The sequence below is a fragment of the Lissotriton helveticus genome, chromosome 12, assembly GCF_964261635.1.
Source record: "Lissotriton helveticus chromosome 12, aLisHel1.1, whole genome shotgun sequence".
Taxonomy (NCBI): Eukaryota; Metazoa; Chordata; class Amphibia; order Caudata; family Salamandridae; genus Lissotriton; species Lissotriton helveticus.
In genome coordinates this window covers 103,873,263-104,151,266 of record NC_136073.1, presented here as the reverse complement: position 1 = coordinate 104,151,266, position 278,004 = coordinate 103,873,263, and the positions used below count along the sequence as shown (strand labels likewise).

The 278,004-nt window shown below is 43.4% G+C and overlaps 1 protein-coding gene across 1 annotated transcript; it reads left to right on the top strand.

The window, feature by feature from the left end:
• The first annotated feature begins 47,334 nt into the window (after nucleotides 1–47,334).
• On the top strand, nucleotides 47,335–239,398 carry LOC144797964 (extracellular calcium-sensing receptor-like). The gene is made up of 6 exons (XM_078668770.1): nucleotides 47,335–47,543; nucleotides 73,629–73,920; nucleotides 160,952–161,044; nucleotides 226,066–226,293; nucleotides 229,848–229,971; nucleotides 238,467–239,398. The coding sequence occupies exons 1-6, from the start codon at nucleotides 47,335–47,337 to the stop codon at nucleotides 239,396–239,398; spliced, it is 1,878 nt and encodes a 625-aa protein (XP_078524896.1).
• The last annotated feature ends 38,606 nt before the right edge of the window (nucleotides 239,399–278,004 follow it).

The following is a 278,004-nucleotide window of genomic DNA, read 5'->3' as shown; positions in this document are numbered from 1 at the left end:
TCCACGCTCTACCCCAAACGACGCAGATAGTTCGCCCTTTACCCCAAATCGCACTCTCGCCGAGCCTCTCGAGTATAACTCCCTTAGAAAGTCTACAAGAGGAGCACCGACTCCCATTTGTGACAGAACAGACCAGAGCTTTACATGACAGACACAATCGAAAGCAGCGGACAAGTCAACATAAACCATGCATAACTTGCCCCGCTTTGCGTGAACGTATTTGCCCAGTAACATTGATAGGTTCAGGGCCTGTTCAGTAGTACCAAAGCCCTCCCGAAACCCGTATTGGAGGTCGGAGAGTACCCCACCATCGCCAGCCTACCGCTGGAGATGCTCAAGCACAACTCTACCCACTACCTTGCCCACCAAATCCAGCAATGAGATCGGGCGGTAGCAGGATACCTCCTGCCGGTTTCCTTTTTTAAATATAGGAACCATGATGGATTTGGTCCAAGAATCCAACAGGCCCTTTACCATTACTGCTTTAAACACCCTAGTTAGTATTGGGGCCCACAGTTCCGTGTTATATTTGAATAGGTCCACGGGGGCCCTGTCAGGTCCTGGGGCTTTCCCATTTTTACTAGCATTTAATGCCTGAAGCACCTCAGACATTTCGAATTCTAGCGGGATAGGGTAAAAAACCTCAGGGTGGCTAGCAATGGGAGATACATCAGTCCCTGTTGATGTAGAGTCTTTCAGAAATATTGCGGAGAAATGAGCCACCCAGACCTATTCCTCTATGGCTGCTTCTATTTTTGGGAGATTTTTATCATCTGCTAGGAAGGGGGATTTTACCACTCTCCAAAAGGCCTCACTATTTTTCTCTATATAGCTTTTATGGAGTTGGTCCCACAGGGCCTGTTTTAATTTGCCCTTCCTCTTCTTTCGCAACATGTTATACTCTATTCTGAGCTTACTAATTTCCTGTCGATCTCTCTTAGATTTTTTTTATGCTGTTTCTAATTTTGTGTGGGCTACAGTACAGCTATGATTGAACCACACTACTTTCCTGGGTCGATCTTTATGTTTTGTTTTTTTACTGTCAGTTGTTCATTAATTTTTGCTAAAATTACAGCAAAATTGCTTAGAACTTCCTCCTCAGAGACTGCTAAGTCTAGGCATTTGAGGAATGATGGGAAGGCTTCTTTTATCACCTTTTCGGTGGTTTCCCCAGGGTCTACCTTCTCCCATCTAAGAGAATATCCGTTCATCCTATCTAAATGCAGATTGTTCTGACTTAGCGCTCTTAATATAGTCAATGAGGGGGATAGAGTGTATGTTAAATGTAGTTCAAAGCTGAGGGCAGAATGGTCGCTTAAAGTATTGACTAAGAGTTCAAAATTCTCGACTATGTTGGTCAAAATGTTCGAAGTTAGAACTTAGTCAACTGTTGTTTCGTGGCCCCTCCCCAGGAATGTAGGTTCAAACCGATGTGAAATCGGATCTACTTTGTTAGCTATAATGAGCCCCATTGCTGAGAGGATTTCATTCAGGTACAGCCCTATGTTATGGTGATTAAAATGGACTATGGGGCAATCATGTTCATCTGCCAACCCGCAGAGATTACTACTACTTCGTGTGTAGGGATGCAGGTTAAAATCCCCCCCGCCCCCAAATAATGCTTACTGTTACTCTATCTCCATGATCCTGCATCAACTGGGAGAGCTTCTCTTGCAGATTGAGCAAGACCTTCCAAACCTGTCCTTCCATAAGATTATTATAAAAGTTAAGAAGAAGGATATTCTCTTTATTACCAAAGGAAAGGGATAGAAGTTGGTAGTTTACATCCAACTTTACCACGGTTGTTTTAAGTCCTTGTATAGTGTTGGCTATAAAAATAGTCAATCCTCCTTTCAGTCTGCCCATAGTTCCCGCTATTGCTGAAGAGAAGTAAGTTTTATAACCTATCAGATGTAATTCTGTTGTGGACCATGTCTCTTGGAGGCAGATTACATCATGGTTCCCCAAAAATTTCAGGGCGCTACCATCTTCAATCTTAGGTTGAAGACCCCCAACGTTCCAAAAAATGACTTTTAGGGATTTCGATTCGTTGGGCAGGGGAATGGTCGCTGGTGGAGTACGGTCGACTTGCACCAGACTGCCAATCAAGGGCCCCTTTGACAGTGGTGGTCAATCAACCATCTCGAGGCAGCTATACCTGTTTGTAGTAGGAATTCCTCTCTAGCTGTCCCTATAAACTGCCTCCCTGGTAGGGTATCTGATGGGATTGCCTCCCCACTCCTCCCACTCTCCTCCCAAGTCTCGGTGGCCCGCTCTATGCCAGTTCCCTTCATATACTGAGCCATTACGAATCCTGGGGGGATAGAAAAAAGAGAGTTGTTTAGTATCTATGCTATCGTTGTTACCTGGAGTTCCCCATGAGCAAATGTGATTCACCGTACGTGGGTCCTCAAAGTTGACCAAGACGCAGTCACCCTGGATTGTTTTCCTTCCATGCCCCACCCAGGGAGCCCTGCGAACCATTAAGATCTTACTCGACCAGTAAAGTGGTAGTGGTCGGTTCTTATTAAGCCAATGTTGGACCTTGTTCTTTAATGACCAGCTAGATTCCTCTGTGGTATTTACAAACTCCGGGACGCCGTTCATTATCACCACAAAGGCGCTAGCCTCGGGGGGAAGGTTGACAGCAGGTCTACTATCGAAGGCTCCCCTATTACAGTCCCTATTAGCATTTAAAGAGGGGGCTTTGGGGGTATTATTGTCCATCCTGACCTACACAGTCGATACTTTGGGGTTATCTGCAGTTTTCTTCTCTGCTACTGCAGGGGTTATCGATGTTACATTTGCCCCTGCAGCCGCAGTTTTTGTTTTTTGTGGTCCCACTAATTTATCAGTATTCAGTTTACTTCCCCCTATCTTTGATGCCCCATGAATTAGCGGTGTTTTTGAGAGGGTAATCAGTTCAGCTAACTGTTTTTCAACGTGCTGTAATCTGGTTTCTATCGGGGAAAGATAAGATTTAAGTAACTCTCCCATTTTTATTAGGAGTTGGTTAACAATCTCTTTATCGTTGCCTCCCCCTGCCGTGTTAATCAATGCCTCAGTGCTTTCGTGTCCCAAAATCTCATTTGTTACAAGATTAGGTGGTTCAATGTGCCTATTTATTTCCCCTCTCTGTGTAGTTTGGTTTGAGTTCTCCCCCTGGTTTTTGGGTAACTCACGTGTCTTCTTGACCCTTGTAATTTTTTGTATATCCCTTTTTTTTCGTACAGCGCCCTCCCTCCTTCCCCTCAACTGTCTCGTTACCTCTGGTGTGGTGAGTATAGATAAATCTGGGGTCCTTTCCAGTTCCAGACTTATTTGGGAGTCGGACAGAGGTTGTGATGCTGATAAGTCCACCACATTTGGTAGGCTATGCAAATCAGCACAAACTTCTATCGGGGGGGGCTTCCTGACTAACTCAGGGGTTCTAGCGGTCGCAAAGTGGCCCAAGGAAGATCTTTTTGCCAAAGCTAAAGCTAGGTCTTGGGACACTCTGCGTTCCAGGTCGGAGATACCTTGGTCTATGAAGGAATTCGCCCTTATAATGAAATTATCTAAGGGGCCTACTACCTGAACCCCTTCTGCAGCTGTTTTGCTCCTACTTCCTCGTGTAGTCATGGTGCTGGAAAAACACAATATACAGTCCCAAATTTACACTTATTATCATGAAATAGTTTAAGAACTGTTAAAAGAGGAGTAGAGCATACATACAGTTCGTGAATAGTTCATACAGTAGGAAGACTTAGAGAGGGGGCCCGGTCTGGTCTAACACGGTCTTTAACGGGCTAGAACGGGCCCGCCCTAGGCCCAGGCTTCGCCCGGCGCTTGTCCCGCGCGCGTCCCGTGTTACGCGGGTGCAGCCTGTTGATGTAGAGCAGGTGGGCGTGGTGATCCCGGGAAGAGGCACCAGCTGTGAGCCAGCAGGGAATGCTGGTCCTCGCAGTCCCGGTGTCCCGCTAGACAGGTGACTCTCCTCTCCCGTGCGCCTCAATTCAAAGAGCTCTGCTCTGCCCCTCCAATTACCAAGAACGCCGAGTTCTCACTTCTCCTCTGCAGCGAGCGGCTCCCGCGGAGCGGGGGCTGCGAGGAGTTTTCAAGCTGCAGGCAGGCGGGCGTGGTGATCCCGGGAAGAGGCACCAGCTGTGAGCCAGCAGGGAATGCTGGTCCTCGCAGTCCTGGTGTCCCGCTAGACAAGTGACTCTCCTCTCCCGTGTGCCTCAATTCAAAGGGCTCTGCTCTGCCCCTCCAATTACCAAGAACGCCGAGTTCTCACTTCTTCTCTGCATCGATATATATTCCACCTGTAATCAGTTTAAGGATTCTAAGCGTGTCTTATACAGCAGCATGTCTTCAAGTGCTCGCACATTCTGTGAGGTAGGTTAACGCTCTAGCTTTTTTATAAGAACTGTTTTATGTTTACAGACAGCTGATGTGGGAACAAGGTGCAGTGATATGTATATTGAGATTGTAATGAGGCTTAGCTCATCATTTGACATTTTTTAATTCCCTTGGTGTCTATTGAACTACTAAGAGTTAATCAAAATGTATTATTTTTAAGGTTGCAATATGATTTATTTTTCACTTTCCATATGATATTTCTATAATTACCTTACTAGAATAATACAGTGAACAATAAATAAATAGAAAATGCCCTGAGGCAGAAGAAATTGAAGAGGAATCCTCTATAGAATAAGCTTCTTCTTGCTCATTGTCTCCAAATTAGGTTCTGCGTTTGTGTGTATGACTTACGGGAAACATCCTTTACAACGAAACTTTTACAACGCAGTGCTTTTACAACGCAGGTTTTACAACGAAAACCATTACAACGCATTGCGCTGGGGGGCGCTCTAGGATAGGGAATAGATTTAATTTACTATCCAACACCTTCCCTAGTGTCCACGGGGACTGGAGTTGGAATAGTAAATTAAACTATTCACTATCCAGCACCCCAAAGCGCTATGCGTTGTAAAGGTTTGCGTTGTAATACTTGCGTTGTAACAGCAAGCGTGGTAAAAGCATGCGTTGTAACGTCATACATCCATGACTTACAGGTGCGAGCTTCACTCCTGAGTTAGGGTATTCTGTGATAAGGCTATACATTCCCATAGGAGAACAGGAGTTGCATCTGTTAAGGTTAGCATTAGTAGGGGATCTCCTTTAAAAAAAAAGAAAGCTTGGAGACAGATGATGGCATCAAAAGTCATAGAAAAGATACAACCAAGCTCGAAGGAAGCTTGTGTTTACGTGCTTTCAAGGAGATTTTGTTCTTCTTTCTTTTATCATTGGCGATATCTCCTTCAGGGCATGGGATAGCCTCAAAGCAACAGGCAGGGGGTCCTTCAGTTAATAACCTTGCTGCACAGAGCGGGTACCTAGGGGAAGATGGAAAAGAGACATTTGCTGTGTGGAGCTGATTATGAACATGCTCAAAGGGTTTTCTCTCTAGAAGGCCTTCATGCCAAAGGGTCAATGCTTTTTATGAAGTCCATCTTTTTCCACCATAGCAATCCCATTCAGAAACGAACATGGGAGACATTAAAACAGCGAAAGGCTTTATTTACAAAGTAACATGCAAAAGAGAAAAATGTACTGGCTCATCGGGGGTGTAAACTTACTTTTTCCTCTTTGGAATTGGAATGACTATGGTTTGCACAGTCATCTTCTGAACAGCGCCAAAGTGGGAGATCAGACTCCCATTTAGTTCTTTGGCAAGGGCTTTGCCATAGAGATCACATTTGAAGTGCTTTGTAGGTTTGTGGAAGGTTTCAAGTCCCCTAGTACTCATGGGAGAGACTGAAGGGTTGACTTCTGCTATATTAGTTTCTGGTAATCACACCTTCCACTAAAACATCTGTGCAACTAAGCTACATTTCATTAAAACACTCTTAATATTGTGAAGGAATGGGGCACCCTCACCAATCTTCCATTTTAAGTGTGGTAACTGAAAAGCTCCCAATGCTCTGCTCTAGAGAACAAAGCTAAACTAAATAGGAAATCGACCATTTCTGCCTCAGGTGTCTGGGGAATGTTCAATGTTGGAAGACCCTCCTTGAAGTCAGAGTTAACAAAGACGTTGACACACATCTTAATTTACTTACTTTGCAAACAATTTTATTGCTTAATGAAATTACAGCAATCAATGAAAATAGCTATTTAATTGTCAGTCCTTTCTGTCAGGTGAGGCCTTTTTAGCACTGGAATAGGTTGTCGTTGGAATGGAGATGAGGACTTTGTCCGACATACATCCAGTGGATTGAACTATAGTACTTATATCATGAGCACTAGCAATTGAGGGAATATTGTATTGGGGTATCCGCACTGCCCAAAGATACGTTTTAAGAAATCCAATATTAGTGAATAGTCACTTATGGAAAAATAAGCATTGAGCTAGCCTGATTTCTATACATGTGTTTTCTTTGTTATAAGTGTATGTTGCACAAACAGAAAACTCACACAACTATATGGTGTAGACAATACCCAGCTAAACATGTAGCATAAACATACACTCTCATACGCACACATACACTGTCACTATGGATCCATACAACTTGCACAATAGCTCATGGAATAGAGGTGGATGTTGAATGGATGGATTGATTGTATATGGCTACTTGTATGAACAAATAGATGGCTGGATGGATCTGGGTGCAATCTATTTTAATGTATTTATGTTTGTGGTTGCATATCTAGATGGATGCAAGTGGGGGTAGAGGGATGAAGGCTTGAATGTGCGTTGGTGGATAAATAATTTGGTGTGGGTGGTTAAATAACCCTGCGTGATGGTGGATGATGAGTGTATGAGGATTGGTAAATAGATGTACTTGATGCCAGAGGCCAGACCCGCTAGCAAAACTCAAGTTTTTTCTGTGTGTGGCAGGGGGTTTGGCACGTTGAGGGCTGGGATGCAGGGCATGTCTGCAGGTCAGACCCTGCGGACAATCTTCTGCCATGCACTGGGAGGCATGCATTGGAGGTTGGGTGCTGGGCTTGGTCACAGGCCTAACCCAGCAGCCCTTCTCCTGCTATGTAGACCCAAGGTTGTGTGTGGTGGGGGTTAGACTTGTCAGACATAGGGTGGTCTTCCCCCAAACATTTTGCCTGGTTACCTCCTCTTTGTACTGATTCTATTTGTTGGCCTTAGGACTCTGAGCACTTTACTACTGCTGACCTGTGCTAAAGTGCATGTGCTTCTCCCCTAAAAATATTTACATTTGGTATATCCACAATTGGAATATTTAATTTATCTATAAGTCTATCTATAAATAAAAAAAACTAGTAGAGTGCACTGCCTGACCCCGAGGCCTGTTACATAAATGCTACTATTGGGCCTGCAGCACTAATTGTGCCACCCATACAATTAGCCCTTTAACATGTCTCAGGCCTGACCCTGCAGAGCTGTGTGTGTAGTTTTACTGCCATTTCGATTTGGCATTTAACACCCTTTGCCAAGCCTTAAACTCCCCTTTATTGCACATATCTCACTCCTAAGGTAGCCCTTGGGCAGGGAGCTATGTAAGTAGAGCTATGTAAGTAAAAGGTAGGAATTTTTGCATTTTCTGGTAGTGAAAAACACCTACATTTGTTTTTCACTACTGTGAGACATGCTCCCCTCATTGTTAAACATTGGGAATTCCTTATTATTCTTTTAAGCTGCAATTCCTGATAATAAAAAAGTAACTGTGTCATGTTTTATATCTTTGGAATCATAATGACAACTCCTCTTTACTGATAAAGTTGGATTTGACATTAGTATTTTAGAAATTCAACTTTTATAAAGTGGCCATTTCTCTGCCTTTTAAGCTCTGTTTGCTTGCAACCTGTCTTCAAAGCACATCTGGAGTGGGTCAGAGCTTGTCTTTGTGCACTCCCCCAAAGACATCCGCACACAAAGGAAGGTTAGATGTGTCTGAGTGCCTATCTGCATCCTGATGGCTAATCCTAGTCAGGATGGGAGGGAGGAACTCACTCTTATACCTAAAAAGGCAGTATCATGTCCCCACACAAAGGGTTGATTAACCTCCTGTAGTGAGTCTGGAGCCAGGGCTGGAAGAGAAAGACCTCTGTGCACTTCACAGACATTTTTTGAAATCACCCCCACCTCAAAGGCCCAACTCGGTAAAAGCCCTGGGTCTCTGACCCCACCAAATCAGACACTTCTGTACCTGTAACAAATCTTTGTCAGTAGAACTGCTGTGCTGTTACAAGGATTGTCCCTCTGCTGGACTGCTGCTCCAGATGGACTGTGTTTCTGCTGTGATGCTGTGCTGCTTGCTGCACTCTGACCCTGCTGAGGAAATGTTGGACTCTGCCTTGAACCCAGAGTGATCTCCAAGGGCTTGTTGGCTTGGCTCCTGTTTTCTGATACTCAGGGACATCAAAGTCTCACCACCTAGTCCTGTGCCTGGTCCATTGACAGAGGACCTAGCTGCTTGCTCTAGCTGACCCGACGCATCTCCAGTCTGTGTGTAGCAGAACCTATGCATCACCGCTGTTGAGGGAGCGGAATTGGCCCACCACACTCAGAATCAGCCCCGAGCCTTAAAGACCTGACACATCAGAACCAACGCATGGCTGCGGCTGCAGCTTTGGAAGATCAACTTATCCCCTGGACTGCATGAAGAAACCTCTCGCATCATCTACGGAACCAATGGCTCTCAGCTTGGCGCATCGTCTTTCAAATCGACCTCTGCGTGAAGAAAACTGATGCGTCACGTCGACTGCGGTATCAGCACCCACAATTGCTCGGCTGCACCCTGCATCCCGCTGTTGCGGCCAGGATCAAGGTACCGTGTCAGTGGGCCTGCATGGCTCCTGCATCTAGCCTGAACTCTTGACTTTGCCCCAGTTCAGCATGACTAGATAACCCCGATTGACACTTATTGCTGCTAAGCCCTACAGACATTTTTATTTATTCATATCTCAACTTCTTCTCCTTGGATTTTTGTTGTTTTGGTTTTATTTTATATATAAAAATGATCTCTATTTTCTAACCTGTTGTGGAGTCTTTTTGTGTGGTTTGTGTTACTGTGTGCTGTGTTACACAAACACTTTACTCATTTCCTCCCAAGTTAGGCCTGTTGGCTCAATGACAAGTTGTCAGAGGGTGAGTACAGGATACTCTATGGTGTCTGAATTATTTTATCTGACTTGGATTGTTGTCCCTCCTTGGACAGGGTGCATACCGTTTCCAACTAGAGGCCCAATTTTTAACAGACACCAACATAGGTTGGCCGCATGCCTGGCTGGAGGTCAATTCCTGCGGCTAACCGAATGGAGGGTGTGGTTTGAGTGTCTCTTGGGTTCCGCTGGTGGGCCCGATCACAGGCTAAACCTTGTGGCAAATCTCTTGCTGTGCATGATGAGAGGTTTGGCCACCCACAGAGGCCTGCACATAGCCAGAAACTGCTCAACAGGGGAGTTTAGTGAATACGATAAGAAAACTTCAGAATTCCAAGACAAAAACAAAGGTTAAACTGGCATTATATTTACATATTGTTATAAAATATTACCTTGCATAAAGATTACATCTCAGAAATGCACTGAAGAAAACAAAGGTTAAAGTGACATTATAGTTAGGTGTTGAAATAACACAAAAATTATTGTTTAAAAAAACGAAAAAAACACTGGAATTTACCAATTATAGTTCACTAAGCTAACTATAAATTTCACCCGACTATGCACTGCTCATGACCTCACATATTATATCTCTCATGACATGGTAAATGACATCCTTGCTTGATGAAATCAATGACATCTCAAATGACATTATTGATGACATATATGTATATACTTGTGTGTTAGTTTCTCTTCCATTATTTTCTATATTTCTATTGAGGTGGTTTGCCATATGTAATGCTTGGCTTATTCCAAGGCTGTGTCGGAGTACATTTAAACCTATTTTAAGACTAATAGATTGTAGAAAAGCAGGGGCAGATTTACAAGGTCTGGCACATTTCTGCAAATCAGCAGGGATGCGCCAGAACACTTGCGACCCGCAAAATCACCCGTGTGCCACCACTTATGTGCCACATTTACAATGCGGCGCGCCATGGTGCACGGATGGTCAGATGTGTGTTGCATCCCCCCGCGCCAATGCGGCGCATTCCTGGAGCGCGACGTGGCTCCAGCAAGGCTCGGGGTGCCCTATGCCTAACATGCTGTGTCAATCCTTATGCCTGCTTCAAGCAGGCTCAGGGTTTTGACGCAGTATGGCCATAATAGTGACTCAGTGAAATCTTGTAGATTTCACTGCGTCACTTTTACGAGACGTACCTGCGAGGTAACACCCACCCTGCGCCGGAACGCCCTCACGAAACCTGACGCAGGTTTAATGTGGCGCAGGGCTTTACAACGTGACGCATCTCCCTAGATGCGTCACATTGTAAATACGGTGCAACACGGCGTGTGGATTACACCGCTGCTGCGTCACAGAAGTGACGCAATGGCGGCGTAAATGTGTCGCAAGGGGCTTGTAAATCTGCCCCTCATTTTGTAGATCGGAATTGCCTTACTCTTTAAGGGTTGTGTTTTGTATTAGCAGATCCCTCTCTAATCCCTCCATTTCCCTTAGCCATATCCATGTTGTCATAATTATCTTTTATTTTGCCACTTTTCCCGAATCCTTCCAACATTTAATATACAAATGTATAACTATGTTCACAGATATGACCCCCACTGTGGCAGAGTTCATTAAACAGAAAGGACTGAAGAGGTTGTCGAGGAGATCTACATCTGTAGGTTTGTGAATTACATTGTGTAGTAGTACTACTTCAGCACTATTTGAAGTACTTCAAAATGCAGTTGGTTAATTGGGCCATAACGTTTTAGCACAGAAAGACTGGACTAGTTTTAGGTACCTTTTTCATGATATCACATTTTTGCAACATTACGATTCCTTAATTCGTAGCCATGATTGACCTGAACATAGCATTTGATAATGTTCAAAGGCCAGCTCTTTGGGAAATACTGTTGCGAACTACTAGCTATCTTCATGCGGTTAAATCAAGGCAACTTAGTTAAGGTTAGAAGGGGCTGAGAAGGGATGCATTCAGTCAGATCACTGACTGAATGTCGGAAACAAAAATATTGTGTGGACAGAATGTCATGTCAAAAATATTGAGAACCAAAATATCAAAAAGGTAAGTGCAAATAGGTAAGTATAGATGTTCTATTCGTAACTCCACAACGTAAATTTAGAGTGATATATAGTACAACTTTGCTTACCTATAGAAACTGCCTTTCACAATATTTTTATCCTCGGTATTCTTGACACGATATTTTGTTCCACGATATTTCTAAACAGGGGCCAGTCCATTCCCTGTCACTATTGGCTCGCTTTACTTTACTCCTCATCTATGCACCCTGAAAATAAATGCATCTATATGTATTTCCCATCATGATATTGCTGCACTTGGTATTCTGTTCACTATATTATGACTGGGTGATATTGTGTTGGAATACTTTCTTTGGATTGTGCCTGCTTTAAGACCGAGCAATGCTTACATTTCTCTGATCCTGTTCTGTGAATAAGGGATACTTGCATGTGCTGCAACCATCTTATAATTTGCAGAAGTTTACTTTGTTGCTGCTGTTCTTGTCCTGTCTCTGCTACTGTTTGAGCTGTGCCTGTTTCGAATCCAGAAAAGTTTGCTTTGCTGTTATAACTGCATGCAAGCAAAGTTGCCTTTTTGATGCCAGTGTTGCATTGTTTCTGGGTCTGTCAGATACTTTCACAGCTGCTGTGTGTATTTAAGGCAGGTTTACACTGCAGATGTCAGTGCTATACCTGCTATGGGTATCAATTCATGTTGCACATAGTGTTCCCTGAGCTATGTCTGTTCAGTGCAGAGAGAAGTTTGCAATATTGGTGTGCCAATGTTTTGTGTGACAGAAGCTTGCACTTAGCTGCCCATTATGTACCATTACTTGGTCTATTAGAAGCAGGAGCAAATATATTAATAGTATAAACATACTCTGAATCAAGCTTACGCTGCTGCTGTATTGGCTTTGACAGTTAAGTTTGCGAATAAAGGGGCATATTATCAACAAGTAGCGATATTTATTGCTAACTAAGCTTAGCGGCATATTTCCTATCGCCGTGCTTCGCCTGATTTTATCGCAGAGATAACTTGCTATTAGCAATGTTTATCTCAAATGCGATAAAATTTCAGGCGTTAGCGGCGAAATGCGAGAATATCGCTGGTAATCTAGCGATATTCACGCATTATCGCCAATGGGGACTTAGCCAGAATATCCACCTCCCATTGGATATAATGGCTAAGAACTGGTCTGAGCAGGCGTTCGTTTTCAGCGATATTCGCGCTTAGCGCGAATTTTTTTATCGCTACGCCTGGCCTGCTAATAGGCGATAGCGATGTTAGCGCTGATTTCAGTCGCTAACCGGTTGGGTATGCCCACTTTGCATGTCATTAGCGATAAATATCGCTGACATGCAAAACGGGCCCCAAACCACTCGCTATCGCCTACAAACTGTCGCTAACTGCTGTTAGCGACAGCTTGCTAATAGGGCGATAAAAATATCACCGCTTTAGCGGGAAAAATTCCTGCTAAAGCGGCGATATAAACCTTGATAATATGCCCCAAAGTTTGTTCTGCCTCGTCCTTTTCTAAACCCTGTGTACTTGATGGAAGCTCATCTCATTGTACATATTCTGAGAGGAAAGTGTTGTGGAAAAATCTATCACACCTTTTTGGTTGATTCTGAAAGGGTGTATTTCAAAAATTAGATTTGCAGATATTTCAGAAGGGGACATACCCTGGTGCACTCTATGTGCTGGTGTCGGGACCCTTGCATGAAAGATAGGGTTGCTGAACTTCTTTGTTTTAATTCCCTTGCATTTCAGAGTTGCCTGACTCCATAGTGCATTAGCGGTGCCATATTGAAAGGGCTAATGCCCTCTGCTTTTAATGATTTTATGTTGCCAATTAGTGGCTACCTCTGTTCATTTTTTAAGTTTACCCTCACTGTTTTAGCCTTGCGGTTTCAGGGCAGTGTCAACACACCCCCAGACATGACTCTCTTCAATGCCGGACTACAATTTTAAGGTCTCAGCACATCTATACAGCGGACTCACCACTGGTGTACCAAGGTCCGCGACTGGAGTATGGTCAGCGCCAGCCCCCTTTATTTGTAGCCCAACATCCGGCAACAAACATCAATACTCTAAAGACAAACTTCACTCACTTCAGCTTTTTAGTAAGAAACCCTCTTGTTTCACCCTCCACCCACAGTTGGACTCAAACAGTTCTTTCTGTCCCTCGGTAACATCATGCTTAGCAACTTAAAAGCCAAGGACTATGTCAACAAAGACAGCACAAACTAATTCTATAGCTTGGACACTAATAAACACAAGTTCATTGATAAAAAATAAAATAGAATTTATTGAACTCATGGATCTTGATAAAATCGATATAAACTTCGTAACTGAAACATGGGTCAATCCATCCACAGGCCCTGATCTTGTTGTCGCCCTACCCATTTGAGACTTCATTCACAGACGTGACCATCTTAATCGTAAAGGTGGAGGTATCACAATTATCTATAGAAGTATTTTCAATGCTACTTTATCACCTTTTCCCCAAAATGCTGACTTTGAAGCCCTAGCTTTTAAAATTAAATTAGCTGCAAATATCACCTTCAATGGGCTTGTAATTTACTAACCACCAAGTTCCAGGTACACAGTTATCCAACTTCTTGGATCTAGTCTCAAGTCTAGATTTGACATTACCTATTACACGGTACTCCGTGATTTTAATTTTCACCTGGAAAACTCGCTAGACAAAGTTTCTAACGCTCAAATCGAAACTATGGCGAACCTAGACTTAAAGCAGATAATAAATATTCCAACTCATATAACTGGGCATATTATAGATGAGATTTTGTACACATAATCCCGCCATACAGTTTCAAAAAGCCCTCCCACTTCTATGGTGAGATCATTCAGGTCTGATATTTGCTAAACTGAACACTGAAAAAGTGCCCCCCTCTGCATCTCTGCCACCTGCAAAAACAACTTGCCCATGGCACTAAATAGACTCTGCAAGACTAGGATCCATCTTAAATTAAACCTTACCTACTCTGTCTGATACCCTAGACCAAAGCACAGCAAATTACTACATCTGGCGAGAAAATGCAGCCAATAAACTGGCCCAAAAACAAAATCAACTAAACATAGACAAACTCCTTCAGAACCTTGGTAATCTGACAGGCTCACGGCACACAAAAATATTTACAGCAAATTAGAAAGACTATGGAGACAACAATACTACGCTGCTGCTAAAGACCTATACAAAAAATCTCTAAATGATTATGACTATGATTTTTTTTAAAACATCAGATTTCTTCACATATAAAATAGGATCTGCAAAGACTCTGTTAAGGAACTTTTCAAAACAGTAAAATCTGCATCCAATATTTAAAAAAATAAAAATATCAACTCTAGTCAGATGTTTTATAATACACTTGCCCTCACCATCCAAACTAAGGTAAAGGACAATTTCTTGGCTTTTACCTCCAATTCTAAAACGTTGACAATTGATTCTGACTCTACAACCTCTATGAAAAACCTAGAATGCTTAATTTCCTTTTCCCCACTCAACAGAACAGGTCTCTAAATTAATAAAATCAGTGAAAGCTGGCTCTCCCGATGACCCATGTCCACCTAAGATTCTTCCTCAAATCCCTGAAGTAATCTCCAATCAACTAAGAATCATTTTTAACAAAATGATTTGCACCGGGATTTTTCCTAAAGCTTGGAAGAGAGCTTCCATCTTTCCATTAATCAAAAAAAAATCTTCCTTTCTCTGACCTGAGCAACTATCAACCAATATCTCAGCTGCCTTTCCTGACAAAAATGATAGATAAAGTTATAAATGAGCAACTGACAGCTTTTAATAATGCAAATGGTCTTCTGGATGCCACCCAATTTGGGTTTAGAGGTCAACATAGTAAAGAAACTGCATTAATTGCTGCTTCAGAGAGCATAGGAGCCCATGTTGACAGAGGTGAAAGTGCTTCCCTGGTTCTATTAGATATCTCAGCAGCATATGACATAGTCAACCATATCATCTTAATTGACAGTCTACACTGTCTAGGTAGTAAAGATACTGGCCTTTCCCTTCCATCATCCTTTCTATCTGAAAGAGAACAATACATGGCATTAGAAGATCACATATCTCAAACTTTCATCATTCCTTGCGGGGTTACACAGAGGGATTCATTAAACCCTACCTTTTTTTAATCTCTATATCAAGCCACTGATCAAACATATAAAAGTCTTTGGGTTCTGTGTAATACCATATGTAGATGACACCCAAATCATGGTCTCAGTCTCAGGAAAACCAGACCATGCAGCTACTAAATTCCATAACTGCATGGTAAGTATGGGTGAGAGGATGAATAAAAACTGTTTTAAGACTCAATTCAGGGAAAACCAAGATTTTCCATTTTGGGAATAGGTACTTTACCTACTTCAGTAGAAAAAGCCAGAAACATGGGTATCATTTTTGATAAATGTCTTACGTTTGATAGATTGATCAAATAGCCTCTTCCATTTTCTCCTTGCTAGAAATGCTCCAAAAAAATCTTACCCTACATTCCCCAAAAACTACACAAAACAGTTGTCACAGCTCTAATACTATCTAAACTGGATTATTGCAATTAATTATATAATATTATGAAACAAAAGTTACTGTCTGGACTCCAAACACTGCAAAATACAGCAGCATGTCTGATAATTGGATTAGCCAAATATTACTCAGCCACCAATGTACTGTAAAATCTACATAGGCTGCCCATAAATAAAAGATTAGCATTCAAAGCTTTGTGCATCGCATTCAAAGCTTTGCACAACTTTGGACTGGAATAACTAATTCAGAAATTCTCATGGTACACTCCCACCAGATCTTTATGATCTACGACCGGAAAATGTGGTAGTACCTATATTCAGAAAGTCTGATGGGGGAGGCAGAAGCTTAGTGGTCTGCACAGCAAAATTGTGCAACTCCCCCTCAACCTGAAAAAATCAACCAACCTGTTACAATTTACCCAATAAAAGGCCTTATTTCAATCTATCAGCTCATATCTTCTTCAACACAGCCCTCAGGTATTTAAGCAACTTTTTCTCTTTCACCCCTCCTTCCTTGTTCCACATGCCATTTTTTTGTTTTAATACTTGTAAGGAATTGGGCTACTGGTTGAGGGGGTTGAAACCTTACTCCAGCAGCAACCACAAGTCAGGGTGAGAAACAAGAAAAATCCCCAAATTTACCTGTGCTCAACCTTATGGTAACTTGGCACAGAGCAGTCAGGCTAAAATTAGAGGTAATGTGTTATGTTATGTTATGTTATAACCCATTTGTAAAGCGCACGTAGACCAAGGTTTCATGGCGCTGTTCAGAGTAGGATGCGGGCAGGACTAATTTACTCATATGCCTGTGTGAACAGCCAGGTCTTAAGCTGCTTTCTGAATCGGAGTAACTTAGAGCAGGAGCGGATCTCTAATGGAAGTGTGTTCCAGAGTTGTGGTGCCAGGAACCCGAAGCGACGGCCGCCATGTCGCTTCCGTTTGAACCTGGCACTCACTAACAGATTTTGATATTTGGAACGGAGATCGCGAGTGGGAGTGTGCCTTAATATCAGGTTATTAATAAAGATGGGGCTATAGCAATTTAAGGACTTGAATGTTAGGCAAGCTGTTTTAAAAATGGACCGTTGGAGCAGTGGAAGCCAATGTAGCTTCTTTATTAGGGGTCTTACCGATTGCCATTTAGGCTGCTGATAGATCAATCTCGCAGCCTGGTTCTGTACCAGCTGGAGCCTCTTGATCTGATACAAAGGGAGTCCTAGATAGATTGAATTTGCATAGTCTAGGTGAGACAGGACCAATCCTATCACAACTTGTATCAGTGCTGCCTGGGTGAGCAGGTGGTGTATCTTCTGGATCTTTCGCAATTGAAAGAAGCATTTAGATATTACTGTACCCACCTGAGTATTCAGAGAGAGATCTCTATCAAGAGTTACCCCTAGACTTTTTACAGAGGAGGAGGGTTTGGGAAAAGGCCCTAATTCTGTAGGCCAATAGTGGGGGCCCCAGGAGATGCAACTGTCTCCTATCAATAGCACCTCCGTCTTCCCGGGGTTGAGCTTCAATTGATTATGATCCATCCAATGACGGATAAACACCATAGTTTCCTGAAAATTAGTGATAGACTCAGTTGAATTATCTATGGTGAAAGAGAGCTGCAAGTCGTCCGCATAATTAAATGTGGATACTTTCCTCTGTTTTAAAGCTTTAATCAGGGGGAGAAGGTAGAGATTGAACAAATGTGGGGACAAAGAAGATCCCTGTGGGACCCCACATGTGGTGTTCGACCTAGAAGCAATGAAATTTGCTAAGCGAACTGCCTGCGTACGATCTTCCAAAAAGGAGGCGATCCATTTCAAGGCCTTGCCCAGAAAGCCTGCCCGTCCGACACGGTCCACCAAGATCTTGTGGTCCACCGTGTCGAACGCGGCAGACAGATCTAAAAGGACCAGTACTTGGGGGATTCCAGCATCAGCCTTCCTTCGGAGCTCGTCCAGGACTGCCAAGATAACCACCTCCGTGAAGTGACCTGGCCGGAAGCCGTCTTGGTGGGAGTCCAGATATCCAGTGTGTTCCATAAAGTCGGACATACATTTTGCCACGTGTGCCTCCAGCACCTTAGCCAGGTAAGGGAGCAAGGAGATGGCGCGATAATTGGAAGGTTCCGAAGGATCGGCACCGACCTTTTTTAACAGAGGAACCACTATGGTATCTTTAAACGATTTAGGGACACAGCCTTGAGTTAATGAGGAGTTGAGCAAGGACAAATGTGGAAAAGTAAATTTTGCCATGTTCTGTGTCCCTACGCCTCATCCATCATATGTTATGTGTGCATGACCAATATGCATATGTTATTCCCCATGTCCGATTAATGACGCAATTCCAGTTGTGTCCACCTCAGTATGTTAGTTTCCAGTCCTCGTGAATACTACGAATATCAGGCCTATGTAAAGTTATGTTGCCACGTTTCCCAGTGTGCACGATATTCCATTATAAAGTCCCCGTTTCCAGGCCTCAACAGGGCCCGGACCACAGATTCAGCTCCTGTCTCCTGAAAGCCTCGCTGAGGAGCGATACAGCCCCCACCTGTATCCTCGACCCTTCACTTACTTCCTGTCTCGCAGTGCCCGGTGCCGCTTGGCTCTGCCTCTGAGTCTGCCAAGAGTATGTTATAGTTCCAGCTATCAGTTCAGTCCTCCTCTTCTGCATTCCTAAGCTACTGAACTGCATCAATAGTTTCCGTCATTGTCTAGCCTTCTCGTCTCCACGTTAGAGAAATACTGTATTAATGGTCATTTAATATTCTTCATCACGCACTACATGTAGAATAATGCATGGTCCAGTCTTAGAGTCAAGTTAGCTCTCCCCTCATGACTTCTAGTTTATATCAACATGTTCCCTAAACATCAGATACCAGATAGGGTTTAGGTACATGTCGCTCCGACCCTCCAGACTTTAGTCTCTGCTCCTAGCACAGAGTTCGTAGCCCCCAGCTTCTCCTAGTAATACGTCATTGCCAGTTTTCGCGCACCATTAGATTAGAGGTCCCGGCTCCTTAGGTAGCCCCCTCCAATGTTTCCGCCCCATTCATGACATATTCTGTTACGTTTGCATCACATGTCTAAGTATACTCCCAATTACACCTCTTTTTACTGTTATCTTTCGCGACTGCTACGCGTCACGCCTTCTGCTCCACCCACTGCTACGCCTACTGCAATGTAATGCTATGTGTTTGCGCTATGTATATAAGTCAATGCATTGTTATTAAAAGTTGGCGCGCTCATCCCAGACCAAGCCCCAGCAGCTGCTGGGTCATCCTATGCAGGTTGTCCTGATCCTGTCCTTATGCTGTAATAAACCTGCAGAAACTCCTACTACCTCGAATCTTGACTCTTATTTTATTGAGCTATCTGTTATTCATTCATTCATCCAAAAATAGATCCGGTATTATTTATTTATATACCACATAATGGCGCCCGAACAGGGACTTGCCCTTTCCCCACGCGTCGGTGAAGCCACGCCGACCCCCTGACCCTCTGCAGCCGTGACGGAACCATACCGGCCACGTGCAGATATTTCTGCTTCAAGTATCCCTCAGGCCCACGGAGGAGACGGAGGAGGCGGTCCAGCATCCGAACGAGACGGTGGAGGAACGCGGCGAGTCCCGACCAGAGCCCAAGCCGAGAGTCCAAGGTCCGAGGTATCCGGAGGCCCACCCATAACTGAAGTCCGAAGTCCGAAGTTCGTCGTCGTAGCAGTCTAGTCCCGTTCGAGGCTTTCCGTTCCGTGCTGCCCGGTGAGTACCATTGCTGGGGTAGTATCTAGACAGGACCAATCTAAATTGACTCCTGGTCCGTGGGTTGGTGGTGCCCAGACTCACAAACGAAGTGTTCACCTAGGTGGATACGGGTCTTGATGCGTCCCTTTATGGGACCGGTATGTTCCGTACTGTTACAGCAGTGCATCCAGTATCTCTAGTCTGTTCCGTTCTCGAGAAAGTCTGTTCTGTTTCTGTTCTCAGTATTCCAGGTAATATTCTGTTCAAACTGTTTATTTTATAATGTTCTTTATGTATTTTAATGTTGTGGTATGAGTGTGATGTGATTTCGTGTTCCATTGTGTATTGTATTGTGTCCAGATTACAGTCCAGCCATGCCGCTCTTTTCAAGATTACGTCAGTTAAAAACTAGAAAGGGTCTGTTAGAGGAAGCAGTTCCTGTCCCGCCTAGGGACAGTCCAGGTCATTTTATGTATCAGAAACATGGCATAAGCGCCATAATGTATCTAGATTTATGGGTAGAGTATACCAAACAGTTAGAAGAAAAGTATAGATGGCCCGTATCGGGTACATGGGATGCCGAATGTATCATGCGAGTAGAAGAAGCATTATGGAAAAAGAAAGCCAGACAGTCACAGAAAGATGCCATCGAGTTATGGCGTAAGGAAGCTCATAGAAGAACGGAAAAAGAAGTCAGAAAGTCAGAGTTAAGTAGAGAATCCCAGGAACGAGCCCAAGAAAGAGAATTAATCGAGATAGGTGAACAAGTCAAAGCCGAACAGTCAGACAGACAGAGGCATGCCCTAATTAAGGGTATGTATCCTCTCCTTGCCGAAGGTTTGCCAAAAGCGACCCCAGAGGCATCCAGTAATTTCCCGCCGCCATTAGTTCCGACCAAGCTACGTCACAAACAGACCGCAGCTGATATTTTTATTTCGTCCTATTTGGACGACACAGTCCCCGAATATGCAAATCCTGTTCGCGCTCCGCCAGTCCCTGTAAACCAGGTACTTCCTGCTCCTCCAGACACCGGGGTGCCCTTAACAGCTCCCCCGGTCCAGTCCGCCATACAAGTCCAGCCCACGTTCCAGTTTAGGGGCCGCGGGAGGAGGTCTTCCTCAAACCCCGCCGCCACACAAGCGTTTATCAGCACTCGAATTACATGCTCAAGCATCACAGCGTACTCCTAAAAGTAATAAGTCTGTCACAGAAATCAGACAAGCCCTTAACGAATGTGTCTATGATCCAGTTCCAGGCGAATATAATATGGTTTTATATTCCGTACGTGTAAGGAGAGTGACCGAGTATCTAGTCACCTTACCGAATATGAAAGAAGATCTAGACAGAATATATCGTTTCATCCGTACAGGGGATGATCCAGAAAGTATTGGCGAGATTATGTCTCAAAGGAAAGCCGAGATCCAGCTCATGATATTAAAGTTCCTGATCAATTGTCTAATAAGAGAACAAGATTATCCGTCTAAAGATCCCGCCGAAATGAGAATCCTGACAAGGTGGAGTGATAATATAGCCGAGGGTAAGCACAAGACCGTCGGTGCCATGGAGAGTATGTACAAGAAAATTCGTAAAGAAATAATAAGGTTACACGAACAGCGTAAAGCAGCACAAGTAAGCGAGAAAGAAAGCATCTCTGATCCTGAAGAGGAGGACGAGAATCCCGCCAGAATAGCGTATGTAGGAAAATCTAGATTTCCAGATCGCCATTTACGTCTAGAACACAAGTCTATTTTTCATCATCCAGCACCAGAACAAGGTTCCCTAGAACAAGTATTTCAAGTTACCGATCACGTTCTGAAATCACGAGTCGGTTACAGTGAATTAAGTACTATGCATGAACAAGAACTAGCCCGATCAGCAGTCCGATGGATTACTGATTCTACCACTTTTCCAGACGAAATAGTGGCACAAATGTTTCTGAAACTGCCCCCAGCCGAGCAACGACTGGTGGGTATGTATATGATCCAGCACCTCATTACTCTGTATGAGGGTCAACATTCTGACCCGGGTCCGTTGCATGACATCCTGAACGAGTTACTCCAGTATAGATGGAGAGGTCTAGGTACCGATTTAATTAGTGTCATTCTAGAACAGCGTCACAAATATAGAACGTTCCTGAACCCGCATTTTGTTCATGTCTCACCCCCAGAAAGTAAATCATTCTACATAGACAGACAGAATCCGTTACGAGAAGTCCACCCAGTCCAAGGGGCGGGTGGCGTAATGCAACGAGTGTTTGTATACACTCCGATATCAAAGATGGAACTTCTTGAAATGAAGAAATTAATTCCCTGTCATGACAAAGATCCAGCAGGGTTCCATAGAGAATTAAAAGACATGCTCCGTATGGGAGAATACACTTACCCAGATATCATTAAAATGTTAAAGGTCCTGTTACCCGCAGGGGTGTATGAAAAGTTAAAAGAAAAAGAATGGGAGGTGGGAGAGAAAAAGATCGATTGGACAGCTCTAGAAGCTGAAGACAAGGCACGAGTACCAGGTACCGGTCTTGGAGATAAATGTAAAGAATTACCAGAATTATTGATTCAAGTTTTACCCAGATTATTGACAACGAGGAAGGAAGACTGGGATGCAATCTCAGCCTGTAAACAGAAACAAGATGAAGATATTAGTGATTTTTATTCTAGATTTGAGAAATGTTTCAGTATTAATAGTGGTCTCAAGACAAGTAGTGAGTCATACCCTCACCTTTTTGTTACCAAATTAGTCGAGAATTCAAGTCCACAAATTAAAAATCGAGTTTTGAAAGTCGAAAGCACCTGGCAAGCAAATACCCCGTCCCAGATGCTCCAGATGCTCCAGTATCACCAGAATAGAATCAGGGAAGAGCAAGAACATGAGAGAAAACGTATGAAAGACACGAAAATGAAAGTGCTAGTTGCACAATCTGTTCCTCAAGACAGTCAGAAGAGGGGTCCGAATCAAGCCAGTCATCCTGCAGCTCCCGTTAAAGGGAACTGCAATTATTGTAAACAGCCAGGTCATTTTATAAACGAGTGTGCAGTTCTGAAACATAACATAGCTACTGGTAAGACTAAAGAAAGCTTACAAGGGTTGGTTGGCACGGCGCACTGCTTCGTGGTAGGAATTGAAGGTATTTGAGGTTTGTAGGATTTTTAGGAAATGTCTAGGTGCACCAGCAGGTAGCGTTACTGTCCTGGAACGCTGGCAATAGAATCTGGGGTCATGTGCATTACCTCACGTGTAAATGCATCCCTGCTATTCGGGCACACTAATGGTGGTTCAAGGTTGAAGAAACAACCGACTCCAAATGTTGTTGTATAACAATTAATTCATTGTTTTAATAAACATAAAGTTTCATGTTTGATGATATCTCAAAGTTTTTGAAGTTTCCAAAGGCGTACATTCAATCAAAATAAAGTTTCAATAGATCACTAAGGGCTCCGATGCATTTCGGGCTGGGGTCGCCCTTTCTCAAGGAGCACTGTGAAAAGAATACAAAATACGGGCACATCAATGTATTAAAGCGGTAAACGTATGTATAAGTTGAACTACGAAGTGCTAGACGAGTGTGGGTTGGTTGGCATACTTGGTGAAGGTGTCTGATGCGCAAGCATGCATACCGGTTTATGAATTTCAAGCAGGGGTTGTGAGGGGTCGAACTACGGGAAGTGAAGGATTAACATGTATCATGCTGTGGGTTCCCTTACAGGAATGCGGAATGACCCATTAGTGTGACTAAAGTGCTTTTAGTGAGCTTGGTTAAGTAGGTCTTGCGTGATTTAATGAGAGGTAACGGTGAAGTGAGGATCGAAAAAAGATTGAACCCCGTATGGAACCGGGACTTACGCGTAGCGTTGAAGTCCCGATGTGCAGTGACCTGAAGATAGAATGGCGACCGTTAGCGGTGTGGCCTTACGGATGTGATAGTAATACGTGAAGAGATGGTGGCGGACTTACGTTTGTGAAAATTAGTCTCTCTTGAACGCGGGCTCATTCATGGTCGGGCTGTAGAAGCACCGGGGTGTGCGACTCTCGTTCAGGATCAGTCAGAGTGCTGCAGTGAAGCTGACTTGCGTAAACCAAGAGTGATAAAAAGAAGGACTATGGGGTCATGCATTAGCGTGGCGGCCATATTGGAATGGTGTGTGGTGAATGTTAAAACGTGGGGTTGTGGTGTTAATAAAGAATAATGCTGTGGAGGAACATACTTTGGTCCGAACTACTTATTCACAATGCGTGTAATAAGTACCACACAGGGTACTATAAATAACAATTAAACTCAAGGCGGTCGTTAAGACCGTGCGGCTTCATGGCCTGGAGTCTGTAAATCCATGATGTTTCTTTTTGCAGGAGTGTCTTATTCGGGTCTTTACCTTCCAGTTTAGGTACCATCTCTAAGACTAAAAACTTCAGTTGCGCAATGTTATGGGCCGCTTCGTTGAAGTGATTAGCAATGTTCGATTTGATGTTTTTGGTTCTGATATTGGACTTATGTTCCGTGATGCGGGTTTTAATCTTCCTGGATGTTTTGCCTACGTAGATCATGCCGCAAGGGCATTTCAACAGATAGATTAGGTTGCACGAATCGCATGTGGCGTTCACTTTTAGTTTTATGTCGAAGCCCTTCATGGGGTGATTGATGGTGTTCCCTTTTATAATGTTATTGCAGTTGCTGCAATGATGACAAGGGCGGGTGCCAGTGTATGTCACATCTTCCAGGATTTTTTTAGATAGAGTTTCTTTGATGTTTTGTGCTCTGGTGTAAGCAAAAATCGGGGTTTCTTTGAATAAATCTCCAAAGTCGGGTTCTGAAGCTAAGATGCGCCAGTGCTTCCTGATGATTTTTTTGTATGAAACTTTATGTTTATTAAAACAATGAATTAATTGTTATACAACAACATTTGGAGTCGGTTGTTTCTTCAACCTTGAACCACCATTAGTGTGCCCGAATAGCAGGGATGCATTTACACGTGAGGTAATGCACATGACCCCAGATTCTATTGCCAGCGTTCCAGGACAGTAACGCTACCTGCTGGTGCACCTAGACATTTCCTAAAAATCCTACAAACCTCAAATACCTTCAATTCCTACCACGAAGCAGTGCGCCGTGCCAACCAACCCTTGTAAGCCTACTTTTACTGCCCAATTGGCAGGCAGCACGCACCTCGAACATGCAATACGAGGAAATATCCAAGTCGACTGAAGCACACGCCAACGTACTAGCATTCGATAAAGATGAGACAGAACGCATCTACGCGCTCATCAATGAAGACCTAACCCAAGCCACGTCAAGCCGAACGAAAGAACAATGCGTCAAGCAGCTACTTTACCTCTCTAAAAGACGTATAAATCAAAAACTTCACGCCAATACACTCATCAAGTATCATAAGGTCCTGCGCATTCCCAGAGGACTAAGGATTGCACTAAAACCGTCTTTATGTAAGAATTCTGCAGCTTTTCAAGAACGATGGAATGCCATCTTAAACAAGTGCAGCTTGGACCTCATTCTTCTCATAGTGGAAGAACTGTCTGGAATTCTCTCGGAACTGTCCAAAGAAATTACAGATATTGAACAAGAAATGGAAGAAGCAATTGATCCTGAAGAATTGAAACAAATTCTTGCGGATGTTAACAAGCAATTAGACAAACACGCGAAAGACATCAATGACCGGAAGATCCGCAAGTTTCGCCGGGACACCCTGGATTATAAGTTGGGAGAAGTCTACACCTGGGCGGACATCTACGCCCAACGCAGACGTAATAGACCTTTCAACCAGAACACCGACACCTTATCTTCAGGGAGTGACACCACCAACCGTCCACCAAGACGCACCACAGCGGAGAAACCAACGTCTTCTGATTCACATGACCAACCATCTAATTGCTCTACAAGCGACCCTTCCACCTCGGTGCCTTTTTTAGGATCAGGCCAAAATACAACAAACGACCCAGGCGGGGTAAGAGAGCAGGCAAAAGATACAGAAGAGGCCCAATCATCCACAAAGACGAGACAAAAGACGAAGAAACATCGTTAGTCATTAACATCTCAGACACCCAACTAAACGATCAAGAGACAAAGGTACTTCAAAGAGGGATGTCATTCGTTCCTACAAACCACACCAATCTTCTTGAGTTGGAAGTCAGTACATTTAAGTTGACACGCAAATTGCGTTTGAGACATTTTTTTGAAAAGGTCGTGGAACCATCCACTGAAGTCAAACCAGATTTACTAATGGGCTTACGACCATCTAGCACCTACATGCCCCCATGCAGCCACAAAAGTATCGACACGTTCGAAACACTGGTGAAACAAGACATCTCCAAAATAAATTTCCGCAAAAGAAGTCATCAAAATCTAAGCACCAAGGACAAAGCAACCTTGATAAGAATAGCTAACAACAACTCCATCAAATGCTTGAAAGCAGATAAAGGCGGGGCCCTTGTGATTCTAAACACGGACCTATACAACCAAAGAGTTATGGAACATATAAATGACCAGGACACCTACATGTCGTTAAGTGGGAACCCCACTAACCAATTCAAGACAGACCTTATGACTATTATCAACAAGGCTTTCAACGAAGAAACCATTGATGAAAGAACCAGAAGATTTCTGACAGTGGAATATCCCAAATGTCCCACTATAACAATGTTACCAAAGATACATAAGGATCTCACAAACCCACCATTTCGCCCGATCATCTCCACCAGAGGTTCAATTCACGAACCGATTGGTAAATTTATTGACCGGTACCTTCAACCTAGCGTCACCAGTTTGAAAAGCTACATCAAGGACACGACCGACTTCCTTATCAAATTGTCTCAAATACCCATAGATCAAGATGAACACATCATTATGTGTACAGCCGATGTCAAAAGCCTCTACACCTCCATCCCCCATGGAGGCGGGATTGAAGCCATTGAGAAAGCTTTACTCAACAGCGACATCGCTGCACCACTTCAAACTCTTCTCATGGAACTTATGGTTTTTACCCTTTACCATAGCTACTTCTCACACGAACAAAGCTGGTACCTACAATTGTCAGGGATGGCTATGGGAAATTGCGCGGCACCCACTTATGCGAACATCTATATGGGTGAATTCGAAACCAACTACATCTATTCTGACAACAATTGGACGAACAACCTCAAATTCTATGCCCGATACATAGATGACCTTTTCTTTGTATGGAAGGACACACAAGAAAACCTAGAAACATCACTAAAGTCATTGAATTCCAAAGACAATCGTATCGAACTCACATGGAACATCAGCAGTGATGAAATTACTTTCCTGGACGTACTCATCAAATCCACCAACCAAGGCCTGCAAACAGACTTGTATCGGAAAAATACCGACCGGAACAACACTTTGCACTTCACAAGTTTCCATCAAAATTCCCTGAAAAAACATTTGCCCTATAGCCAAATGCTGAGAATAAAACGCATAGTGTCAGACCCAGTGAAAAGCAAAACACAAATGGAAATTTTGTCCACCAGATTCTCTGAAAGAGGCTACCCCAAAGAAGTTATTGATGAGGCACTCACAAAGGCATCTGCAATTTCACGCTCTCAAGCTCTTCAAAGCATCCCAAAGACTACACACGCTAGAACGGTAATTGTAAGTAAATACTCTACTTCAAGCCAAGCATACAAAAAAATCATCAGGAAGCACTGGCGCATCTTAGCTTCAGAACCCGACTTTGGAGATTTATTCAAAGAAACCCCGATTTTTGCTTACACCAGAGCACAAAACATCAAAGAAACTCTATCTAAAAAAATCCTGGAAGATGTGACATACACTGGCACCCGCCCTTGTCATCATTGCAGCAACTGCAATAACATTATAAAAGGGAACACCATCAATCACCCCATGAAGGGCTTCGACATAAAACTAAAAGTGAACGCCACATGCGATTCGTGCAACCTAATCTATCTGTTGAAATGCCCTTGCGGCATGATCTACGTAGGCAAAACATCCAGGAAGATTAAAACCCGCATCACGGAACATAAGTCCAATATCAGAACCAAAAACATCAAATCGAACATTGCTAATCACTTCAACGAAGCGGCCCATAACATTGCGCAACTGAAGTTTTTAGTCTTAGAGATGGTACCTAAACTGGAAGGTAAAGACCCGAATAAGACACTCCTGCAAAAAGAAACATCATGGATTTACAGACTCCAGGCCATGAAGCCGCACGGTCTTAACGACCGCCTTGAGTTTAATTGTTATTTATAGTACCCTGTGTGGTACTTATTACACGCATTGTGAATAAGTAGTTCGGACCAAAGTATGTTCCTCCACAGCATTATTCTTTATTAACACCACAACCCCACGTTTTAACATTCACCACACACCATTCCAATATGGCCGCCACGCTAATGCATGACCCCATAGTCCTTCTTTTTATCACTCTTGGTTTACGCAAGTCAGCTTCACTGCAGCACTCTGACTGATCCTGAACGAGAGTCGCACACCCCGGTGCTTCTACAGCCCGACCATGAATGAGCCCGCGTTCAAGAGAGACTAATTTTCACAAACGTAAGTCCGCCACCATCTCTTCACGTATTACTATCACATCCGTAAGGCCACACCGCTAACGGTCGCCATTCTATCTTCAGGTCACTGCACATCGGGACTTCAACGCTACGCGTAAGTCCCGGTTCCATACGGGGTTCAATCTTTTTTCGATCCTCACTTCACCGTTACCTCTCATTAAATCACGCAAGACCTACTTAACCAAGCTCACTAAAAGCACTTTAGTCACACTAATGGGTCATTCCGCATTCCTGTAAGGGAACCCACAGCATGATACATGTTAATCCTTCACTTCCCGTAGTTCGACCCCTCACAACCCCTGCTTGAAATTCATAAACCGGTATGCATGCTTGCGCATCAGACACCTTCACCAAGTATGCCAACCAACCCACACTCGTCTAGCACTTCGTAGTTCAACTTATACATACGTTTACCGCTTTAATACATTGATGTGCCCGTATTTTGTATTCTTTTCACAGTGCTCCTTGAGAAAGGGCGACCCCAGCCCGAAATGCATCGGAGCCCTTAGTGATCTATTGAAACTTTATTTTGATTGAATGTACGCCTTTGGAAACTTCAAAAACTTTGAGATATCATCAAACATGAAACTTTATGTTTATTAAAACAATGAATTAATTGTTATGCAACAACATTTGGAGTCGGTTGTTTCTTCAACCTTGAACCACCATTAGTGTGCCCGAATAGCAGGGATGCATTTACACGTGAGGTAATGCACATGACCCCAAAGACTAAAGAAAGACCACGTCCGCCTAGACAAGAACAAGTTTCACAGACTCCTCAGTCACAGAATGCACAGCAGATAGTTTCCGCACCGCAGCCTATTGCTGCAACACAGCACGTTACATCGCAGATGTACCAGTATGCACAGTCCGAGTATCCAGAGTACCAGCCATATTCATGAAACAGCCTAGAGAGGGAGGTAGGCTTGCCTCTCATCGAGATACCTGTAGATCAAGAAGGTCCCTATGTTCACAGTCAAGTATTAGGGAAAGATAGAAAGTTTTTGATCGATACAGGGGCAAGTAGGACCACAATTAGTCACGCCGAAGTTCCAGGGGCTCCGCTCTCAGGCTCAAGAAATGTTTCCCTTGGATTTTCAGGAAAGCCAATAGTTAATGAGATATCCAAGCCAGTTAATCTAGAAGTAGGTCCATTGTCCCGTACTACTGATCTGTTACTTACTAAGTCATGTCCAGAAAACCTATTAGGCATTAAGACACTGAAAGAATTAGGTGCAGTTATTTGCTGTTCCCCAGAGGGAATACGTCTGTTCCTACGTGACTTTAAGGGTCACTATGTATTACGAGATTTTGATTCAAGATTGTCTAATGTTCCGCAGCATCTATGGGCGCAAGGTCCAACTGATGTAGGTTACATGCAAATCACACCCCATCGTGTGACTCTCAAACCAGGTGTAGTGTTACCCCGAATCAGACAGTACAGATTGCCACCCGAGGCTGTAGCAGCCTTATCCAAAATTATTGACGAGCTCATGGCTCAAGGAGTAGTTGTAGAAACTGACTCCAATGTATGTAATTCTCCGATCATTCCAGTCATGAAACGTACTGATCCAAATGCACCCCCAGTATATCGATTAGTGATTGATTTACGAGAGCTTAATAAATGTATTATTCCTCAGTACCCAGTTGTCCCAGACATTTCTTCCCTGTTAACAGCCATTGATTCCGAAGCCATGTTTTTCACTGTCATTGACCTCAAGAATGCATTTTTTAGTGTTCCAATTCATCCAGACAGCCAGTTTCTTTTCGGATTTTGTTTAAATGGAAGGAGCTATATGTTTACACGCGCTCCTCAAGGTTTCACAGAAAGCCCTAGTATTTACAGTCAGGCACTCAAGAGACAACTAGACAACATTCACATGCCAACTGACACTGCCCTGCTCCAGTATGTCGATGATCTACTGATCACAGCCCGTTCTGAACGTGCTTGCGAGCGAGCATCGCTTACAGTTCTGTATTTCCTAGCCGAGATGGGGCACAAGGTGTCACCTTCGAAGCTTCAATTCTGTGTCCAGCAAGTGGTATACTTAGGACACTTGCTGTCCAAGAGGGGTAGGCAGTTGACACCAGACCGTATCCAGTTAATAGCGAGTCTTCCCCAGCCCAGAACCCAGAAGGAGGTACGTGCCTTTATCGGCCTTACTTCTTATTGTAGACAATGGATTCCCCAGTATGCATTTCTAGCCAAGCCACTGATACAGTTAACGACACAGGAGGCAGCCGTATCGACTGTCCTCCATTGGACATCTGACCATACACTTAGTTTCAACGAGTTAAAGAAAGCCTTATGTCAAGCTCCAGTTCTAGCTACACCGAACTACAGTAAGCCTTTTACACTTTTTGTTACTGAACGCGAAGGTACAGCATTGTCTGTTCTCACACAAGATCAAGCAGGACAATACAAGCCCTGTGCTTATTTTTCGAGCACATTAGATCCAGTCGCCCAGGCGTTACCTGCGTGCCTCAAGTCAGTTGCAGCCACAGCACTAGCTATCAGACAAAGTGATTCCATAGTTTTAGGACACTCCCTGACAGTACAAGTCCCACATTCAGTAGAAGTTCTTTTAAATCGAACACAAACACAGCACTTGACAATTGCACGTTTAACAGGTTATGAATTGACACTGTTCCAGCCACACATAGAAATTAGACGCTGCAACGTCCTGAATCCTGCTACACTGTTACCATCAGTTAGTTCAAACCCAGACCCACATGATTGTGTGGAAGTAGTTAACATTACGACAAAGCCAAGACAAGACCTGACAGACATTCCGTTACCAGATTCCGACTTGACACTTTATGTGGATGGTTCATGTATGAGAACTAGTACAGGAGAACTAGTCGCCGCGTATGCAGTGACTACTGACACTGAAGTTATTGAAACACACCGTATTGATACCCTGTCCGCTCAAGCAGCAGAGCTAGTCGCTCTGACACAAGCCTGTATACATGCCAAGAACCTGAAAGTTAATGTTTACACAGATTCACGTTACGCATTCGGAGTTGTACACGACTTCGGAGTGCTCTGGCAGGAGAGAGGTTTCATGACTTCTCATGGAACCAAGATTCAGCATGGTCTCCTTATTCAAGCCCTGTTAGATGCCATACATTTACCGACATCTATTGCTATTATGAAATGCAAAGCACATACGAAAGTCACTGACATTATTTCCCAAGGTAACGATCTAGCAGACCGCACAGCCAAGCTTACAGCACAGACTCCAGACATTCCAGTTAATCAGACACATACTCCAGATCTGACTACCTGCATGACAGTTAAGGACCCTACACAAGATGTCATAGATATCCAGTTACATGCTACTCCCTCTGAAATCAAGAAATGGTCTGAACAAGGAGGGGTCCAGACAGATCAAGGATGGTTAACGAAGGGTAGAGCCACATGGTTTCTCCCCGACTCTATGGTTCAAGTCATTATCAATACCGCACATAGTCCAGCCCATTTAGGAGAAAAAGCTATGTTAGACAGTATCCAGAACATTTGGTTCAACAAGCATTTACGAGCTGCAGCCAAGCAGAAAGTCCGCACCTGTATGATATGTTGTCAGTTTAATCCAGGTAAAAGTGTCCCGGTGGAACAAGGTGGTTTCCAGCCTCCTGACCACCCTTTTGAGGTCCTCCAGATGGATTATATTCAGATGGAGCGATGTCGAGGTTTCAAGTATGTCCTTGTAGTTGTATGCGCTTTGTCCAGGTGGACAGAAGCATATCCAGTCCCAGATTACACAGCCGCGACCACTGCCAAGCAGTTGGTTCGTGAATTCTTCCCTAGATATGGACTCCCTAGAGTCGTATATTCTGATAACGGTCAGCCATTCTCCTCAGAGTTAATGAAGCACGTTTCCCTTTTGTTAGGGTACCAGTGGAAGTTCCATTGTGTACGCCATCCTGAAGCAGCCGGTCTCGTAGAGAGACATAATCAGACCCTGAAAATCCGCATTGCTAAAGTCTGTAAAGAAAAAGGTGTGGACTGGCTAGTAGCTCTGCCAGTCGCTCTGTTTTATATGCGCATGGTCGCACATTCCAGATCAGGTCTGTCCCCGTATGAGGTCGTATTCGGCCGCCCCCCTAACATGTGGGGTACTCCTAGACCCCGAAGTATTACCGATGTTTCATGTAATATGCTGACAGATTACCTAGCTTCCTTGATGTCTGCCCTCAACTCATGTCGTTCACAGGTTGCTGCCGCATTTCCAGACAATACCGAGGTGGCACCGCACGAGATCGTTCCAGGCTCCCTTGTGATGGTCCGGAATTTCGACAGATCAAGTCCGCTGGAACCACGTTGGAAGGAGCCACGTCAGGTCCTCTTGACCACCCGTACTGCCGTCAAATTGGAAGGCAGGAAGGGGTGGGTCCATCTTTCTCATGTAAAACTTTTCAATGGATTGAAACCAGTCTCCAAGAACATTTCCAAGGATTCCCAAGATTCGAAAGACTGTCAAAACATTGCTCTTAAGGACTGTCCCGCACAAGACATTATTACAACCCCTCCCTTGGTAGAGAAAACTCCGCAGCAGGAGTATAAGTTAAAGCTCAGGTCTAGTAAAATAAGTCAGTCAGTTTGATTGTATAAGTCCTCCCCTAGGTGAAACGGTTAGACTGTTTCTGACATGTATAAAATAGACCCCCATAGTGAGAGAGTCAGTCAAAGTTCAATCAGATGTATCGTTTTTCTGAGTTTTGTATTATTCATCAGCATTATGATTTCCTGCACCAGCTATGCGTTCTATCTGTATTGTCCAGTTCCTCATGTAAATATGTCTGCTAATACTACAGTAGAGCACACGTTTAGTGATCTGCCTCCTCACGAATATTCTTACCGCCTCGCTATGCGTAACAACTCATTTATCCGTATGTTACATTACTCACACCAGACCAGCAATGCCACTAATTGTTGGGTGTGTGGTCGACTCCCCCCTTTCCAGACACCGAAGGGAGTTCTGCCACTGTTTCCTTATCCATTCTCACACAATGGTTCGTGTGGAGCATGGTCCACGTTAACGTCATCCTCAACAGATATGTCTTTTCTTAACAGTACATGTTTTCCAGACAAGCAAGGTTTCCCCCACAGAACAGGTTTAGATCTAGAAAATGAAGTATATAATTTAGGTAATTATTCGTCGAATTTCATGGTCCTGAATGTTCAGTCTGATACTACTCCAGACTTACCTGCTATTTCAGTACTACCTGTCAAAGGCGAATTATGTGTCCGTAGTTATGGTTCCATACATGTAGGTCATAGTGAATGTACTACTGTTATCCAGTATAGTGACAGTGGGAAATCTGTTTTCAAAGCTTCACGTCACTCTTATTTTATTTGTGGTCAGACCGCATATGTCCGTCTGCCCCTCGATTGGGAGGGAACCTGTTACATTGCTTTCCTACTGCCACCTGTTTTCCTAGCCCCATCTGATTATCACAGAAACACACATCTAGTACACATTAGACATAGAAGGGAGTCCCCAATTGTCGATTATACTGAAACTACTCTAGAACAGTATACAGATTTCAATAAAGGTTTCTTCTTCTTTGTAGGACCTGTCCAGAATAGTAAACTGATCCGTAGGTTAACAAGAACCCTTGAAGCTGTAGTAAATGAGACTGCCTCTGCTCTAGGTAACTTAACCGAAGAACAATCTGCTATGAGATTTGTCGTTTTGCAAAATCGTCTCGTCCTTGACGTCATACTGGCCGATAGGGGCGGGGCCTGTAGAGTCATCGGATCTAGTTGCTGCATTTTCATTCCAAATAACGCGCCGTCTGTTTATTCAGCTATAACCAGACTCCATAAAATTGCCCATCTGTTACACCAAGATCCAGGCACCTGGACATGGTCAGGTTGGTTCTGGAATATAATTTCCGCATGGGGATGGAAAGTCCTGTCCTTTCTAGGTATTGCAGTAGCAATCATATTTAGCTGCTGCCTCTGTATACAATGTGGCCCTGCGATTTGCAGCATGTGTGCTACCTCTTGTATTCCTAGTCCCAAGCCCCGTTCTAAATCCCGTTCCAGGATAATTCGAGACGAGCAAATGGTACTGTATGAAATGATAGATGGTATCATGAAAATTGATGTTTCCTGATGGAAACGTAGTGACAAGGAGGGAATGTGGAAAAGTAAATTTTGCCATGTTCTGTGTCCCTACGCCTCATCCATCATATGTTATGTGTGCATGACCAATATGCATATGTTATTCCCCATGTCCGATTAATGACGCAATTCCAGTTGTGTCCACCTCAGTATGTTAGTTTCCAGTCCTCGTGAATACTACGAATATCAGGCCTATGTAAAGTTATGTTGCCACGTTTCCCAGTGTGCACGATATTCCATTATAAAGTCCCCGTTTCCAGGCCTCAACAGGGCCCGGACCACAGATTCAGCTCCTGTCTCCTGAAAGCCTCGCTGAGGAGCGATACAGCCCCCACCTGTATCCTCGACCCTTCACTTACTTCCTGTCTCGCAGTGCCCGGTGCCGCTTGGCTCTGCCTCTGAGTCTGCCAAGAGTATGTTATAGTTCCAGCTATCAGTTCAGTCCTCCTCTTCTGCATTCCTAAGCTACTGAACTGCATCAATAGTTTCCGTCATTGTCTAGCCTTCTCGTCTCCACGTTAGAGAAATACTGTATTAATGGTCATTTAATATTCTTCATCACGCACTACATGTAGAATAATGCATGGTCCAGTCTTAGAGTCAAGTTAGCTCTCCCCTCATGACTTCTAGTTTATATCAACATGTTCCCTAAACATCAGATACCAGATAGGGTTTAGGTACATGTCGCTCCGACCCTCCAGACTTTAGTCTCTGCTCCTAGCACAGAGTTCGTAGCCCCCAGCTTCTCCTAGTAATACGTCATTGCCAGTTTTCGCGCACCATTAGATTAGAGGTCCCGGCTCCTTAGGTAGCCCCCTCCAATGTTTCCGCCCCATTCATGACATATTCTGTTACGTTTGCATCACATGTCTAAGTATACTCCCAATTACACCTCTTTTTACTGTTATCTTTCGCGACTGCTACGCGTCACGCCTTCTGCTCCACCCACTGCTACGCCTACTGCAATGTAATGCTATGTGTTTGCGCTATGTATATAAGTCAATGCATTGTTATTAAAAGTTGGCGCGCTCATCCCAGACCAAGCCCCAGCAGCTGCTGGGTCATCCTATGCAGGTTGTCCTGATCCTGTCCTTATGCTGTAATAAACCTGCAGAAACTCCTACTACCTCGAATCTTGACTCTTATTTTATTGAGCTATCTGTTATTCATTCATTCATCCAAAAATAGATCCGGTATTATTTATTTATATACCACACAAGGCAGGCTGAGGAGTGATGGAAAAAACCTCCCTCAGTATGTGCGGTGGACAACAATCCCGGGGGGAACCTGATTTTACTTTAGACAGTAGAGGAGAGAGTGATTCAGCATTAATTATAGGGAAGATGTCCATTGTAGAAGTATTCATGATAGTATCAGTCGGAGGCTCAGTTAATGGAGAGCATACAATGCTAGCTTTAATAGCTACAATCTTTTCCAGAAAGAAAGTGTTCAGCTTGTCGCATAGCTCCAATGAAGGATTTGGTTTAAGTGACAGTCTATCCGGGTTGGATAGCTCATCCACAATCGAGAAGATCTCTCTCGACTTGTTGGAAGAGGTAAGGATCCTCGAGGAAAAGTGTTTCTAATGTGTAGACTATGTGTGCAACACTTCAAACAGTAATACAGTGAAACACACCAAAATAGAACCCCACACCAGGTTTAGACAATAGAATCATTTCTAACAAATAATACAAGACCAAAATGGCAAACATCCAATCAGTGGAACAAGATACATGCAAGTTTGACGATTTTAGTTAAAATAGTGATAAAAAGCATGAAGCGCTAAATATGGATACCTGGTTGCACTGGACTGGGGCAAAGTCACAAGTTCAGGTTGTCTGTGATGGGGAGTGGGCCAGCCACAGGGATCTAGTTAGGCCCACTGAACAAAAGTACCTTAAGTCCTGGTTGCGTTGCATTGCGAAGGTCCCACGCTGAGGGTTCATCGCGCAGCCAAGATGCTGCATTGATTCCAAGAGGCTGTAGAGCTGTAGACGAAGTCCTGTGTTGTTGTCGAGTATCCCTTCGTCCGTTGGGAGCTAGCAATGCAAAGAAAGACATTAATGATGCATCACGTAGTCAGCTGATGCGTCAATTCCAAAAAGCTGTGAAACTGGGATACGAGAACTTGCATCATCATTGATGAGGGATGTGTGATGCAAGGGACTTTATCGGTGAAACTTTTGCCTATCGGCCGATCCGATACAGAGTCTTTGCACTGGGAGAACCCTCCCAACAGAGGTGAGGCGTCGGTTCTGCTTGCGGTTACACTGCACAGCAGAAGAGATGCACCGGTTTAGCTCAGGATTGTGCAGCACAGCAGAGGAGATACATTGGTTCTGCTGGATCCAGAGATGAGATGGTAGAGCACCTTCAGGCCCACTTCAAGGGTCCAGGACTAGAGTGGCACCACTTTGCAGGGTAGGAGTCACAGATGACAGGGTCCAGGTGCTGGTTCAAGGTTGATGGAGCCTTCAGTCCCTGATGCTCTAATCAGGAGGCTAGCCAACTAGCCCTTGGAGTCACTTTGGGGTCCTGGATGGTCCAATCATTCCCACCCAGGCACGAGGGCAGCAAGTGGCAGGTCATCACAGCAAGGCAGCAGTCCTTCAGAGCAGCAGTTCAGGAAAGTTGAAATCTTTTTAGCAACAAAGTGGTCCTTCCTGGGAGAGTATCCAGAGGTGCATAAGTGTACTAAAGAGTTGGGGGCAGATTTACAAGCCCCCTACGCCACTTTTGCGTCATTTTTAACATGGGAAATATTACGCAAAAGTGGCCCATGGGTCTTGTAAATCTGCCCCTTGGTGTCTGAGGTTCAATATTTATACCTGGGCTTTTCTTTGAAGTCAGGAGAAGCTTTCTGAGGTTTCCATTTGAAGATCACAGATATTCTGCCTCCCGTCCTTGCTCAAGACTAAATACAGGGGGTAAGCAGCCCTTTTTGTGGAGGCAGTACCCAGCCTGTTCAAGTGTAAGTAGTCCTGTGTCCAGCTCCAACCTCCCATTCTGCCAGTGATGGCCCATCCAGGCACGCCTAAGCTCCTTATTGTGGGTTGTTGTCTAGAAGGAATACAGCAAAGCCCAACTGCTATCTACACCCAGTTATGTGACCCAGAGACAGGTTGCATGCACTAAATGGATAAGGCAGGAAAATGCCAAACCTTTTAAAAGTAGTTAATGGAGGTGAGATGCACACCTTATTACATCTGTGGTTTATCCTGTTTAATCTGATTCCACTTTGTAAGTGTGCCTTGGATTTTGTTTGAATATTCCTGTAACAGCAAAAGCATGGATAAAATGAATTAATTTAATGGCTAAAAGGGATTACGAATTAAATGGATAAAAAGTAAAATGGTTAAGAAGAAGATGAAAGTGGTTGAATTTAATTAATTGGATTTATGCCGAGGTTATGGCTGTGCAACTTGGTGGAACCTGTAAAAAAGTTCCCCCCTATTTTTGTTTTGATTGCAGTGCAGGAGGCGAAGCGCAACACAAGTTTGCATGCTTACAAAGTGGAATCAGATTAAACAGGATAACTCATGGATGTAACAAGGTGCGCATCTCACCACCATGAACTTCTTTAAGAATTTTTTCGGCTCGATTTTGGTTGAGATTGCATCCAGATGACAAATGAAGTAGCAAAAAGTGACAAGCTTGGTTTAATATCAAATCAAATATGTATGAAAAGAAATGGAGATACAAGCAAGCACAAGAATGACAAAGGCACAGGAATTGTGTTCCTGATTTTGAAAAAAACACGTTCATAAGGAGTCCACAGTCAGCTAAAAGAAAAACAAGTGAAAGAGAAATAAAGGAATACTCATGAAAACGGTTATGAAAATATACTGCCTGTATTCACCAAGACTCACATTGTACTTATTAATGGGAGGTTTTGAAGGTTGAGTGATTTTGCCATTGGGTGTTGCGGTTTTGTTAAAACATTTTGGAGTGGGTATGCAGAATTCTGGTAATCCATCTTTCAGCCAAGCATGGCAAGATGCATGCTGGGAAGAGCAGTTGTTTAAGTAATAGGAATAAGACTACGGTGGTAACGTACTCAGCAGAGTGAGGTTTGGCTTGAGGTAAATGTGAACTTAACACCTGAGGTCAATTAGACAGGGTGGAGAGTTGGTAACACAGGGTTTCACCGGCAGTTGAAACGCTCAATTGAACACAAAGTTCGTGGTGTAGCACGTTCGAAAAAGTAACATGCTGGAACTGGCGAATGTGCATGATTATGGAATTTGTACGGAGTCTGATTTTTGAAGGAAAGTGCATGTCATGGTAAGTGCAAACGTCATTTAAGCTGCTGGGTGGTACATAAGAGAACATAGGTAAAGTAAAATAGGATGGATTACATCATATATTCTTGTATATTAACATTGCAGCAAACATGGGCGCTCAATTGGTGATTTTTCAGTGGATTGTTTGGTAACATTAGAACTAAGTTTATATAAAATCCGATGTACATGGTTTATTCCTTTGAACATGACTGAGAAACATGAGATGTATGTTGATAATTGTATTGTATATTATGGATGATGTTGATTTAAATAATAATATAATATTAATATAATTACTTTGTATCATTTTCTAGATGCCCCTGATGAAGGGATTTTAAAATCCCGAAATGCAATCGGTTTTAAAAAAAATTAACATCATGATATCTGGAATCAACCTGTGCCTTGGAGTTTGTTTGAAAATTCCTGTAACAGCAAGTGCATGGATACAATGAATTGATTCAATGGCTAAAAAGTATTAAGACTTAAACGGATAAAAAGTAAAATGGTTAAGAAGAAGATGAACGTGGTTGAATTTAATTCATTGGATTCATGCCAAGGTTATGGCTGTGCAACTTGGTGGAACTTGTAAAAAAGTTACCCTCTGTTTTTGTTTTTAACTTTTTCAAAGTGGCATTTCAAAATTGTAATTTAAAATCCGACAGCACCACGAGAGAGGATTTTTCATTACAATTCCAAAGACACCAGGCAGGAACACTTTGGAAATTATCACTGATGAAATGTAGTAGGTATGTCCTGTGTTGGGAGGGGTAGGCCCAGGGGAGAAGTGAAAAATGCATTTAGGAGGTTTTCACTATCAGAACATGTGAAACTAGAAAGTACATGCCCTCTGGGCTGTCCAGGGTTTACATGCATAAAAAGAAAAGTTTGGGCCTGGCAAAACTGGCTAACTAGTAGCTTTTAATTTAAGTAAATGAAAGTCTAAGCATGAAATAAGGGTGTCTTTAAATTTTGTATTTATCATGTCACATTTGCTGAGCTTCAAAGAGAGAGGTCAATTGCCATGCTATGTCTTTTGTCAAATTGCTGCTTATATTTTTAACAGGGGCTTGGTGTTTACAAACTCCTCTCACTTTACAGTCAGAGAAAGAAAAGTAAAAACAATAATATAATAATCTTGCTTGGGTATATGGAAAGGTTGGAGAATGTCAATGTTGTAACATACAACAAAATGTAAATACCTGTAAATCTACCGTACACATGCAGCATTTAGGAAAGTAAAAACAAAGACAATTTTATTTTGCAATTATGAAGAGTAATGGAAACACAGTTTTAGCAGGATCAAAAAAATCAACATGCTTCACTTGGTGATGTACAAACGATAGTTTTGTGTGCAATATAGTGTTATCAGTAAAATTGCATCACTGTACAGAAGTATTGGCCATTTCGAAGGAAAATGTGTTGTCTGGAAATGGCAGTGCGCTACCACACGATGCTTTCTTTGCACTTAGGACATTTTTTTTATGCTTATATGGTGCATTGGAGGCAGTGAAATGTCCTTGGCCCCGAAGAATATAACACAAAGGCTAAAGTCGCAAAAATGAATAGTCAGTGAACAACAAAAATACCAAACATGGCAATCCCCCATGCACCAGCTTTGGAGCCAGGCCCTTCGACACAATGCTGAGCTCAAATATACGCCCAGGTACACACTTGATTTTAGTTTTGATCACTTGGCACTATTCCAACCATGAAAATATTCAGGTGCCTTTCTGAGCTCATACGAATTAGTAGAACGTTTTCAGGAATAGCAACACTGGAGAGGGCCTTGGCTGCTGGAATACAGCTTGTTTGTGGTTAAGTTAAGATAGGCTAGTTTAGAATGAGTAATAAAACATGGCAGCTAAAGAGTGCCAATAAGCAAACAGACCTGGGCAATTTTATTTTATTTTTCAGAAGCTAGTTCTGGTACTCCCTGGGTCGAATGTTTAAGGATGCTTATAATATATGACCATTGTTTGTGAGGGAAGCTTGCACTGCTGCTCTCATGCTGTGCCTTCTCCTTGTGTATGAAAGAGGCTTGCAGGAGTTTTTTTTGTTTTCCTGTTGTGTGAGGGAAGCTTGGGCAGAACCTATTTGTGTGAGATAAGCTTGATCTATGGCTTCTTCACTAAAATCTCAAAGTAGCAATAATTTAGGGCAAGTCTACAGTGATGCCATCAAGACCTCGTTATGTTGTTCAACTTGAAGTGACATTGCCATCATCTCGTACAATGTCCTAAAGGTCTATGTGATGTTATTGAGGTCTTATAAGATGCCCATTAAGGTATTTTGCCCATACAACTGACTGTGATTTTAATAGGATTGACTTTGATGTGCTTCTGTCCTGCAAGTACTATTGTATAGGCTGCAATAGTTTATCTGAGATGGTGTACACTCTCAGCTCCATAGAGAAATATCTCACAAGGATTACAAACAAGCTCACAAGTGCATTGCTGATGTCATACAACACTGGTGAACACATTCAACGCAGGGAACTGAAATGGAAACTGAAATGGAGCCTTGGGAGGTGGTGAAAGCCCTTGTTAGTTTCTGTTCTTCAAGTAGATTTGATTAAGGCATTTACTGCAATTATGCCATAATTGGCGTGATTGGTCCAGGAGGAGACTGAAATATCACTCAGATGTGTATAAAATGCTGCTGGCTGATGAGCGAGAGATGCCACTGTGGCACAGTCTGTGGTGCTTCAGCTGCCATGAAGACATATTTGATGGAGAGCATTCCAATACAAGGAGGGCACCTGTAACACACTGGCACATCTCTCAAAGGGACACCGCATACAGATAGCACAAGTCTCAGGGTCAGGCCTGGATACTGACCCATCATTTAGAGAGACCACACCTGGATGTCTCAATGAAGAATCCTGGCCACTATGACTGAGTGAGACCTTGCCAACACATTGACGTCTCAAAAAGAGACCCCAGCAGTCAATACATCTCCAAGAGACACCACCTCTCCACTAAAGACATCTCAAAGAGAGAGTAAAACACTGAAGGCATCTATGTGAGAGACCCCCTTCCACACACGGGTGTTCTCAGAACATCTCTGCAGGAACCACAACAGTAACATATCAGTGACTAAAGGTGAGAGGTCAAACTTACCTGTGTCCTTGTGTCCTGAAAGGCGCACACGGATATGCGTTGATGTTGGGGTCTGTGCATTCCTGGGTATCCACTATGTTCTATAGTCTGCCTCTGTTGTTCCATTCTTCATTCTCATGAAACACGGTCCATGAGTTGCATCCAGCAAGGGAGAAGGTCACCGCCTGTTCCAGCCACTGAGATCAAAACGTAACCTGTAGGTTCTGTACACGTCCAGAAGAAATGTGGTCTGCTTTTTCCTGTGTGGTACCTGTGTGTGATTGGATCACAGCCTGCTGCTTCTTGAGATGTGTGTGAGACGTGCATGAGAAAAGCTTGCTTTGCTGCTGTTCATGTTTTACATTGACAGAACCCCACTGCTAGAAGATTGCATGTTCTGTATGTGTTAATGAAGCTTTTAGTGGTGTTTCATTTGCTGCACCAGTTCTCTGTGAAGTAAACTAACTCTGTTGTGTGTCTGCTGTGACCATTTTGTCACTATGAGAGAACCATACACCTGTTCTGCATGAGAGGGAAGTTTGATGCTCTGCTGCTGTGTTGTACCTTGTCTGTAATTGTGAAGATGTGTGCACTGCTGCTGCCCACACTGCATCAGCTTTGTATGGGAGGGACAGTGTCACTGCTGCTACCAGTGTTGTAAACTCTGGGGTATATTTACAAGGGCATAGCGCCACCAGAAAATCACTTTTAGCGACATCCTGGTGGCGCTATGTCCTACATATCAAGGAAGCAGTGTTAAGCCACTTTGAATGTGTTAACGCTGACCTTGTAAATAAAGCCCCATCATATGCATCACTTTGCATGAAAGGGGCGTTCAAGGATTGTCCAATGCTTTTTGATGCTACCCCAGATTTACAAGGATCTGTAAACCTGAGACAGCGTCACAAACTAACGCCATGGAATAGCAGGGGTTAGAATAGCGCAACGAGGAGAAATGCTTTTTTTTCTCTTCCTCTTTTGTGCTTTGTCGGTGTGTGCTGCATGCAGCACACAGAAAAAGAGCAGAACACTATTAACGATTGTTTATGTGCAGGAAGGTGTCCTTTTCCACACATAAACGATAATTAAATAATGGAAATTCACTACTTCCATATGTGCTGCAGAAAGCGGCACACATAGAAGCAACATATCACTATCAGTGATTGTTTCTCTGCAGGTAGGGACACCTTCTTGCACATGAACAATTATTCCTTGCAGCGCAGGCATAGTGTGAGGGTGCGTGCATTGACACTAGGCAGCTGCTTTTAGCGCCAGCGCTAGGGAAGTCACAGGGGTGTGCCATATTCTTGTAAATGTGGCAAATTTCTGCATTTTGGGAATGTCAGCACAAGGTGCTGCCACATTTGGCTCCAAGCTCTGGCATTTCTTTGTAAATATGCTCCTCTGTGCATGCATTTGGGAAGCTTGCACTTTGAGGGTCAAGTTATGCTCAATCCATGAGTGAATGAAACCCCCACTGCTTCTGCTTTGTGCTGGGGCCTGCATTGGGTACTTTGGCCTTTGCTGACCTCAACTGTGTGCTTGAGCAAAATTAGAAGAGTAGCTGCCTGTAGTGTGCCTGTTCTGTGTCTTTGAGGGATGCTCTAATAAACAGAACAATATACATCAGTTCGATTTAGAGCAAGAGTATATCCAGGCCCTGATGACTTTAGAGGAATTACTGACTAGTATGTTTGCCCCTAGATAAAACTGGTAATGCCCCTTACAGCAAAATTGTTCGCCAGTTTCCGAGTTAGTTTCACAGGTGGAAATGTGAGGTAGCCGGCATCGTCAGTTTCAGCACCTGAATAAAGCATGTGTTCCTTACTTTCGGTTCTTTTTTTACACATGCAAATTGTGTTTTGCATTTGGTGGTGAGATGTGGACCGGGAAACTACTTGAATGTGCAGTAATTTTACACCGATAGGAAAATTGGATGGACGTCTTTCTCTGAAACTTTGTAATGAGAGTCCTAGAATGTGAGATCAAGGTATAATTCATGCAACGCAACACAGCAACACAACTTGCTGCGCTGCACTGCTTGAAAGGTAGAGGGATGGGCTATAATTAGCAATATATGGCACATTCCTGATCTCTGCCTGCGCTGGCTCACAATCTGCTGCCTAGTGCCAATGCAGTAACCCTTGCGCCCTGGTGCAAGGATGTCTGTGCTACAGGCAGGATTGTGTTTGTGCAGGAAAGGGCTCCTTCTCGCACAAAAACAATCAATAGAGGCTGTGTCCTCTTTCAACATGTGCTGCACAATGCAGCACACTTACAGGAAACAACAAGGTGTATTTAGATGTTTATCCTTGCTGCACCTCCCCTGGAAAGGCGTAGCATTTTGACAAATTCCCAGGTTTACCTGTCTTGGTAAATCTGGAAATGCCCCAAACTCCATGGGCAAAGACCTTGATTGGCTTGCTAAATCTGACTTACGGATTGTTCTGCCCTTGGTTCACCTTGCATGACACAAGGGCAATGCAAGCCCTTGATAAACCGGGCCCCTAGTGTGAATAAAGACAGGCTCCAAGTAAATAGATACACTGGATCTCATTGGATATGATGATTGAAGGGTAACTAGGAGCACAAAATAATTTTCACTTCAAAATTCAAATTACTCAGGTAAAAAAACTCAGCCTTGTGGGCTGACATGTCTGTTTAAGTAAGTGTGGGTGAGGGAAAGAAAGATGAAGTAAAATAGGTGCAAATTGGTGGCATTGGGTGGCCATGGAAATGTTTTGGGTACAATGAATTTGTTTTACTTCACAAAACTCTTTTTTACACAAAATGCACACGGCCAATGGCGGATGGGCTACTTGGTCACAGATATCCCGCCCACCATATTTCAAGTGTATCATATCCTCCGGCACTTGTAATAAGAGCATCATATCCTCCGGCACTTGTAATAAGAGCGTCAAATCTTCAAGCACTTGTAATAAGACACACAGGATATCCAGAACAGTGGCGACAGATTAACTAAAAGCCTGCCAAACTCTAAACTAGGCCCTTAGTCCTGCTTATTTCATGTGAGGAGGAGCCGCAATTACAGCACACATAATTGATTTGCTTGATAATAAAGTAAGTTTCCCTGTGGAGATAAAAACAGTAAAACAATAAAGTGCAAAATATACTTTTACACTAAAATAAACATGAAATTTTCCATGGTGAAAAATCCACCTGGTGAAGGGTTATTTTATAAGGGTACAAAGAAAGATCTCCAGCTATTCAGTATTCCCATGAAATGTGCAGTGAAAAAGAGATTTCTGAACAGGAAAATAGTTGTGAATTTAAGGAGAAGTGATAAATGTGCAATTACCATTTTTCACTATTATTTGTGCACGTGTCTCCCCGCTGAAGTGTGCAAACATTTGAATCACAAGTTTACAAGTAGTTTTGCACCCTGGAAGCTGACAGATTTACTCCTGTTAAAAGCCTGACCACATATGTTCTCAGTGAGAGAAAGAAGAGGGGCTAAGGGATGCCACCAGAATAGCATTGCCTTAATATGGTCTGCCAAAAATGTACTGTCCTAATTTGCAAAAATATCGCCCATTGGAGTTCATATTGAAACATCTACAACCAATGGGCAATATTTATAGAAACAACATTTATGTCAAACAACATAAGTGATTACCATATTTTCACAAACTATCCCTCCTCAAAATTGATAGGGTTGCAAGTAAGGGAATCTAGTATTCCCGCGTCAAAACATGTTTTTTTTCCTGTGGAGAAAATGAAGTTATTAATTGGAAATGCAAATATGTCTTACATCTGTTATGTACACTTAAAAATGTTAATTTGCAACATGCACAACTATGTATGTTTGAATCACGTGATTACCACAGTCACAGATTTCAAAGATGATTCTTGGAATTCTTTCAAAACCCAAGGAAGTTGGAAATTCCCCTGAAATCTAGGTTAGCGCCCTAGTAAATAAATTCATTTCCAATGTTTTTCTGATTTCGGACCAAATCCTTTGTCATGAGTAAGCGCTGACGTCGGTCTAGAAGTCTTCATCTGCTCTGTGTTTTGAGGTGACATTTCAGCAAGTTTCCAGGTGTTATTCTGGCGTCAGTTTACAGAGGTTCAAAACGTGTGCATGTGAAACAGATGTCACTACATGTGAGTTACAGGTGAGAAGTGCCCTGCTGACGACCACTCACCAAATGTAGGGATGCACTTAATTTACCCAGAGGGCGAGTCCACAGGAGTGTCAGAGCAAGGGAATCCTTTGCAAATGTGGTCAACAACCAAAGACATGTAACTTCCTGAGTAGTCACAGATACTTTCCAATGCATTTCTCACACTTATGTTCAAATCTCATTTTATGCCTGGAAGGTTCCGACGAGCGTGCAGCAGTAAGTCCTCATTTGTGTGTTTTTGCCGTAGGGCAGCGCAGCAGGCCTTCCGGCGCAGCCTGCTGCGATGCCCTACGGCAACAGAAAAGGGCATGAATGCGCCATATCTATATTATACCGAACATTCCTGTCCTTTTTCCCTGCGCCGGCACACAATAGGCTACTGTACGCCAACGCAGGCACCTTTGTCCCATGGTGCAAGGTTGCCTGCGTTGAGAGGATGATTGATTTTGTGCGGGAAGGGAAACCTTCCTGCACAAAAACAATCACAAGAGGCTTTTTCCTATGTGTGCTGCAGAATACAGCACACATTGTGCCTCCCTTACCCCTCCCCTGGGGAGGCGTACGTTTTTGGCGCTGCCCCAGACTTACGATTTTTCGTAAATCTGGGGCAGTGATAATAATGCCATGGATGATGCATGGGACAATACCAGCAACACTTATTGCACGTCTCTTTAACGCAGAAAGGTGCGTTAAAGGGGACAATTTTTACGAGGCAGCATTCAGCCAAAAAAAGTGGCTTAGTGCTGTCTTGTAAATATGGAGCAGGCTCCTGCGCCACAGTACGTCAAAAAAATAACATTGATGAAACTGGTGGGGTCAAAAACTGAGGAGAAGGGCCATTATCAGGCCTGTCTTCAGTTTACTGGGTACTCCAACAAGCTGATGTTTTAAGACTGCAATGTAACTCGCCCTATACACGCCCATGACCTGCATAACTACTACCTCTGTTATCACAGATATTATTATTATTATTGTCATCATTATTTATCTCCATCATTAATGGTAATAATCATAAGTGTTTTTCGCAGCATTTCATTATGCGCTTGTTATCTCTACAAGCGCTACAATTAACAGGTTTTACTAGTGCTCGATTTAATTTAGGTAAATCCAGCCTATTAATGCAATTTCCATTGAAATGAATGGGGACATCATGACGAGTTGACCTTGTGATCAGCATGGAAGTGGTAAACCACTTCCATGCTAATGACAAGGTCAACTCGTCATGATGTCCCCATTCATTTCAATGGAAATTGCATTAATAGGCTGGATTTACCTTAGCACCAAAGGGGCTACTAAAGTTTCAAGCAAAGCATAATGTGGGTTCAAACAGTGTAGACATTTAAAGGAGATATATTGAAAGAAATTCCACACATCTTCTAGCACTAGGAACACATACTGACTGCCATGGTATTTGGGTTAGGAACAAGAATAAATCCGCATTTTCCTAGAAAGTTCAATGTGGGATTGTTTGTGGAGCTCCTGCCATTTGTACCTAAGCTCGTTGATAGAAATAAACAACACCAATGGTAATTTGGAAGTGTTTTAGCAAATCAGGACTAGCTAACTAAGATTCTATGCTTCAGTGTCCATCTTTCCCCTACAGGTACATCTGGCAGCATGGATTCCAGAGCTGGTCCTGAGGCAGGTAGAGAGCCAACCAGCAGAGACTGACAAGCCACTCTTCCTGGAGACAAGGCCTCCTCCTCCACAGATATTTCCCAGCCATGAAGTTCTCATCTCTGCTGCTGCTTCTGTTCATACCTGCGGCTGGACACTTTGCTGAAGCCACTGGATGCACCCTGAGGAGCCATCAGCTGACAGGCTACAGGCTGGATGGGGATGTTATGATTGGTGGCATCTTCCCAGCGTCCTACACTCTGATCAATGAAATACCTTCATTCACCGAATCACCAGCCTTCACAATATGCAACCAGTAAGATCAACTGCGCGTCTTAAACAGATGCATTATTGCCTAAAGGAGAGTAGAAAGAGCTACTAATAGCAAAGTGATAGACCATTAGCGAGGAGTCATGCTTCAGGCACATATCACAAGCATATGCTACTGTGTTTGAGGGAACCTGCAGTGATACCACCTTTGCAGCACTTGTTTTGTATGTAAGGGAAGCTTGCAATACTGTTGTTCAGGATCTGCCTGTAGAGCATGTGCAGCTTGCTCTGCTGCTGACTATGCTCATCCTGTATTGTATGTGTGTACAGTTGTGTAGGTGTGCATGTGTGGGTGTGTGGGTGTGTGGTGCTGGCCCTTCTTGTGCCTGTATTGTACCAGCTCCTTGTGTGAGAGAGGCTGTTGCATGTGCTCTACCTGTTTTGTCCATGACTTAACCATCCACTGCTGTTGTCTTTTGTGCGCCGGTTTTGCAGTGACGGCTGGTGACATTTGAAAGTGGTGAGGCATAAAATTATAGTTGTACCGCACTGTAGCGATCGAGCGTACCGAGCGAGCCCGAACAATCTACAGAGGGTTCGGGTGGTTTCTGCCCCCAAAAATGTTTTGACAAAAGAGTGGACAAATGGTGCATTTTCAAGCAAATTTGAGGAAGCAGGAAGGTTAATAAAGCAATACGATTGAATTATTTATCATTTAAGAAATTGCCAATTTATAAGAGCCATAGAGGACAATCCTTGCGTATACTGATGCTATCATTTCATTTGCCCATATTAACTTTTCAACACACTGATACACTTGTAATGGTTTTAACTATAAAATAAATGCATTCATTGACTGTGCAGTGCTGAACATTAATGGATGAAACCATTTCCTTAAAATGTATTTTCCATGCAAGAATCACCATTTAAAAAAAAGTCCAGAAAATATTAATGCATTTCAAGTAGTACTCTGTGTAAAAAAGGCCTGCATGTAACAACTAAGGCTTCCCATGTTATCGTTTCCCAAAATTCTCAGGAGAAAAGCCATCCGAAGGTCCGAGGTAGGGGTGGGTGGCAGTCCTGCCCCCTCTGGCTCATGCAAATGCAGGGAAGCTGGCCGCACCCAGAGATCAAACGGGCCAGAGGTTGTAAAGCAGAGAGTCTGGACCCATGAGGAATCAGGGCCCGATCTGTGCTCCGAAGAGATACCAGGAGAGAAGTGGCATTAGTTCTTGCTATATCATCCCGCGTTCTGATAGTTCAGTGGGTTGTGTTTCAGTTGCAGAAATCTATGTGTCACCTTTAGGGCACAGGCTTGACATTGAACTACCCAGTCCCGCCTTCTGTGTACCCATGGCAAGATCGTTTTAAGCTTCTTTTTGCCGGTTCTTCCTTGAAGCATCCTTAGCTTTGGAGAAGGGCTGTAAGGTTGTAGACTGAGGTCCTGAGCCTGTCCTTAAGTTTACACCCGGGGTATCCGTAAACGTAGTGTCAGTCATTGAAGTGCCGACAAGGTGCCGAACCAAGCCCCCTTTACTGTTTGTTAAATCAAGGGTCAGCAGTTATATTAACATTAATATAGTCTCCAGCCTTTGATTATTGTAATTATAAGCAAAACCTATACAGCGCACTGTAACCCGATAGGCATCCTGGCGCTTAAAGAGGGAGGTAGTGAAAAGGCCACTGGGAACTGAGCGGTAGAAGCATTAGCTTATGGGAAAGAGCCAAGTTTTTATTTGTTTACGGAATGGCAAAAGTTCATTCAGCTGTCGCAGCTCTAGGGGCAGCTTATTCCAAAGTCTGGCAGCGGCAACACTGAAGGCCTGACCCCCCCAGCTTGACTCTTCTGGTCATGGGAATTTTCACCAAGAAAGCTGAAGATGATCGAAGACAGCGGGGAGGAGCATTCCAACTGAATTTTCTCTGTAATAGTGTAGGGCCCAATCCATGAAGCGCTTTGAACATAACACAGAGTGATTTGAAATAAATTCTCTGCACTATAGGGAGCCAATGCAGCTCCACAAGGGCCTGAGAAGAAGAAGAATGCCGAGGACGTGACAAGGCCAACTTAGCTGCCATATTCTGGATTCTCTTAAGTCTGCCAGTCAAGAACTTAGGGGATTCCAACAAAAGGGAGTTACAATAGTCTAGTCTACTCAAGATCACGCTCCTGACTATCAGTGGGCGTGTCTGAGCAGGAAGCAAAGGAAGAATCTTCCTCATAGCCCTAATGAAGGAAAAGCAGGTCCCCACGGTCTTATTGACATGTGTCTCCATAGTCAACTTTTCGTTAAATAGGACCCCCAAGTTACGGACAGACTTGGAGGGTAACAGCAGGGGGTCCCCATGGATAGGTCAGAAATCAGCAGGAAGATGCAGTGGCACTCTCCCATTCTGGATGCAGAGAATTTATCTCTTAGCCACTGAGCCACGTTCCGTATGCAGTTGTGAAAGTTCTCCAGTGAGGATGACTGATCACTGTCCAATGAAAGAATCAGCTGGGTACCATCTGCATAGTTGACTACACCTAAGCCAAAAGATCTAATAACGTCCATCAAAGGACGCATATAAACATTAAAAAGAATGGGGCTAATCGCAGATCCCTGCGGCACACCATGATGGACTTTGGTAAACTCAGCCTGAAAAGGGTAGAGGGCCACCGCCTGACGTCTGTCAGATAAATAGGCATGGAACCATTTTAGTACCTGACCAGCTACCCCAATGTCTTCCAACCATTTCAGGAGGACCGAGTGGTTGACCGTGTCGAACGCGGCAGACAGGTCTAATAGGATCAAGATGGCATGTTGACCCTTGTCTGCATGCAAACGAAGATCGTCCAGCACGGTCAGCAAAGCAGTCTCCGTGCAATGCCCTGGCCGAAAACCATACTGGACCTCATCCAGTAGATCATTGCCCTCAAGAAACTGGGAGAGTGCTCTACTCACAAGACGTTCTACAATCTTAACTGGGTAAGGAAGGAGTGAGATTGTCCTGTAGTTTTTAAGACAGGCTGGGTCTAATGAGGGCTTTTTCAATAAAGGAGAGACGATTGCTTGCTTCCAGGAGGAAGGAACTATCCCACTGTTCAAGGATTGATTACACAGCTTAAGCTGATTAAGCTTAACTTTGCACTATTTTTAGGAAAGACGTTTTGACATTTTATACACGTGCGATTGAATTAAAGTGCATTGCTTTTATTTATTAAACATAGTATGAAATAAAGACACACAGAACATTGTCCTTTGGTGGTAAGCGCGACAGGGAAGATAGTCATCCAGATACTAAAATAATGGTGCTGCACCTAGAATGTATACTCATATTCATAAGGAATGAAGCATTGTACAATCTGTACGCATAATTGGGAAATAAATAACAGCAGGCTTAGAGAGTGGATGTTCTGCGACAAATTGGCAATATAAAATGAATACCGTAAATTGAACGCCAAGCATTCCTTCTCTGTGCATTGACCTCATACATTGTATTGTAACTATTACATGGATTCCTATCTTTTCAAAAGTATTAATGTGTGCCTTACTGACAGTGCTGATGCATACATATTATTATCTATACTCTATAGCAGTTGATATATTGATTTCTAATAGTGTATGTGTGGCCACGGCGTGTACAGAGTGACAAATTGTGTGTGCAAAGGACACTGTTTAAATGTATGGGGATGGCAGGGGGCGTTGCTTTCTTGCATGGAAAACAGAAACTTTGCAATCCAGGTACGAGATTGAATTGTTCCATATTCATCAAGAACCCTACGAAGCCAAGTAAAAAGGAAACATTTGAGGGTGCCTGCATCTTTCTACAGAGTTGAGTCAAGGTGCTAAGTTCCACCACGGGTGCCAGCATGCACCTACTGTTAGATGCAGCACTGAACTGCTGCACTGCCACCACGACCCTTCACACACTGGCTCCTTATGAAATCCCGAAGAGAACGGGGTGACTTGGTGCTTCTCTTAATGGGATGACCCTGGGCCCTCCCTCCCTGGGATGACATTGGGCCCTCCCTCGCCTCAGACTGCTGCTGTGCACAGATACGCCTGAGGATAACATCAGACTAAAGCTGGTGTGAGTGAGTTCCAGGCATATACACACTGATAACTAGCGATGCTAACACACCACTAAACCACTAGAGGTGGCTTTAACTGGAAACAAGGACCAAAACTTCTCTTGGTTTCACAAAGGAGAGACACGACCGAATGACAAAAAAGGGTTCTAATTGTCATGTTTCCAAACCAATACTTCTGCAAGAGTCATAAAGCACACAAGAGAATACAGAAATATTTGCCTGTGCAGGACAAAAGTGATTGTGTAGAGGTTTCGCACTGTCAATATTCTTATAAATGACACATTTGAGCGGGGAAAGCGATCCGCACACCTCCAAAATCAACCTCCACAAGGGAATGAAGGCCGTCGCCGACTGGATGAGGAACAGCCTTCTGAAGCTGAACTCGGACAAGACAGGGGTACTCATCCTCCTACCTTCCCTACTCAGCCTACAATGACTCCTGATGGCCGACCACACTGGGAACAGCACCGATACCCACTGACCATGCACGCAACCTAGGATTCATCCTTGACTCCTCACTCTCCATGTCTAAACAGGTCAACGCGGTCTCCTCCTCCTGCTACAACACCCTCCGTATGCTCCGCAGGATCTACAAGTGGATCCTGACCGAAATAAGAATAACGGTGACACAGGCCCTCGTCAGCAGCAGACTGGACTACGGCAACGCACTCTACGCAGGAATCCCAGCCAAACACCTACGACGACTACAACGCATCCAAAACACCTCCGCTCGACTGTTCGTCAACGTCACCCGCCACTTCACCCCCCACCTGAGCAACCTACACAGGCTCCCTGTCGACAAGAGGATCACCTTCAAGCTCCTCACCCACGCACACAAAGCACTCCACAACGCCGAACCAGCTACCTGAACAGCAGACTCAGCTTCTACACCCCCATCCGCCAGCTCCGCTCTGCCAGCTTCGCCCTCGCCGCTGTCCCCTGCATCCAACGAACAACCTCCGGCGGCAAATCCTTCTCCTACCTCGCCGCCAAGACCTGGAACACCCTCCCTACCCACCTACGACAGACCCAAGACCTACTCGCCTTCAGAAGACTCCTCAAGACCTGGATCTTCGAGCAGTAGCGGCACCCCCTCCCCTCAGCGCCTTGAGACCCTCACAGGTAAGTAGCATGCTTTATAGCGCCAAGACGCCTCGGCATAAGTGCGCTCAATAAATAATTCAGTCAGTCAGACAAGTGGTCTGATTGAGTGATTGATTTACCAGTCAAGGCTGGCATGATGGGCGGGTGGGGGGAACATGCGAGGGGGGGGTAGGACGGTAATTACAATTAAAAAAAGTACCTTCCCCAGGTCACGCCACCTCAGCTCCTGCCGCTCCTGACCGGGTCTGCGTTTTCCACAGGCAGCCTTCCTCCCCTACCCTATGCCAATCACAACACTGCAATGGCAGCTTTGTGATTGGTGCGGACAGGGCCCAGCCCGGCGCCTATAGGGCGGACACTTTCTCTATATAGGTTACATGCAACCTACTTAGAGAGTGCAAAAAGAACAATTGATGGACAGAATGCAAAACAATGTCACACATTATCCCCAGTACAGACATCTGGGCCTAAATCCATCGTTTTTTTTGCTCACCAGGCCATTCCAGTTTGGACCCAGCCATATGCAAATCAGTGTTGACCCTGCACCCAATGGGAACAGTCCAGCCCAAACTGCCAGGCCAGGTCCTCCCTGGACTCGAAACAAGCATCCTAGGACCGGTTGCAGGAGTTCACCCCTCATCAGCCAGGATAGCTTAACTCCAGTGGCATGGAGATCACGAGGCTCATGTCTGGGCATACTCGTCCCACTCAGGGTGACAAATGCAAAAAGAACAAGTGATTGACAGAATGCAGAACGACTAAAACAATCTTGTTGCTATCTTGTGCCAGACACAGGGAAATACTTTAGGTATACACAAGTAGAGTTGTAGCACAGTTTGGACATCAGGTAGATAATGACTGTAAGCGTATAATGTGGTTGGAGTATGATAGAGGCTACATCTTGTTGATGCATTGTTTGTATCATTTATTTATTTATTTTTTAGAAAAAGCTGACATCCATTGACATGAAGCCCTTAAGAGATTCCCGGTACCAGGGGCCTGGTTCTTGAAGTGCGCTGGCACTTTGTGACACGGAGGAATCAGAATAATTATATTGTATTATGTGAGGGATTTGTTATGAATCTTATTCTCCACATATATACCTAAAGTATTTTCCTGTGTCAGGCACATGCTTGGTCTAAAAAACAAGGTAGTGATAAGATTGTTTTAGTCGTTTTTGCATTATGATGCAAATGTTGAATGTTGTTTTGTGTATAATCATTGTACATAGTAATTTTGTGCATTTATGAACATTTTCCATTGTGAATTCTTAAAAGTATTGTCAGTCAGTCAAAAATTAACTTTATTTGGTTTGTCACAACTATAAAGTATACATATACAAATTTCAATTTAGTAGAAAAAGGATAAAATTCATTTTCTTAAAATATCATTTTTTCGGTTCTTTAAAAAGTAAAACATTCTTTTTCAGTCCCCACTTTTAAGTTGATTCGGCTTTTAAAAGCAAAGTCTCTCCTTTCTTCATAAATTTCACCCCACGGCATATTAAAATGTTCGAACCCGCTCCCATCCAGCTGGTGACAGCCTGCCTGCAGGTGCGGATCTGAAGGGCATTTAGGACTGGTTTCAACAAAGTTTTTCTCTCATCTTTTATTGACACGCACGTACACAGTAGATGGCATAGGGTTTCCGTATGGTACCCGCATAGTCTACATCTTGACTTTTGGTGTGTATTTTTCCATGATGGAATCAAATCTTTAGAAGAATGGTCGCCCAGTCTCAAAGCCATGAATTTCAATTTTAAAGATAGCCGAAAGTGTGCCATGAGGTAAGGTTGCGGTTTTAATCGTTTATATGAATTTAATACAGTCCATGCGTGTCGACGTTTGGCCAAAGTCTTTTTGTCTTCTAACAGAGATAAAGCTTTTGCGTTTAGTTTGCAAATCTTTTTAAAGGATGCTTCTTCCAGTTGGCTATTCCAGATCTCCTCTATTTTGAGGGTTTCTAAGGTTATGCGCAGATCGTCACCCCAAGAGCTGGGTTCTTGTTGATCATATTGTTTTTTAATTTCCAGCCAACATAGGTTATTTAGTGATCCTAATTCTGCTGATCTAAGCTTCCAGCACCATTTCGCTAAGACCGCTTTCCTTTGATATGTTTGATTTTGCAGGCCAAATTCCAATCTTATTTGTGCTGGAGCTGATCCTTTATAAAGATTGAACACTGATTTATATATTTTTGTCTGGAGTGTGTTTAAAATGTCAATTTCTTTCCTGTGCCATATTTCTAGCCCATAGGAGAGAGATGGTAGTACTTGGGCTGCCATTACTTTTAGGAGATGGTCATATGACGGGCATTGAAGTTTCCTTTGTAGTGTTCTGTAGGCGAAGCTCAGTGATTGTGCTTTAGCAATGATGTTTCTTTTTTGATGTAATATGGACATGTTTTTGCTTAGTGTGACCCCTAAGTATTTATATGTTGCTGTTTCCTCAATATGTTTGTCCTTTGTGTACCATTTAAATGATCGTCTGCTTGAGCCCGCCAATCTCACCACTTTCGTTTTTTTGATGTTTAATTCCAGACCTTCACAGTCAAAGTACTCTGTTAATTTGGATATTATTCTTTGGAGACCTATCGGTGTTTAACTTAAAACCACAATATCGTCTGCATATTGTAAGAACTGGATGCATTCGTTAGCCAATTTTGGTGGGTGTCCATTCACATTCTGCAGATGCATTTCTAAATCTGCCAAATATATGTTAAAAAGGCTTGGAGAGAGCACGCAGCCCTGTTTGAGGCCGTTTCTTATTTTTAATTCTGCGGATGTTCGTCTCCCATCTCCAAGCTTTACTTTTGCCCACGTTCCGCTGTATAAGGCGATTATAATGTCAATTAAAGTCCACGGGAGACCCCATGTTTCGAGTTTTTTCCATAGGCGGTCTCCTGGAACTCCGTCGAAAGCGGATTTCAAATCTATATAGCAGGCTAACAGTTCGGTCTTCTTTTTTCCTGCTCCTTCGATTAGCAGTGCCAGTGCTGAAAGATTAGTTGTACAACCCGTGCCTTCCATGAAACCCGTTTGAAATTTTGGTACTATTTTATTTTTATTTATCCATTGCCGAAGGTGAATCAATATGCAAGATGCGAAGAGCTTTGCCTCTACGTCAATTAGGGCTATCAGTCTGTGATTCCCGGGTTCCAATCTACACCCGTTTTTGTATATTGGGTGGAAGATGTTACCCTGCTAGGACTGAGGTATCTGCGGTAGGTTTTTTCAAATGGAGGCCGCCACCGCTGCAGCTCCTCGCTGCTCCTTGCTTGATCTGCTTAAAAGTATTGTTGTTATGTCGTTTGAAAAACGAATGTCTCCCTATTTTTCATACATTTTAACTTTTTGGATAAAAAAACTGTGAAAATCGAAAAAAGGAATGGTTTAATAAAAATTCCATGCAAACAGAAAATGTAGCATTCTGTTCCTCTAAAGTAAGAGGAGCATAAGACAAAATGGAGCCAGCTCCCCATTTTGGTGTCTTCAATTTTTCTAAAAACAAGTGTCTGTTAGCAACCATATGGTTCCAAGAGACAATTTTATTAAACAGTATTCCCAAATACAAGAAGGTGTCTATTTGTCCAACTTTGCGGCCATGTATCTGAAAGATAGGGATTTTCTTTGCCCGTTGGCCAGCAACTAGCACAAAGGATTTAGCCTCATCTACATGAAGGTTCAGCTTTTCCATAAATGACACATACTCTGTTATCAGTTTCTGCAGTGCCATGCCAGTCCAGGCAATTAGCACTGCATCATCCACATAAAAGAGTATGGGAATGCGGGTTTGATTTATCATAGCGACATCTAGAGTGGAATCAAGCAGGGGCGCCTCCACCCCATTGGTATATAAAGAAAATAGAAAAGGGGCAAGGACACATCCCTGTCTAACTTCTCTTTCAATCCTGAACCACCTGGTACATTCTCCCTTATTTCCATATTGTATGCAGGCTGTAGCCTGTACATACAATTGTCTTATAAAGGAGATGATGGCTTTACCAATGCCCATTTCTTCCATACTAAGCCATAGTTGGGGATGGGAAGCGCAATCAAAGGATGCTGACAAATCTATGAACACCATATAGTGCTTTCCCATTTTAGCTACAGTATAGTTAGAAATAACCAAATGTAGATTTAAACATTGATTCATAGTACCTTTGTGTTTCTTGAAGCCATATTGTGCGAGGATCAGAATATTTCTATGACTGACCCATTCCTCTAATCTATTTAGTAGGACACGTCCCATTAGTTTGGCAGAGCCGTCCATCAGAGAAATGGGTCGATCATTTTTGGGAATTGATCTATCACCTTTTTTGTATATTGGGACAATAATTGATTTAGACCACGATTCTGCTGGCCCGACTCTGGCTATTACATTAAAACACTGGTTAAAAATGGACCCCACAGATCCGGTTTATCAAAAAAGAAATCAATAAGTGCACCATGCGGTCCTGGAGCCTTATTCTTGTTACACTGCTCTATGGTATTTCTGACCACAGATTCTTCAAACAATAAATACATGTTTGAAATTATTAAGGGAACTTTCAGATAAGATTCCAGCTCACCAGAAATAAGGCCAAAGATTTTTTGAAAATGTACGACCCAAGTATCTTTGTCCACATGAGTCTCAAGAGTAGGGTCTGAGTTATTTGCCAAAAACGGACAATTGATTACTGGCCAAATATCTTTTGAATTATTTGTAACAGCATCCTGTTTAAGAAGCTCACAGGCCTCCTCTTTTAATACTTTCTGTCTATTCTTTCTGGCCTCTTTATATTGTTTATGAATGGAACTAACCAAAAACTTAGCCCTAGGATTTAGCTTAAAAGCTTTATGGAGGTTAGTTAGAGTTTTTGTACAGATTGAATCAAAAAGAGCCTCGACTAGAAGTATTATGACCAGCGGCATTACATAAAATATTTGATTTCACCTCCTTCATCAGTAGCTCAAAATGTGCCACCACATTTGTTTGAGGAGAGTCTAGATTAAGGCAGATCATTATTTCAGAGTATCTATTATTAACCACCAAGGGGACCAATTTTTCTTTATCAATTGTGCCCCATTTAAGAGATGTACCCTTTCTTTTCCCTATATAGGGCTTTGGAATACAATTAGTATCCGTAACGTGTATTTTTTCCAGTTTCATTCTGCACACTAATGCCATATGATCACTGAAATCCGAAGGATGTTTGTATATCTCTAGAAAGGGTTTTTATTGGTTTTGAGACTATCAGGTAATCAATGATTGTGTCCTGCGAGTTGGTTCCAAATGTTTTATGTAACACAATTGTGTTATGATCAGCTGGATTAATAATTTCAAACTTTCTAGTAATAAGCAATCTCTTAAGTGTTTGGCCATAATCATTATGTGTGAAATGAGAGATCACTTCTCCTTCCTGATTTGCTAGTCCACACACTGGTGTTATCATATTGTGACAGCTGTGGACATTAAAATCACACACCCCTAGAATATTTATAGTACTATTATAATCTTTGGTATATACTTCGATAGATTTTCCCACTACATCCAGGATCCTTGTCCTCTCTATTGTACATTTCTTATTGTAGAAGTTAATTAAAAGGATGATAGCACCCTCCAGGGTTTTCATCAACAAGAGATTATAGAATAAGGGATCATTACAAGAAGCTAGTATCTTAAAATTTGTGGTGTTTTTTACCAGTGTCAAAATACCTCCACTCGCACATCCTGCTCTAGATGGCAGAGCTGGGTGAAATACGATTAAAAACCGTCTAAATGGACTGAGCCTGGTTCCCATGTCTCTTGTAGACAGATTAAATCATATTTATTTATGAGTTCAATCAAGTTTTGATCTGTTCATTTATGTCTTAACCCCGCTATATTCCAACTAATTAAATTCAACCACTCAGTTCCCTCTTTGGGTATCGTTAGAAGCATTGGAGAGGTGTTGGCAGGGGCCTGTGGGATATCTAACATTGTGCTATCCACCTTATGTCAATTGCAAGAGTCCAGGCATTTTAGAGATGCAAATCAATTATTAATAGGTATCAGGGGGTTTATCTGTGGTTCATAAAACTAACGTGCTAAAGCTTGGGGAAGTGTTAGATTGTTCCTGATACATCATTGATTTACATTTCTGTTTAAGAAGCCTCGGGGAGAGCATAAATCTGTGAATTAAGAGATGGACAGCTTGGTAGTAGCTACAATAGTTTATTTACCAAAAGGTGGCTCTTAAAATTAACCACTTTACAATCCCCCCATGGTTTTCTTAGAATTGTCTACCCATCCCACTCTTCTCGCCATACTAACATGTGTGAAAAGTTGTAGCCCCCCAGGGAGAGTTTATACAACCAGTGTAGAGTTTTAATCATCACTTGTTCAGTGGATTCTACTTGAGTATTCTTTAACTCGGGGGGATTGGCCAGAATCATCACATAGGGGCGTGCTGCTGGGGTGGATCTAATCTCTTGAGAGGTTGGCCCATGTTATCTCTCAGCCTCATTTCTGTCATTTGTAACAAATCCGCAGCATCTATTTGTACTGTTAAGGTTCAGATTAAACCATATCTCCTGTATGTGGGCTATCCCTTTTGTATCTATTTGCAGCAAGCTTTGCCTTTTTGCAAATGCAATGGAGTTTCAACTCAAACCAATCTACATGTTTTGTTTTTTTGTAAACACTATGCACTTTATCAGAATTTTTTTATAGTTCCAATCATACACAAATATCATTTTAGGCAATGCTGATTAGCGTAATTTTTCTTGCAAATGTTACAGGATCGTTATATCTGTTATTCAGTAGCATCCTTCTTATGTCTAGCGATAAAAGCAAGTAGGCTTATGAAGTAATTATGAAAGAGCTATTTTTAAACGTGTTTTTATCTGACCTGTTTTACTGCTTCTTGTATATGATATTTTATTGAAAAATTGAGCTTTTATGATCTATGTGTTTTTAGATCAAATAAAGTATTTTTTAATTACCTAACTAACTTTCCAAATTATAACCCCCTAGTTTAGCAGCCAGCACTTAAAATATAACTAAAATAAATAAGCATAACACAATTAATAACCAATACCATATCTTTTCATAAATTATTAATTAGTTGATGAATACTTAACTTCCCACCCTATACCCCTACACACCCCAGCCCGCACCTAATATATAACTTACAAAATATAAATATTACACAATTAACATAACTAATCAGCAATTAAATAATTAATGATGAATTAATAATTATTTGTTAATCATTATTTATAATTACCTCCCCACCCTACACCCAGACCAACCTGAAGCTTGATACAACACTATAAATTACTATTAGCAATCAAATAAAAAATTATAAATCACTTCAAACTACAAAATATATTTGAAAATATTATTAACTATTTTACAAACAATAGGAACACCTAAAATTATTATATGAACTGAAACATACTAGAAAACTATTTTTTAGAACTTAATTAATGGAAACAATATTAACAGCAATGATATTCTTGACAACATTATTACTTACCTAAAAAATGTATATTTTTACAGCAATATTCATGCATCATGATATTTGTGTATCACAGTATTGTTTTCTGATATTTCTGTAACTCAATATTTAAAATTGGTCCAAAACCCTCCATGTGGGTCCATGCCAATGCTCCTTAACCAGGCCTTAAGGTACTTTTGTTAAGGGGCCCTAAATGGGTCCCTGTAGCTACCAGTCACTCCATTGCAGTCAGTCTGAACCTGTGACTTTGCAGATATCCACAGTTGGAGCTTTGTGCTTTTTGGTGCTATAGTTAGTAAAATCTTTAAACCTGCATATCTCTGATTCCATCGATTGGATTTCTGTTGTCTTGGTCTTGATGTATTTATTAAAATATTCTCTATGTTTCTAAAGTAGTGTGGGAATTTTCTTGTATTGTGTTTTCACTTTATTACTGTTTGAAGTGCTGCATAAATACTTTACACATTGTCTCTAAGTTAAGCCTGACTGCTTTGTGCCAAGCTACCAGAGGGTTGAGCTCAGGCCAATTTGCTGGTTGATTGTGCCTCACTCTGAGAAGGATTGTGAGGGTTTCACTCCCCTCAACCAGAAAAGTCAATTTCTTACAGGAACTTATGCATAATTTGATGTTATCCGTTGTTTGTGTTAGTCTCCTCCTGTAACAATGCTCCACAATGTCACCAACTCTCAACCAGCTTGATAGTAGGCACCCTTTCCCTTGCGAGTTCAAGGTAGTAAACTCCTGTTATTAAATTCAGCTTGGTATGGTGTGCTTACAACGCTTTACACAAATCTCCTTTTAGAGGCTTAGTTTTCCAAAATTCAGATATGTCCTGAAAGATAAACTATATATCCATACCCCATAGGATGACCTCATGGATTTCTTCTCTTGTAAACTCTTCTCTAAATAAAGCAAGAACCGCTGTGTTTGACATCCACTCACTTATTACATACTCCCATTCACTTGTTATCTAGCACATTCACTAATACTTTTCAGTTAGTGGCAAAATGTTGAACAGACCAATCACATCCAAACCCAGCTTGATCTGGGGTTTTATTCAGACTTCCACAGGTGAATAGGGGCTTCCTCCTCAAAACCTTTCCTTTTTCATTGGTTGCACACTGAATGCCATTTTTCTACCTACTCCTCAATCTATCTTGAACCACCAGTATCTTTCATATATTATAAAAAACCGAATGACAGGTCTGTCGAAAGTTAGTAAAGCTGAGATTCAAAAGCTGACAAAAACCACGGCCAGGGAGGGTGGTCTGAGATATTCAAGGAATAAGAACTCAGTATCACCTCTGATGACATCCTGGCTGGAGGAGGAAACATTCTGCTACCTCGACAGTCTATCCAAATGCACGCCTAAGATTGAGTATTCTGAAATTTAGATGTGGCGTTAAACAGATTTTAATTTGTCATGCTCAGGGCTCCTTTTTAGATGAGGACAAAATAAGTAAATTTGGTCTTAACATGAAAGAGATGTAATGCACATTTTACTGGTTTGTGGATTTTAGCACAATGAAAAACACTATTGAGACAAATGTTTCAAAAGTATGGTATTAGAGAAAGGTGGGAAGCATCCAATTTACTATTGCTCATGCGGCTGTTAGAAATAGCCTTTTCCCTGGGGAATTTTAATATCTGTGAACAAAGGTTTAGCAAAATGTTAGGTATTTATTGGGATACATATCTGATGGAATTGTATGTTACCCATTGTGGATAGACCTGATTGAAGCTTGGAATGGTGTTACAATTGTATGTAATAATGTTATTTTATGTAAAATTATTTTATTGTGAAAATATTTTTAAAGACTAAGCTCTAAATAAACATATGTTTTGACTGACATCCATACCTTACCTTTAGTCAGAATTCTTCCAAAAAGATAGTTATGCCTAAGCTGATGATTTTCTCCCTCAACTTATTTGGTGGAATTATTCTATTTCGCATTGCGATGTTCAGCGCCTGACCTGCCAGTATTTTTCACCGAAGGCATTCTGGGCCAGATGTACGACATTGTTTTGCATGTGCAAATGACTTTCAGACCCGTTTGCCCACGTAAAAAACCTGTGGCCCATGTACTATCCCTATTTTGCGAGTTGCTAATTAAATAGCAACTCGCAAAATAGGGTTAGCAACTTGCTATTAGGAAGGGGCGTTCCAAGGGCATCCCTTCCTGATAGCGAGTTCAAAACCTATATAAGAATGATTTGCGACCGCAATTGTGGTTGCAAAACACTTGCAGTTTACCACCCTCTTCACGAGGGTGGTAAACCATTCGCAAACGGGAAGGTGTCCCCAGGGGACCCCTTCCCCTTTGTGAATGGGTGCGCAAAAAAAATTCCAGAGCAGGCAGTGGCCCCAGGGACCACCACCTGCCCTTAAAAAATTAAATAAAAACGTTTTTTTTTTTTAAATGCATCCTCTTTTCCTTTAAGGAAAGTGGGCTGCATCTAAAAAAAACTGCTTTACTTAAAAGCAGTCCCAGACATGGAGGTCTGCTGACCCCAGCAGGCCACCATGCCTGGGAGTGCCAGCCATTCCCAATGGGGTCAAAAATTGCAACAGCCTCATTATTATCCATGAGGCATGCAATTTGCGACCCCATTGGAAATTGCAAACAGTGTCTCAGACACTGTTGTGCATCCCAATTAGCGAGTCGCAAATTTCAAGTCGCAATTGCGACGCAATTTGCGACTCGCTAATTGGCTGGTCATATATCTGGCCCTCTCTCCTTTCTTCCTCAGTCAGCCATGTACTAGCAACACAATGACTATCTGAATGCAAACCCTTCTCCCATTCCCCTCACTTACCCACCTATTTTTAGCCACACACTTCTCAATCTCCCCACATGCATCAAGATCTTCAGCACTCTCCAAAGCCAAACAATACAATCAATCAACAGCTTTCTTTTTAATTTTTGGGATATATTCCAATAGCAAGTGACATTCCCTTAGTCCAGCTAGCTTTAGCATTGACTGCTTGGAAAATCTGGATAACAAAAAACTTGAATCAAGGATTTGTGATCAGTTTTTCCAATGACAGGGAAGCCCCACAAGGAGACGGTGAAACGGTGTATTGCCAAACCGCAGCGTATTTCCTCCCTCTCTCTAACAGAATAGTTCAATTTTGCACCTTTCAGTGGATGCAAAGCAAATTCTATAACCCTTTCAATTTGAGAGAGTAATGCTCAAAATCCATACTCACTGACATCAGTATTGGTCACAGTTTTATTTCCAAGTTTTAAAATGCCCCAAAAGTGTTCTAATCTCTCTCTCAATAGTCTCAAAAGTCATATTCCATGCATTAGACTAGATACATGCCTTCCTCTCCTCCACCAGAATTGTTACAAGATGCATAGTCCTGGTAAAATGTTAGATAACCTTACCATAATGTTCAACCACCTAAATTGATCATTACTTACCCAAGTTTCTTGTAGGGACTGGAAGGCCCTGGCACGGCTGAGATCCTCAGACTTGGTGTTTAAAGTCAGAGACTGCTTCTCCCGGGACAAACAGGTTGACGAGAACTATGCCTCGTTGTGCCTTAGGATCACCACGACTGTAGACTCTCATTCCCCTTTAAAAAAACTTAGTTGTAAGGGCAGAGCCTCTGCCCCTTGGTTTAATGACACTCTGAAAGCCACGAAATTAGCATGTAAACAGGAAGAGAGGAAATGGAGGCGGGGCTATAAGGATTCAGACAGGTTGCTTTGGAAGCTTAAAATTGTGGAGTATAAGACCTTGATTCATAAATCCAAAGCAGACTATTTATGCTCCACGATCTGCAATGCTTCAAATAGCTCTAGGAGCATTTTTAAAATTCTGAACAGCCTCACCAATCCTGACTGCTCCAAGAACTCGATAACCCCCTCGCAGGAACTCTGTGAGAACCTGGCTAAGTTCTTCAGAGAAAAAATTGCGATAATTATCAAAGATCTCAAAGGGTCCAGTGAACCCAGTTGCTCTCATACTCTGAGAGATCAGGCCGTGGAGAGTGGTGTTAATGGCCCTTGTTGGCAGCCCACTGATCAACTATCAGAGTTTCTGCCCCTAGGGGAGGAGGACTTCAGTAGGCTGGCACGGGGCATTTCCTCTGGCTCGCCCATGGACCCGGTCCTGCATAAGATCTGGAAAGAGTATGATGAGGAACTATTTACTACTCTTCGCAAAATTTGCAACCAGTTTCTAGCCAGCGGTATAGTGCCCGCTCGCTGGAAACAAGCCCTCGTATCCCCGCTGTTGAAAATACCATCATTGGACCCAGAGTATTCTAAGAAATATAGACCGATCTCTCTGCTACCTTTTCCGGCAAAGATTGTTGAACGCAGGGTCAGTTACTCTCTCTCTAAACATCTGGAGCAATATCAGCTGCTCGAGGAAATGCAATTTGGCTTTCCTCCTGCCCATGGGACGGAGACGGCTCTGGTTACTGCAATGGATGAGCTTCAAAGACGTGCAGACAGGGAACAGGCAGCAGCTCTGATTATGCTCGACCTGTCTGCCGCATTTGACACGGTTAACCACGAGACCCTCCTGAGTAGACTGAGTGAGGCCGGTGTGAGAAGCTGTGCCTTGCGTTGGTTTCGGTCTTTTCTAGAGGACAGACAGCAGGCTGTGTCCCTTCCCCCTTTTCAATCTGCGTTTTTTGCTGTGCCGCACGGGGTTCCTCAGGGCTCGGCTATTAGCCCTATTTTGTTCAATCTTTATTTAAAACCCTTGATAACATTGATTAAATCACATAAGATCAATGCGATTAACTATTTGGACGACACTCAATTGATCCTCTCCTTTGAGGTGTTTCATGAGTGTCTGCAGGATACCTCTCAGGGGCGTAACAAAAACCCCCGCAGCCCCCGCAGTGCGGGGGGCCCCCAGGGTTCAATAGGTGAAGGGGGCCCCTCAGCACATTGGTCGAGATCTGTGAGGCTCTGAAGCAGCTGCAGTGTCTGCAGCCTGCTCCGAGCACCTCCACTCTGACCCAGGACTGAAGAGTAACAATGTTGCAAGTTAAGTTTCTCTTCAGTCAGAGCCCAGAAATAGGATGGGGGGGGCAGAGAGCAGGAGGCAGCACAGAACAATGCTCAGGAGGAACCTGACAAGGGTGAGAGTGGGGGCCCTCAGACAGCATTCCCCACAGGGCACAGCCTCTGAGAGGGGAGAGGACAAGGATGGGGTTGGTGGTGGGGGCCCCAGAGAGAGCAAGAGGCAGCATAGAGGAGAGCTGATAGGGGAAAGGATGGGGGTGGGGGCCCCAGAGACAGCGCAGGAGGCAGCGCATAGGAGAGCTGATAGGGGAAAGGATGAGGGTGAGCCCCAGAGACAGCGCAGGAGGCAGCGCAGAGGAGAGCTGATAGGGGAAAGGATGGGGGTGCGTGCCCCAGAGACAGCGCAGGAGGCAGCGCATAGGAGAGCTGATAGGGGAAAGGATGGGGGTGCGTGCCCCAGAGACAGCGCAGGAGGCAGCGCATAGGAGAGCTGATAGGGGAAAGGATGGGGGTGGGAGCCCCAGAGACAGTGCAGGAGGCAGCGCAGAGGAGAGCTGATAGGGGAAAGTATGAGGGTGGGGGCCCCAGAGACAGCGCAGGAGGCAGCGCAGAGGAGAGCTGATAGGGGAAAGTATGAGGGTGGGGGCCCCAGAGACAGCGCAGGAGGCAGCGCATAGGAGAGCTGATAGGAGAAAGGATGGGTGTGGGAGCCCCAGAGACAGCGCAGGAGGCAGTGCAGAGGAGAACTGACAGGAGAAAGGATGGGAGTGGGGGCCCCAGAGACAGCGCAGAAGGCAGTGCAGAGGAGAGCTCACAGGAGAAAGGAAGGGGGGCACAGAGACAGCACAGGAGGCAGCACAGAGGAGAGCTCACAGGAGAAAGGATGGGGAGGGGGCCCCAGAGACAGTGCAGGAGGCAGCACAGAAGAGAGCTGACAGGAGAAAGGATGGGGGTGGGAGCCCCAGCGTTCTCCACAGGGCTCTGCTCCTCTGAGGCAGCACAGAGCTGACTTTGGCCAGAAAGTTTGCAGCTCCAGAAACAGGATCTGCTGGGAGGCATTTGAAGGTGAGAGTTAGAGCTATTAATGTTGTAAGGGACAATGCATTTTACCTATGCGTTTTACCTATGCGTTTTCTGCTTAGAGTAGAGGGAATGTGCGTAGTGTCAAGTGGACATATATGGTTTGGATTGAAATTGTTAGTTGTGGAATTGTGTTTCGTTGATTGGATCTGTGTAGTGAAATAATGTGGCATGGTGTGCAGTGTAATTATGTGATATTGAGTGGAGTGGGATTGTGTGTCTTGGAGTGGTATTATCTGGAATGGTATTTTGTGTTGTGGAGTGGTATGTAGTAGAGTTTACTTATGTGGTGTGCTGTTAAATATTGTAGCATGATGTGGAATTTTTGTGGTGTAGATTGGATGTATGTGGTGTGTTGTGCATTTGTGGTGTTAGTCTGAATTATGTAGTTTGTTGTGAATTATGTGGTGTGGAATGGAAATGTGTAGAGTTGAATTGCGTGATGTGGAAGTTGCGGTGTTGAATGAAATTATATTGAGTGGTATGAGGCATCGTGGGAAGTGTAGCTATGTGGAGTGTTGCTACGTGGCATAGACTGGATTTATGTGGAGTGTATGTATGCAGCATGGAGTAGAGCATAATTATATGGAGGTTAATTATGTGGAACTGAGTGGTAAATATGGAGTGTTATTATGCTGTCTGATAAATGGCATGTGGATGAATTGTGGAATTATGTGACGTGTGGAATTATGTGGAGTGGTGTATAATTATGCGGAGTGGAATAATGCAACATGTTGCAGAGTTGTATTTTGTGGATGGTGATGTGTTTTAGAGTTGAGTGTAAATATGTTGTGTGAAGTGTAATTATATAGATTGAAGTTGAAATATGTGTAGTTGAGTTGTGTGGAGTGTAATTATGTGGTTGGGAGTGGTATTAAGTTGTGTGGAATGTTATTCTGTGATGTGGAATTATGTGGTATGGAGTGAAGTGGTAATATATGTATTTTTAGGATTATAGTTATGTGGTATGGAATGTTGTATGGTTAAATTATTTATAGTTGAAGTGTGTGGCGTGGAATTATAAGCAGGGGCGTAACACAGGTCTCAGGGGCGTAACACAGGCCCCCGCAGCCCCCGTGTTGCGGGGGACCCCTGTGCTCCAGGGGCCCCCTCAGCGGGGCCAGCAAGCACTACCCATCAGTGACCGTCTGGGATAGGTAATTAATTAATATAAGTAGGTTATGTAACTTACGCTCGCTCTAGACTTTTCTTCACAAATTAAATGGTAAAATGTACCAAAATGATAATGGTGCACACTGTGCAGCGTGCATATGTCTCCACCGCCACGTCTGCGTGGTCTTACTCTTCACCCCTAGGGTGGCGCTGGTGACCCATTGTCATGAGCATTCCTGACTGGTGAAGTGAGGAGGCATCCCAGAGGCCAGAGTGGAGACAATTGAGAGGTAACGTGCGACGGCGACCACCGGCCATAATTTAATTATTTCTCTGGCTAGCCTTGTTTGCCCTGTCTTCTGCTGCTCACGCAGGTGAGTCTGTCTGTTCCCGCAGTCTATGCCACCCCCCCGCAGACAAGTGCACTCCACCCAAAATTCATTGCGACGACCACTTGTGTGCGTAAGGTCTCCAGTTTAGAGTGAAGTCATTTAGTAAAAGAAAGGCGCCTTTGGTACATGAAGGTTGTTTGGAAAAGAGGAGAGTTTATGTTACACATTAAAGATTAAAAGTGCATGTCATCAGTTTCACCTGCGATTTATATTGATTTGCGGATTTTACAGAAAACTCAAAAATCTTTATTGAAGTTTGTGGGCGCAAGAAAATTTACCCTTCACCTATGAATTTACACCTTCGTCTGTGACTTCGGGAGAAGTTTCCCGGTTTCGCCCGACTTTATCAAGGCAAAGTGGTACCCACTTCCTACCAAAACTGACCCGATTTCTTTGTCGTTGATTTCTAGTTGCCGGGTGATGTCAGTTCTGAAGGGGCGGGTCCAGCAGAACTGGACATCAGGGTGTGAGTGGGTGGAGTGGGGGGAGGGTTGGGGCAGAGAGGGTGAGGATTGGGGCTGTGGTGGCAGTGGTGCTACATAAATTGCAGCTTGCAGAAAAAAATGGTTTCTAGCTGAGACAGATAAAAGTTACTAAAATACAGCAACATGCATTGCTGCACAGTCGAATGCCCTTCGCTAAAATTGACAGGCCACCTTTGAGTTACTCTTTGCTGTTTGGCTGTTAAACTGAGACTGAGGTGAAACGTTTACCAGAACAGTCTTAACACTTTCTGTACTCATGACAAGCTCAGCTCGTCATGACCCACGCGGCGCTCATACGTGGGGATAATTCCCCTGCTGTGCTGAACGTTCCATGGAAACGGGCGTGGTCATGACGAGCTCAGCTCGTCATGAGCACAGCGCCACGGTGCAGTGTGACGAGCTGAGCTCGTCACAAGCACCATGGCGCTGCGCGCGCCCCCCTCCCACCCAGCGCCGTGGGGGAATTAGCCCCACGGCGAAGGGGTTAAAAGGTGTAAAAAGTACAAACAATTAAGTATTAGTATCACAAAATGTGCGGCATTAGACCGTTACGAAGCATTTTCTACCAGAGGTTGCTCGTCCCTTGCGTGGAAACAGGCTCCAGCGCGTGTAACTCTCTTCTCTTTCTGGATTTTTTTTTTAACACCAGCACAATCTACCTCACTTGCGACCTTTGAACTGTGGGGCGCTCCGTGCACTGTTCCGCCCTGAAGCCGTTGTACTCCGCTCCTTAGCAGTAAAAGGATCAATGTTTCTGGTCCATAAATGTCTCCAAATCCCTGACCCTGTGGGTGTAACAAGATCACCCAGCATCCTGCCGCAGAAACCTGCCAGCTCCACAGACCTCTCGAGGCAGAGAAACCTGCCAGTCCCACAGACCTCTCGGGCTCAGATACCTGCCAGACTCACAGATCTCCCCAGGCAGAGAAACCAGCCAGTGCCACAGACCTCCCCAGGCACTGAAACCTGCCAGCCCCACAGACCTCTCCTGGCACAGAAACCTGCCAGCCCCACAGACCTCCCCAGGCACAGAAAACTGCCAGCCCCACAGACCTCTCCGGGCACAGAAACCTGCCAGCCCCACAGACCTCTCCAAGAAGAGAAACCTGCCAACGCCACAGACCTCCCCAAGCATAGAATCCTGCCAGTCCCACAGACCTCCCCAAGCACAGAAACCTGCCAGACCCAAAGACCTCCCCAAGCACAGAATCCTGCCAGTCCCACAGACCTCTCCGGGCACAGAATCCTGCCAGTCCCACAGACCTCCCCAAGCACAGAAACCTGCCAGACCCAAAGACCTCCCCAAGCAGAGAATCCTGCCAGTCCCACAGACCTCTCCGGGCACAGAAACCTGCCAGCCCCACAGACCTACACATGCACAGAAACCTACCAGTCCCACAGACCTACACAGGCACAGAAACCTGACAGTCCCACAGACCTCCCCAGGAGTATAAACCTGTCAGCCCACTAGCCCCCCCAGGCACAGAAATCTGCCAGCCCCCAGACAACCCCAGGCACAGAAACCTGCCAACCCCACTGACCTCTCCAAGCATAGAATCCTGTCATCCCTACAGACCTTCCCAGGCAGAGAAACCTGCCAGCCCCACAGACCTCTCCGGGCACAGAAACCTGCCAGTCCCAGAGACCTCCCCAAGCACAGAAACCTGCCAGCCCCACAGACCTCTCCAAGAAGAGAAACCAGCCAGCCCCATAGACCTCCCCAAGCATAGAATCCTGCCAGTCTCACAGACCTCCCCGGGCACAGATACCTGCCAGCCCCACAGACCTCTCCAAGAAGAGAAACCTGCCAACGCCACAGACCTCCCCAAGCATAGAATACTGCCAGCCCCACAGACCTCCCCAGGCACTGAAACCTGCCAGCCCCACAGACAACCCCAGGCACAGAAACCTGCCAGCCCCACAGACCTACACAGGCACAGAAACCTGCCAGTCCCACAGACCTACACAGGCAGAGAAACCTGCCAGTCTCAAAGATCTCCGGGCACAGAAACCTGCCAGCCCCACAGACCTCTCCGGGCACAGAAACCTGCCAGCCCCACAGACCTCCCTGGGCACAGATACCTGCCAGCCCCACAGGCCTCTCCAAGAAGAGAAACCTGCCAACGCCACAGACCTCCCCAAGCATATAATCCTGCCAGCCCCACAGACCTCCCCAGGCAGAGAAACCAGCCAGCCCCACAGACCTCCCCAGGCACAGAAACCAGCCAGCCCCTCAGACCTCTCCAAGAAGAGAAACCTGCCAGCGCCACAGTCCTCCCCAAGCATAGAATCCTGCCAGCCCCACAGACCTCCCCAGGCAGAGAAACCTGCCAACGCCACAGACCTCTCCAGGCGCAGAAACCTGCCAGCCCCACAGACCTCTCCAGGCAGAGAAACCTGCCAGCGCCACAGACCTCTCCGGGCACAGAAACCTACCAGTCCCACAGACCTCTCCGGGCACAGATACCTGCCAGCCTCACACCCCTCTTCAAGAAGAGAAAACTGCCAACGCCACAGACCTCCCCAAGCATAGAATCCTGTCAGTCCCACAGATCTCTCTGGGCACAGAAACCTGCCAGACCCACAGACCTCTCCAGGCACAGAAACCTACCAGCCCCACATACCTCTCCAGGCAGAGAAACCTGCCAGCGCCACAGACCTCTCCGGGCACAGAAACCTGCCAGACCCACAGACCTCTCCGGGCACAGAAACTTACCAGTCCCACAACCTCTCCAGGAACAGAAACCTGCCAACGCCACAGACCTCCCCAAGCACAGAAACCTGCCAGTCCCACGGACCTCCCTGGGCACAAAAACCTGCCAGTCCCACAGACCTCCTCAGGCAGAGAAACCTGCCAACGCCACAGACCTCCTCAGGCTGAGAAACCTGCCAGTCCCACAGACCTCCCCAGGCAGAGAAACCTGCCAGCCCCACAGACCTCTCCAAGAAGAGAAACCTTCCAGCCCCACAGACCACTCCAAGCACAGAAACCTGCTTGTCCCACAGACCTCCCCAAGTACAGAAACCTGATAGTCCCACTGACCTCCCTGGGCACAAAAACCTGCCAGTCCCACAGACCTCACCGCCGGGGCACATGAGAAAGTTTTTCTATGTTTGTGCTGTGGCTAAAATAGAATAAGCTTACTATGGGCTAAATATTGTTGCTATGTCAATGCAAAATGAATTTGTTCTCTTTTTTACCTGGTGTTAAAGTGGACTTATGGCCCGAAGTGGTAGGTCTGTTGTTTTTCTAATGAGATAGCTCGATAACTGAAATAAGAGGCATTTCTGGCATCTTCACAGTGGTGTAAGATAAGCCCCCGCAGCCCCCTTGGTGCTGGGTGGGCCCTCAAGCTCCAGGGGGCCTCCTCTGCAAAAGTGGTAGGTGGTGGCCCGGGGAGGGGGCCCCCTCCACGGACTTTGCAGGGGGCCCCCTCAACGTTCGTTACGCCACTGCGGTTGGCTACAGGACAATTCCCTCCAACTCAACGCCAGCAAAACTGAGGTGCTCTTCTATGCGGGGAAAAGGATTTCGTCTCCTTTTCCTGACAATTTCTGGCCCCCTGAAACATCGATTAAGGTTCTTCCAGTTAAAACTGTCCGTAACCTAGGCATCATGCTAGATAACAAGCTGACAATGGAGGCTCAGGTTGCGAAAGCTGTTTTGCCCTGATTAGGTCCTTGCGTAAGATTATGCCACTATTACCCATCCATGCTCGTGCTTTAGTGGCTAGATGTACAATCTTGAGTAGGCTCGACTACTGTAACGCCCTTCTTCTTGAGTCCCCTAGCTTTTTGCTAGATAGACTTCAAAGAATCCAATCAGCAGCTGCTAGAATGGTCTTGGAATGGCCCAGTAGAGCGTCTGCATCTGCAGCTCTGGCCGAACTCCATTGGCTTCCCCTAAGGCAGAGAGTACAATTTAAGTCTCTCTGCCTTGTTTTTAAAGCCCTTCATGGGCTAGGCCCTCGCTCTATGCAATCTAAATTTGCTTGGTACACTCCCACCAGGGTGCTTCACTCTTCGTCTGCCTGGTTGGTTAGAGTACCTAGTTTCAAGAAAGTCAGGGCAGGGGGTAGATCTTTTGGGGTGGCTGTGGCCAAACTTTGGAACAGTTTACCCTGAAGGATCAGACAAGTTGAGGAACTTCTCCCATTCAGAAAACACATGAAAACCTGGCTGTTCCCTAGGGCCTGAGTTCTTTAACACCTTGTGACACCTCTTTTCCACCTTTCATGGAGCCTCAGTGCCAGGATGCCTGCAAGGTGACAGTGCGCTTTAGAAGACTCATAAATAAATAAATAAATTTCTCCTCTTCAAAATGTCCGCCATTCACCAGAATATCACCCTGAAACCACATGATATTCTGATTGCCAGCCAATACCCTCTTCGCGCCACCTCTGAATTATTGTCCACTGATGCGAGTGTGACAAAGGAAGTGGGGTTCAACATATTCCTTGACAATAAGGATAGCTCTTTCTCAATACTGAGAAGAGGATGTATGCACATTGAGATGTAATGATTAAAGGCGTTTGTTATTTGCATAATTTGCATTTGCGCAAAAATGCTTAATTTTGGAAAAATTATGCAACATCATGCACAATTACAGGAAATCTAAAACCGACACATAGCTCTATCTTTTACAGTGAAAGTTGTTCTTGCATCCATTTTGGACACAAATATGCATTGCAGGCTAAAAAAAGTGAAAAAACACGAGCAGCACAAGCATCAGTTGTTGTCATGAACGACACACACATTATGCCAATGTGGCATAATAGCATACTTTTGGGGATTTCATGTAACAAGCACAAAGTAAAATTACCAACATTATGAAGATACATGTGTACAGTTATTCCATGCCTAGTGGTTGTACAAGAGGATTTTTAATGAGCTGAAGCACAACATCAGCAAAGCATTCCTCAGGGCAGCAGGTAGAAAATAATTGACATCAAAAACAATTCTTACAACTTTTTCTAAACATTCTGCATGATATGCAACAATTCTAGAGGAACAAAATATGCAAGTAGAATAATAGAAAAAGATCATAACAACAAGCTTGGGATTATGTTGCCTGTGTTTATTCATGTATAGAAAATGTGTGTAGATGCGTCTCTGTTGAGTGTGCATGTGCACTCCTGCCTGCATATGAGTACGTGAAGGGTTGCACTGCTGCTACATGAGCTATGTCTTTTGTCTCTCTTCACTAATTCCTTGAAATGCTGCTATTTTCATTGTATTTAGGATTTCCCAGCACACCATCCAACTTTAAACTATTTACTACAGGGTGGGCATCTGGCCATCCTTTATCACAAACATATGGTGGAGTGAAGGGGCTGTTAGTAACATGTTTTTGGGCTATATTAAACTAATTACATAAATGGTTCCAAATCTTCCACTGTTTTCTGCAGGTTTTACATGGCAAGTTTGGTTTGGGCTGAAGCCTTGGCTTTCACCATCGAGGAAATAAACCGTGAGCAACTGATCCTGCCAAACATCACCCTTGGATTTGTGATCTTTGACACATGCTTGTCCCTACCCAGGGCTTTGCAGGGTACCATGTGGATACTGACCGGGAAGCCAATTTCCATCCTGAACTATCGATGCCAAAGCTCAGCTCCATTGGCCGCCTTTGTGGGGGATGCAGCGTCAGACCCCACAATTCTCATTGCTAGGCTCTTGGGCATCTACAAATACCCACAGGTAAGTTTAATGATATCTAAAAATAAAGCAAACAATTATCCGAAATAATAGGAATGATTACAAAAATGCAAACTTTGCAAAATTCTCAAGCTTGTCATCCCCACACACTTTCATTTGCTGGAGAAATTTCTGTTTTGATTGTTGGTGATTTGGTAAGACTTTTCATCCTCATTATTCTTCAAAGCTTAACAACTTTATGGTAATTGATGACTTGAAAAAAGCTTTAAAAGTTGGTGAAGACCTGGTCTTCACACCTTTAATGTTGATGAATGCCATGTATGAGTTTCAACAGCCTGCTGATTGTGGAGTCAAATAGCTTTTACAGTACATCCTCTAACAAGCCCTAAATACCTGATACTTTTTTTGAGCTGTGTTTTATAAACAAGGACATTTTTTTGAAAAGTGAGTAACTACTTTTAAAGGACAGAAATATTTCTAAAAACTAAGGGGCTGATTTACAATCCCCCTGCTCCACCACTACGTCACTTTCATGACACCACTGGAGTCAAGCTATCCAGGCTGATGACGGCTGATAGCCAGAAACCGGTCCTTGGATGCTTGATTCCGGTCCAGGAAAGACATGCTTGGTAGTTCAGGCTGGACTGTTCCCATGAAGCACAGGGTCAAGGCTGATTTGCATATGGCCATGTCTGACCTGGGGTGGTGTGGAGTCCAAAAAAACGATGGATTTAGGCCCAGATCTCTGTACTGGGGTGAATGTATGACAATGTTTTGCATTCTGTCCATCACCTGTTGTTTTTGCCTTTGTCGCCCCGAGTGGGTTGGGTATGCTCAGACGTGAATCCCATGCTCTCCACACCACTGGAGTCAAGCTATCCAGGCTGATGACTGCTGATAGCCAGAAACCGGTCCTTGGATGCTTGATTCTGGTCCAGGAAAGACATGGCTTGGCAGTTCGGGCTGGACTGTTCCCATGAGGCACAGGGTCAAGGCTGATTTGCATAAGGCCAAGTCTGACCTGGGGTGGTGTGGAGTGCAAAAAAACCATGGATTTAGGCCCAAATCTCTGTACTGGGGTGAATGTATGACAATGTTCTGCATTCTGTCCATCACCTGTTGTTTTTGCCTTTGTCGCCCCGAGTGGGATGGGTATGCTCAGACGTGAGTCCCTTGCTCACTTTGCCACTGGATTCAAGCAAGCCGGGCTGAAGACGGCTGGAATGCCAGACCTCGGAAGCTTGTTTCCGGTCCAGGGAAGACATGGCTTGGCAGTTCGGGCTGGACTGTTCCCATGAGGCACAGGGTCAGACTGATTTGCATATAGCCATGTCTGAACTGGGGTGGCAGAGTAGGCTAAAGAACGGTGATGGGTCAAACCCAGATCTTTTGACTGGGTGTGAGTGTTTGATTGGTGTATATGTTCCGTCCATCACCACCCCCTTTTGTACCTGCAGTTTGTGTGCCAGCGCAGGGGAAGCACAGAGATGCGACATATTCTTGTAAATATATCGCATCTCTGTGCTTTCCAAACTAACGCAGCACGGCGGAGCAAAATGACTTGCTGCACCGTGCTGCGTTACTTTGTTGTAAATATGCCCCTGGTTTCTTTTAAGCACATTCCGGGCAGGCATTGCTTTATTTGACAACCAGAGACAAAGTACAGCTGCCCCAATGGGATGTTTTTTATAGCTCCAGTCAGCACATTGTTCTGATTATTTTTACGTCTTCTGAATGTCATCTCAAACTGTTTTAAAATAAGTCCCCACCCACACATCAAATTTTTTTTGACCAACTTTCTTGGGAATTGTACCTTACCTACTATTCTCACCCAATTTAATTGTCAGGATTATTTTTAAAACTTGAAATCAAAATTGATCTCAATTGTGTTTCCCTAAATGTAAATGATTGGTCACAGGTGATTCAATATTGTTTGTATGTATCTTGTTTTTAATGTTCTCCAAAACGTACTTTGATTTTCCTTTCATTTATCTCAACATATAGTAAGCCAAGGAAGAATCTACCATACATTAAAAGTGGTGGCTCATCTAACAACATTTACCAATTTTCTGCTTCTCCAGAGTGTGGCAGTAACACTATGGGCCCGATTAGGATGGCGGACGGACCAGCGTCCGTCCGCCACCCCCAAGGTGGAGGGACCGTCCGCAGGGGCTGCGGCGTTCCCTCCCTCTGAATTAGGATGTGACCACCACCCTGGTGGTCACATCCCCTATATTTAACATTGCGGCGGATGCTGCTTCAAGCAGCACCCGCCGCAAGGTTAAATGTGCATGTTTTCCTTTGCATGCACGAATCGGCAGGCACCGCGTGGTGCCTGCCGCTTCGTGCATGCAAAGGAAGGGGGGTACCTTAGGTACCCCCCCATGTGCACCTCCCACCCCCCAACACCCATGGGGGCCCGCAACAGGCCCCCATACTCAGACTCCACATGCTTTTCTACGGCGGAAAACCCGCTGTGGAAAAGCATGTCTCCACCGGCATCCTAATATGGCTGGCGGTGTCTGATAGACACCGCCACCATATTAGAGCTGAATCCGTATCCTCCGGGCCGGCGGGGGATTCCGCCGGCCCGGAGGATGCGGATTCCCCGCGATCCTAATCGGGCCCTTAGTTGGCTTTCAAGATGTCACAACAATTTATACAGGTCATACATGGAAACATACAAGTGTTACCGGTAGTCAAACTTTGAAGAGTTTACTTTTTGTAACACGTGAGATATCACAAATGTATTTTTGAGATTTGTACTTTGCTGGTAAGTAAAGTTAGGATAACATTTCAAGCTTTTCTTCAATTCAATGACTGAATTGATCAAGTTCCAGAGTTTCAATATGTTTTGCTTTTTTATTTGTATGCTCTTAGTTTAACCTTTTAAATGAAAATAGTATCCTCTCCTTTTGTTTTTTCTTTCATCTAAAACGCTTATCATAATAGTAACTGTCATTTCATGCATGCTCTATTAGCAATAAAAATTGGATATACTTGTTCTTACTTGTAAAGAGTGTTTTCTTGCTTTTTCATATTTCTCCACGTCTAATATAATCCTTTTTATCTACCTATCTCTGTGAGGTATAGGAATTAGCATAATAAAACAAAACTTTTCTTTTGCTAAATTCAGAGAGGTGGACTTTTAAAAAAAAGAAAAAAACATTTTTTATTGTATGCTTCCAAACAGTGACAGAAAACAAAGTACATTTGTTATACAGTGGCATCAAAGTTAAGGCATTGTTACACACAATATTATTCACAACAGCACATCATACACATAGGAACCAGCAATTCAATCCCTGTGTCTCCATGGCCCTTAGGTATCAGCGTAATAACAGCAAGTCCAGTATCAATAGAGTAATAACAGTTCCAACCTTCAGCGCAGGTTTCGAGGTGGACTGTATTTGATTTTATCTGTATTTATTTATGTAATATTTGAAAAGTTTTATATAGCACAGAGCATAGTTACAAGTTGCTGGCGCGTAGTTACATGAGCTAAAAACATATACATAAGGGAAAAAGTAGGCAAGGGGCGAGATTTAGGGGAGAGAGGAAAGGAGCATGGGAGGTAGACAAAGAATGAAAAGAGGGAAAGAGGTGGGGGGGTGAAAGAAACACAACCGGGAGAGGAGGAAAAAACAGTGTCCGACATTCGGAGTGCTGTGATCCCAGTGGAAATGGTGTCATTCCCACTCCTCCACTGTGCGTGGCTCCCTTTATGCTGTGGACTCTCTCAGAGGGGTCTTTGAGACTCCTGGGCATAAATACTGGATCCTTCCCCAACAAAGGGAGAGGGAGTGCTTTCGCAAGGGGCGCCATTCCCACACCACCACTGTGTGTGGCTCCCTTCATGCTGTGGTCTCTCTCAGAGGGGTCTCTGAGACTCCAGGGGATAAATGCTGGATCCCACTCCAACAAGGGGAGAAAGGAGTGCTTTGGTAAAGTGCACACACCATGGTGGTAACTTTAGGGATAAGGGTGTAATGTGTTGTAAAATAGTTTTAGAATGGAGGGGACAGTTCCAAAGTCTGCAGTATTGTGAGCAACCCCTCATTCCTGCCAGTCTGTAACCAACCCTAAATGCCTACCCCGGGATTGAAACACAAAGGGGAGTAGAAGCCTTTGTTAACTTAGATGGGCAGGCTTCCCGCCCCACTTTAAATGAACACCTAACACCTGGACTGATATCATCGATGAATTCGGATCAAGCACCTTCACAAGCAAGCCACTGTATGTTATGCAACATCAGGTCTCTGCCAAAACATTCAATTGGAGTCTGGGACCTTGTGGCTTTAGCCCGCCCTGAGCTAGGCTTTTTTACTGAAATGTGGCTGAAACCCCACTCGGTCCCTGCTATAACTCTAGGTATACCAGAGGGATATAAAATGCTTAGACTAGATAGGCCCATAAAAACCAGGGGGGGGGGCTCGCAATTGCATATAGAGATGGTATTAACATCTCTGTTTTAGACCTGCAAAGCGATGCGACGGTAGAGATGTTGGTCTTTAGGATAGACTTGCCCCTGCAGGAGAGCTGGAAAGAGGCACTAATCTACTGCCCCCCAGGACCTCTACTGGACTTCTCCCTACAACTGGTGGAATCTCTAGCTCCTCACATGAATGGGGGAAATCATTTCTTATTATTAGGAGATTTCAATGTCCATAGCGAATGCCACTCCAACCCAGATGTTTCGACTCTTCTGGCGGATCTATTTCTCCTAGGTTTGTTGAGGGACCGACTCATATGGCTGGCCATACATTGCACATCTTATTTTCTAACTCCTCTAAGATCAAGTACAAACCCCCTCAGCAACTCACCTGGTCAGATCATTCAGTTATTGAATTCAATATCCAGCACATTACTAATCCCAAAATTCCTAATCAAGCTGTACCGTATCTACGAAGGCAGTGGCAGAAGGTGTCAGCAGAAAACTTCCAAAGTATATTTATAAAGCCCCAATACTCGTCCTCTGACCACATTGAGAAAGCACTGTCGAAATTCAATTTGGCAGTCATAACAGCCATTGACCATATTGCGCCGCAAAAATCCTTTCTGAGTCAATCTAATCGCCCGCAAGCCACCTGGTTCACACCCCTCTTGCGAAGTCAGAAACAAATATGCAGGAAACTGGAAAGAGCATGGTGCTCCTCACACAATGAGGTGGATATGGATAAGTACTGTGTCTCCCTGACCAGCTACCATAAAATATAAAGGTAGCTCGTAAAACATACATAATGTCTCAGTTAACCCAGGCTGGTAACACCTCAAAAACTTTGTATCAAATTCTTCATTCCCTCACCAATCCTAAGGCATGTGAAAGCTTGGAGATTCCCTCCCAAAAACTGTGTGATGACATCGCCCTATTCTTTGCCCAAAAGATTGAACTCATCTACGGTAAAATCACAACAGCTGGTATTCCATCGCAGATTCCTATGGCTTTGGACAATCTGGAAACTGCGAATCAGAAAATATTAGAGTTTTTTCCCTCTATCACCTTAGTAGAGGTTGAAACTCTGATCCACAGGATAAAATCAGGATCCCCTACGGATCTTATTGCAGCCAAAATCATTCCATCTTTGGATAATCAGCTCTCCCTCGTGGTGCAATCTCTAATCAATCTCTCTCTCTTAGAGGTCCATGTTCCACCGGAATAGAAGGTTGCCTGGGTTAGACCCATCCGCAAGATATCTAATATTCCGTGGACTGACCTCTCTAACCTCCGTCCCATCTCACTTCTTCCTTTCTGGAGCAAGATAATGGAGAAACATGTGAACACTCATCTTTACAACTATGTCGAACTGACTGGATGTTTAGATCATTCCCAGTCCGGTTTTAGGCCCAAATACAGCACCAAATCTGCATTACTTACAGAAACAGATAACAACAGAATGACCCTAGATAAGGGCCATTATATGATTTGGTTCTGTTGGACCTATGCACGGTGTTTGACACAGTTTCCTATAGTGTCTTGCTCAGAAGATTAGAGGAAGTTGGGTTAGGAGATTCAGCCCTATCCTGGATGGAAAGTTTCTTGTCAGATCGCTCTCAGATTGTTAATCGGGGCCCGTATCAGTCGGCTCTGGGGAATATGACCAAGGGAGTACCTCAGGGCACATGTTTGAGCCCAACTCTTTTTAACAGCTATTTTGCTCCCTTGGCCAACCTCATGAGGACTTATGGGTTTATCCCCATATCATATGCCGGCGATACCCCGCTTCTCTGCCCATTCAATACATTTTTGTCCTCGGTGCAATTGGCCTTCTCTAATGTGATGAGAGCTATATCGCATTGGATGCGGAATAATTTCCTCCGGTGCAATGTAGGAAAGACTGAGATCATGCTTTTTGGAGAGGTTCCCCTCCTGTGGAGTCCAGATTGGTGGCCAATGGACCTGGATACCTTTCCCTCTCCCAAGCTCAGAGTCAAAAACCTGGGGATTCACTTAGACCGTGACCTTAGCCTGAAAGAACAGGTTACCCAAACAGCTGGTTCCTGCTTTAATGTAATCGGTCTGTTATGTCGAGTCTTCCCCTTACTTCCAGATTCTGCCCGTAAAACCTTAGTCCAGGTGATATTTTAAGTCACCTGGACTACTGCAACGGTCTGCTGATTTCAGTGAGTGATGCCTTGCTCTGCAGACTGCAGGTGGTGCAGAACACGGCGGCACAACTGGTCCTTAATGTTCCACCTCGGACCCTGTCCCTTCCCCTTCTTGTGAAATTACACTGGCTCCCCATCAGTCAACGGATTAAATTCAAAACATGTTGCATCATTCATAAGGCTCTGGTTAATCTGGGCCCTTCCAACCTCGCCGAAATATGTTTGCCTTATGTACCCCCCAGATCCCTACGCTCAGGTGCTAAACACCTTTTGGTGGTACCTCGAGTGAAAAGGGCCAGATTAGGAGGTAGAGCTCTCTCATATCTTGGGCCCCACCTATGGAATGAGCTTCCGCTCCCCTTAAGAACATTTGCAGTTCAGGAAGATGCTTAAGACCTTCCTGTTTGGTACCTGCTGATCCTATTGGAATATGTTGCCTCTCTTCACAGTTCTGCTTAAGCACAGAGATACCCCTTCGGGGGTCGATTCTAGTGCTATACAAACAAATGTTCTTTGTGGAATATTAACATGAAGTAATTTCTTTCACAATCAGTTGGTCTGAAGTTATTTATGTACCGATATGTTGGTGAAGTACCTCAATTCTGCTAAGACAACAGCAAATGAATACGTCCAAGAATTTGTTGTCCTTTATAACACAAGCTAAGGGATGTGTAACTCATCACAGCAATGACCCAGTGACAGAGTTTTTCCTTCCCTCCAGTATTGCCCTGGGAACTCTGTCAATCACCAGCAACGAATGTATATGTAGATTTGATGAAACCAGCACCTCTCTCTTCTACAAGCACCACTTCTTTTGACCCTTTTACCACAATGTAAGGACCTTCGCCTCCTAGATGGAAGCACAAGCTGCAGGAAGGGAGTGGTCTGGTGTGAAAGAGAAGAAATGATGATCAACTTTCCTTGAGTGACAATATGGGAGACCCTCCCCCCTCTGGAAAATGCTGTTATGAGGGGGAAGTCAGAAGAGGTTTGAGGCGGAGAAGCTAGGTCTTAATCTGCTACTACTGATGATAGCGCCTAGATATACCCCAGCCTCAAAAGGAACAATGCATTTGCTTTGCCATCTGGCATGATGAGGCAGTTAATGTTGTCTGGGTTGCAAAGCCATAGAAAAACCTTAAAACTCCTAAATAATGTTGGTGAAACTGAGTTTCATAGGGATGCCACTCCAAAAGTGTGAGCTGTAGCCCTACTATTCTAGAAGGATTCCAAGGTGTACCTGGCCTTTTACCAGAATAGCAGTTCTCTGTCACAGGGCATGTCTATTTGCATATCCTGGACATCCCATGAAAAGGCAGTTAAATGCATGCACGCATGTCACCACAGCATGACAGATGTCCACCAAATGAAAGACACAATTCAGCATCTATTTTGTCACTTCCAAGCCATCACTCCCAAGGGCAGAGAATGCCTTCTTCATGTGTTCTGGCAGGTTAAGTATTTTGCGTTTCAACTGTAAGGCATGTGCATAGATGTCTAAAGGGCACCTGTTAGGCCTCTAGACCTAGTGAATCCATTTGCTGTCTCACTCCAGATGATGGCTGATTGGTCTCAGAGCTGGAAATGGCTGGAAAACCAATTACGTATATTAGCTATGCTGTAGATTTTCCAGAAAGTGCATAAGGCTGTGCACTGGTGACTGTACCTATGTGAACTTTTAAAGGGTCATAAATTCTGCCTACTGCTGGCTCACGTTACTTTGCTCATGGATGCATCCTCACTGGGCTCGGCATTTATCTGGGCAATATGATGCGGCTGGACTTTTGGATCATGTCAGGGAAGCACCTTCACATGCACGTGTTTGAGTTGCATGTGGAACCTGAAAAGGGCGGTGAAGGTTCATGTACCCTGTGTGGGAATACGAATAACCAGAGGAAGTGGTTACAGTGACAGGGAATCTTCCCAATAGCAGGTTGCTTACCAGGGTCCATCAATATGAGGGCAGATGCTGTCCGTGACCTCTCAGTTGAAGACCAAGAGTTGAAGGTACACCCTGAAATGACAGAGGCAATGCACTACAAATTGACGTTTTCATTTTAAAATCTCTTCGCCATGGCTCATTACATAAATTGTTCTCGGTTTTGTGCCATGCACTTCTGTCCGAACTGTTACCTAGAGGATACCTTTAAGTTCAATTGATATTAGGGCCTGTAGTTTTTCTTCTTCTGAAACTGGTTCTGTCCAGCAGATGTGTGGGAAGATACAGCATAGGTGATTCTAGGCCCTCCAATCTAGGTGAGGTGGATCTGCTATGCCACAATATTTGCACTCAGCTTTTGCCTGCTTTTTCTTCTCCCTTAGACAGTGGATCAGTTCATATAGTAGGATGATCACGTCCACTACAGTATTCCCCAAATGTACGTTTTAGCATGAAATCCATTCCGTTCGCGAAATTTGTGGATTTTGGGCAATTTCGCAGTCCGCGAATCCTGTGAATTTGCCCAAAAATCCGTAAATTCGCAAGCTGGTGGATTTTTTTACTTGGTTGCGATTGAAAAATACAATATCGCGCGCGCGGCGTTGACTTGCCGTGATTCTGTGTTCGCCGAGTTGTTTTTCTCCTGGTTTGCGTGTGCTGCGCCATTTTGGATCTTGCTGCGTGATCGCGCAAGAGTTTTTCGACCGCGATTACGTAATCGTGGCCCGCCATCTTGCACAGCGAGAGTTTGACAACGCGAGTACGTGATAAGGGCCCACGATCACAATTGCGAAAATGTAGATGCGGCGCGCAGCTGACTTCCGGTTGGACATTTGAACAGCTCGCTTTCCCGAACTTGCAAACATTGCAATTCTGCAGAAGAAATCCACCGCAGGCAGCATAAACCTTCTGAAAATGTTGATTTTGATCAGAATAACTCCTCAGATTGACATTTGGCTGCACTTTTTGGTGCATGGAGTCCATTTTTGGGGGGGGTGGGAGGAAGGAAGTGCCCCAGAGTCTCCAACTTCCTGTTCCTGTCCAGCAGGCTCCTCCCAGTGCTTTGTCCATGTCCTGGTCACTTTCGATTTGGATCTGGAGCTGGAAGGATTACTTTTTGTGGCTGCGTCTGGATATTTGTATTTGAGGACTTTTTGGACTTTGGAGTTTGGATCACTTTTGGATTTGAGATTTTACAAGTTGGTGTTGTTTGTTTGTTTGGCAAGGGTCCTAAGGAGTTACAATATTAACACAAGATAACAATATAGACCACAATCAGTACTATATTTTTCGACGCCCAGCCGGGCGAGGAATAGTTTATTCAGGAATAACACAGAATTTCAATGACCTGGAGAGGGTCAATTATGAACATCAAGATGGGGTACAATCCTGTACCTATCCCAAGGAGGTAGAAAATCCAAAAGGATCAAGAGAGGTAGAAGGAAGGAAAGAGGTTTTGCAGGCAAGAAAAGAATAGTTTGGAGCCAAAGAGTGGCTTGCGATTTCAAATGAGCATTACTGCAAAACACACTCAACAGTGTAAACAATAGGATATATACATAAGTTATATGTTACACTGTTTTAAAGCGTCAACGTTTCGATCCCTAAAGGCTCTTAATGAAACTGGATCATCATCAGGACAATTTAAGATCACTGCCTGTTTTACAATGCGAACGCCTGTAAAGGAAAGGAGGGAAAATAGAGAACACAAGGTAAGGCATCCGCCTGAAATAATAAGGTTTAAAAACATTCAACAGGGTAACTATAAAAGTTTTAGGCCTTTCACTATTAACACTCACGAGAAGTGAACCGAAGGTGAGTTGAAGTGTTGATATCGTGTTTGTTTACACATTAGTGAAAGAACAGTGAAAAAAACAGTGAAAAAAACGGCGCGGTGACTTAGTGACAAGTTTGTCATTCATTCGTGATATAGTGCTTTAACGATGTGGGTAGTGATATCATGGTTACGCACAAATTGTAGTGCGTGTGATGGTAGTTCTTCCATGATTCCGATCCAATCAACTTAAAGTCGCCGGGTTGGGTATAGATGGAGTGTGGTGATAGTGAGAGTGGGTGAGGGGCAGGGGTGGGCTTAAGCCTGCCTGTGGGCAGTCAACAAGCCGTTAATTTCCGTGGGTTCGGGAAATTACCTTCACGGGTCCTGGGTCAAGGGCGTGATGGCATGCTGGTTCCTTGTTGGGGAAAGTGTAGAATTCAATTCTCTTTCCGGCTCTTGGGGCTGATTGCTGTGTGGTAAAAGATTTTTACCTATTAGCAGAATATTTATGCTAGGGCGCCGAAATCGACGAGTGAAGGTTGAGGCTTACCTGGCTACAATTTGAGCAGCCGTGGTAGGGAAGTAAAACGCAAGGGTTTCTTCCAGTTTGATGGAGTAAGTTGTCTCCTTTATTTGGTCCGCAGGCTGAATGCTGGATGATAAAAATAATGATAATTAAAACTGAGACCGGCTCTGTCTTGTGGGGCAGGAATGGAGTGCGAGCTAAATTGGGGAGTAAGCTTACCTTACTTCTCGGTGGAAGCGGCGGTGGGTAGGGCGGGGAAACACAATGGTCTTCTCCGCCTTCGTTGGCAGCGCGAATCCGCTGTGCGGGGATGCCTCGTGAGGACTAAAGATAAAGGAAGGACTGAATAGGACTTCCTGCTAATTGGAGGCCATATTGGAGAGGAAGTTGGCTTTGCCGGTATGCAACTGGAGTGTTGCGGTTGCCATGTTGTGGTGGGCATGGGTAGTGATTAAAAGTGATTAAAAGGGGTGACTTATAGTGCAGATTTGGCACATACCCGTGGGAAGTGAAGGCCGTCTGTGCTCCTCATTTATACACATTAGGTTAGACAGTAGATTAAAACCACAATATATGATTTACATATTCAGTTTTCAAAATTTCAGTCTTTCAAGGTTATTTCCAGATTATACGAGTCACAGCCAAATGTGCATCAATGGGCAATCAGAGTAATGATGTCCAATCCTCCGTGCGATTTAACCCGTTACGAATAGAGTCCAGCAATATTATGCACTTCAGCTCTTCTTTGTTCAGGAGACTGGACATGCTTCCCCCTCTCTGGGGAAGTTTCAATGCCTTTAGTACAGTCCATCGAATGTCGTCCTCATCATGATGGGTCGCCAAGAAGTGTTCCACCAAAGGGGCATTTGGCGTCTGACATCGAATGCGGCTCCGATGTTGGGAGATGCGGGTCTTGATTTTTTGTGATGTTTGCCCAACATAGTTTTTGTTGCACGGACATTGGATAAGATAAATTACGTTGCTTGTATTGCAGTTTGTGAGTGTTTTACATTTAAAGGTGACATTGTTAAACACAAAACTTTTTCCTTCCAGTGTTAAATTACAAACTGTACAACCACCACATTTGACATGTCCAACTATGGGGGACAGACCCCTTACTGACTCGAGAGTGGAAGAATGGATAGGACTGGGAAGTGCTGCGCGAACCAGGTGGTCCTTTAAATTCTTGCTCTTTTTGAATGCAAAGAGGGGACGTTCGATGTCTAAAGTCCCTGCATTAATTACTGGCCAATGTCTTAGGATCATTTTTCTCAAGTTATTGGAAATAGGGGAGAAAGTGGTCACACAGGCTATTCTGTCCATACTTTTCTTTGGGTTAGGGATAAGGAGCGTCTCACGTGGACGGTACCAAGCCCTTTTAAGGGCGTTTTTCACTATTTTCCTTGGATAACCCCTGTCTTTTAGTTTATTTGCCAGGGTGGTGCTTTCTCGAAAATAATCATCCCTATGGGAGCAGTTTCGCCTAATTCGTAGGAATTGGGAAAATGGCAAAGAGTCCCTCAATGCCCTCGGGTGATTACTGGAGTATTCTAACAAGGTGTTTCTCTCAGTGGGCTTTCTATAAAGTTTAGTTAGCAACTCGCTGTCCTGATGAAAAATTGTCAGGTCCAAGAAATTTATGGAGTTCTTGTCAGATGTTGAGGTGAAATGGAGTCCCAGACAGTTATTATTCATCCAGTGTAAGAAGTGGCGCAGTACACTGGTGTCTAATCTCCATATCATGAAGATGTCATCAATGTACCTGCGCCACATGATGACACCAGAGAAGAAGGGATTGGAGGGTTGTAGAATTACCTGTCTTTCTATTTCATCCATAAACAATATGGCCAGGTTAGGGGCAAAAATTGCGCCCATGGAGCAACCCTTGATTTGTTGATAGAAGTCGCTTTGAAATGTGAAGAAATTCCTAGTCAGGCAGAGTTCCAATAACTTGCAGATAAACGATGTTGGAATGGCATGTGGACGTGGACGGCTATCTAGAGTTCTTTGTATGACAAGTAAAGCTGCTGTTTGTGGAATATTTGTATACAGAGACTCCACGTCCATGGTGCACAGGGTATCGGTTAGGGGATTGAAGGGATGGTGCTCGATCAGGTTGATCATGGACATGGAGTCACGTACATAGCAGAGTGTAGGGGGGACAAAATCTTTTATAAAAAAGTCAACAAATGCCCCCAGGGGTTCCAATATTGAACCACATGCCGAGACAATCGGACGGCCTGGAGGAGTGCTAAGATTTTTATGAATCTTCGGTAAAGTGTATATTACCGGGGTTCTAGGACTTTTCACGTTTAGGTAGTTGAATTCTTTTTTGGTCAGAAAACCGTCCGATACTGCCTCAGCTGTTATTTTACGTATCAGTTCCTGAATGGCCTTGGTTGGGTTAGATGCAAGCCTAAGATAATGGTCTGTATTGTCTAACTGTCTTTGAATTTCAGCTTTGTAAGAACCAAGCTCCTGTATGACGATGCCACCCCCTTTATCTGCACTTTTGATCACGATTGAGTCATTGTTTTTCAAAGATCAAATGGCCTCTTTTTCTTTGAGTGTAATATTGTATGGTATAAACTTCTTTTTTTGTTTCAAATTTGAGAGATCTTTAAGCACTAGTTTCTCAAATGTAGTTACCTCTGGCGGTATTAGACTCGCAGATGGTAAAAAGGTTGAGGGAGGGCGGAAGGGAGTTTGTGCATTTAATTCCGGGGAAGGGTGAATTTGGAAAAATGCCTTTGAGCGTACCCGTCTGAAAAATCTTAATAGTTCGGTGTGTAGCTCCATGAAGTTAGGTGCCACAGTGGGAACAAAAGTGAGGCCTTTTTTCAGGAGGGAAAGTTCATCTTGAGCCAGCAAGTGAGTGGAGAGATTGAAAATGGGAATGGTGTCTATTGCGGAGGCAGTTTGTGTTACCATTGGTAATAGTTGTCCTGGTCCTCCGTTCCCCTGGAGGGTTGACCCATCTCTGGGGCTTTTTGACACGCCCTCGTTGTGGCGGTTCTTGCTGGCCTCTCGGTAAAAAAGAATTCGAATTTTGATGTGCTCCACCCCGTCTTGATGTACTAGATCCTTCGCCGGCGTCCGAATTATCAGACGACTCAGCAGAGGTGTCGGAGAAACCTACCAAGTTTTGTCTCCTGTTAAATCTCCCCCACGGTCTATTTTGTCGGGGGTTGTTGTATGCCTTAGTCGTGTAAAAATCCTTTTGTAAGTAAGGATAAGTTGTCTCAGTGTTGTAGGACTTTATATCCTTTTTGACTTTATTTGATTTTTTATTTTGCTCAATTCTGTAGAAATCTGCAACGGTTTTATCTACCTGTTCTATGAGTTTTTTGCTGTCAGCGGTATTGTCAGAATCCTCAAGCTGTTTTAGAATTTCAGCAATTTCTATCTCTAGTGATTTTAAAGTTTCAGAAGCTGTATCAATGCCTAATGCCAACCAATGGCGGGAACAGGTTGTCCCTATGTAGCTAAAGCCTGATATATATTTCGGGTTATCTGTGAAGATACCCGGTATATTCCGAACTTGGAGGCCCAGGGGGATTACCTCAGCTTTAAGGTAATCGGTTAGCATCAGTATCATTAACTGTAGGCGGACTTGTTTTTTCCTCAGTTTTTCTAATTGTTCCAGAATTGAAGTATTAGCTTGGTTAGGGATGTCTGCATTGTCTGAAAGCAGCGAGGGTCCTGAACAGAGTTGCTTAAGATAATCATCTGTGTATAATGGGGCCAGATTTGACATAGTTAGCCTGTTAGAAAAAGGAAGAAAAGGGGAGGGGAGTTCCCCGTGTGGGATGAGTATAAGAACAGTGGGGTATAGATGTACTAGGTACTAGGGGACCCAAACCCATTAGTTAAACTAGTACATCTATACCCCACTGTTCTTATACTCATCCCACACGGGGAACTCCCCTCCCCTTTTCTTCCTTTTTCTAACAGGCTAACTATGTCAAATCTGGCCCCATTATACACAGATGATTATCTTAAGCAACTCTGTTCAGGACCCTCGCTGCTTTCAGACAATGCAGACATCCCTAACCAAGCTAATACTTCAATTCCGGAACAATTAGAAAAACTGAGGAAAAAACAAGTCCACCTACAGTTAATGATACTGATGCTAACCGATTACCTTAAAGCTGAGGTAATCCCCCTGGGCCTCCAAGTTCGGAATATACCGGGTATCTTCACAGATAACCCGAAATATATATCAGGCTTTAGCTACATAGGGACAACCTGTTCCTGCCATTGGTTGGCATTAGGCATTGATACAGCTTCGGAAACTTTAAAATCACTAGAGATAGAAATTGCTGAAATTCTAAAACAGCTTGAGGATTCTGACAATACCGCTGACAGCAAAAAACTCATAGAACAGGTAGATAAAACCGTTGCAGATTTCTACAGAATTGAGCAAAATAAAAAATCAAATAAAGTCAAAAAGGATATAAAGTCCTACAACACTGAGACAACTTATCCTTACTTACAAAAGGATTTTTACACGACTAAGGCATACAACAACCCCCGACAAAATAGACCGTGGGGGAGATTTAACAGGAGACAAAACTTGGTAGGTTTCTCCGACACCTCTGCTGAGTCGTCTGATAATTCGGACGCCGGCAAAGGATCTAGTACATCAAGAGGGGGTGGAGCACATCAAAATTCGAATTCTTTTTTACCGAGAGGCCAGCAAGAACCGCCACAACGAGGGCGTGTCAAAAAGCCCCAGAGATGGGTCAACCCTCCAGGGGAACGGAGGACCAGGAACAACTATTACCAATGGTAACACAAACTGCCTCCGCAATAGACACCATTCCCATTTTCAATCTCTCCACTCACTTGCTGGCTCAAGATGAACTTTCCCTCCTGAAAAAAGGCCTCACTTTTGTTCCCACTGTGGCACCTAACTTCATGGAGCTACACACCGAACTATTAAGATTTTTCAGACGGGTACGCTTAAAGGCATTTTTCCAAATTCACCCTTCCCCGGAATTAAATGCACAAACTCCCTTCCGCCCTCCCTCAACCTTTTTACCATCTGCGAGTCTAATACCGCCAGAGGTAACTACATTTGAGAAACTAGTGCTTAAAGATCTCTCAAATTTGAAACAACAAAAGAAGTTTATACCATACAATATTACACTCAAAGAAAAAGAGGCCATTTGGTCTTTTAAAAACAATGACTCAATCGTGATCAAAAGTGCAGATAAAGGGGGTGGCATCGTCATACAGGAGCTTGGTTCTTACAAAGCTGAAATTCAAAGACAGTTAGACAATACAGACCATTATCTTAGGCTCGCATCTAACCCAACCAAGGCCATTCAGGAACTGATACGTAAAATAACAGCTGAGGCAGTATCGGACAGTTTTCTGACCAAAAAAGAATTCAACTTCCTAAACGTGAAAAGTCCTAGAACCCCGGTAATATACACTTTACCGAAGATTCATAAAAATCTTAGCACTCCTCCAGGCTGTCCGATTGTCTCGGCATGTGGTTCAATATTGGAACCCCTGGGGGCATTTGTTGACTTTTTTATAAAAGATTTTGTCCCCCCTACACTCTGCTATGTACGTGACTCCATGTCCATGATCAACCTGATCGAGCACCATCCCTTCAATCCCCTAACCGATACCCTGTGCACCATGGACGTGGAGTCTCTGTATACAAATATTCCACAAACAGCAGCTTTACTTGTCATACAAAGAACTCTAGATAGCCGTCCACGTCCACATGCCATTCCAACATCGTTTATCTGCAAGTTATTGGAACTCTGCCTGACTAGGAATTTCTTCACATTTCAAGGCGACTTCTATCAACAAATCAAGGGTTGCTCCATGGGCGCAATTTTTGCCCCTAACCTGGCCATATTGTTTATGGATGAAATAGAAAGACAGGTAATTCTACAACCCTCCAATCCCTTCTTCTCTGGTGTCATCATGTGGCGCAGGTACATTGATGACATCTTCATGATATGGAGATTAGACACCAGTGTACTGCGCCACTTCTTACACTGGATGAATAATAACTGTCTGGGACTCCATTTCACCTCAACATCTAACAAGAACTCCATAAATTTCTTGGACCTGACAATTTTTCATCAGGACAGCGAGTTGCTAACTAAACTTTATAGAAAGCCCACTGAGAGAAACACCTTGTTAGAACACTCCAGTAATCACCCGAGGGCATTGAGGGACTCTTTGCCATTTTCCCAATTCCTACGAATTAGGCGAAACTGCTCCCATAGGGATGATTATTTTCGAGAAAGCACCACCCTGGCAAATAAACTAAAAGACAGGGGTTATCCAAGGAAAATAGTGAAAAACGCCCTTAAAGGGGCTTGGTACCGTCCACGTGAGACGCTCCTTATCCCTAACCCAAAGAAAAGTATGGACAGAATAGCCTGTGTGACCACTTTCTCCCCTATTTCCAATAACTTGAGAAAAATGATCCTAAGACATTGGCCAGTAATTAATGCAGGGACTTTAGACATCGAACGTCCCCTCTTTGCATTCAAAAAGAGCAAGAATTTAAAGGACCACCTGGTTCGCGCAGCACTTCCCAGTCCTATCCATTCTTCCACTCTTGAGTCAGCATGGGGTCTGTCCCCCATAGTTGGACATGTCAAATGTGGTGGTTGTACAGTTTGTAATTTAACACTGGAAGGAAAAAGTTTTGTGTTTAACAATGTCACCTTTAAATGTAAAACACTCACAAACTGCAATACAAGCAACGTAATTTATCTTATCCAATGTCCGTGCAACAAAAACTATGTTGGGCAAACATCACAAAAAATCAAGACCCGCATCTCCCAACATCGGAGCCGCATTCGATGTCAGACGCCAAATGCCCCTTTGGTGGAACACTTCTTGGCGACCCATCATGATGAGGACGACATTTGATGGACTGTACTAAAGGCATTGAAACTTCCCCAGAGAGGGGGAAGCATGTCCAGTCTCCTGAACAAAGAAGAGCTGAAGTGCATAATATTGCTGGACTCTATTCGTAACGGGTTAAATCGCACAGAGGATTGGACATCATTACTCTGATTGCTCATTGATGCACATTTGGCTGTGACTCGTATAATCTGGAAATAACCTTGAAAGACTGAAATTTTGAAAACTGAATATGTAAATCATATATTGTGGTTTTAATCTACTGTCTAACCTAATGTGTATAAATGACGAGCACAGACGGCCTTCACTTCCCACGGGTATGTGCCAAATCTGCACTATAAGTCACCCCTTTAAATCACTTTTAATCACTACCCATGCCCACCACAACATGGCAACCGCAACACTCCAGTTGCATACCGGCAAAGCCAACTTCCTCTCCAATATGGCCGCCAATTAGCAGGAAGTCCTATTCAGTCCTTCCTTTATCTTTAGTCCTCAGGAGGCATCCCTGCATAGCGGATTCGCGCTGCCAACGAAGGCGGAGAAGACCATTGTGTTTCCCCGCCCTACCCACCGCCGCTTCCACCGAGAAGTAAGGTAAGCTTACTCCCCAATTTAGCTCGCACTCCATTCCTGCCCCACAAGACAGAGCCGGTCTCAGTTTTAATTATCATTATTTTTATCATCCAGCATTCAGCCTGCGGACCAAATAAAGGAGACAACTTACTCCATCAAACTGGAAGAAACCCTTGCGTTTTACTTCCATACCACGGCTGCTCAAATTGTAGCCAGGTAAGCCTCAACCTTCACTCGTCGATTTCGGCGCCCTAGCATAAATATTCTGCTAATAGGTAAAAATCTTTTACCACACAGCAATCAGCCCCAAGAGCCGGAAAGAGAATTGAATTCTACACTTTCCCCAACAAGGAACCAGCATGCCATCACGCCCTTGACCCAGGACCCGTGAAGGTAATTTCCCGAACCCCCGGAAACTAACGGCTTGTTGACTGCCCACAGGCAGGCTTAAGCCCACCCCTGCCCCTCACCCACTCTCACTATCACCACACTCCATCTATACCCAACCCGGCGACTTTAAGTTGATTGGATCGGAATCATGGAAGAACTACCATCACACGCACTACAATTTGTGCGTAACCATGATATCACTACCCACATCGTTAAAGCACTATATCACGAATGAATGACAAACTTGTCACTAAGTCACCGCGCCGTTTTTTTCAGTTTTTTTCACTGTTCTTTCACTAATGTGTAAACAAACACAATATCAACACTTCAACTCACCTTCGGTTCACTTCTCGTGAGTGTTAATAGTGAATGGCCTAAAACTTTTATAGTTACCCTGTTGAATGTTTTTAAACCTTATTATTTCAGGCGGATGCCTTACCTTGTGTTCTCTATTTTCCCTCCTTTCCTTTACAGGCGTTCGCATTGTAAAACAGGCAGTGATCTTAAATTGTCCTGATGATGATCCCGTTTCATTAAGAGCCTTTAGGGATCGAAACGTTGACGCTTTAAAACAGTGTAACATATAACTTATGTATATATCCTATTGTTTACACTGTTGAGTGTGTCTTGCAGTAATGCTCATTTGAAATCGCAAGCCACTCTTTGGCTCCAAACTATTCTTTTCTTGCCTGCAAAACCTCTTTCCTTCCTTCTACCTCTCTTGATCCTTTTGGATTTTCTACCTCCTTGGGATAGGTACAGGATTGTACCCCATCTTGATGTTCATAATTGACCCTCTCCAGGTCATTGAAATTCTGTGTTATTCCTGAATAAACTATTCCTCGCCCGGCTGGGCGTCGAAAAATATAGTACTGATTGTGGTCTATATTGTTAACTTGTGTTAATATTGTAACTCCTTAGGACCCTTGTTTTTCTATAATAATTAATTGAACCCATGGTCCGAAGGCCCCATTCGGGTTTCCTTGTGTTCCAAAATGTTTGTTTGTTTGGGGCATTGCAGTTGCTGCAACTACAATTTTAAAAATTTTCACAACTTTAAAAAAATTATATTGTGGGTAGCCACAGTATCCAGTAGGCCCAGGGTTAGTCATGGGTGCATGATACAACTGTTTCTGTGAGTTTTTTTAAACTTAAATCTTATTTATGTCATGGAATTTTAGCTCACTGTTATATGTGATTTTTTTATTTTATTTTGGGGTACCTGTAAAGCCTCACTAGCCAGTAGGCCCTGGGGTAATGAGTGGTGCATGTACCAAGTCTTTCTGTGGGGTGTCTTGAATTTAAACATCATTGAGGGCATGGATGGCATTGGATTGTGGTGATTTTTGTGTGTTTTTCGACTTTTTAGGGTGGTATTGAGGCCTGGCCATGTGGGTGTGGGCCATTTTGAGGCCTGGTCCAGGCAGGGCCTGGCCATGTGGTGGGGGTCAAGGGGCCATTTTGAAGCCAGGCGGTGTGCTCAGGCCTGCACCCAGTTTGCCTTGCTTTCAACCATTATGGCCAGGGATACTCAGTGATCCATGGACCTAGTCTTTCTGTGGGGTGTCTTGAATTTAAACATCATTGAGGGCATGGATGGCATTGAATTCTGGTGATTTTTGTGTGTTTTATGACTTTTGGGGTGGTGTTGGGGCCTGACCATGTGGGTGGGGGCCATTTTGAGGCCTGGTCAAGGCAGGGCCTGGCCATGTGGGTGGGGGTCAAGGGGCCATTTTGAAGCCAGGCAGTGTGCTCAGGCCTGCACCTAGTTTGCCTTGCTTTCAACCATTATGCCCAGGGGTAGTGAGTGGCGCATGTACCAAGTCTTAATGTGGGGTGTCTTGAATTTAAACATCATTGAGGGCATGGATGGCATTGGATTGTGGAGATTTTTGTGTGTTTTTTGACTTTTTGAGGTGGTGTTGGGGCCTGGCCATGTGGGTGGGGTCCATTTTGAGGCCTGGTCCAGGCAGGGCCTGGCCATGTGGGTCGAGGTCAAGGGGCCATTTTGAAGCCAGGCAGTGTGCTCAGGCCTGCACCCAGTTTGCCTTGCTTTCATCCATTATGCCCAGGGGTACTCAGTGGTCCATGGACCTAGTCTTTCTGTGGGGTGTCTTGAATTTAAACATCATTGAGGGCATGGATGGCATTGGATTGTGGTGCTTTTTGTGTGTTTTTCGACTTTTTGGGATGGTGTTGGGGCCTGACAATGTGGGTGGGGGCCATTTTGAGGCCTGGTCCAGTTAGGACCTGGCCATGTGGGTGGGGGTCAAGGGGCCATTTTGATGCCCGGCAATGTGCTCAGGCCTGCACCCAGTTTGCCTTGCTTTCATCCATTATGCCCAGGGGTACTCAGTGGTCCATGGACCTAGTCTTTCTGTGGGGTATCTTGAATTTAAACATCATTGAGGGCATGCATGGCATTGGATTGTGGTGATTTTTGTGTGTTTTCTGACTTTTGGGATGTTTAACTGATGTTCCTCTGGCTTCCTTTGCTTTTAGGTGCATAAGAGAACCACCAGTGCCAGGAAGAAGTCCTGCAGCGGGGTGTGCAGCACAACATCACCTGACTTCACGTGTGGCCACAGACAACTCTGCAACTCGTGCAACTGCGGCCTGCTGTTCTGACATCTGAAGAAGATGGGCCCAAAGAAAGGTGGCCGTAGCGCCTCTACGAAACAAGTTGCCACTGCCACTGCCAGTAAGAAGGAGCAGAAGAAGCAAGTGGCACCACCTACCAAGGAAACTGGTGTGCCCACAGACACCTTTTTTGGGAAAAGAAAAATCTACGCCTGCAGCAGCAGCGGTGTCCGCCGGGGACCAAGCTGGGAGCAGCACCTCCGCTTCATTGGGCTCAGTGCCACCACGCCGAGTTAGGTCCAAGCACATGAGTGTTGCAGAGGCAGCCACTTTAATTGTTCAATCACCATCGACCAGTGATGTTGGCTCATCGCAAGAAAGTAGCATCCAATCAACGCCGGGTGTAACTCAGCTGACGAGTGTTCAACAACCACTGCCACAACGACAACCACAGGTGCAACTAGTACAAGCGCAAGTACATGGGCAAGGAGAGGCGCAAGTACATGGGCAAGGAGGGGCGCAAGTACATGCGCAAGGAGACACGCAAGTACATGCGCAAGGAGAGGCGCAAGTGGAGGCGCAAGTAGAGGCGCAAGGAGAGGCACATGGAGAGGCGCATGGAGAGGGGCATCGAGAGGCATTTGGAGAGGCGCAACTAGAGGCGCATGGAGCGGCACAACTGCCCACAATGCTTGTTCCTCCAGAAGTTGGGGTACATCAGGAAATCGAGATTGAAGCGGATGTATCATCTGAGGAAGCCACTCCTCCTGAACGTGATCCATTGTATTCCAGATCCCCAGCAAGAAAAAGGTCAAGGAGGGCTACTACAAGTTCTTCTTCAAGCACCCTTCCTTCTGATGATCTTGATGTTGATTGGAACCCACCAATGCAGTCTGAGAGTGAGGCACGCCATGAGCTGACAAAGGTAGCTAAGCCTAAAAGGAAGGTTCCCGCAAGGCTTCGACTTATGGGTGATGACGACGAACAAGAAGCGTTGTATTCTGCTGCTGATGAACAGTCTGACGACGACCCAGTCATCACAGTCGTCACTCCAGCCCCAGCGGGCATGCAGCAAGACGTTGTGACCCTATCCCGAAATGCTGCTGAGCGGGATGTGGGCAGCATGGCACTGGTACCACCACCAATGCAGTTAACAACTACACCTACACGACCTACAGATTGCATACTTTCTCGTCAGAATGTCCGGCAGGGACCTCCATCCAGCTAAGACCTCCATTACCTCAAGTAGTGGTGCTGTAAGTGCACAACAGAGTCAAATTCAGCCACGCCCATCCTCCACTTCATCTGGCATTGAAAGTAGCACCTCCACCACCAGCAGACATCTCCAATCCCCAGTTTGGGACTTTTTTAGTGTTAGCAAAAAGGCGGAAAACATGGTCGTTTGTTTGATTTGTAAAGCTGTAGTAAGTTGGGGGTAAGCTTGGTACCAACTATGGTACCGGAGGCCAGAGAGGTCATCTCCAAAAACACCACACTATCATTTGGGAGGCGCACATGAGCAAGATCCGGGAAATGGAAACCACACGTACAACAAATCCAAATGCACCTATTCATATTGCATCTGATGACGATGAGGGGCTGATCGTGCAGGGGGAAGTGAAGAAGCGACAGACATTGTTTCTGGTACACCCAGTACCCCTGGCAGCAGCACTGCAGTGGTAGCACCCACCCCCTCTGCACCAGCAACATCTATGAGACACACTAAGAGTCTGGGAGAGACACCAATGCGAAAAAGTACATCAATGAGCCTAACTGGTTTGAAGAAGTCTGCATCATCATCATCACGTAAAACGGTCCAGCCCACCATTAGAAGCATGTTTTGGTCGTATGCGCCATTTGAACGCAACCACCCAATGGCAAGTCTGTATAACGCAAAGCTGGCTAAAATGCTAGCGCTGGACCTTATCCCTTTTTCCTTCGTGGAAGGGGTGGGTTTTCTAGAATTTGTGGCAACAGTCTGCCCTAAATGGAAGGTTCCTAGCCGGTCCCATTTTGCCAGAGTTGCTGTTCCAGCACTACATCAAGATGTGCTGGAAGCGATTGGCGCAGCTATTCAGAAGAGTGCTGTTCACACTATCCACCTGACAACAGACATGTGGACCAGTTGCCAAGCCGTTGATTTCATGTGCATCACTGCACACTGGGTCTCTTTTGCAGGGGTTAAAGACAAGTGAAAAGTAGGTGTTGACACGGACACAGTCTTTCAAGCTACTCGGAAACATGCAACAGTAGCCATATTTGCCATGGAGAAATCTCATACTGCACTTAACCTTTTGGAGGAGTTTGACAGGAAGGTCTATGAATGACTGCATCCAAGAAATCGCATGATTGGTTATGTTTCCACGGATAATGGCAGTAATATAGTTAAGGCCATGCATCAAGGTGGCTATTTCAGAGTGCCGTGTTTGGCGCACAGTATTAACATTGTTGTGCAAGATTTCTTGAAAAAATAAATCACAGTCAGCAAGTTACTGACCACCTGCCGAAGAATCTGCACACATTTCAGCCATTCTTTTAAGGCCCGGAAGAAGCTGAGGAGCATGCAACATGAACGTAGACTGCCAGTCAAAGGACTCATCCAGGAGGTGGCAACACGTTGGAACTCAACCTTCTACATGCTTGAGCACCTGTCGGAGCAGTGGGGGGTAATAAATGAGTATGTCTATGAACTGGGTTCTACTATGAAAGACATGAGGCTAGAGTTGGAGGAATGGAAGCTAGTTGCAAGCCTGACAGACATGCTTCGTCCTTTTGAGGTCTCCACGCGTGAAGTCAGCAGGGAGGACTGTTCTTTGGGCAAAGCTATCCCATTGTTGCGCATGCTAGAGCACCAACTGAAGGCGGTGTCTTCAACGAGATGATGCTGAAAAGCAAGACGCATATCAGTTGGCAGAGAGGTTATTAAGCCGCCTAGTTGCCAATGAAAGGCTTAGAAACATACATACAGAACAACATTACATTTGTGCCACTATTCTGGATCCACAGTACAAAAAGGCAGTGGCCAGCAAAGCATTAATTCCTTTTGATGAATCAGAAGTTTCAAAGTACAAACATTGGCTAGCTCTGTCAGCCACTCGGTTCGAAAAAGAGCGGCAGAAAATTGAAGGAGCCGGCAGAAGTACTACTGAATCAGCAGGCCATCCGGCGCAAGTTCCACTTCTGAATCTGTGGCAGCAGGGAGTCCCTTTCCCTCACAGCCGTTAACGACACCAGCAACCATATCATCATCCTCACCTGCACCAGGCCCAGCCATAATATTGTCGGAAGCGGATGGGCTAACTCATCAAGGGTTTGCTTGTTCCACTGATGCAAAGGGCACAGATGGTACGCAAAGTGGAGCAACCCTGGAGAACATTGAGTCGATGGTGCAGGCCTATCTGGATAACCCAACAGAGGTCTTTGTTAATCGGAACCCATTGCTGTATTGGTATGGGAAAAAGCCTCTATGGCGACTGATCACCAATCTGGCTCTAAATTATTTGTCTTGCACACTCGCAAGTGAGTCTTCTGAACGTGTTTTCAGTGTTGCTGGTGCCATTGTAACTTCAGAAAGGACCTGCCTCTCGCCCAAAAATGTAGAGAGGTTAACACTGATCAAGATGAATCAGCACTTCATACCATCAGATTACAAAATACGTGAATGCACGCAGGAAGAAGAGGACACCGACTCAGGTGGCGGACGTTCTTCTCTGTTAGCTGACCTACTCCCGTCTCAATTCATAGGGTTTGAGGACGAGCTCTACTTCCCTGACACCGAGGCCTGAAAATGACTTCCTTTTTTTCGTGCTTATTCACTTTTATTCCTGTGTGTCTTTCTTTGTTTTGCAACTTTTACCACACCAAAACTCTAATCACCTAATCACAAGTCCATCAGCAGCACTGTCTTCATCTTATTTCCTTATTGATTTGAAGGTGCCACAGTCTGCATTCCTGAGGTTCACAAGTTCACAACTCAATCATGCTCCTTTATCCTCCTCCTCCAGACTCCTCCTATACATTTCCCTCAAGGCAGATGGCTGGATTACGCAGAATAAAGAAACTTTGTTGTCGTAGACGAGTCCCCTCAAGTGGGACTAGAATTACTGACTACATGCTTGCTGATTGCTGACAGTTACTTCTGAAATTGACAGGAGAGGCTGCCCTGTGGGCCCTCACTTTCAGAAGAAGATGTGGACAAAAAGTGGAACAGGTAATGAATAATGAAAAGAAGATGGCATGCAGTGGACAGCAATGGCTGTCTGGCTCTGATGAAAGCGATTGCTGTTTGTTTGTTGTGCATGAAATGAATCATATGTCTTCTGTTATTATTTAATCTTTTACACACTAAATGTAACTCAAGTCTAATCCGCTGTTTTTTTACCTTGTTTAATTCAAATTGTACTTCAACTGCAGGGGCCACTATGTTGCATTTTCCAATATGCAAAATGTCCTTGGACTTACTGTTTGCCAATATACCATGATGATTGATTAAATAATATATCTTTTTTCTTTACAGTCACTCACTGGGATGGATGGATCATCAGCGTTGGTTTACGGAAGAACTATGGCCAATTCGTGAGTGGCAAACAGGTAAACCAGTCTACAACAACTACTACAGCAGAACTAAATGTCTGTCTAATTGTGGTATGGAGTGGTCGAGGCAGTGTAGTGTTGTTATGCCAGGCAGAGTCCAGACAGCAGTTTATGTAAAATTGGGGCTATGTGGCTTGCTGCATACAATTAGATATGCTTTGTCTGTCTGTGACAAAGAGCCTAGGTATGCTACATCAGGTTGCTTCACTCAGAGGTGCCTGCCTTGACCGTCTACATGGCCCTGCTGCAAGCATGGACCAAAAATCCGTTACGTTAATTTGCAAATTTTCGGCAATTTCGCGAGATTCGCGGATTGCGAATTTGCTGCCGAATAACAGCAAATTTCGCGAGCGGAACGGATTTTTGGCCCATGCTTGCGGCAGGGCCATGCAGATGGTTAAGGCAGGCACCACTGAGTGAAGCAACCTGATGTAGCATACCTAGGCTCTTTGATACAGACAGACAAAGCATATCTAGAGTTTTGGGTTCAGTGCGGTTTACATGGGTTTTTGGGTTTAATTTGGTAGGGTTCCCGCAGAGTCTAGGGCTCAGGGCCCGATGCAGGCTCGTTTATAATGATGTTGGCAAGGTTTTCGGGGGGTTTGGCGTTTTTTGGTCCAGAATTAGCCGAATTTGGGCCTTTTTTGGTGTTTTGCGGGCGCGTGTGTTTGGGTGAAAACTAGTCGTACACCTTCCAGTGGATCGATTTTGTTCTGCCTTGCTGATATTCTTGGGAATCGCTGGAACAAGTGTCCTGGTAAGCTTCAAGAGGATCGAAGTAGTGGAAGTGCTGAAAACAGCAATTTTTTGTCAAGGCTCGATTTGCCATGTTTTGGGATAGCAGTATTGCATGTTTTTGAGGGGCTGTTTGGGGGTGTTCTACATTTTTGTGGGTGGGTTGAGGGGTCTGGGAACACTGCTGGGAAGGTCTAATTTTAATTGCAAGTGGTTTGAAGAAAATCCATGGTGCAAAAGGGGGGTTTGGGCCTAGTTGCAAAGAGCGTTTTGGCACGATTTTAAGTTAGGCATAGCAGTATTGCATGTTTTTGGAGGGCTGCTTGGGGGTGTTCTAGATTTTTGGGGGTGGGTTTATGGGTCTAGGAGCACGGCTGAGAAGGTCTTATTTTGATTGCAAGTGGTTTGAAGAAAATCCATGGTGGAAAAGGGGGGTTTGGGCCTAGTTGCAGAGAGCGTTGTAGCACAATTTTAAGTTAGGCCTAGCAGTATTGCATGTATTTGGGGGTCTGTTTGGGGGGGTTCTAGATGTTTGGGAGTGGGCTTTTTGGGTCTGGGAGCACTGCTGGGAAGGCCTAAGTTTGATTGCAAGTGCTTTGAAGAAAAAATTCATGGTGGAAAAGCTTTTTTTCAGCAGTTTTGCATGTTTTTGGGGGGCTGCTTGGGGGTGTTCTAGATTTTTGGGGTGGGTTTATGGGTCTGGGAGCACTGCTGGGAATGTCTAATTTTGATTGCAAGTGGTTTGAAGAAAACCCATGGTGGAAAAGGGGGGTTTGGGCCTAGTTGTAGACAACGTTTTGGCACGATTTAAACTGAGGCCTAGCAGTATTGCATGTTTTTGGGGGGCTGCTTGGGGGTGTTCTAGATTTTTGGGGGTGGGTTTATGGGTCTGGGAGCACTGGTGGGAAGGTCTAATTTTGATTGCATGCGGTTTGAAGAAAATCCATTGTGGAAAAGGGGGGTTTGGGCCTAGTTGCAGACAGCGTTTTGGCACGATTTAAACTGAGGCCTAGCAGTATTGCATGTTTTTGGGGGGCTGCTTGGGGGTGTTCTACATTTTTGGGGGTGAGTTGAGGGGTCTGGGAGCACTGCTGGGAAGGTCTAATTTTGATTGCAAGTGGTTTGAAGAAAAGCCATGGTGGAAAAGGGGGGTTTGGGCCTAGTTGCAGAGAGCGTTTTGGCACGATTTTAAGTTAGGCCTAGCAGTATTGCATGTTTTTGGGGGGCTGCTTGGGAGGGTTATAGATGTTTGAGAGTGGGTTTATGGGTCTGGGAGCACTGCTGGGAAGATCTAATTTTCATTGCAAGTGGTTTGAAGAAAATCCATGGTGGAAAAGGGGGGTTTGGGCCTAGTTGCAGACAGCGTTTTGGCACGATTTAAACTGAAGCCTAGCAGTATTGCATGTTTTTGGGGGGCTGCTTGGGGGTGTTCTAGGTTTTTGGGGTGGGTTTATGTATCTGGGAGCACTGCCGGTAAGGTCTAATTTTGATTGCAAGTGGGTTGAAGAAAATCCATGGTGGAAAGTTTTTTTTTAGCAGTATTGCATGTTTTTGGGGGGCTGCTTGGGGGTGTTCTAGATTTTTGGGGGTGGGTTTATGGGTCTGGGAGCACTGGTGGGAAGGTCTAATTTTGATTGCATGCAGTTTGAAGAAAATCCATTGTGGAAAAGGGGGGTTTGGGCCTAGTTGCAGACAGCGTTTTGGCACGATTTAAACTGAGGCCTAGCAGCATTGCATGTTTTTGGGGGCTGCTTGGGGGTGTCCTACATTTTTGGGGGTGGGTTGAGGGGTCTGGGAGCACTGCTGGGAAGGTCTTATTTTGATTGCAAGTGGTTTGAAGAAAAGCCATGGTGGAAAAGGGGGTTTGGGCCTAGTTACAGAGAGCATTTTGACGCGATCTGCAAAAATCGCCCATAGTTACTAATTACTATCCTTGAAAAGGAGATTGAGAGTGCGCACTTTCGAAATGATGATTATATGTAATACTGTCACCTCTAAAACTGAAAGTGTTATTTTTGCACTACACAGCGTACCATATATTTTTTTCACCGTGGTGTTTTAATATCACTTCCTGTTTTTCCATCAACAATTACAGGCCGGCTTTTACCCTGTGCCATGGAACAAACGATTAACACAGGCTTACCATTAGCGATCCGCAATTCCGCATCAGGTAGGCAGTGGACAGTGTGTCTGGTCACCAAGATTGATCGACGGTGCATCACATGGAATGGAGGAGTACCGCAAATAAGAGGAATGGCTGGATGCATGCAACTTCACAAATTCAACAGGACAACTACAACATACAGTTACAGCATCCTCTTAACTTCTCCTTATCTTTTAAATGTTATTGTTGTGAACTTGAACTTCTACAAGTGTGCCTCTGTGCGTTTGTTTGCTCTCTGCTTCAAATTCATCCTTCCAGCTATTTGATACGTTTCTTTGCTATTTTTAAATCTAATTTAATGTACTAATAACTATAAGTGTTTATTCTCTCTGAGGGCAGAGAGGAAAGTAAAATTGCATAATTATAATTATTACTGCAGCCCTGTACTGTCAAATTGTTTCTTCATAGTTACTAGTAAGTTGTAGTAAGTACTACTTTTCAGTAACCTAACCATCCATTTAGCAAACAACTTCATGCATGCAATAGGGCACTTCCTTTATGTCCCTTAAAAGATTTATGGATATCTTCGAATCCCAAGATTTGTTTTTCTTCATTTGTTGTTTGTCCATGCTGTGTTTTTTTTCCTCTCTCCACAAAACATTCCCAAAAAACCCCATTCCCATCCAATTTTCAAACCCTTACCCTCTTCCCCTGGGCTGTGTGGTTTTTCATTGAGGTGTGACTAAATGACAAAAATAAATTCCATACACTTGCTGGGGAGGATAAGGTCAACGCAACAGAAAAATCATTATAATCAGAATTTCATGTGCGCCATCGTGGATTGATCATCAACAACATCCTCCTCCTACATGTGACGAATCGAATGCTTAATGCTTACGTTGCTTTGTCCTTTGCCTTAATACTATTTCTTATAGTAGCCATACTCCACGCAACTAGTACTTAGTTATCTTTTGAATACTTTAGCACTGCTTAGGCTACACTGTATGGCACTGTTCTCTACCGTACTATCTATCATACTGTTTCTAATGCTACGCTCAGGCAACACAATGTTTCATTTCCTTTTTTTTCATATGCTGCTACTGCCAGTGTGTACCACTACTACTGCCAGCACAATGATGATGTTTCAACAATCCAGGATTCATTCAAGTCAACACCCAACCTTAATCGCCAATTGCAAAGCAGCCAGCCCTGTGCCTAGCCCTATTCTCAAACACGAATCACAGGTAAGATAAGCATTTTGGGGAGGTAGAATAATGGGCTAGGACTCGGAGGACAGGAGAGACTGACAGTGTCACAGTAGTACCAGTAAAGTACTAGTAGGGCAATTGAATTCACTAACTCTGTTAGTGGCACTTTTGTACATGTTTAGACATTTAGATAATTCATGCTGGTAAGTTTGAAGAAAGCAAACATAAAGTAATCCCCGCCCACCACCACACAAAATAATATGAACGAATTTATTATGTTTAAGTATGTAAAATAAATGAACATATTTCCCCTAACAAAAATAAACTAACCCAACCCACCCCCCCTACCTAACCCCAACCAATGTCCAAATGTCCTTCAAGTCCCTTTCCCCAACGCCCAATTCCCACCCCCCAAACAGTCTTTAAAAAAGGGGCAAGGAAAAGTCACTTCCTCCGGCGGTGTCCTCCTGTGTACAGGTCCCGCACCTCTTTGCGGAGGTCCCGGAGCTGGCGCTGCTGCTTCTCTGCCAATCGCTACAGACAGTCCACTCGCTTTCGGAGGCGGCGCAGATGTGCCATCCATTCTCTGAGGGGGGCCGCTGTTGTTTTTGCTGCTGTGCGGCGGTGGCGGGAGGCTGTCGGGCCACAGCGCCGTTTTGCTGGAGGCTGCTGGCTGGTGGACCCGGGGCCACTGGAGGAGGATGCAGTAGTTGCCGTCTCCTCCTGCTCCCGAGCCCACAGCCACTGATATTCAACGCAAATGGCCTCCAGCTTACATGCCCTGGCCCGGACAGCCATCTCCTTGCGGGTGAGCTTTTTTGGAGCATGTATACGAAGAAAGAAAGAAAAATACTGCAGCCAATAGTCTTTAACATTATGTCAAAATAATTCAACAGAAAGTTGTCTCACAGTAACACTAGCCACTTGCAGGCACAGTATAACATTTTGGCATGTATCTTTCCGCAGTCTTTGTAGGCCTGTGATATTAGTGGGAGTTTCAGAAATTCTACTAGCAGCACTATGGACTCATTACTACATAGTCAGAGAGTCAGAGACTACACCAGTCTTCTTCTTTTTTTTCTCTTGTTTTGCAAAAGAAATTACTTGTACGTGAACTTGTGGTAGCCGTAATAATGCCAGCTCACTCAGCTTGCACCCAAGAAAAACAGACACAAGCCATGATGACGCAGACTCGCATTACTTTAAGCAGTATATGCAGGTGGGGATAGGAAGCTCTTACTTTTCTTTAGGGGTGGCACTGGCCATACTCGGTTACATCAGGGGCTACTGCTCAATGTAATTTATATTTCGCACTGCCCCCCCCGGGCCTTGTCTACTACAAAAGGAAAATGAAGATTATTCATTTCTGATCATATATCCTGCCGATCACATGATCTTTGCTTATATGATGGATGACTTTAGGTGCTTTGTTTTGATAGATTGAGTGAATAACAGCAATAGTCCACCTATGACACAGCTGAAAGAAAATTATTAACATAGGGAGTGAGTGTGGCACCCATAATTGCTGGAGGAAGGGACTTGACTTGATATAATGTCAACTATACAATCCATACACAATATATGCTGTGCTTGCAAAGTAAACTACTGCACTGTTAGTCAAGGGAGTATTTAAATTTTCTGAACAATCACAACTTCTAGCATTTGGATTTCCTCAGCTTTGCTACTCTGGCACGGACATGCTGTTCAAAGTAACACTGTTCATCCGCTGTGCGTCTGCTCTACTACATACACCTCTGCTATCTATGAGGAAGAAGAAGATACCATCCAGGCTTCCAAAGTAAATGTCTATCATTCTTCTTAATGTCTCAACTTGTACCTGTACTCCTGAGGCGGAAGCCGAGAGCGTTATTTGTTTGTCCGTTTTTAAAACTTTGAGAGTCACTGTTGTATGATATTGTAATTTTAGCTTATCTCACTTTGGCTGTTATCTGTGACAGAAGCCCTCATCCTGACAACCCGCGCAGCGGATTTTAACGCTGTCGCGGACCTCGCTATCAAACACTTGCTGCGCCATTACCGGCGTGCACAGAGGCCACGCCCCTTCGAGGCCACGCCCCCCACCCAGGCTTAAAAGGCGCTGAATGCTAGCGTCTAACCAGAACCTGTACTCCTGAGGCAGAAGCCGGGAGCGTTATTTGTTTGTCCGTTTTTAAAACTTTGAGAGTCACTGTTGTATGAAATTGTAATTTTAGCTTACCTCACTTTGGCTGTTATCTGTGACAGAAGCCCTCATCCTGACAACCCGCGCAGCGGATTTTAACGCTGTCGCGGACCTCGCTAACAAACACTTGCTGCCGCCATTACCGGCGTGCACAGAGGCCACGCCCCTTCGAGGCCACGCCCCCCGCCCAGGCTTAAAAGGCGCTGAATGCTAGCGTCTAACCAGAACCTGTACTCCTGAGGCGGAAGTCAGGAGCGTTATTTGTTTGTCCGTTTTTAAAACTTTGAGAGTCACTGTTGTATGATATTGTAATTTTAGCTTACCTCACTTTGGCTGTTATCTGTGACAGAAGCCCTCATCCTGACAACCCGCGCAGTGGATTTTAACGCTGTCGCGGACCTCGCTAACAAACACTTGCTGCCGCCATTACCGGCGTGCACAGAGGCCACGCCCCTTCGAGGCCACGCCCCCCGCCCAGGCTTAAAAGGCGCTGAATGCTAGCGTCTAACCAGAACCTGTACTCCTGAGGCGGAAGCCGGGAGCGTTATTTGTTTGTCCGTTTTTAAAACTTTGAGAGTCACTGTTGTATGATATGGTAATTTTAGCTTACCTCACTTTGGCAGTTATCTTTGACAGAAGCCCTTATCCTGACAACCCGCACAGCGGATTTTAACGCTGTCGCGGACTTCGCTAACAAACACTTGCTGCCGCCATTACCGGCGTGCACAGAGGCCACGCCCCTTTGAGGCCACACCTCCCTAGCACCTTCCCTCCCCCCATAAATCATGTGCATCTGCTGGAAGCGCAGCGGACGAGCGCAGCGGGCACGCCGTTTGCGCGCTGAAGGCACGCCTAAGGCAAGCCCGTCTGCGCCCGTCCGCACCAGACCGAGCCTGGAGCCCAGGACCCCTGCCTCAATTACACCGTTACCACTGAGGTATACCCAGGAAGCCCTCCACATGCTAAGGGATCCCTCCTCAGCGCCGTGTCGCAGCGCCATCTCCTTAGAGGAGGGACATTCCTGTTGCTCAAACTGTCCATACAGGCTTACACCACGACTCCCTCCTAAACCGCGCTGGCTTAGGATGGCCCTGCTCAACTGCAGATCCCTCCTGAAGCACCAGGCAGAAATCAACATGCTTCTGCAAGACTCTGAGATCGAGGTCCTCTTTCTCACCGAAACTTGGATCAACCCCTACTCAGACCCAGACATCATTCAATCACTCCCCACTGGCTACCTTATCAAGCACCAGGACAGACCCACCGCGATTGGAGGTGGGATAGCGATCATCTACCAAGACCACCTGTCCTGCCAGTTTAAGGATAGCCCAATTCAGGACTGTGAAAATGTCCATTTTTCCATCCATCGGCCCCCATCCACAACCCTTTCAGGGATATTAGTCTATCGTCCCCCAGGACAGCAACGACTGTTCTGTGACTCTCTTATGGAAACCATCTCCTCCCTGGCCTGTCTATCTCCGAACTTTACGGTTTTAGGAGACTTGAACCTCCATTTCGATGACCTCTCTGACAAAATAGCTGCCGACCTTAAAGCAGACCTAGCGTCCCTGAACCTCCGTCTACAGAGTAACCAGCCAACCCATACCAAGGGCCATCTGTTGGACCCCATATTTACTAACCTTACGAGACTAGTCGTGAATACCCCCCTCCCTGTCCCATGGTCTGACCATTTCTTAGTCCCCTTAAAGCTACAATTCTCGGCCGAGGCACCAGAAAGACCTCCCCCCCAAGCACCTTCCCGCCCGTGGCAAAAACTGGATACGATCTCATGAGCTCAAGCACTGGCCTCCACCTCACCAGTGCTGGACCCAGACCCCTCCAGAGCAGACGTCCAACTACATGATTGGATCAATCAATCCCTGGACGCTACCCTGCCGGTCAAACCCCTCCCCAGCAAAAAGAGAACAGCTAAATCCCCGTGGTTCACTCTAGAACTATGTAATCTCAGGAAAAAGTGCAAAAAGCTCGAGCGCCTTTGGAGAAAGGACTGGTCGACGGAAAGCAAAAACGAGTATTGATCTGCCATCAAGCACTATAAAACCTGTATAAAAAACACCCAGGCAACCTTTTTCGAGGAAAAGATACTAGCAGCAGTTAACTCTGCTAAAGAAACATATCGCAGTGTACGCCTTCTCACTAAAACCCCAGACCCTCCACCCACGCCCGACTCATCGGGCTTCAGATGCAACCAGCTAGCCGAGTTCTTTGCAGCAAAAATTGATAATATTATTAATTCTCTCCCAGCCCCCAATTCCTCTCAACCCCCGTCACTCCACCACTCTGCTCTGATGCTCCATGCCTCCACACATTCTCCCAGGTCACCACAGAGCTATTTCTGTCCACTTTACAATCCGTAAAGAGCGGTGCCCCATCAGGCCCAGCTCCTATGAGCAAACTAAAACTGGTTGCCTCCACTGTCGCCCCTCCCCCTCACCCATCTCATTAATGCCTCTCTCACATTAGGCTCTGTTCCAGCCAACTGGAAGAAAGCCACAGTCAGGGCACTTCTCAAGAAACCCCACCTTGACCCCACGGACCTGTCCAACTTCAGACCCATCTCTCTCCTCCCGGCTATTAGCAAAGTGGCCGAGCGAATAGTCAATCACCAACTCTCCCACTTCCTAGAAACCAATAAACTCCTGCGCCAATCCCAGACAGGATTCAGACCTGGACAGGGAACAGACACCGCACTCCTAGCCGTGGTCGAAGAGGCAAGAACCATCATAGACACAGGAGGATCAGTGGCAGTGATCCTCCTCAATCTGAGTGCCGCCTCCGACACGGTGGATCATGCCATCCTCATCCACCGGCTTAGCCTGATAGGAGTCTCTGGCACCGCCCTGTCCTGGATCAAATCCTTCCTTGAAGGAACAACCTTCCAAGTGTCCGATGGCACAGTCATGTCCAAAGCTCTACCGCTACAGTGTGGGGTCCCCCAGGGCTCCTCCCTGAGCCCCACACTGTTTAATGTCCACATGCCCCCTCTAGAGGACATTATATCCCCATTTGGCATTAAAACAGTAATGTATGCCGATGATACCCAACTGGTGGTCTCCATAAACCAGTCGAGCAAAAGCCTGGACTATTTGGCTATGTGTCTCGAGAACATCTTCCACTGGATGTGTGAATCACGCTTGAAATTAAATGGAGAAAAATCCGAGATCCTGCTCCTGGGAAACCCCCGCAAACTCCCTCCATCCCTCTCATGGCCGCCCTGCATGGGATCACCGCCTGCCCCCAAATCCGAAGTTAAGAGCCTTGGCATCTGGTTGGACCAAGACCTCAACTTCAAAGCTCAGGCCAGAAAAACCACTGGCAGCTGCTTCGGCCTCATTCGAACAGCATGAAAAATCCTCCATCTAATCCCCTTCCAGTCTAGGAAATTCCTGATTCAGGGGTTGGTGAACTCCAGACTGGACTATGGAAACGTCCTGTATCTGGGGGCCCCCGCATCAGTCATCAACAGACTGCAATGCGCTCAGAACGCTGCGGCCAGACTCCTAACAGGGACCAAATCGAAATGCTCTGCCAAACCAGCCCTCAAAGCCTACATTGGCTCCCGATTAAAGAAAGGAACACCTTTAAGACCCTATGCATCTCACACAAAATAATGCAAGGTAGAGGCCCTCCGATCTTGAGATCCCTCGTCAAACCCCATCACTCTAACAGACAACTCCGATCAGACTCCCTCTCCCTGGCCAGCGTTCCCAGAATAAAAAAGGCCCGTTCTGGGGGTCGTTTGTTCTCCTACAATGCCCCTAAATTGTGGAACGCCCTCCCACTTTCCATTCGAAGAGAACACAACCTTCTGGCCTTTCGGAGGCAACTAAAAACATGGCTCTTCCCATAAACACATCACTTCCTCTGAGCCCCCTCTGGAACTATAGGTCGATTTACAGCGCTGGGACGCCCCAGGGTAGCTACGCGCTTTACAAATCCCCATTCATTCATTCATTCATTCAACTTGTACCAAGTTTACTTTTTATCAACAACCAACTAACACTCTTTTCATTTACTTGGTAAACCACCATCTTGACTTGCATTTGAGTTTGACCCAAATGATATATTGCAATGCACACCACACATGCATTTTCTGATTCACCCACACAGGTAGTCATCTTTTCTTTCTCCTCCAACCATCCTTGCTTCAAGCAGCCATGCATCTGATTCCTTCCTATCAGCCACCTCTGCCTGCATTCAAAAACACGTATCATTCTTTACAGTCTTAAATGTTACGACTCGATCGTCCTTCCCTTTGACCCTTCTTTCCCTTTTCGTTCTTTACATCCCTCAAGATCATCTGAAATGACTTGCCTTCACGATAAAAGTTTCCCAGCTGAGTTGAAGTCAAATAGAGGGGGCCATTGCTTACCAGAGAACTACCACCGCTAATGCTATTACTAAGTGAAGGTTGACTGTCTTCTCTGTGATTGGCAAAAATGTAGTTCTAAATTAGTAACTGTTCTTAACAGTACAGTGTGCTTGTACTAGTGCACTGTCTACTGTACAGTACATCATACACTCCTTTGCGAGCCTACTCTAAAATGTCAATAAGTAAGGAGTATAATAACTTACCACCGTCTGCCGCTGCTGAGCCATCCCCCTCAGCTCCTCCTGGTGGCACTTGTGGCGCCGCCGCATCTGCCCCTGGAGTGGACCCCGGCACTGGTGGTGGGAAGTGCCGCATCCGATGTTGTGACGCATAGAAAAAACATGTCATATTTTTAGATGCCATACACCACCCCCTATTTCGTCTCGTAATGGAAGAGAAAATGTTAATACATATACTTTTTTTTTTTTCAAAACTTTATTCGATTCATAAAATGGATCATAAAAGTGCTGAACATACAAACCATCATACCTCATAAGAGAACATTTTAAGTACACAATTTACCAAAATTTGTAAGAGGCATAATAAAAGGACCATTATAAAAATATCAGTACATAGTTTTGGCCAGAGAACATTATATACATATTATTACTAACCATAGCTCTTCCTAATCTTTAACGAAACTCTGATAAAATTTAACATGGCGCAACAGGTTTCAGCAGAGGATAGTGATAACAGGTAATCATACCCTTCCTTATAAGTGCAAAATTGCCTCCCCTTCAGAATTGGTTTAATAAACCGGATTCTTGGTTCTTGGTATAAGGGGCAAAAGAGGACCAGATGGATGGTGCTTTGGCTAACCCTATTATTACATGGACAAGGGGGCAGCCTCTCACACCAACCCCCTTGTTTCGGGAAAGCAAGCAGAAAATGCATAATATCCAATCTAAATCTTGTTAGTAAGAATCGCCATTGAACATTGAGAGTAAATGTTAAATAAAACTGAGTTTGGGGTTTACAAACATAAACATTAACATCGTCCAAAGATGGTGGATTCAATGATTTCCAGTACATTGTCTTTATGACCGTCTTTTGGTTTCCCTCTATTTTTTCTGGATTGTCATAAAAGGAACCCAGACCAATCGTTTTAAACATGTTACAAACATAGGACAGGCAAGGGATCTGTTTTGAATTTTCTAAAGCCATGCAATCAATGATAATATCTTTAGTTAGCTGCAAGTCTTCAGATCGCCATATTTTGCCCCATAACAATAAAGGGGACAAACGAATAGTATCAGAAACACTGACCAATCCCATTTCTTTGTGGCAAAAGATGTTAGAGCTACCTTTGGGGACTGATAAAACCCGTTTTATAAAATTATTTTCCACCACTTGTATCACAGTTGGTGTTTCAGTCCCCCACACCCCTGCCCCATAAGTGGCCACCGATAAACATTTAGATATATAGAGGGTTTTGAGGTGCTTTACATGTTTTTGGCCCAATTTACTACAAAAACGGAAGATGCCATCTATTGCCCGGGTCGAACTCTGGGCTCGAACCTCCATAAGTGGAGTCCAGCTTAGTTTGCTATTAAACAAATTACCAAGATAGTTAAATTTCTCCACCTTTCCAATTGTGCGATTATTTACCACAAACTTCCTAATGCTTGACCTTTTAGGACCACAACACATTACAAAAGATTTATCAAAATTTACCTTTAAGTCGAGGTCCAGCATGAAAGTATTGAAGGCATCTAAACATACTTGCATGCTATTCCCAGTTAAGGTCATTAAGACAGTATCGTCTGCATAGGAAAGCATGGGAATACTTTTGCCATTAATTTTTGGAAAGTCGCAACCATGGTCTAATAAGTGCTTTTCTAACCCGTTTGTGTATACCAAAAAAAGAAAAGGCGCCAAAATGCATCCTTGACGCACACCCTCAGTTGATGGAATCGATTCTGTCATTTCGCCTCCAGGGCCAAATCTAACTGATACAGTTGTTGCTGCATGTAGCCTTCGAAGCAATGTAACCAATGGTTCCTCGAAGCCCATGTCGTCCATCATCTGCCACAACTTATGTCTGCAAACAGTGTCGAATGCACTTGACAGGTCCATGAAGGCAAGATGTATTGCGGACTTTTTTGCCTTCATGTACTTGCCTATAATTAGTGCCAAGTTCAGGCACTGTTCGACAGTCCCCTTTCCTCGCCTAAATCCATATTGGGAATCAACTATGAGACCTGTCGAGTTTGCCCAGCTTTCTAATCTAGCTAGGATAACCCTGCCCAGGATTTTGCATGAGGCATCTATTAGGGATATGGGACGATAGCAACATGGATCGCACCTATCTCCCTTCTTGAAAATCGGCACTACAATTGCCTCCTTCCAGGAACCAGGTATACGCCCAACCACAACAGCCTTAAATACATTCAATAATAGGGGTGCCCACAATTTAACATTGTGTTTAAAAAGGTCCAAGGGTACAATATCTGGGCCTGGAGCTTTTAGTGATAAACCCTTCTCTATAGCTTCCTCAATCTCTATCAGTGTAAATGAAGAGCTGAGGGTCAAAGCCGAGGGAGATGACGCCAGTTCCCCTGTACTATCTGAAGTTGGTGTTATTAAAATAGAATTTGGATTAAAAATCTTAGTAAAATGTAGGACCCATTGTTCAGCGGTGACCTGCATAACTATATTTTCTTTATTGTCATTCTTAAAAAGGGGGCGATTTAGGACCTCCCAAAAGAGTCTACTGTCTTTTAGATCTGCAGCCTTTTCAAGGTCTTCCCAAGCATTGTTTTTTAGGTCCTGCTTTCTTTTTACAATAGCCTCCTTGTAAGCCTTTCTACTAGTTCTTACCAATTCCCTATTTCTTGGTTTTTGGCGCAGGGCTAGTTTTAGGGATTGGTGTGTGGCAGAACAAACAGAGTCAAACCATCTAAAGGCCTTTTGGCCACCCTTTCCCTTGGGTTTCCTAAGGTGCTTTGCTACATGCCCACATAATTTCTCAAAACACTCAATAACCTTATGGGGGTCAGGTGCTGGGAGTAGACATGATTCCATTTCCGTTTTACAGCTAACAAATATATCTTCCTCCAATTTTGTCGCATTTACCTTCCCCCATTTTAAACTAACTCCCTGATTCTTGCTGTACTTAATTGGCTGGTCCCAAATCTTTGGTGACTCGTGCACTGGGAGGCACAATGACAACATTAGGGGGTTATGGTCACTTGCGGGATTAGCCACCACCTCGAGCTTTTCAACATATTTAAGAAAGCTACTGGATACCAGAACAAAATCAATGGTACTCATCTCTCCCCTTGTACCCTGAAAAGTTGGTATTTGCGGTATGTTGGGGGCTGACCAAGGTTCGACCACACATAAGTCGTTCAAGATGATAATATTGTTCAAAGCATCCCCCTGGGGTGTGTGTTTGAAGTGGATCAAGGGCTGTGTGTTTAAGTCCTCCAGTCCACACACATTCGAATCTCCAAAACTGCACAATGAACAGTTGAAATCGCCAACCCAAATGATAGACGATAAAGGGTGCTCGCTTCGTACTTTACCCACTGCATCCTCCAGACTTTCAATTATCGATGTATCACGAACATTAAAGATATTGTGATACCAGTTGACTAATAGCACAGGTTCTGGAAAAAGATGCTCTAATAACAATTGATACCAATTTGTGTCCACCAATTTCGAAGTTATCACCTTCTGTAGTTTTATGGACAACGCTGTCATTATGCCACCCTTTGCCCTCCCAGATGTCGATGGGACGGCCAAAACATTGAATGATTGAAAGCCCTCAATGTCATAGGCAGTCCTAGTCCAAGTCTCCTGTAAACACAGGATCCCCTGGGCTCATACATAATCCAACCACGCATCATCCTCCAATCTCCCAGCAAGTCCAGCAATGTTCCAAGATATTAGAGACAACCCCGGTTTCCCATAAGTGCTTCCCCGGATGTCTCCTATATTTGAAAAGTTTTGTCCAGACGGTAATGTGTGATTCTCACGACCCAAGATGTTATCTCCGCCACGAGTAACATCATTCTCTGCACATGGGGGGCCGATTTGCACAGTATCACAATCGCCAGTCACCGCAACTTGGTTGTTATTGCGGACTATCCCGGTGTTTTCACTCTTTCCCAAATCTAGCGCGGAAGGCGCATTGCCCTCAGACCTAGATGATGGTCAATCTACACCGTCCATACCCATTAATGGATCAAAGCGGTTTCTCAATGGGATATTATTATTTGGGCTCCATCCTGGGTGTTCTTCACCCTGATACCTTGGTCTTCGTGGGTTATACGGGACTTGTGTAAAAGGACCCATACTCGGTGGTCCCATAAAGGGGCCATTTATCTCATGCCAAGGGCCACAATAATTTTGTGTGCCTTGGTTCATGGTCAAGTTATGTGCCCAACCCGAGTGATTACTGCCATGTGGTCTTTGCCCGCGGTGGTTGGGGTTTGAGATGGTATAATAAAGATTTGGGTAGAAATATTCAAGTCCCACACACTGGATGTCCCCCATCCTACCGAACCTTACTTTGCTGCAGATCATATCCTTAACCCAGATGTCTCTAAAATTAATCAGGATACAATCTCCCTCCAGATCTTTCTTGCTTGGCCCAACCCAGGGGACCCTCCGTACACTTAAAATTTTTGTAGCAGTGTCTTGGGAAAGGGGCCTGTTATTGTTTAGCCAAAATTTTGTTTTATTTAGAAGGTCCTCCATTTTCTCATATTTATTCGCTGCGATTAATGGAACACCTGTCAAAATTGCCATATAGGGAGCAGCCTCAGGGGGTATATTTACATAGATTTGTTTACCAGGCAGGGGTGTTTTACTAGGAACTAAGGGTTTGCTAACCGGGGTTTCTTTCCCCTCAGCATTTAGCAGGGCTGGGGCAGCTGTATTTACTGGAGTTGCTACCATCAAAGAGTTCTTTAGCTGAGATCCCACAGTAGTTTTAGACAAAGTAGCTGGCACTATACGAGGGGTAATACCATTAGAATCTGCAGATACTGCAGTTTTCGGTTGCTGAGATTGTGGCTGGTTTTTCTCAGCACTCTTTTTTAATGTAGTAATGTTATTACACCCAGTAGCAGCAGTTTGTTTACTATTATCTACTAGACTCTCCAATAGGGCTGTATTTTTAGATGTTAAGAATTCAAGCTGGTCAAGTTTTAAGTTAATAATTTGGGTTTTTTCCATCAGGGGAGTCAGCATACTTTTTACCAGCTTCTAGACTGGCCATAAGATCCTTATCTTGTGTATGGGTTGGTTTTTTGTCTTGGTTCGAAGTACTTTTTTCCCACTCCGAGAGCTGAGATCCTATATGTGTGAGTTTAGCTTCAAGGGGAGTTAACAGTTTCTTGAGTGTTTCCCACACAACAGTCAAAAATTCTACATCTTTCCCTTTTATGATGCAAAGTGGAACCCCATTAGTTTCGCTCTCTATTACGAGATTAGTATTTTCATAAGTTATTGCCAGTGATTCAGGGCTGGGTTCTGATCTTAGTTCTGGGGGCTGTATGTTACTCACTGGGGATGGATCTAGTGGTAGCAAAGATGGTACCTTGGTGGATAGCTGTGCCTTCGCAATCTTGGCTTTTTTCCTTGCGTAAGCTGTTATATATTTACGCTTCCTTTTATTGTGTAGCCCTTGTTGTGGGATACAAGAATTCACCCCACCCCATTTCCATAGATTTGGGTGTTGGCGCCGTTCCCAAAGGGCCGCCCTCACCCTCCTTCTGTTCCCCATCGGCCCGACCATTGAAGTTATTAAAGAATCAGTAGATACTAGTGGCGACCCCCCCTTAAATATAGATGTGGTGAGTGCTAGTGGCTGGTGAATATCTGCCTCGGTTGAGATCAGGGTAGGAGCAGGGCCTATTGGACGGTCAGGTGTTTTAGCAAAAGCTATAGACCCCAGGGAAGATTTTTTGGCCGCTGATAACTCCTGTGATAATCTTCTAGCAGCATCTAGTTCGATGGACACTCTGTGCTGCATTTTGGCAATCTCTGTGTCAATGGCTGTATGGGTCCTGGTGATGAAATCATCCAGTGTACCATTTTTCAGTTTGGACTTAGCTGCCCTATCTTTATACTCACGGATTGACATGATGGCTGGTCAAATATTCAAACTGGCAGTGCAGATATTTACCGAGGGTTAGGGCCAAAGAGAGTGGCCCAGTCCAGTCTCTCCCAGCCTCTAACGGCCTCGAACGGCCCGCTCTTAGCCCGGTCTTCGCCCTGAGCTGCGTCCCGCGCTGCGGGAGGGACGTTCCTAAATATAGGGGATAATTACTGAGGGCGAGGGGCGGGCCAACAGGGAGAGCGGACCGGAAGCTGTCACACGGTCACGCAGGGACTCCTGGGTAATGGAGTCCCTGCAACGCTCGCAGCCCTGCTGGAGCCCTTAGCCACAAGTCCTGCTCACTTCTCTTCCCAACACACTCCAAAGATTCTGCCCAACTCGAAAAGCGGCGATGCGGCACCCGCGAAGCGGGTGCGGCGAGGTCCTGGTGCAGATCAAAGTAAGGTAAGCACCTCCAACAATGCGCCTCGTTCAGAGTTAATGTCCCAAGAATACAGGGCGTGAGAGGAGTTTAAGAAGCCCTCCAGTGGGCGGGGGGCGGGCCAACAGGGAGAGCGGACCGGAAGCTGTCACACGGTCACGCAGGGACTCCTGGGTAATGGAGTCCCTGCAACGCTCGCAGCCCTGCTGGAGCCCTTAGCCACAAGTCCTGCTCACTTCTCTTCCCAACACACTCCAAAGATTCTGCCCAACTCGAAAAGCGGCGATGCGGCACCCGCGTAGCGGGTGCGGCGAGGTCCTGGTGCAGATCAAAGTAAGGTAAGCGCCTCCAACAATGTGCCTCATTCAGAGTTAATGTCCCAAGAATACAGGGCGTGAGAGGAGTTTAAGAAGCCCTCCAGTGGGCAGGGGGCGGGCCAACAGGGAGAGCGGACCGGAAGCTGTCACACGGTCACGCAGGGACTCCTGGGTAATGGAGTCCCTGCAATGCTCGCAGCCCTGCTGGAGCCCTTAGCCACAAGTCCTGCTCACTTCTCCTCCCAACACACTCCAAAGATTCTGCCCCACTCGAAAAGCGGCAATGCGGCACCCGCGAAGCGGGTGCGGCGAGGTCCTGGTGCAGATCAAAGTAAGGTAAGCGCCTCCAACAATGCGCCTCGTTCAGAGTTAATGTCCCAAGAATACAGGGCGTGAGAGGAGTTTAAGAAGCCCTCCAGTGGGCGGGGGGCGGGCCAACAGGGAGAGCGGACCGGAAGCTGTCACACGGTCACGCAGGGACTCCTGGGTAATGGAGTCCCTGCAACGCTCGCAGCCCTGCTGGAGCCCTTAGCCACAAGTCCTGCTCACTTCTCCTCCCAACACACTCCAAAGATTCTGCCCCACCCGAAAAGCGGCGATGCGGCACCCGCGAAGCGGCGATGCGGCACCCGCGAAGCGGGTGCCGCGAGGTCCTGGTGCAGATCAAAGTAAGGTAAGCGCCTCCAACAATGCGCCTCGTTCAGAGTTAATGTCCCCAATTTTTAATTATTGGGACTGAAGAAAAGTCACGGTTTAGGGGAGGGTGTTAACTTATATGCTTAGCCATAAGATGCAACACTTTTTGGCACAACTGATGAATGCTTGCTTTTTAACGTGCAACATTTTTCTAATTACAGACAGAACCAACTACTCCTCATCACCACCAGGAGGACGTGAAGTTCCAACAAGGTGAGGGCTCCCGAGTCCCGCACAGTTACTTCTGACTGAGGTATGTGGAAAGTCGAACTGCACCTATCATCAACAATGTCCTATTTCTCTTGTCCATACTTCTGTATGTGCAGAATAGTCCCTGAAACACTAGCGGTATGGTATGTGCTACTATCAAATCAAAAAGCCAACTACTAGCTTATTCTTTGGTTGACATTGACATTTTTTTGTTGGAAATTGTCAAAGCACTAACATTAAGAAGAATGGAATACACAGCAAGGGCAACCCAGAGGACTGCACTCAGTGCCTCTAGAGCTATCGCTCGATCAGAGTTTTGTTTAACACCATTTGCCGACTGGGCAAGCTTAGCTACCTACACAGACCGACTCATAATAATAGTAAATAGTAGTAGCACAGAGAGTGATGGTAGAGAGGCAGGATAAGAATGTAGAAACAGTCTACAAGAAGATCAAAGACTATTTTGTAAAAAATAGAATTAGGAAACAGTTTGGAATGAATAGGAGCTGTAAAAGTTAGGGAAGTATAATTATATTAACAACAGAACAACTTACTGGGGCCAGCAGAAGAGGCTGCAGAGGACCGTTCCTGCCCACTTTCTTCCTCCAGAGTCTGGGGTGTACTCTTCTTGCCCCTGGGAGGTGCTGAATGTAAACATGAAATAAACACAAACATGGATGATTGGTTTTTTGAAATATTTGATTTCTTTGACCACAATCTAACCTTATCTCTGGGAAACAAATTACCAACAATTGCACTACATGTATTGACCTATCTGATCGGGTCAACTAGGAGGATAGTAGTACAGTATTGCTGGATTTGCAGACCGTCTACTTGGAAAGTTATGTAAATCACTAACTAAACCAACAACAAAAAGGTTCTACTATGACTGCCAGCCCTCAGCAGCACGCGACGGTACAGACACAGTCCGTCATCATGATTGCAGACCACTAAAAATGTTCTACTACTAATAACAAGTCATAATATACTCGACCTATCAATCCACCACTATCTCTTCTTCTTAGTGGCAGCAGGAGTACAAAGGAAGGACTAGACTTGAGATTCTCGTGTCTCTCTAGCATTACGCAGTTCTGTAAAGTACTACACTCATACATATTCAGGCCAAATGAGCAGAAAGTTGCAAACAAGTAAGCTTAGTAGCAACGCCACTGAGGAGGCGAGCACCTGCAATCGCAGAAGCTATTTAAACATTATTTTACCTGCAATGTAATCGAATCTGCAGCATTCTTGATCTTCAGGAAAAAACATATATTAGCAATATAACACATAGCAGAAGAAAACAAAGTAGTTATTAAATAGCTACTCACCAAGGCCAGGGATCTCCACGCCTAGCAGGTTGACCAGGTCCTGCTCCCGGTCAAGGACGTCTGCCCACCGGGGCGTCGCTTGGTCATAGGTGCACCGGACCCCCGACTCCCTACGCATGGCCCGGCACACCTTATCCCACAGCTGGCGACGCTCCTGGAGGCCATACCCTTGACCGGGCCTGCCTCCTGCTGCCACAGTCTTCGGGAGGTGGCGCTGAACATAAAATATAAGTGCGGCCACCTCCACCGTGCTGAAAACCTCCCTGGCCACTACATCCTCCCTCAATCGCCCGCAAGGGAGCCGGGTACGGGGTGCGGGTGCAGGACCCTTCCCCTTGCTCTTCCCGGCTACCTTTGCCATGGTCCTGGACAGCTGAAAAAAAAATAGGAAAGAATAGGGAAAAAGTAAAGAAAATAAAAGAGTTAAAAAAAGTAGCTTTAAAGTAACCAAAAGTAGAAAAAAAACACAAAATATAGATGTAGAAAAATAGAGGGATAGATAATGAGTAAAAAAGATCCAAAAAAAGTGCAAAGAAACAAAGGATTGCAAAGATTAGGGGAGGATTGAAAAGCATGCCCAGAACCATAGCAATGAATGAAAAACAAGATGGCCGCACCCATTGAGGACTTCGTGGGTAAGTTTGCGCGATATTTCCCCCGCGAGCATGCAAAAACGCACGCGAACACATAATTGCGCCCCGCGCATAAGGCGAGCTTGCAAATAGCACCCGGAAACGGAAATACGCAACGCGGACAAGATGGCCGCACCCATGTACGACCGCATGGGTAACTTCGCAGTCGATGCGCTGCAAGCAGCCCGCGAACACACAAAAAGCCCCGCCAACACGCAAAAAACCAAAAAATCCGCAAATTCGCACAAATTCACAGATTATGCGGAACGCGAATTCGCGCATTTGTCCATAGTTACCCAAATGCTCTGCTGGTAAATGTAGAGACTGAGCAGTGACAGTTAGAGTCTTTTTGTCATCCTGATGAGGTATGACTTTCATTCTTGGTGGCCAGGAACACTGCTACCAAATAAATATACTTAGGTCACTGGAGTAAGTTTATTCAGTCTCTAGCCTGAAAGCAGGATTCATAAAGGGAGGAATCTGCAGGAAGATTATTCATCCAAAAGAAATGTTGTTACTGAAGGTAACATTTTCTTTGAGTTATGGCCTGTGCTGCAATGAAGACACTGAGTATTGTTTACATTTTCTTTAGAATAATGCTTATGCAAAAAAATCAACAGTGTAAATATAAAGCATATGTTAATCTGTGTCCATTCAACTTTAGGGCCTGATTTAGATCTTAGCGGACCCAGTCCTGTTGTTGCTTTTCCGGCATTCTTCCTGGTTGCCGACTTAGTGGTCTGGCTGTCTGATTTAGATGTTAGTGGGCCCATAGACTAAAAAACTGCTGCAGTCTCACCGTCTCCACCAGGAAATCTCAACAGCGTAGATGGTGGGATAGGCTAAAGCAGAAGTCAGAGGGAAGATGGTGGGATAGGCTAAAGCAGAAGTCAGAGGGAGGGCCACCAGTTTCCCCACTGAGCCAATATGATGTGCCTTCCCACCAACGTGACTGTGGTGGTAAATCCTCCACACCTGAACTGGCAGAATGGAAGGGAAATAAGGCAGAAATTCACCTTTTCTCATTTTCACACTTCCTGTTTTGCAATTGATCTGATCATACACGTGCTGCTGCTGCTGTTGTTTGAAGACACACAAAACCAACACTGTTGTAGATGCAATTGACAGTAAGATCCACTATTAACTGTTACCTGTTGACTTGTCTGTTAACTTTTGCACAAGACTTTTGTATGTATACATCTCTCTTACAAGCAATAGCATATCAATATGCAATGCATATCTCTGTAATGTTGACGTTAAAGAAATGTAAAGAAAACCACCTGTATCTTCACATTGTATGTTTAAATGTGGTGTAAGCTGCCCTAAAATAAATTGACACTTGCAAAAAAAAGGATATCCATATAAAATCAAAGTCACCAGACAAGTGTGTTTGAAGACATTTTTCACACCTTGAAAACATGATCAACACACATCATAGTAATTAGTGCAATTAAGCATGATGCCGAAATTGCACTAGACAAGGTGTAACCATTACCTTAAAAATTAACAGTAAAATCAATGTCAGTCACACGTTAGAAGTATTCCACCTATATTTCCATGCAACATTTCCCCATGTCTAGTGCAAGTACTGTACTGGATCTAATTTCAGTTGTCACAAATGTTTTCATACTGATCAGTAATCAAGGTGAAACAAACACACCTTTAGTAACACATCCAAATACAATGTTTGGTGCAAGTCGCCATTGCTATGATGAAGGCTGCACCTAAATTCAAATGACTATCACATTGTATGTAAACCACTGTATGCACCTAGCAAAGTAGACATTAAAAAAATCAGTTTTATATACCTGCCATCATGGTAAAGGAAATTAAGTAATTCACAGTTTACTCAGAAACATTAATTGCTAGGAATCAAACAATTGCTGAGGAAAATAATGCGAGGACTAACTTGGTGAAACAAATAAAATGGTTTTATTACACAAAATGAGATAAGGCTCTCAAAATAATAAGTAAGCAAAATATCTGCACTGTTGTTCAGTTGCCCAAAGCGTGCCCTCTAATACACTGCCAATGGCAACATCCTCAGTAAGTGGCATCTAGTGGGCACAACAAGCACCTCAAACATCCTACAAGGAAGGGTGGGGTGGGTCCGGGAGGGGCGCCTTTGGGTTTGGGAGGGGTGTCCTTTGGTTTGAGGGGGAATAGTTTTGGGAGGGGTGATTTTGCATTTGGCAGGGGTGGGTTGGGATGTGGAAGGGGTGGGTTGGGGTCTGGAAGGGCCAGATTTGCCTTTGCTAGGCATGGGTTGGGGTCTGAAAGGAGTTAGGCCAATGGTAAAAAGGATATATTCAATGAAGAAATGGTTAGGGTATTCGGGATGGATTTGGGTTTGGGGGTAAAGGGCATGGCAGTGTCTGATGTGCATGTGTCTGTTAAAGGTACAGGTGCTTGTGGGTCTGGTGTATGTTGTGCATGTTTGTGTGTGCCTTGCTTTCTAGGCGTCTGTTGTTTGGTTGAGAGTGGGTGTTTGAGCATTTTGGGTGTAGATTCTAAGGTGTGTGTGTGGATGGTTGTGCTGTGGAGGTGCTGGTGGTGGGATGGTGCATGTGTGTGGTGGATGCTGTGTCTGATGAGGTGCTGGGTCTGGTACATGTGGGTGTGGTGGTGGATGTGGTGTCTGTGGAGGCACCGGGTGTGGTGTTATATTCCATATAGGTGCCCCAATATAGGCTCAGGTAACATCGTAACCCTTCACCCTATATTCTTCACTACATTACATACATAATGGTTCTATTGGACTGACCTTTACCGAGATACGACACTGCACACAGAACACAGGATTTTCCCTGGTAAAAGTCTCATACGTTATGCATGAGGATTCTTGGAAACTCAGCAGGACTACCATCTCCTGTATAATATCTATGTAAAAAGTTAATTCCGACAGGTGGCATAGCAAGGTAGAACACCCGGGGAGACCTTTGGGTATATAAACATCTCATCTTGCTGAGTCAAGCAGAGGAGATCAGAATTTCCCTGCCGACACACACTGACGCGAGTTGCTGAGGTTCCTGCATGCAGATACTCCAGCTCACAGTGGTCTAACATCCCTCGTGGAGTGTCCAACTCGAGACCAAGGCGGGGTCCCACAGTCTCTCACTTAAGGTAATTGGGTTGACTTTATGCTAGAGGGTTTCTTGACTTAATACCCACATACATGTTAGGTACACTTAGGTACATCTACTTAGGGTAGCATCTTATGAGTACGCATATTTATTGTCATGTATTTTATATACTTGCCTGTATTGATGGTTATAGCAAAATGGTAGAGATCTACCATCCTTTTACTTTCTTAGTGCTTCTAATCATTTTTATCTGTAACTGTCTATTGATTGTTTCAGCACACCTATTTTACACTAGAATAACGACTGTTCAATAAATACTTATTGAAAAATGTACCTACTGTTTATTCTGTGTAACTCTCTGAGACTAAGTGAGCATGAGTGACTGAACGAAAAGTAGTACACTTTTTCAACGGTCTTGAGGGATCAGGGTTGTCGTGTTCGATAATTGCCAAGAACTATTCTCTCCTTGGTAAGAGGAGTTTCTAGTGGCTCTGAGAGCTAGCAGATACAAAGACCAACATTCCCGGTGGGGGTGTCTAGATTCAGTCTAATACCAATCCTACAGTGTATGTTGTCTAACCGAGCAGTCCTTTATATGTTCTATAGAAACTACATGACAGTGGTTGGGCTTCATCATGTTAAGGTGGTGGTGGATGCAGTGCCTGTGGATATGCTGTATGTCATTGAGGTGCATGTGGGTGTGGTGGCGGCTGTGGTGTCAGTGGAAGTGCTGGTTGTGCATGTGGGTGTATTGGTAGCTGCTGTGTCTGTGGGTGTGCTGGTGGTGAGGGTGGTGCATGTTGGTGTGATGGTGGCTGAGGAGTCTGTATGTGTGGTTGTGCGCCTGTGTTTTTGTGGTATTTGTGTTTCTGTGAGGGTGAGCTGCTTGAATCTGTTTGAGTGGGTACATGTAAAGGTGTGAGTATGCTTGGTACAGGTCTGGGAACCGGGAATTTGGTGGGGAAGGGGCAGAAGTTGGGGCACAAGGCTGGGATGGTTGGGAGGCTGCTGTCAGTGAGGAGGCTAGACATTGAAATGACCTCTGTAGGCCAGGCTTATCACTGTGAATACCTTACAGGTAGGTTACCATTTGTTGTAATTGACAGGCAAGCTCTTGTACGGCATAAAGTATTGCAGTCTGGCCTTCAAAGATGTTCAAGAGGAGGTAAATAGCCTCCTCATCCAGCGCAACCCTGGTGACATGGGCAGGGGGTGAGGTGCCTGGAGCAAAGGAGATGCCACCCCCTTTTTTTAAGGGTAGGATTTGGCCACCTTGGGGGAGCAGGAGGGAGGGTGAGGATGGTACCCTATGTGTCGGATAAGGATGCAGGTGGTTGACTTCCTGTTGGGTCCGCCACCACTAGGGAGTGCTCACTGGACAAGGCCTCCGAAGATGATGTTGTGGAGCTGCCATTCTCCGTTGCACTCCCCTCACCTTCCCTGCCACTGGGTCTCTCGCTGTCAGTGGTGTCAGCACCAGAACCACTGTGCACAGCGGCTTCCCAACCTACGTTGGGAACTTCTCCTTCGCCTGCTCCAAATGATGCTGAAATGACATATGCAATAGTATTATTGAATCTGCATGAACTTTGATCAAAAAACAATTTCCAAGTTTTCAGTTTTCACCTGCTTCCAGGCTCTCAAACTGTGGCTCTACATTAGCATAAGTTCACTCATGCAGGCATTTTTGTCAGAAAACATGTGGTCACAGTTATGAATTTCCCCGTGATAGCTCCTATATCATTTATGATCTTGTCTCTTATCCATAATTATTTTGTCTCTCCAGTAACAGTTCCATACCCCTGAATGGTTGGCCGTAGTAGTTTAGAATAAAGAACTGAGGTCACAAAAAAGGATATCACCAAAATTACCTTTGTACAGTGTGTTCATAAATCCATTAAATATGCATACTTTTCATTCTCAATAAGTTAAATATGAATAAATGTGTGTCAACATATACTGCAATATTGTGCCAATATAAGCATAAACTGAAAGCAGGTGACCTTTGTTTGGGGATTTCACAATAGTAACACTTACTTCAAGTCCTCAACGTATATGTGAAATGTAAAAATGAGCAACTGAAGTCTGCACTGAAGTAGCTTAGCAATATATCACATACTATGTAGATACCTACGCTGTTGTAGACAGTAAGACACACATAATTGCATGGATTGACAAATGGCTACTACAGCATAAGTAAACACATAGCCCTTGAACATTTCTAATTCATATCAGTACAGAGCAAAAACATTTTCACACTTAACTCATAACTAAATATCTCTAGTTATTTGAAGTTTTTGTATCATTGTTGAATAGTATGCTGGCTGTCACTGTAGACAGAAATTTGTAAAGTGGCCAGTAATCATTACATACACTGATTCATATACTATAACTACTTCTAAGATTCAAACGTAAATCACAATATGCAACATATTACACCTTGATGCATTTCAACATTTGCCTAATGAGTCATGAGTGTGGCCTGATTCTAGGTTTTCCTGATGGGATACTCTTACATATATGTGATGGAGCATTCCATTTGAAAAATCCCTTTAAGTTCCCCATTTTTCCCATGATGTGGTGTATGTGTTACTCTGTCACCAATGTGTTCACATTCCTGTTTATGTTTCCACAAAAATTGTCTGCCTATCACAATTATTTGTCCAAAAACAGACTGGCTTATACACACATTTGTGCAGGAGTGAGGCATCATGCTAATATGTCACTTTTCACATGTATGAAACAGTATTTCTAATGCTAAACAGAATGTGGATATGTTTTAATTGCTAAATTTAACAATTAATTCTGATGTCACTAGTCTTTTTGCATCACATGCTGACTCTTGTTTGTGTAGAATCCCAACTTACTAATGTGACGTTTGGTACATCCACTGTATCATAAGTGCTATGTCACATGTAATAGGTCTACCATTACATTATCCATGAAAGTGAATGAGCATCACATCTGAAACAACACAGACTATTGTCCTGTTTGGTACAACTTTCCCTCATGACATCAAAAAACCTAATGTATATGTAAAGTTTAGGCAGCCACGCGTCTGCTCAGAACACTCCTTTGGTTGTTAACATGAATTAGGTGCAATACATTCCAACACAGTTCTAGACAAAGCACATTATCATACGCATTAGTCAAAACTTACACCTTCAAGAACTTTTCTTGTGAATTGGACATGGGTCACCCTTAATGTTGATGGGTAAAATCCTGGCTGTAACAAAAAACTAGTCATGTAACGTGAAACTCTGATAAGAACTTACCCCATTGTTGCTGCTGTTGGAACCTTAAGCGCCCATCAAGCTGGGGATTGGCCACTGCAAGAATGCAGGCCTCAAAGGTCCGCCCTCCTCTTGCAGCAATGGGCGCTGTGCTGCTTGCAGACCCCTAGTGTCCGCACCGTCCTGACGATGGCCTTCTAAATGTTCTGCTTCTGATGGACGTTGACCTGTATGGGTACAAGAAATGAAAGAAAAAAGAATGGTTTTGTGACTTTTTGTTTGTATTGATATAGCAACATTTTTCAACATCTATCCTTAGCATGACTTATGGGTTGGCATGCAACATGTGTATTTTCTCATATTTACCTAAAAAATATATTAATACATGACCTGTTGACTACCCTCATCCCATATCATGGCCTACACTCACTTATCCAGGCTTTTGACATCATCTAGCCCATGGGGCTCCTAAATATTCTGTGATGTGAACTACTTCTGATTAGTGCAAAAAATTGAGAAGTACTGAAGGCTAAAATAAAATGAATTGTTAGCTCAAGAAGTTAGGTAACTGTCCCTTTCACCTATAGTCAATTTAAAAGAATTCAGGGGCATGTCATTCTGACTGAACACTGCTCATTATCAGGCCTTTAATCTGTAGCCTGATGATTATGATGTCACATGTACACAGCCTTCCCTTACCTTTTACATGAAAAACTGACCTTGTGCCAATCTACTAAATTACCTCTAAGCAGTGTGCTACTCTGAAGGCGTTTGGGAGATAAAGGTAGCTTCCATACAACGATTTGGAGACCCTGATCTAGGCTGAGTGATTTGTTGGATGATACAGATAGCTAACCTAATTTTCACTTGGTTTGTACAGAAAACATTTTGATGTACAGTTGTAAAGAGTAGATAATGTGTTTTCTAATTTCCACAATGTGAGTTTTCTATGTATCACATTTAATTTAAACATATATATATATATATATATTCTCTTATGAAAGGAACAAAATATGTGATACTTAACATCATTCACTTCATTATACTCAGGAACTCAAAGGGCCATTGTAGCCTGTGGTAATGGAAACAAAACAGATAGACAGATTCACATATACATGTCAGACATGTACCTGTTCCTCTGGTGAGCTAGTCATGCAGGGAAAGGACCTCCTGTAATCGTTGCTCCTCAAGGAGGTCTTGGTGGCTGCATTGTTAAAAAGTGAGCTTTTTTTAAACTTCTGCGTACATGTACAATCGGGGAGATGGACACAGGCATTGGCCTTTGTACATTGCTTTCACCAATGTTAGACCATTGCTGTGTCTGCCATTGAGTTTACCTTCCATTATGCGGTCAATTTCTGCTGCCCCCCTCTGCATCCAAATGTCCTATTGGCAAGGTCAGGCACCCTCCATTTAGGAGTTCAAAATATCCTGTTTATCACTGTGAGAGGCTGGTTCAGTATATGATGTGCACTTATGTAGGTGGAAACCTTAAACTGATCCAGGCAGCCCTTATGGTGCTTTTATTGGTCTTAGAGAACCTTAGAAAGCTATCTAAGTGGTAGCTGTGGAGAGCAGCCTTCAGGCTTAGTCCAGAAGGAGTGTAAAGCAGATTGTTTTACCAGAACGTAATCTTATAGGTATCGATTAAGTGAAAAAGAACCACACCATGTATTTATAAAAATATGTATTTATTATAAGACACTCACTAACACATACAGATATCTCCTGCCCGGAGATATGCACAATACCCACAATACTTTGCAATAGAAACACATAAGTAGAACAGAATACACAATGGTCCTCAGTAGGAGACCAAACAATATATTAAAATAGTGGTATGGGAACCACGACTTGAGTCAAGAATATACCCAGAGGATGTAGAAGTGTTGGGGGACCAAGGAACCACCCAAGGTGAGTATCTAGTAGCCCCACGGAGGTCGTGTGTAGTGTAGGAACACAACCGCCTTCGCCATATAGATCAAGATGTAAGTCGCAGTTGCAATTTTAAACAAAGAGTACCCTTCCCAGTGGACCCTGAAGAAACCCTATAGAAGACAGAGGGTTGGAGAGCCACCCCACCTGTGAATACCCTAGTACCCACGTTACCTACACCAGGGAAGCGGGTGCATAGGTGTGAAGTGTTGTCGGAAACCGCCATTGAACCCAATGGAGGACTTCAGGAAGATTGCACTGCTGGGGAAGGTGCAAATGGCCGGTGGTATCCAAAGCTGGATTCAAGGTTGAGAGTACCTGCAAGCAGAGGGGACATAGTCTATGTCACTCAGGAATGACCAGGAGGCCTGGAAGACGAATGCCCACCAATGTCGGATGTTGCAGGAGAGATGACGGAGACCTTGGATCTGCAGCTGTGAGGATAAGGAGATGCGGTGGAAGATACCAAACATAATAGGGTTTGTTGCAGCCAGTTTTGAGATGGTCATCGTGTAATGACGCGGGGCCCCTCTATATAATATATGGCTGATGCACTTACAGCCCGGTAGAATGGACTCCGAAGGCTGTAGGGGTGTCCTGCTCATGCAGGGACACTCTCACCCTTAGAATTGAGCACCCTACCTTCAGGATTGAAAGGCTTGCCTTAGGGGTGACTTAGAAGTTTTAAGTGCAGTGATCTTAGATGTATGGACACCTATATCTTCCGTAAGTGTTGCAAGCACTAGCTTACTCAAGCTGCAATGGCAAGCCTGTAGCTGCAGTTAGAATGGTCCCTCATGAGTGGCATAATACATGCTTCAGTCCATGGGGACCCCTGGGTACCTATGCCCTGGGTACCTCAGTACCATATACTAGGGACTTATAAGAGTACCACAGTATCCAATCGGGGATGTACCTAAGTACTTACCATAACAATTTTTGGGAGAAAGCAGAGAGACTGTGGTCCTGATTAGCAGGGTCCCAGTTACACTAGTCAGAAACAGCATAGCCCCAGGCAAAAAGTGGGGTTAACCATAAAGGCAGATCCTACTTTCCTACAATGACTGATAAGTGCATTACCGCCACTCAAAATGGGGGTTAGTTTGTATACATTTTCAAATTTCAATGGACACTCATTTTAGAAAAAAATAAACATTTACATGCAGTGCGTTACAGTGCTGAATTGCGAAATTTTCACAGTGATGTTTACACCTCCATCAATGGTATTTTTGGAGGAAAACATTAAAAAAAGAAAATGTGTAAATAATATATTTGAAATTTATTTTTTACAGATTTTAATTATATTTCACTGTATTGTAGGCTATAAATGTAATTTGTAAAAATAAAGGACAACAAGCAAATTTTGATTACATTATGTTGTAAAACCATTTATATTTTGGAGAACTACATGACTTTAGTCTTAAGTATCAAATATGTTGCTTTGGAAAATGTTAAAAATGTGCAAGTTTTTTTTCCAATGCAAACATGTGAACCCTGAGTGAATGAGGGGATGAAAGGCGCAGGCGTTTCACCCATTTCCACACCATGGAAGAAAGGCATATAATAAAGAAGTTCAGATTGAATAGGCAAACTATACTGGATTTATGTCATCAGCTGGAGCCAGATCTTCTGCCTCACAACATAACTCCCAAATCTATTCCACCAATTGTCAAATGTCATGGCTGTACTTGGTGGAATGGCACACCTACTTTCAGTAGTGTGCTCCAAGAAGAACTTTTCTTCAATGATGAGACACATCAACAGCTTCATCCAGTTTCCACTGCAGCAGGGTTTAGCCAATGTGATGGGAGACTTTTTCAATTTGTGTCACCTTCCAAATGTGATTGGAGTAATTGATGGCACACATATTGCCACAGTGCCATAACACACCAGAGAACAGGTCTACCAGAATCCGAATCACTTCCATTCACTTAAATATGCTAGTTGCCTGCTTATTGTATTTGTGCATTACAAGCATTTGAGCATTTCCTCATCTCTGAGCCTTATTGCTTTGTATTGTGGAACAGCTTCATACCCCTGCAAATGTCACAAATTGGAACTGAGAGGGCCTGGCTTGTTGGTCAGTACAATCTTTCATAATATTAGTTGGGGAATTTATAATTGGATGATATTAAATTGTGTTACTTTTTTTGCACTTTTTTTGCCTTACATCTAGGAACCTCAGCTTATCCCAACTGACCATGGTTGTTGGCAATGATGAGGAATCCAACAATGCTAGGGGAAGTCTGCTTCAAGGAGGCGCATGGAAGAATGCAGCGGCCAGTGGAGCAGGCTCCTAAAGGCAAGATTTTGTTGTCAGGACAAAATTGGTGGAGCCCTCCTCTACTCACCGATAAGGCACGAAAAATCACTGTGGCCTGCTGCATGCTACAAAACATCACCCTGAGAAGGAACATCCCTTACGTCGCAGAGGATGGAGACCATGAAGAGCCAACAGTTGAGGACCCGGAAATGCCAAATGAAGATGATAGTGGTGAAGAGGAAGGAGTTGACTTATGTCAGGATGTCATTGACAACTTCTTCTCATGAGTATAAGTGCATCTTTAAATATTATCACTTTCACCATTACACCAACTATTGAGGTGATGATGAGAGGAGTATGTGGTGGTAATTTATTGGGAAGGGCAAGTTCAGGGACAATCGGGCCAAAGAAGTTTGTTGATCAACTTTTTAACACATTGACAAGTGCGTTCAATTACATTGTTTCACGTATTTTTTGTGTGAAACTGTGTCCTCCAACCGTTAGCTTTGTAATGTGTCTAATATGTTATGTTTGATTGGTAATCTTTTTGTTTTGATCTGTTTTAGGTTCCTTCAACATGTCATCTTTGTTTGGACATTTCAGAGTTATGACAATCGCAGGTATATGGTGCTGTTTTGAAGTACAAAGGCAACATTTGTTGATCCTAGGAAAGACTGACAGACTTTGGGTGTACAACTTGCACCGTGATTGAATGAAAGATTTGAAGATTACATTGGACTTGTTCTCTGTCGTGTGTTGGCACTTAGCCAATATGTGTCCCCACATGTGGTATTGGAGCCAAATCATGCTTAACTCCCTTCACATTGGCAAAGTCCGCATTGTGTGTAACATGTATGTTGCTGTTGATGTGTCATCATTGTAGGACATATTTCTTGTGGCACATCATTGAAACCTGTTTGTGAAATTCCACCAGATAGTGGAACAGTGAATTTGAATGATCCTGTGTCTACAAAATGTAAGACTGCCAATTTTTTGTCTATTGACGTAGAATCCCTTATGTGAGCTAGAAGATCTGACTCCAGCTGATGACATAAACCAATGACAATTTGCCTATTCAATCTGATTGTTTTAGCTATATCCCTTCTTACATGTTGGCAAGGTCCAGGGCTGGAAATGTGAAAACTGGCACTGAGTATTAGTGTTATGTATGAATGATTGAACAATACATTTTTGGGGGAGTTGTTAGAAATGGGGTCTCTGGTTGGCAGCGGAATGCACCCTGTCCAAGTAGGGACCCACAATCCTCTTCAGGGAAAGTAAGTTACACACCAAAGATATCCTGTGCTTATCCCCCTAGTAACTTGCCACAGAGCAGGCAGGATTATCCCTAGACGCAATTTGTAATGTATTTGTACACACACACACAAACACTGTGAAAGCACCACAAAAGTACTCCAAACCAGTTTAGGAAAATAGGCAATATTTATCTTAGTAAATCAAGACCAAAATGACAAAAAGCCAACATACACAAGTCATAAAAGGAATTTTGCAAGATTAAATGAAAATGCAGTGTTCAAAAGTGTATAGTTCCATCTGGTCGAGCTTGACCCGGACAAATCAAAAAGTTCAGTCCACCCCATGCAAATCCGCTTACAGTACCTTGGATGCATAGGAAATAAAAAACAATGCATGGCACAGAGGAGGTGAGGCATTGCAGAGGCAGGGAAGACATGGGTTTCTTAAGGTGGTGCATGGTCCTTGAAGCTTTGCCACTCCGGTACATGCATTGAGCAGAGGACGTGATGCATCGGTTGCTTGTGCAGTACCTCGGTGCCTGAATGTGACGCTATGTTGATGATGCATCAATGTCGAATGTGCACTGCGTCGATTCTTTAGCGTAGACCCGCTGGTCTGAATGTGCTGCATTGAGCTAAAGTTTCTCAGGGCCGGGGTTGCCTTGTAGTCAGAGCGGTGTATCATGAAATTCGGTGAAGCAGTGCTTGAGACTCAGGCAGAGGCGGTTCTTAGGAGGCGTGGCATAAGCTAAGTTGGGCTGCGTTGTAAGTCATGGCCGTTGCCTCAAGCACTCCACGAGTGGGGACCACAGCTTTGGTGCAGGCAGTGTCAATGCATCAAATGCTGCAGGAATTAGCTGATTTCAAACTGACGCTTGGAGTTGATGCCTTGGTTCTTGATTGCAGCACCACATTTACCTCCACAGGCCAGGACTGGATTTAGCACCACTTGGAAGGACAGGACTCACAGCAAAGGTGATAGTAGCAAGATGTACGTGAAGTCTTTGATCTCCCTGAGACTTCAGCAACAGCAGGCACGCTCATTAAAGCCCTTAGAGAAACTATATAAAGCAGGATGCAGAAAGTAAAATCCAGTCCTCTTGCTCCCAGGCAAGAAGCAGCAGTCAGCAGGTCAACACAGCAAAGCAAACAGCAAAGTGTCAGTGCCTCCTGGCAGCACAATAGCTTTTCTTCCTGTCAGAATGTCCTCAGTCCAGAAGTGTTCCGAGTATGTGGTGTCAGAGGAACAGTACTTATATGCGTTTTATCAGAAGCACAGAGACTCCAAATAAAAATCTTTGTAGTGCACTAGACCCTGCCCTTGCTGATCCTGGCTCCAGACCACTACAGGGGGGTATGCAGCTCTTTGTTCAAGGACAGGCACAGCCCTATTAATGTGCAAGGGTCAGCTCCTCCTGCCACTCTAGCTCAGGAATTCTCATCAGCCAGATGATGGGCCATCAAGATATGCAGGGTATTCCTCAGCTCCCTTTGTGTGTGACTGTCTAGAGTGAATTCACAAAGCCCAACTGTCATCCAATGCAGACATGTATTCTATGGACAGGCAGAAGCACAAACTGGTTAAGTAAGAAAATGACAACTTTCTAAAAGTGGCATTTTCTGACCTGCAATTTAAAAACCAACTTTACTAAACAAAGTATTTTTAAATTGTGAATACAGAGACACCAAACTCTAATTTTCTATGTGGTCCCTATTTGAAGATACACTTATGAGATATTACAAGGCAGCTCCAATGCTAAAGTATGGGAGAGAAAGGCCTTGCGGTAGTGAAAAACTAATTTAGCAGTTTTTCACTACCAGGACATGTAAAAGTTAAAAGAACATGTAATACCTTTTCAATACACTGTACCTTGCCCTTGGGGCTACCTAGGGCCTACCTTAGGGGTGCCTTACAAGTAATGAAAGGGACGGTTTGGGCCTGGCAAGTAAGTGAAGTTGCCAGGCCAAAACTGAAGTTTTAAACTGCACACACCGGATCTGCAGTGTCAGCCTTAGACAGTTTTGAAGGGCTACTCATGTGGGTGGCACAATCAGTGATGTAGGCCCACTAACAGCATTTGAATTACAGACCCAGGGCATATTAGTAAATCAAATATGCCAATCTTGGAGAATCCAAATGCCATTATATTTTAGACACGGGGCACATGCACTTTAGCACTGGTCAGGAGTGGTAACATGCCTGAGTCCTAAAGCCAGGACAAATGAAGCTCAGCACAGAATGAAACACAGGAGGTCAGAAGCAAGAAGACTGAGGAATCCATGCCAAAAGATGCAATGTCTAACAAGAGTCATGGTTGGAAACTTGAAAATAACATTACATACTTGCAAATTATCTATGTTTACACAATACTTTAATTTTTGTCATTGTAAAGTTATGATGGAAGGAAACTAATGCATTGATAGAGTTGAGATATACATCACCAATCTATGAGTTTTAGACTTGTGCATTTATTGAACTTGATTTGAAGAAAATGAAAAAGCAAACCAAAAAGTAAAGAAGTCAGTTATGGTGAATGAAACCATAGTTGAAGAGCCAAAATTGTTTGAAGTCCAATGTCTAAAATATGACTGGTATGAGAAAGTTATATTTGTCCAGAAATAGTGCGCACACTGGAAGAAATTAGGGTCAGGGTTTCTTGGTGGTGACAGAGGTCTGGCCATCCTTACGTCCTGATAATTTGGATGGACGCCCCTGCTTGTGAGGGGGATCCACAGTTTCAGTGCCTGTTGTTGCTGCAGGTGGTTCAGCCGGTGATAGGGCCTCCCTTCTTGTGCCTGTAACAAATGAAAATGTGTATGATGTTGTAGGACCACAGGAAGGGGTACATGGTGGTGGGAAAGAACTGTACATATGGGAGTAAATGTCCTGTAGCACCCTAGTCAAGGTGCCCATATTGGAGCTGTGACCTCTATCTGATCATTGAGCTCCGTCTACAGATGCTTCATCTCCAGAGCTCGGTGTGTACCTGGCCCATCATGTCTTGGGACAGATGATAGGCTCTCCAAGACTTGGTAAATTGGGGTCTGGTTGGAAGTGACCCCAGTGGCCTCACTATGCTGACCCACAGAATTCATCCCACTGCCCCTAACCTCGCTACCCTGTTCCTTTGGCCCAGCGTGCTCCATCTGACTGGATCCTAAGTGAGCTGGAGATGGTGGTGATGTGGTCTCTACATAACCCAGGACTGAGGGGCACATGATCAGTATTACAGTGGTAGGAACACAGGAAGTGGAGGCTTCGGTTAGCTGAGGTGTTACAGTTGGGGTGGAAGGTTTGGGCATAGGCCCAGTAAGTTTCACTGGAGTTGTCTGCCCATGCTGACCGGATGGACCAGGATCCTCATTGACCTCCAGACTACCAGGAGTGTTGTCTTCACTGAAGGTTTGATCATGGGCTAGAGTGCAGGTCTCTTCAGTGGCTGATTCCTGGCCTCGTGCTCTGGTAGTTGGATCTATTGATTAGCTGATAACTTTTTTATTAGAAAAAGTGTGTATTTTACATCAAGATTTTTTGAGACAAACAATGAGGATACCTAGAAGACAAAAAGAGGTAGAGGTTAATACTATCATGGCTTTCAGTGTTAGTGTACGTGCTACCCTAATTTTTGGCAACTGCAAACAGTCCAACTCCAAATAAGCAGGTAATAAGATGCCCTGCAATGTTTATGAGGTGATTAGAAAGTATAGCTCACATCTCCGAACCATTAAACCCAACACAGTGGAGAGGTAAACTGTATGAATTCCAAGGCCTAGCTGACTTCAAAACAGACATTAATGCAACTTGGATGGATGTTTGGCAATATTCATCATGTGACTAGTGCAGAGGCATTTTTTGCAAGTACCACTTATATTCTGCACAGTTTGATTTGTGAAACTCATGACATCAATTCAATTGACTGAGAAAAACAGAACAACATCCCGAAAACAACACAAACCATTTTCAGAAGAAAGCATTGCATAGGGATTGATCACTACATGACAGTTTACCACAAGTAGAAATATGTTAGAGAAGAGAAAATCTGCAATATGGCATAGCAATATTCTTTTGTCAAAACAGAAACAGGGCATGATTGTAGTTGTAGTCATTTCAAAGACAACTTCCCAACCCTTGCAAAATGGTTAGCGGAACGCAGAATAAGCAGTAGAAATGGGACAAACACTTACAACATGGCACACATATGGATAATGGGTTATTTGATGTCCTAACACTTACAGACACATACCATCATGGGTCATGTAATGGAGATTGGCACATGTATTCTTAGATGCAACAGAATACATTCATACAAACAATCCATAATATCTGATACTGGTTTTGCTGTTATGAAACTATAAGCAGATCACATTGGCAACAGCTGAGTTGAGACCAAACAGAACAAGTATATTGAGACTTTGTAAAGTGTGACTTACCAGACTCCATTCCACCAGGTATTCCTGATAAGCTTTCAGGATGTAGGATCTGCAATACCTTCTCCTCCCAGGGCATGAGTTGTACCGGAGGCCTGGGAGAACTGCCAACAGTCCTTTTGGCCTCCATGTGATGCTTGGAGGTCATGATATGTAACCTCCCAAGCTGGTCATTCCACCTCTTCCTAATTTCCTCCTGTTTGTGCAGGTTGTTAGCTATAGTATTCACTCTGTTGACTATTCTGGCCCACATTTGCCTTTCCTGAAATAGGGGTGTATTTTGGACTTGGGGTCCAAACAATTGTGGCTTTACTCTTATGAGGTCATCCATCATGACTGAAAATTCACCCTCAGTAAAACGTGGCATTTTGGGGCCTGGCATTCTGCAAAGAAATATGATTAAATAAATAAAATGACCACAAGGTAATAAATGAAAGCAGATAAAGGGACAAGAAACAGGGAAATCATACAAAATACCCTCACTTAACTGGCAAAGACTATGGTAGCAAATGCCATGGTACAGTGGAATGGCAAAGGATCATGGTCTAAAATGGGGGGTGTTTTATAGTGTGATATGCAGGTGTTTTGATTTGCCCAATGGACATCAGGTGTGTTCTATTAGCAACCATCCAATGGCCACTGTGATGGTGCATTGTTGAGCACCTACCGCAATAGACTCCCTCTGTCAGGCACCCACCACTAGGAGACTGTCGGCACAACTGTGAAATCTAAATCTGCTCTGCTGGAACAAGCTGCCCTGACATTGATGCAGTACTATTCACCAGCATTGTTGTCTGTTTCGTAGGCAGTGGTGATAAGCAAACGCAGCCGGATTCACTGTCAACGCAGACAGCGAGTCAGCCTGCATGTATCTATATATGGCGGACAAAGGACCCTTGACTTTTCAGAAAACTTGGGACCGCCGCCTTGGCGGGTTGGCGGGAAGATCGTCAACATCTAAATCTGGCTCTTAGTTATCTCTCCCTTATTTAATCCCTAGATGCTCTCAGGCTCACCCATATAAAAGTTACTCTAAAGTTACACATTCCTTAAGTGATTAGCCACTCAATGGAAGAGGAAAGGAGGAACTACGCAGTTTACATCCTTGGCATCTATTTTCTCAATTATTCAACTAAGGGCATCTCTCTTTAGGAAGCATGTGAGTGGATATCTCAATTGATTCTTTGCCCACTAAAAATATATATATATATATATATTTATTTTTTTTTTATTTATTTATTTTGGAGATTTATAGAGCGCATGGCTGCCCGGAGGCGTCCCAGCGCTATCTGAAATCCACTATGAGCTCCAGAGGTGAGGTCAGGAGGGGAAAAGACGGAGTCAGGGGAACAGCCATGTCTTCAAGGATTTGCGGAATGACAGGAAATTAGGTTGGGCCCGAAGGTCCGGTGGAAGAGTGTTCCACATCTTGGACGCCTGAAATGAGAACTGCCGGCCTCCAAAACGTGATTTCTTAATCTTGGGTATTTTGGTCAGATGGGCGTTGGTTGAGCGTAGAGTTCTATTAGTTGTGTAAGGAGTCACAAGATTTTTCAGGACTGGCGGAGCTTTTCCATGCAGGATTTTGTGGGTTAGGCACATGGCCTTGAAATGCACCCTTTGCTCCATCGGGAGCCAATGGAGTTCTTTGAGTGCAGGTTTGGCCGAACACCATTTTTTTGTGCCTATGAGAATTCGGGCGGCCGCATTTTGCACCACCTGTAACCTAGCTATGACTTTTTTTGGGGAACCAAGATATAAGGCGTTGCCATAGTCAAGTCTGGACTGTATAAGACCCTGAATGAGCAGTTTCCTCGACTGGAAAGGGAGGAGTGGAAGGATCTTACGGATGGTGCGGAGCAAGCCAAAGCATGTTCCTGCGGTTTTCTTGGCCTGCGTATTGAGGGTAAGTTTGTCATCCAGCCAGATCCCCAAGCTTTTGATGTCACTTTTAGGGGTTGGTGGTGGGCCCATGCTGGGTGGCCATAGAGACTCTGGGCGAAAATGGGCCTGGTTGCCCAATACCATTAGCTCAGTTTTGTCCCCGTTGAGCTTTAAGTGGGAGTCGCTCATCCATCTAACTATATTCTCCAGGCAGGAGTATAGATCGATGGTGGGGGACTCAGACTGGCTAAGGGAAACGACCAGCTGTGTGTCGTCCGCGTAGGTCAGGAGTTTAATGCCATAGGGGACGACGATTTGTTCAAGAGGTGCCATATATACGTTGAAGAGTGTAGGGCTCAATGAAGAGCCCTGAGGCACTCCGCAACGTATCGGGGTTTCCCTAGAAATGCAGTCTCCCTCCGCCACCTGAAAGGAGCGGTTGTGGAGGAATGATTTTAGCCATTCGAGGGCCATCCCGGTAATTGCGAGATTTTCCAGGCGTTGGGCCAGAATGCTATGGTTAACGGTGTCGAATGCTGCGCTGAGGTCCAGGAGGATCACTGCCACTGATCCTCCTGCATCGATGATTTTCCTGGTTTCTTCGACAACCGCTACCATCGCCGTTTCTGTTCCTTGGCCAGGGCGGAAACCGGTTTGAGAGGTTTTTAGCAGCTCGTTGGACTCCAGATGTTGAGAGAGCTGGGCGTTGATGTATTTTTCCGCCAGTTTGCTAATGCCTGGAAGAAGTGATATTGGTCTAAAGTTAGCCAAGTTATCCGGGTCGAGGTTAGGTTTTTTTATAAGTGCCTTCACCACCGCTTTTTTCCAACTTATGGGCACAATTCCGGATTCAAAGGAGGCGTTCAGTAGGTTGGTCATGAGTGGTAGGATGCTCGGGGCAGCCTGCTTCAGATGTCTCGCCGGGGCTGGGTCATGAGGTGATCCACTTTTAAGGGCTTCTAGTAGAGAGCCAAGGGTTTCCGCGTTGATAGGATGGAACTTGCTTAGTTCATTGTCTCTGTTCTGGTGTTGGGAGGAGGAACGGAGGGAGGGGTCTATCGGGGAAAGAGGCAGAAGTTGTTTAAGTATAGTTTGTATTTTTGAGTCGAAGAAGTTGGCTAACTCATTACAGTATTCAGTTGATGGATCGCGCGTAGCTGGAGGGGTGGGGGGTTTTAGAAGTTTTTTCATGGTGAGAAACGTCTCCCTCGATGAATTTGTTGCATTACTGATTTTTTCACTATAAAAGGAGATTTGTGCATTTTCCAGAGCTTTTTTATAATTCAGAATCAGCAGTCTATAGTTGTTTTTGCTGATGGGATTAAAGTCTTTCCTCCAAACTCTTTCTGCTCTCTTGCAGGCTTTCTTTAAGATACGTATTTCCTGTGTAAACATATATTACCTACTGGCGGTCGCCAGTAGGTATATATAGTTAGGATTTTTTTCCTATGGGATTTTTGAAAATTCTATGTCTAATAACTTTGGCGTTTGTGGACGGAATTGGCTGAAATTTTCTGGAAAATGGAACATTTTGTTTCTGAGCAGCCCCTGGAAATTTGGGGGGGTTCGTCAAGGGGGGGACGAGAAAAAAGGGGGGTCCCAAAACGTGTTTTTAACATTGAGTTTTCCATAGGGCGGTTGGCCTCACTTTTAGCCCGAACGGCTGAATGGATTTGCACGAAACTTGGCAAAATTGTAGGGACTGGTAGCCCGATGTGCCTTTTGTAGGTCTCAATATATGTGCTACAGTGGATTTTGAGAAATTAACGTTTAAAAAAAGATATATATCTGTAACAGCGGACCGGGCAGCGCCCCGGTTCGCGGACCTTACGCGTAACGGAACTTCGCGTAGCGAAGCTGATTGGCTCTCCGGTGTCTGTCAACATTCTAAACAGTCCGGAGCGGCCGCCATCTTGTCTCTCGGTAGGATTGAGAGACAAGAGGAGGCCAAAACAAAGGTGGAAATAACCATAAGGGGGCATAGTAGATCCTCCCTGACCCCCTAGGTTTAATGTGGAGGCTTTAAAAGGGCCCCGCGGGGCAAAAAAATAAATAATTTTTTTTTGTTTTTTTGCGTGGGTAGCGCCCGGTCCGCGAACCGGGAAGCGTTCTGGGCAGCGCACTACAATGAAAAATGAATGAGAGACTTTTCAAATGCAGTATGTTAATTGATTGTTGGTTTTGTTGATTATTTTTTATTTTCTTTATTTTTTAAGCATTTTTTTTTATTGTGATTGTGTTTCATAATTTATTAAACTTTCTAACATTTCATTGTCAGAAATTTCATAATTATCATGGAATATACATTGTAGTCTCTAAGGGTGTAAAATGTCCTCATTTGCAAGGAGGTTATCTACTGCTTGTACACATTGCAGTAGTTCATTGTACCAAGTTTCATCGAAAAATTCAATGTCAATTTGGTCAATTGTATCAATCAATTCTTGGCTGCTCTCTTGCAGGTCCATTTCAAAAGAAACTTGGTTTTCGCCTTCCATTTTGCCTGAAATTTGGATAAAAAAAAAATATATTAGTAGAGATAGGGCAATGTTGGGAATAATTTTAGATAGGCATTTTTTATCAGTGAGTTTATCTTTGGGCAGTGTATAGTATCAGAGTGGAAGTAGGAATATAAAAAAGTGTATGTGATTTAACGTAAGTAAATTCATAATTATACAAGAGAAGCCTAACTCCATCCATAACTATAACAGAGAAGTCTCTCTAAATCTATAACTACTACAGAGGGATAGTATATATCTATCAGAAAAAGTTTACCATATTAACTTATAGTGCACAATATACTTCAGTTTTAAAAATAAAAACTTACCTTTAGAAAGAAGTTGAAGGAATTAGTGAAAATACTATTGAAATGTACAGCAAGAAGTAGTAGTCAAAATGGCTGTGTTTTCTTCTCTTCCTTTATATATATTCAGGTATATAACCAATGAAATGTCAGGTAAAAAAAGTAGAAAATGAAAGTAACATTTTCATTGGTTGTCAATTCCAACACTTCAGATGTGTTTTGTGAAGTAATTTACCTCAGGGTATTTAGAGAGGTCTACAGGCTAAATGACTAAATGGAATTCCAATCAAATTTGTGAAAATGGTAGGGATTGGTATGTAGTATGAGCTAATCTATATTTGGTGAAATTGTCTCCAGTGGCTTTTCTGTGAACTACTTTCCCACCTTTTTTGATGGTGCGCTTCCCAGGGAGCGACCCGGTACGCGAACTGTTGAGCGCCTCGGTTCGCGAACCTTAAGCGTTCCGGGAGTCCACCATTTTGTGTTTCGGTCGAATTAAGATACAAGATGGAGGGCAAATAATGTTCAGAATGGGTCGAAGGGGGCACGGTAGAGTTATCTTGACCCCCTAGGTTTTCTGAGGGTGGCTGAGGAGGCTTATATGTGCGAAAAAAAAACATTTTTAAAAAAAATTCGCGAGGTTAGCTCCCGGTTCGCGTACCGGGTAGCGCCCCAGGGAGCGTACTTTGTTGAAAATTAGTGAAAAATGTTAGAGTAAAATAATAATTGTGAGTGATTAGATGTAGGGTAGCTCTGAGAAGAGCTTTTGGGTTTATGGTACATTTAGGTACTTATAAGTAGGTACCAATGCACATTCTTAAATTCAGAGTGAAAATTCTGTTGCCCTCATCTGAGAAGTGAACTCCATCTCCTCTGTAGATATCTTGCATGTAGTAACGCAAGTTATTGTTGTACAGGGAGCCCATTCCATGGTCTCTCATGTAAGCTGAAACAGATTTGTTTACATGCTTCCTCGACTTCTCAATTTGTGGACAAAATTGGTCTGACCACCTCCATTTCTGTCTTTGGCATATATTTGAATATACCAAGGCAGTCTGAGGAAAAAGTGCCATTAATTGCTCAAAGGTGTCCTTTAAAAGCATTTCCAGACCTACACCAGTCAAAGTGCCCAAGTCATTACCTCCACAGTGCACAATTAACAGGTCAGGTTTGGGCAAATGCATAAAGGTTTTCACCAATGGTATCAATTGGTGACATTTTAATCCTCTGTGGCCAAACCACTTAATTTCCACATCTTGTAAATTGAGGTTAGGTAAATTCCTGTTTTCAACGTACCTTTGAGCCCAGTGAATATAACTATGTCCAACAATCCAGACAGAAAACATGGTGAGAGAAGGTTCTCCTGCAGTCAGATGAAGTGTGGCAATGAAATGGCAGTTGAAAAAATGAGAGTGTAAAATGAAAAAAAACTGTGGAGTTTCTGTGTTCATGAAGCAGTAACAGTGATTGGTGGATTTTGATTGCTGAAAACAGAAAGTTAGGGTGCACGGATGTGTTCTTTGAAAGATGTATTTTGAGTGGTCAATAAAAAATCATTAAATGAAAGAATGCACTGGATATGCAGGTGCACTGAGAGTTCAGAGTTCAATTGCAACATTGTTGTGTGAACTTGCAAACAACAGAGGTCTTCCAAGAGGTGGTTGCCATGCAGAAAAGGCAGAAAGAGCAGAGGGGGGAAGGGTTTTCATTTGAAAAAAAGTGAGGGAAGAGTTTTGATTGGGTGACATGAGAGATATGTGTGAAGAATTACAGCATTTCTGTGCTTTTGATAGCTGCAGACTCTGGAGTGCATACCTTTTGCTCTGCTGAAGACAAATTGGTGTGTTTCTGAGACTGTTTTCAAACTCAAAGTATTTGCTAAGGTGAGAAAATATTTCTTTAATTTAGATAGAGAATAGTGTGCTTTAAGGAGAAAATTATGAATTATGTGGCGCAAATTGCTTGTAAATATGCTCCCACCTGTGCATGGAAAATTTAGATTTTGAATGTTTGTGTTACATAGCCATGTTAAAATTGATACAAACATGCTACAAAGGCAATTAAAAAACGCTTTTATGTGTCTTAAGGACATTTTAAGTAATTTTCCCATGTGCAGTGTTTTGAAATTATGATTTGAAAATCGTTTTTGGGGTAAAGGAATTGTTTTTAAATGTATGACAAGGACATATGGTGTATGCTTCTTTATACGGCAATTGACTGTCCCCAATGTTATTTTTCCCATTTTAATGTAAGACCTTTCTCTGTGGCGCAAGTTGCTTGTAAATATGCTCCGACCTGTGCATGGGAAATTTAGATTTTAAATGTTTGTGTTACATAGCCATGTTAAAAGTGACCCAACCATGCTGGAAAGGCAATAAAAAAACACTTTCATGTGTCTTAACGACATTTTAAGTAATTTCCCTGTGGGCAGTGTTTTCAAATTATGAATTGAAAATCGTTTTTGAGGTAAAGGAATGTTGTTAAAATTTATGTGCGACATATGCCCCCAAATTTCGTTTTCAGGGGTGCAGCAGGGTGTTCTTGAGACACCCCTGCACCTTTGGAAAAATTCGAATAGAGAATAGTGTGCTTTAAGGAGAAAATTATGAATTATGTGGCGCAAATTGCTTGTAAATATGCTCCCACCTGTGCATGGAAAATTTAGATTTTGAATGTTTGTGTTACATAGCCATGTTAAAATTGATACAAACATGCTGCAAAGGCAATTAAAAAACGCTTTTATGTGTCTTAAGGACATTTTAAGTCATTTTCCCATGTGCAGTGTTTTGAAATTATGATTTGAAAATCGTTTTTGGGGTAAAGGAATTGTTTTTAAATTTATGACAAGGACATAATGGTGTATGCTTCTTTATACGGCAATTGACTGTCCCCAATGTTATTTTTCCCATTTTAATGTAAGACCTTTCTCTGTGGCGCAAGTTGCTTGTAAATATGCTCCGACCTGTGCATGGGAAATTTAGATTTTAAATGTTTGTGTTACATAGCCATGTTAAAAGTGACCCAACCATGCTGGAAAGGCTATAAAAAAACACTTTCATGTGTCTTAACGACATTTTAAGTAATTTCCCTGTGGGCAGTGTTTTCAAATTATGAATTGAAAATCGTTTTTGAGGTAAAGGAATGTTGTTAAAATTTATGTGCGACATATGCCCCCAAATTTCGTTTTCAGGGGTGCAGCAGGGTGTTCTTGAGACACCCCTGCACCTTTGGAAAAATTCCTAATTTGCGATGAGCTAATTGCTAATCGCAAATTGCACCTTCATTCCTATGGGCCTCCTGCTCCATGTAAATGAATGGGTAATTTGCAATTAGCAATTTGCTCATCGCAAATTAGGAATGGTAAAGAATCGCTATTTATTCCGTAAAATTCGCTATTTTGGAAATGCAAAATAGTTATATGATACATATGGCGGTTGATGTCTAACAAGATAAGAAGCTTAGGGATACATTTATGATGACTGGCGCAATGAAGTGGACATCACTTACTTCATTGGTAGAGCTTTACATGTATTATCTCCTCTGTATTCTTCATCAAGCGTAACTTTAATCTGCAATCCTGAGTAGGCCTCACCTTAAACAAACCTCTGGATAGGCCACACCTTATCGTCATCCTGGATTAATCATTTAAAATGCTAGGGACAGATTTATGATAGGTGTATGCCTCTTTTGTGCCACTTACAAAACACTGTCCACGGGGAAATGACTTAAAATGTCTTTAAGACACATGAATGTGTTTTTTTAAAGCGTTTGCAATTTTTTGGGGTGACTTTTAACATGGCTATGTGACTCAAACAGTCAAAATCTAAATTCACCATGCACAGGTGGGAGCATATTTACAAGGAATGTGCTCTATGGGGAAAGGTCTTATAATGTAATATGGGAAAAATGACATCAGAGACACTGAAATGCCTTATAGAGAAGCATACACCATTATGTCCTTGTCATAAATTTGCAAACCATTACTTTTCCCCAAAAACGATTTTCAAATCATAATTTGAAAACACTGCACATGTGGAAATTACTTAAAATGTCCTTAATTCAAAATTTGCTATTCCTTATTTTGCGATTGCACTGAAGGATTTGCAAATTTTGCGATTCCTTAAATGCAATGTATCAAACAAAAAATATGTAAAAAATGATATTAAGGATTTGGAAACTACCACCAACTTCTAGTTTGTGGTAATTTGCGAATTCTTTTCAAAAAGCATTTTTTTCCAAAAAACAAAAGGTGCCATATGACGCCTATACATGTCCTTAGGGCATGTATGTGTGCCATATGCCCCCAAATTTCTTTTTCAGGGGTGTAGCAGGGTGTTCTTGAGATACCCCTGCACGCTTGAAAAAAATCCTATTTTGTGATGAGCTAATTGCTAATCGCAAATTGCAACCTTCATTCCTATGAGTCTCCTAGCCCATGGAAATGAATGGGTAACTTGCAATTAGCAATTTGCTCATTGCAAATTAGGAATGGTAAAGAATTGCTATTTATTCCTTAAAATTCGCTATTTAGGAAATGCAAAATAGTTTGATGGTACATATGGTGGTTCATCTGTAACAAGATAAGAAGCTTAGGGATACATTTATGATGATTGGCGCAATAAAGTGCACATTACTTACTTCATTGGTAGGCCTTTACATGTATTATCTCCTCTGTATTCTTCATCAAGCGTAACTTTAATCTGCAATCCTGAGTAGGCCTCACCTTAAACAAACCTCTGGATAGGCCACACCTTATCGTCATCCTGGATTAATCATTTAAAATGCTAGGGACAGATTTATAATAGGTGTATGCCTCTTTTGTGCCACTGTGCGTCACTTTTATGATGCAGCGGCGGTGCAAAAGATTTGCTATGAGGCGACAACATTACAAATTGATGCATTTAGGCAGATATGTCATGGTGTAAAAAAAACGTACCACATGAAACCAATGCAGCAGTGATGCAAAAGATGCACCATGTCGCAAGACAGGCCTCACTTGGGGCCATATGTATCAAGCTAATTAGCATTCGCAAAGATCAAAATTCTACGAATTTCGGCCTTTGTGAATGTTAATTAGACAAATGGTATGTATCAAACAAGTTTGATGCAAAATAAGGAGTAGCAAAATTTGCTATTCCTTATTTTGCAATTGCATTGAAGGATTTGCAAATTTTGTGACTACTTAAATGCAATGTATCAAACAAAAAATATGTAAAAAATGACATTAAGGATTTGGAAACTATTGTGGTAAATTGGTGGTAATTTGTGAATTCTTTTCAAAAAGCTTTTTTTCAAAAAAACAAAAGGTCCCATATGACGCCAACACATGCCCTTAGGGCATGTATGTGTGCCATATGCCCCCAAATTTCTTTTTCAGGGGTGCAGCAGGGTGTTCTTGAGACACCCCTGCACCCTTGGAAAAATTCCTAATTTGTGATGAGCAAATTGCTAATCGCAAATTAAACCTTCATTCCTATGAGCCTCCTAGCCCATGGAAATGAATGGGTAACTTGCAATTAGCAATTTGCTCATTGCAAATTAGGAATGGTAAAGAATTGCTATTTATTCCTTAAAATTCGCTATTTAGGAAATGCAAAATAGTTTCATGCTACATATGGCGGTTCATCTGTAACAAGATAAGAAGCTTAGGGATAGATTTATGATGACTGGTGCATCACCAGGGATGTGTCAGTCATCCTGCGCCGCTGTTCCGCCACCCATGGTGTGCTGCATTTAGAATGCGGGGCATCATGGGGCAAAAATGGCACAGATGCGTGACGTATCTGTGCTGTAAAGGTAGTGATTGCTGGAGTTGTATCGCAAGTGTGATGCAGCTCAAGCAAGGCTCAGGGGTGCCCCATCTCCACAATGTTGCGTCAAGACCTATGCCTGCTTAAAGCAGGCGCAGGGTTTTGACGAAGCTTTCTCCTATCTGATTGTAAATACGGCACACCATGGGTGGCAGATTAGTGGTGCACGTTAACTGGTGCATGCCTGGGGATGTGCCATTTAACATAAATCTGCCCCTTTACATTTAAGTATGTGCAGGACACACAGAGTCGGTGAGGCTTATCCAAGGTTAAGAAGAGATGACTCCTGTTCACTGAAAATTTAGACATAGTCTTCACCTGCTCAGCATTGCTGGACATGGCTAAATAATAGCTTCAAAATATTACTCTTGTTAAACAATTTTACTATTATAATGTCTGAGATTTGTCTCTTACTCTGCAACATCTCATTGTTGTTATCTTTCTTTAAAGATAAAGACAACCTCAACATGAGCGACAATCTGCAATCAGTTGATTTTGACCTCATCATTGAACTTGTAATTGAAACATCAGTGGATGTTGATCCCTTGGATGATTTAAATCCTGAGGATGAAGAAGAGCGTGATGAGGATGCAGATTTGTCCGAATTATATGACATAGGATGGGAAGCTGACGTGCTTGAGCCTATGGAAATATAAACATTTATTTTTAAAATTTATAATTAATAAAAAGTAAAAAGGTAAACCGTTTAATTTAAAAATAAAGACAACTTCAAAAGCAGGTTATGTGTAGTGTCTTCAATAAAATATTAAAATATGCTCATAAAATTAGATCAGATTCACATATAAAATAGCACAGGTAACATAAATATAAATGTCATTTCTTTTCTGCTATTTCTGTATTGTAAATTTGCAAGGACTAAAAAATCTTCTATTTAAAATGTCAAGTAGTGTGTTAAGTTTTTGATCACTGTTATTGTTTTACTGTTTGATAATAATGGTTAATAACATTTTTTATTATATTTTACCACAGATTCAACTGCAGATCATTTCAAGATTTCACCATGCCAACAATAGAAAGACAGAGAAAGGCTGCAAAACGTCAAAGACAGCAGGTGAAAGAAAATAAGCAGCAGTCCTCTAACAAAAAGATTTGTCAAGTCACGAAGAAAGCACCGGGTAAGAGCACAAAATATTTCATAAGAAATATGTGTAGTAAAAAAAATATTACTACAGAAAATGTTTCAGTCCATAAAACGAGAAGGAATTCAAATGGAAAGGAAAGGCCAATCAAAAATGTTACTGCTAGAGCAAGAGATAACTCTGTGCATGATAGTAGAAGGAAACAACAGTTTAGGGAGATTCGTAAACGAATGTTCCGCAACAGGATAATTGGCAATTTGTTAAAAAATATTAAGAAAGGTCAACAGAAACTGGTTTTTTATAAGAGAAAAAAAAAAGTTGAGAAAGTTATTGATCAGGCATTTGAAATTAAACGTAAGTTATTTATTTTGATAATCAATAGAATTAGGAAGCTAAACAAGGCAATTTATGATTTCAAAAGAAATAGTAGATGGAAGAGAATAGTTAATCGTAGTAATTTTTGTGAAGTTTTTTCTGGAGAATGGATGCATAGTTCAAGCTGTGAGGCATTTTTTAATGAGGAGAGTTATTTCCAGGATAATGATTTGGTGCATGCAGTTGACACCAGTGGTCGTGCTTATGAAGTGAAAGATGGTTGTCCAGTTGAAAAAGAAAAACTTGTGACAACAGAGGCAGAAGAGGTGTTAGGTAATGAGGTTTTAGGAAGACGTGCTAAGGGTCCTGTGTACACCTGGAAGTGTAGTAGTATTTGCAGTGTGCGACAGGATTCCATCAATTTGCTTTGTGATTTTGTACGGTCATTTAATAAGAAAAGTTTGAAGCAGAAAATAAGGTTGTTGCAAGAATTAGATCCTTGCAGAGTAAGAGAAGTGACAGGTTTGCATGGTCATTCACTGGCTTGTCTTTCCAGGAGAGTATGCCAGAGTGTTTTTCATCATTTCAGGATGCTAGCAATGCATCATAATAAAGTGAGGAAATTAGTTAGAATGTTGTATTATGCTAACAGTCCAGCAATTATGCTTAAACAATTATGCGCTGCTCTTTTGCATGGTTCTGAAATAGATGTGAAGAATATATGTGAAGAAATTGAGTTTTGTTACTTTGGAAGTAAAGAGGAGAATGTTGAAATTGAGCAAGAAGAAGAGGGTCATGTGGAAGATAGTGTACAGGTTTCCAGTACAGATAATTTCCAGAGGGAAATTGCGACGTTTGAGGTAAAATCAAGTGAGAGGCCTAATTTCACTTGTGTGTGTTGTCGACGCTCTTATTATAAGAATCAGACTAAGTTAGTGGATTTATATGCAAAAAGTGAAAGGGAAAATAATAGTGAATGGAAGGATTTTGCAACATACTTGATGGTAGAAAATTGTTTTGATTTGGGATTGGATCAACGTGTGTGTAGTTATTGTTGTTGCAAATTAAATCAAAACCAGATGCCTGCTAGAGCAGTTCATAATAATCTGGAATTGGTTGAGATTCCTTCTGAATTGAAGGATTTAAATACTTATGAATCTATTTTGATTCAAAGTATCCATCCCTTTCAGGCTATTGTAAGAATGGAGCCAAAGACAGGGAAATTGCCTCCATCAGATTTACAGAGAGGATTAAAGGGAAGAGTTGTTTTTTTGCCTCTAGATTTGAAGAAAAACATTAACACAATTGGAGTAGAAAAAGTGGAAGAGGAACCTCTGGTTATCTTAGTTAATGGGGTTCCGACAAAGAATAAGAAAATATGGCAAGATTTAGTGGATGTTAGGAAAGTTAAAAAGGCAACATTGTATTTGAAAAAAAATAATAAATACTATAAGAATGTATATGTTGCAGAAGAGGAAGTAAGTGAGGAAGAGGATAGCGATTTGTGTGCTGGTCAAATTGAGAAAGTAGAACCCTCTACTAGTGAAGAAATATATGAACATTATAGTGTTCATCCTTTGCATTCCAAGGAAGTCATGGGGAATGCTATTGAGTTGTTTCAAATGAAACAAGCCAAAGGGAGTCCCATTAGTGTTTGGGAGGAAAGTTTGGAAGCTCGGTGTTTCCCACAGCTTTTTCCAACAGGTCAGGGAGGAAGATATGATGAGCGACCTCATCAAATTCCTGCTTCTGAATACCGGACTTTGCGATTGTATGCAGGAGATGCTAGGTTTCGACAATGCATTCCTTATTTGTTTCATCTCCTGTTTGAAAGCGATCTGTCTGGACTGTCATATGCAGTGAACCACATCTTGAAAAGTGGTATACACATGCAAAACATCTCGGCAAGTGACTTTATGGATAAAGTCAATGTCCAAGACAGTATTTTGGATTCTCACCTGATTAATCTCATGGCGTGTCAGCGTGGTACTAATGAGTACTGGTACCGTCGTCATTGTGATTTAAAATGTATGCTGAGGAACTTAGGTACTCCCACATGGTTCCTCACTCTGAGCTGTGCCGAGTATGGCTGGGAAGACTTACTTGAATTTCTACGAGAGGCAAATGCTAACGTAGATAACATCGAATTCAAGACACCCGGAGAACTGTGCTCTTTGGATCCAGTCAATGTATGTAGGTACTTCAATCATAGATTTGAAGCTATGATGTCTTTCATCATGAATAAGAAGAATCCACCTCTTGGAGAGGTGTTGGATTTCTTCTGGAGAAAGGAGTACCAAGCAAGAGGTGCTCCTCATATACATATGTTGCTGTGGATCAAGGATGCACCTAAATTTGGAACGGATCCAGAAGACTCAGTGATGAGTTTCATCCAACAGTATTCTACGTGTGCTGTTCCAAACGCAAAGGAGAAGAAAAGCCTAAGAGAAAAAGTTCTGCGTTTCCAAAGCCATCGATGTGGAAAGTACTGCCGTCGTAAATTCCGAAACAAGGACAAGTTCTACACTAAATGACGTTTCGGCTTTCCACGACCGGTGATTTCTAAAGGAAGAGTAAACAGTTTGATGTCTTCGCTGCGACACAATGTCATGAAGAAATCACCTAAAACACTTACAATTTGAAGAGGAACGAAGAGTCCAAGTACATCAACGACTACAACCCGGTGATTTTGTCCATGTGGAATGCTAACATGGATATACAGTTTGTGGCTGATAACTGTATGGCTGTGGCTCGGTATGTGACGTCTTACATCACCAAAAAAGAGAAGACAGAATTGAAGGATATGTGGGAGGACATTTCCCATGAAAAGAGCCTCAGCAAGAAGTTGTACAGTTTCAGTCTGAAGATGTTGTTGCATCGAGAAATCGGAGCGTACGAATGTTCTGACCGGTTGTCTTCAGCAAGTCTCTATGCCAAGTCCAGGAGTATCGTTTGGGCGAGTCTTGGTCTTGCTGCAACGCGTAATCGAGTTCTCAAACCTGTGCGGGAAATTGAGTATTTGGCGGAAAAGGAGCCAAACAGTACCGACATTTTGAAGACCAACATGTTGGATACATATTATCCAAATCGAAGCATTCACCTCGAGAATGTTTGTCTGTATGAGGTTCTTCAAAATTACATATTCAAGAGGAACATCAAAGAAGATACTGAGAAAGGAGTGTATGCTGTAATAGGAAGTGAGGGATGTCTGGTCAAGCAAAGAAAATGCCACTTGGTAAACCATCGAAAATTGAGTGGCGAATCTCCTGAAAAAAAGGAGTTTTTCTATTTAGCAGTTTTGCAACTTTTCAAGCCTTGGCGTGCAGAAGAGGAACTGCTTGGAGATTTCCTCTGTTACGAAGACTCTTTCAATGCCGCCAAGGAGACCATAGAATGTCCTGCTTTTCCCAAATATGTAGAAATGTTGAATGCGGAAATTGAGCAGGAAGCAACGATTGCAGCCGAGATTGCCAGAGACAGTTCTCAGGACAGTCAGAGTTCTGCTTCATTGAGTCAGGATCCACTAGGAGGACCTGTTATTGAAAATGAAGCTGCCACTGCTATGAATGAAGTTGAAAGAGCCATGGCACATGCTCAAGAGGATGCGGTTAACTTAGAAGAGTTGGAAAGACAACTCAACATTGAGCAGAGGAAAATATATGACGAAGTTACCATGCAAATTGATCATGGATTAAGTCATGATAAGAAAGAGTGCTCATGTACGTCGTTGAAGCCTGTCCGATTGTACGTGAGTGGAGAAGCGGGAACTGGAAAAAGTTTCCTCATTAAAGCAATTTCATGCTATTTGCAGGAAAGGACAGAGTCATCGCTGTCTTGTGTTGTCACTGCTCCAACTGGACTGGCAGCACATAATATTAAAGGGATTACTTTACATCGTTTACTGATGCTGCCAGTGGAGCATGACAACAAATTACAATATCACAAGCTATCTGGAGATGCTTGTTTTGAAGTTTCAAGAATCTTGAGGAAAATGAAACTTCTTATCATTGACGAAGTAAGCATGGTTTCCAATGTCATGCTTGCCTTTGTGCATTTGAGAATGCAAGAAGTTCTCAAAACAGAGTATGATGTGTTATTTGGTGGCAAACACATCATTGTTTTCGGAGATCTTCTGCAGCTGACACCAGTGAAAGGGCAACCTGTGTTCAAAATGCTCACGCATGAAGATACCAGGAAGTGCCTAGGCAGCATTGGCAACGTCAATATATGGTTAAACTTCAATTATGCTGAACTGCATGAAAATATGCGTCAGGCGAAGGATGAAGTTTACAAGACTATTCTACAAGATGTTAGAATTGGAAAAGTGACCGAGCATGGGAAAGAAGCTTTACATGCACGATTACTGTCAAATTTATATCCAGAACAAGATGTTGTGCCTGAGAATATTTTTCAGAAAATTACTGAGAAGAAATCTGGAATATGTTTGATGCCAACTCTTGCAGAATGTGCCAAATTTAACAACAAAATGTTGCATTTAGAAAAGCAAGAGATTGTGAAACTGGAAGCTATTGATAGAGTAGAGCATATGGGATCAACAATTATTTTGTCTGAGAATCTGAAAACAAAATTGGATTCATTAGAGAAGAGTATATCTAAAACAACAGGTTTTGAAAAGACTCTGAATGTGTGCTTGAACTGCCGTATAATTTTAAGAAGGAATTTACATGTTGAAAGAGGTCTGGTAAATGGATCAATGGGTAATGTTGTTGATTTTGTGAAATACAGAAATAGAGATGGAATTGAATTTTTAAAAATTAAATTTGATGGCATTGAGGAAGTACAGCTAATTGGTCGTTGTTCTGCTAGATTTTTGCTTGTAAAAGACTTATATGTTCGCCGTAAGCAGTTTCCTGTTTGCTTGGCATATGCGGTGACAATTCATAAATCGCAAGGTTTAAGTGTAGACAGTGCATTGGTGAATATTGGCAGTTCTGTGTTCAAGGAGGGTATGGCATATGTGGCATTGTCACGAGTTAGAACTTTATCGGGATTGTACTTGATTGAGTGTGATGTCACAAACATTTGTGCGGATCTAGATTGTGTTAAGGAATACAATAGGTTAAGAAGAGAGTATGCGCCACATTTGCCTCAGTATCCTTTGTTTGAGAAACGTGTGGTAGGCCGGAAACGAAGAAATGTGACAAATACTGGGGAGGTTGTAGCAAAAAGACGAAAAGTCGATGAACCTAAAATTACAAGCAGAAACAAAAAGGATTCTGTTGAAGATGTTGTTGGTTTTCAGTTTGAAAACAGTTCTGGTGTCAACTGCTATGCTAATGTAGTGGTTAATGTTTTGTTTTCTCTAGAAAATGTAAAAGAAGAGATTGTGGTCAATTCTGATCAAAGATTTTGCAGTTTGTTAAATTCTGTGTTAGAGAAATGTAGCACTGATAGAAGAAACATAGAAAGTGTGTCTGAAATTCGAAATCTGTTAGACAGATGTTCAGGGCAAACACAATTCTCTCAAAATATTCAGCAAGATTGTCAGGAGTTTTTAATGTATATGCTTGATGTATTACATGCTGAAGGTGTAGATGTAGATCAGCTGTTTGGGCTTTCTTATCAATGGCAGCATGACTGCGAGAACTGTATGGTATCAAGTACTACTAGTGTAGACTCAGAAAGATTTATATATTTAACTTTGCCAGACAGTAAATCAGTCTCCTTTAATAAGCTAGTAAAAGCAGCTGATCACAACATGGAGTGTAGCCAATGTAAATCTGAAATGATGTCCACATTATTTATACGAACATATGGCCAGTATGTCATTTTAATGTTCCAACGATGTAGGCCTGATGGAACAAAATTGACAACTTTAATTAAAAATTTTGTAGCTTCGCAGTTGTCAATATCAGGAAGGACTTTTGTAACTGCAGCAATTATATATCATGACGGCCCTTCAATAACATCAGGACATTACACAGCTTATTTAAAGTCTAGAAATGGCTGGTCATTCTGCAATGATTCTGTTTTAATTTTCAAAAAAAAATTGCCGTATGACCTTAAAAACTCTTACCTGGTGTTTTTAAAACCAAAATTTTAGGGAAATAATCTCGGGATGTGCTCTGTGGAATTTCAAGAAGTTCTAATGGCTCCTACACAATTTGGCCTTGAGGATAAGTGTAGTTCAGAGACATAACTTCTAACCATAGGACTGGACGTCATGGAGAAATACGTGCAGTTTGAATGAGTTCAGAAAAACTGTTTCTTTTTATAAGCTAATTGAAGCAGCCAATCAAAACATGGAGTAGAGGGAATGTAAGTCTGCAATGCTGTCTACTGTTTTACATAGCTTTGTGATTAAAAGTGATGTAGAGAATTAAATAATTGTAGTAGTCATAGAGGTAGTGTAAGTCTGCTTCATAGTAAGCAGTATCAGTGTCATAGGAAATGTAGAACATGACTGAGCAAGAAGGGGAAGATATTACTATTCCAGGATTGTGAAAATGATCTTCAACATTTTAATTCTGAAAGTTGCGGAAATGCCAAATGACGGGATTGGCTTACAAGAAATCCAAGAGTTATAAATGGCTCTGACCAGATTTGGCCTTGTGGAAAATTGTGGTAGAGAGCAAGAAGTCATTTATTGCATGTAACGTGTTTTTAAAAACGATGGAGATTTTCTTTCAGAAAGTGGCGGGTTGAAAGTAATAACAGCACAAAAGAGTGTAAGCTGTTCATAGGACATCCTTGGACGTCATGGAAAGTAAGTTAACTTTAAGGATTTCTGAATTTTGAATTCTTATGTTGTATGGGTTTTTTAAACACAGTCATTTTGATTGTGTTTTTTTTTCCCCCGCTGTTACATGATGAATACCTTCAAGTCACTGATTTAAGTGAAATTTGATACATTCTGAGAACAGCAAAAATAAACCATTTAACATGTATAATTAATGTTCTACTTTTTGTACTTATGATATACATTTAGAAATGTGAGGTAGATATGGAGAAACTGAGGCTTCTGTAAGTGTCAAAGTTAATGCTTACAGTGCTGCACTTCTGGGTACTGTTTTTTTTTTAAAACTGAATAGGCCTCACCTTAAAGAAACCTCTTGAAAGGACACATCTTATTTGTATCCTGAAAGAATCATTTCAAATGTTAGACACAATTTTATGATGGCTTTACATCTTTTTTGCGCTGCTATTGCATCACTATTGTGAGACATCAGCAATGCAAAAGATGCATCATGTTCCAAAATAGGCCTCACTTCATCAGCATCAAGATACTGTTTGTTTAAAATATATATCTTTAGGATTGTGTAGGGGACGTATAGCAGCAGAGGCTTCTGTAAATCTCAAAGTTTTTGAAAAACTGTTTCTTCTTGAACCTTTTCCCTTGTCTTTTCAAATTTTTAAATACATGTTTTAATATTTTTGAAATGTTTCTTCTCTCTTTTACAGATTGAAAGTATGAAAAAATATTTGAAAAAGTTAACAAGAATTATAAGGTAAATGTTTTCTACTCTTTTAACCCGCAATCCACTGCTGAAGATGTCACTGACTATGTCATGAATGATGTAATAAGTGGACATGACTTACTTCATTGGTAGGCCTTCACATGTATTAATGCATACACTGCTGCACTTCTGCGTACTGTTTCATATGCTGAACTACATCTGCACTATGAGATACCTAAGCAAAGGCAACACAGGTGATGTGATTGTGAAATGAGCAAAAGAAACTCCACGTTTTTCAATTACATTACTTGTGTTTTCTAAGTTTACGGATGACATTGTGCAGATGAACTTTAGGTCTGTCTATGGACACAGAAGAGGTCTGGCCGTTGTTCAAGAGTGAAGTGGACATGTTTTACTTCAATGGTAGGCCTTCACATGTATTATCTCCTCTGTATTCTTCAACAAGCATAAATTTGATATGCAACCCTGAGTAGGCCTCATCTTAAACAAACTTTTGGAGAGGACACACCTTATCGTCATCCTGAATCAATCATTTAATCTATCACATTTAACATCTATTAGTTCTACTGCTTCATTTCTTTAATCCTTACTTTCCTGCGTTTGCTACTTCTCTCATTCCTTTCTCTATTACTTAATTATTCTACTCCTTCCAGTATTTTTCTCAGTCCCTCTCTTCTCATACTTCTTCATTATTATTCACTCATTCTGTCTCTATTAATGTTACTGTTTCTGAATGATCTCAAAAATTTTTTAAAACAAGAACAGTAAGTATAAGGATAGGAAACAGACATTTATGTTACAAGAAAGACAGCTATAGGAAGTAAACAAAAGATACTGTTACTCGCAATCCACTGCTGATGATGTCACTGACCATGTCAAGAATGATATAATATGTGACATGATCAGAAGTGGATTGCGGGTAACAGTATGTTTTCTTTACTCCCTGTAGCTGTCTTTCTTGTAACATAACTGTCTGTTTCCTTCCCTTATACTTACTGTTCTTTTTTTGAAAATTTTTTTTGGGTTCGCTCCTGGTTCGCGTACCGGAGTGCGAACTGGAAGCGAACTAAAAGAAATAGAGGTTGGCAGAGTTTCAAAAATTCTACCAATTTTTTTTATAATGGGGAGGTAGTTCTGAAAAGAACTTTTTTTTTGGTTTTTGTTGTTATTTTTCTGAACATTTTTTAAATTGTTTTTGTTTTTTCTGAACATTTTGTAATTTTTGTGTTTTTTGGGGGGGAGGGGGGAAACAAAAATGATTCATTGAAAAGGGCTCAACAGGAGCAACGAAAAAAAGAAGAATTTATATTTTGGGGCGTTTCGGGCAATCATGATTTCTGATAGCTCTCATTATAAGAATAATGCTTCTTTCTCCGTAGCAAAGTGTTTGGTTGCACCACACGCACACTTGCTTTACTTCCCCCATGTCCATTTGAATGTTCGGGATCACCTCCCTCGCCTCTGGTCCCGATACTTCTTTGACAACAGATCTTGTCGCCATTGCCGGGGGATTTTGCTGTTCATCACGAAGCTGAGCAGCACTATAATTATTTGGGTGCCACCTACTCATATGCCTGTGCATCGTATAATTACCGAAGCTGTATTTCTTGTCAGTGCCCCTTGAAAGTCGATCGCCGCAAATACGGCAAAACACATATCTGGCATTGACTTTTTTTTGGCCTGCTGGAAATTAAAAAAATTGCCAGATGTAGTTTTCTTTTCTATTGTATCTTCTGGGCTCCTCTCGCAAAAACTCAGGCTCTTCCTCCTCTTGCTCCTCTTCTTGATCTTCCTCTTCTTCTATGATTACTTGAGCAGGTGGTCCTTTCTTCCCTTGAGGAGGTGGGGGTGGTGGTGGGGGAACACTAGCTGAAGCAACAATGGAAGCCATTTCTCTATAATGGAAAAGGGTCTTTCTCTCACCAAGATGAAAGTCAGAGTGAGGAAAGAAGGAGGGGTTTTCATCATTTGGGAAAAGCAAAAGTTCTCAACCAATGAAAAGTGTTATTTTTAGGTCACCTGACCTAGCCTTCCATTATTATGAAACCAAAAGTGAAATGAACCAATGAAAAGTTTTATTACCAAGTCACATGACCTGTTATGCTTACGTTACGCGCTCCGGTTCGCGCCCCGAATAGCTTCCGGGTCGCTGCGCTTCGCGCCTCGGTCCGCGCCCCGGGGCACTTCCGGGTGCGCTAACGCGGTACGTCACAAGACGCATTACGCGGCAACGCGATACGTCGCGCTTTCGCCACGCGCCGCGGATCGCTTCCGGGGAGCTGCGTTTCACGCCTCGGTCCGCGCCCCGGGGCACTTCCGGGTGCGCTAACGCAGTACGTCATAAGACGCATTACGCGGCAACGCGATACCGTCACTATGTTGATTTCTTATCGGTTCGCGGACCGGGTCGCGGCATCTATTTGAGCTAACGGAAAGCTTCCCGGTTCGCGGACCGGGAGCGAAACAAAAAAAATATTTAAAAAAAATTATTAATAAACATATAAAATATATTTTTGTATTTAAAGAAGAATACATTTTACAGCTATAGATATTAGCTTTTAAAAAACCAATGAAATTCATTGAAAAAACCATAGGTTATAGACCATATATAGTTAGGAATTAGCATTTACAAAACCTTGAAAATTCACTGAAAAAACCATAGGTTATACACCATATATAGTTAGGAATTAGCATTTAAAAAACCTTATTTTACTCACACAAAACCATTGAAATTCCATATATAGTTAGTTGTACTAACTATATATCACGCACCCGCAATCCACTGCTGATCATGTCACATATGACATCATTCATGACATGGTCAGTGACATCACTGATGACATCACTGATGACATCTCAAATGACATCACTGATGACATCACTGATGACATCTCAAATGACATCACTGATGACATCACTGATAAAATCTCATTTGACATTAATGATCACATCACTGATGACATCATTCATGTGATAATACGATGAACCTCTTCAGACTCTAATATAACCTTAGATACACTCAGTGTAAACAGACACTCACAGACTGTCACTCATCCATGGAGTTACTTACACACCTAGTCAGTCATGCAAAGAATCAATCACAGCTCCATTTTCACAACTATACAGTTATACACACCTTACTTATTCAAACATATACTAAAACATATTTACTCACTTATACAATCCTGGATACAAGAGCACAATGATCCATACAGCCACTCACACATTCACTGGCTCTTATGCACAGTTATTTATATATGTCAACTCTCACATGTACTGTATTTTACATATGTACTTACTTTGAGATGTAGCACTGAGATATCTATTCACTCACCAATACAGTCATGCACACAGTCAACCACCCATACAGCTGTTTCCACATGCACTTTTGAACCCATACATCTATGCACAGAGTCATACATCTCCCAGCCACCCACACACACTCTCAGTCTCCCATACAAATGCTTGGGCAACCAATCAATAACCCATATAGTTACTCATATAGCTACTGATCAACACATGCAGCAGTTTACAGAATAACAGACATAATGATGCACAAATTAAGACAGTTTAGTCACTAACCCATGCACTCAGTGAGACACATTTAACCACTCACTCATACAGTCAGTCATGCACCTACTAAATCCTTCATCCAGACACTTATACATCCACTCATTCTTAAATATGTAAGACATATTTTAACTTTACAGAAAAATACAGTCACTGGATGTTGTCATCAGTGATGTCATCAGTGATGTCATTTGAGATGTCATCAGTGATGTCATCAGTGATGTCATTTGAGATGTCATCAGTGATGTCATCAGTGATGTCACTGACCATGTCATGAATGATGTCATATGTGACATGATCAGCAGTGGATTGCGGGTGCGTGATATATAGTTAGTACAACTAACTATATATGGAATTTCAATGGTTTTGTGTGAGTAAAATAAGGTTTTTTAAATGCTAATTCCTAACTATATATGGTGTATAACCTATGGTTTTTTCAGTGAATATATATATATATATATATATATATATATATATATATATATATATATATATATATATATATATAGGAGAGGGGTTGGCCTAACGGCTAAGGCGCTCGACCTCGGACCTGGGGAACTCGAGTCTCGGTAACGACGCCAAAAACCCCCTGTGATTCTGGGCAAATCACTTAATCTCCCCATGCCTAAAATGAACGTGTGTCCTCATGTAATGTAACTGGTGCTATGTAAAGCGCTCTGATAACTGATTCGGTTCGGTTCTAGTTCGCGCTATATAAAAAGAACTCTGCCAAACTCTATATCATGATAGTGATAAATCTGTAGAAAGTGTTCTTTCAACTCAGGGTCTGGGAGAGAATAACTGAATTGCCGTACACACTCAACTCAAGGTCTTTCGTAAGGAACCATGGCTTTTTTTTTTAGAAATTAATGTCCAATCTCTGGACACTTTTGTAGGCAGAGCTTCAACTGTATGCACAAAAGATGTCTCTATTGGGTCTCATTAAAAGTCGAAGTTGGTGTTTAACTACATGCCTTATTTTACTCTACTGGCGAAATATTGGTAAGAAGAAATACTCGTAATAAATGGGTAGTGGAGGGTCTAAGGGCTGAAACATGTTGACCAATTTCCACCTTTAGTTGACAGTCATATTTTCAAACTGTCACACACTTATTTTTAATATTGACACCATGACTTTTCCCCAATAAAATGTTCCCTTAGGTCATGGTAGCCAATTTTAGATTCCACTGTTGATGTGTTTTTCTTCACATATTTTGTTCACTGCAATTGATATCCCACACATTACGAACATTTTTCCTCTTTGGTACAGATGCATCACTGGTGGTTCCTTGGGTTTGGAGAAGCACACAATAACAACAGGTGTGTGGCTCCTTAACCAGCCCATTTTCTTTGGAGTTATCCCAGATGATGATGCTCTGCCATTTGGGTGGGCTGATGGGATTCATTTCTTTCCTGTTATACACACTTGATAGGTAGACAATGAGTCTTGTTTCCTTTTTCTTTGCCCATATTATTTTAAATAGACTAGTGACAGTTTTTTCATTGTTGTCATTTCAAGAAGAAATACTCACCTTTCACCACAAATGAGTTGAGCATCTATCTCATTAGTTTCATTGTCAAGTAATGAACAACATTTTTTATTTTCCATGCGTGCAATGTATATTTTTTTCTAAATTCTGCAGAGGTCTAGTTTCTTCTCTGCAAATTAACAATTATGTTAATCGGGTTGTTCGAGAAGTTGTCTCCCTTTTTTATTAATTTTCTTTTCACAACTAATAGAAATGCATACAAATACATTACATCGTTTCAGGTCAGCTATTTTGCTTCCAGTCCTCTTCTCAAGAACAAGTATGAATTTCCATCATTGCTCCGTACTATCTCTTCTGGTGAAGCTGAGGCGGTGGTGATCGCTCAGCTTGTAATGAACTTTGGTTGGACTTGGGTGGGTCTGCTTTCCACGGATAATGATTTTGGGAAAATTGGTTCTCAATTTACAAAAAAGGAGCTGCTAAAATATGGAATCTGCATTGCTTTCCATGAAGTCATCCCAGTTGTTCCCTCAATTACAAGGACCAAAGTAATTGTTGAGTTGGTGAAGATGTCTACAGCTACAGTTGTCATCGTCTTTGGCTCTGAGCCTTACATAGTCCCAATATTGCAGGGGCTTGCAGAAGAAAAAAAATATGGTAAAGTATGGATTGCCATGACCAGTTGGTCATTTTCATATTTTTTAGTCACTGAACCCTTTTCTTTCCTATTGAGTGGCACTTTGGGGTTGGCCTTGCACAAAGGTGAGATGGCCGGTTTCAGAGAGTTCCTCCTTCAGATTCACCCATCTCGTTCTCCTACTGACATGTTTGCTAAGCCTCTCTGGGAGATAGCTTTCAGATGCTACTGGCCAAGCTCAGACAAAAATGAGACTGCTGAACAAAGTACAGGTGTTATGTGTTCTGGTGAAGAGGACCTGGAAGAGATCAATAACCCATATCTTCATGACCCAGATCTAAGAATCAATTTTAATGTTTATATGGCAGCCTATACTCTGGCACACGCCCTGCGAGAGATGGTCTCCTGTGTGCCAGGCAGTGGACCCTTTCTAAACAGGACATGTGCAAATCTAAAAACCTTTCAGCCATGGCAGGTAAGATGTTCTCCTAAATGCATTTATGTCATTTGTTTAAAGATTATGACTATGTGACTAGCAAGGATGTTTGATGTAGACCCTTGTTATTGCAAGATAACATGGATGTGCCAACTAATCCATCTTGGTTTGTGTAACATGAATGTACAGAGATATATTGGACCAACAAAGTAATTGGCATCAATATTATGGGGCCCTCGGCCAAAGGCTGATTGGTAAAACATTGGCTTAAAAGGTTGCTAGCAATTGTTCATAGCCAGCCATCTGTCTCACACAGGAAGTGATTTGGTAACATCACAACTTTGCTGCATCTCATTCAACAGCTATTTAGCACAACAATGCAAAAACGAATGTAAGGAGTATTATTTGCCATGCCAGCATTACCACCAAGTATTCACCCATTCCAAAAATCTTTTTCCCTTTCTATACCAATGGGAGGAATACTCCCTTACAAACATCTCCTGTTCTAACTCATTTTCTGTTTGCTTTTTGTGCTCAATCGTTTCAATGCTTTCAGGAAGGATAGGACAATTTCCATTATTGCCATTTCCTACATATTGAGTGAAGTTACATTCGTTTTCCATTAAGGTAGGATATAGTTGTTATGTGCAGGGGTAATAGCTTCGGGGGTTGTTTGATGTGGTCACCCTTCAATAAATGTGTTTGTTGGGTACAGGTGCTTTCCATTGGGTACTGTGGTATATAAATAAATAATACCGGATCTATTTTTGAGTGAATGAATGAATAACAGAATAGCTCAATAAATAAGAGTCAAGATTCGAGGTAGTAGGAGTATTGCAGGTTTAATACAGCATAAGGACAGGAACAGGACAACCTGCATAGGAATAGGATGACAGGGCCCAGCAGCTGCTGGGGCTGGGATGAGCGCGCTAACTTTTAATAACAATACACGAGCATATATACATAGCGCAAACACATAGCATTACATTGCAGTAGGCGTAGCAGTGGGTGGAGCAGAAGGCGTGACGCGTAGCAGTCGCGAAAGATAAGAGTAAAAAGAGGTGTAACTGGGCGTATACATAGACATGTGGTGCAGACGTAACAGGATATGTCATGAATGGGGCGGAAACATAGGAGGGGGCTACCTAAGGAGCCGGGACCTCTAACCTGATGGTGCGCGCAAACTGGCAATGACGTGTTACGAGGAGAAGCTGGGGGCTATGAACTCTGTGCTAGGAGCAGAGACTAAAGTCTGGAGGGTCGGAGCGACATGTACCTAAACCCTATCTAGTATCTGATGTTTAGGGAACATGTTGATATAAACTAGAAGTCATGAGGGGAAAAGCTAACTGACTCTAAGACTAGAGCATGCATTTATTCTTCATATAGTGCGTGATGAAGAATATTAAATGACCATTAAATACAGTATTTCTCTTAACATGGAGCCGCATAGGCTAGACAATGACGGAAACTATTGATGCAGTTCAGTAGCTTAGGAATGCAGAGAAGGAGGACTGAACTGATAGCTGGAATCACAACATAGTCTTGGCAGACTCAGAGGCTGAGCCAAGCTGCACCGGGCACTGCGAGGCAGGAAGTAAGTGAAAGGTCGAGGATACAGGTGGGGGCTGGATCGCTCCTCAGCGAGGCTTCAGGAGACAGGAGCTGAATCTGATGTCCGGGCCCTGTTGAGGCCTGGAAACGGGGACTTCATAATGAAATAACGTACATACTGAGAAACGTGGCAACATAGCTTTACATAGGCCTGATATTCGTAGTATTCACGAGAACTGGAAACTAGCATACCAGAGGTGGACACAACTGTAATTGCGTCTTGAATCGGACATGGGGAATAACATATGCATATTGGTCATGCACACATAACATATGATGGATGACACGTAGGGACACAGAACATGACAAAATTTACTTTTCCACATTCCCTCCTTGTCACTACGTTTCCATCAGGAAACATCAATATTCATGATACCATCTATCATTTCATACAGTACCATTTGTTCATCTCTAATTGTCTTGGAACGGGATTTAGAACGGGGCTTGGGACTAGGAATACAAGAGGTAGCACACATGCCGCAAATCGCAGGGCCACATTGTATACAGAGGCAGCAGCTGAATATGATCGCTACTGCGATACCTAGAAAGGACAGGACTTTCCATCCCCAGGCGGAAATTATATTCCAGAACCAACCGGACCATGTCCAGGTGCCTGGATCCTGGTGTAATAGATGGGCAATTTTATGAAGTCTGGTTATAGCTGAATAAACAGACGGCGCGTTATTTGGAATGAAAATGCAACAACTGGATCCGATGACTCTACAGGCCCCGCCCCTATCGGCCAGTATGACGTCAAGGATGAGACGATTCTGTAAAACGACAAATCTCATAAAGGATTGCTCTTCGGTTAAGTTACCTAGAGCGGAGGCAGTCTCATCTACTACAGCTTCAAGGGTTCTTGTTAACCTACGGATTAGCTTACTATTTACAACTGTACCTAAATAAGGGAACACACCTTTATCAATATCAATGAATTGCTCTGCAGCAGTTTCAGTATAATCGACAATCGGGAGGTTTCTCTTGTGTATAGTATGTACTAGGAAGGAATTCCTATGGTAGTCAGGTGGGGCTAGGAAAACAGGTGGCAGTAGGAAGGCAATGTAACAGGTTCCCTCCCAATCGAGGGGCAGATGAACATATGCAGTTTGACCACAAACGAAATAAGAATGACGTGAAGCTTTAAAAATAGATTTCCCACTGTCACTATACTGGATAATAGTAGTACAATCACTATGTCCTACGTGTACAGAACCATAATTACGGACACATAATTCGCCTTTGACTGGTAATACTGAAATAGCAGGTGAGTCTGGAGTAGTATCAGACTGAACATTCAGGACCATGAAATTCGACGAATAGTTACCTAAATTATACACTTCATTTTCTAGATCTAAACCTGTTCTGTGGGGGAAACCTTGCTTGTCTGGGAAACATGTGCTGTTAAGAAAAGACATATCTGTTAAGGATGACGTTAACGTGGACCATGCTCCACACGAACCATTATGTGAAAAAGGATAAGGAAAGAGTGGCAGAACTCCCTTCGGGGTCTGGAAAGGGGGGAGTCGACCACACACCCAACAATTAGTGGCATTGCTGGTCTGGTGTGAATAATGCAACATACGGATGAAGGTATTGTTACGCATAGCGAGGCGGTATGAATATTCGTGAGGAGGCAGATCACTAAACGTGTGTTCTACTGTAACATTAGAATGCTTATTTACATGAGGAACTGGGAAACACAGGAAAAATGCGTAACTAGTGCAGGAAATCATTATGCTGAGAAATAATATGAAACTTAGAAAAACGATACATCGGTTTGAGTTTTGACTAACTCTCTCACTATGGGGGTCTATTTTATACATGTCAGAAACAGTCTAACCGTTTCACCTAGGGGAGGACTTAGACAATCAAACTGACTGACTTATTTTACTAGACCGGAGTTTTTGCTTATACTCCTGCTGCGGAGTTTTCTCTACCAAGGGAGGGGTTGTATCAATGTCATTTGCGGGACAGTCCTTAGGAACAATGTTTTGACAAGTCTTGATATCCTGGGAAATGTTTTTAAAGACCGGTTTTAATCCGTAGAATTTCTTGACGTGCGAAAGGTGCACCCAGCCGCGGCGTCCTTCCAATTTCACGGCTGTACGGGTGGTGAGGAGGACCTGACGGGGCTCCTTCCAACGTGGCTCCAGCGGACTTGATCTGTCAAAGTTCCGGACGAGCACCATCGAACCTGGAACGATTTCATGCGGTGCCACCTCGGTATTGTCTGGAAATGCGGCGGCAACCTGTGAACGACATGAGTTGAGGGCAGACATCAAGGAAGCTAGGTAATCTGTCAGCATATTACATGAAACATCAGTAATACTTCGGGGTCTAGGAGTACCCCACATGTTAGGGGGGCGGCCGAAAACGACCTCATACGGGGACAGACCTGATCTGGAATGTGCGACCATGCGCATATAAAACAAAGCAACTGGCAGAGCTACTAGCCAGTCCACACCCTTATCTTTACATATTTTGGCAATTCGAATTTTCAGAGTCTGATTATGTCTCTCGACAAGACCAGCTGCTTCAGGATGGCGTACACAGTGAAACTTCCACTGGTACCCTAACAACAGGGAAACGTGCTTCATCAACTCAGATGAGAATGGCTGACCGTTATCAGAATATACGACTCTAGGGAGTCCATATCGAGGGAAAAATTCACGAACCAACTGCTTGGCAGTGGTCGCGGCTGTGTAATCTGGGACTGGATATGCTTCTGTCCATCTGGACAAAGCGCATACAACTACAAGGACATACTTGAAACCTCGACATCGCTCCATCTGAATATAATCCATCTGGAGGACCTCAAAAGGGTGGTCAGGGGGCTGGAAACCACCTTGTTCCACCGGGACACTTTTACCTGGATTAAACTGACAACATATCATACAGGTACGGATTTTCTGCTTGGCTGCAGCTCGTAAATGCTTGTTGAACCAAATGTTCTGGATACTGTCTAACATTGCTTTTTCTCCTAAATGTGCTGGACTATGTGCGGTATTAATGATGACTTGAACCATAGAGTCGGGGAGAAACCATGCGGTCCTACCCTTTGTTAACCATCCTTGATCTGTCTGGACCCCTCCTTGTTCAGACCATTTCTTGATTTCATCGGGAGTAGCATGTAACTGGATATCTATGACATCTTGAGTAGGGTCCTTAACTGTCATACATGTAATCGGATCTGGAGTGTGTGTCATGTTAACTGGAATGTCTAGAGTCTGTGCTGTAAGCTTGGCTGTGCGATCTGCTAGATTATTACCTTGGGAAATAATGTCAGTAACTTTCGTATGTGCTTTGCATTTCATGATAGCAATAGATGTCGGTAAGTGTATGGCATCTAACAGAGCTTGAATAAGGAGACCATGCTGAATCTTGGTTCCATGAGAAGTCATGAAACCTCTCTCCTGCCAGAGCACTCCAAAGTCGTGTACAACTCCAAATGCGTAACGTGAATCTGTGTAAACATTAACTTTCAGGTTCTTGGCGTGTATACAGGCTTGTGTCAGAGCAACTAGCTCTGCTGCTTGAGCGGACAGGGTATCAATACGGTGTGTCTCAATAACTTCAGTGTCAGTAGTCACTGCATACGCGGCTACTAGTTCTCCTGTACTAGTCCTCATACATGAACCATCCACATAAAGTGTCAGGTCAGGATCTGGTAACGGAATGTCTGTCAGGTCTTGTCTTGGCTTTGTCGTAATGTTAACTACTTCCACGCAATCATGTGTGGCTGGATTTGAATTAACTGATGGTAACAGTGTAGCAGGATTCAGGATGTTGCAGCGTCTAATTTCTATGTGTGGCTGAAACAGTGTCAATTCATAACCTGTTAAACGTGCAATTGTCAAGTGTTGTGTTTGTGTTCGGTTTAAAAGAACTTCCACGGAGTGTGGAACTTGTACTGTCAAGGAATGTCCTAAAACTATGGAATCACTTTGTCTGATAGCTAGGGCTGTGGCTGCAACTGACTTGAGGCACGCAGGCAGAGCCTGGGCGACTGGATCTAGTGTGCTCGAAAAATAAGCACAAGGCTTGTTTTGTCCTGCTTGGTCTTGTGTGAGAACAGATAATGCTGTACCTTCACGTTCAGTAACGAAAAGTGTAAAAGGCTTACTGTAGTTCGGTGTCGCTAGAACTGGAGCTTGACATAAAGCTTTCTTTAACTCGTTGAAACTAAGTGTATGTTCAGATGTCCAAGGGAGGACAGTCGATCCGGCTGCCTCCTGTGTCGTTAACTGTATCAGTGGTTTGGCTAGAAATGCATACTGAGAAATCCATTGTCTGCAATAAGAAGTAAGGCCGATAAAGGCACGTACCTCCTTCTGGGTCTTGGGCTGAGGAAGACTCGCTATCAACTGGATACGGTCTGGTGTCAACTGCCTACCCCTCTTGGACAGTAAGTGTCCTAAGTAGACCACTTGCTGGACACAGAATTGAAGCTTCGAAGGGGACACCTTGTGTCCCATCTCAGCTAGGAAATACAGAACCGTCAGTGACGCTCGCTCGCAAGCACGTTCAGAACGGGCTGTGATCAATAGATCGTCGACATACTGGAGCAGGGCAGTGTCAGTTGGCATGTGAATGTTGTCTAGTTGTCTCTTGAGTGCTTGACTGTAAATACTAGGACTTTCTGTGAAACCTTGAGGAGCGCGTGTGAACATATAGCTCCTTCCATTTAAACAAAATCCGAAAAGAAACTGGCTGTCTGGATGGATGGGAACACTAAAAAATGCGTTCTTGAGGTCTATGACAGTGAAGAACGTGGCTTCGGAATCAATGGCTGTCAATAGGGAAGAGATATCTGGGACAACTGGGTACTGCGGAATAATACATTTATTAAGTTCTCGTAAATCAATCACTAATCGATATACTGGGGGTGCATTTGGATCAGTACGTTTCATGACTGGAATGATCGGAGAGTTACATACGTTGGAGTCAGTTTCTACAACTACTCCTTGAGCCATGAGCTCGTCTATAATTTTGGATAAGGCTGCTACAGCCTCAGGTGGCAAACTATACTGCCTGATTCGTGGTAACACTACACCTGGTTTCAGGGTCACACAATGGGGTGTGATTTGCATGTAACCTACATCAGTTGGACCTTGCGCCCATAAATGCTGCGGAACTTTAGACAGTCTGGAATCAAAATCTCGTAATACATAGTGACCCTTAAAGTCACGTAGGAACAATCGTATTCCCTCTGGGGAACAACATATAACGGCACCTAACTCTTTCAGTGTTTTAATGCCTAATAGATTTTCTGGACATGACTTAGTAAGTAACAGATCAGTAGTGCGGGACAATGGACCTACTTCTAGAGTAACTGGCTTTGAAATCTCATTAACGATAGGCTTTCCTGAAAATCCAAGGGAAACATTTCTTGAGCCTGAGAGCGGAGCCCCTGGAACTTCGGCATGACTAATTGTGGTCCTACTTGCCCCTGTATCAATCAAAAACTTTCTGTCTTTCCCTAATACTTGACTGTGAACATAGGGACCTTCTTGATCTACAGGTATCTCGATGAGAGGCAAGCCTACCTCCCTCTCTAGGCTGTTTCATGAATATGGCTGGTACTCTGGATACTCAGACTGTGCATACTGGTACATCTGTGATGTAACATGCTGTGTTGCAGCGATAGGCTGCGGTGCTATAACTGTCTGTTGTGCATTCTGTGGCTGAGGAATCTGTGAAACTTGTTCCTGTCTAGGCGGACGTGGTCTTTCTTTAGTCTTACCAGTAGCTATGTTATGTTTCAGAACTGCACACTCATTTATAAAATGACCTGGCTGTTTACAATAATTGCAGTTCCCTTTAACGGGAGCTGCAGGATGACTGGCTTGATTCGGACCCCTCTTCTGACTGTCTTGAGGAACAGATTGTGCAACTAGTACTTTCATCTTCGTGTCTTTCATACGTTTTCTCTCGTGTTCTTGTTCTTCTCTGATTCTATTCTGGTGATACTGGAGCATCTGGAGCATCTGGGACGGAGTATTTGCTTGCCAGGTGCTTTCGACTTTCAAAACTCGGTTTTTAACTTGTGGGCTTGAATTCTCGACTAATTTAGTAACGAAAAGGTGAGGATATGACTCACTACTTGTCTTGAGGCCACTGTTGATACTAAAGCACTTTTCAAACCTAGAATAAAAATCACTAATATCTTCATCTTGTTTCTGTTTACAGGCTGAGATTGCATCCCAGTCTTCCTTTTTCGTTGTTAATAATCTGGGTAAAACTTGAATCAATAATTCTGGTAATTCTTTACATTTATCTCCAAGACCAGTACCTGGTACTCGTGCCTTGTCTTCTGCTTCTAGGACTGTCCAATCTATCTTTTTCTCTCCCACCTCCCATTCTTTTTCCTTTAGCTTTTCATACACCCCTGCGGGTAGCAGAACCTTTAACATTTTAATGATATCTGGGTAAGTGTATTCTCCCATACGGAGCATGTCTTTTAATTCTCTATGGAACCCTGCTGGATCTTTGTCATGACAGGGAATTAATTTCTTCATTTCGAGAAGTTCCATCTTTGTGATCGGAGTATATACAAACACTCGTTGCATTTCGCCACCCGTTCCTCTGACTGGGTGGACTTCTCGTAACGGATTCTGTCTGTCTATGTAGAATGATTTACTTTCTGGGGGTGAAACATGAACAAAATGCGGGTTCAAGAATGTTCTATATTTATGACGCTGTTCTAGAATGACACTAATTAAATCGGTACCTAGACCTCTCCATCTGTACTGGAGTAACTCGTTCAGGATATCATGTAACGGACCTGGATCAGAATGTTGACCCTCATACAGAGTAATGAGGTGCTGAATCATATACATACCCACCAGTCGTTGCTCGGCTGGGGGCATTTTCAGAAACATTTGTGCCACTATTTCGTCTGGAAAAGTGGTAGAATCAGTAATCCATCGGACTGCTGATCGGACTAGTTCCTGTTCATGCATAGTACTTAACTCACTGTAACCGATTCGTGATTTCAGAATGTGATCGGTAGCTTGAAATACTTGTTCTAGGGAACCTTGTTCTGGTGCTGGATGATGGAAAGTTGGCTTGTGTTCTAGACGTAAATGGCGATCTGGAAATCTAGGTTTTCCTACATACGCTATTCTGGCAGTATTCTCGTCGTCTTCCTCTTCAGGATCAGAGGTACTTTCTTTCTCGCTTACTTGTGCGGCTTTACGCTGTTCGTGTATCTTTATTATCTCTCTGCGGATTTTCTTGTACATACTCTCCATGGCACCAATGGTATTGTGCTTTCCTTCGGCTATATTATCACTCCACTTTGTTAGAGTTTTCATTTCTTCCGGGTCTTTAGACGGGTAATCCTGTTCTCTTATTAGACAGTTAATTAAAAACTTTAATATCATGCGCTGAATCTCGGCTTTCCTTTGAGACATGGCATCACTAATACTTTGTGGGTCATCCCCTGTACGGATGAAACGATATATCCTGTCTAGATCTTCTTTCATATTCGGCAGGGTGACTAGATACTCGGTCACTCTCCTTACGCGTACGGAATATAAAACCATATTAAACTCGCCTGGAACTGGGTCATAGACACATTCGCCAAGGGTTTGCCTGATTTCTGCGACAGACTTATTACTCTTGGGAGTACGCTGTGATGCTTGAGCATGTAATTCGAGTGCTGATAAACGTTTGTATGGCGGCGGGGTTTGAGGAAGACCTCCTCCTGCGGCCCCTAAACTAGAATCATCAACTGATGCTTTCCGTCCTGGCAGGGTCGGTAATTGTAACGTGGGCTGGACTTGTATGGCGGGCTGACCCAGGGGGGCTGTTAAGGGCACCCCGGTATCTGGGGGAGCAGGAATTACCTGATTTACAGGGACTGGCGGAGTGCGAACAGGATTTGTATATTCGGGGACTGTGTCGTCCAGATAGGACGAAATAAAAATATCAGCTGCGGTCGGTTTGTGACGTAGCTTGGTCGGAACTAATGGTGGCGGGAAATTACTGGATGCCTCTGGGGTCGCTTTTGGCAAGCCCTCAGCAAGAAGAGGATACATACCCTTAATGAGGGCATTCCTCTGTCTGTCTGATTGCTCAGTTCTAACTCGTTCACCTATCTCGATTAATTCTCTTTCTTGGGCTCGTTCTTGGGATTCTCTACTTAATTCTGACTTTCTGATTTCTTTTTCGGTTCTTTTATGAGCTTCTTTGCGCCATAGCTCGATGGCATCTTTCTGTGACTGTCTGGCTTTCTTTTTCCATAATGCTTCTTCTACTCGCATGATGCATTCGGCATCCCATGTACCCGATACGGGCCATCTATACTTTTCTTCTAACTGTTTGGTATACTCTACCCATAAATCTAGATACAATATGGCACTTATGCCATGTTTCTGATACATAAAGTGACCTGGACTGTCCCTGGGCGGGACGGGAACTGCTGCTTCCAGCAGACCCTTTCTAGTTTTTAACTGACGTAACTTGGAAAATATGGGCATGACTGAACTGTAATCTCGACACAATACAATACACAATGAACACGATACCTATTTCCCATTCATACCACGACATTAAAATACATGAAAAACATTTAAAATAACAGTTCGAACAGAATACTACCTGGAAATACTGAGAACAGAACACATGAATTTTCTCGAGAACAGAAACTGACTAGAACAGAAACTAGATGCACTGCTGAAACAGTACGAAACTTACCGGTCTCTTTAAAGAGACACGTCAGGACCCGCATCCACCGAAGTGGACACTTCGTTTGTGGGACTGTGTACCACCAACCCACAGACCAGAGTCAATTAAATTGACCCTGTCTAGATACTACCTCAGTAACGGTACTCACCGGGCAGCAAGAACGGAAGGCCTCGGACTGGACTGGACTGCTACGACGACGAACTTCGGACTTCAGTTACGGGTGGACCTCCGGATACCTCGGACCTTGGACTCTTGGCTTGGGCTCTGGTCGGGACTCGCCGCGTTCCTCCACCGTCTCGTCTGGATGCTGGACCGCCTCCTCCGTCTCCTCCGTGGGCCTGAGGGATACTTGAGCAGAAATATCTGCCACTGCGCAGAAGAGTTCCGTCACGACTGCAGAGGGTCAGGGGGTCGGCGTGGCTTCACCGACGCGTGGGGAAAGGGCAAGTCCCTATTCGGGCGCCATTATGTGGTATATAAATAAATAATACCGGATCTATTTTTGAGTGAATGAATGAATAACAGAATAGCTCAATAAATAAGAGTCAAGATTCGAGGTAGTAGGAGTATTGCAGGTTTAATACAGCATAAGGACAGGAACAGGACAACCTGCATAGGAATAGGATGACAGGGCCCAGCAGCTGCTGGGGCTGGGATGAGCGCGCTAACTTTTAATAACAATACACGAGCATATATACATAGCGCAAACACATAGCATTACATTGCAGTAGGCGTAGCAGTGGGTGGAGCAGAAGGCGTGACGCGTAGCAGTCGCGAAAGATAAGAGTAAAAAGAGGTGTAACTGGGCGTATACATAGACATGTGGTGCAGACGTAACAGGATATGTCATGAATGGGGCGGAAACATAGGAGGGGGCTACCTAAGGAGCCGGGACCTCTAACCTGATGGTGCGCGCAAACTGGCAATGACGTGTTACGAGGAGAAGCTGGGGGCTATGAACTCTGTGCTAGGAGCAGAGACTAAAGTCTGGAGGGTCGGAGCGACATGTACCTAAACCCTATCTAGTATCTGATGTTTAGGGAACATGTTGATATAAACTAGAAGTCATGAGGGGAAAAGCTAACTGACTCTAAGACTAGAGCATGCATTTATTCTTCATATAGTGCGTGATGAAGAATATTAAATGACCATTAAATACAGTATTTCTCTTAACATGGAGCCGCATAGGCTAGACAATGACGGAAACTATTGATGCAGTTCAGTAGCTTAGGAATGCAGAGAAGGAGGACTGAACTGATAGCTGGAATCACAACATAGTCTTGGCAGACTCAGAGGCTGAGCCAAGCTGCACCGGGCACTGCGAGGCAGGAAGTAAGTGAAAGGTCGAGGATACAGGTGGGGGCTGGATCGCTCCTCAGCGAGGCTTCAGGAGACAGGAGCTGAATCTGATGTCCGGGCCCTGTTGAGGCCTGGAAACGGGGACTTCATAATGAAATAACGTACATACTGAGAAACGTGGCAACATAGCTTTACATAGGCCTGATATTCGTAGTATTCACGAGAACTGGAAACTAGCATACCAGAGGTGGACACAACTGTAATTGCGTCTTGAATCGGACATGGGGAATAACATATGCATATTGGTCATGCACACATAACATATGATGGATGACACGTAGGGACACAGAACATGACAAAATTTACTTTTCCACATTACGGTGAGGTGTCTGTCAGATTTCACCAGGAAAATTTACATCGACACAGACAAAAAAGCACACACACTCTCTCCTTCTGCTTTGAAAGTCTTGAAAAATGTTGGTTATTTTACAAAATATTGTGTTTTCTGTCACTTAGTACCCCTATCAATCCGCATTTGTCTCCCTTTCGACTGCCCTTTAGCTCCTCTCAAGTGCTCTGCTTGTCATATAAAGTATTTTAACATTATATGCAAGAATGATTATTTGAAAATCGGAAGCTCACCCCTCCAATTTTACTGGCAAATTTCCACCTCTGGTTATATCTATGTTTGACATGGGGTGCTTAGCTCATTTTTTTTATATTTGCTGTATATTTTTCCAAATGTTTTTTCCACCTGGGGCCGTATTTTGTATTGGGCGGACTTTCCCTGTGTGCACCATGGAGCACCTTAAAATAGATGAGCCAGATGGAAACAGGGACAGTGTGCCCTATTGCATTGAATGCACTGCTCCGGGGGCAGCACATTCAAGTGAAATACGGAGCGGCTTTGAAGCAGCCACGCTGTGTTTCAAGGTGCAGGCAGCAACCACAAAAACAATTGTTGAATTTGTTGTTTTTGCAGGCAGCAACCGGCCTGCAATCTAAGGGGGATTAGAGATTCCGCTGCAGGCGGATTAAGTGGATGACTATACCCTCCTGCAAGGGCATGTCTGGGGGGTCCATGGAACCCCCTTACTCCCCTCCAGGGAGCTGCTATCAGGGAGCGCACTGACAGTGTGCCACCTTTTAGATGGTGCTTTGTCAGAGCACCTTCTAACAACATCTTTGTTTATGCGCCCATGTCTATAATATGGTGGAGGCAAAGGGATTCCCTCATTTGCATGGGGCCACGCCCCTGTGCAATTGTTAGAACATCCTCTGGCTATAGCGCTGGTGCTGTATGTGTACCAGCACTATCTGTATTACAGAAAGGCCGCACAAGCATCTGCAGCGCTTTCTGTAATTCCCAAATGCCTCTGGGGCACACAAAGTGGGCGCTAAAGACCGTCATGCCTCCGGAGCACTTCCATAATTGGGCCCTTGGTTTTTCTATCTTTAGTTGATAAATTAGCAGTGCAGCGGCCTGCCTTTCTGTGGAATCCCCGTGGCAAACAAGCCTGCTTGGGAGATGCCAGGTTGTACACTTGCCCCCATGTTTGAGCACTCTGAGTGGCAAATCGGGTAGGGGAGAGAACATGGTGCAGCAGCCCTTCTTTTTTATTATACACAAGCCATGGTCCAGCTCGCAATTAGTGCCACGGCCCATTTTCTTTTTGAGAAAAGAGTGTTGCTCTAGCTCTTTATTTCCTCAGGTTTGGAGGTGTGTCAGTTCACTTTCTGGTGTGAGTGATATGCTTTGGCCCACAGCAATGAGAAGGCATTTAATAAAAAAGTATCTGCCCTACCATTCTTCCTCTCTGGAGTCTTGGGTTAGGGAGGCTGGGCGAGGGTGTGGCTTAGCACTGATGGAGTAGGTTGGGGCTTGTGTAGATCCATGCTTAACTCCACCATCTACCTCTACTCTGCACCTTTATTGCCCACTTAGGAGCAGCACCGTGAGCTGACGCTGTGAATGTTTTATCACCTGTCAGTGTGAGGACGATTGAGCTTTCTGAGAGTGGCCCATGTATGTTTATTAAGCCCAGTGTAGCTGCCAATAAAATCTTAAGATGGCGGAGAAGCCCGGCTTGAACACAATCATTGAAGCAACATTTAGTGGTCTGTGAGTACCTTGTGGTGAAGATTGAAAAGTACAGCGCCTCTTGGCACAAAGACTATATAAAAAAAACTTCAACCTGAACGCGCCTTATGTGTATCTGTTGCTGTCTCTGTAACTACGAAATGATGGAGGCGGGTTTGTGAGAAAGTGAGGACAAATATCCCGTAACTCATGCAACTGTGAGCTTGTGAAATGCCATGGTGCTGCATGTGTTGTTTCTGCTGCATGGCGGAGGGGCCGTAGGCATAGTGATACATTGGTCCCCATTAGGATGACAGGCGGACTTTGCCCGCCCACCATCCTCGCGGTACTAGGGACCGCCCGCCATAAGGGCGGGGGTCCCGTTGGCAGCATTATGTTGCGCCTTGAAGGACTGGACTTTTTAACAGTACCAGCGGTGCCAGGGAACAACACCTATAACCTTCATGGGATACCTGTTTCGGCGCACAAACTACAGAGACACGGGACACTTCCTTCGGCGTCAAAGATTCAAGGTTTATTTACTGCAGGGAACACAGAAGTCACAACAAGTACAACACGTGCAACTTGGGGAGACTGCTTCAAATTGGTTCTGTGGAGCGCTCCTTTTATACAGAATTTACTCATAGGACAACATGGTACACAAAAGTTTACAACCTGGTTCCCATAATTATCCCCCAGAGGGGTCGCTTTGGTCACTTTGGTACACATAAGGTCCGGAACATAAGTGCGGAAACATTTGGCGGTTCCCAACTGTAAAAACCCATCTTCCCTACATTAGTGAATTCCGATCGGCAGTAAAACAGATCGAAATAGGGACAAAGACAGGTGCAGAGGAAGATGGAGACAGTGGGGAGATCGAAAAGGGTGTAAAAGGGGAGGTATCGGGAAACACGAGATACAGGCATCAAAGGGACGTGCCTAATGAGATGCACGGCTGAGACAATAAACCGGCACGGCCAAAACGGGGCCATCTGCCTTACAGTATCATCCCCCTCATCGTAAAAGATACTTTCAAAGAACATGTGTCTTCCAAAAATATCTTGAGAGTCCCAAGGTAACGAAGCGGACAGTGTCCGTTCGCTGGCTACTTGAGGGCAAGAGACAAAATGGATGCCGTATCTAAGATGGAACCCGTGGGTACAGATGAAAAACCCACATATCAAACGAACGGTTTAAGTTAGCACAGCGAAACTGCGTATACTTACTAAACTCGTCATTTGCGGTTCTTAGATACCAGACTCGACCATATTCGTGCGAGTCGAAAACATCACTTACAGTTGTCACGGAACCTCAGACGCTCCTTTTGCCCTCATGTAGGCAAGCACTAGTCGGAATCATATTCGATATTCATCAGACCCTCGAGATGTTGCTGTAGCATAGCTCTGTCCAACCGAGACCCTTTGGTAACAGGTGGCTGTCTCATACACGTTGTAGCACAGAGGCCACATAAGGCAGGACCGCACTGCACGCAAAGGCAACACGTGAACAGGAACGCTACAACGACTCCAATGATCATCAGAATCTTCCAACCCCAAGTCGACATCAGGCCCCAAAACCATCCAAGTAGCGTCCAATCCCCTACATCCACGTGTATGGATTCGGAGATCTTATGCAACTTCGAGATGGCTTGATAGACAGTCGGAGCGTTATCAGGAATGAAAATACAGCAGCTCGAATGGATCACCTTACATACCCCACCTCGATCTGCTAAGATCACGTCTAAAACCATACGGTTTTGTAACGTCATAAGTCTATCCGCCTGTAGTTCTGTGGTGATATTACCAAGGGCACTGGCAGTAATATTAGCTGTCGATTCTACCACTCGAGTCAACTGTCTCAGGTTCCTACTATTAACCATAGGTCCCCAAAATGGGAGGAAACCCTTGAAAAAGTCTCCTGCCTCTTGACCGGCAGTATCCTCTCGGCTAATTACGCCTCTCACAACTCTAGTTTTGTGATAATCTGCATCTACAGTAAACGTCGGAGGCAACAAGTTTGCGATAAAACATGAGCCCACGAAGTCAGAGGGCAACCATGCATACGCACGATCATGACAAATAAAGTATGTACCCTTGGCAGCCAGAAACACAGGGGACGAGACCATTGGCAAAATATAATTTTCAGTGCAAGCACTCTCTCCAAGTCGGGCTTTCGATCTACGGCCGCGACCTATTAAACAAAAATTACCAATGTGGGGTACGACCCATATCGGAGGCGAGCTTTTAAGCTGTTTTTCACCAGTAAACACACTATATTCGCCTCTACTTAGGACCCTATAGGCTTGTACCTCTTCCTCAGGGATAAGCGAGGGATCATAGATATCGCTATCTAAATCCTCTATTGCTATAGACAAAGGTTTTTGGTACGAGGTAGGACCAGAGTAGGGGGAACGTGGTTCTCGAATGGGGTGGAAACCCAGTGCGCTCTGAAACATTGTTTGAAATGCTCGAGCAGACCCTTGGGAGCTATACGGTAACACCAGATATGGAATTCCCTTATCCGTAGTATGCGGCATCAACCCACACACCCAACAATTAGTAGTGTTAACCACTAACTGATGCTGATGAAGGAGCTGAATAAAGGAATTGTTGCGGAATTCTGCACGTCTAGCCTGCTCGTGTTCAGGTAAGATGTGAAAAGAATGAGGAGAATCAGTGGAGATGAGTTTAAGGTCAGGGGTAGGAGTAGGTATGATAGAAGGCAAGAAGTAAGACATCGTGTAATATACTCCACCCACCAATAACGCAGAAACAGTCACAAACAGTACGAATATTTGGAACACAAAACATTTGGTACGACTGAGTTGCTGCAGCTTGAATCTTTGTGCTTGAGCTCTTTCCAAGTCCATCAGCTTTGAAAATGCCATTCCCTATGACCGTCCGCAACGTTTCTTGACGCACTTCGTTCTGTGTAGCAATAGTCAATTCCTAGGAGTTCCCAGGAACCGACGGTTTTTAACCTAGCGTCAAGACCTACTAACCAGAAGGAAGTACGCGCGCGGCCCTACGGCCTTCATTTCACAAATATATATATATATATGCGAAAACAATGTCTCTCAGCTGTGGAAACAAAAAGTGTAAGGAACGAAGCTCAATGAATATGTACAAAATAATTACAATAGTATGAGTGTTCAAACTGATCATGGAAAACGGGATAATGCACTTGTCAAGGGACAGAACGGGGTTTTTTATTAGTCTTTAGTGCTGGATCGCAAAAAATATCGGGTTTTCCCAGGACGTGTCTGTTCGTTAAACAAAAGATCCGTCGAAGGGACAACGCCCTGTTGATCAGCTGAATGTTCTGGTCTTGAGTCTTTTGATGACAAGTGTTCAACAATGCCTTTTTGCTGCACTGAGGATTCTCCGACAGGTTGTGCGTCGCTGAAAGGTACAAACGCTGACAATCCTTCGGTTTCAGTTGATGCAATGCCTTTCCTCACCCACGAGTCTGCTGGCAACGGGATGGGGACTTTCTTGGTATGGGTGGCATGCACCCAATTCTTCCGCCCCTCAAGACGAACTGCAGTTCTCGTGGCAAGGAGGACCTGATAGGGTCCAGTGAATCTGGGATCCAAATTGTTCTTGCGCGAAAAATTTCGCGTTACCACCCAATCTCCGGGCTGGAGCTGGTGGCCTGGACCCTCCGTCTGCGTCGGCAATGCTTCGTGAACCTGTTGGTGAATTAACCTCAGTTTAGCAGTCAAGTCATGAAGATAATCAATCAACATTGGATACTCAAGATCACAAAAGGCACCCGGTCTAGGGACCCCCCAAACATTGGCAGGGCGACCGAACACTATTTCATAGGGACTGAGCCCTACTCGGGAGTGTACAGTTGCCCTTGTTGACAGTAATGCTAAGGGTAAAGCGTCAGGCCATGAAAGACCTGTCGTAGCCTGAATCTTTGCTAGTTTTAGTTTAAGGGTGCCATTGTACCCTTCAACCAAACCAGCTGACTGAGGATGATTGGCACTATGGAATTTCTGATTAATTCCAAGGCCCTTGCACACACTCTTCATCACACTCCCCACAAACTCACTTCCGTTGTCTGACCACACAATTCTAGGCATTCCATACCGAGGAAAGTATTCCTTCAGTAGGATTTTCGCAGTGGACAAAGCAGTATTGTCTTTGAGAGGATAGGCCTCAATCCATCGGGAGAATGCGCAAACAACAACTAAAACGTATTTCAAGTTATTGCATCGCTCCATATGGATGAAGTCCAATTGGATCACCTCAAAGGGACATGAAGGGGGAGCAAAACTACCAGGAGGAGTTGGGGTTCCCTTACCAGGATTGTACAACATACATACCATACAATTCTTAACCAAGCGTTCAGCACATTTCGTAATACCATCATTCTTCCACACAGGAAACAGCAATTTACAGATACCTTTCGCGCTAATATGTGCTAACCCATGTGCCATAGTCACAACAGCCAGCACATATGCATCAGGCAACATCCATCTTTTCTGTTCCGATAAGTCAATCCAACAACCATTCGCATCCAACTTTCCCTTACTTTCTTTCCACTTTGTCTTTTCAGTCTCGGTGGCCTCATTCTGAATTGCTTTCACACTCTCGATAGTGTTTTCACACATACTTGATTCTGCAGGCCACCTAACCGAACTCGTCACATACATTCGAGTGCTAAGGTTCCGGGCAGTCTCCTTAGCAGTCTCATCCGCAAACGCATTACCACGACCAACATCATCCGTCACCTTACGATGCGCACTACATTTAACAATCGCCACTTGCTTAGGCAACGTAAGTGCATCCAAAAGATCATTTACAAGCTGGCCATGCTGAATCTTCGTACCATGTGACGTAAGGAATCCTCTCTCTCTCCACAGTCGTCCAAAACTATGTGCCACACCAAACGCATATTGACTATCTGTAAACACATTCACCCGTTTATCTTTAGACAACACACACGCTCTCGTCAAAGCAATTAACTCAGCAGCCTGAGCCGAATTCTGACTTAACCTTGCGTTTTCCACAATCGTTCTCAATGTAACTACAGCATACGCAGTTGTCACATCACCGTTCGGCAACTTGAAACAAGAACCATCCACATATAAAGTACCATCGGGATCTGTCAATGGAGTATCTTTTAGGTCAATGCGACCCTTGGTTTCCTCTTCAGTTCTGAGATAGCAGTCATGTACTGCTTCACCACTTGATTCTGTGTCGATCGGCAGCAATGTTGCTGGATTCAACACATTACATCGTTTTATCCGTATGTGACTGGCCAGCAACGTCAACTCATATCCAGACAATCTTGCACTTGTCAGATGTTGAGTTTTTGTTCGGTTCAATAGAGTGTCGACTGCATGCGGAACCATTACCGTGAGCATATTATCCATGACTAGACCTGCGGACTGTCGAATGGACGCCGCAGCTGCCGCTGTTGCCCTTAAGCAACTTGGCAAAGCTCTTGCTACTGGGTCTAAAGTCGAAGAAAAGTAGGCACATGGGCGTTGCTTACCACCAAAAGGTTGTGTCAAAACACTCAACGCGCAACCATCCCTCTCGTGAACGTATAGTGTAAACGGCTTACTGTAGTCAGGAGTGCTCAACACAGGAGCCGAACACAACGCATCACGCAATTCAGAAAAACTTTTCTGACATTCTTCAGACCAAGGTACTGGGGATGAAACATCTTTGCACGTAAGGGCAATCAATGGTTTCGCCAACAATGAAAAATTTGGAATCCATTGTCTGCAGTAGGACGTAATACCTAAAAAGGCGCGAACATCTCTTTGGGTTTTTGGCACAGTCATTCGGGAAATCGCTGCAATTCTCTCTGGGGTCAACCTTCTCCCTTCTTTTGACAATAAGTGACCTAGATAGGTAACTTCTTGACAACAATACTGTAGCTTTGAAGGCGATACCTTGTGGTGTAAGTTATGTAGATAGTGCAATAATGATACTGTAGCCGTTTTGCAAATAGCTTCTGTATCAGCTGCCACTAAAAGATCGTCAACGTATTGAATCAAAGCTGCACCTTTAGGTAATACAAAGTCATCAAGTTGACCTTTAAGTGCTTGGCTGTAGATTGACGGACTCTCACAGTAGCCCTGTGGAGCGCGTTTTAGCCTAAAACTGCGACCTCCTAATGAAAATCCGAATAGATCTCTGCTTTCCTCTGCAATTGGGATGCTAAAGAAAGCATTCTTTAGATCGATCACTGTGAACCAGGAGGCAGTTGCCGGAATCATTGTTAGTAAAGCCGTAATGTCAGGGACCACGGGAAATTGTGGAACCACTATTTTATTTACCTCTCTCAAATCTATAACGAAACGATACACAGGAGGTTTAGTTGGGTCAGTTCGTTTCAGAATTGGCAATACAGGGCTATTACATACATTTCCACGAGTTTCTTCAACAACACCCTTTCCAATGAGATCATAAACAATTGCTAACAGCGCTCGTTCGCCCTCGAGAGAAATACGATATTGAGGTAAACGCGGTAATCGCGCATTTGGTTTCAATTGAATCACATAGGGTGGAATGTCTAACAGGCCCACGTCATTGGGACCTGTGGCCCATAAGGACGCAGGGAGGGAACTCAACTCCGGTGGGAATTTATCGACTGACAAATACATGGGAGAGATCACTCTCCGTCCCAATGTAAGCTTCACTCCTTCGGGGGAACAATACAATGTTGCATATAATCGTTTCAACAAATCCAGACCCAAAAGATTTTCACCACAACCTGTAGATAGAATCAGTGGAGCGGTTAGCTCACGGGGTCCAATCATAAGAGACAAAGGATTAGAGACTGGGTTACTAACAGGGGCGCCAGAGAATCCAACGGAAACGTTCGTTAAGCCAGACAAAGGTGCGCCAGGGAGTTTTGAATGCATGATGGAACTTTTTGTCGCACCAGTGTCTAACAGAAAAGGCTCAACTACACCCGATGTAGCCACTGCAACGTAAGGCCCACTCTGATCGACCGGAACTGACACTACTCCCTCTCTTTGTCGTTGGCTGTCCTAGTAATGGTCATTTACAACAGTTTCATGGTCTGCATAATAATCATCAACATTATACTGTGCAGATCGAACTGACCCCGCATTTCGCTGGTCAAAACAATTATTTGTGTCTGATTGATTTTGATAACGATCATTCTGATTGTGGAATGAACCACGACCTCTACCACGAGGTGCCTGTTGAGGACCACCACCACGGTTTCCACGTGTCGACACACCATTCAGACGGTCCCGTAAGGCAAGACAATCATATTTTAGGTGTCCCTCTTTCCTACAATATGCGCACTGATTATACCCAAGTGAAGATCTATAATCAAAGTTGTCAGAGCGCGGCTGTGTCCTATCGGGCTGTGCTCGTGGCCGATACTGCTGTTGTGCATCATTTTGGTTTGATCGTGGAGGGTATGCTTGCTGCAACAAAACCTTCGTTTTGAGCTCCTTCGTTTTCTTTTCTACACGATCACTTTCTTCCTTTTCCCTATTCTCATAATACTGAGCCGTTGCTAGTATTTGCGCAGGGGTTGAAACTGCCCATGCACTTTCTGAATTCTTTAGTTTGTTGCTTAGTTCAGGCAACAAATTCGACACGAATTTGTCAACGAATAACCGCTGGCCTCCCTCAGCGCCCATGTCCTGGCCGCTGTGGTCGACAAACGCTTCCTCAAACCTTGTAAAGAAATCCGAAACACTCTCGTCTTTCTTTTGCTTACAAGCTGATAACTTATCCCAGTTCACCTTCATCGCTGGCATGAGAGTTTTCATGAGCGTAATGATTTTCTGAGGCAAATCCAAGATCAACTGTTCAGGTTTGGCCCCACCGACTTGTAATGCATCAGCTGCTAGCAGTGCAGCCCAATCACCCCCTAATTCAGCTGCGTGATTGGCTTGACGAATTTTAGCCCAAACTGGTTGCGGTACAACGTTGCCAAACAACATGTCGATGTCGGCAAGGTTCATAATAGAAGCTTCTACCAGTTGTGATAACTCCTTATAATAACCAGCCGGATTTTTACGCGGATCGGGTAAGGATTGCTTCACTTGCAAAACTTCCGATCGTTTCCATGGAAGATGTATCCACACCCTTCGAAAATGCGGTAGCACCACAGGGTTTGCATTAGGATCACCAGGCACCCACAGTGGCGGGACTTCTCTCATAGGATACTGACCAGGAACCGCTTTCCAGTTTTCAGTGGTATCATCTAATGATACCCGAGAATGTGCTGTGGGTCTGAATGCTAATAAGCGTTCCACGGCACGTCGTACATCGTCTCCTATAATCATACCGTTTGAAAAGTGACTCTGAAGTTCAATTATGTCGGACGGTACATTATCTACATCATCATTATACCATTCTTCTCTCAAAAAGTTACACATCTTCTCAAATACGAATCTCTGCGTAGGCTCATTAAACTGAGAAAACGTATCAAAGACTACACGTGGAGTGTAATTAGCAGGATGTCTTATCCACCTATGTGCCATTGTTACTAACGTCTCTTTCTCCCTACCACTAGGGATCTGACTCCGTCTCTGAGGAGTTTCAGATAAATTAGACGAAAATAACGGACCAGAAAGAGGTGAATAAAGGGTAGCAACAGAGTTAGGAACACGCTTACGAACAGAAGGAGAAAGAAAAACAGGGGCAACAACACTGGAGGTGAAGGAAGGCATAGTAGGAACGGACAAGATAGTTGGAGTGGCAGAAACAACAGTCTGCGAAGGTACAGGTACAGGAGCAGTAGGAACGAGGACAGGTGGTGAGACAAACGTAGGGTTAACAGCGGGCTGACCCGCAGCCGCTGGAGCAACAAGAGGTACAACAGGAGGTACTACAGGAGCAACTACAGGAGCAGTAGCACCCTGTACATAAGGAGGTGGTGATTTCATCAAGTATGACAGCAAGGAATCCTCCTTCAAATCTTCTTCTTTCTTTTCTGATTTATTCTGTAAAACTGGGTAACATTTATCTATTTTCATGTGATGCAATCTAGTAGCGATTTCCATGTCTTTTTCTTCTTTGTCTTGTCTACATTCTTTTATAGCTTGCATTACAGGAACGAACTCTTGCTTTTGATCCTTTTTAAGTTGTTTGATTTCTTTCTGCTTGGCCTCTTTACGCCATATCCGAAAAGAATCAAACATAGCTGGCCTAGCTTTCTTTGAAAATAATTTAGCCTCAAGATTATCTAAAATCGAAAGTTCAAAAGTTCCATGTGGTGGCCATCTAAGATCACCGTCTTTCTTTGTATAGCGGACCCAGTATTCATTATATATTATAGGACCCACCCCATGTCGACTATAAAGATCATGTATCGGAGTTCCAACTGGAGGTATCGGACACGAGTCCTCCAACCGGGAATCCATTGCGCAACATTTGAAAATACGAAACAAATCACTATGGCTAGGCATCGTGCACACTAACCTAGTATCAAACTTCAAGGATTACCGAAGCAATAAAACCTCGTGTAAGTCAAAACCCTCGGTTTTTGGCAATTGCAACTGTCAAATAATACTAAAAACCAATACTAAGAACCACAAATGCAATGGAACCATGCAATACAACAAAGCCTTAAGGCTATTACAAAGCTCGGAGAGCTAACCACAAAGCCTGAGGAGGCTATTACAAAGCTCAGTGAGCTATTACCACAAAGCCTTAAAGGCTAACCACAAAGCTTTCAAAAGCTAGAACAACCACTAAGGACTGGGAGCGACCCACAAATACTTAACTCAAAACTTCAATGGCGTCACCAGGAAGGCCCGTCTGTCGTCTCGCTTGTACATAAGGTCTACGCCGGGCGTCGAAGACAGGTCGACAGTCAGGGCATCGGTCCGTCGCAGCCGTCAGGAGGCGGGAATCTTCGCAGGGAAAAACTTCGGGCCACTTATTTTGACAACAGGATCGATGAAGCGGGGTGCACCTTCCCTCGGAGATTTCACACGAAGTTCCTCACGATCATCAGGCTTTGGACCGGTACCGCTGAAGTCGCCCCACGTTGGGCGCCAACTGAAGGACTGGACTTTTTAACAGTACCAGCGGTGCCAGGGAACAACACCTATAACCTTCATGGGATACCTGTTTCGGCGCACAAACTACAGAGACACGGGACACTTCCTTTGGCGTCAAAGATTCAAGGTTTATTTACTGCAGGAAACACAGAAGTCACAACAAGTACAACACGTGCAACTTGGGGAGACTGCTTCAAATTGGTTCTGTGAAGCGCTCCTTTTATACAGAATTTACTCATAGGACAACATGGTACACAAAAGTTTACAACCTGGTTCCCATAATTATCCCCCAGAGGGGTCGCTTTGGTCACTTTGGTACACATAAGGTCCGGAACATAAGTGCGGAAACATTTGGCGGTTCCCAACTGTAAAAACCCATCTTCCCTACATTAGTGAATTCCGATCGGCAGTAAAACAGATCGAAATAGGGACAAAGACAGGTGCAGAGGAAGATGGAGACAGTGGGGAGATCGAAAAGGGTGTAAAAGGGGAGGTATCGGGAAACACGAGATACAGGCATCAAAGGGACGTGCCTAATGAGATGCACGGCTGAGACAATAAACCGGCACGGCCAAAACGGGGCCATCTGCCTTACAGTATCATCCCCCTCATCGTAAAAGATACTTTCAAAGAACATGTGTCTTCCAAAAATATCTTGAGAGTCCCAAGGTAACGAAGCGGACAGTGTCCGTTCGCTGGCTACTTGAGGGCAAGAGACAAAATGGATGCCGTATCTAAGATGGAACCCGTGGGTACAGATGAAAAACCCACATATCAAACGAACGGTTTAAGTTAGCACAGCGAAACTGCGTATACTTACTAAACTCGTCATTTGCGGTTCTTAGATACCAGACTCGACCATATTCGTGCGAGTCGAAAACATCACTTACAATTGTCACGGAACCTCAGCCTGCACAGTGGCAGGCGCATTCTGCATTCCTACTATTGTGGCAGGCGGTGCACTCAGCACCGCCTGCCACAATGGCAGGAAAGCATGCTGTGCACTTCCATGCACAGCATGGCAGGCACCGCGCGTTGCCTGCCTTGCTGTGCATGGAACTGCTGGGGGGTACCCCCCATATGCACCCCCCACCCCCCGGAGTCCCTGGGGGCCCGCAACGGGCCCCCGTAGAGATTTTCTGCATGCCTTTCTGTGGCACATTGCCGCCAAGCAAAGGCATTCGATTTTGCCCATCATAATATGGCCGGCGGTGTCTGATAGACACCGCCACCATATTATACCTCAAGATGCCGGTCTTTCCGTCCGCCGCGGTCCTTCCCGCCATACTAATATGGCGGGGGCTTTAGAGCAAGGATGGCGGGCGGATTGTCCCCGCAAGGCCGGCAGTGGCTACCGCCCGCCATCCTAATGGGCCCCATTGTTTCTAGAATGAGTCGGGCCAATTTAACCACAACATGAAGAGATCTGTTTCGTGGGCTGCCGTTTACAGTCTTTGATTGAAAAATTCCTGCAACTGTATATATTTTGCAAACATCCTGAAGTGAGAGTAATTGTATTTAAATGAGCCTCACTTTATGAGCAATTAGCAGGAAATACAAGGACCCTGAAGCAAGGGCAGTTGCAGACAGAAATAAATATTGGGGCTTACTTACAAGTCTCGGCGCCAGGGGCTTGTAAATAAGCCCCATTGTTTTTCAAATGGAAGGAGTGCTGGTTTAGCCGTGAAGGAATTGGCAAATGCGAAGATCCAGTGAAACATTGTGATAAAGGTGGAGGGAGTGCTGGTTTTAGTATGACGGAGTGGCAAATATGAAGATCCTGTAACTTCCTTAATGGCTTATAAAATATAAAAGTTCTCTATGCAGGCTGCTCAGGATTGAATATGGTCAGCTCTATCTTGCAAAGGTGATGCCATTGATAGTGTGGCTTCTCTGACAGATTGTCTGCTAAGCGTGTTCAGTGACACGTACATTATAATGCAGCCATTTAGTGTGTGACTGCGCTTATCTTGGGAAGGGCAGATCACACTGGCTTTGTCGGTGCAGCAAATATAAGGATCTCCTAAATCCTGCAAATACTGTATGCATCTCAATTACAATACTTGAGAAGCACTCAGTCACATGCACACTTGAATGCTAGAAACTATAAAGTTGTGATTTGGTATGTGACGGTGCTTGCTGCCGAATGAAGGATGGTCAGCTTTAGCCGCATTGCAAAATTGATGCCATTGATAGTGCAGCTCTACTGACTTAGCGTCTGCTTACTGCTAACCATGTTCAGTGGCTCACACACTATAATACTGCCATTTTGTGCGTGACTGCTCTTGCCTTGAGAAGGGCAGCTCATGTTGCAATATGCTTTCTGGTACTATTATAGGTTCAAGCAGGTGTGTTATTGAAAGTGACGCGCACACTAAAACAAAAAATAAACTTGTTGCACCAACACTTCACATAAGGGGTAACATTAGGAGATTACACAATCGGGAAAAAACACTAAGAACAAAGATGCCAGTGACGAAGGACCAATAAACAATGCATCCTGTCCTAACGAAAGAGGGGGGAACCAGTATTAAACTGCAGGATCGGCCTGGTGCCACATAGGACATGATTCTGCAGGCTATTTCTGCCTCACAGAGTAATCAGAACTGAAAATCAATGCTTTGGTGGCAGAGCAAGGGGGATAAGAGATTATCACCATAGTCTGGTTGAGAGAGTGGTGTCCACAAAGAGAGCAAGGGGTGAAATGACCCATGAAATAAACAATATGCGAAAATAGAGAAAAGAGATAAAACTCTTTAATCAAGGGCAGAAGATGTTGAAAATAGGGCACGTAGGAATAATATTTGTATAATAGGATTGCCAGAACAAATAGAGGGTACCAATTTAAATATGGCAACATTTATGGAGTCTTGGTTGAAAGATGTAGCTGTGCCAGAAGGACTTTTAATGTACTATGCTCTGGAAAGGGCCCATCGAGTTCCGTGGCAGACCCCACTACTGGGACCATCTCCAAGGCCAGTGATTGCTAGACTACTATATTTTAAGGACATAGTCCACATACTAGCTCAGGCCGGAGTGAAGGGAGACACATTTGTTCAGAACCAGAGAGCTATGAAATTCCCGATTTTCACTAGGGAGATTCAGAAACAAATGGCATCATTTCCAGTGCCTAAAAAGTCTCTCCGAGACAAGGGAATCCCAAATATGCTATGTTGTTCCAGTTCTCTAGCTCCCCTCAGCTATTGTCTGAATGGATAGATCAATTTCCCGAAGGAAGGAGTGCCTGTCAAAAAAATGTGAGTCTGCCTGCTAGTCGGACTTTTAATAATAGAGTTAAAAAGAGTGGGGGTCTGCCCCCTCTACGTTACCGGCTCAATAGGAGCAAAAAAGAGTGGTAGTAGACGTGACAGGACTGAATGGTGCGGGATCTGACACCCTTTCCTTAAATACTGATGATGATGAGAGAGGAATGGAAACAGATTAATCCTCAGCTTCTACTCCTGACTTATGGTCACCATGCCACCCCAGGCACATCTAATGATATCTTTTGAAATATTGAAGAAGAATAGAGTGAATGCATGCACACATTGTGGACGTATACATCTTGTTTTATTTGATATATTCATGGGTTCTTTAATTCTGAATTAGTTATTGTTGAGTTATTTCTGAACAAGGTATGGGTGGTGTGAAGTGCAGTGGGGAGGTGAGTGTGTCTGTGCGACCCCCTAAAGTGTTCTGGTATGGAAGGTGTTTGTTATTGAGTTTGGATGGGGAGTGTGTTTCTTCTTGTCCCGGGGTTAGGGAGGTGGGGAGTTGAGTTTGGGTTTTTTCAGTTTAAAATGTTCAAAGATGCCTATCATACAATATATGTATGGGTGGACATTGTGGGGGATGCACTGCTGTAGATGGACTACTTGGTATTCCCTGGAAAGAGTTATGGCAGCCTCCTTGACATATACATTTATTAGTTGCAATGTGCGTGGACTGAAAAGCATGACTAAACACTATAAAGTTCATGCATATTTAAAAAGATGGGAAACACATATCGCTCTATTGCAGGAGACTCACCTTTGCTACTGCAGAAAGAGAGGCTTTATGTAAGAGATGGCAAGGTCAATTGTATGCTACTGTTTACTCTTCCTTTGCAAAAGAAGTTTTGATATATTTCCGCCCAGGGGTACCTTTCCAGAAACCAAGTAAATTATTTTACCCAGGTGGTGGGTATGTGATGGTGTTGGGTCACTTGGCTGGACGAGATTTGACTATAGTGGGGATCTATGGGCCAAATATTGACTAGAGTAAGCTCCTTTTGGATTTCTCAAGGAAATTGGGATCATATTTGACGCACGATATACTTATAGGAGACAATTTCCATTTTATTGGGGATCCAGATTGTGATAGATTGCGCCCTTCCCGAATAGACTTTTCGGTCAATCAAATTGCTAGACAGTTTAGAGATTGGCAACAGAGGTGGGGGCAGATAGATTCTTGGAGATGTTCGCACCTGGACACTAGGAATTATTCATAATTCTTGGGGACGTATGAATACATGTGCACCTGAATACATTTTTGTGTACAGAAGGTGTGCATAGAGAGATACAAAATGTGGAGTAGTTTTTTGAAGGATTATTTCTGATCATAATCCAGTTCTGCTTTTATTGGGGTGGAGTAGAGTGTGGCCCAAGATACCTGATGGCACCTAAGGGTAGAAGCCTTAAAAGATCCTGTTTTTCAAGACACTGTTGGGGAAGCAATACAAAACTATTTACGAATTAATGAAGCTTCACCTACGTCACTTCTGACAGAATGGGATACGTTCAAGGCTGTCATTTGGGGACACTGCATAGCAGAAACAGTTGTGGTAAGATGAACATTGGTGAGAGATATAGAGAAACATGGGAAAATACTGTGTGAGCTGGAGCTTGCAAGACTTGGAAACGCGGGTCTAAAAAACAGGTTTTAGATCCCAGAACAATTGGAGGTATACATGGAAAAATTACTCTGTTTTGATTATGAAGAATATATGGCCTGTACACATGCAGAATGACATAAGATGGGTACTATGCTTGCCTGGTTTACAAATCCCAAACATAGAAACACACAGATCCTTGAGGTGGGTCCTGAAGATGGTGTGCACATGAGTCTATACACAGGAAAGCATTATTAACAGGTTCAGGGACCAGTATAATGTGTTATCTGCACCTCCTCTTTCTTGCCCATGTGGAATTGCTGAGGGTTTCCTGTGAGCAAGCATGAGAATTAGAAGGGGACATCACCATTCCTAAGGTGAAGGCTGCTAGAAAACATATGGCAAGAGGGAAGGTCCCTGCATTTGACAGATTTCCAGTGGAATTATATTTAAATATGTTTAGGAATCAGTGCCAAAATTGGCCTCCCTCTACTCTCCAGTTAACAACATATGAGGCATTACGAATCCCGTTGTTAAAGCTGGGAAGGTCTCCTGAGGATGTACGGGAATATCAACCTCTGTCCATACTCAATTTGGATTACAAAATCCTGGGTAAGATCCTTGCAACGTGCCTATTACTGCTTATGCCCAAATGCATACATACAGATCAATCTGGGTTTATCCCTGGACGTAATACAGCGCATAACATCTGGAGAGTACTGGTGCTTATGGAAGCAGAAATTGAAGGGAAAGAGAAAGCAGTGATAGTGGCATTGGATATAGAAAAGGCCTTTGAAATCTTAAAATGGGATTTTCTCTGTATGGTGCTAAGTAAAATGGGATGGAAGGTAGATTTGTCCAATGTGTTAAACTTCTGTATTTGGTACCTATTTCCCACGTCCGGACTGGAAGGTATATGTCTGTCACATAATTGATGGGAAGGGGGGTACGCAAAGCTGCCCCTTTTCCCCATTATTATTTGCTCTAGTGGCTGAGCCCTTCACTAAACAGTGCAGGGGTTGGAGGAGTCTACAGGAGACTAGGTGTGTGAGGTGTTGTGTATTACTCAGAGCTAAATGCTGATGATATGTTGTTGTTTCTGAGGGATGCAAATGCTGATTTACCAAATGTGATAAACCTCCTTGAACGTTTTGGTCAAGCATCTGGTTTATGCATTTATTGGAATAAATCTTATCTGTTTTATTACAAACCACGTAAGCCCTCAACCAGAGGATCTTAGAGGGCTTACGTGGGGGGGAACATGCCTAAGGTATCTGGGAGTGAGGTTATACCATGATCCCTCTGACTTGTTGAAGGGTAACATTGGTGTGGCTATTAGAATTCTACGTGCATTTGTTGAGTTTTGGAAGACTCTGCCTTTGTTGGTGGCAGGAGGCATTGCAGTAATTAAAATGGTGGCACCCCCCGATTGCTTTACTTTTTCACAGCTTTACCTGTGGTGTGCCCTGTAGGGTCTTATGAGCACTTGATTCATTATTGATTATTCTAATATGGGGCAAAGGTAGGTTAAGAGTGGCTAGCTAAATTACAATGCCCAATTACTATGGGAGACTTAGTGGCTCCCAACTTTGAAGCCTATTATTTAGCAGCCCAATTGCAATTGTTTGCCCAGTGGATCCATGCTTGCAGGTTCCCGTAGGAGGTTGGAATGGAGTTACTACCTGATTTATATTTTCTGTACAGAATCCTTTTGAATCAAGGGAGGTCTGTTCAGGAGGCCCCTATCGCGTTGCGAGTAGTGTGACATTGTTGATGTTGTGCTCCTCGCCAACTCATAACCGAGTGCCCTATGCCCAAGAAATCCTGTTGAAATCTTTCAAACAAATGAATCCAGGTGGGAGACTAAGAGGCCAAGTAGAACGGTCAAATCATGTGGTGTTTAAAATAAGAGATCTTTATAGAGATGCGAAGTTATTTGTATTTGAGGATTTCACAGCCTCTTTTGAGATCCCAAGCTGTGACATCAGATGCTAGTAGCCAGGTGTGTCTTCCTTGGAGTATGGGTGTAGAAGAGCCAAAACAACATAATGCTTGTCAGCAGTGGCGGCTGGTGACATTTGAAAGTGGTAGGGCGTAAAGGTCCGGAATAAGTGTTGTTTCGTTTTTGGGGAGAAAACTTTCAAGAAACCAGTGGCAAATGGTACATTTTATAGTCAAATTTGAGAAAGAAAGGTTTATAAAGCAATTGTGAAAGTGCAGTGATGAAATATTTAAACACATCAAACCTGCCCCATATCTTACTGCCTTAAATATGACAGTTACTGTAGTGAGCCACTTGTATGAATTGACACAAGTACTGTGGAAAGGAAACTATGAATACGTTGCACATAAGCAATCTGAAGATTCGGCATCTATCTCTTCACGATAAATTGCATTTTGACGCCACTGCAGGGCTGGGTACAGTTCTCTACCAAGAGGCACATGCAGTGTGTAGGAACAAGGAAGTGTCGCACCCTACTACCTAACAGGCTTTTGCAATGAACCTCCTTTCACATGCCCCTTAAAGGAAAGGTGCTTTCAGCTGTAGCAGGCAAACACAACATGGCAGAAATATCATCATGTCACAAACACGCTACACAGACGACCTGAGGGGATGAGGGGGCACTCTGACCAGTCTATGACCAGATGGGCTGGTACATTTGTTTCCCCAATCCCTCTGATCCCCAATCTCCTAGTGGGAATACAGCAGAGGGCATGGGCGGAAATGGTGATTGTCTTCCTATATTGGACCAGGAGAACATGGTTCCCTTGCTTCGTCACCTTTTGGCGGAGCAGGAGTGGGCCTTCCAATGTCTATCTCTTTCTTGAGGTATCATCCTCTTCTTGTGGAAACCCTAATCATACTAAGACTCCTGGTATGGAGATTGAGAGAGAGAGGTTCATGAGTAGAGATATCCATCTATTTCTGTCTTCAAATACTTGTAGTCTTCTAGGAGATCATTAAAAAACAAGGCCTTCAACCACCATTAGGCTTCCTTTAATTCCTGGTGTACTACTAGTTCTATTTCTCCACTCTTGGCCTCAGCATCGGACACATTACCATTCTTGCACAATGGTTTGGAGGTAGAATTATTTTTGTCTACTTACAAATTTCAGTGGACAGCTATAAAATATTTTAGAAACTCTTGAGATGAATTTTCCACCATTGAATCTTTAGTTATAAGACTTTTTTAGTGGTTATTGCTCTTCATTCCCGAGGGTTTTCCTTCATGAGTACATCACACATCTTATCTTAATTTCCAGGACTTTCGTTCCAAGATATCTTTAACTTATAAGGTAGTGGAATGGAGGTTCCAAATTCAATTCTAGCCCATTCTCCCAAGGGGATGGCTACTTCTTGGGTGGAAGGGGGTAGGGTCTCAAAAGTTGATGTGTGTAAAGCAGCCACTTGGGCTACACCCCCTACATTCATTACTCATAATAGAAAACATCTAGCACAGTAGTTAAATTATTTTTTGATGTGTCAGTTATTATGGGGTCCATGTCAATGGAGCTGTAATGCTGAGTTGTTGTTCCTTGAAGTGTTACTGTCAGCTGATGTGAACATGTACGGTGAGAGGATGCAGACTTATGGCTAGAGCAGACGATCTTGGAGGTGGGGAACTGGGTTTGAATCTTGACAACGAGGCTCAACATCCTGTGATTCTGATTCTGGGGAAGTCACTTAATCTCCTTGTGTCTAATAAAAATGATTGTGTCCTTGTGTAACGTAACTGGTGCTCATGTAATGCAACCTGATATCTTCGGGTCTAGTTCACGCTATATAAAAGTCTAAAAATAAAAAGTTTGAGGAAGGGTAGTGAATGATTAAAATTGCCTCCTTTCCTGAACATTAAAATTCTAAGTTTTTATTTGCTGATGGGGGTATTTTGCTTTGGCAGGCCTCATGTAGTAAGGAATGGGACAAAAAATGTGAAGAGGAGGTAATGCTTGGATTGCTTGCTAGTAACCTTCATTATTCTCATTCGTGCTTACTCCTTCTAGTGCATACAACCCTCCCTCCTTTCTTCCTTATCAGCCTTCTGTAAAGGGCTTGTATTAAACAGGAAGTGGGTTAGAGCAGAAGGTGCTTTATGGGAGTAGGTCTTCCTGTGGTATGAAAAGTGAACATGGACTTGGAATGGGAAAACAATGGTGATAATGCTGCCATAATACTTGTGTAGTGAGTACTGGGATTAGTAAAGAAGAATCAGAGTAATGAAGATTGATACTCATGCATACACCTTTAAAGATAGATCGAAGAAAAATGGAATTCCATGTGCATTTAGGTATATCCTTATGACATACGGACGTTTGTAGCTTTTGGTTAAGTTGCAAGAACTTGATGAATATGCCAAGAAAAGCTATACTTTCTATATGTATTTGAACATATACCCTTCTGGGGAAACATCGGTTACATCGCAGTGTTTAAACCGCAATACCTTTACAACGCGGTTATTACAACGAAAGTCATTACAATGGCTTGCAGTAGATGGCACTCTAACCTAAGGAATATTATGATTTACTATTCCAACACCTTCCCTACTGTACGTAGACTTGAGTTAGAATAGTAAATCATACTATTCCTAAGTCCAGCGCCCTCCAACGAAAGTCGTTGCAACGACTTGCATTGTAATGCCTGCGTGTAAAGGTTTTGCGGTGTAAACTCTGCGATTAACCTCATATAGTCACCTGTCTGCCAGGTGGGCAGAGATGGAATTAAATGTCACGGTTGTATATTCCCCTTTTTTCCCTTAATTTCCATCACACTCTATTCGCAATAAAATAATTGGGGTGTTCAATGTACTTTCTCCACCACTAATGGCTGTTCTGCTCGGCAGCCTCTGCATGTCTCACTCTACTGACACTTTCCTCAGGACATACCATGACACCTTTTAGGTTTTCTATGGTTATAAATTGCATTTCTACACATACAAACCTTCAAATCCTGAGTTTGTGAGTCAGGATCTGTAGTGTACGTCAGTGCTTAATTTGTGCTGGTGTTTGCAGGTGTTGAGCACCAGCACTTATTTCATAACACCAGCACATAGTTATCACAGTCCAGCATATGGTGGTGCTGTCAGTCTGATTTTAAAAAAGCACATGAGCAAAGTATTTATTAATTCAATGTACTTATGCAAAAGTAGTAATATCATGGTGCTCAGGCCAGTCTTACAGTTTTGGTTCATCTAAAATAGTACCAATGTTCACAATTGTAGGATTGTAATAGTAAATAGGTGTCACTGGTAGTGGTATTTGGAAGCGCTTGCATGGACCGTAGATGATGGAAACTACAATGGGCTCCTGGGAAATATCTTGGGCCCCGGCACCTACAAATGTCTTTGTCTCCCCAAGATATTGCAGAATGTGGCTTTATATGACATTTGACCCAATGCTTTCCCACGAGGTGAAGTCATATAATCTTTGAACCTGACTACATCACATAGGGAGCTGACATGAAGAACTATTCAATGAATGTAAAGGTAAGACTTGTAGAATTCCACAACAGTTAATAATTCAGATCATTTAGGTATTAAGTAAAGTTTAATCAGGTGGCATGTTACTCCAGTGGTGCAACCATCACCTGCCTATGTCAGTCATTCTATGCCAAAGTAATTTGAAAGTACAGTTATCATAAAAGGATAACCCACAACATTTGCCTAGCCAGACATTCAGCAACATTGCTCTCCTCTTCATGCCAGCATTTTCTTGAAAATCACGGAAATCGTTATGCAACTGTCATGTAAAACCTTTAATCCAGGTTTTAACTAAATGTGCTGCCATTTAAATTTAAATAAAAAGAAAATCGCTCTTTAGAAAAATACTTTTCATAAACAACACAAATATATTAAGTATTTTAGGATCTAATGAAGTGTTACAATCTGCAAAAAATTGCCTCTGACCCTGAAAAAATTATGAAAGCTTATGATGTCCAGACCAGAGCAATGGAATGTGCACATGCAGCTCTCAACACCCAATGCAACATAGAGAGAAGCAGTTCTATTCTCCGACTTCCAGTGCAACCTCCACTCTACCCAGTGTGCAGAGCCCAGTGCAGCCTTCCAGGCGCTGCCCTGAGACCAATGCCTAGTCTTCATTCATTGCACTGGACTTTGAGGATCGCATTGAGGGGTATCAGACATTGCCACTGTGGAAAATAGCATCAGGTTGGATGTCGACTGTCATTACTGTAGTGGTTGTCCATAAATGGTCTTCTGGTAGATAATGGGGGATTAATGCTGGAAGCCTCAATGACATTTATTTATACAACTTGAAAAGATGAAATGCTGAAAGCAAAACTGGAGTCCAAACCTGTGCCCATGGGTTTAAGCACAGTCCCCTAGTGGGCTAGTCAGTCTACCGAACCACCATTAATAGGCTACATCAGAGGACGGTTCCAGCTTTTCGGAAGAGCCACCATATGAGTGATCCATACCTCACACTGAGCACCTGCACAATACCTGTTTAACATGGAGTTAACATTATTTTAATAAGTTTAAGTTAAAGCAACACACTCATTTTTAAAGTCACTTTCAGTGTCCCATAGCAATGTACCCCAGTGCCTTTAACCAGCGGCCATGATTGATGCCACTGTCAAGTTACAGAGTAGCAGCATTTCATTGGAGTGTGCATCACACCACAAAAGAGACTCATTTAACAAATCAGACAGCCAACTTCCCATTTCCAGTTGTACATACACACAATTAATTAGAGAGCGTCCTTAATTTGTGGGTACCTCTGCAGCAAGTTTCAGGGTATCAAGAGAGAGCTGTTACATGTTATATGGCATCAGTGGAAGAGAAAGTTTCAGTGCCTTAATGTTGATTTACACGCTCTTAATGAACGTTCAAACCCATGCGCTGTCCTTGGAGGCAGCCAGTCTAATCTTTAGGGACTTTGCTGCACCTCTTGCTTCTGAAGCCTGTAAAATAATCAATGAATTAGTTTATTTGGAGACTGTCCATGTTACCTTTAAATATGGTGTGATTGTTCTTTTGCCAGAAAACAATATTGATGTCCCTGTCTTGTCTAATTTTAGCCCATAACCACTCTAACAATTGGTGGAAATCCTAGGAGAAGTTCCTGATAGGGTTAAAAGATCACCAAAGGTATATCAATGTGTTCATGGTTAAGCATCACAATGAACACTTTCTCGTTGGTTTCTGGGCCATCACAGTAAATGTTTTGGAAAAGGGCTCGGTTATGGTGCTGTCTTTGCTCAGCAAAACATTTCATTCTTTGGGATGAAGAGGTTGGCCATAGAGGACCAAGCCACATCAAAAACAGGATCTGATCAATGTATTTATTTTTTGCCCTACTGTACCCAACACATAAAGCCAGGTCTTTTTTTATCTTAGAAGTCTTACCACTGTGTGGACTTCCAAAAGTGTCTTGTCTATCCCGAAGTCCATCGGCTCCACCGGGTGTGGTAAGGGAGAAGGTGCCTTCAGGGCCATATTACCGAGAAAGGCCAGTGTACGAGGAGCTCTCAAAGAGGCAAACGTTAATTTTCACAAGAGCGAAGAAAAGCCTTCTGCCATCCTAGTGTTCTGTAGCTGTACCACCAGGATCAGTAGTCTTCATCCCTTCTGCAGGCTGGCTCTAGCCATGAGCGCAAAATACTTTTTTCAACCCTTGAGCACTGTTCCATACAGCTTACACCAAAATCCACTCAACAAAGACTAATTCTGTTAAATAATGTTGTAGTAAACTTGATTGAGTTAATATGTAACGTCTCCATTGTGTGAGTTCAAGAGATCTACTGGTGGACAGACACAGGGTTCTTTACTGAAGAACAGTGATTTTATGAATGAAGGTAATCTCATGATTATTTGAAACAAATCTTTACTAAATTCTCTCTAGCAATGCTTAAACAGTAGCTGCTCCAGCAAAATTTACTAGTGGATGCATGTCCTGGAGACAACCTGTGGCAAGAGTATAGTAGCTGATCACACACAACATCCACCTCTTATAACACACATATTATTTCAGCATTCTGAATATGTAATGAATCCTTGAGCATGAAGCATATGCTCTTTCTTTAAACAAACTCTCAATTGACGGCCATAATCAAGTTATTACAAAAGTACTTTCATATTGCGCATCAGCGTAGAACCCTCAAAAAGCTGACATGTATGTCAGCGCCTAGCTAACCTTTCCGCTGAAGACCTGCTCATGAGTTACAAAAGTAGAAATACATCTTCAGTTTGTGGTCTGCAAACCTCTGGGTCTTTCTGGTCTCTATCACCCCCAAGCATGGACATTTTCTTATCAACTCAGTCTTGTTAGGTTGAGTCAATTCAACCAGAATTTTCTTTCAATGATGATTTAGGAACTCTGGGTATCTCCCACGCCATGTGCACTGTAGTGTTAACCCAGTACCAGACTGTTCAATCTTTCAAGGGTCTGAATTCAGCCACATAAGCAAAACGTGAAAATACATTACACTATACGAAAACACAACTGGCACGATACACAAACTGCATTTTGTAGCTCATAATTGTAGCACAATTTATTAACCTGCACATGTAAATGTCCACCTCCTCTTCTCATATCTTTTCTTTTAGGAGATCCTTACACTTGTAGGTTTGCTACTTAATAGTAACTGTGGGAGGGACTAAAGCGAGTGGTAATCAGGGGTTTAGGAGAAACTGCACTTCTGAAGTTAGCACAGCCCTACAGCAAAAAGTCACAAAACAGTAGTATATGTACTACAGCTCAGAGCTGGACTAGGTCCAGCATCACATATTGTCAACCACTGGTACTGCAACACGCTTGCATAGAAAATAATGAACTTAAATTAAATCTCACACAAAATAATGCTAAACTAATTTTCTTTTTAAACATAAAAAAATTGAATATGATTTAAAAAAAAATGATCTAAAAAATAAAACATTTATTATTTAATTCAAAAACCTTTTTGAATTTTAAAATAATGTAACATTCATTCTCATTAAATGTAATTAAATCACTTTTAATCAATTCTGTAAACCACTTGAAATAATGTGGAACACATAATACAAAAATAATTGTTTTACTTAAGGTGTGCTTTTTCATTTTAAACTTGAGAAGAATAAGAGATCTCCATATAGTAAAGTATACAAAAAACTAAAACAAACATTTATGTCAAAATTAATTACAAATCATTTTTTATATTTATTGTATGTATCAATATTTATTCAACCATTTTTTGATGAAGCCCATGAATAAATTACGGCTATTATAGCTCGACAATAGAGTCTACATAAGATCAAACCTCTGATACAGAGGTACAACCTCTGCTGAAAAATACCCAAACAGAACTATTTATCCTTTGTCCTATCAATTATACTGCCTGAACGTTTTGACCAAAGAGATAATTAATTCAGTTTAATAAAATTAAACATGTTGGAATGCAAATTGAGTTCAGGTGTATCAACTGTCTCTCTGAGTATTGTAGTTATGAGTGGATGTTTTTGCCATTGCACAGAAAGAGAACGGTTTTATACAATCTCTCTGTAAACCGTACAGCATCGGGTGAATGGTCCACAATAAATCTTTTATAAATTAAACATTTGTTTTACAAGGAGAGTTTTCTGTATTCTGAAACTGTGTCTTGCATATAAGATTTAAACACAATTTAATTCTGTGTATTTGTTACTTGAGCAAGGATATTTATTCACATAACATTGCATATTTGTGAAATAACAAGCGTGAAACAAAAATAGTAAATTTTATGCACTCTAGTAATATTCATACAAGGGTTCCTGTATTAACTGAAAATGTTCAATAACCACATCAACGTGGTAGCATTGTATACTTTCATCGCACATGATGAAGGATTAGAGGCAGTTGAATGGCGGCTATTGCATTCAGAAATAGATCATCAAAAAAGCATCTTTCTTCTAGAACTGCTGCATTGCTCCCCCCAGAATAAGGAGTATATCTCCAGAGTCACGGAAAACAATAGATAGCTATTTCACTCAGTCAATCGTGCATGATTAGTTTCACCAGGAGTGCAGAGAAATAGAGAGACAGGCGTTCTCAATAAAAGTTGTTATTTGTTGAGCAGTCCTCTTTCTCATGCAAGAGAAGTGAATTGCCACAATTGCAATACTTATCATAAAGTAAAGTAAAGTGCGTACAGTAAAAGAAGTATTATGAAATAATACTGTAAAAGCATTGATATGGTTTCTGAGCCATATGATACTTAAAATGGATAAAATACATACAATGATAAAAGTTGGCTAAACGTGCTCAATTGGTGTTTCTAAAATACGCCTACCCCGGTGTACCTAACCTAAGCCTAGTACGTGGGAAGGAGTAAGTGAGATATAGTTTGAGTTAAGATAGTTTTTGCCAAGAATCTGAATCAAGAATTCTCTAAGGATCTAATCAGCTCCGTACCTTGGTTATAGAATGAAGGAGGTCTTGTATCTCTCTCTCAGGACTCGATCTCCCAGCAACCCGCAAGGGTGACTGGAAACACTGGAGCTGGATTTCTCGGCAGGAGAAAAGACAGCGTCTCTCTCAGTGCGTCAATGGGAGGGTCGGCTTCCTTCAGCACTCACATCAGCTGGGCGTCGGGCAAGTAGATAGCCGATCTGCTCCAAACCACTGTGTGTTTGCTTAAGGCAAATGCTGGTATATTTATACCTGGAAGGTGCCGAGTTTGACGTAAGGTTGGCCATAAGACGTCACTAAGAAATTACAGTTCTTTCTGGACTCCAGGAGTTCTTGGACAAATCAAAACAAAAGCAGGGGGAATTCCCGGGCTGCTGGAGGCTTGGTTTGTTTAAAGAACGCGTTGTACTTTCTAGGAGTCTATGGCAGTAGCCTTGCCGTATTTGGACTGCATTGGCTATGACTAAATATGGATATGATTCTTATGCCTTTATAAGGATATTATTTGTTATAACCACACAAGGGCATGAATCGGGAATATTTAATTAGGGTCCTAGATACGTTCACAACACCCACTCCACGTATAATGTCCATCATTACTAAATACTGAGCAATACTAAACATATAACGATGCATGCGTTTTCCAACCCACCCCAAAATACATAAAATGCATTTGAAATGGTATGTACATGAAAATGAGTATTATAATGTACGTTTTTCAAGCAGTGGTATCATTCAAATAATGCATATATAAATATCGGCTGAATGATTTGCGAAAATTACATTTATGAAATGGCTCTTAATACAGAAGAGAAGGTCGAGACCATTTCATCACATATTTATAAAATACTGTACATGTGCTAGAGGCTAAGTCAAAATATTGTCTCTAGAGTCTCTAAAAAATAGAAGTTCTGTTCTCTAAGAATAGTTCTACTTTAAGCAGATTATCATGTGCCAAAAAAAGGTAAATATTTTGGGAATGGAAAAAATTATTTCGCTTTCAGGGGAAAAAAAAGTTCCAAATGTTTTCAGTAGTGTTATTTATCAAAAACTAAAGGCCGAATTCAGAGTTCAGGGAACGCTGTGTGCTCGTTTGTTTCAAAAGTTATTCTCGTTGTTAGGAGAGAACATCAAATCTGATAGGGTGGCAAAGAATTCATCTGCAACAGTAGGTGAAAGTTCTACCAAGTTCGAAAAAGCTGAAATAGTGCATATGTGAAAATCATTGCCACAATCCATTTCTACATCAGCAATGCTCACAGAAGGTTGTACCTGTGTGGTGCTGCTTTCATCTCGTACTTCACCGCCACCTAATCGTAATGGTGAAGTCTCAACGAATGCCGTCATCAGAATAGGTAGCCGCTGGGGACAACACGTTGCATGAGCCGCTACCGAACCAAGCAAAGTATCGATATCCATTGGTACTGCTGATGGTAGTGTAAGACAGATGTCCAACACGCATTCTTCTCCGCATAGCAGACATCGTAGCACAGGTAAGATGCAATCTTGCCAGATTGGTCTGAATGAAAGAAACCAGGTAGTACTCAGATCTCTTAGCCGCGCAAAGCTGAGGACTTTAGTGATCCGTTCTCAGTATCGTATAGCCAGGATCGTTTCTTCCATTGTAGCCTGAGTTTTGTCAGTGGCGTGGCTTGCCATATAGGAGCAGAAGGAACAAAAATAAAATTCCTGCTACGAGTCCCAAAAGAAGAGGCAGGCCGCCGAACACAGAATGCACGAAATTAGGGAAGATATTCAGGACTGCTTCAAAGGGTGCTAATAGTCCCGAAAACATTGTCTTAAATACATGTGCGATGCCACTGGTATCAGACATGTTTAAGATTTGGCTTAACATTTCTACGAAATGCACGGGGCACTTTGTCGATAATAGGGTATGTATCTCTGCCGCTGTCCTTGCAACTTGCAGATCATACGTCTCTTTGGATGAGGTTAAAGGCACAGTTGTCTGTAAAAGAATAGACTTCATTCTGCTTAAAGTATCAATTTGAATAGAAAAGATATTCAGGGAAGGCCATATTGCTGCCTCCTTGTCTGGTTTGCTGTTTGGATACAATACTTGCATACAGCAAATGACCCCAGAAGTAACACTCACAAGATAGGCTTTTCCTAGCAGCATGCCACAACAGCTGTGGTCACTTATTATAACGTAGCTGCCGTTGGAAAGCTGTCTGAAAAAAGGCTCTATCTGTGTTGCAGGAGTGCCGTGCAGGTGACATGAAAGGTTGTTTGATGAACCTTCGCAGGCTCCATGCAAGTTAATACCTTGACACAGAAGTGTACCGCTCAGTGAATTTTTACAGTTATTACCACTAACAAATACCTCTTTTTTCCCTTCACTATAGCATCTATGTGTATAAGGTAAATTAGAGGTTGACTTGATGTATCCTTTACCCAACCTTTCATACAGGCCTGCTGGTATATACTTTTGGCAATACTGAAACTGAAAAGTTGTTATCGGAATTGTAATTGTACCATGTATTATCCATTCAATGACAGGTCTCTCTGACATTGTCAATGGTAATCTTTCAAGTTTTTCAATGCTCAGTATCGTATAGTCTGCTCCTTTTTGTGCCAACGAGATTTGTTTATCTGTAAGGTTATAGATAGAAAATAATGACGTTGTGTTGATTAGACGCCATGGCACGTAGCATGAACGCATGTTTTGCAACGTCCAGCCTAGCTGTACAATAGAACGCAATTGGGACTGGCCATGTTGTAACATTAGCAAGTCCTGCTCTATTATATCAATAGCAGATGATACAATGCTGTCCATTGAATAAATTCTGGAGGACAGAGTCGTTAACCCATTGTCCACTACAGACAGTGATTTTTCCAAATGATAACGATCAATTTCTCATATTTTTTCAGCAGTTTCAATTTGCATTACTTTCCAAGCTTCGTTGTAAGCAGCGTACATACCGGCATATATGAAATGTTTTTGACGCTGTTTGCGAGGTCCCAATATGAAATCTCGCAAGTCGGCACCTTCTTTAAGTAAAGTCAAGTGTTGCTTAATTTCAGGCAGTGTGGATTTCTGTAGCCATTCGAGGCATACACTATATGTTGTAACTATCCCTGGATGTTGTCTCTGGGAATATCTTGGGTCTGGCCTGTTCTGTTTGAACCCCTGTGTTTTGTTCAGGAATCTATCTTGACAGTTATTAGTGTCTGTGGGCCAGATCAACCATTTTTTCCAATGAGGATTTATTCTGTTTTGGTGTAAAATATGGGATATGTCTATCTCCACATCTGTAGTGCTATTACTATCAGGTATAGGCTTTGGAATAGACGGTTTGTTTAAGTCTTTTATCTTGGCTAGGCCAAGACAGGTTGTTTGTTGAATGGTGTCATTCAGGAATATTATCTGTTCTGGGATCATGCAGGCTCTAAATAATGATTCTAGACCTTGTACCTGCCAGTCTTTTGTACCCCAGATGGTTTTTGTCTCAATGTTGTTTTTCCAAAATTCAAAACCAAATGTAGACATTTTTTCATAAAATTTTTCGGAATAAATTAATGTAGTATTTGTCAACATGTTTTTCATTCCTGTCTTATTTAACATTTTTGAAATAAAACGTTTCTGGATCAGTGTTGTTAAACCCTGAGAATTATGGGATTTCTCATGAAATGTTTTCGAGCTGCCATTTGGCGGTGTTGGACAATGTTCCCATTGGTTGTTATTAAAAACATTTCTAGGATTTGCAGATTTAAGCAAATAGTGATGACCATAATGATTAAACAGTACATTTCTTTATAATTTGATTAACCCTGCAAATAATCATGTTCTGTGAATTTTGCTGACATTTCTAAATCTGACATCATATTATTAATATTTTCAAAGTCCCAATCATCAGAGATAGTACTTGGTGATACAAAGTCACTTAATGAAACCTTGAACTGATGTGGATATTTCACGAGTTCACCCGTGCCATAGATTTCGTAATCAGTTTTGTCCCATGCTAACCCACCGGGTATAGGATTGGCTGTGATGTTCACTGATGATAGTTCTCTTTTTTCGATGTGAGAAGATCTGTGTGGCTTTAGGACCAAGTTGATGTTCTGACTTGCTGTGTCCATTGTACTATATTTTCCATCAATAAATCTACCCAAACTTAAAACCAAGATGAGCCACAGAAGGAGGAAAAGTACACCTAACACAATCCATAATTCAATCCATGGTTAAATCAGATATGTTTCTTTGAGTTGATGAAAGAGTTCTGTAATTTTGTCTTTGAAAGTTTTTGTTGCTGGCTTTTCTTCATGTTCACTTGGATCATCAGAAAAGTCATCGAAATTGATGAAGTAGCCAGATGCAGTTCTGTCAATTGTTGGAATTTCTTCCGGATTTTCATTAATCTTTGAATCTTTCCTTGTTACATTCGTATAGTCCGAGGCTACATCGTTATAGATAGGTGTTTCTTGACGAACTGTTGCAATTTGGGTTTCAAGAGGCACAAGTTCCATGGCTTTGTTGCATAGTCCTTTTTTATTCACTGCAGGTTTATCAAATGTGATTAGTCTCTCAGTTTGAACCTATTGTATTGTAGCAAGATTTGGTCTTCTGCTATTTCTTGGGAGTTCACTGGGCCTACTACTTATTATTGGCCACATGATTGTGGTTTTACCAGGTCGATGGATACAACTCTGTTCTCCTTTTTACCAGCAAGGGGCGGTAGTACTACTGATCCTGTTCCGCTGACAGCTAAGACAGGTGCTGCTTTTCTGTATGAAGGCCCAAATTCCTTCTTCACCGCAATCTTTTCTCTGACCAGATCCCCAATTTTTGGAATCCAGACAGGTCTTGCTGGGACAGATGGTTTTTCTTCAGTGGCCGTTGGCTTTAGCTTTGTGTTACTTAGACTTTTTCTTGTTTCATTTAAGTCTTGTAAAACAGCCAATCGATCTTTGATATCAAAGGTTTTTTGTTTCACCACTAAAGTCTGACAATCGAGATCATGAATGAACATTCTAGTACCAAACAAAAGTTTGTACTGAGTGATACCTCCAAGAGAATTTCTTGGCAGATTATTAAGACTACGTTGGACACTTATTAGATGTTTGACCCACCCGTCACCCGAACCTAATACCCTCGCTGTTATAGATTGCTTTATGTCACGGTTTTTTCTCTCCACTACCGCATTTCCCTCAGGATGGAATGGACTAGAGTACCGCAGTGCAATGCCCAAGCTGGCCATGGCCTCCTTGTAAGCCCGAGAGCTAACCGCAGGACCCCGGTCAGAATGTAGCATGCCAATTGCGTATGTGCCGATAAAGACTCGCGAATCTTTTATAACAGTTTTGGCGTCAGCTGAGTGCTGGGGCCTCATCTAAATGAATCTCGTCTTAATATTTATGGGATCGCATTCTTCCATCTGGATGTCTGCGTATAGATAGCCTAATGCTGTCTAATAGAGGTGTCCGGGCAGGTGTCTGGTCCGGTTCACAACTGCGATCTTTATTGCAGTTTTGACAATTCATTGCAAATTTATACATTTGCACGCTCATCCCCGGCCACCAGTATTGTGATTGTAATTCTATTAGAGATTTCAAGATCTCTTGGTGCCTCAGACCCATTCCCATGTGTGCTTCTTGAATCAAGTAAGTCCTCCGGTTCGTGTTTGGAATTACTCTCAATCAATCAATCAATCATGGGCATTTGTATAGCGCGCTACTCACCCGGGAGGGTCTCAAGGCGCTGGGGGGAAGGGGTCCGTTACTGCTCGAAGAGCCAAGTCTTGAGGAGCTTCCTGAAGGAGAGATGATCCTGGGTCAGCCGGAGGTGGATCGGGAGGGAGTTCCATGTCTTGGCTGCCAGGTAGGAGAAGGATCTTCCCCCGCTTTGCGGATGCGTGGTACGGCGGCGAGGGCGAGGCTGGATGATCGTAGCTGGCGGGTGGGCGCGTAGAAGGTCAGGCGGTTGTTGAGGTATTTGGGGCCCAGGTCGTAGAGGGCCTTGTATGCGTGGGTGAGGAGTCTGAACGTGATCCTCTTGCTGACGGGGAGCCAGTGCAGGTCTCTCAGGTGGCCGGAGATGTGGCTGTGTCGGGTTATGTTCAGGACGAGTCGTGCAGAGGCGTTCTGGATGCGCTGGAGTCTTTCCTGAAGTTTGGCTGTGGTTCCAGCGTAGAGGGTGTTTCTGTAGTCCAGCCGGCTGGTGACGAGTGCCTGGGTGATCGTTTTCCTGGTTTCGGTGGGGATCTATCGGAAGATCTTTCGGCGCATGCGCAGGGTGTTGAAGCATGATGATGAGACGGCATTGACTTGTCTGGTCATTGAGAGGGAGGAGTCCAGGATGAAGCCCAGGTTGCGTGCGTGGTCCGTTGGTTTGGGAGTGATGCCCAGGGCAGGGGGCCACCAGGAGTTGTCCCAGGCAGAGGGCGATGATCCCAGGATGAGGATTTCCGTCTTGTCCGAGTTCAGTTTCAGGCGGCTGTTCTTCATCCATTCGGCGACGTCTTTCATCCCTTCGTGTAGGCTGGTTCTGGCGGTGGCAGGGTCGTTGGTGAGGGAGAGGATCAGCTGGGTGTCGTCGGCATAGGAGATGATGTTGAGGTTGTGTTTGCGTGCGATGGCTGCGAGAGGGCTCATGTAGACGTTGAAGAGGGTTGGGCGGAGTGATGATCCTTGTGGTACTCCGCAGATGACTTCGGTGGTCTCGGATCTGAACGGGGGAGGCGGACTCTCTGGGTTATTCCGGCGAGGAACGAGATGATCCACTCCAGTGCCTTCTCTTGGATTCTGATGTTGTTGAGGCGCTTTACTAGGGTGCAGTGGCAGACAGTGTCGAACGCTGCAGAGAGATCCAGGAGGATGAGGGCCGCTGTTTCCCCGTTGTCTAGCAGGGATCTGATGTCGTCAGTGGCTGCGATGAGGACGGTCTCGGTGCTGTGGTTGGCTCGGAAACCGGACTGCGAGGGGTCGAGGGATCGGTTCGTCTCGAGGAAGGCGGCAAGCTGTCTGTTGACGGACTTCTCGATGACTTTGGCAGGAAAAGGGAGGAGCGAGATGCTGCGGTAGTTCTTGAGGTCGGTGGGGTCCGCTGTTGGTTTCTTCAGGAGGGCGCTGAGCTCGGCGTGCTTCCAGATCTCCAGGAAGGTGGCGGTGTTGAAGGAGGTGTTGATGATGTCCCGGAGTTGGGGTGCGATGATGGAGTCGGCCTTGTTGAAGACGCGGTGGGTGCAGGGGTCGGTTGGTGATCCGGAGTGGATGGTGTTCATCGTGCGGGTGGTGTCTTCGGTGCTGACCGGGGTCCAGGCGCAGAGGGTGGTGGTGGGGGCGTTGGTTTGGTGGTTGGGTGTGTGGTTGGTGCGCCGAAGCTGGTGTGTATATCGGCGATCTTGCAGTGGAAGAACGAGGCGAGTGAGTTGTCGTGGTCTTGCGAGGGAGTGATGTCGTTGTTTCCGGCACTGGGGTTGGAGAACTCTTTGACGATGCTGAAGAGTTCCTTGCTGTTGTGGGCATTGTTGTCCAGTCGTTCTTTGAATGCTGTCTTCTTGGTGGTGCGGATCAGCTGGTTGTGTTTGCGGGTGGCGTGCTTGAGGACCGTCATGTTGTCTGTGGTCTGGTCATGGCGCCAGGCTTTCTCGAGGGTGCAGCAGTTCTTCTTGGAGATCTTGAGTTCGTCGGTGAACCATGGAGCTTTCTTGCTGCCGGGTCTGCTGGGAGGGTTCTTCAGTGGTGCGAGGTCATCTGCGCAGTTGGTGAGCCACTGTGTGAGGTTGCTGGCTGCTTCGTTGGGGTCCGTTGTGCTGGCGGGAGGGTTCTGGCGGAGGGAGGTGGTGAGCTGCTCGGCGGTGATCTTGCTCCAGCTTCTGCGGGGAATCTGTTGCGGGTGGTGGTGGGTCGTGGTTCTTCTGAAGCTGAAGTGGATGCTGCTGTGGTCAGTCCAATGGAGTCCGGTGGAGTGGCTGAAGGAGATGTGTTTGCTGGAGGAGAAGACGGGGTCAAGCGTGTGGCCGGCGTAGTGGGTGGGGGTGTTCACCACTTGCTTGAGTCCGAGGTTAGCGAGGTTGTCCAGCAGGGTGGCGATGTTGCTGTCCTTGTTGTTCTCCAGGTGGAAGTTGAGGTCCCCAAGGAGGATGTTGTCAGCGGAGGGGAGGGCGTGCGGGCTGATGAAGTCGGCGATGTCTTCGCTGTATCGGGTGCGTGGTCCCGGGGGTCTGTAGATGAGGGTGCCTCTGAGTTTGGTCTTGGGGTCGGTGTGTATCTGGAAGTGGAGGTGTTCGGCGGCAGTGAAGGTGTCGTCGGGGTTGGTTGTGATGCAGATGGTGTTCTTGTGTACGATGGCGATGCCTCCTCCAGTCTGGTTTACGCAGTCCTTCCGGGTGATCTTGTATCCCTCCGGGATGGCTATGGCGATGTCAGGCGCTGAGGAGGCGTTCATCCAGGTTTCTGTGAGGAAGGCGACGTCTGGTGATGTGTGTCGAGCAGGTTCAAGAGTTCGACGGCGTGTCTGTGGACGGAGCGGGTGTTGAGCAGGATGCACTTGAGGTGGTTGCTGCTGGCGCTCGGCCTGTCGAGTGTGGTGCAGGTCCGGAGGCAGGTGAATTTGCAGGCTTGGCAGGTGAAGGGTCCGTGGGTGCGTTTCGGGGTGGCTCGGTAGCAGGCGGGGGTTCGGCCGGCGTGAGTGCGTTGAGGGTGGCGGTGTCGTAGGTCCGTCGTGTGGTCTGGCGTCGTCGGGGGCCAGGGGTCCTGGCGCTGGGCGCGGTCCAGGCGCGGATGGGCGCGGACGGGTTTGCCTTTGGCGGCCTTCGGCGCACAATCGGCGCGCCCGCTGCGCGTGAACGCTGCGCGTACGCGCGGGTTCCATTTAAGGCGAAGTGGGAGGGAGGAGCAGCTAGGAGGCGACAGCGGGGGGCCAATGGGGTTGACAGAAATAAAAAGGGACGGGGCCACGAGGGAGCAGCGGCGGGAAGCGGGGAGCGGAGGGGGGATCACACTGGGGGAACTGCGACAAAAATACAAGGCGCAATAATCCTATTTACAAAAAAAGAAGCACTAAACAGTAAATCACAGTAGGAATACAGGACACTGACAGCTGGGCACAGAGGGGCAAAAAAGCGGAAAAAAACGTGCGAACATTGTGAGCAGCAGCGAGGGGGCACCTGAGGCTAGGGATGGACCTGTGGTGCTGGGGGAGAGCCAGCTGGTGGGCCGTGCGGCGTCGGGGTGTCCTGGAGCAGGTCACACTCGCCTACACCGCGCGGGGACCATTTAAGGCCAAGTGGGAGGGAGGAGCAGCTGGGAGGCGGGAGAGGGGGGCCAATGGGGTTGACAGAAATAAAAAGGGGTGGGCCGCGAGGGAGCAGCGGCGGGAAGCGGGAAGCGGAGGGGGGATCACACTGGGGGGAACCGTGACAAAAATACAAGGCGCAATAATCCTATTTACAAAAAAGAAGCACTCAACAGTAAATCACAGTAGGAATACAGGACACTGACAGCTGGGCACAGAGGGGCAAAAAAGCGGAAAAAAAACCCTGGAGTGTCCCCCACTCCAGGGATTTGAGCAAAAGGAACGGAGTTCACATCAATTAAGTATGTATTAATGAGTGGATAGTTGAGAGGTAATGCTGCATAGTCACCTTTTAATGAGTCTTTTACTGCCAGCATGGTTTCTCCATCTATTAGTTTTTTAGAACGCTTTTTTGTGGCTACGGAAGCCGGTTGAACAGCTGCCGCTGAGGCTGTGTTAGCCAATGAATTCCCCGCAACGTGAACGCCATCACGTCGATGACTCAGTGTATGTATCACGTGAGTCTTTTGTAGTTCTTTCTGTAAAAGAACTACTTGTTCCCATAGCTTTTTATGCTTTATTGTGACACCTGTCTCATCTTTGTAACCCTTTTTAATCCAGGCCTGCATGTTATTATTGTAAGACTGGACGCAGTAATGCGAATCGCACACTATTAGCGATCGGCATTTTCAAGCGCCATCTTTAAAGATCTTATTTCAGCTCGCTGAGCTGTACAGTTTCTGAGTGATTCAGTTTTAGTGACCATTGGTCTTAATTTACCTAAGCGCCAGCGACCTTTAACAATCGCACACGCAGCATTGTAAATTAGTTTTTCCACAACATAGTGTTGTGCAAATCTGTCCGTGTAGATTACACAGGTGTATTGTTCTAGAGGCAGAATTTTGATCGGCAGAGCATATTCATGTTCGTATTCTAGATCTTCTAGCTTTTTCGTTTTGGGATCAAATTCGTATACTACGTCTGATGCAGCAAGAGAATTAACCCATTGTATCCATCTCGGATGTAAAGCTTTAGCATTTGGAATGCTTGCTCTTGTTACTGCTTCTAGGGCAGGTACCGGTGTAACGATTATTAATCGTTTACCTTGTGCGGGGCTCTTTCTTTTGCTACAGCAGTTTGAACCACAGTCAGAATTTTTTCTGTAGAACTGAATTTCATTTCAGTTTGTGTGTACAAGTGTGATTTATAAGCTATTGGTACCGTTTCTCCCTCATTAGAGGTCAGGTATGTGAATCCGCATCTTCCTGGGATAACTCGGATTACAAGGTTGCGTACGTTTACGCGTGTTTGCAGTTTTGTTTCAGCTAACATATCTGTTTGTAATGATCTTAAAATTTCTGTGTGTTTCTGAGTCCAATTGATTGGTTTGAAATCAGGTTTTATTAATTCGTATAGAGGTTTAACCCTCTCTGCATAATTTAGAATGTATGTTCTTCTGAAATTCACCTATTGATTGTAAACTCTTCAGCGTTTTTGGAGCTTGAGTACTGCACACTTCTCTAAGAAGTTGTCTGCTAGGCTTTTGCCTTCACTTGATAATTCATATCCTAGAACTAGGACTGTTAGATGGGCAATTCGTGACTTTTTAAAGTTCAATTTTTACCCTTCAGCTGCGAACCCAAGTATTATGGTGTTCACTCTTTTCAAGTCATTCTCCAGGTCGTCGTCTGTAAGATAGGTGTCATCGACATAAGATAATGCCTCATCATCATACATTTGTAGTAACTCTGTTACCCTGGCTGAGAATAATCCTGGGCTATTCTTGAATCCCTGTGGGAGACAACAAAATTGTTTTTGGGCCACCATTGTTGAGAAAGCGGTCAAATACCTGCTTTCAGGTGCTATGTTTTGACAAAAGAAACCATTTGAAATATCTAATGTTGTTTTATATTTTTTGCGCACAATGTTATTCATTAGTGCTGCACTGTGTGAGTTTTGTACTGAAAATCTTTTGCAGCAGGAGTTTAGGTGTCTGTAGTCCAAAACTAGACGATATGAATCGTCTGGCTTGGAGACAGGAAACAAAGGATTGTTCATTTGTGAGGTGCATGTTTCAATCACCCCCTGGTATTCAAGTTGATCTAAGATCTCCCTGACTTGTTTTTTAGCTTCTTGCTTAACAGGATACTGCCTTTGTGCAGTAGGTTGATTTTTTCACTGAATTTTATGGTGAGGAGAATCCTCATCCCATCCTACATGATTTTTATATAATGCAGGGGCTTGGGCCACTTCCCATTTTCTAGCAAATGTGTATTTTTTATGAATTGGAATGTGATTTGAGAAGGCAGGCATAATCATTTCTTCGCCATGTGGGCACTCCCTGACAAACTCTGGTGGCCAATCTTTCTCTGCTAGAAGGATATCATAGCCTTTAGATAGGTTCTCCCAAAAGAGACCCCTTATTGTCCTAGTTTTGTCCCCCTCTATACGTAATGTTATTTCATATAATTTATGAGGCACGCTAACTCTGGTGTCTGCAGTTTCCACTTGAATGTATTCATTCGTGTCCACTGTCTCCAGAAGATTCATCAGGATCTTGCGAGCTATGGTCACTTCTGCTGCGCTGTCTAGCATTGTCTGGGCCCATTCTCCGTTTTTCAATTGTGTCCTCAGAATCCTCGGCATGTTTTATTTTAATACTAGCTACCTTCTTTTTTTCAAATTGTAATTTTTTACTTTGATGAGCAGGTTCCTTGTCTTTGGACTTGACGTGCTCTTCTTTGTGTTCTGACCATCCTCTTGTTTCTGATTTCTGTGAGGAAGTCTGAAAAGATCGAGAGGGACGTGTATCAATATCTTGATATCTGTCAGGTTTTCTCAAATTGTCCCTATTTCTAAGGTTGTATCTTTTTTCAGAGGGTTCCCTGTGGGGAGACTTGCCTCCTCTTTCTGGAGATCTATCTCTCTGCTGAGGAGACCTTCCTCTGGACCGAAATTGTTTATCTCTGGGAGTGGTTTGTTTATTACCCTCCCACTTCTTTTTTGGAGTATTGAGATTATTCTTAATAAAGGTGTTTTCAGGATTTTCAGTTAGTTGTGGTTTTAGTGGTTTCCCACCCAAACTATCTCTACCTAGTTCTTCATAGGATTTTTCTATGATTCTGGCAAGTTCAAAAGGTTGTTCTGCTATATCTGTTTCTTTCAATTTCTGGCGGATCGCCACAGATGCTGCTTCTCCTTTTATGTTGGCTAGTAGTATAGCCGAGACTTTCTTGAAGTCTTTCAGTAATTTCATACCTAAAGTTAAAGCAGGTTCTGGACTGTATTCATTTTGAATCTGTCGTAGTACATCTGGTATAACCGCCATGGACGGAACACCATGTGTTTTTGTGTATATCGAAGCAAAGACTGTGCCCCAAGTGTCACAGTCCTCCACATGTGGTGCGATCTCCATTGGAAGACAGATAGTCAGAATTCTGTGTTTCTCATTACGAGTAGTATCAGGAAATACTGTCTCTATCTGAGTAATTTTTTTGAGCTAACCAAAATGGAATTTGTTCCCGTTTTGCGGGTATTTTGCCAATGACTGATTGTATAGTCTGTGATGTGATTTTATTTGTATTCCCCTGGTGAGGGGTGTGCTGTGCAATTCTTATTGCTGGTTGGACTGTTGAAGTCCGCATGACATATTGGACCAATTGTCTATGTATTTTCATTAGTTGTTTTAGCTGAGCTAAAAGTTCTCGGTCTGACATTTTTTCAATGTCGGGATGTGGTGTATAGCTGGCTAGAACCGGCCATGTGGCTCCTGGTCTACCTAGTGGACTGAGCCTGGTGATGTGATTTTGATGTTTTAGGGCGCCATAAAACCAGAGCAGGTGCTCTTGGTATGTTAGTGGAATTTCAACGTCCTCGAAAGGGGCGTATTCCTCTGGAGATTCCTCTATTTTGTAATAGTGAAAATCATGTGTTATTGGATTTGCTTCAGGAAAATGTATCCATGCCGATATTCATGGGCCTCTACCACAAATATGACTGTACCACCTCTGGATGATACTCCATTTTCTATAAGTTTCATAGTTATAGTTTTTCTTACATTTACCAGAATGATTATAACATTCGGGTCTTCATTTTGGAGACTTGTGTCATCCGCTAGAAGTTGAGCTGCTATTCTAGCTCTCTCCCTTTCATCGTCACTTTCCACCATTTTACTGATAGAAAGTTTTTCAGATCAAGTTTCAAGGAAACAAAGATTAGGTGCACAATATTTTGGAACACCGTATCCTTCAACGTTGACTAAACCAAAAACTAATACATAGGATTTTCGTCCTACTAAGTTCTGGCAGATATTAACCTTTTACCCACTCCAGACGTCTATTGGAGTTTTTACGGCAAAAGGGGTCTGTGAAAAAAGCACGACTGAGTTACTCTAGTATCTAGCGTTAGATTATCGCCTTACCAAACGTTGGGCGCCATGTAGTGTAGTTCCTATATTCCCAATAGGCTCTGCGCATTGGAATAACATAAACGATAGTTTAGACGTAGGACTGAGGTCATCTAGGTCTCTATTGAATATGTTAGACTTAATTATGAATGCCAGCTAGCTCAGAGGTCACTAGAAACTTTCTCGAGTAAACAGGAAGGTGTTAACTTTCCTGAATAGACAAGAAGGGATTAGTTTCTGACAACCGCATAAACATGACAACTTTGCTCCCCCCAGAATAAGGAGTATATCTCCAGAGTCGCGGAAAACAATAGACAGCTATTTCACCTAGTCAATCGTGCATGCTTAGTTTCACCAGGAGTGCAGAGAAATAGAGAGACGGTGTTTTCAATAAAAGTTGTTATTTATTGAGCAGTCTTCTTTCTCATGCAAGAGAAGTGAATTGCCACACTTGCAATACTTATCATAAAGTAAAGTGCATATAGTAAAAGGAGTATTATGAAATAATACTGTAAAAGCATTGATATGGTTTCTGAGCCATATGATGCTTAAAATGGATAAAATACATACAGTGATAAAAGTTGACTAAACGTGCTCAACTGGTGTTTCTAAAATACGCCTACCCCGGTGTACCTCACCTAAGCCTAGTACGTGGGAAGGAGTAAGTGAGATATAGTTTGAGTTAAGATAGTTTTTGACAAGAATCTGAATCAAGAATTCTCTAAGGATCTAATCAGCTCCGTACCTTTGTTATAGAATGAAGGAGGTCTTGTATCTCTCTCTCAGGACTCGATCTCCCAGCAACCCGCAAGGGTGGCTGAAAACACTGGAGCTGGATTTCTCGGCAGGAGAAAATACAGCGTCTCTCTCAGTGCGTCAATGGGAGGGTCGGCTTCCTTCAGCACTCGCATCAGCTGGGCGTCGGGCAAGTAGATAGCCAATCTGCTCCAAACCACCGTGTGTTTGCTTAAGGCAAATGCTGGTATATTTATACCTGGAAGGTGCCGAGTTTGACGTAAGGTTGGACATAAGACGTCACTAAGAACTTACAGTTCTTTCTGGACTCCAGGAGTTCTTGGACAAATCAACACAAAAGCAGGGGGAATTCCCGGGCTGCTGGAGGCTTGGTTTGTTTAAAGAACACGTTGTACTTTCTAGGAGTCTATGGGAGTAGCCTTGCCGTATTTGGACTGCATTGGCTATGACTAAATATGGATATGATTCTTATGCCTTTATAAGGATATTATTTGTTATAACCACATAAGGGCATGAATCAGGAATATTTAATTAGGGTCCTAGATACGTTCACAACAATTATTTCACATTTCTCTTAAATCTTCTCTGCAGAAGAGTCGACAGGTGTTAGACTTGATACCATATTCCCCCAAACCTTTTGCCTTCACCTCCTTACTTTACTGAGCTAGTTTTCACTGGCAGTGTTGGTATTTTACCCCTGCTAACCTGTGCGACAATGCTTGCAGTCTCTCCTTAAAGTGTGATCAACTTTGCCTACACCTAATTGACATATTTAATTTACGTGTAAGCCCCAGGTAACTGGTACTACCTATACCCAGGGCCTGTAAATTAAATGCTAGTAATGGGCAGGAGCACTCATTGTGCCACCCACTAAAGCAGCATGGTAAAATATATCACAGTCCTGTCACTCACTTCAGCCTGTGGTGCAGTTTTAAATTGTCATTAAAGCCTGTCTATATACATTTTGCAGGCCTAAATCTTCCTTTTGAACACCTAAATGTCACCCCTAAAGTAGGACCTAACCACCCTTTTGGAAGGGTGCATGGTATTTAAAAGGTGTGACATGTGGGTTTAAGTTTTATATATCATGGCAGGGAAAAACTCCTGAAGTCAGAATTCACTGTTGCAAGGCTATCTCTCCTTTAGGAACAGATGGAGAAATGCTTTTAATACACAAATGAATTGGAATTTAAAATCCTCTTTAATGGTAAAGTTAGATTTTAAGTTACTATTCTGAAACCACCAGTTTTAGAAAGTTAGTATTGTTCTGTCCAAACCAACTGTGCCTTCCATCCAGTGTCCAATGTCACATTGCGGTTAATGGCTCTGCTGTTGAGGGTTGTTTATTGCTTCCAGACAGTGAGACAAATGAAGCCTATTGGAAGGGGGGAGGGTCTTCCTGACAGGATGGTTGAGCGAGGAGCAGTTCCCTGCCCTGAACTTGTGGCTTTTCCCTGGTCCAGTGCAACCAGATACCTGTGAGTGGCACTTTGTGATCTTTGGGGCTATTTTCACCTAAAACTTTAAAAATGCACGTCACTTGTTCTACTGATTGGATTTTTGTCCTTTGGGGCTATTTTTTTTATTACAATGTACTCCACTTTTCTAAATTGCTTTGGTATTTTTCTTGTGTTGTATTTTCACTTAAATACTGTTTGAGTACTGCATAAATACTTTACAGATTGACTCAAAATTAAATCTGACAGCTTTTGCGGTAAGCTGTCAGAAGGTTAAACACAGGTTTTTTTAATGACTTTTGCCTGTACAACTTGACAAGGATTGTGTATATTATTTTAGTGGGGCTTTCACACTCTCAACTAATAACTCAATTTCTTACAGTAGGCTTGATGGAGAAGACTACTTCTGAGTCATTTCTAGACCCAATTCCATCTAATATCTGGCAGAAAGGCCTTGTATTGCTTCATAACAATCTGCAAGATATGTGCAGCCAATAAATTCAGTTAGCCATGGTTCCGAAGACATGGACTCAAACATTGGTGACCCACTTCTTTAACCACATCAATGCTAAGGCAATTCCTGCTTGGTGCTGCCCTTTTTTGAATCCCATTGTTCAGGACGAGCTCAGCTCGTCATGAGCACACAAGCAGTGTACTGCATGACGAGCTAAGCTCGTCATGAGCATGGAAGGGGTTAAAAACAATGATTGATCCTGGAGTCTTAAGTAAATATCGGACAATTTCACAACTTCAATATCCAGCTAAATTTTGAAAGAGCAATAAGTAATCAGCTCACGACTTACCTTAACGGTTGTGATACGCTAGATCCAGATCAATTTGGCTTTCACACTACTAATAGCGCTGTAGCAGTATTAATAGCAGTGATAAATGATTTGTGAAAAATGGCAGACCTACGCTGATGCCACCCAACATTTGTTGTCCATCGATCATGATTCTTTGGTTTCAGAAATGCAGGGTGGCAGTATCAAAATAGCTGGCTCTGAACTCATTAAAATTTAATGCAAACAAAGCAGAGTTTTTGATGGTAACTTGATGGTAACTCGAGCCAAGCTACTGCCCCATTTATAGATGCATGATGGCCAGCAGGATTAGGATCTACTTTTAAATCACTTACCAAACGATGTAACCTGGGGTTACAGATTTATACCAATCTTCACAGTAAAGTAAATGAGCTATAATCTAGTTATTGTTTGCAGTTCAGGTTGTTAAGGAAGATATTACCATATATATCAGCACACATGTGGTCTCCTGTGGTGCAGGCTAGACTCATAGGTAGTTTAGACTATTGCAATGCTCTCTAATTAGGAGGTCATGCATGGTTCATGGCCCACCTACAGAGAATAAACAATTCAGTGCAAGGTCACTCGTAAACTACCTTCACATGCACCATCTGCTCAAGCTCCGTTTACACGTCTGTTGTGAATAGTAAATCTCTGAGGCAGGGTGAGTATGAATGTATTTATTCTGTCGTCCACTCCCTGTAACTGACAGCCTGTCCAACATTCCATGGTGAACTCTAGAGGAACGTTCCAAGAGGGTGGAGGTGGCCGGGGGAAGAGAGGAAGGTACCAACAGGGAAAGAGAAGAAGGAAACAACAAGGATGAAAGTGCCAGGGGGAAAAATAGAGAGATTACGACACATCCCCCTACAGAGGGGAAAGGGAAGCAAAGGAAATAGGCTGAAATAAAAAAAAGGAAGGGGTGATAGGGCACGCGGAACCTGTGAAGAAACATAGCATAAATGTATCAGTAACATGAAAACCCCTATGCCTAGAAGGCGGAGGGCACCCAGCTGTCAAAGGAAGGAGAATGACGGCCGGGTTACATTACAATGAAGACAAATAGTGTGAAGGACTATGCATGGCATATCAGGTGGGTATAGAATTGGCAATCGGATCTCTTCCCCTGATGAAAGCAAAAGGAGTAACTCCCGTTATCAAGTCAGAAGAGGTGTGATATGCCTAAATGCTTTCTCTTAATATTTTATCTACATCCATGTTGTTGGTACAAGCTAGAAAAGTGAGATTTTTCATTCAGAGCATAGACATCCGAATGGGGTCATTGTCTCCATGGCAATACTCAGTAGATGCCTCATGCTTGATGCCCAGCTCACACAGGAATGTCTTCATTTCCATAGATGATAATTTGATATCATTGTTGGTGACTATGCAAGCTGGCACACCTCCACATGCAAATGAGTCTTTTAAGAAGTCGATAAGGACTTTTGTCGAGACACGAGAGACACACTTGTATTTGATCCAGTGAGATGTGTAGTCCATGAGAACAATCAAAAATCTCTTAGGGACTCCTGATTGTCCCGTGGGACAGATTATCTCCAATGCCAACTTAGTCCATGGAGTTTTAGGAACTGCTGTTGGATTATCAGACAGATTACAAACATTGGAAACTGCAGGCCAACTTTTAACAACATCAGTACTTGATACGGCATGAACCATCTCTGGCACCCCCCTTCTACAGGGGTTTTGGCATTTTGTTTAGAAATTATGTACACTCCCGTGGGAGGTACATCGCAGGAATTGCTATTTACACTTTGACCTATTCCAGTGAATAACTCAGAACAAATGTTTACATCCCGGCTGGTTTCCTCCACCTCCTCAGCTACGAGAACTTGATCTTTATTGTTAGGGTCGAGTACAATCCCCAGCTCTCTTTGGTGATGACAACCCAACAGATTTGACCCTTTGCTTACCATGTACACTTTGCCCCATGTAGTTCTTCCCTTGAATTTAATACACACACTCATCATCCCTACTAAAGGAATGTTCTCATCGGCATACCCTACTGCTGAAATGTCAGGTTCCAGCATTTTGAGACTGGAGGTATCAAAAATGTCATTTATGACATCAATATTGAAGAAGGTAACCGGGGCACACGAATCGGCCAACACATCATGGGCTTTCTATTCACAAAGATGGTACATTTAGGATGTTCAATAGGCCTGGGGTCACTGAATTGTCCTTGAGAACTTGGAGAAGCTTGAAAGTCCCTAGCTTTTACTTGGAACACATACATAGGGGCTAAGCCCCTTCACTGTGTAGTACTTTCACTTGGTAGTTTTCACAGTTGTTGCACACTGCCCAGGTGTCCCTTCTTGTTACATTTTACACACGTGACATTGCGTGCAGTACAACGCACATCATTAGCAAAGTGATTGGTGCTGCCACATTTATAGCATTTCAACCTTCCCTTTTTCCTGACAGAATGGTTATCTTTGACTTCTCCGGGTCTAACCTTGAATACCTCATTATCAATTGAATTGACCTGTGCATCACTGCTATTGTGAACATTGGCAACGAGCTCACTGGGAGTCTTCATCTCTTTGATACACTTCGCAGTGTGTTCCACAGAGACTGCTATACGAACCACTTCTTTTTAAGGTGGGGTTTTTTGCCTTGAGCTTTACTTGGATATGACTATTGTTTGTGCACCTGACAAGTTGGTCCCTGATGAGTGAATTGGGGAGTTCACCAAAGTCACAAAGTTGAGTCAGGCCTCTGAGTGCTGCTAGGTAATTGATGACAGATTCCTGTTTACCTTGGATACGGGTAAAGAACGTATGCCACTCCAACACTACGCTTACCCTGTCACCAAAATGTGCTTCTAATTTTAAAATTGTGATTTTAAACTCGTCCGTATCCTCCTCATCCTCCTCTAGCTCCGGTTCAGGTAAGGTGTCATATATCTTCCTACCTTGTATGCCTAGGTTATGCAGTAAGATGTGTTGTTTGCGAACTGCTGAATACCTTTCGCCGCCTATGGCAATGACATAGGAGGCAAATAAATGTATCTATTCCTTCCAGTGAATTTCTGGTTCCTCGATTTCATTTAGGAATGGAGGAGGTTGCCTCATAGCTTGTCCAGCCATAGTGGTGAGGGTAAGCTATACTTGTACACTGCAACACAATACCCAAGTTGCAACTGGCGGCGATGTGCTGTAGGTGCACTACTAAAAGGACAACGATTTCTGGCGTAAAGAAGATAAAACTCCTCTAAGTACCTTTCAAAAGTAACGTTAATATCATATAAGAGACTCTACAACCGGAATTTACAACCAATGAGTGGGGGACCGGAATGTAAGGTTACCTGGAGGGGAAGAGCAGAGGAGCCTACTCAAAGATAGGAAAAGGGTTACAGAATTGAAAACTACTGTAAGTAACAACTAAAAGTAAGCTAAGTACAATCACATAGATTCAAAGCCTGCGTGGTAGCAGTCCCACTTTTATCCTCTAAATACATTCTAAGTAATTGGAAAATGCAGGAACTTCGCTTGTAAAGAGTACTCAGTAAGCATAATATTCTAAATACACTTTATATAATTGAAGCATGCAGGAAGAATTTGCTTGTAAAGCAGTTTTCAGTAGGCATCATATGACTTCAGAGACTCCAACATACCTGATAGCCACTTTGGGGCACTCTAATAAATGAAGCATGGAAGAAAACTTAATAGAGAAACAGTACTACCAGCAATATACACTTTAGCTATGAAGTAAAGCTATATAAGCAAGAGTAGGGAGGATACGAAAATGTAAAGGAAAGTTCAGAGAGACAAGGAGGAGTGGAGATTATGCAATACAAAGTTAGGTGTCTGATAGTCCAATGATGAAGGTGTGCGTGTCACCGATGTAGAGGTGCACACACCGTTCTTTGACTGAGGTGGAAAGTCTAAAGGCAGAAAGAGGGTAGGCAAAGTTTTACAATACCTGAAGCTCTCCACACACTGAGACAGATCTCGCCCTTGAAGGTGATACCCTCCACTATGCACAATTATGTTGTTTAGTGCACCGTGATGTTGACCTTGAGGAAGTGCAGAGCGCAGGAGGGAATAGGCGCTCTAAAAAAGAAGGCAATGAAAATCTGGAGCCTGGTGACACAACACATGAACCTTAGCGAGAGCAAGGCACTGTTATCTTGCACTGAAAGGACAGAATGACCTCGTTGAGAGAGGGGATGGGAGCACGCAATATGAAAGGAAGGAGGTAGGAAAAGGTAATGGAATCGCTCACTGGAACCAGGCCATTAGGTTGCTGGGGCGTCGGGAGTGACTTTCTGACAGGAACTTGCAATGAAGATCTGGCTGTGAGGTGGCTGGGGCACCCAGAGCATCTTCCTGACAGGAACTGACAAATTGTAAAGCAGGCTGAGGGGGCGATATACCGTGGTACGTCTCACAGAGGGGCTGACAGAGTTCACTCCTGCAGACTGGCTGAGGAGCCGTGGAGAAATAGACTTGATTGCCGAAGGAAGCAGCGGAGCTGTGAGCAGGGCCAACAAGGGGCTGACAGGCACCAGGGAATCACTGATGAGCTGATAAGATTGACTCCTGAAGACCAGAGGTGGCGCAGTGAAGATAAGCTGGGGCACCGAAGGAAGGCAGTGGAACTATGAGCAGGGCCAGGGAGGGGCAGAACGGCACCGGAGAATCGCCTCAGCGATGCCCAGACACTCCTCGCCATGGAGAGGTAACAAGACCTATTAAACACCGTAACTTTTCGGCCACAGACCGCAGAAATCCTCGGAGCAGAGACTCACCCCCAGGGGGGTGAATATGACCCTGAGGAAAAAATTAAATACACTAGGGCGAGAAAAGAATATATGAATGCCATCTCCGCAGCAAAGGCGGAGTATTTCTCTTCTCGTATCCTAGATTCATCAAACAAATCTAAAGATATCTTCTCTGTCTTTAATGAATTGACTAACTTGGAGAATGTCCGCCCTAAAGTAATCCCTACTCAGTGTCTGTGTGACTCACTTAACACTTATTTTAGTGATAAAATCACAGACATAAAAACTAGCATTCCCCAATCAAAAACTCCAATCACGACCGGCATGGCAATCAAGACCGGTTCTGCCACCCTTACCAACTTTCAGCCCATAACTTATGGCCAGCTTTTGGAACTAATGACGAGAGTCAAATCTGGCTCCCCACTGGATATTTGCCCCCCTCGCATCTTGAAAGAATGCTTCTCCACCTACCCAGCCCCTGTTCTTGCCCTCCTAAACGACTCCCTCTTGTCGGGCATAGTCCCGTCTGCTTTTAAAGAAGCCACAGTCATACCTCTATTAAAAAAAAAACGGGGCTGACCCTGCATGCAAGGCAAACTACAGGCCCATCTCCTTATTGCCTTACTTGGCAAAAGTCCTGGAGGCACACGTGGCGAAAAGCCTCTCTAATTTTCTGGAGGAGTCCTCCTGCTTTGACCCTCATCAGGCTGGATTCCGGCCTGCACACTCAACGGAGGCAGTGGTCACTGCAGTTTTGGACACACTTCGAGACTGCGCAGATAGACGCTCCCCCCAGGCCCTGGTGCTCCTGGACCTGTCGGCCACGTTCGACACGGTCGACCACAACATCTTGGTCGACCGTGTCGGACAGGCCGGCATACAGGATGCGGCGGCCTGCTGGCTAAGGTCCTTCTTAGAGGATCGCTCCCAAGCGGTGCGTCTGGGGGACCTAACCGGTGTTAAACAGCCTATTCCATGCTGAGTGCCACAGGGCTCCTCCCTGTCACCTCACCTTTTTAATATATATATACTCCCTCTCATACAAACCCCTAGGGACAAACAGGTGAGAGTATTTAATTATGCAGATGACCTGCAGTTACTCTTCACCATTGACAACTCCGAAAAATCCATTAGTCACTTCCAGTCAACCATGAGGTTTATCAAATCCTGGATGGATCAAAATCAGCTGAAGCTAAATCCAGGTAAAACCGAACTGGTACTGACTGGGGATAGTGCTAAGCATTGGGGTCCTCATTATTGGCCATCAGATCTGGGTCAAGCTCCGCAACCATCATCATCGGCTAAAACGCTTGGAGTCATCGTGGACAGTGACCTTTCATTAAAAGCACAAGTGGGCCAGGTGGTTTCCAAATGCTTCTACCAGCTAAAAAAAATCAGGAAGGTCCGGCGACTACTAACGCCAGAAGCTATTACCCAGGTTGTGATCGCCACTGTTCTGTCCCTTCTGGACTACGCGAATGCCATCTACTTGGGTGTCCCAAACTATCTACTCAAGCGTCTCCAGATGGTGCAGAACTATGCTGCTAGGATGATCCTAAAGCAACCAAGGTGGCAGGCAGCGACTCCCCTTCTCATCAAACTGCACTGGCTTCCGGTCACACAACGCTGTACCTTCAAAGCAGGCTGTATGATTTTTAAGTCGCTGCATGGCAAAAGCCCTAAGTTCATTAACCAACTAATCACCAGATACGTTCCCTCCCGCAACCTTCGCTCACTCCACCTAGGCCTTCTCCAGACTCCCCCCTTCAAACTTAAACGCTCTGGTGGACGTAGGTTTGCAACACTTGCCCCTTGCTTATGGAACACCTTTCACTTGGAGATCCGGTATTGCCAAGATCTCCTACCTTTCCGGAAAGCACTGAAGACCTGGCTTTTTAGACAAGCTTTTTAATCTACTCTTCTCTCTTCACCCCCGACTGTGTTACTGTCAATTTTAGCGCCAAGAAACTAATCAGTGTTAGTGCGCTCAATAAATGATTCAATAACATAACATAACTGAAACAGAACAGGCGGGCGGCAATCACAGCCACGTCACTCAGCGGCCCAGATCACTGCGATACACTGGTGCTCTGTAAAGTCTTCCACACAAAGTAGAGGTGTGAACTAGGTTTCCGCTCAAGACAGGGAGTCCAGGATTAGAAACCATCAGCAAGACCGCATCTCCCCAGCAGGTAGTAGCCTGAAGGCTCAGGCAACCCAGATGCTCAGTAGGTGTCACAGTAACCCAGCGAAGAGCGAAGGATATTTAAACCAGAGAACGTTACAGGAATACCTTCAATGAGACTTCCACTTCATGGGATATGGAACTTCTTCATCACAAAAGGAGAATATTTCTGGAAATAATCACTTCAGAACAGTTGAATCACCTTGTAGAAATGCAGGATGGAGAGAGTAAAGAAAAGGGCAGATGACAGAGAGGGGCCCATTCTCGCCAATTCGTCGCCAGTGTTGTGAATATTGAATCTCTGAGGCAGCGTGAGTATGAACGTATTTATTCTGTCATACAGTCTCCGTAACTGACAGTCTGTCCAACATTCCATGGTGAACTCTAGAGGAACGTTCCAAGAGGGTGGAGGTGGTGGGGGGAAGAGGGGAAGGTACCAACAGGGAAAGAGAAGAAGGAAACAATAAGGAGGAAAGTGCCAGGGGGAAAAAGAGAGAGATTACAACAACATCATTGGTGCATGTTCTTTCTGGTCTATCATCAAACTATCTCAGACTATCTTCAAGAGATATTCCAGCATTACTGCCCATGTTGATTGCTCACGTTCTCTAGTTCATGCCAGTGGCTGTCTCAAGGTGGGGACCAGTCATAATGGTGGCAGAACCATTTCTGTTGTGGGGGATTATCTTTTAAATAAGCTACCAGAGAAGATTAGGGCAGGCAGGGAATTTGTGCCTATGAGAATAGCCTCAAAGACCAAACTATTTGCGAATAAATGTTTGTTTAGGGGAGATACATTTTTGTCAGTGATTCATAGTGCCAGGATGTACTTTTGGTAATTTCAGTTCTCTGGAAATAGCCTACAAATACAAATATAAATAAAACTAAATCATACATGCTCTACTGATGTATACACTTCCACAGTGCACATCCTTTCCAGTATAGAATATTACCTCAACTATGCAGAACCAGACATCCATAATTACAATACGCCTCCCACACCTCTTACACTAAACTGCATTCCCGTTGTTTACAACACTTCTAACTCTTGCCCATAACTATCTCAGGAGGATTTTTTCATACTAATTTTATCAGCTTTGATAGAGTGCAGCTCTTCCACTAGGAAATACCTTCTTGACCACCATACACAACCCACATTAGACCATATAATCACCAAGCAAAGCCCACTAAGTAAGCTGACTATATATGCCTTCACTATGTACACCCTCTTTCAGTGGTCGGAGGCCAGACCTTCAGGGATATCACAAATTAAGTAAAAAAACGAGTGCAAGGTAAATGTTTATTTATGTGCTCATGAGCTGGAGAGCAAGTTTTATTGTTGATAGAAGCACCGAATTGCCCTTGAACTCATCCTTGATTCTAGGAATATTAGCAGAAGCCTGGAAATTGATTCTCCTAGCATATAACTTGGCAAACAAGCACAAGTTAGTAGTCGACTCATGCAGATTTACAGTTTTAGGAATTGCAGTGTATTTATTTACGGATCCAAATAAATTGTGTACATATTTTACATGACCACAGAGGCCACAGGCCTCTACTGTACAATAGTCGTAGGATGATATTAGCATTTCAGCTATACTAGACATTGCTCTTTCATTTTGTGTTAAACATGTATAATTGTATCTCCCCCACAATGATCAATTGTTCTTACCTGTTTCTGTTTCTCTCATATTGTTTAAGGAATGTTCAAATTTAGTAACAGTAAACTACACCAAAAGTAATGAAGTTTTCCATGCTCACTTACAGCTCCTCTACTACATGAAGAAGGTGAGATTTAAGAGCAAATCTGGGGAGGAAATGTACTTTGACAGCAGTGGCGAGCCTCCTGCCCAGTATGATATTGTCAATTGGCAAATGAAACCAGACAATACTCTCCAACATGTGAAAGTGGGAGACTTTGACGTGCGGGCAAGTGTAGGGAAGCAACTTTACATCAACAATAGTGCCGTCCAGTGGAATATGCAGAGAACAGAGGTACCAGTCTCATTAGTATATAATAAGAAATTATGCATTATTAATCACCCTAGGCCAGGTATTGATTATAATCTGAAGAGGGATAGAGGAGTATGGTGTGCTGAATTATTGGTTTTTCAATTGGTTAAGCAATGGAGAGTTGCAAGCAGTGTTCCTGTGGGGCACTGAAAGTTCATCTAACTTTTCAAGTATCATATAATGTGGTTAGGTGTGGAATCCCAGATCAGAATCATTACTTCAAGATCTAAAGAGAGCCACTTAGCTATAGGACCACAAAGTCACCCGAAATTAACATAGACATGCAATGAAAACAGAAAATCCTCTTTGCTGAATCACCTACAGGGAGACACTGAATAAGAAGCTTGACAATAGCTCCTCTGGTATATCATAGGGTGTCAATTACAACCCTGTTCCATTTATTCATAAGGACATTAGCCTCTATCAATTTCAATGAATGTTATGGTCCGGGAAGATTTACCTATTTTTTTTAAAGGAATATACGAAAAATTCTCATGAGACTCACTTGTTTTATATATATTAAGTCAAATGTGTCACCTCTTAAAAATCAAAATCTGCATTACTTGTCATTCTTAGATCGAAATCTTACACACTGTTCACCTGTACCTCTCATACCTTTCACACGCGTCTGGCTCAGGCCCCATCAGTTGTGAGGTTTATTCTTACTTATGGAAACCTTTGGGGATCAAAGTCATGGTATTTATGTGAAGGAGAGAAGCATTTTTGCAATTTGGGAGTGGTAGATAAATTTAGAGGCTCCTGCCTGACTTTCAGCTCTAGTTCAGTCTCCCACCTTCTTTTTCTGAGCTACCTCTGCCTTTTTGTGTTTTGCTTGCTATACCGGCTCTGCATGATTGCTTTCATGATTTTTTAATTTTCAGCAACATAGGGGGACGTACAAGGACTATTTTTGTATGTGCCCATATACTTCCCCTTATGTTAAGGACAGACTTCATGAAATCAGAGTTTACGGTACAGCATTTGCCAAAAAAATAGCATTGAAACCTTCCAGTGGCAGGTCCAACAGGGATAGATGGACCTATTGAGCAGGAAGGTCAACTTTTTGCAGCATCTCAGGATCCAGTATACATTGCTCCTCTTGAGTTTCCTGAAACAGTAAGCCTGGTTTAAAACCTGAAACAATTAAAAAACAACCCATCCCATGAAGATAATGTCTAACTGTGTGTCATAAAATTGAATCAAAATGCATTGAAACTTGAGAACGCACCCTACATAGAGGATGTTTCTATTGCTGTTTCTCTTGATGCCAGTATTGGTGATTTCTTTTACTGCTGGGTAAGACTTTGAAATATGAATTTAAGTGGTAGATGCCACTGTGGCATAAGTGTAATGAGCCTGGTGCTACCACAGTGATCTACAGAGGTGTTTGAAGAGAGCACTTCAGTTCTTCTTTGTCCTAGTGATTACACTGTCGATGCAATCCCATGTGGTTGGATTTGTAGAGCACACCTGTTCCCCACAAGAGAAGCTGTGGCATTATAGTACACAAACAGACACAGCAAGAAAAGCAAAGTGAGAAATTGTAACATGCCATTGATAATTACTGATAGAGATCTTACATGATGCTATAAGAACCCTTACAAACGTTTCCCAGGAATTTGTAGTGGCCTTTACCAGCTCTTAGAGTATCAGTATGCCATGTGGCAGAGGGGGATTTATGAGTGATGGGCCATGATCTGAAGGGAGTGATGGAGTCAAGTGTGTTCCTGGTCAAATTATTAAAATTTGTTGCAGTGGGCGAAAGCTCTGCACAGGGTGCCAAAGGGGAGGTCGCTGAGATAAAGGTACGAATTTCCTGTGTGACCCTACCCAGGCACATGCAGCCATAGGGCCTGAGGGTAAATCAAAGAGTGTCTGATCCTGAGGGTCGGATCAGCTGAATTGGACCCCAAAATGTGTGGACCCAGGTGGTGTGCTTTGGTGCTGAAATAATGATGCCCTCAATATTTCCTTTGGCAGATTCATCCCCTTTCTTTTGCAACAAGTCGACATTGATTTACTTGTACAGCTCAAAAACATATTACGGCATCTGCAAAGTAGTTTTCCAAAGAGTCAAAGTCTCATGCATGAGGGCTTTAACAACAGCTTTCTTAGCTTGCTGAAAGACCCTCATCTCTTGACAATCTTCAAACATATGGCTAAAACGTGTGCAAATCCAGCTGCAGATGACCACTATGTCATGGACTACTTCACCCATTTGAGAAAGTCCTGAAAAATCAGGTTGATACAGCAGGTAAAATAAAGCACCAAGAAGTATCCATCATATACCATGGTTTTGACAATGTTAATACTGTGGTCAGTAGAAATCTGATTTTGTGCCCTTTGATTTCAAGGCATTCGTAGACTTTGGTATTGAATGCTCCCAGAGTGGTGGTGATTGTGCGTGCTTCTTTTCATGGGAATACTGCAATCATTGCATGCCATTGAGCACCTTGAAAGGCAGTACTGATAACAGAAGCCCTTTTGTCAATCCAGTTGAAGATGACACAAATACTGTCTCTTTCTTAATCACTGCTCTGCATGTCTGTGTTAAGACGGTCCGGGTGCCCAATGCTCCCATCCAGTGCTTCAGCATCAGATCTTTGTTCTTGCATATGCAAGTGCAGCACACAGGCAGATGAAAAATAGGGCTAGTCTGCATGTCGTGGTTTATATACTACAACATTTACTACGGTCTTATGTAGTTCCCGCTGGTGAAAGAAGAGTGAAAAATGTGAAAACAAAGAGAAAGCGCCTCACGGTAGTAACACCCGAGGGGGTTCCTGGCATGAAATTGCCAGTTTACCCACTTCTCATCATTGGTCGCTTTCTCTTCGTAGTGACAAAAGAATAGAGAACAGCAACAAAGTAATTAAAAGGTGAAATATCAACTCATACAAAGTGCCGTGTATATAAACAGTCTAACTGTCCACTCATCTATATCAAAAGTAATGAAGTGAGTGTGTGCACCTGAAGCCCTGCAATGGCCAAAAAGGTGAAAATTGGCCACCGCTGCTAAAATGTGGAACCACTTGCTGGCTATAATAACTTTATTCTGCTGCTGCAAGTAGTCCAAGTTTAAAAATGGTTCATATTATACCATGTTTGGATGCTGGCAGCAGCTCCAGGATTTGATGGAGCAGGCTAACCCAGGTCTCATTTTGAGGCTGCGGGCCTGTACCTGTAATCCCTCTACTTTTTTACACCACTGGGATTGCAGGCCTTGAAGTGTGCCTGACAGGTTGGCCAGCTGTAGACAGCCAGCCAATCTGTCATGCACACTAAACGGTCATCCTGCAACTCGCAGGTATCTGTCTGCCCCGCCCCCACCATCATGCTTGTGCTAGCGCTGCTGGCAGAAAACAAAATACTAAAATGGTAATGACCATTATATTATTATGTGTGTACCTGCTGCACTTGCAGCATGCGGGCGACGCTCCTCTATCTTAATGGAGGAGCCGCAGATGTGAAATCCCCTCGAGGACATGAAAAAACTTCTCGACCAAACACGGGCATCCTTTCCCTCTTTTCTCCAGGTACCCCGTTCTGTGTGCAGTGAGAGCTGTGGCCCTGGCTATAGGAAGGCTCACCAGGAAGGACGACCTGCCTGCTGCATCGACTGTATCCCATGCGCCGAAGGAGAGATCGCCAACGGAACAGGTAAATGAAGAAGAACAAGTTGACTTTGTAAGCAAAATATCAGATCTTAACAATCATATCAATGCAGGTAAATTTACAAATGACATTATGACCTCATTAGAAATATGTTTTTAGAATGTTCTCTTGCCTTTTAAAAGCTGTTCCCTCACATGGTGCAAACTTATCGCAGAAGATTAGAAGAAAATTATATCTTCCTATTGGAAACACAGAAAATATTCTCTCACAATCTAAGTCAGGATTGAGGGCCAAAGGACCTGGTGTTCTCGCACTGAAAAAAAGAACCTTTTTCTGGCTTAGCCTAATTTAGGATAAGAGGCCTGATTTAGAGTTTGGTTAAAGGGATATACCTTCACAACGTGATGGATATCTCATCAACCTTATTACAAATACCATAGGATATAATGCACTTTTCAATTGGACAGGATTATTGTCACCTTTGTGTTGGAGTACTCATCCTCCAACTCTAAATCAAGTCTGAAGTTCATAGAAATAATGCATAAACATAAAAAAAAAATTGGAGACACTGCAAGGAAAGCTCTCCCAGTGAAGGAAACTTTTAACTTGTTCATCTGCTGGTTAGTCCTCATTTGCTTCCCCATACTTTAGCGTGTTGCTGAAATATATTTGATCAGAAAATTCATAAGAAATCCTAAACATGTATTAAGCATGGATATGCTTCAGCTTTCAAGTGTGTTTGGGTTCAGCCAATATAGGCAATACAAATATATGAAAACATCTTAAATAAACAATAAAATGCAATTTCTAAAAAAACACCCTTTGTCATCATTCCATGAAATACTGTAAAACCTATCCAAGCTTAGAACATTTCTGAATATCCTTCAATTTAACTATATATGATAAAAGATCATGAAATATTGTCCTATAAGTATGCTCAATTTTCTATAAATCAGCAGTAATGCAAGTCTTCTAAATTCAATCAGGGCTTCTCTTAATAACTGAGCAGGTATCAGGGTTTTGAGAAGAAGTTTGTTCAGAGACATTTTAGCTCTTGGTTTGACTTTTTCTTCCAGAATTCCCCTGCTTCCTGGATGTGTAGTTGACCTTTTTCTTAGCTTCTACCGCCACTTCCTGGGTAAATGAGATTACATGTCCACCAGATGTTGTTGGGTAACCCCAGCTGTTCCGTGTTTTCTATACATTCATAGTTTTGAATTTCTTTAAAATCCTTCTGGTGTAGTCCAAAAAGTTAATATGTTGATAGGTTTCTAATTCCTTTCTGCCAAAATGAGTTACTGGCATAATTTTAGCCCTCTTCCAACTTTCATGATGTAAATTTGCAAAGAAGAACTATCTGCTTTCCTTTGTACGTGATTTTTACACCATATCATATGGCATTCTCCTGCTGTACTAATACATTGCCAGTATGCTAAGGCTCTTGCATAATATTTGAAACTAATGCTTGGCATGCCTAATTCCAGACTAAATGCAAACTCTGGGGCATCTTGTAACATTCTCAGCCAGCACTTCCAACAAGGTACTTCTGTCTGAGTATTATATAGCTTTTTCTGGTTTAGAACTTCACGTTCACAGAGTAAAAAGCTCATTACGTTTAACCCATAGGTTTCCCTTAAGATTTTGACTTATGAAATATACTAGCATCCACTGTCTCCAAGACACTGAACAATGCCCCATTTTCCCCCACCTGTATCCAGGTTCATCGGGCATTATGTAGCTCTATTTTTATTCACATCAGTGATGTAAGAGTGCCCCATGCCATCACCTTGCATCTTAGGACTTTTCTCTCCATTGAATCAAATGCCACTATTAAATTAATTCATGCCACATACACAAGGACCTTCTTTTGGACCAAGTACTTTTACTAAAGTTAAATACTCATCAGTGATGATGTTTCTCATAAAGCATATGTGAAGATAAGCAATATGCCCGCTCTCTACCCCATTCTTCGAGGCGTATACATATCTTCCAAAGATGCTGCCATGCTGTAAATCTAGGTGATCCTCCAGAAGCTTTCTTGGAGGGAGCAATCACCTTTCTTATAGATAATAATTGGGATACTCCCTCTCCAGGAGTTGGGAACTATTGTATTTCACGTATGGGTGCATTGTTCTAAAAAGTACTCCCATAGTGTTGGTTGGACCTTCAGTATAATTCCTGTGGAGAAGTGTGGCTCAATGGTTAGAGTGGCAGACCCTGATGCAGAGGTCTGGCCTGGGACCAGGGTTCAATTTCCACCTTGGCGGGTCTTGGGTGCAATAATTCCCTTGGACCTGATATTTCTCTTGCCTCGGTGCCTATTCTAATCATGGGTCCAACTCTGGGCGATAGCTTACCTAATCTCCACAACAGCCCCAACAGCGCTAGGATGCCTGGCTTCATCCTGGGGGTGCCCAGGAGTGGACATTTCACAGGGAAAAGCCAGGAAGGGTTCCACAGCGGTATGCGTACAAACGCCTTGATGCCCTTGCGGTGATATGTGCGCTATACAAGTACTACATTTACATTTTTTTTGAGATCTCAACTAGGTTTGGAAACCTACAAGAGTTGATAGACCGTATGAGGCCATTTTCTCATGGTCAAACAAAGTTGTCATTGAAGCACTCTACATCTTTCCCACGCTGCCTATCCATTATGCTTATCACTGGATCTTTACTGAAAGGTGCAATTTCCTGTTTTGTGTTACCATTTAGTTTATACAAATTGGGTAAACAGTTGATACAATCTTACTCTGCCAATAGTGTTGCTGCCGTCTTTTTCACATGCCTAGGCAATTACTAATCAGTTAATCTGAGAAATTAGACTTTTTGTGTTTCAGTGGCATTATCACATTTAGCAAATAAACACAGCAGGCAATTTAGTTACAAAAAATAATACACAAAAAGAGGAATGCTGACGCAGTGGGTACCAGTGACCTACGTGCGTGTTGCTCTCATATGTGATACACGTGATTAAAGTGATCAGTTGCATTTCATAATTAAAAAAAATAACATTGCCTGTAAAGTAAAAGTTTAAAATAATCAGAGTACGTGATATGATGGATGATGTTTCAAACCCATTAAGGATGTGTGATCATCATCAGGAGTCGAAGGGATATATAGGCACTCGGCATTGTTACGATTAGCACAATAGCTGGTCTAAAGGAGTACATAGTACGTGACCATTGTATGAATGTAGGTTACTGGTTGAGGCGACAAAACCCTACTCAAGCGGCACCCACAATTCTTGTCAGGGTAACATGCTAGGAAACACCAGGTTAATCTGCGCTTAACCCTCTCGTAGCTTGGAACAAAAGCAGTCATGCTTAAGTTAGAGGCAATGTGTGAAGTATTTATGAAGCACACATGCAATAACAAAGTGAAAACAGGGCACAAGAAAAATCCCACACCACTTTAAAAAAATAGAGTAAACAATATTAAATGATTTGATACCAAAATAATAAAAGTAAATTCAGTAGATCTGGAGAGCTACAATTTTAAAGATTTAGGTGAAAATAGTGCTTATAGGTTATGCCAGACTAGGACAAGGGGCCTGATTTATTTCTGGGCAAAGGGCCTGCCAATTTGCCATGGGATTGGAGTAATTGACTCCATCTACATGGTGAAGATGCTCCCTCTGCAATTTATAAATGAACGCCTAGCTGGCAGGTATTTATAAAAACATTGGCAGGAACCGCTGTAACGGCAGTCACAGCCGTCCCACCTGTTTCTTCCAATGCAAATTACTCTGTGCTACAGGGCTGCATCAGATGGATGCAGCTCTGTAGAAACTGTTATTGTTTAAAAAAAAAAAAAAAAAATCCAGAAACAGTATTTTCTGTTTGTAAAGAAAAACTATAATGTCCCATGCCATTGGAGTCTTCTCTCGGGGTAATGGGGGGCATTACTATAGTTCCTTACTACCAGGAATGTACCTGGTGGTAAGAAATATTTTAAAAAATGACTACTTCTTCATCCATCTAAATTGGGTGGGCAGACATGTTGCTTTTTCTCTGATGGTACATATACCCTAGGGCTGTTGGAGAAGTTTTGCCACAGCAGAGACAGAGCAGTCTCCATTGCGGACAAAGTTAGGTCCGCCCGTATATAGATGATGAGGGCAGACCATTATGACGGTGGGGAGGAAACTCCATCATTGCTGCGATCGAGTTCCCTTCCTGCTAATATATAAATCAGGCCCAAAGTCACAAGTTCAGGCCGAATGTGAAGGAGTGCAGGGCGGATACAGGGACCAAGGTAGGTCCTGCGAACAAATCCTAAAAACCTTGTTGCAGAGCATTATGAGGTCTGATGCCTTGTGCTGTGGCAGCTCCAAGGAGCTGCAGGGATGTGATGTGAGGTCCAGTGTTGAGCATGTGTTGCGCAGCAGCTGTTCAGAAGTCGAGGAAGGGTTGCGCAGTGGTGGTTATGATGCGAAGCGGTGATGACTTGCATTGCATTGGTTCTGTTTGGACCATATCTGGGCTGGCAGAGCACCTTCAAGGCCCACTTCCAAGGGTCCAGGAGTGGGGCAGTACCACTTGGGGGGAAGAACTCACAGCAGGCAGAGTCCAAGTGCTGGGTTTAAGGTGGTTGGAGCCTTTTCTGTCCCTGAGGTTCTAATTAAGAGGCCAGCCAATTAGCCCTTGTAATCACTTTAGTGGTCCTTTGTTCAAGATGCAGGTCCAGTCCTTCTTACTCAGGCAGCAGGGCAGCTGATTATCCTTGCAGCAGAGTAGCAGTCCTTCTTGCAGCAGAAGAGCATAACAATCCTTATCTTATCCTTCCACAGATCCAGACGTGTACTGTGGAGTTGGCTCTGAGGGTCCAATATTTATACCTGATGCCCACTTTGAAGAAGGAAAAGCTTCTAGAGACCTCCATTTATAGATGTGTCTGGAATTTCCTGACTCCTTGCCCTGGCCCCAGCTTGTCTGGGGGTAAAAAATACTAGTGTGAACCCTTTGTGAGTGATCTGGGGCAAGATCTTTGTGATGTGCAAGTGTAGTAGGTGACAGCTCCACACCCCAACCAAGCCAGAGATGGCCCATCATGCCTACATCTTTAGCACCATTGTTTCACTGTCTGGGGGAATACACAAACGCTAACTGCCAACTATACCTAGTCTAGTGACCCAGCACACAGGCTGCAGGCACCAAATGGTGGGGACAAGAAAATGCCCACTTTCTAAAAGTGCCATTTTCAGAATAGTACTTTAAAATCCAACTTTATCATTTCAGAGGGTTTTAAATTACAGTTCTTTAGAGACCAACCTCAACATTCCTTCCTGCCCTAAAATGAATGATAATCACTTATTAAATGTAATAAGGTAACCCAATGTTGTTGCATGGGAGAGGCAGGCCTTGCAGTAGTGAAAAACTAATGTAGGAGTGTTTCATTAACAGGGCATGCAAAAGTCAAAAGCACATGTTCAACTTTTTAAAAGCACTGCTCCCAGCCACATGGGCTGTTTAGGGCCTTCCAAAAGGGTGGTTTATATTTATTAAAAGGGAATTTATCTTGCCAGGTCGAAATGGTAGTTTGAAACTACACACACAGGCTACAATTGCAGGACTGAGATATGTTTAGAAGGCTACTTAAGTGGGTGGTACAATCACTGCTGCAGTCCCACTAGTAGAATATAAATGTGCCTGGGTGCATGTAGTATCACTTTGCTAGAGTCTAACAAGTAAATTAAATGTACCAATTGGGTGTAAGCCAATGTTACCATGTTTAAAGGAGAAAGTACAAACACTTTAAAACTGATTAGCAGAGGTAAAGTGCACACATTCCCAGAAAAAAACAATAGAAATGGGTTCAGAAACCAGGAAAGGTGAAGGCAAACAGTTTGGGCATGACCCTGCAAAGAGGGACAAATCCAACACCCATAAAGTCTCAAAATGATTATATTAATATGGCCTCAATATTATGCATCCGGCTCAGTTGAGTCCTGGTTATGTGACATCTCTGTAAAATTTAAATGTAAGCATTCGGGAGCCAAGAAAAAGCCTCCAGCATCAGCCGATATCACTCAATCTACCCAATCAAATGAAGGAGAATGTGAGCGATGAATTGCCCCACTCAAGTCACCGGTGTGAATGAAAGAGAGGCATGTCAAGCAGGATAGGTGCCAGTCCTGTCCAAAGGTTTTCTTGACCTAAAATTCATCTATTACATAGTTTTTCAGCACTGTCATTTAAGATGTTTTATATAGGTATTTTTCTCCTTTTTTGCCTACTTTGGAAGTGTCACTACTGTTTATTAAGAAATTTTCTGATTTCATATTTTGAATTTGTTTTACCCTTGTGCTTTTTTCTCGTTATTCTATTTCCTTTCATGCCTATTTTAATGAGGAGTTTTGCAGGTCACCTAAGAAGATATTATGAATATCTAACACTTTTTCTTGTTTGCCACTCTATCTCCTCAGCAAAGTCTACCAGTTAAATTATGCATAAATTCTACATGGTGCATATAGGTAAATCCGTTGAAGCCTTTTCTGTATTACCCATGTGTCATGAATGACAGAGCTCCTCAGATCAGAAACGAATAATTTTGCAAGATCCTCATAACAGTTTTTCTCCCCAGGTCCATATCTTTCTTAACAACACATTTGCAGAGATATATATGATCTAATTTTTTGAGAAAACTAACATGCCTTTGTGATAATTTAACATTGAATTGTATACATTATGTATGAAGCGAAGGGTCAGGAGCTCATGTACAATGTTGTCAGAAGAGTTAGCTACTTCCATAATAAATAAAGGAAAGGAGAGTTAGATGCCTCATAAAAAATGATACACTAGAAACATAAGCAACTTCTTTACAGTGCAAAGGAAAGAGAGAGTTAAGATCTCCCAAACAATACCATATAAAGGCAGAATTAGGTACGCCTATCCAATATGAAGTAAAGTAAGAGATAGGTGCTCCAATACAATATCAGCCAAAGAAAGAGCTAGTTACTCCTAGCTGAAATAAAGGAAAGGAATAGATAGATGCTCCTATAAAATAATCACAAAAAGGGACAGTTGGGAAGCCCCAGATAAGTAAGGGTTGGCTACTGTTATAAGTACAGAAGTCTTATTTTCACCCTAAGACATCAAGGAAATAAACAATTTGAACCTCTCATAACATACCACGGTTAGGGGGAGTTTGCTGTGCCTATAAGAGACAAATAAAGAAATGTAATCGCCTACCATAGGACGAGTTAGATACTACTATAAAAAAATCACACAAAAGGAGGAGTTTTCCATTCGTACAAGAATTTGAAGATTTAGCAAAGATCCTAAATAACATGAAGATAAGGAAGACATAGGGCCTCATTACGATGGTGGTTGGAAGACCGCCATCACGGCAGGAATGAGACCACCCAACATTGAGTCGGCGGTTCCACCCACCATATTTCAATGAGATCACCGTGTAGGCAGTTGGAAACTCAATTTTTCTACTGCAGCTTGTGCTGGGGCACGGAAAAAGGCAGCAGTGCAAGCCTTAGTAAAAAAGGCATTTCTCAAGCATCCATGTACCGTGTGGCAGGTACCATGTGGTACCTGGCACACAGTGCATGGATGTTTTTTGGGGGGGGGCACATGCCTACCTGGCCACTTAGCAATGATCCATGGGGGCCTGCTTGGGTCCCCAAACTCCCTTTCTGGCTGCCTTTTCATGGCAGCGGGACCACCATGAAAAGGCAGCCTGAAAGGGACATACTAATCCCTATGCAGGCACCGCCCTCATGGTATGGTTAGGATTCTGACTGCTGTCTCGATGTGCTCCTTGAGCCCCCTCGGAGGTGGAGGTCTTTCCCTCCAATATCAACGTTCCAACCGCAAGTATTGTAAAGTGCCGGCCAGACCAATGCCTTGGATGGTGGGCGGACCGGCACACACGGCCTGTTGATAGCGATCCGCCCAACATCAAAATGAGGGCCTTAGTTTCTTACCAACAACAGTACCAATAGATATCAGAAGCTCTCATAAGATAAGGAGACAGAGCTGATCCCATAGAATGTCATCAAAAGGGGGAGATACTAACAGCCTGATTACGATCTTGTCAGATGAGATACTCCATCCAAAATATGACGGATATCCTGTCCGCTGAATTACAAGTCCAATAAAATATAATGGGATTGTAATTTGACAGATGGGATATCCATCACGTTTGTGACGGAGTAACCTTGTCCGCAAAGATCGTATCAAAACCTAGGTTTAATTAGATGAAATAATAGAAGCGGATAGGCAGATCTCCAGAGTCAACTGACAAGTCTGCGAGACTACTTTATGTGACTTAGGAGGCTTGTTATGTCCTCCTTGAGTGGAATGTTCAGGGGAAGAATGACAGCTCCCAAACATTTTAGAAGGGTACCTGAGCAGAAGGGACCTCATTATGGGTGTAGTATGATCATTGGGGTGAATGCTAGACTAGTGTATCTAAAGAATGTCACTTTGATTAACACCATGAATATGGAAACTTTACTCAATATTTTTTCACAACTTTTATGGAATGCTACATCTTTTTGAATCTATTTTGCTTTTTCTATTGCAGACTCTAGCACCTGCTGGCAGTGTCCAGGTGACAAGTGGCCCAATGAGAGAAGAAGTGAATGTGTCCCAAAGAGAATTGAATATCTATCCTATAATGAACCTCTGGGGAGCACTTTGACCACAACCACCTCTTTGTCCTTCTTTACCACAGCTGCTGTTTTGTGTGTCTTTATCAAGTACCGAGAAACTGCGATAGTCAAAGCCAACAACCGTGAGCTGAGCTACCTTCTCTTAGGATCTATTGCATTAAGTTTTCTCAGTTCTTTACTCTTCATTGGAGAACCTCATCCAACAACCTGTCGACTCCAACATCTGGCCTTTGGGATTATATTTGTCCTCTGTGTGTCTTGTGTATTGGCCAAAACCATCATGGTAGTCATCGCCTTTAATGCCACGAAGCCTGACAGTAACATGAGAAAGTGGCTAGGGCCAAAAGTTCCTGTGGTTACTGTGTCTGTTTGCACACTTTTTCAAGTGCTGACATGTGCAATCTGGCTGCTGCTTTGTCCACCTTTCCCAGAAAAGAACATGAAAATAAAGACTGGAACCATTGTACTTCAGTGCAATAAGTGTTCTGAGATTGCCCTCTGGTTCATGCTAGGATATATGGGGCTGTTGGCTTGTGCTAGCTTTTTGGTGGCATTTGTTTCACGGAATTTGCCTGACAGCTTCAATGAAGCCAAATGGATTACATTCAGTATGATTGTGTTCCTCAGTGTGTGGTTTTCTTTCATCCCAGGCTATCTGAGCACACAAGGGAAAAATATGGTAGCTGTGGAGGTCTTTAGCATTATTGCATCTAGTGCTGGATTACTTTCTTGTATTTTTCTTCCAAAGTGTTACATCATATTGCTGAGACCAGAACTGAACACCAGAGAGAATCTTTTAGGCAGAGGAAGAGTGAAGCCAACAAAAACAAGTATAGCTTTGTAATTTTACACCACATGTACTTAGTGTTTCTAGAAAGTGAAATGATATGTACATTTTACTTTTCATCTTGTCTAATGTTAAACCCTGAAATGTGAACTTGTGGTCGTTTGAAAATGCGGCAATCTGAAAATTGTAACTAGATGTGTTTTCTATGCGACTTCCTTTCTCTTGCCCACAATCATCAACGAATCACATCCATCCAAATCTTGAACCAAAGGGAGATTTTACGTCAAAGGAAGATTTGAATCAAGGCATACAACATCAGAGGATCTGAACTTGTGTCTCGTAAAGTACATTATTGCTATATTACTTCTCCAGTACCAGTTACATAGTGTGGATTCTAACTTTCCTTAATTTTATGCACTTTCCTCTGAATACCACTTTAAAGGGTTTAAATGTCATGCCATCTTGTGCCTGGCCTCCCCTATTTATCTTCAATGAATATCGGATTTAGTCCCCCAATTCTGCAGGTGTAAATCTAAACCATGTTCAACTGAAAAAAGATGAGAGACATGCTTAAGGCTGCTGTCTATACTCACCCATGCTACTGATTAGGGCTTCATTAAACAATGCCAGGTCCCATCTTTAATGTAGTCCACGCATAGGGATAAGAAGGCATTCTTTATATTATTCAATAATATGCTACAGAGGCATGAGCATTTTTTACATTCCCCTACTGAGGTATGTATAAGTCAGGTGCCTAATGATTTGCAGGTTCTCAATCAAGTTAAAATCTCCAAGTCACATTATTTCATCCTCTGCATAAATTATAAGCACTTGTAATAATGTCTGTCCAGAAGTTTGCTATTATTATCACACAAATATATATTGTGTCATTAGGGAAACTATGGTAAACGTTCCCATCCAACCAAAAATATGCATATAAAATGCCAAGAGTAAACCAACATCAATGCAGACTTATGATATAGCAATACACTATGGTGGATCAGGTGCTCATTGCACTTGAAAGCAATTATTAGCCGTCTACTTTCTTTTCCCAGTTGCCTTTTACCTATTGTATATCATGTTCCACACAGTTAGTGTCCCTTCACAGAAAATTGCCCTTTTTCCAATCTTCTGTACAATTATCTCCTTGCCATTGAACTAAATAGCATTCATATTCTCCAGCATTTGTGCTATTTCTGCTTCCTGTTCCTGGCCTACTCCATCTCCCCTTCTCTCCAGCGTGGGTCTCCAAATTCAGAATGTTCCTTTGTCATTGATAGATCAAGAGGATCTTTCCGATTTTCTACTGTTCTCATCATATTGGAGTCAATATTAATCAAAGTGGGAACTTCCAGGTTATCAAGCCTATCTTGCACACACCTCACATTACTACCTAGAAAGGGTATTTAGAAAAAACAAACATGTTACAGGTGCACTTCATATGTTTGAAAGCAGACAGATGCCTGTTGTCTACCCTCACTCAAGATCCTTATTTTGAGCCACTAAGAGATACTTTTACGCAGTATTTCTCTGGGGTGGCTCTTCAAGCTTTTGAATAATCTCCCCACTCTAGCTGCCCTATCCATATCAACTGGAAATGTATCATCCTCCTTGGGGACGGCTCTGAAATTGTTTGTTGCAGATTGAATGTAATTTCTATCTTCCAGTAAATTCTTGATGTTGTACAGTTGCCACCTACCAAGGCAACTGGAGCAGTTAAACTTTGTATCCACAGAAGCAGATAGGCCTTTTCTGTCTAGCCTTACTCAGGATCCTATTGTTCTGTACCTATGAGCTTATTTTAAGCTGCATGCCTCACGGTCTGTACCTGTTGGAGCATTTTTGAGGCCTGCTTACTCAATTTATGCTATCCTGGTCAATGGGAAATGTATCATCCTCCTTTACAATGGTTCTAAAGAAGTCCATTGCATATTCAGCAGGGTCTCCATCTTCAAATAACTTTTTTATTGTTGGTGTCTGTAAAATATTGCTGCTCCTTAAATGGTCCTCCATTTATTGTCAATCTCACAGAAGCAGTCCTTCAACCAGTTGAGAGTCTGCCTTATGTCATCCATGTTTCCCACCAAAAAAGAAATATTCTACTTGTTAATATCCTCTCTATTGCCAATCTGGAATACCTTGGACATGTCCTTTCTGACCCACTTGATTGCTCAGTTAATTTTCACTGAGAAAGCTCATCAGTTCCTCCCTAATAAGTGGGGAGGCTTTGACTTTCTTTGACTCCATTTCGAAAGAGCTAGATTTTCCTGAGTTGTGTGACTTCTCCTTTCCTCTCTGACTTCCCATCTAGCTTTAATGTATCTTGGAAAGTAAAGTACCAAAGTGCCTGGAGGGCTGTAGGCATTCAAATATGTGGAGGTGGCAAACTCTTTTCCAAAGTGGGTCAATTAATTTTACTTCAGCACCATGTTTCGGACTTCCCATCTGATGCATCCCCTCAACAGCAGATATCCTAGCATATGGGGTAAGTCTTATGATGGTCTCTGTGGCCCATGAATCAGTGCTTTGCTTGAAGGGAACAGTGATAAAGGAAACCGTTTTAGTCAGTGCAAGTAAAAGCAGTGTTCATAGGGTTTGGCAACTGCCTCTCAACATCATTCACATCATAGGATTATAGCTATTGGGGAGATTCATCTCAAGTTATTTTAACCTTCCCTATTTACGGCATTATACTTGGGGGGCATTCTTTCATCCTCCTTTTGTGAAGGGCCCTGCCACACAATTAGAGACACTATGGCCATCCTTGCTTCTGCATTCAATGAAAACTTCCCTGAGCTATCTGCCTTTGAAACATGATGGACGTAACATGCTGACCTCATGCCCACTGTCAGCATTCACAAGAGTCCCCCTTCACTTGCTTAAGGGCTTCCTAGCAGTACCAATGCCACAACTTTTTGCCACAACAGCAGACAGTGTTAGTGTCAGAGCACTTTTCCCTATGTTATGCTGTTGCAGGTCTGCTATAAAGGTCATGTTTGGTGGCTCCGCAGTCATGCGTTCTGCAATATGGCCACTGCCCTAATAGATCTAGTGAGTTACTCAAGTCAAGGTCATGACTATCCCTTAGCTGCTTGTCATCATGTTGGCGTCTTTCTTCCTTAAGATTACTGTCGCCTAGGGTGAAAGCCACTATCCAGTGTCCACCACAGCATCAGGGATAAGAGGGATCTTGGCAGGCGCTCAAGCATTGGAGATGTTTATGGCTCCATCTTTGATCACACACATCCTACAGCGGATTACTAACATCCATTCACAATTTGTATCTGATTAAGTGTAAAACATAATATTTAGGTGCAAGGGTATCTCATTTTCATAAATATATGAATTTAGAAACTAATTTACCTAAATAACAAACTATTCTGTTACATTTAAACGATATCCATATATGAATATTAAGCTGTATAAAATACATACCGTTTTTATTTTTTGAGTTTTACATAGCGCGAACTAGAAACGAACCGAATCAGTTATCTGAACACTTTACATTGCACAAGTTACGTTTTTACATGAAGACACACACATTCATGTTTTTTAGGCACGGGGAGATTAAGTGATTTGCCCAGAATCACAGGAGGTTTTGGCGTCGTTACCGAGACTCGAACCCAGATCCGAGGTCGAGCGCCTTAGCCGTTAGGCCAACTCCGTTGCATTGCTTATTTACTTCCCACTACATATGATGTCCTTCTGCTTTATTTCACTTTACATTTTTTTATTTTTTTATTTCTTTTTTATTAAACACCTTCAGTTATACACAAATTTATCCATAGAAGAAAACAAGTATAAGCAACCCGAAACACAGGGAGTTCCAAATGGATAGATCTTAAACGAAAGAAAGAAAGGAATAATAAAGAAGATTACAGCACAGTTTACAGGCACATACACATTATTAGGACATGTAAAACGAAAGAAACAATGAATGAGTTCACTCAAGCACCTTTAGCTACAGGAGTTGTACCGAAAGTGAGCTCCTCTCTTATTTTCCAATCTATGACAGGGGCCAAGATAATGTTCCTGAGTTTCCTAGCCTTCCACCCTTTCTATTTATGCACTCCCTTTTCCAAGTTGTACCTAGCTAAGAGTCTTAAAAGCAATTGTTGGAATGATGGGGGGTTAGGTTCCACCCAAGCAGAAAAAATACATATGTTGACCACCGCCATGGCAAGAAAAATAAATTCACGATAATCTAAGACTGTACCCTGCCGAGCCACACCAAGCACCATCAACTCTGCAGTGAGTTTTATTTGGATCCTCAGAGCTTGCCCTAAAAATTGTTCTATAGCTCTTTTAAGGGGATCAAGCGCCGGGCAAGAGGCAAACATATGAACTAAATCTGCGTTGTCATCCTGGCAATGGGCACAAAGAATACCTTTCGTCCCCCCCATTGAGCAATCTTAGCTGGGGTATGATAAAGAGAAAACATTGTTTTAAAATGTTGGGCTTGAAGACTCACAACTCTTAAAACCGTATTGCCAAGCTTAAGTGACCCCATGAATTCCTCCCCTTCAACATTGAACTTCCGCTGCCATTTCTCGAAGTGTTTGTCTAAATCATCGCCCTGTAGTTGGGTCAACTCCCTATAAATCTGGGTGATAGAACACCCATCTAAGTTTTGAACTGCCTCCATACCTGGATCTCTAGCAAAAGCTTTCTCTCCCCCCTTTTTCCGAGAGATAGATGACCGAATCTGGAGGAATTAAAAAAATCCCTGTGATTAAGGTAATAAAGAGATTGTGCTCTTTCAAATGTAATTATTTCATCAGAGTCATAAAGATCCCCCATGTCCTTCACCCCAGAGCGTCCCAACGCTGCATAGTTCCATGCTGAAAAATTTCGGGCAATGATGGGTTCCCGAACAGAACAGTATAATAATTCATTCTCCCTAACCCCAGCTTGTTTCTAACACCATTCAAAACCGCAGCTGCTGCGCCATGGGTCTTAAATTTGACTTTTTTATAGTAACTGGCTTCGGTGAACTCAAAAGCCAGTTATGGGCCTCTTTTGCAACCAGTAGTTCGTATACATCCGGAGGAGCATCATTCCTCCATCTATCAAGGACCTTTCCCCCCCAATAGCCATCGGATGTAACGGATCACCGCAGCCCAATAATATTTTTTTGAATCCGGGACTGCCCAGCCCTCCCTTTGCCTGCTTAGGGTCATATATCTGAGTGCTCCTCTTGTTTTACCTTGAGCCCAAATAAAGCGATTAACCAACCTGTCCATTTCTTTAAACCAGTGGTTCTCAAATTGTAGGGGTATTGTTCTAAATAAATACAGGACTTTTGGCAGAAACAGCATCTTAAAAATATTAGTGTCCCACAATCGAGAGATGTAAATTATTAAGTCTATCAAAGTCTTTCTTAGCTTTTTGAATCACAGATTTTTATCAACAACTTAGCTCAAATCTGATGTTATGATAACCTTGAGATAGGTGGCAGACTCAATCACCCGTAAATCGGGGATAGAAATTCTACCATTTGCTACAATTTGTGTCTTTTCCCTGTTGAGCTTATAACCTGAAATCATTCCAAAGCATTCAGCCTCCTGCTCTATCTCCATCAAGGCCCCCAATGCAGTGGTTATAGCCAGAGCATCTGCGTAACCCGACATTTTAGTGTCAAATCCATTCAATCGCATAGAGAGAATTGCGTTATTTGCCTCAATTCTCCGGATCAGGGGATCAATATAAAATGCAAATAGGAGGGGAGAGCATGGACACCCCTGCATTGTCCCCCTTGTGATATCAATTGGGTCACTCTGCCCTCCCATCATCCGGAGTCGAATCTTGGGGCTCCTATAAAGTGTTTGGATTGCTTTAACACACCTCTTTCCAACCCCCACATTCTCAAGAGTGGCCCAAAGATAGCCCCATAGGGTCTCGTGTGACAGAGGTACCATCAAACAGGGTAACAACCCTGTGAATCTGTTCAGCGCTGCCTCTGCCTGGTATAAACACATGCTGCCGGGGTGAGATCACCTTCCCAATCATGGAACTTAAACGATATGCTAAAACCTTGGAAAAGATTTTTGCGTAGCTATTCATTAAACTAATCGGTCTATAAGAGCCAGGTTTGTCAGAGGGCTTTCCTTTCTAAAAAAAAATATTCATGCTAGCCTCCGCCCATGACTCTGGAGGTGGGAGGGCGAGACCAAAAAATAGTCTAGTCGGGCTATGGCTCTGTGTGGGGCTGAGTAATATGTGCTGCCTCCCTCCTGTGGCTTTAGTTGCTCCCAGGCATCCACCAACCCATTATCCTCCTTCATTTGAATAAGGGCCTTATGTACTTTTTTATTCCAGCCTGTATATTTGCTTGGGTTTGCCTTCCAAAGCCCCCATACCATTTATGTTAAGATCACCACTTGCAATGAGTGGCAAGGGCCATTTATCCAGTTCCACGTTGAGAAATTCAAATATCTTAGGATCATCCCCTGTTGACCCATATATTGAGCAAAGAGTAAAGCTCAATCCCTGTTCTTGGACTTCAACAATTGTCCATCTGCCTAGCCTATCCGACAAGCATGTTTTAAACACAATCCCCCCCTTCCGTGCCACGATCGCTACTCCTTGTGTCCTGGTCCCATGTGTGGTGTGAGTTATCAGATGAAATTCCAACTGTTCTAAAAGAAATTGGCATCCCTTCGATATGCATCTCTAGTATACAGATTATGTCAGCATGTAGTTCTTTAAGTTGTTCCTTAACCATCCTGCGTTTAGCAGCATCATTCAGCCCGCATATATTACTCGTTGCTATATGCATACAACAAATGGATTACCAACCTGTCCCCTTAATCCATCCTTTCCCTTTTCTGTTTGTTGCCACCCCTCCCTAGCATCCTCTTTTGATGGTGTTTGTTTTAATTGTACTCCCCCCTGGCCCTCCCACCGGCTTGCTACCGCTAACCATCCTCTTACCCTCCCTGCCCTTGAGGCACCCCACCTCCCTGCTCACCCCCACCCCACCTGCAATGTGAGACAAGCAGACCAAAGGTCTCTGTGATGGAGCCTGAGAGTCGACTCCCTTTGCTTCCTTCCTATTATGTGTCCCTCTACTCAATCCACCCCTATTTTTCAATATGTCATTGCTCAATTTTACCCCCTTTTTTTTATTCTCCCTTTTCTCCCCCTCTCTTTTTTTTTCTTTGCATCCCTATGTGCTACCCCCTGCCATAAAGGCTATTCACCATAGAAGAAAAGAAGAAAATTAAGCATGGAGAAAAATATTAGGTGAATTAAAGAGCCTGAAGATACATCCCCCTTCATTAGTTGAGTCTAGCGGGGTAAGAGCGAAAATATTTGATCCTAGCTATTACGTTTTTAGTTTTTCAATTTAGTCTTTAGCTTGGATCTCAGACATAAATACTCTTGTAGCATTCTTATGGATAATCTTCAGTCGAGCAGGGTTCATCAAGTACGCTTGTGCTCCTATGGCTTGACAGGGCTGAATCAGTTCTCTTAATTTCCATCGTCGCTGGACAGTCACATGGCAATAGTCGGTTTCACAAAGAAGGACTGATTTTCTAGGTCTATCTAGCGTTCAGGCGAGCCTTAGTATATACCTCTTCTCTCAGCAATAAGTTCACAAAATAAATTAGTATTGCCCATGGCATTGTTGTTGCTTCTCTGCCAGGCAGCAGTGATTTTGTCCGGGTCAAAGTGAAGCGGTGAACCCGCAGCAACTCTGTATCCCAATTCCAGTGTTGGAGCTCTGGAAAGGCTCCCTTCATTAGTTTCACTACATTGGCCCGTATGTCATTCCCTTCTACTCCTTCTTCTCTTCCAAGTATCCGTAGGTTATTCGGTCTTTGTCTGTTCTCGAAATCTTCCATCTTCCATTGGAGATCCGTGAACTGCGCTGCATGGGATTCGGTTTGCGCTTGAGTTCTTTAAGAGTACTAGTCCGTTCTTCAAACAGAGTCAGTCTCGAATTTATTTCTGTGCAAGCTTTGGCCATTTTCCTCAGAGCACCCTGAAGTTTTTTTGTTGCCAGTCGGTTCTTCTTCCCATCCATTTGGGTCTCTTCTTGCAATTGTTTGATAGATTAATGGATCAACCTCAGGGAGCGCCCTCCGGGTTGTGTCGGCATTCCACAGTCAACGTCCTCCTCCCGTCCCAAGAAATCTGGATAAGCACTCTGGGTCGCAGAATAATCCCATTTTAAATTGGGTCTATATTGCCCCTGGAGTTCTCTTCTGCATCTTTTTTCAATGGGTGGGAATTTCTCTGCTTCTTCAGCAGCTTCTTTCTCCCTACCACTGTATCCTTCTGATGGGTGCTAAAACTAGAGCTGGAGAACTGGGCATTGCTACTGTCTCCTATGTCAGAAGAGCTAACTTCAGAGCCATCTGTCACTGAGAAGAATTTATCCCCAAACTCAACAGAGTTCTCCCGCCCCTTAAGACCTGATGCCTCCTTGATTAATAAACTAGTGTTCAATTGGGTTGCAGTACCCATAGCCAGGGGGGAATAGGATGTTTTGGGTGACACATCTGCTAATACTGAGGCTTCCCGCGCCTTATCAGGTGACGGAAGGAATCTGTGCTAGTTGGCATTGACCGGATTTTCAATGGCAGTCTTTCCATGGGTGCCATGTAATTGCTGTTTGCTGCATAAGTCATCTCCTGTACCAGACCAAAGCACACACTCCTCAATATCCTCAGTATCACTTTGTGTCTTGAGGTTAACCATTATACCATTACCATCAGTCTGGGGGGGAAACATCCTTTACAACGAAACTTTTACAACACACTACCATTACGTCGCATAGCGCTGGGGGCCGCTCTAGGATAGGGAATGTATTTAATATACTATCCAACACCTTCCCTACTATCCACGGGGACTGGAGTTGGAATAGTAAATTAAATAAATCACTATCCAGCGCCTAAAAGCACTATGCGTTGTAATGGTATGCGATGTAAAAACCGTGTTGTAAAGGCATGCGATGTAAAAGTATGCGTTGTAACGTCATACATCCGTCTGGGGGGTTGAGGTAAAAAAGTCTGTAATGTGATTGTGCCTGTGAGCATACCTTGGGATCTGCTGGACAGTCTTTTCTCCTTTTCCCCCTTAAGCCACTCTCAGAGAGATCGATTTGTTTGAGGCTCTCACACATCTCACCTTTCTTAGTCCCGTCTGACGTCTGTCTCCCCTTCTGTGACTTCCTAGGGATTGAATTCAAGATGCCCCCATTTTTGTTCCCTTAGGGCGAAGTTCCAGGATGCTAGAATTTAGCTTCATGCCTGCCTGCCCTTCATGGTTCTTCAGATGTGCCACACGGCTGGGTTTGGGAGGCATCCTTGCTTCCACCGAATTTTTGGTGCGGCTCCGCGCCGTAAGCCACCCGGACCTTGCGGGCAAACTGGACGCTTCTGCCCCTCTCTTCCAGACTGCAGTAGCTGCCGAGCGGAGGGTTCTCCGAATCTCCTGGGAGGCAGAAACAACTACCGCAAACAGCGCTTCAAGGGACCGTAACAACCGAAGGATGCCAACTGCAAGTTGGTAAGTCAGGGGGGCCCAGATATTTCTTCGATTCGAGGTAGATTAGGTCATTTATCTTTTAAACTCGCTCCGGTAGCAAAGGGCGACTAGCGCTGCCACCTCACTCAGACGCCATCTTGTCTATTTATTTGACTTTAAATTTAATTAAATTGTCAATAGGCACTTAAGGTATTCTGAAACTCCGCTGTATTTAACCTTCTAACATAATATTGCTCTACAGGTTCTATTACTACCCTCTACTTACCTACTAAATTAACATTTTAGTCAGTTTGACTTACCAAGAGCAGTAAAGAGTGTAGACAACTCCAGGCCATATTTTTGTTTTAGCGATAAGGATACTCAATCACAATGGTGACTGAGTATCCTTACCACCAAGATCCATCGGCTGAATTTAGAATATAGGTTGACCATAATTTGGCCATGACGGAGACTACTCTATCTCTACAGTGACCATACTCCACTGACGTAGTAGAAGAGCCAACAGAGAATTGGCTATATGTTTGCCTGCCCATTTTAAATGGGATATATATATGCCTATATTTTACTGGCTGTCAACACCAGGCAAACCCTGGCTGTAAGGGGTGGTAAAGAACTAAAAATGCCTCCTTCCCATTGAAGATTACTCCCATGGTGAGGGGGTGTTGTGTTTCTTGTTATTTTCCACACACTGGTTTCGAAAATAAAAATAAAACTTTTGAAACCTTGCCATATAGCTCCATCATGTTTGACAGAGTCATACGACAACGTTCCAATACATTAGCAGGAATTGCATTCACTCCAGTTCCCATCATTGGTTGACATATCTGTCAGGCTGATGGATATTTTAACATTTGCAGGTGGTTACTTCATCAAAGCGGCGAAATAATTTATTCCATCACCCTGATGGACTAAAACTCTGGCTGCCAACTTCAATATCAGTCCCTCTGTCTGAACCACTTTACATGGGAAACATCCTTTACGACGCAACTTTTACCACGCAGTGCCTTTACAACGCAGGTTTTTCAACGCAAGTTATTACAACGAATTGCGCTGGGGGGCGCTCTAGGATAGGTAATAGTTTAATTTACTATCCAACACCTTCCCTACTATCCACGGGGACTGGAGTTGGAATAGTAAATTAAACTATTCACTATCCAGCACCCCCCAACGCAAGTCGTTGTAACGACTTGCATTGAAAAACCTGCGTTGTAAAGGCATGCGTTGTAAAAGCATGTGTTGTAACAACATACATCCCTTTACATGCATATATAAAATTCTTGACTGAGGCAATAAGGGACATCTTTATTCAATGATACTAGAGCAGTAAATAATAGTAGAGTCAAAAAATGATGAAGATTGCTAATCTCTCCTTGGAAACTGAACTTCTCTCTAAAATCTTGCTGCCAAAAGCCTTGGAAAAGGGGCAGATGCACAGTATGTCTTTAGACTGGTTACTAAAGCCTAAGGGTAAAAACCAAGAACTGCTTTTCCACACTTATCATTTGCTAGAATTTCTAAAGCATCTTTTGTGTTCCCTTTTATTTATTGTGCCCTAAGCAAAGGTCTGCTACAAAGGCAACATATCTGGCTGTTCTGTGGCATTAAATGTATGAGTATGACCTCCCCGTTAGGAGCAACTTTGCAAACTGATGTTTCAACTGCTAAAACCAGAGTAGATGTTGCTTTTTGTGTAAAGAACATCATAAAATTGTGATAGGGACATGTATTAACTCCAAACTTGATAATACGAGCATGGTCTATGCTAAATTCCCAGGCTCCTGTCCAGTGTTGAAAGCAGTGTTGCTTCCTACTTGCTTGATTTCTCTTAAAGTCAAGAGACTCTTAAAACCTCTCCGCTACCTCATCAACATCTCGGTTACATAATAATTGTGGCCAAAAGAACAAAGAGATGGCGCAAACCCTAATCTGAGCTGTCACTGTGATGATTCCTGTCTCACCTTTATATCCAACTTGCTGTTTACACCCAGATCTCTTGACTGGGGGTGAGTGGTTGAAACGTTTCAGCACTCCATCCATCATCTTGTTGTGTTTCCAACTTTCAGTTTAAGAAAGACAATCTCTGATTTATTATAGCAATTGTCTTCCCCTTTATAGACTATGGTTGGGCCTTGAGTGGTAAAAATGCTTTATTTACATCCAATCATTGAGTTAACCTATTTATCTCTGTAGACAGTCTTTGTCTCTTGAAGACATGCAATCTGCTGCTTCACTCTGCCCAGTTCACCTCCCTCCAGTTGATGTCTTTTAGAATTCAGAAATTGAACACATGCAGTAAATATTGATAAATTCAGCTGTATAGTGATCCATATATCTGTGCACCATTTCCCTCTCACCACTTCCCTTCACCATGTCACCATCCATTTCATCAGACTGTAGCCCAGTGTTTCTTTTCTCCCATGGGTGAGAGGGAGAAAACCCCCCCTATCCAAACTGAATGTTTCCAGTTGACCTCATCTGGGAATAAGTTTATATTTACGCAGTGAAAACTTTTGTAACTTAACTAAACCTCTACCCAAGATTGGTATGAAAAAATATGAAATTACGGTAAGGAACTTAAAGTACTAAAATCCTAAATAATCTGATTAGTCAATAAAGGCCAGATGTATGAATACTTTTCGACTCATAATCCAGTTGGTATCTACTATGCAACTTCAAAAAGTGTGTACCTGTTATGTATTATAGTATATTTCAGGATTATTTTCAAAATAGTGTAAGAAACCAAGGGCCTTTTGTACAGAATCAATTTTGCAGTCGGACAGCCTGATTCACACAATCAGGCCTTTTCTGATAACAAAAATGCTTTTACATATGTACAAAACATAAATTACACTTCCATAACATGTTACCGAATTGCAATTTAGGTTTAGCTATTCTGTATTTGAAAGCAATGCATTTAGGGCATCCTATCCAAATATCGAATTGCAATGCTATGTATGAATGTTTTGTGACCGAATTCTGGTTGCAAAATGTTCATTTTTTACCAATATCTCAAGGGTGGTGAGAATCATTTGCAAATGGGAAGGGGTCCCTACCGGACCTCTTCCGCTTTGTGAATGTTGAAACAAATATTTTTTTAAAGCAGGCAGTCCACGGGACCACTGCGAAGTCTTAAAAAATGAAACTTAAATGTTCCATGTAATTTTTGGAAACAGATCCAATTTTCCTTTAAGGAAAACACAAAACATAAAAAAAAAGATTCCTTTATTAAAAAGCAATAACACTCATGGTGTTCTGCTGACCCCAGCAGGCCCCCATCCCGGTGAAGGCTAGAATTCATAATGGGTCACAAATTGCGCTTTATCTCATTAATATTGATGAGGTAGGACTATTTGCAACCTTATTAGGAATTGCTATATGAAGTTTGTAAGTTTACCTATAGTAGGAATTGTGATATCCTTATTGGAATTCTGTAAAATCATAATCAGGAAATCACAATTTCTATTATTTGTACATATGGCTCAAAATACCTACAGAGTTGCTATTTTTGTGACATTTTCTAAAATGGATTCCCTATTAGTGAAAAAATAATATTATCTATGAAAGAATGGCTGAATGGCAAAAGTTGCAAAATTACTATAAACTTAAAGCCAGTGGTAATTGAGTGTGAAAGTTAATGCTACAAACCTACAATAGTGCATAATTTCAATTAGGAATTATGTGTTTATGGAGAAAAAAAATGCAAAGCAATTATTTTAAATATTATTAAAATATATTTACATCAATTCTAGTTGTAGTAAATTGTCTAGTGTACTTTTTGGAATTACAAATTAAAGAATGGTTATGTATTTTGTTTGTTTTTGAAAGGAGCAATGCTTGTAGATTTTTAAAATATTATTCAAGAATATCTAAATTGTGAAACGTAATTTTTAATGTACTTAGTTTCACCTTTTGCAACATCTCACATAAGTATCAATTTGGTATGATTATTACATTAATGTTTGAAAAGAATGCAAATGTATAAAAATATATTGTGATGTATATTGTAGTAGAGTGTGTGACATATATAATATTTTTTATAATAAAGAGAATATAATAATTCTGGTAATGCACAGAGGTTCCAAATGAACAATATGTTAATACCAAACCAGGCATGTACTCAGACAATGCAAGAATTTGTTCCAACATTATGGATAATTATCACAATAAAATTGTATTAAAGAAATAGACTAATTATACTGTTTATTGCTTTTTGTGTCCTTTAGTGCTTACAGATCTCACACCAAATGAGGGGTGAGCAGTTTCATTGTCACTCCTTCTGCTCCTTTTTTCACATACATGACATATGTTGGACCCTTTCTGTAGGGTTATCCCCAAAAATTTTCTTTCACCCTCTTGGTATATGAACTAGTTTTTTGGGCTCTTCAGACTGCTAACCAGTGCTAACAAGCTAATGCTCACTCCTTAAAACATGGTAGAAATGGCTTATACCCAATTGCCATATTGAATTTACTTATACGTCCCTAGTACATTGTCACTACTGGTGCCCAGGGCCTGTAAATTAAATGCTACAGGTGCAGCACTTATGCCACCCACTTAAGTTGTCCTTTAAATCTGTTTCAGGTATGCCATTGCAGCCTGGGTGTGCAGTTTTAAACTGCCTATTTGGTAAGTCAAATGCAAAAACAACAGTTGATCAGACAGAATGCAGAACAATGTCATACTTTCACCCCAGTACAGAGATCTGGGCCTAAATCCATCGTTTTTTTGCACTCCACACCACCCCAGTTCAGATATGGCTATATGCAAATCAGCCTTGAACCTGTGTCTCATGGGAACAGTCCAGCCCGAACTGCCAAGCCATGTCTTCCCTGGACCGGAATCAAGCATCCTAGGACCGGTTTCTGGCTATCAGCCGTCATCAGCCAGGATAGCTTGACTCTATTGGTGTGGAGAGCACGGGACTCACGTCTGAGTCGGTCTGGACTGTTCCTATGAGGCACAGGGTCAAGACTGATTTGCATATGGCCATGTCTGAACTGGGGTGGCTTGGTGAGCAAAATAACGATGGATTAAACCCAGATCTGTGACTGGGGGTGAATGTTTTGCCATTGTGCAACATTCCGTCCATCATCTTGTGTGTTTTGCTATTCAGTAAGCCAGTCAGCCAGAATAACTTATTCTGTCTTTTAAGACCATAAAAGTATACAAAGTAAACAACACACAATTCTTTAGGATGAGAGTATAAAAAAGGTAAAATGCCATCCAGCCCTATAATTCAAAACTGTCGGAAGATCCAAGTAAGGTGCATGTGCAACTTATATATTGTGCAGAAGGCAATATTTCAATATTCAGACAAATCTATTTAGACAAGTGGTCCTCAAACATTTTTTTAAAACTACGTTTAAAACTTCTAACACAATTCATTATTTATCCTCATAAAATTTCAAGTATTATATTCCGCATTCCTTTCAACATTTCCAAAAATTTGAATCACATAAATCTATCAAATAAACATCTCAGTTTTAAGCACATTTGAGAAATTCTTTGACTTTTTTATGAACTTCCCCATGACACAAGCTATATCTAAATTAATAATTTCTATTACAAGGTTTACTGCTTGAGGCCTGTTTTTCATATCTAAAACCATATGGCAATCCAGTAGTATATGTAGGATATCACATGTTGTTCCTAAAGTGCATGTGCATTTTCCCTTACTATCATAGCTCTTTTGCCAATTAGACCTGGCAAAATATTCTTTTGCTTGGCCCAAACCTCCCTTTTTTCACTACTGCAAGGCTTACCTCTGCCATAGAATAACATTGGAGCGACCTTGTTACATTCAATAAACTGTAACTTCAAAATGGGAACAGGTAACCGATATCCGTTTGGTCTCTTTGGAATTGAAATAAAAAATCCTCTCTTATGGTAAAGTCAGACTTAATAATACAATTTTGAAAATGCCAAGTTTCGAAAACTGACTTTTTTCTGCCTTAGCCATTTAGTGCCTCTGGATCACATGACTTGGTGTAGTAAATAGTTGGGCTTCATGTATTCCTCCTAGACAGCCACACGCAATAGAGAATGTAGGTGTGCCTGGATGTGCCATCACTGGCAAGATGGGAGGGCAGAGCTGGGCACTGCCCTACTTATATTTGAACAGGCTGTGTCCTGCATCCAAACAAAGGGCTGCATACCCCTTTTAGTTAGTCTGGAGCCAGGGCACGGAAGACTGGAAACCTGAGCACTTCAAAGTAAACCTGTTGAAGCTTCTGCCACTTCAAAGTATGCCCTTTGAACTCTACAGTACACATATGGATCTGAGGAGACTCTGCCAGGAAGATGACTGCTGTGCTGCTAAAAGAACTGCCTCGCTGCTGGCCCACTGCTTTGCTGGACTACTGACTTGCAGGACTGCTGCCTTGTTGGATTGCTGCCCTGCTAGCCTTCTGCCTGTTTCAGTGTGACTGGATGTGCAACTGAACTCAGGACTCCCAGAGTGACTCCAAGGGCTGGTCTGCTGGCGTACTGTTCAGTACGACAGTGACATAACAGGCTCTGCACCACCTGGACCAGCATACAGATCCAGCTGGAGTTAGCCCCTGACCCCCAAGTAGTGCCCCTCAGGTCCTGCAAAACCTTGTTGCTCACGCTGCCTGCCAACACAAAGTTCTGCCAACTCGACCCTTCATGTTGCAGCATTAATTTCTTGTGGAGCGCCCTTGTGAAGTTCTTGCCCTGAAGCCTGTGACGGTATCAATATCTATACACTACAGTGTTGACAGTCTGTGACATCAGACCTGCTCTTCATGCTACATTGACTGTCCATGAAGCTCCATCCACTGCAAATAGGACTCTTAGTGCTGAACTGAGATGGTAACTTTTCAGCAAATCTAACCTGGTCCATATATTCGACCCATGGGCAATCGCGATCAGCCTGAACTTGTGACTTTTTCCCGGTCTCACAACCAGGTAGCTGCAGGTGGCATTTTGGGCTTTATTATATTTTGCTCTATTTTTAAAAACATTGGTGTGGGATTTATCTTGTGTTGTGTTTTCACTGTATTGCTGTTTGAAGTTCTGCATAAATACGTTACACATTGCCTCTATGTTAAACCTGACTGCTCTGTGCCAAGCTACCGGAGGGTTAATCACATGCACATTTAGAGTTTTCTTTTGCCTCTGAAAGGATTGTGGTTGCTGATGGAGTAGGGTTTTATCCCCCTCAACCTGTAACCCATTTTTCACAGCATACATCCAGCTCCGATACCCTGCTTTGACTTGAAGCCTCCTCCCTTTTGAAGGTTGTTGTCAATGTGCTTGCAACCACTTGAAAGGATTATAAAACCTCAAGTGCAGTGGAGGCTTTCAGCAACCCACATGCCACATCACCACTGTAAAATCCCATTTTGGCCTGTAGGTGTAATGTGCATCAGGACAATATAGATGTACCATTAGGAAGATGGTTTATGGAATGATTAAACATACATATGTTCAATCAGTTGTTGATGTCTACGTTTTTTCGACTTTTCCTTCCTTTTGCATGGAGGTGCATAAGGCAGTTACAGACTGAGTTAAAGCCTCCATTTTAGTATTGGAAGCCATCACTCATGCTATCATATAGTGCATTATATCCTTCTTTCATCTCTTTGGAGAATAAACTTGCTTTAATTTAAACATCTTTCAAAACATAACATTGCTTTGTCTAAACCAATAACCTGATTTCTCTTGTGTTCCTCAATGTCTCTCTAGGCATGTGCTTTATTATGTTAGGACCCACCCCATACCATTTTTTCAGGAGGTGGATACTTGTAAGTTATGCCATATAAGTAACTTAACATTTGGATATTGTGAATAGCCAGTAATAGTAAATTTACTCAACAGTGGAAGAATAAAGTACCATTGTAAAATTAACTCACAAGTTTAAGTTACAGTTGTAATAATATGCCAGTTTAAAGGATCATCTTTAAGTATTCGATTCCTTACAAGTTCATTATTTATAGACTAAGTGCCATATATATTTTTTATTTTGGCAAGTCATAGGATCTTTCATGCACACTCCTAAATAAATGAATGATAAAGCGCCAAGGGTGTGTTCCCCATAAATATACAACTAATTATCATTTTAACTCTAGTTATCAGACTGAGCTCGACATTTGCAACTGTAGCCACAATTTATAGTGTCAAACAACTATTTGACTATAAAGTTGATGCTATGATTCTCAAAGTATTATGAATATAGTACCAAACATCAATTCCCCATAGAGGTCTAAGGGTCTAATTTAGAGTTTGGTCCACAGCGTACTTTATTGCAAACTTGATCGTTTATCCTGTCCATCAATCCCTCTGTCTAACCACTCAATTATGAGTCAGTTGGACCAGTTTCCAAATTTCCAAAACAGCTCCACAATGTAAGGGGCAATTAAGTAAGCGCATCAGACTGCCAACCCTTTTTTAAAGCAGATGGTATGATGTTGTATGTGAATGTTAAAAACAGGAAAAGAATCATACCCTCACAGTGGGATAAGACTCCTAGGGTATGGCAGCTATTAGTTTTTTGTTTTTTTCCAAAATAAACTCCCCCTTGTTGCTCCACCTTCAGAAACATGGTGGGCATGCACCAAAATGTTTTGTGACCTCACAGTGGGTCACCAGGGCACTGGCTCCTGTGAAGGCACAAAGATCACCACGAGGCTTGCGAAGATCTCATAATTTGGTGGGCATATGTCTGGCCTGTGTGGCAAGGGAATTATCTCCTCCACCAGAATGAATAGTGGCCTGCCTGCCAGGTTCTAAATCAGGCCCGGAGTCTTCAAATAAATGAATACAAGTTCATTCTCTCAAGAATCTATTTCAAATTGGAATCTGTATTAAGGACAGCTTCTTCCACTTTTGTCTATCCAAAATGCTTTTTTTCTCTTAATAGTGGTATTCCGCCATCCCCACATCTATAGGGCCCAATAGGATGCCTCTGCGATCCACCCGCCATCCTCACTAGAATGACCCCCGCCACATTAGGATGGCAGGGGGCGTCTGCGGCGGACGGGAAGACCCTCCTCCCATTTTCCGAAAAAAGTGCCTGCATATGGTGGTAGTGTCTGCGGGACACCACCATCCATATTAGGATCTTGCCGTTCAATGGGCTTTCCACAGCGGCGTTGCTGCCATGGAAAGGTATATGGTCCTTTCATTGGGGGCCCGCAACGGTGAAGTGGGTGGAGAGTGCACATGGGGGATACTTTTGGTACCCCTCCTCATTGACAAGCACTACGTGGCAGGCACCAAGTGGTGCCTGCTATATAGTGCATGGCAGTGCCGTGCACAGTCTTTTTCAATTGCGGGTGGGTCTGCAGCCAGCAGATCCACCCGCAATGAAAAGGGCACAGGATGCGCCCGTCAGTGTGGCGGGTGCATCCTAATGTGCATAGCGGGACTGCCGCAGCATTGGCGGGCGGTCCCGCACTCCGTTACGGTCACCTATGTGTTTGTAAGTACTTTAAGAGCCTTCCAGTGAAATTATAATTATCCATGAGTTATTCATATTTCTTGAATACTATTGTTAGGTATATACATCAATAATCCAGATGAAAATATTTTCATGAAATATATAGAGCACACATAATGTACTCTTACATGTCAAATCTTGAGTGTTTTTGATTTACCTCTTCAATGCCATTTCTTTCATTTACATTGCTAAGGTGGTATCAAGACAATCTGCTTCCATAACTCTTTCTCAAATTCACAAGTTTGATATCTTAAAGTGGTTTCCAAATGGCTTTCTTCATGTTGGAACTGTCAGTTCAAAATGTGTTTGAGCTTGGAGGATGATGGGAGAGGGATTTTTTTTCCTTCTGTTTAAATGACCTTCTCTTAAAGTCTGAGAATGTCAGGTTTGACTAGGGACCAATTGATGAGAGAAATGAATGAAACTTCTACAGAGAAAAGTGAAAGTGGTTAATTCTGTCGCTTAAATATTTTTCACACCACCATCCCTTGTTATCCGGAGCCGGGTCTGGTCTAATCTTCTTCTTAAACATTTGGCACTGTTGGCATCCTTTGGGACGTAATGAAGCTATGGCAACCAAGGACCCTACCTGTGTTGCCTACATGTTTTTCTTTCTATTTTTCTGGGGGTTTCGTCCCCACTATTTTCCATCCCTTTTCTTCACTCTTCTTTCACACTTCAGATTCTGCTGAAGTACTTCCAAAATTCACTTTTTTGTCATTTGGTTTCATTATTGACTTGTACTGATGTCCTCTTCTTGAATGCCTCTCAGAGTAACAACCTGGAATGTTAAGGGTATCCGAAATCCCATTAAAAGTCAATGTGTTTTGTCTCACCTATCCAGATTAGAATGTCTACTCACACAACTTCAGAAAAACTCACCTCACTGATACAAACATTAACATACTCAAGAAACAATGGGTTGGTGAACTTCACTATTCCCATTCTGTATCACATAAAAACAAAGTAGCGATATCGTCATAAACGTTTAAACATATCATTTCCCAGGAGACTGACACAGAAGGTAAATGAGTATCAGTTAAATTAAGCATTGACAATGTTACATTTACAATTCTGAATGTCTACGACCCCGCACACCCTGACCCTATTTTCTGGAGGACTAGTTCTCGAAAGATTGCACAAGATTCCGCAGATGGTAAATGCAATAAAATAAATGATCCTATCCTTGATTGACACTCAAAATGCATTCCACACAAAGTTCACAAAGCATTCAAATATGTTGTCTCTCAACATGCCCTATCAGACTCCTAGAGACTAGTTTGCCCCTCTCTCCAAGAATTTTCCTTCTACCCCTATTCCCCACAACTTCCAAACCCGGATTGAATGTGTTCCTAAGTAAACATTTGACCCAACACCAACATACTCAGAGATCAGCTCAATCGTAATCTCTCATTATGCTCCAGTTTGTACCAACCCGGATATGTTTTGAAATACCACATCTAGATCTAGGTGGTGGCTCAATAACATCTGATTACCCAACAAGGAGTTCCTTCAATCATATAAATATTTTGTACATGAGTATTTTCAGCTTAATGATATAGGGGAGACCTCTTTTCCCTTTGTCTTCAAAGCGGCCTATACAGGTAGGCCATGGAGAAAGAATCTGCCCGCATCTTTATGTTTAGAACACAAATATTTTATGTCTAAGAATATCAGAGCTAATTCAGCTGCGCTGGCAGCAGCAAAGATTCAAATTAATACATCCACTGCATATAAACCATGTGGCACTATACTTAAGATTAATGCTAGATACTATGGAAATAAAAATAAAATTGGTACTCTATTGGCTAACTACTTTATTATTCTGATCAAAGTCCCCACCATAGCAGATGTTGCTGTACATACTGAAAAGGCATTTGACAGAGTAAATTGGCAATTCCTCCTACAGTCTCTTTGTTGGCATGAGTTTGATCCAAAATTCCTTCAACTCATCTAATTACTTTATTTTTCCCTGGTCATGTGTCTTGGGCATCCTCCATACTTTCATCTTAAGAGAGGCGCTAGGCAAGGATGTCTTCTTTTGCCCTTGCTATTTATTCTCACTCTCAAACTTTCTCGTAATAGATTTAAATCTTCAGAGGGCTTTTCCAGCTTTCAGCTTAAGAACACACACATTAAATTAACACCATGCATGGATGACATTCCTCTTCACGTTTTTAAACCTGAGACTTCCCTTCCGTACTTTTTTGACAAGCTAAGGGCATACTCAGAGGTATCGGGTATAAATTCAATATCCACAAATCTGAAGTGCTGACCTTGAACGAGTTCGGTCTAAAGTCCTCATTTGCTGGAATGGTCTTATCTTGGAACACAGATAAGAAAACAATTTTAGGAATCCTTTTTTGAAATAACCTCAGAGTCACTTTGAAATTTAAATACGGATTCTCTTCTCTCTAAATTGCTAAACTAATTCAAGGTTGGTCACCACTTTCTGGCTTGGTGGGGTCAACTTGACACAAGCAAAATGATGACTCCTCCTACCATTAATTTATATCTCATGATGCTACCTATTAAAGTTCTTGTGCAATAGTTCAAAGACATTGATAATCTTCTATCTAACTTTCTTTTGAATGTAAAACCCACTTGCAGATCACTTCAGTGCTTCAAGTTACCCAAGTGTTTAGGTGTAATCAGCTTCCTGATTTTTTCCTTATATCATACAGACTTCTGTGTTAAGAAAAACCATGATTGTTTTTCCGGTGCCCCTGATCCACTTCCGAAACTGTGTTTTTTGCTAGAACTTGCTATGATCTCTCCTTCATCTTACTTACACATCCTTGATATGTCTCAACTTACTAAATTTTGGGTCCCCTCAGTTGTGCCCCATGCTTGTTCCATTTTCATAGCACATTTGACATCTCATCTTTCTTAGTCTCAACAATTTGTCTTAAGTCCTATCTGGTATACAAAATTGCTGTTGCGCAATGGTAAGATGCTTTTCTGGCATCCTTGGTTTAACCAAGGCTTAATCACGGTTTCTCAATTACTACAAAATACTAATGACATCCTTCCCTTTAATAGACGTTCCTCCTCATGTGTTTACTCTGTACCCCAGATGTCTAAAATAATACCAGTTTTTGAAATCACTGCTCACTACGGCATCTAGCCCCCCCATCCCCCATACATCGTCAAGGTGCATATATTTCTTATACCCTTATCAGCACCTCATCAAAAGCTGCACTGATCTATAAAACATTCAGACTCCCTTTAACAGACAGAACTGAATCCCAAAATCAAACTTACGCAGGAATTGAACTAACAAAGCACTTGGCCTATAACTCTTGGGAAGAAAATTTGGGATAAGATTCACACCACTGCACATCTTGGCAACTCACTCAAACACTATATTATTTTTACAATCAACTCTTTTTTACTCCAGCATCTCTTTTCAAACTAAAATTGCTTCAACAAGATACCTGTTGGCGTTGCAACACTCATTCATACAAATTCATACCTATGTTTTTTTGTCTGTGCTCCAAGTTATTTCAATTCTGGGTTCTAGATTGGACAAGAATAGGAGACATCATTGGATTTCACAATCCTTTCTCTATAGTTGCTCTGTTACGGTAGTCTGAGTAGTTCCTGCCCCTATAATAAAGTGTATGGCTAGTTATTAGATCTCCTAATTGCTTAGTTTACAGGTTGTCTCTGCTAATTGGAAATCCACAGAGACTATTACTCTTCAACAGTGGTGGAACTTGGCATGTCATAACCATAGACTAGATCGCTATAATTTTAATTCTACCTTTCGACTTGCCAAGCATGAAACATTGTGGGAAGCACTCACCAGATAGTTAACTTTGCATGGAAGCATGTCAGCTAAGTAGTTTTCAGTTATATTACATGGTTATTAACTTGTACTGATGTCTGACTGTATTTCTGTTTTTCCAAAATGTCAGTATTTGCGATATCTTATTACATTGTTTCAAGAATTATTTTAAGTTGCATATCTCCCTCTTTCTCGCCATCCTCTTTTCTCTTCTCCACTGCCCCTTCTCCCTTCTTTTTCCTCCATCACCTTTCTTACTCTTCTGACATTGATTTCTAAGTATGCTCGCTCTCTTTTGCCAATATCACCTTACTGATGGATTATATTGTTGTAATTCCTGTACATTCTTCTAATTACTTAATAAAAATCATTAAACTATAACAAAAAAGAACCTAAGATGATCTGGTTAGAGTGTATTAAGAGCTAAGTAAAGCATTGGAAAAAGTTGTAACATTGAGTTTTCCTCGTAGGATAGAATTTGAAATTGAAATTGAAATTAAAATATTTATAAAGCGCACTACTACCAAGCGGTTTCTTGGCGCTAGGGATGCAGACCATGGGACAGAGGGAGGGAGTAGGCCGCTAGTGTGGAAAAGCTTGGGCGAAAAGAAAGGTTTTCAATGCTTTTCGAAACTCCAGGTTATGAGAGGAGGACCTGAGGGGTGGAGGAAGGGTGTTCCAAAAAGCGGGGGCTGCAGTGGAAAATGTAACGCCACCCGACTTCTTCTTCCTGAAGCGAGGGACAAACAGAAGAGATTGCAGAGAGGAGCGCAACTCTCTACTGGGGAGGTAGGCCTTAATTTCAGAGGTAATAAAACCAGGGGCTGTCCCTGCCTGGGCCTGGAAAGTGATGCAACCCATCTTGAACAGGGCGCGCTCCCGGATGGGCAACCAATGCAAAGCTTTGAGCAGAGGGGTGACGTGATGGGACTTGGGAAGATTGTAGACAAGTCGGGCGGCCTGGGTTTGAACCAGTTGAAGTCGCCGAAGATTGTATGCAGGGACGCCGGTATACAAAGCATTGCCACAGTCTTGGTGGGAAATGACTATGGCTGAAAGGATAAGTTTAAGAGCGGAAAAAGAAAAGAAACGTGAAATCTTTCGAATAGTGCGGAGAGTGAGGAAACAGGAAGAAACAACTGAGCTAATCTGGGAGTGCAAAGTGAGGTGAGCGTTTAGTTTTATCCCTAGGGTCTTGACAGAAAAGGAGGGGGTAGGAGAAGAACCCAAAGAGGACGGCCAAAACAAAGAATTCCAGGGACTGGAGGAACCACCTGTCAAAACCAGCTCGGTTGTATCAGGGTTAAGCTTCAGATGGTTGTAGTTCATCCAGTCCCTGATGAAAAACATAACAGATTGAAAATTGTGAATGGACTCTGGGGAGGAGGATAAATTAAAAATAAGCTGGAGGTCATCAGCGTAGTTGTAAATCGTGACCTCCATCTGCTGTAGTGCCAAAATAAGGGGGGAAATGTACAGATTAAACCGAAGAGGGGACATAGGGGACCCTTGTGGAACCCCGCACTGAACCTTACAGGAGGGAGCAGAGAAGTCGGGCAGGTGGACGGCCTGAGTGCGATCCCTCAAGAAGGAGGAAAGCCCAACCAAGGGGGTTCCCCTGATGCCAGCCACCCCGACACGGGAAAGGAGGATGGAATGGTCAACCGTGTCAAAGGCGGCGGATAAATCAAGAAGAACCAAGGCTTGGGGTTGGTTGGTGTCCATGCCCTCTCTGAGGTTGTCCATAACAGATAGAACTACGGACTCCGTGGAGTGGGCAGGGCGGAAACCAGCCTGGCGGGAGGCTAAACAGCCATTCTCCTCAGCGAAGGCGCTGAGTACTCTGGTGACGTGACCTTCCAATATTTTTCCCAAGAGAGGTAAGGGAGAGATAGGGCAATAGTTTGCAAGTGGGGAGGGGTCTGCACCGGGCTTTTTTAAAATGGGAATTCTTGTCGCGGATTTGTGAGATTGTGGAACAATGCCTTGGGCAAGGGAGTTATTGAGGAAAGTGAGGGGGGGGGGAAGGACAAGCCAGATAGATTTGTCTCAGAATATGTGCAGGGCAAATGTCAGATGGGGAGCCTGATTTTACCATTGAAAGAAGGGACAGGAATGTCTCTGTGGTCAAAGGGGGAAAGTGGTCAAGATACGACCGGGCAGGCGAGGGCTGAGGATCCAAAAAAGAGGGAGAGGGAGGAGGGATATTGGACTTAAGAGTTGTGGTTTTCTCCCAAAAATAGTTATTGAGTGAATCACAGAGGGCCTGAGAAGGGGAGGGTTTGAGGGTGACTCTGTCCGAGAAGGCCAGGTCCTGTACAATGGTAAAGATTTCTCTCGATTGATTTCCAGCGAACAAGATTTTTGAGGAGAAATAATCGGTCTTAGCAGAGAGAATGGACTTCTTGTAGTGATTAAGAAGTGTAGTATATCGAAGTTTGAGAGTAGGACAATGGGCGCGTCTCCAAGCGCGCTCTGCTTGCCGTAGGGCCAATTTTTCCTCCTTGAGTTCAGCATTAAACAGCCTATTGGCGTCATTAGCACGCCTGGCCGTAACTCGCCTTAGGGGGGCCACTTGATCACAGCCTCTGATGAGCCATTTGTTTAGAGTGTCCATTTGGGAAGAGGAGGGAAGATCTTGAAGGTTAGGACAAGAGTCAGAGAGAGAGGAACAGAGGGATGTCATGTCAACATGGTTCCAATTGCGTGCCCAGGTATTCCAGGGGAGAGGAGGTTTCTTAGCAAGACTGGGGTGAAAGAAAAAAGAAATTAAGAAATGATCAGACCAGGCACATGGGGATACAACAGGGGAAGAATCAAGACAATTGAGCGACCAAACCTGGTCCAGGGTGTGACCGTGAATATGGGTAGGGGTGTGAACATGGGACAAAAAATTAAAAGAACAGAGAGATTCCGAGAACTCTTTGGATAGGAGGTCCTCAGCAGGGTCAGAAGGCCAGAAGTTAAAATCACGAAGCACAATGATAGAGGAATTATTCACCGCCAGGGTGGCCAGCAGGTCCTGGACGGCAGGAAGAAAGTGCGGCATATTTTGTGGAGGGCGATACATGAGCAGGCACGTCAAAGGTGTTAGGAAGGAGGCAGAGTGAGCGACTAGATAGTCGACCGCTGTGATGGAGGGAGCTGATAGTAGCTGAAAATGAAGTCCAGAGCGGACAATCAAGGCAACGCCACCGCCAGCCTTCCCGGCCGGTCGGTCGGCGCGGAGGGCATAATAAGAGGAGGGGAGGGCAGCTAAAAGGATTGGGAGAGAATCTGGGCAAAACCAAGTCTCTGTGAGAAACAGAAGATCAGGCTTGTGCGTGTCGAGCAAAACGAAAAGTTCATGATGATGCTTAACCGCAGATCTAGTGTTCAAAAGAAAAACAGAGATTGCAGGGGCCGCACAAGGTGAGAACGGCGACTCTGGTGGAATAAGGGGGGGGGACAGGGCCAAAGTGCAAGGACTAGGAGAAATCAGCCTAAGGCCGAGTTTGGAAATATTAGCAATGGTGGAATTTCCAATTGATTTGCAAAAAAGTGGCATTATAAATAGGGGCCAGATGTGCATACGTTTAGGTTAGCGATTTCCAAATAGCAATTGTATCCAAGTCGCTGTTTGGTAATTGCTATTTGGAATATACAAATGGTTATCATTCCCTCTTTGCGAATAGTTTTCATTCACATTTGCTATTTAGGAATTTCCTAATAGGGAATCATAAAATAGCAAATAGGTATTGTTGCTGGGATTCGGCACATACACAGACCTATGTGCAGGAAAACAGAACCTAGGTGTATAGGGTCTGTACCTTCCTTCCACCTTAGTACCCAAAATCCCAAAACCGACTAGCTATATTGTCTCATTCGTTTTCCTACATAATCAAAAAGCTACAAATGATTAGACAACCCAGAATACAACACTCCCGACTCTCTCAGGAATCGTGGTAGCAAGACATACCCTTTCACTCACTCGCTCGTACTTGTCTACAATAAGGATTGTCAGAGTCACTGTATAGTTCAAAATGTTTATTTTAACTATCGTGCTGTATAATGCAGTATACAAGCCACTACCAGCAGCAAAATGCATAAACCAACCACAGTTAGCATTGTTACAATACCATAGAATATGAAGGGGGATGTCATCATATACAGACAGTAGAAAAAGGACTATAAGGCCCAACTGCCCTCCCCTTGGTAAGTTGAAGTTTATTATATAAAGGAAGATCTCTGGGCTTTGTTAGCAGACCCCATACCTTAGAGCCTAGATGGAAGGTTTACATCATAGGAACAGCATAGCTCTTCTCCAAGGAACGGTCTCTCTCCAAGTGTGTGTGAACGCCTCTTCAGCCCCCGACATCGCCATCGCCATCCCAGAGGGCTACAAGATCGTCCGGAGGGACCGCAGCGCCAACCAGATGGGAGGAGGCATCGCCATCATCCACAGGAACACCATCCGTCTCACGACCAGCACCGACAACACCCTGACCAGCGCCGAGCACCTGCACTTCCAGATCCACACCAACCCGAACACCACCCTTAGAGGCACCCTGATCTACCGACCTCCGGGACCACGCACACAATTCAGCGAGGACATTGCCGACTTCGTCAGCCCGCATGCCCTCCCCTCCGCCGACTACATCCTCCTGGGGGACCTCAACTTCCATCTGGAGAACAACAACGACCGCAACACCAGCACCCTGCTCGACAACCTCGCCAATCTTGGACTCAAGCAGCTGGTGTCCACCCCCACCCACCTCGCCGGACACACACTCGACGCCGTCTTCTCCTCCAGCACAGACGTCGCCTTCAGCCACGCCACAGAACTCCACTGGACGGACCACAGCTGCGTCCACTTCGCCTTCAAGAGAACGACGACCCACCACCACCAGCAACAGACCGCCCGCAGAAGCTGGAACAAGATCACAGCAGACCAGCTCGACACCACCCTGAGCCAACACCCTCCTGCCAGCTCAGCGAACCCCAGCCAGGCCGCCGAGAACCTCACGAAGTGGATCAGCATCTGCGCGGACGAGCTCGCCCCGCTGAGGACCCCGCCCAGCAGACCCGGCAGCAAGAAAGCCCCATGGTTCACCGACGAACTCAAGAGCTCCAAGAAGAACTGCCGAGCCCTCGAGAAAGTCTGGAGAAGGGAACCTACACCGGACAACAGGACCACCCTCAAACTGGCCACTCGGAAGCACCACCAGCTGATCCGCGCCGCCAAGAAAACTGCTTTCAAGGACCGGCTGGACAACAACGCACACAACAGCAAGGAACTCTTCAACATCGTGAAAGAGCTTTCCAACCCCAGCGCGGGAAACAACGACATCACCCCATCGCAAGACCTCTGCGACTCCCTCGCTTCCTACTTCCACAACAAGATCGCGGACATACACAACAGCTTCAACAAACAACCAACGCACACCAGGACCGAACAACCACCCCCCACCACCACCCTCCACGCCTGGACCCCGATCAGCACCGAAGACACCATCCGCACGATGAACTCCATCCACTCCAGATCACCGACCGACCCCTGCCCTCACCACGTCTTCAACAAGGCCGACGCTGTCATCGCACCCCACCTGCGAGACATCATCAACACATCCTTCGACACCGCCACCTTCCCTGAGAGCTGGAAGCACGCCGAACTCAGCGCTCTACTCAAGAAACCTACAGCGGACCCCACCGAACTCAAGAACTACCGCCCCATCTCGCTTCTCCCGTTTCCAGCCAAAGTCATCGAGAAGACCGTCAACAAGCAGATGGCCGCCTTCCTCGAGACGAATGGATCCCTCGACCCCTCACAGTCCGGCTTCCGAGCCAATCACAGCACCGAGACCGCCCTCATCGCCGCCACCGATGATATCCGAGCCCTGATGGACAACGGAGAAACAGCGGCCCTCATCCTCCTAGACCTCTCCGCGGCATTCGACACTGTCTGCCACCGCACCCTAGTACAGCGCCTCAGCAACGTCGGAATCCGGGACAAGGCGCTGGAATGGATCATCTCCTTCCTCGACGGAAGAACACAGAGAGTCCGCCTACCACCGTACAAGTCAGAGGCCTCCAAAGTCATCTGCGGCGTCCCTCAAGGATCCTCTCTGAGCCCCACCCTCTTCAACGTCTACATGAGCCCCCTCGCGGCCATCGCACGCCAACACAACCTCAGCATAATCTCCTACGCCGACGACACCCAGCTGATCCTCTCCCTGACCAACGACCCCGCCACCGCCAGAGCCAGCCTACACGAGGGGATGAGAGAGGTAGCCGAGTGGATGACGACCAGCCGCCTGAAACTGAACTCGGACAAGACGGAGGTCCTCATCCTGGGCTCCTCACCCTCCGCCTGGGACGACTCCTGGTGGCCTCCCGCCCTGGGCACCGCACCCAAACCGACAGACCATGCACGCAACCTGGGCTTCATCCTGGACTCCTCCCTCTCCATGACCAGGCAAGTCAACAACGTCTCCTCGGCTTGCTTCAACATCCTACGCATGCTACGGAAGATCTTCTGGTGGATCCCCACCGAAACCAGGAAGACCGTCACCCAGGCCCTCGTCACTAGCCGACTGGACTACGGCAACGCCCTCTACACCGGTACCACCGCCAAGCTCCAGAAGAGACTCCAGCGGATCCAGAACGCCTCAGCCAGACTCGTCCTCGACATCCCACGACACAGCCACATCTCCGGACATCTGAGAGACCTCCACTGGCTCCCCGTCAACAAAAGAATCACCTTCCGCCTCCTCACCCACGCACACAAAGCCCTACACGACCAAGGCCCGAGCTACCTCAACAGCCGGATCAACTTCTACGCTCCCAAACGCCACCTCCGGTCAGCCAACCACGCCCTCGCCGCCGTCCCCCGCATCCGAAGAGCAACTACAGGAGGAAGGTCCTTCTCCTACCTGGCCGCCAAGACCTGGAACTCCCTCCCGACCGACCTGCGCCTGACCCAAGACCACCTCTCCTTCAGGAAGAAGCTTAAGACCTGGCTGTTCGAGCAGTAGCGGCACCCCCCCTCCCCCAAGCGCCTTGAGACCCTACGGGTATGTAGCGCGCTCTATAAGTGTCATTGATTGATTGATTGATTGATTGATTGATTGTGAACAACATGAATCCCCGTAATATCAAATTACAAGCTTTCCAGCAGGGCAGCTGTGTTTAGCATGTTTTTCTAGTTGCTAGAGACTGACCAGAACAGAATAACAAGGAGCATGTTTATCAACCTTGCACATCGTGTTCAGGATAAACTCAGAGAACAGCAGAAAATGAAGAAAGGAGACAGTTCTCATGCGAAAGGCACCAACAGAGTCTTGCAAAATAAAGTCATGTAGTAACGTGTGCAAAAGCAACATCATGGCGGCAATGTAGAGAATGACCCTAACGGCCATAGAACAGTATTAGGAGATTTAAAATAGGAAAAGACACGTTTTGGATGTTAAATTATCACCTCATAATGAGGAAGTCAATAAACACATTCTCTCCCAGTGTTCTGTAACTCAGAAGAAGGCAGTGAGTGACATGGAAGACTGTGTGGTAGCAGAAAGACATTTGGGAGTGAAAAGAAGGGGCACCATGTCACTGGAAGAAGGTGGCAGAGGCCTTGCTGCCAAGAAAGCAACATTCAGCTTTCTGAGAAGGTGTTGAGGCTCCTAATTGAGGAGTTTGTGTCCCATAATAAGGAGCTGTTTGGAAAGAGTTCCTTCAATATAACAACATCCCCAAAAACAAAAATATGGAATGATATCCTAGACAAAGCAAGCTCAAACAGTGTTGCACAGTGTACCACCCCTGAAATACGCGAAAGATGGTACAACTTCAGATCACAAACCAAAGAAAAGGTTGCAACTTGCTGGGCAAAGGCACACGAGACAGGTGGATGACCATAGCAGCCACCCTCAACACCCATGGAAATCTCATTGAGGGACCAATTCAGCCTGAGGGTGTTGTGGGTGTTTCCAACATTGATGCACCATCTACTACTCAAAGTAACATTATAAATTGTTTTTCAGTTCCATAGAGTAGCAAACATTTTTTATTAATAATATTTTCTAATTGTTTGTTTGTTTCTAAATCCATTTTTAATATTAATAGCGAATCACTAATTGTAGTGAAACAACAATATCTATCTAAACATGTGTAGCAACACATGTACATTGTTTGTCCTTTGAAAAATGTCAAATTTAAAAGAATCCAGAACAGAGAGAAGTAGATTGGACACACTTTATTTGAATAAACAGCATTAACAGTATAGTAAACTACATCAATATCTTTTTCACAGATCTGTCACAACAAAGAGAGCACGATGGTGAGCAACATGTCGCTATAGAAGGTCCTTGTGAAATTGAGGCATCCCCAGATTGCCACACAGACACAGGAAGTATCATCCTGAAAATGAGCCACACCTTTACCGTTCCCGGATTTAGAAGATGTTACATATGAACCAACCACAGGCAGGGAAAGCAGCTTAACATCTCAGAGAGGCAGACAAGGTTGCAACACCTTCCTAATGCCAGTGCTTCTAATAGTACTTGTGTTCTTCACTTGGATGAGAAATCTCAGTTGCCTAGGGGATTAGAGACATCTATGCTTTTTGTATAGTGCCAGAAAGCAAGAAATCTCAAATGTGTAAAGCTACAAATGATGAGTATGCCTTTCTCCTTTTTCTCTCCTTCTTCTTCTTCATTTACTCTCCGTTATTTCTCATTACATATACTTCAAATGTTGCTGAATACAGTTTTTATCTCTTACCATGTTGCTTTAAATGGCTTTTAATGTATATTTACAGTTTTATATCCTACGATACTGCTTTAAATCTGCCCACTTCTTCATTTCCCTCTTACTCTTTACTTTTTCTTCTAGGCTCTTTTTTTATAGCTTCTTCTCACTTTCTCATTCTTATTATGTTCAGTTCTTACTGTATCTTACATTCAATTGGTTGGTTATTCACTATGTTCGAATCATTTTAACATGTTATGTTCATTGGATTGTGCTATATTGTTGTAATCTTATTCAATGCCCCTAAAAATGATCTCATGGAATGTCAGAGGTTTACACTCGCCTATCAAATGTCAAAGAGTTTTGACACATTTAACTAAATTGGACGCAGATATTGCATGCCTTCAAGAAACTCAGTTAACAGATGAGGAATCTGCAAAATTAAAAAGGGGCTGGGTGGGAGAGCTTTTCTTTTCCCCAGGAGATGGCAATCGTAATGGAGTTGTTATTCTTTTTCAAAAATCCCTATCTTTTAAGGTTTTGTCACACTGCCATGATCAAGCAGGGAGGTGGGTATTTGTTAATTTCATGGTAGACAATGTTCCAGTTTCTCTACTAAATATTTATGCCCCTACCATAGGTGACTCTTCCTTTTGGACCTCTCTTTCCCAACAAATTACACAGTGTTATGATGATAACTTTATTTTAGCAGGCGATTGCAATGATGTCATGGACCCTTTTTTAGATCGCAATTCCTTGAGTCAGTTTAACCCACATAAATATCACAAATCATTTCTGCACACTATACATCATTACAAACTCATTGACGCATGGAGATTGTGCAATCCTAAATTGCGAGAATACTCCTTTTTCTCACCAGCGCACCAAACCCAATCTCGCATAGATTACATTTTTATATCTCACAATATCTCTCAATCCCTGATTAGATCAGATATTGGCTCCATCTTGATTTCGGACCATGCCCCTGTTACTATAACCCTTGATGTTTTACATAAATCAAATTCCCCTCGTAAATGGCGCTTTCATAACGCTCTTCTTTTAGACCCTGTCTTTTCTTCCTCTTTTACTTCTTTTCTTAATGAGTACTTCATTCTTAATCAGACAGATGATCTTTCCTATCACACAATTTGGGACGCATTTAAAGCCTCAGCCAGAGATTTTATTATTCGTTACCAGAAAAACCAGAAAAAGGTCCTGTACCAGGCCACTGTGAAACTTTATCATCGTGCAGTGTGCAGAGCCCGCGCTGCCTTCTATGCCTTACAATTTCGGACCAGTACCAACCCCTCTAAAACCATTTTCAAGGTGTTGAAAGACCTCACCGCCAAGCAGGTGATTGCGACCCACCAGAGCTCTGTTGAGCACTGCGAAACATTGGCGGACTTCTTTTTAGAAAAGGTCAATGCTATTTACCGGGCTTTTCCGTCGGCTATTCCATCCGCCGACACACCTTTTAAACCGCTGACATCTCAGGAGTTGCACACTTTTCCGAATCTAACATCTGAAAGTCTTGGCAAACTGGCTCGCCAAGTGAGGTCGGGGTCCCCAGCGGACCCACTCTGTCCGGCTGTGTTCAAAAACCTAGCGGTGCATGACATCTCACCGCTATGTTCTTTCATCAATGCGTCGCTTACGTCTGGTGTAGTTCCACTGAAGTGGAAACAGGCCATGGTCCGGCCTATTCTCAAGAAACCCAGCCTGGATGGTAGTAAGCCCGAAAGTTATCGGCCAATTTCACTCCTGCCGTGGCCTGCCAAGGTGACTGAGGCGCATGTCAACGCGGTCCTCACGGAACATCTACACCAAGCCGATATCCTCGACATGACGCAGAATGGGTTTCGGGCGGGTCATAGCACGGAGACGGCTCTGCTGTATATGGTGGAGCATTTGCGCTCCGTGCTTGATGTGGGTCAAACAGCGGCGCTGGTGCTACTAGATCTGAGCGCCGCATTTGACACCGTATCACACCCCAACCTTCTGCGTCGTTTAGAGGAGGCTGGTGTCACCGGCATCGCTCTCCAATGGTTCCGGTCTTTTTTAGCCAATCGGACCTTCAGCGTGACCGCCCCACCGTACCAGTCCAAACACCATCCGTTGGATCTGGGGGTCCCCCAAGGCTCCTCGCTGAGTCCTACGTTGTTCAATCTATACGTAAGGCCGCTAGCTGAGGTTGTCCGGCAATGGGGTATGACAATGGTGTCATACACCGAGGACACCCAGTTAGCGGTCACGATCAGCGGGGATGCCGATGTGGATGCACCCAGATTCCAACAAGGACTGCGGGCGGCCGCTGGCTGGATGACGTCCAACTGTCTTCAGCTGAACGCCAGTAAGACCGAGGTCATGATTTTTGGCAGACAACAGGAACTTTAGGAAGGGAGATGGTGGCCAGGGGATTTGGGTCCTACACCCACCCCAGTCTCTGAGCTTAAAAACCTCGGGGTATGGTTGGATCCGTTCCTTACGTTTGCCTGTCATACCAAACGTACGGCGGCCTGTTGTTTTGGCATTCTACGGGGCCTCCGTCCTGTGCTTAAGTTTTTTGAGGCCGCCACCAGGCAACTCGTGATCCAAGCCACTGTCATCTCTAGGCTGGATTATGCGAGCTCCCTACTGGTCGGCCTGAACCAGGCAGAAATTGGACGCCTGCAGCGGATCCAGAATGCCGCCGCGAGATCGGTGGTGGGCCTACCTAGATCATGCCCTACTTCCAGTACCCTGCGCTCGCTGCACTGGCTCCCGGTGGCACAGCGGATTCAGTTTAAGGTCCTCTGTGTTGCCTACAAAATTCTCAAGGGGTCTCCGGCCTTGATTCTCTCTAAACTTCTGGCTCATTACATTCCAGCGCGAGCTTTAAGATCTGCTGATTTAGAACTGGCTGTTGTTCCTCGCTTCAAGCGCAGCAGAGCTGGCGGACGTTCCTTCCAAGTCCGTGCGGCGTTGCTTTGGAACTCGCTCCCCCCGGCGATCCGCGCCCTTAGTGACCTGTTGTCCTTTCGCCGGGCAGTGAAAACTTTTTTATTTCCTTAGTTTTACTTTCTGTGTGTTGTCATGTTGTGTTGTGCTGCTACCTTGTCGCGGCGCCAGGACGCTCCTTCGCTGGAGCATTTGTGCGCCTAATAAAAGTGCATAACATAACATAACATAACAATTTGGGACGCATTTAAAGCCTCAGCCAGAGATTTTATTATTCGTTACGTTTCCAACAAACATAAGTTAGCTCGTCAAAAAACTACCGCTCTTTTTACTAAAATTAAACATTTAGAACACTCCTAATACTTCTCCAAATCGAAGGACTGTCTTTCTGAACTTCTCAAAGTTAAATTTCAATTTGATCAAGATACCACCAATAATGCTTCTAATTATCTATTAAAATCAAGTGCGAAATTCTATGGTGGTCAAAATAAGGCTGGGAAATTATTGGCTAATTATTTAAAAACCAAACAAAATAAGCTAAATATTGAATCGATCTATAGCTCTGATAACAGGTTAAAATTTAAAGACGCAGATATCTTAAACTAATTTTTACAATTTTACCAAACATTGTATTCCTCTGAGACTTTGTCATCTGACTCTTCTATCTCTAATTTTCTTTCTGAAATTCGATCTCCCTCTGAATCACATTCAGACATGTCTTCTTTAGAAACAGAAATTGCTCAAAAGGAACTTCATTCTGCTCTTCGCACCCTCAAAAAAGATAAAGCGCCAGGTCCAGATGGCTTTCCCGTAGAATTTTTCACTCACTTTGCCTCTCTATTGATTCCCAAGCTGCATTCTCTTCTCCTTTAATTTTTAGATTCTAAAGATTCCACTGGCTCTTTTTCGGACGCTCTTATTTGCCTTATACCAAAAGATGGTAAAGACCCCCAACATTTAAAAAATTATAGACCCATATCCTTGGTCAATGTCGACTATAACATTTTCTCGAAAGCTCTAGCGTTACGATTAGAATCTCAGCTGCCAGAACTATTGGGACCTGAGCAATCCGGCTTCGTTAAGGGCAGGCTTATTACAGAAAACACACGTTTGTTCTTTGATATCCTCTCCAAATCCTCACATTTATCTCATCCCCTGGCTGCTATTGCTTTAGATGCAGAAAAAGCATTTGATAGGGTTGAATGGCCGTATCTTTTTAATGCACTTAAATGGTTTGGATTTGGCCCTAAAATTCTTGCTCTAATTTCTATCTTATATTCTAACCCAAGAGCCGCTGTCACCGCTAATGGTAGCATTTACTCTTATTTTACTCTTGCACGAGGCGTTAGACAAGGTTGTCCTCTTTCCCCATTTCTTTTCAATATTGCCTTAGAACCTTTCCTGCTTAGAATTTGTCAAAATGCTAACAAACACGGTTTTACTTTTCAGGACTCCACAATTAAAATGGCAGCTTATGCGACGACGTTCTTCTGTTTTTGTCCAATCCCCAAATCTCTTTACCTGCTTTTTTGTCAGAGGTTGACTCCTTTTCATCAGTCTCCGGATATAAATTAAATAAAGATAAGTGCGAAATTTTGCCCCTGACGAAATATACTTTCATTGCTGATTTTACAGCATCAGGCTTCTCTTGGAGCCCCCACTCCATTAAATATTTGGGTCTACATTTTTCCCCTTCTATTTCGGGTACTATATCGCGATGTCTAGACAAATGTATTGATAGGCTATCCTCCTTAACAACGAAATGGCATCCTTTGTATTTATCCTGGTGGGGACGCTTAGACACCATCAAGATGATGCGTTCCCCCATTGTCCTATACACACTTTCTAATATTCCAGTGTCAATCCCCCTTAAATATTTCAAAAAAATTAACTCTATCTTATCTACTTTTCTATGGGGAAACAAAAAAATCACGAATTTCTGTTTGTAGACTCTCCCGTCCTAAATCAGAAGGAGGGGTACATTTTCCAAATTTTTCTCTTTATCACAGATCCTTTATTCTAACCCAATCTTCACACTGGCTTTCAGATTCACCTAATAGTTGTCCTCTTTAGACAAAGCTCGAACGATCTTTTCTTTCCCTTTTTTCCTTCTCAGAATACCTCTCTTTTACACATAAACCACAATCTATTTCCACCCCTATCCTTAAACTCACATCAAAGCTTATTCCTGCTCCTTCCGTCACACTTTTTATGAACTCCCTATTTGGACCAACAAAGACATTTTATTACGCAACAAACCTTCTCTTTCCAAATCTTGGCATTCCCGAGGAATTCTATGGGTTCATCAACTGTACTGTCCGAACTTACTAATGCCTTTTGCACAAGCGGGTATTGTTTTAGGTCTTCCTCTCTCATTTCATGCTAAACATTCCATTTAATTACAAGCCATTCAATCTGCCCATGCACACTACACCACACCTTCTTTTCCCCTGACTCCTCCTGCACCTGCAGATCTAGTTAATTTATGCACTTTTTTACTCCGTTGCTCTAAAGCTTGTGCTATTTGAAAATTCCTACATGCCCCAACCAATCCAAGGGACAAAACAAAGATAGAGCTGTCTTGGGAAAAAGACCTAGAAATTTCCTGGAATGTAGATCTTTGGAATGACATACGGCTTAAACTTAGAAAATCATCTAGAGCGGCAAACACTACTCAAACCCTTCTCTTCATTTATAATAGACTCTTATTCACTCCATCCACTCTTCACACATACCGCTCCACCAATTCTCATTCATGTTGGTCTTGTTCAGGGCCATATGCTGACTTGCTTCACATGGTATTGTCCTGCAAATTTGTTCGTCCTTTCTGGGATCGGGTTTGGTCGCAACTCAATTCTATCTTTCACACTACACACTCCTTTTCTGTATTACATATCTTTCTGGGTAGTTTATCTCCCATTTGGCAACATAATCACATGAATACTAAAATCATTGACTTATTATTAGCAGTGGCCTTCCAACAAATCACAAAAAATTGAAAGACTTCAGTAAACTCTCATACCAAGCATGGTGGTATGCTATTTGTTATAATCATGGATTAGACACTACCTTTGTATCCCCACAACACTTAGCACCTAAACGTCTGCAGTTATGGGAACCGGTTGTCCTATTTATTGATGCTAGTGCCAGACGTCTTCCCTCAGTCCTCCCAATACAGCAAGAAGTATCTAAACCTCCATGACTTCCTCACTTTTGTTTGTATCTTTATGATATACAAAAGTTACAATGTTATAAATTATTATATATTATTTTATTTCCATTCATGCTTTTCATACGATTTTTGATGCCTTTATTGTTGCTATTCCAATTATTTTTCAAATATTTTGTAATCTTATGTTTATTCTCCAATCTAATTGATGTATTGTCTCAACCCTCATTACTTTCTTGATGTATTATCTAAACCCTTATTACTTTTCTTGGTTTTATACAATTGTTATCATGCTGTTATATCTTACTAATAAACAGTTCCTTGAACTAAAAAATAAATAAAAATATGATGAGTATGCATCGTGCAATGTCACAATTGATTGATGGTCAAGAACATTAAAGGAAATTAGTGGAGGATGGACAAAACGTGATGCATCATAACTTTACTAAACTCACAGGCTCAGTCGACAAACTCACTACAGCAATACAACAGCACCATACAATGCAACAGTGTAGGCATCACCTGCAAATGTATGTGGTTTATGTATTGAGCGATCAATTAACCGCCTGGCACAGGCCACTATCATCTATCCAGGCACACTGTAGATATACAAACACAGATGAGTCACTGCTTTACAAATGTGGCACGTGGATTAGTGCAGGTAACTTCTGTTATGGAAAATATGCAAACAAGGAGTATATCTGGACCTGCAGTCTTAGGGGTAGGTGTGAGTGAAGAGGCATCAAGCCTTAGTAGTCTCTTAGTCCCTTATCTATCCACACACACTGACATACATCTTGTACATATGTCAAAGCTACTCCAGAGGCAGATAATGCTGATAAACGCAGTGAAAGGGCCCGATGGACCAATTTGCATGGATTCCACCTAGTTAACACCTGATTTCATTTGGTGGTAATTGCATTTCCTAAAACTGTGGGCCATATGTATCATCAAACTATTTTGCATTTCCTAAATAGCGAATTTTAAGGAATCGCTATTTAGGAATTGCAAAATGCTATGTATGAACAAAATCGCTTTTTATTTGCGATTCCTTAAGCTTCCTTATTTGCGAATTCGCAATTTGC

Coding starts and splice junctions, on each gene's coding strand:
- LOC144797964 (XM_078668770.1), top strand. CDS start 47,335: ATGAAGTTCTCATCTCTGCTGCTGCTTCTGTTCATACCTGCGGCTGGA. Junction 73,921..160,951: donor GCATCTACAAATACCCACAG/GTAAGTTTAATG, acceptor ACATCGTTTCAG/GTCAGCTATTTTGCTTCCAG. Junction 229,972..238,466: donor AGAGATCGCCAACGGAACAG/GTAAATGAAGAA, acceptor TTTCTATTGCAG/ACTCTAGCACCTGCTGGCAG.